Below are 280,894 nucleotides of genomic sequence, written 5' to 3' on the forward strand. Positions count from 1 at the left end.
TTTATATTGTTACGCCTAGGTGACTACTCATTGTTATTAAAATGACTTAAATTCGAACACGTTGTGATATTTAGAAATATAAATTTGGTTGGTGCGAGTGAGGTTTTTTTCCCCCACCAACTTTCCAGAGGAGCTATAAATTTTTTAAAAAAATACACACAGTATTGCTCATAAGGTCTGCTATTTGAGGTCCAGTTAATTAGATGCATACATCTTATTTTATCTCAGCTTTTCAGCTGAGATACACAGATCATACATAAACAATGCAGTAAAAAAATGTCTCATCAAGTATTTAATCATTAGGTATAACAGTTTCCCTTTAGGCCTCTGAAAACACCACCTTCTACCTTGTGAATACTAGTACCTCCTAATTGTCTAAAGGCTTTATTTAAAAAATTAAAAAAAAAACTGATGTGCTGAAACAGTACAATTAAACACGGTCTGCAGAAAAGGGGATGGTTGTTAGGTCAGCTTCAGTTTTACACGTACAGTACACATTTGATTTCATTAAAATTATGAGGTACCCTGTATCTGCAGGACTCAAGAGGCTCTCAGTCATGTCACTTTGCAGTTGATGTCTCCTAGAGGTTCCTAGATTCTTATTGTAAATAAAAGGAACAACATACAGTGGGACTTTTTCAAAAACGGGGAACAAATTTCAACATCCGACTGCACCGAGCACACAAATATTGGTTCTAGGCTCCTGAATCACCTTTGGTCCCTGGATCAATGCTTTTAACCATTCACACAAGGTTTTTACTGTAAAGCACTTTCACAGCTCAACATAAATGGACCTTCTGGGGCACAGGCTTTAAAGGAGCTTTTTAAAAAAAAACAGACTTTGCCTTTTCTGTTATAAGCTATTCTTTTAGCATATGACAAGCATGCCCTTATTATGGCGATATCCTCCTAAACATTGGAGAAATAACTCTAGAAGTTCAATTAAAACAGAAATGCTTCAAATCACTTGGGATACAACAAAAAAGTGGTGTATTATAAAGTGTGTTAAAAATGTAGCTAGTTTGTTTTCATACCTTAGATTATAATAAAACCTCACCATTTAACACCAACAGGTGTTTTCTTGAAGTCTGCTAGCTTCAAAGTTTATGGTTTGGCTTTTGTGTATAATGATAGTGAACTGCATTGGAAATGTAGGAAAGTAAGCATTAATAAGCAGGAAAATTAAACCAAGAAACACCTAAAGTACTGGACTATATTGCAGATAAACTACCGATCTACCTTTTAAGCCTGTACAACCTGCAGAACTCCAGCTTTAATTGATTGGACTCAACAGCCTAAGTTTTAAGGTTATCCTTACAAGTGTGGAAAAGCATGGGCGTAATGTTGCAGCCTTCACTGTTGTTTTAGAAGTTGTTTTTTCCAGCTGTACATGAACATTTCTGTCTTGAGTCTTTCTTAACAATATGGTGTAAACAGTGTCTGGTTTCTACTGTGATTATTATTTCATTACTGAAGTAGCCTTTTGATATTTGCACAGTAATTTTTGTTGTTATGGCTGTTTTCATATTCGTAGTTTTCTTCTGTTAAAACTTAAAATCTCTCACATTAAATTGGCTACAAATGCAAGAATTCAACCAGATATTCTTACTTGTAAAATGTCTACTGTTGCATTGCAGTTAGTTAATGTAGTTAGTCCAGAGTTAGCAATCTAAACTTTATTGTTAAGCTTTAATGATTGATGTTGTACCAGTAACCTTTAGAAATACTATAGTACTTCACAAATGCTTTGTGTGTTTGGAAATCTTTTGAGTAAAAGCCTTATAAAAATAGGTTTAGTTTTTACAGGACATCACAAAGAAATAGGATGGTATAATTCTTATAATTGCTTAGTGATTGTATTTGGAAGATTATGGACTAAACAGACTTCAGGGATGCCAGTGGATCATTGTGCTATTTGGAATTATTCCAAAAATCAAGTGACCTCTTTGCTGTAGTATCTTTAGTATTATTTATTTAGTATTAATAAAGAATAGATTTATTAAAGTCGTGCGATGTGTAAGCGGGATATGTAAAAAAGTTTTTTATTATTGTGATAGAGAAACATGATCAGATTTTCCCTGGTTCAGAAAAAAGACGATTAAAATCTGTAATCTTTCCACTTGTATGTCATCGGACATTAACGAGTACAACCCCCCTCTCTGCCGGAGTGCTGGCTGTGACGAATTAAACCGGTTTCACAGGTATTTTCAAAGTAGGAAGTACAGTGTTAACTAGTAGCTAGGCTCCTCAATGAAATCGCTTTAACATGCTAATGCGTTGGTGTAACAGTCCGGGCGTGGCAAGCTTCCAATGTCAACTCGACTCGATTGGAAGACAATGAACGTATTTTAGCCCTAAATGAATTAATAGCAAACATGGTTTACATAAAATACATTTTTCCAAGAAAGTTTATAATAATACGATCTATAGTTGAAATCTGAGCCTAAATATAAAGAAAAAGCATTTTCAGAGAGCAATCACGCTGTGTTTCTGTAGAAAAAGCGATTAGGTTTATGAGCAATCTAATTACCTATCCGCTTAAAACGCTATATAAAATAAAGTTTATTTAAAGATGAATGATAAGTGTCGCAGTTTAAATAATTTTCGTAGTAGGGCTTGGACAGATTCCAAGTACATTTTTGCAATTTACGTTGCATTGTCCAATGTGCTGTTGTAATACAGTTTAGAATACAGTAAGTCTAAACTGTATCAGCTTTATTTATGGGTTGCAATTTAGAAAAAGTCAAAACCGCACTCAAAATGCAATTTAGAGCTTTCTGGCAAGAGGAGACACCCAAATTATAATGTAACATGCCACTGTTTGTGCATGAACAAAGTTATACTGCAATTTTCCTTAGATACGCGATTAAAAATAATACATTTTTTGAATCCCCGGCAGAACACATTCCATAAGAATCAGCGCTTTTATACAGTATATCGCCTTTAAACACATATATTTAAACACGCGTTTACGATTTAAATCAAAACGCGATTCAAATCAATATAAATGTTTATTTGTAACGCATAGGTGACTATTCATTGTTATTAAAAAGACTTAAATTCGATCATGTTGTGATATTTAGAAATATACATTTGTTTGGTGCGAGTGAGGTTTTATTTAATCTCTGACCAAGGGAAACGTTTCATTTTTTCAAAGAAATGTTTGTTAAAAAATAAAGTCATAGTTCCACGGGATTCAATCACAGACCGTGTGACATGGGAGTCAGGAAACCAACCCACAGGTCACATGCTGAGGGCTGAAAAAGCACTACAGAAACATTATCGACAGACAATGTACAGATTTGATAAAGCTATAAAATAATGTAATTAGGCACAGAACAAGTTTACAGCACAGTACAATAATAAATGCTGACCATGACTTTAGAAGCATAAATTACCTTACACTCAATTTAAACACAAGTTGTCTTTAGCCCTCTAAGCTGGTTCATACAGAAATGTAGAGAACCAGGCTCAGAACACACAGCTTCATTAGCGAATACATATGCAGGACAACTAGAGAAAACGTTTTACAGAGGATGGATTTTTAGAAACATCCCATCAGTGACATCACTGAAGTCAACTCCTAGGTAACTGTCGTGTGGATAGTTTCACAAGAATCAGACAAAGGTTTAAGCATTGCTTGTTCTAGATAAAACTGCAAAAAAAAAACAACAACCCATAACGTACTTCTTTGTGGCTCTGTTTGCCCAAATCATATATTCTCAACGTGAAATTAGAAAATAATATTACGTAACCAAAATCCGCAATATGGAAACAGAACCTGTGGAATTGTTGACAGATGATGTTCTCGTAACATTTTTACAAGACGAACTACAACATTTGAAAAATGACTTGTATGTACTTGATATCTCTAATCAATCCACGGCGATATAGTTAAAGCAGTCCCCGCACAAAACGAAACTAAAACGCCCTGGGCATACCGTTTCGCGCTTCTTATCAGTTGCTCAAAAGTAATTTGACCGTATGAAATGCATAATATAAACCTAGAAACATATACGTAGCAGTATTTACGTAGTATCGGTGTCAAGACATACCTCTCAAATACTGTAAATCAAGTTAAAAATATCTCAAGACCGATTCTGGTCATAATGAAACCATGTTTCGTGTACGTTTTCTTTAAAGTACCGAGACCAGCCATATACTTTATGTTTATGTTCCAAAATTAATATCGTTTATGGCCTTCACACGCGTTGCAGTATGCTCCTATTCTTTTTATGCTCAGGCACTAAGATTTCCCTTCAGTGGTAAAATTCCATATAAATATTCAATACTTAAACGGGCACAGTTAAGACATTAAATATACATATACATACTGTATACAGTACAGTTTGCATACGGTAATATGTTTATGTTCCTAAATCAATCTCTTTTTTGAGCATGTGAAAGGCATGGCGAATCGATTCTCAAAAATTACTGTACTTTGCATGATTGGAAACAAATGCGTGATTGCGAAATGCTGTGGTGTTACTTTTACAAAGACGGTCAATGAAAAAAAGAATGTGGACCAGGGCAATACTTTGAGTTTACACTTACAGCTTGTCCAAGGTCATTCATTATTAATACTATTAGTAATATCTTCGTTAAAGACTTTGATGGCTACAGCTCAAACATGAGAGGTTGAGCTTTGTTAGCTCCACCTTGCGGAAATTCCGGATACTATTATTTTGCTAGCGGTATTTACCGGTATCTCGCGGTATTTACCGGTAACTCGCGGTAGACTGCGTACAGCGTACCGGAAAATAATGTGGTATCGCCCGCGCATTTCGAATGGCTGCATCTGTACGTGAATGTATATGAAATTAAGTAATAGCAGTTACTAGACAAGCCCTGAGTGTGCACCCTCAGGAACTTATCTAGCAACCGCTCAATGGAACGTGTATGAATGTTGTATTTTCTGTGCTATCTGTACCCCGTGACAATTTTACAAAAAGTTCTAGGTATTTTTTCTTCACTCATCTCCACAAGGGGAAATTGAAGTATTCTCATCTAAGTCAAATGTAGAATGCAGAAAACACATAGAATGCTGCCACTATGTGTTGTATAAACTGATTAAACTGAAATAAATTTGAAGAATCAAATTTAAAGAGTTTCTGACTCTAAAGCCCACTACTGCTCAACACGTTTAGGTATCAAAGGCATGCATACACATTCAGATCTCTGCAGTTTTTTTTTCTCCACTGCTCCTTTTCCTGTTTTAAAAAAGTTTGTTGTTTAAAAGATTTATCAAAAATACCACAATTCTGTTAATTACCATTTGGAGAAACTACCCATTTAAAAGTAGATGCCACTGGTCTAATAATACAGTGGTGTGAAAAAGTGTTTGCCCCCTTCCTGATTTCTTATTTTTTTGCATGTTTGTCACACTGAAATGTTTCAGATCATCAAACAAATTGAAATATTAGACAAAGATAACACAAGTAAACACAAAATGCAGTTTTTAAATGAAGGTTTTTATTATTAAGGGAAAAAAAAAATCCAAACCTACATGGCCCTGTGTGAAAAAGTGATTGCCCCCCCTGTTAAAACATAAATCAGCTGTGGTTTATCACATCTTTGGAAAGGTGAGTTCAATTTCTCTAGCCACACCCAGGCCTGATTACTGCCACACTTGTTCTCAATCAAGAAATCACTTAAATGGGACCTGCCTGACAAAGCGAAGTAGACCAAAAGATCCTCAAAAGCTAGACATCATGCTGCGATCCAAAGAAATTCAGGAACAAATGAGAAACAGAGTAATTGAGATTTATCAGTCTGGAAAAGGTTATAAAGCCATTTCTAAAGCTTTAGGACTCCAGCGAACCACAGTGAGAGCCATTATCCACAAATGGCGAAAACATGGAACAGTGGTGAACCTTCCCAGGAGTGGCCGGCCAACCAAAATTACACCAAGAGTGCAGCGACGACTCATCCAAGAGGTCAGAAAAAGCCCCACAACAACATCCAAAGAACTGCAGGCTTCACTTGCCTCAGTTAAGGTCAGTGTTCATGACTCCACCATAAGAAAGAGACTGGGCAAAAATGGCCTGCATGGCAGAGTTCCAAGACGAAAACCACTGCTGAGCAAAAAGAACATAAAGGCTCATCTCAGTTCTGCCAGAAAACATCTTGATGATCCCCAAGACTTTTGGGAAAATACTCTGTGGACTGACGAGACAAAAGTTGAACTTTTTGGAAGGTGTGTGTCCCATTACATCTGGTGTAAAAGTAACACAGCATTTCAGAAAAGGAACATCATACCAACAGTAAAATATGGTGGTGGTAGTGTGATGGTCTGGGGCTGTTTTGCTGCTTCAGGACCTGGAAGACTTGCTGTGGTAAATGGAACCATGAATTCTGCTGTCTACCAAAAAATTCTGAAGGAGAATGTCTGGCAATCTGTTCGTGACCTCAAGCTGAAGCGCACTTGGGTTCTGCAGCAGGACAATGATCCAAAACACACCAGCAAGTCCACCTCTGAATGGCTTAAGAAAAACAAAATGAAGACTTTGGAGTGGCCTAGTCAAAGTCCTGACCTGAATCCGATTGAGATGTTGTGGCATGACCCTAAAAAAGTGGTTAAGGCTCGAAAACCCTCCAATGTGGCTGAATTACAACAATTCTGCAAAGATGAGTGGGCCAAAATTCCTCCACAGCGCTGTAAAAGACTCATTGCCAGTTATCGCAAACGCTTGATTGCTGTTGTTGCTGCTAAGGGTGGCCCAACCAGTTATTAGGTTTAGGGGGCAATCACTTTTTCACACAGGGCCATGTAGGTTTGGATTTGTTTTTCCCTTAATAATAAAAACCTTCATTTAAAAACTGCATTTTGTGTTTACTTGTGTTATCTTTGTCTAATATTTCAATTTGTTTGATGATCTGAAACATTTCAGTGTGACAAACATGCAAAAAAATAAGAGATCAGGAAGGGGGCAAACACTTTTTCACACCACTGTATATGTCACATTTTCTTGTATATCCATATTGACAATATGATTATATTCTCGTTTGTCTTTAGTAATTATAATTAATAAATTGAGCAATTTCTTTCAAAACAATTTAGGGATAAAGCTGTAGAAAAGCACGGCAGAGAAGAATGGTATAGAACAGTATAAACTACAGTAAAGATATGGAATACCCCTTTGAGCTCAGTAAAATTGATCATTTAAAATAGGAATGTGTATTGTGCCACCTAGACAGCCTAGATCGGGTTGTCCCTTCAAACCAAATAGCTGGGCATGGCAGAAATGTGTTAGACATGCTATTGTGAATTCAAAAGTGACTAACAGAGTTCCATGGCTGAAATAGGAGACCATGTCAATGAGTCAATAAGCTGGCATTTGTGGCAAACCATTTCAAATTGTGAATGGATTTTTCAACAGGACATTTAAGTGATAGTACAAACAGGTGGCAAAATGTTTTTGGTCAGGCAAAATGGATAGCATTATGATGGTTTCAACTACAAGACATTCCACTACAACACATTTATCAAACTCTGCCTTCACTACTGTCAAGCATAGTGGAGGCAGCATTAGGTTATGGGGCTGCTTGTCATCAGCAGTGACAGGGAAGCTTGTCAAGATTGAGGAGAAAACGAATGGAGCAAAGTATAGGCAAATACACAGATATCTGTGTATAAATGAATAAAACTAGGGTAAAAATTAAACTTTCTGCAGGACAATGACCCAAAGCTGAAGGCCAAAAAACAAAATAGCTTTACAAGAAGAAATTGAATGTTCTCGAGTGACTGAGTCAGAATTCTAATTTGAAATGGAATGTTTGTGGAAAGACTTAAAAATTGTGTCACAGAATACAAACTGTGGAAGGAGGAACAGGTTGTGATTAATTAAGTTATATCAGTGGCCAGGATTGTGTCAATGTATGCCATTCACAAAGTTTTCAGAAATCTGACTGGGTGGTGTTCCCCCTTGTTTGAGTGGCTGTTTTTCTCCTTGCCATCAATGACTTTTACAGACAAATAAGGACTTTCTAGTACTCTTCCCTTGTTACTTAAACTGACCCTCAGGAACCATTGTACTCCTCGGGCTCACCTTTTGTTGCTGTGGATACTGTTTTTTTTTTAGGGGGAATAATAAATGTTAATGTCCTTAGAAAATAGAAATACAGATGCAGCCATTCAAAATGTGCGGGCGATACCGCATTATTTTGCGGTACGCTGTACGCAGTCTACCGCTAGCTACCGGTAAATACCGCGAGTTACCGTAAATTCTCCTATAATACAACAAGCAAAATAATAGTATCCGGAATTTCCGCAAGGTGGAGCTAATAAAGCTCAACCTCTCATGTTTGAGCTGTGGCCATCAAAGTCTTTAGCGAAGATATTACTAATAGTATTAATAATGAATGACCTTGGACAAGCTGTAAGTGTAAACTCAAAGTATTGCCCTGGTCAACATTCTTTTTTTCATTGACCGTCTTTGTAAAAGTAATACCACAGCATTTCGCAATCACGCATTTGTTTCCAATCATGCAAAGTACAGTAATTTTTGAGAATCGATTCACCATGCCTTTCACATGCTCATAAAAGAGATTGATTTAGGAACATAAACATATTACCGTATGAAAACTGTACTGTATACAGTATGTATATGTATATGTATATTTAATGTCTTAACTGTGCCCGTTTAAGTATTGAATATTCATATCTAATTTTACCACTGAAGGGAAATCTTAGTAGCTGAGCATAAAAAGAATAGGAGCATACTGCAACGCGTGTGAAGGCCATAAACGATATTAATTTTGGAACATAAACATACAGTATATGGCTGGTCTCGGTACTTTAAAGAAAACATACACGAAACATGGTTTCATTATGACCAGAATCGGTCTTGAGATATTTTTAACTTGATTTACAGTATTTGAGAGGTATGTCTTAACACCGATACTACAGTGCTTAAGTACTGCTCACGTATATGTTTCTAGGTTTATATTATGCATTTCATACGGTCAAATTACTTTCGAGCAACTAATAAGAAGCACGAAACGGTATGCGTTTTAGTTTCGTTTTGTGCTGGGACCCGTGGATTGATTAGAGATATCAAGTACATACAAGTCATTTTTTAAATGTTGTAGTTCGTCTTGAAAAAATGTTACGAGTACATCATCTATCAACAATTACACAGGTTCTGTTTCCATATTGCGGATTTTGGTTACGTAATATTATTTTCTAGATTTCACATTGTGAATATATGATTTGGGTAAACAGAGCCGCAAAGAAGTACATTATGGGTTGTTGTTTTTTTTAAACACTGGAACAAGCGATGCTTAAACCTTTGTCTGATTCTTGTGAAACTATCCACACGACAGTTACAGTACCTAGGAGTTGACTTCAGTGATGTCACTGATGGGATGTTTCTAAAAATCCATCCTCTGTAAAACGTCTTCTCTAGTTGTCCTGCATATGTATTCGCTGATGAAGCTGTGTGTTCTGAGCCTGGATCTCTACATTTCTGTATGAACCAGCTTAGAGGGCTAAAGACAGCTTGTGTTTAAATTGAGTGTAAGGCAATTTATGCTTCTAAAGTCATGGGCAGCATTTATTATTGTACTGTGCTGTAAACTTGTTCTGTGCCTAGTCACATTATTTTATAGCGTTTTTATAGCGTTATCAAATCCGGTGGCGCTGTGTGTTAGTTTCCTGACTCCCATGTCACATGGTCTGTGATTGAAACCTGTGAAACCGGTTTAATTCGTCACAGCCAGCACTCCGGCAGAGAGGGGGTTGTACTCGTAAAGTAGAAGCAGGCGAGATTTCCAGCGAAAGACACCCCCCCTCATACGATTCAAATTGTATTACAGCATTGTAATTACACATTGTAATTGTATTACACATTGTACACATGCTTAAAAGAGAAGAGAGAAAACGCAAGCCTTCTTCAGGTGTGAGGGTCTTCTGCTCAGAATGAAACGCTAAAATGTAATGTAGGCTTTGAATGGGTTCAATTATGATTTGGGCTTGATTAAGGTCGCTGCCTTTCATCTAAAACCCTACTTGATTCCTTCTAAACTAAAAATCAGTGTTAGTGAGTTCTAAATAAAGAGGTATCCAGGTAACAGTGAAACGGGCAGACAGTCTGGGGAGATCGCCCGTTTTCCATGTAAATAGTTCCCTGGTTCCGCACCCCTTGGTGTTTCTCTCGCTCTCTCTCGGGTCACCTGATCATTAGCTCAAAAGATTTCAGTGCTTTGTGTATATTCTAATGGTAGTGGGGGCAGGGTGTGTGGGAACAGGTTTGGTTGAAATTGCATTGGAGATCTATGTTCTTCACACCTGAAACATTTTCTCTGAAAGCATTTTCTTCGCAGTTTAACCGATCTTGTTACAGCATGTTACAGTTTACTATTATTAACCATATTAATTTTAAGTGCTTAATGCCATTTTTTGACCAGGCACGAATATTCTTAAGTCCATATCTTCGCAAGGGAATCAGTGCGAATTGCAATACTAATTAAATTAAAACTACTAACTACTAACTAATACTAACTAATTAAAACAAACCAGAAACGTGTTGTTCTGTCTAATGACATTACAAGTGGAAAGATTACAGATTTTAATCGTCTTTAATTTTGTTACGTTATACATTTTAGAAACGTTTCATCCATACAAACACCACAAAACTATTTTCGATTGTATTTCTGAATAGTATGTTACACTTAGTTCACTGTTTTAAATACATCTAATTAAGAACGTTAGGTGTTAGCATAAACTATTAGCAATCAATAATATTAAATTTAGCACTGTAATAAGCTGTTGCACTTTCCCCCGCATCTTGTAAAAATATATTTTCAGTGTTCAAATATACATTAAGTCTGACTATCATATAATAAGTTAAATACAAAACTAAAGAAAAAATAGGGTTAAATATAATTCAAAATATTTTGCTAACAATGTTAACTGTTTATGAATAATAAAATGTATTAACTAAGGAGTAGGATGGCACAGTTGTTAGTATGTTTTTTGTTTTGTTTCTTTTTCATAAATACAACAGTAGTACCTGATGTCTCAGTGGCTTTCAAAATTAAATTATGCATGCAAGCCTGTGAACTAGAAAAATAACTAAGATATCCATCTATTTATAATGGTGGCGAAGTGGTTAGCATTGCTATCTTGCAGCACTGGGGTCCTAGGTTCAATTCCTGCCATCCTGTGTGTGTGGGGTTTACATGTTCTCTCTGGGTTACATGGTTTTTCTCCATATGTGTGATATGACTCCCTCTCGCACTCCAAAACATACTGGTAAGTTAATTGGTTTATGGGAAAACTGGCCCTGGTGTGTGTGTGTTTGTGTCTGTCTGTCCTGTGATGGACTGGCGCTATGTCCAGGGTGTATTCTGCCTTGTGTCCGTTGCTTACTGGGATAGGCTCCAAATCCTCTGTACTGGATAAAGAGATTAGAAATGGAAGTAAAGGCACTGTGTGGATGGAACTATACACAGTGTTAGAAACCCACTATGAAATGGCAGCATCTCACTGAGAATAAAATATTTTATAGTGCTGGCTTAAGGAAACAGCCTTTCCACCTCTCTTGCACATCAGTATCCATACCTAGTTATTTAAACAAATTGCCTCTAATTATAAACATCTTAATATGCTGGCTCTGTGGATCCGCATCAGCTATGTTTGCCCATTCCTTCAATTCATGTGCATCCAACACACAGTTCAATGCCAGCAACTAGACATAATCTAAAATACAATCCTTATTTCAGTATCTATGTAAACATATAGTCTGTTAACTTCATCATCTTCATCAAAAGTATGCCTAACCCCATTAGGAAGTGTTCTTGTTATAAGTGTATTCCTCAGCTTTCCCCAAATTATCTTCTTCATGCCAACATCTCTAGTCTTTTATCCTGCAATAACTCAGCCAACACTTAAATCTCCAAAAGCTGCTTGTGTTAATTTCTTTAAATCACAAATATCATGTGTAAATACTGGCCATGTAATACTCTGCATTGTGGAATAATAGTTTATTTTAAAGGGAACTAGAGAAACTAAGAACTAGAGAAATCAAGAAAGGCTTTTTTTCTAGAATTAATAAATGCACATCCTGTTCACTGGGGAAATTAAATCCACACTGAGCAATCTTCAATATGTTCAGAATATGACAGCAAGAATCCTATCAGGGATGCATTACACCTGTTTTCAAGTCCTTGCACTGGTTACCTATCAGATTTCGAGTCAACTTCAAAATCCTTGTCCTCCTTATATACTGTCTTACAACTGTTATTATTGATCACCGAATTATTGTACTTGACATGACTTCATTCAGCCTTTCCTGAACGTCTATGACAGGCAGAGAGAGTGCTGTTTCTGGTGCGATCTTTTGCAGCTGACATTTCACTGTTTTAAACGAACAAGAAATTAGATTGCTCATAAATCAGTTATTCTATATAAACACAGCATAATAGCCCTCCGAAAATCCTCTTTTTCTTGTTCGTTTTAGAGACCTTGATCGAAACTGATTTTAGATGTCAGAAAGGATTTATTTTCTCTGTATTTCCTACATTGCTTTGTCGAGATTTTAACTTTATATCTAACTTTATATCTAGGTTCAGATTTCAACTATAAATCGTACAGTAATTAATAGCAGTAAATACTGATGTTTTGCGCCCTCTTACCACAAAAATATATGTTTTGTAGTTGGGATTAACTTTATTTCGTACGCGTAGCTACTCCGATTCGGACACCGAACAGTTAAAGATGGCGGCAAATCAGACACCCAGAGAGGGGGGGGGGGGGGCGTCTTCTCGCCTCCATAACTAAAATGCCAAATAGGAGTGGCTTAAGCGACATACACAGTCGTGTAACTGACAGTTTGAGGTAGCCTATCGTGTAAATTTCGCTTTGTTGCTGATAGGTTAAGCTTTCGAAACTCTGCCCCAAAGTCATGTGACTGATTTTTCGCCCTGTTTCGTTGGTTAAACGCAATGATCACAAGCACCACCATGGTAACTGGGATGTGTAGTTTTTAATTCCGTTTGAATTATAACTGTACGTACTGTCTTCATATTTGGCCAGGGCTTTAAAGAGAAGGCGCGCCAAAAAAATTCGGTGCCGTCGTCTCCGCTTTAAAGGTACCCCCGTGCTGGAAGAATTTGACCTCAGAACGTTTGCCCAGCGTAGTTATAGTGGACATAAAAACAAGAGTTCGCTGGCATTATATCCTAGAAGACACAGACCGGCGTCAGACCGGTAAATGCTTGATGAACTAGGGATTGGACAGTTTCCAAGTGCTTGTACAATCGATGGAAATGTTCAAATAAATGTGCAAAAAAAAACAAAATAATCATTTATTTCTTTATCATATTGGCTAGCTAATGTCCTCTCTTTGCTAGTTAGTGGCTGTGTTTCTGCGTTGGGTAGCAACGGGTGACTGTTCTCAGGCGGAAGATGTAAACAGCTTAATTTTCGTGTTAAATAATTTTTAAAAATTAAAATTCATTCTATACAGCAATCACATATTTGGGTACCGTTTCATAAAACTTTCATGCTTAAAATGTTTAGGGAGAAATGGAAGACTGGTGTGTATTTTTTCTTTAAACTATCAAGACCAGCCATACACAGTACAGTTTATGTACATACAGTAATGTTTATGTTCCTAAATTAATATAGTTTATGACCTTCAAATGCGTTATGCTCCTCTTCTTTTTATGCTCAGCTACTAAAATTTCCCTTTAGTGGTAAAATTCCATATAAATATTCAAAACTAAGCAGATTGAAATGTGCACAGTAAAGACATTAAATGATTAAATCTTTTCACTACCAACCAATGCACCACGAGTGCCCCTGTCGGTCATTTTGGCCAGCCAATCACTTACCGCGGTGCCCTGCGGTGCCCTACGGTGCCCTGCGGGTTGGTTACTGTACCGCGGGTTTTTACCGCTCATTTTGAATGGCTGCATCTGTAAGATACTAGGGTCTATTGTTGATATGTGTGTGCATTGGTGATTCTGGGAGACCAATAGAACCTGTAGTAAAGTAGATGGGGCTAGCACTTATTTGTATTTGCTACAGATGCAGCCATTCAAAATGCACGGAGTAAGCTGCGGTAAAACGCAGTAGGCGTGGCGCTTCATACCCCATGCAAATTAGATTATGATAATAGTATCTAGAAGCACCTTGTAAGACCTTCTAAAACCACCAGGTGGAGCTAATAAAGCTTAACGTCTCATGTACAGCATTTGAGCTGTCACCAGAAAACACCTGGTTTCAAATCCTGGTCACTGTCTTTTTTCAGTTAAGAATTTAAGTTGTATACTCTTTAGACTTTTAATAATTTTTAAACTGTGTATTACAGCATGTTAATCATTAAACATTAAAAAGTCTGTATATTTTATAAAAGCAAGATTGTTCAGCTGGACAAAAGTACACAACCTTCCACCTTCATCATAAATATATTAATTATGCAGAAATATTTTATGCATCAAAGTCTTTACAGAAGATATTACTCATAGTTTTAATAATGAATGACCTTGGACAGGCTGTAAGCTCAAAGTATTACCGTATTCTTTATAACCGTCTGCATCAGTTTAACTGCTGCAACACGAAAATACTTTATTTTTCCATTGACAAAAAGTAACACCACAGCATTTCGTAATCCGATCACGTATTTGTTTCCAATCATACAAGTAAGTTTTGAGAATCTCCAATTCACCATGCCTTTCACATGCTCATAAACGATATTAATTTAGGAACATAAACATGTTATGTAAACTGTATATGGCTGGTATTGGTATCTTAAAGAAAAAATACACACCAGTATTCCACTTTCTCCCTAAACATTTTAAGCATCAAAGTCTTACATGTGGTTATTTTGGAAATGTTTTTACTTGCTCCTTCTGACCATATTAAGATTATATACTTTGTGAAAAGTGATAGTCTTTTAACCTTTTCTGTTAATCGAACGTTATTGGCTTAAACAAACACATACTTTTAGAATTTGATTAAAAGGGAATATAATATGGAATCATGTATCTAAACAAATTAATAATATATTAATATATATAATATATAATATAATTATATTTATGTACTGTCTGGCGGAATAAACTGAAGAGTTAGTTAATGCGACACAGAATTATTAAGAATTTTCACCTCTTTTTACATTTGAGAACAAATGAGAACATTCCACTCAGTGGGAGATGCATTGTTATCTCAATCACCTGCTAATTCGTTTTACACCAGGGGAAGACAGGAGAATGTGATTGCACTGTATCTGTATGGAATGTGTGTTGCGTTTATAAAATTAAAGTGTTTAAAGTGTATCATTAAAAAGTAAAAAAATCCTAAAAGCTTAAGATTCCAAGATGATCATGAAGAAGTGTATTGCGTGTCTAATGGTCTAACCCCATTTTGATTAAAATCGCAAACGCCTTTTTTGATTCACAATCTGACAATGCAAACTGGGGTAAAGTTAGCCTGAAGTTCAAAAACGATTTTGGCATGCCTGTAGCATTTTCACGAAACCTCCTCGAGTTGTGAGAACACTTGCTTTGTGTATAAAATACATTGTGAATGTTTTCACAGCCTTCACTTTGTTGTTTTTATGCCATTTTTTGACCAAGCACGGATATTCTTATGTCCCCATCTTCGCAACGGAATCAGTGCGAATTTTAATACTAATTAAATGACTGCGGGCACTTTCCACCCCCTCTACATTCTCAGAGTAAAATAGGCTAACCTTCTAATGAAAGACAGTCCACCCTTCCCCCTACGGACAGGAAAAATGCCCGCAGGCACTTAAACTTAATAGAAACTTAATATGGTCAGAAGGAGTACGTAAAAACTTTTTCGAAATAACCACATGTAAGACTTTGATGCTTAAAATGTTTAGGGAGAAAGTGGAATACTGGTGTGTATTTTTTCTTTAAAATACCAAAACCAGCCATATACAATTTGTAACGTAGGGATTTCTATATTTATGTCTTTATTTAGTGGTTACATTAGTGACAAAGGCTAAACTTTTAGCTTCAGTAACGCATATGCCATATGGCATACATGTTTGTAATGACAATATAGTGTCGATAATATTTATAGTCAGTAATAATATCAGTGAACATGGTTTTATAGAGGGCTTCTCAGAAAGTTGGGCGTTTACAGATGCAGCCATTCAAAACGGGTGGGGTATTTTGGTGTATTTCGCGGTATACCGCGGAGGGCGTGTCGCATCAAAACGCGGTATCACGTATGCATCGCGTATTTTGACGTCATGCCGGAAAATATCCGGAATCACCTTGTAAAATCGCCAGGAGGAGCCAATAAAGCTTAACCTCTCATGTACAGCATTTGAGCTTTTAAATTTAAACTGTGTATTACAGAATGTTAATCATCAATCATTAAAAAATTGGTATATTTTATGACAGCAAGATTGCTCAGTTGTACAAAAGTACACAACCTTTACCGAAGATATTACTAATAGTATTAATAATGAATGACTTTGGACAAGCTGTAAACTCAAAGTATTACGCTGGTCCACATTCTTTCTAACCGTCATTTTAAACGAAAATACTTTTATTTTTTTCTTTGACAAACACCACAGCATTTTGTTGATCTAACTAACTAGGACAGGACATTAGCTAGCCAATACGATAAAGGAATGACTTTTTTTTGCTAATTTCTTTAGCACATTTGTACAAGCACTTGGAATCTGTCCAAGCCCTACTTTGTCAGGCATTTTCTTTTACTGTAACGGACATTAAAACTCCCTTGCATTTAACAGAGCGTTGAATAATTTCTAACTACGAAAATTATTTAAACTGTGACACTTATCATTCAACCAGAGCTCAAAATATCACAAGGATCCTCAAGAGCACAGCAAAGACTGTATTAAAAGATAATTGTATCAGATACATGAGAATCCAAGCTTTTTTATCTACGCTTTCATTTCCGCATACCAGATATTATGGAACCACTTCAGAAGGGTGTCAGCCAGTCAGATTCCAGGAATCGGTACTTTAAAGAAAAAATACACACCAGTATTCCATTTCTCCCTAAATTTGTGTACTGCGACAGGGCTGTGTAAGGCTGTTTCACCTCTCTCTTCATGTGACTTCCCTAGTAGCCCACTGGTCTACGTGCTTGACTACTAACCTACAGGTTGTGTGTTCAAATCCAGCCGGTGCCGTGACTTTTAACAAACATTTCTTTGAAAAAATAGAATAGCAATATTATGGACAATTGACTTTTATATTTCTAAATATCACAACATGATTGAATTTAAGTCATTTTTAATAACAATGAATAGTCACCTTCTTCCCTTCTGACAACTGCCCCTGCTTCTGCTTCCATCGTGTGTGGGGGGGGGGGGGATCCCTTTAGATCTCCCTTCAGATTTAAAAGGTTATTAATCATATCTTCTGTGTCACATCTTACCAGTGCTTTAGAGAACTTAACATTTCTATTATCAACAAATTGTGAATACGACGTTTACATTGGCATTATTAATTTTTCACTTGGGTGTATGGAGGATTGTCAGCTGTCACTGACAGTAGACCCCCCCTCTTAGGCTGCGCACACGATCTTTTAAATTTTTATAGAGAAATGGAGGTTGTAAAGTATGCGTTACAATATAAACATTTATATTGATTTAAAACGCTTTTTTAATTTAAATCGCAAACGCGTGTTTAATTATATGTATTTTTTGAATCATAATCAGACAAATGCAACATAAATTGATATCTTTGTCTTCTAAGTATCTTAATAAACTTTCAGCATAGCTTTCTCCCCGTTTAGATTTATTTTTCTTGGGATTTTGGGATCAAACATGAAAAGATTAGATTGTAATCGTTTTTATTTTTTAAATACATTTTAAAAAGTGTAATCTATACTAAAAAGCTGTATACCACCTGCTATAAAGATACATATTGTAATACTTTCGGGTTCGGATAGGACGGAAACAAGAACTCAGACTTGCGTAGTTAAAGCAAGTTAAAGCCTTTATTTTTCTTCTCCGTCACCATCTGCCAGCCCGGCTCTCCCACGCCCCCGCCCGCCAACAGCGCGAGCCAACACATCGCCCGTTCGCCCAAGAGAGAGAGAGAAAAGAGAGAGAGAGTAAGACCCAGGGGTGTAGAAGCAGGAAACTATTTACAAGGAAAACGGATACCTCCCCAGACTGTACGCCTGCTTCACTGTGGGACAGCTGCACTGGTCAGCGGCCTTCCTAAACCCCCCCCGACCACTTTCACTCCTGTCCTGCCCTTCCCTGCGCACCCCAGCCGGGCGCTCTTCGGCCTCTGCCCGGGGCGAATGCGCTGTAACACAGTATGTTTAGATATTTAGATATTTAGACTCGGCGCGGCACCGAGAGAGCGTCTGCATTAATAACTTAGTTTTTAAAATTAGTCAAGCAATATGAAGCATCTTTTTACTTTTAAGTCCCTTAATTATCATTAAGGACAGCTTTCACCACTTAGATTACTTTTTGATACCATCCTTAGACAAAGCAGAAACCTGTTGTATTTTCCGATGACATACAAGTGGAAAGATTACAGATTTTAATGGTCTTTAATTTTGTTACGTTATACATTTTAGAAACGTTTCCTCTATACAAACGCCACAAAACTATTTTCGATTGTATTTCTGAATGTTATATTACACTTACAGTAGTTCACTGTTTTAAATACATCTAATTAAGAAAGTTAGGTGTTAGCATAAACTATTAGTAATGAATAATAATGAATTTAGCACTGTAATACGTTGTTGCACTTTCCCCCGCATCTTGTAAAAATATATTTTCATTGTTCAAATATACGTTAAATCTGACTATCATATAATAAGTTAAATACAAAACCAAAGAAAAAACAGGGTAAAATATAATTCAAAATATTTTACTAACAATGCTAACTGTTTATCAATAATAAAATGTATTAACTAAGGAGTAGGATGGCACAGTTGTTAGTATGCTTTTTGTTTTGTTTCTTTTTCATAAATACAACAGTAGTACCTGATGTCCCAGTGGCTTTCAAAATTAAATTATGCATGCAAACCTGTGAACTGGCCTGTGATACTGACCATGTAATACCCTGCATTGTGGAATAATAGTTTATTTTAAAGGATAGAGAAAGCACAGAAAACAGGCAGTTAGATTGATCAGATTAGTATGAAAAGCCATTTAGCAAAGAGGGAATGAGAAGAGTGACAAACTAGTATACTTTAGATCTTTTTTTCTGAACCAGGGAAAATCTGATCATGTTTCTCTATAACAATAATAAAAAACTTTATTTTATATATCACCTTTAAAAGTGGCATCTCAAAGCAATACAGTAGATGTAAAAACAGTTAAAAGGACCACAGATTACAAAGTAAATACCCAACACTGATTGTACCCATCTGTCATGCTAATAAAGCACCTTGAATTGAATTGAGATGGGGGGTGGGGGGGGGGGCGAGCAAGAGAGCACAGACAATAATTAGCATACTGTAGAGGAAAACAGTATAGGCATCGTTGATATGAGGACTTTTGAAACCAAATTTCCTAAATTTAATATGTGCTTTTCTATATTTATTGTCAATTGATTGTCCATAATATTGCTATTCTAAGCAAGAAGGAGCGCTTCACCCCACCTGCTGTGGGAAGAGTTGGCTTATTCCTTCCCTGCCTCACCGAGGGCAGACCCTGCCAGGCCCTCGTCGACACCGGTTCGACCATCACCCTGCTGCGGCCTGGTGTCCTGCCGGGCACCGAGGCAGCCGGACCCCCAGGGCGCTCACCGTGCACTTTGGAGCTGCAAGGGTGAAACACCCCTTCTACCTTGCCCCAGTCCATGAGGACTGTATCCTGGGGTTGGACTGGTTGCAGCAGGTGGGTTGTTGCCTTGACTTGGGTGTGAGGGACGGGGTGCTGCGCCGGGGGTGGCGGATGCCCTCCAGCGGCGAGGTCAGGTGGCAGTTTGTGGTGGGGCAGTTCTCCAAGCGGTGCACAGCCAGCCGGAGGCTGCCAAGCAGTGACATCGCCGCTGGAGGGCACCTGCCACCCCTGGCGCAGCACCCTGTTCCTCACCTCCAAGGCCTCCCACAGTGCACAGAGTGCCTTACAGACTTCGGGTACGGGCAAGCTTATCTCACCGTACTGGGAGTCAGCTCTGGCAGGCTCACCCCGACACCCGCGGCTCCGACAGGCCCAGGTGACACCCACCGCTGCCACCTCCGCTTCTCTCTCCGGTCAACCCACACACCCCGGACACCTCCTGCCCCGCCCACTGCGAGACTGATTCATTCCCCCTGCCCCACCAACTCTCGCCAGCCCAAGTCAAGGCAACCACCCACCTGCTGCAACCAGTCCAACCCCAGGATACAGTCCTCACGGACTGGAGCAAGGTACTGTAGAAGGGGTGTTTCACCCTCGCAGCCCCAAAGTGCACGGTGAGCGCCCTGGGGGTCCGGCTGCCTTGGTGCCCCGCAGGACACCAGGTCTGGCAGGGTGGTGGTCGAACCGGTGTTGACGAGGGCTTGGCAGGGTCTGCCCTCGATGAGGCAGGAAAGAAATAAGCCCCGGCTGTGGCCAACCCTTCCCACGGCAGCAGGTGGGGTGAAGTGCTCCTTCTGGCTTTCCGGAGTGGGGGTAGTGTCCCTCAAGGGCGGCCTTCCCCCCTTTAGGCAGCCCTACAGCATCAAGTGGCGCTGCACCTCAGTTGGCGCCAGGGCCCAGAGGAACGCCTCCCGGTGGGCCTCCTCTGGGAGAGTAGGGTAACCCTGGCGGGCTAAGTAGGCCACGTCTGCAGGTGTTACTTTCACTGTTACCTGGATACCTCTTTATTTACTCACTCTTTCCCCTGCCTGTATGGCTTCCTTTAATTCTTCTGTGCCCGGATTGCAGCGGGTAAGATGTTTTTCCAAGAAAAAAAGAGAAATTAAAAAAAGAGAAATTTCACCAGAGCCTCTTCTCGAGTCTAATTTTTAGTTTAGAAGGATTCAAGCAGGATTTTAGATGAAAGGCAGCGACCTTAATCAAGCCCAAATCATAATTGAACCCATTCAGAGCCTACATTGCATTTTAGCGTTTAATTCTGAGCAGAAGACCCTCACACCTGAAGAAGGCTTGCATTGTACCATCTTTTTTACTGTCCTGGTGGTAGATTTCGAAGATCGTTTCGCCCATGCGGCGTTTTCCTGATGAACAGGCTACAAAGAAATATTTATAATTGAATGTAAAATTCAAAACGGCAATAATACCTTGTAATATGCGCTATAATCGCATATTTCAGATGATGCCTTGCTTACCCTTCGCTCTTTGGAAGCTGGGGCGGCAGAAGCACCTCATCTCTTCCCGTAAAAGGTCTTGGTCTCCATACTGTTCTGTGGTCGCTGTAGTGCAGGCTCACAGTTTTTTGTGATGGGAACTCACCCAATCCCTTGGTGTATTTATCCTATATTCTCATGAATGGCTAGAATGTGTTCATTGTCTTCCAATGAAAGGCAGGTTCCTTTTGCTGAAGTCGGGAGACATTAGAGGCTTGCCACACCCGGACTGTTAAACCAATGCATTAGGACGTCAAAGCCCATTGAGGAGCCGGGCGCAATAATTGTTTTGTTCCTTGATTTTCTGATCTGCATTAATTACAGAAATCAAGTTCCTGCTCTATGCAGACGACCTGGTCCTGCTGTCGCCCACAGAACAGAGGCTGCGGCTGAACCTGGCACTGCTGGAGCAGCACTGTCTGACCTGGGTGCTGACAGTCAATCTGGACAAGACCAGAGTTATGGTTTTCCAGAAAAAAAGCCAGACCTCAGGGAAACAGGTACAAATTCACACTTAACAACAACACATTAACACTTAACAACGGGTGCAGGGCCGAATTAGGCCAGTACCCACTATTGTTAAACATACAGAAAAGAATATTAAAGTATTGGCTTTAATATTAGCCGTACAGAGCATTAAAGTGCCCCTTTCCATTCAGCGGGTGTCTGAGCCGCTGTGTCCTATCTTCTGACAGTCGCTGTTGTTAATGTCTGTAGAGTGTATCTTACTTTTAGTACTATATTTTTATATTATATTCCCTATTAATCAAACTCTAAGAGTATGTGTCGGCTTGTCCCCCCCTCCCGCCCATCTCTGTGTACAGTAGAGCCTCCTGTCCTGGATGGTGGAGCCCATACAGCTGTGTCTGGAGAGAATCCAGGGTATCAGCTTCAACCACAGGGCTGTGCAGCTTGTTCCCCCCTCCCGCCCCTCTCTGTGTACAGTAGAGCCTCCTGTCCAGCCAGTACAGGAGGTTCTACCGTACACAGAGAGGGGTGGGAGGGGGGAACAAGCTGTCCAGCCGTGTGGAATGCTACAGAACCCTAAACAGACAATACACACTAGCCGAATATTTGACCGAGATATCCAGACACAGCTAAATGAGCTCCACCAGCCAGGACAGACAAATAAGATACACTCCACAGACATTCACAACAGCGACATTTCATAAAACTTTTGCACATACTGTTAAATTATTACTTGTTTTTCAGGAAGTTAAAAAAACACTTGAATTACTTATCCAGTCTCTCGAAATAAAATTATTTTTCAAGCAATGCAACTAACGTTGGGCAATGTGTTTTTTTTAATCCAACATTGACAGCCACATCTTAAATCTTGTCAGTCAGCTCTTTTTTCTCTATTTGAATTGTGGCGATTCAAACAACCTGGGATAACAAGTGGTCTCAAAGTCACTGAGCTCAGAGAGCTTCAACAACAGATGACAACTTCCTTAGTCCTTCCTTAGTCTTCCTGAAATTGTCAGATTATGAGTGAATAAAAGCATTTTATTAAAAACACGTTTGCGTTTGTTAGGGAGCTATATTATGTATTTTTCATATGTAAGATATAATGATGCGTTCCTGCTTACACATCGCACGACTTTAAAAGCTAGAAAAACAGGTTTCGATTCACATTATCTGGCGAGCCTTGTTTTGTCAAAGGACAGCACATACTTTGAAAAGACCGCAAATGTATTAGCAAGGGTTAATTGCACTATGGACCGCACAAAGAAATTTAAAATAGTCTTCTTTAGGTGTGAGGGCAGGAGTGGATCGCAGCACGCATAATCAGCAAATAACAAGAAAACAAAGAAAACAGGGCAGGTGAGACTAGTATCCAGAGAGTGAGTGATCAGAAAAAGGAAACAATTGTTACGCCCATTTTTTTATACGCATTTTTTTTAACTTGCTAATGCATCAGACACATTTCCTAGCGTATTCTGTTTTAAATAAAATAGGAGTATTTTTCCCTGGTATTAGCTCATCAGTATGGTGTAAGTTTTATCTGTACCATACTGTATATAGGTACAGACTTCAAGCTGCACCACTGTATCGCTTTGGTAAGGAGACGGACTATGGCCAAAATCACGAAAGTCTGATAAAGATAGTCTCACGTTTGTGGACAGTCTGTCTAAAAAAAGCCATTCCTTTATCGTATTGGCTAGCAAATGTCCTGTCCTCGTTAGTTAGATCAACGAAATGCTGTGGTGTTTGTCAAAGAAAAAAATAAAAGTATTTTTGTTTAAAATGATGGTTAGAAAGAATGTGGACCAGCGTAATACTTTGAGTTTACAGCTTGTCCAAAGTCATTCATTATTAATACTATTAGTAATATCTTCGGTAAAGGCTTTGATGCATAAAATATTTCTGCATAATTAAAATATTTATGATAAAGGTAGGTCATCTTTCTGGCAAGAGGAGACACCCAAATTAATAATGTAACATGCCACTGTTTGTGCATGAATAAGGTTATACTGCTATTTCCTTAGATACGTGATTCCATAGGGTTTTTTTTTTAATCCCCGGCGGAACCGGGCATCCATAAGAATCAAGTAATAGGTTTATTCCATGCTGAAAAAAAAGAAGAAAGAAAGCACATTCCATAAGAATCAGCGCTTTTATATAGCGCCTTTAAAGGTGGCTTCTCAAAACGCTTTACAGGATAAAAACAATAACAACAATATTGTATTTCATTGTACTTTGACAGATCGCCCTTAAATCAATTGTTGACTCTTCTCTCTTTACTAATTGTATGGAATGACTTAGCTCTGCTCTGTACCACACAATGATCCCCCCAGAGTCTCTGCCCCGAGTGATTTGGGTTTTTTTGACAAAAAAAGGGCGAAAAACTCTCTCGCTCGCTCGCTCTCTCGCTCGCCCTCCCCCCTGTGTATTGTCTGTTTAGGGTTCTGTAGCATTCCACATGGCTGGACAGCTTGTTCCCCCCTCCCACCCCTCTCTGTGTACAGTAGAGCCTCCTGTCCTGACTGGTGGAGCTCATACAGCTGTGTCTGGAGAGAATCCAGGGTATCAGCTTCAACCACACGGCTGGGTAGCTTGTTCCCCCCCTCCTGCCCCTCTCTGTGTACAGTAGAGCCTCCTGTCCTGACTGGTGGAGCTCATATAGCTGTGTATAAAGACATTTAATTAAACACGGGTTTGCGATTTAAATGGAAATGGGGGTGACGGGAACTCTTAATCTAAATAAAAATAAAATAAATAAAACAGGTTTCGATTGTTAGTAACCACTTTTCATGCGTGAAACACCTGGTTACCCAGAGAGGACAGGCTGTGCTCCCACTTCCAGCAAGCAGGGAGAAAGAGACAGAGGTGCACTTCCTACTTCACTGTGACAGGACATGGGAGAAATGGAATACTGGTGTGTATTTTTTCTGTGAAATATGGTACCAAGACCAGTATTCTGGGTTGTCCCTATACCAGAGATTATGGTAGGCTTCAGAATGGTGATTGGCTGACACCATCTGAAACCCCTCTGATTAGGGAAAAAAGACCTGCTGATCTGTTCTACATACCAGGAAGAGGATTTCTTTCTATTCGAAACGTGTATTTTAACCGTTTAATTAAGACGGAATTAAGACTTTTGGGTTGTAATTTAAAAAAAGACAAAATGCAATTTAGAGCTTTCTGGCAAGAGGAGTCGGGTTCGGATAGGACGGACCCAAAAACTCAGACTTGCGGAATTAAAAGCTGCCTTTATTTTTCCTCTCCGTCACCACCTGCCAGCGAGCTCTCGCGGGCCCCGACCAGAGAGAGAAACACCCAGGAGTGCAGAACCAGGGAACTATTTACATATTAAAACTATTTCCCAAATTTAATATGTGCTTTTCTATATTTATTGTCAATTGATTGTCCATAATATTGCTATTGTTAAGTTCTCTAAAGCTTTGTGATAGTTTACCCATTGTTATTAAAAATGACTTGGATTCGAACATGTTGTGATATTTAGAAATATAAAAAGTCAATTAATTATCCATAATATTGCTCTTTTATTTTTTCAAAGAAATGTTTGTTAAACAAAAAGTCATGGCACCGGCTGGATTTGAACACACAATCTCTGGTTTGCAAGCGTGGCACCTAGACCATAGCGCTACACCCAAGGTCGCATGAGTGGTGAAAAAGCCCTACACAAACAGTATCAACAGACATTGTACAGCGTGTACTACTGTGTTGTAGTATATGAATATAATTGTATCGTTATTAATTTCCTTAGATACGCGATTCCATATTATACTTGCGGAAAAGCTTAAAACTACCACTTTTTTACACGCTATTTCACGTTAGTTAAAGACTTCGATGCTTAAAATGTTTAGGGAGAAATGGAGTACTGGTGTGTATTTTTTCTTTAAAGTACCGAGACCAGCCATATACTGTATGTTTATGTTCCAAAATTAATATCGTTTATGGCCTTCACACGTGTTACAGTATGCTCCTATTCTTTTTATGCTCAGCTACTAAGATTTCCCTTCAGTGGTAAAATTCCATATAAATATTTAATACTAAAACGGGCACAGTAAAGACATTTAAATCTTTCTATGACCGACCAATGCACCATGGGTGCCCCTGTCGGTCAACCAATCACGTACCGCGGTATTTTGCATCACGATGCGCGAGCCAATTACCCGCAGTACGAGTCTGTGCGGCGTGCTTTGAATGGCTGCATCTGTAGTTTTTATCAGTTTTTGCTGACACAGTTTTCTTTCAGCCATAAATTATCCAGCGAAGGCATTCACATTTGATTAAACTGAATTAAAATGGAACATCTTTGGATTTATATTTGCTGATATGTAAAACCCTGAGTTGGAAAAACTGGCAAACTTATTTCCTTATTTCAACCTTCAAATTTTATGTTAGGGTAAAGAAGTTCCTTTTTTCTTGACAGACAATTATTTCTCCTAAATGATCTAGGTACAGTTACAGTTCTGTATGCAATACAGAAATGAGCAGACCATTATATTTCTCTTGCATCACACCAATTATTAGAAAACGTATAATAATTGAAAGTAATTAACTTATTTACTCATCATTATTTACATGACTGACGTTTGAAATACCTTCAGGAAATCAACACATATGTACAAACATGGACCTTCACTTCAATTTCATAACCTAAAAACAATCTGTGTTTAAAAGAGCAACATAATTATTAATGTATGCCCCTGTATTGTGACTTTTTTCAAAAAAGAGATTTTTTCAAACACAAGATGATTATAAAGTAATACATTCATATTATCTTTTTTCTTAGGTTTGTACTTGCTGCTCCCAATCTCTTACGAGTGGAAAGTGAAGAAAATATTGTGCTTGAAACTCATGGCTACAGTGCAGGAAGCCTAAAAATGGACATTCTTGTGTCTGATTTCCCAGGAAAAAGGCAACATCTCTATACTGGCAATGGTACCCTGAACGCAGAAAACCAGTACCAAGCCTTATACAAAATAAAGGTCAGTGGTCAAAATTTGTGATTCAAACATAAATTACCTCATGTTTATTGATATTTCAGATTGAAAAGCAATATTAGATTAAAAACAGAAACATAAATTATTACAAAAAATGTAGTATATATAGTCACAGAAAAAGAAATAATTTTGATGATAAAATTTAGATAATCTACAAGGAAATTAATATTTATAACTCATTATTGATATTTTTGTATGCAGTAAATAAAAGCAGTTTGAAATATATGATAAAAATGAAATAATCACAACATGTGTAATTGCAAAACTTACATCTTTTAAAAAGAAGCAATATAGCAATATGTTATCTGCATGGTATCTGCACTTCTATTCTTTTTAATTTAAAAAATCATTTTAAAGACAATAAATAAGAAGGATTTCCCTTACTAGTGACAAAGCAAATTCAGTTTTTAAAGAAGTTAATTTCTGTCACTACTTTATTTTGATTATTTTGGTACCATCTACCTAACATTCAAATGGTAATTGTACACATTTGTAGACTTCAGAATTTTGCTACATGAAATTAGCCCTACATCTATAAAATACATACATGATAGAGCAAACACAGCATGCTCTGTCAAATAAAACTACAGTATGTGTGTCAATGATCAAACTCAGGACGGGATTGGAAATTCTAACACTTCATTTTCTTACAGAAAACACTGTCACTATAATAAAATATGGATCCAGAATGTAATAGAATAGAGAATAGAGAGAAAATGTCTGTAGTTGTACTCTACTGTACACTGTGGTCTGTAGTGGACTACTTGTTTAAGTGTCATGGTGATTAATACTTCTGCCATCTGACTCAAAACTTGAGGGTTCTGAGTTAAATTCAGGATTGGGGTACCTGGCTTTGTACAATCTACAAGTTTTCACCATGCTTACAAAGATTAAAGTCTGGTGATCCACTTTCTAAAATCATGTTAGGTTTTAATTGAGTACTCTTAAATTATCCCTTTCCAACACAGATTCCATGATTTTTCTTACAAGGTTAAATCCCAGGACTGGCTGTGAATCTGTAGTAAAATAGAACTGAATGACCTCCTCAGACTGGGCCTAGAGACAAAAAAGGACCTAAAATGTATTGAGCCAATGTTACCTTTATTGGTTCTTTTAACTTGGCATCTGTGCTTGATATCTCTCCATTAAATAACTTATGCCATTTATTCACATCTACATTTTTTATTAGATAAAATAGTAGATATCCTTTGCTATTCCACTTTAAAACAGACAGAGAAATAATGTACATAGGTCAGCAATTATAAGATGTAATGTGGCTGTGTCTAATCATTTCCTCTATAAATAGGCTCAATAGACAGGTCTATTCAGCTAGTCATGAGCTAAGACTAATTAAGTGTTAGTTAAACCAGAGAAGAGTATATTAATTTCCTGTAAGTTAAAAAGGGAGAAAATGGTTGCCTCTCCTGTTGGTTTAAAAGGGGTAAAACAGCAGGTCATGTGATGTGGTCAGCAGGAAAGGAGTAAAGTTTTAGAGCTACAATCAACTTTCACATCATTTCATATTAATCCTTTTATTTCATTTTTTGAGAAGAAATGATTACAGTTCAAAATAAAATCAGTATTGTCTCAGGCAAATGCTCAAATAAAATAGCCAAACTAAAAAGCCCTACTCACCATGTCAAACAAGTTGTGAAATAGATGATGGTGACATGAAATTTAATTATATCTTGTCCAAACGGAGAGAAAATAATATTACAATTACTGTAAGTCTACAAAAAAGTCTACACCCAGAAACTCCTGGCAAACACATTAAGAAAACAGAAAAGAGAATTCCTGAAGCAGCGAGACACATAAGTGAATTAGAGACACACTGAACATAAAAGAAAAAGAATTGGGTAACATAAAAGAACAGCTTTTAAACTGTATACGACAAATGGAGCTTTTGGAAAACCGATCAAGGAGAAACAACTTTTTTAAATTTGTGGACTTCCAGAAAATATTGTCAAAACAACTGAATTTGAAAGGAACATTTTAAGTATCTTTAAAGCTCATTTTCCTGAATTATCACAGTCTTTGGAACTTGAGCGAGCCCATAGAATTTTAGAGCCTAAGCTGGGGGCCAATGGATGCCCTTTGGCAATGATAGTTACTCTGCTCAGATTCCAATACTGAAAAATCTGTTGGAACTTGCCAGAACAGCCCGTGACATTTTTGCAACATGAACAACAATTTCAATATCTACCCTGACTTTTCTCTGGGTGTGCAAATGCAGAAAGATAAAGAAAATCTTAAAATATACAAAGGACATACCATATCATGAAAAGGGTGAAAATCCCAAAAACTTCTGTCTAAAAATTTAGGAAATCTTATCCTCACCTATGATCCAAAATGCCTAGATAATTCTTTTAAATTCTATGAAAGTCTGTATTCTGTTGAAAGTAACCCTTCACCCCAAAAATGTGAAACATTCTTTGAATGATTACAATTAACCTCATCTTTCTAAATAAGAGCAATTAATGTTGGATACCCCAGATTTGTTACAAAAAAAATTGTATCTGTTACCACTTCCCTCCCTTCTCGAAATGTGCAAAATGAGAGGTAAATGCCAATTGAACTATGTCGATTGACATGATGCACTTTAAACTGTTGTAAGAATTGGGGGATTCACACACAATGAAGCTCGCACAACCCTGATGTGCTGGCAACAACTTGTTTATCTACCTCCACCCCTCAGACTTTAACAGACAGAGATTGAAACTCCTCGAATTGGTTATACACACAGGGTAAGGATTAAGGAGAGGTACTTCAGTTTACAGTGGGTTACAAGGGCAAAGCAGCAAACACTGACAACTATTTACAATGGCTCCTCATAAACTCTCACTATTTACACTGCCAGGTTAATCTCCAGTCAACACACTGACCTCAGGTCCAGCCCCATGGCCACTGCCTCCAGCCTGCCTTGCAGGTGCATAGCTAAGGGTAGGTGCAGCCCCCAAAGCATGCAGTGCTGGCGCTACACTATCCTAATGCTAAACCATGTGATTGTTGAAGTGAGTTGAGCAAACATAACTTCGATATTTCTAGTTTCTAGAACAGCTAATAGCATATGATTATTGATTTGGAGAACCTAGAGTTGATCTCAAGCATATTGTTTCAGCTCTTTTTTCATTAGTCACTAGTGTTTCCCTCCTTCGTGCACTGGGCACTGGTTCGTGGGCACTGTAGGCACAGTGGGAAATCTGGCACTGACCCCAGGGGATGATGCATGTACAGTTGAATTTTATTGCTTAAATGCAATAGCACTGTTATTTAAAGCCATTTATAATGAAACTTTGATGAAAAAAAAGTTACTAGCCTCTTTAATAACTCTCCAAACATGATACAGACCTCTTAGATACAGATGCAGCCATTCAAAATACACAGTACAACCCCGTACCGCACGCAATTACCCACAGTTCACAGTGTTGTACCGCGGTACATGACTTGGCTGGCCAAAATGACCGACGGGCACTTGTGGTGCATTGGTTGTTAGTGAAACGATTTAATTATTTAATCTCTTTCCTGTGCACGTTTTAATCCGCTTACTATTGAATATTAATATGGAATTTTACAACTAAATGGAAATTTTAGTAGCTGAGCATAAAAAGAAGAGGAGCATAACGCGTCTGAAGGTCATAGATGATATTAATTTAGCAATATTAACATATTATGTAAACTGTACATGGCTGGTATTGGTAGTTTAATTAAAAAAATACACACCAGTATTCCACTTTCTTTCTTAACATTTTAAGCATCAAAGTCTTGCATTCGGTTTCATACTGTGGTTATTTTGGAAAAGTTTTTACATGCTCCTTCTGATTATATTAAGTTTATATACTTTGTAAAAAGTTATAATGTTTTAATCTTTCCTGCGAATATGCTCATTTTCCACTGTAAACAACAGCATACTTTTTAGAATTTCATTATTAGGGAATATTATATGGAATCGCATATCTAAAGAAATTAAAAACAATATAATTATATTCATATACTGTAGCTCAAATCCTGCTAAACTAAAAATTAGACACAAGAAGAGTATTATTGGACAATATTGTGAGGCTTTGGTGGAATTCCTTTGTAAACTGAAGAGTTATAAAGGAGACACATTGTGTATTGCCTCTTTTTACACTTGTTAAAAAGAACATTCCAATATTAATGCAACACGGAAGATATTATTAATAATGTAGCGCTTTCAGGCTCACGTGAGTATGTGCCCTACCCCGCTGGCATACGTGTTACTGAAGCTGGAAGTTTAGCCTTTGTTACTAATGAAACCACTAAATAAAGACATAAATATAGAAATATCTACATTACAAAACTCCAGGCGTTTCATTTTGTCTATTGCTACAATATCGACAGCAGTTTAGTTACAAGGAACATGTCAACATTTTTCCAAAATAACCACAATTGAACGAGTTGAGGGTTTTGATAATAATAGAGAAATAATAGAGACCCCATTACCCCCATTTTGATAAATGCAACGTAAATTGTTATCTTTGTCTTCTAAGTCCCTTAATTAACTTTAAGCATAGCTTTCTCACCATTTAGATTTATTTTTCAAACCATCGTTAAACAAAACAGGAGCATACTGTACTTCCTCATGGGATCACACGTGGAAAGATTAGATTGTAATCGTTTTTTTTTAAATACAGAAAAGTTGTATTTATTTAATACCACTTGGTAATTATATTTATAGAGATGAGAATTTAAGTAGTATACAGTTTAGACTTTTAATAATAATAATAATTACAGCATGTTAAACATTAAACATGAAAACGTCAGTGTATTTTATAAAAGATATAAGATTGCTCAGTTCGATAGTATAAACAGTATAAAGCAAGTATGTTTTTTTAATAAAGTAAGTATGTTTTTGTAATCGCTATTCTTGCAAGTACATTTTATATTCAGTTTGCTTTTGTGTGGGGAAATGTTTGAGGTGTATTTATATAGCTGGTAGTAAAAATTAAAAAGGTTTCACAACCCAAAGCGAGGCTTGGAAAGGTCAGAGGACCTGCCTAGTTTGTAAAACTCTTAGTTGCAGCATTGTGGGTGTTGTGTTTTAAATGCTATTGGCTCGTGAACAGCATCCCTCTATCCCAGTGCATAGTGCCACATTAAATAAAAAAGAGATTCACAACGCAAAGCTGTGTCAGTCTTCTGTGTAAAAAATTCGAGTTGAACATCATGGGTTCTGTTTTGAAAAAGCTGTTGAGTAAAGAATAGGAATTTTCCTGCTGTCAGCAGAATTGTGAATATAGTTGACCCTTACCTGAATGAAAACAGGACATAAAGAAAGGGTTTCAGCAATAAACCAAAGCTTTATTCCTGTGCTTACAGTCTGGGTAATTGGAGTGAAGGCTATGACAAATTGAAGACTATTCTACTTGTACATGAGAATATAGGGATGGGAGGAAAAGTGCCCGTGGTCATTTTTTTCACTGACAAAGTTGTGTTGTGTTAACAAAAACTACAGTATGCTTAACAGCTGTTCAACTGGTTTAATTCAAAACACTTTATTCAGTGGGGCAATCTAACAGACACCTCAAGACTTAAAATGAAATAGTATATATTGTAATTAGAATCAAGAATAACAAAATGGTATTAAAAATACCACTGTAGCGGCAAGTCTTATTAAAAATACAGGAATTAAGTTTGCTTCTCCCTTTCCAGTCTCTGTCTCTCATCTCAGTGGTGCTGACGTAACCGGTACTGGTACAATGGAATTCTTACTTACAGAAAGTCTCTCGATTGTAAAACAAGTGTAAAAAACAAGACAAAGTGCAAACAGTGCATCAAGACAATGTACAAACAAACAATAGACAATGTGCAAGTAAACATGTAGACAGTTTGAATGTAAACAATACAGACATGTAAACAATGACTGGAGATGTGCAATAGATAAGAAATCATAAAGAGGTAGATGGTGATGGTGTAGGTGTGGTCCGAGGGGGATGGCTAAATGTGTTCGCCAGTCTCACTGCTTGTGGATAGAAGCTATTGAAGAATCTAGTGGTAATTGTCCGTATGCTCTTATATCTCTTGCCTGAGGGCAGTGGGGTGAAGAGCTCATGCCCGGGGTGGTGACTGTCCTCTGTGATGGCCAGAATTCTACCACGGCAGCGGTCCTCATAGAGCTGTTTAATCTCGGTGAGACCGCAGCCGATGATCTTCTGGGCCATATTGACCATTCTCTGCAGTGCCTTTCTTTCTCGCAAAGAGGTGTTGCCATACCACACGGTGATCCCGTTGGTGAGGACGCTCTCGATGGTGCAGCGGTAGAAGTTCACCAACACATGTATTGGCATCCCCCATCGCTTGAGGCACCTCAAGAAATAAAGGCACTGCTGAGCCTTCTTCATGATAGAGCAGCTGTACAACTTCATCCATGTAAGTGGACTCGTCATCATCACTGATCAGTCCTATTATAGTGGTGTCATCGGCAAACTTAATGATGCGGTTATTAAGTTATTAACAACTCCCGGCTGAAATTCTCCAGGAACCCTAGTAAATGGTCATCTCTGGCGCCTTACTGTCTGGGAGATTCCAAGGGAGAGTCTCATCCTAAGTTGTTTACATCCCCAAGGTCAAAGTGCATGGTAACTCATCCTCCACCTAGATCAGCCAATCAGGAACTGGTAGGGCAGGGTAACCCCACGTGGGTCTTGAATGCCCACGGAACTTTCAACCAATGAACAACCGTAGTTCCTCCAGGTAAAACAGGCAGCACAGGGCTCCTCCTGGACTTTCTCAGACTCGGCTCTAACAATCACGTAACGGCCAGTGTGACTACCTGCTACAATTAATAATTGTCCCAGTAAATGCACAAAACCCCTACATTAATTGGTGCCCCGTGAGAGGATGCCTACACCACTGAAACAATAATATTGTGTCTGGTCATTATTAACAGTATTAATTTAATAATAATTTCAAGCTTCTTGTAACTTTTTCAGAGTAATTTTTTTCTTCGGTTTTCAACCGCAGTAAAGTTAGCTTGAAGTTTGAAAACGAATTTAGCAAGCCTGTAGCGTTTTCACGAGACCTCCTAGAGTTACGAGAACACTGGCTTTATGTTTAAAGTACAATGTGAATGTTTTCACAGCCTTCACTTTATTTTTACGCCATTTCAATCCATTTCATTTCAATACACCATCAATAATAAGTATTAAAATTCGCACTTTGACAAAATGTTGCACTTCCACATCTTGTAAAAACATTAATTAATTAAGACTGTGCTCAAGCATACTTTAAATCTGATTATCAAAAAAACTAGGGTTCACACTTTTGAGCACAAGTTTTTCTTCTAAGAAAGATTTAAAAAAAAATAGTAAATATTATGTACACTAATTTAACATTTTTTGTATTTTTCATATTCAATGTTAAGTGATATTAATAATGAAATAAAAATGTGAATGACAGCCTTCAACCTACAGATTTAAAGATCGCGATTTGTGATACATTTCATAGCTTTTATTTAAACAATGTCTAGTACCTGGTTGCATTTTTAGAAACCTTAGTTTGAATAAAGCAGATCCCAGGTGCAAGTGACTTCATAATGCAAGAAGGCATTATGCTATATTTTTGATGAAGGTGGAAGGTTGTGTACTTTTGTCCAACTGAGCAATCTTGCTTTTATAAAATATATTGACTTTTTCATGTTTAATGTTTAACATTAAATAAAATTTAAAATTATTAAAAGTCTAAACTGTATCCTACTTAAATTCTTATCTCTATTAATATAACTATCAAGTGGTATTAAATGAATTCAACTTTTTTGTATAAATGACACTATTCTAAAATGTATTTTAAAAATAAAAATGATTACAATCTAAACTTTCCACGTGTGATCCCATGAGGAAGTACAATACGCTCCTGCTTTGTTTAATGATGGTATGAAAAATAAATCTAAATGGTGAGAAAGCTATGCTTAAAGTTAATTAAGGGACTTAGAAGACAAAGATAATGATTTACATTGCATTGTCAGATTCTGAATCAATAAAGGCATTAATTAAACACGCGTTTGCGATTTTAATCAAAATGAGGGTAATGGGGACTCTCTATTATAACTCTATTATTATCAAAACCCTCAACTCATTCAATGGTGGTTATTTTGGAAACATTTTGACATGTTCCTTGTAACTTTAGTGGTTTCATTAGTGACAAAGGCTAAATCTGAAACTTCAGTAATGTGTATGCCTTATGGCCAACATTACAGGTATTGTGCAAGCCACCTTGCTAGCTCAGGGATGGCACTGCCTTTCATGTGAATAGCAGGGACCTGATCCGTCTGGAGTGAGGGCAGATGTCGCTGTAGCTCAACTGGCTGATTCCCTGTTGAGTGACGCCAGAGGCCCTGTTTCTATCCCCCAGCTGGTAGGGTGCATTCCCATGTGAGCCTGAAAGCACTACATTATTATTAATATCTTCTGTAATGTAAGTAATGTAAGCAACCTTGGGGGACAATGAGATCAGAATCAGATGAACAAAGGTTGTGAGATGGGGATTAAGAGGATAATATGAAAATAATCCTCAAAGTCACAGGCCCATGATCAATTAACATAAAAAGATGTCCAACAAATCAGGGACCTGCCGAGTGTGGGAATTCACTTCACCTGTGACTTCTTGACCAATTACCAACTATATTTTCCCCAGTTAAAAAGCACTGCCACATCATATCTACAGATGCAGCCATTCAAAATGCACGGTACAAACGCACACTGCGGGCAACTACGCACGAGCCACCACGCCGTACTGCGGTACGTAATTGGCTGGCCAAAATGACCGACAGGGGCACTCGTGGTGCATTGGTCGGTAGTGAAAAGATTTAATCATTTAATCTCTTTACTGTGCACATTTTAATCCACTTAGTATTGAATGTTTATATGAAATTTTACCACTTAAGGGAAATTTTAGTAGTTGAGCATAAAAAGAAGAGGAGCATAAGGCATCTGAAGGTCATAAACTATATTAATTTAGGAACATAAACATTACTGTATGTAAACTGTACTGTGTATGGCTGGTCTTGGTAGTTTAAAGAAAAAATACACACCAGTCTTCCATTTCTCCCTAAACATTTTAAGCATCAAAGTTTTATGAAACGGTCCCCAAATATGCGATTGCTGTATAGAATGAATTTTAATTTTAAAAAAAAATTATTTAACTAAAATTAAGCTGTTTATGTTCCTCCGCCTGAGAGTATAGACACTTGTTGCTACGCAACGCAGAAACACAGCCACTAACTAGCAAAGAGAGGACATTAGCTAGCCAATATGATAAAGGAATAAATGTTTTTTTGTTTATTTCTTTTGCACATTTATTTGAACATTTCCATCAATTGCACAAGCACTTGGAAACTGTCCAATCCCTAGTTCGTCAGGCATTTTCTTTTACGCTCCGGGCATGTTCCCAGTCTGGTGCCGGTTTGTCTCTTCTAGGATATCATGCCAGCGATTTGTTGTTAAAATTGTGTTTCCAATAAAATCGCAGCAAACTCTTGTTTTTATGTCCACTATAACAGACAATCTCCCTTGCTCTTAACCGAGCGTTTCATAAGCTGATCAGGAGAAAGAAAAATTGTGTTTCGCGCATAAAAAGTGGTTATTAACTATCGAAACCTGTTTTATTTGTTTTGTTTTTATTTAGATTAAGAGTTCCTGTCACCCCCATTTCCATTTAAATCGCAAACCCGTGTTTAATTAAATGTCTTTATTGATTCACAATCTGCAACGTAAATCGTTATCTTTGTCTTCTGGATAATAATGTTCACCTCTCTGTCCAGCAAATTAAAAATAAACTTTATTTTATACAGCGCCTTTAAAGGTGGCTTCTCAAAGCGCTTTACGGGATAAAAACAACAATAACAACAATACTGTTAGGCTGGGCAAACTATTTTAATTTTTTTTTAAAGAAATAAAAAATGAGATATAATGATGTGTTTCGGCTTAGACATTGCACGACTTTAAAACCTATAAAAACAGATTTTGAGAGTTAATAACCACTTTTTATGCGCGAAAAATGGGTGATCTTTTGCAGCTGACATTTCACTGTTTTAAACAAATAAGAAATTAGATTGCTCATAAATCTAATCTCTTATTCTACAAAAACACAGCATAATTGGTCTCTGAAAATGCTCTTTTTCTTGTTCGTTTTGGAGACTTTGATCGAAACTGATTTGAGATGTCAGAACGGATTTATTTTCTGTGTATTTCTGTGTGCATTTCCTACATTGCTTTTTGTCGAGATTTTAACTTTATATTTAGGCTCAGATTTCAACTATAAATCAACTATAAATCTTACACTAATAACTAGCAGTAAATACTGATGTTTTGCTCCCTCTTACCACAAAAATATATATGTATTATAGCTGGGATGAACTTTTTTTTCGTACGTGTCTCTACCTACTGCGACTCGGATACGGAACGGTTAAAGATGGCGACAAGTCAGGCACCCAGAGGTGGGTGGGGGGCGTCTTTCCGCCTCCATAACTAAAATGCCAAATAGGAGTGGCTTAAGTGACACAGTTGTGTAACTGACAGTTTGAGGTAGCCTATCGTGTAAATTTAGCTTTGTTGCCCCAAAGTCATGTGAATGATTTTTCGCCCTGTTTCATTGGTTAAACGCAATGATCACAACCACCACCATGGTAACTGGGATGTGTAGTTTTTAATTCAGTTTGAATTATAACTGTATGTACTGTCTTCGTATTTGGCCAGGGCTTTAAAGAGAGGGCGCGCCAAAATTTTTCGGTGCTGTCGTCTGCGCTTTAAAGGTACCACTGTCGTGGAAGAATTTGACCTCGGAACGTTTACCCAGTGTAATATTGTATTTCATTGCACTTTGACAGATTGTCTTTTAATCAATTGTCAGAATATCCCCACCTCCAAACAAGAACAAAATTGCAACGATTTTATTAACTGGCTGTTTCAGTAACTTAAAGTATATATTTAAAGTAATTTAACAATATATGTAAATGTTTTAAGATATGTCTATGTTGTGAATGTTTGTAGATTGTATCTTATTTTTAGTTGTTGTTTTGTTTCACGTTAATTTTACAAGGCATAGTGTCATAGAGACGACTCCCTTAACCCCCATCTTGATTAAAATACTTTTATTTTTTAACAATCTGGCAATGCCAGACAGAATTCACATTCGCTGCAGCCAAATGGCCTTGCAGATCAGAAAATCAAGGTACAAAACAATTATCGCGCCCAGCTCCTCATTGGAAGACAATGAACATATTCTACCCGTACATGAGAATATAATGCTGGCGCGCTGGAGCGGTGGAGTGCTGTAACAGCTGTCAAAATTTATTTTTTTTTAAAAAAAAGTCAATTGAGTGTCCATAATATTGCTATTTTGCTATTGCTAATTGCTATTGTTACTGAGTCTCTGTGTCTACAGTACATTGTTTGTAAATAAACCGGTTTCACAGGTATTTTCAACCCTCAGCCACTGTTGTTTCATCAGTTGTTATCCTGTAAAGCACTTTGAGAAGCCATCTTTAAAGGCGCTATATAAAATAAAATTATTATTATTAATTAATATTGATCATATTTTTCCTCCCAGAACTTGTAAATTGTTGTTGTTATTGTTGTTGTTATCCTGTAAAGCGCTTGAGAAGCATACTGTCCAGCTTGTCAGGTGCATTCTCTTGTAAAATAATAAGTAGAGCTTTGGGGTTATTAGTGCTCCACTTACAGCAACCCAATGTAAATACATTTTGTCTCCAAATCCACCACCACTTGTATGAATCATAGCCCTGCCAAATGATGCAAATTCCGCTGCAATGGTTGTGTGCAGGAATTATTCAGTACGGCATCTCCATGTTCAAGTAAACACTGCTCTGTGTGCAAATTTTTTAAAAAGCCAGCTTTAAAGGCGCTATATAAAATAAAGTTTATTATTATTATTAATATTGATGATATTCTTCCTCCCAGGACTTGTAAAATTGTTGTTATTGTTGTTTTCCTGTAAAGCGCTTTGAGAAGCATACTGTCCAGCATATTGTATTTCATTGCACTTTGACAGATCGTCTTATAATCACTTGTTGTTAGAATATCCCCCAAGAGGATATAGAGGATATCCCCCAAGAGGTATCCAGGTAACAGTGAAACAGTCTGGGGAGATCGCCCGTTTTCCATGTAAATAGTTCTCTGGTTCCGCACCCCTTGGTCTCTCTCTCTCTCTCAATTCAGTTCAAGGTGCTTTACTTTATTAGCAGGACAGATGGGTACAATCAGTGTTTCCAAAGCAAATAAAATAATGAAATTCACATGAAACAAAACAAAAAATAACATTAATATAAAATCTACAGACATATGACAGACATTTACAACAATGATGTATTATAAAATATTTACATGTACTGTAGACAGAAGGAGCATTATTGGGAGACAGACTCACTGTTCCTCAGGCTGTGACAGGAGATCACATACTGGGTTGCCAGTTCAACTGAGTTCCCTCCTCCCTCTCCATGTAGGATTGGGAGCCGTTGTGATTCTGGCAGGTGTGGGAACTCTGGGACTAGATTTCTGAGTTTAGGGAAGAATGTTTCTCTAATCCAGGAGTATCTGTCACAGTGTAGTAGGAAGTGCACCTCTGTCTCTATTTCTCCCTGCTGGCAGTGGGAGCACAGCCTGTCCTCTCTGGGCAGCCAGGTCTGCCTGTGTCGCCCAGTTTCTATGGCCAGGCTGTGGTCACTGAGCCTGTACTTCATCAGGGTCTGTTTCTGTTTGTTGTTTCTTATCTTGGTCAAATATTCGGTTAGTGTGTATTGTCTGTTTAGGGTTCTGTAGCATTCCAGTTTATGTTTTGTTTGTGTGTGTGTGTCCCAGTGTGTGAGATATTGATGTTTGATCTGTGCTGTGATGTGGTTGAGTCTGAGTTGTGGTGCTCTAGCAGTGCTGTCCTGATGCTGGTTAGTGTCGGTGTAGCTCAGATCAGTGAGCCTCAGGACCAGCTGGCTCAGGGGGCTCTGTTTTGGACTCAGCTCTTGGCTCAGCAGGGCTTTGTGGTGGTAGGAATTGTGGTCGCTGTTTTTTAGATGTAGCCAATACTTTAATATTCTTTTCTGTATGTTTAGCAATAGTGGGTACTGGCCTAATTCGGCCCTGCACCCGTTGTTAGGTGTATATCTCTGCACACGGAGGATGTTTCTACAGATCTCCATGTGCAGAGTTCTGTGGGGTGTTTGTCCCATTGAGTGTATTCCTGGTCTGTGAGGGGACCCCACACTTCACTGCCGTATAGGGCAATGGGTTGGATTACACTTTCAAATATTTGGAGCCAGATTCTTGTTGGTGGGTTGATGTTGAAGAGCCTCCTTCTTATTGCATAGAAAGCCCTGAGTGCCTTCTCCCTCAGTGCCTTCACTGCCAGGTCAAAACTCCCAGAAGAGCTGATGGTGAGACCAAGATATGTGTAGCTGGATGTGTGCTCCAATGTGTTGTTGTTCAGTGTGAATTTGTACCTGTTTCCCTGAGGTCTGGCTTTCCTCTGGAAAACCATAACCATGGTCTTGTCCAGATTGACTGTCAGCGCCCAGGTCTGACAGTTCTGCTCCAGCAGTGCCAGGTTCTGCTGCAGCCCCTGTTCTGTGGGCGACAGCAGGACCAGGTCATCTGCATAGAGCAGGAACTTGATTTCTGTGTCGTGTAGTGTGAGACCAGGAGCTGCAGACTGTTCCAACATTCCTGCTTATTCGTTGATATAGATATTAAATAGTGTTGGGCTCAGGCTGCAGCCCTGTCTCACCCCACGGCCTTGGGTGAAGAATTTGGTCCTTTTGTTTCCAATTTTCACTGCACATTTGCTCTCATTGATTTAATGATTTAATGGTATTGTACACTTTGCCCCCTATGCCACTTTGGAGTAGTTTGTAAAACAATCTTTCATGCCAAATCGAGTCAAATGCTTTTTTGAAATCGACAAAGCAGGCAAAAAATTTTCCTTTGTGTTTTTGGTGGACGTGTTTGTCTATCAGTGAGGGTGTAAATGTGATCCGATGTGCGGTGATCTGGTAAGAAGCCAATCTGACTTTTACTCAGGACATTGTGTTCGGTAAGGAAGGCCAGTATTCATGTATTTAGGATACTGCAGAATACCTTCCCCAGGTTACTGTTCACACAGATGCCCTGGTAGTTGTTGGGATCAAGTCTATCTCCATTCTTATAGATGGGCGTGATCAGTCCTTGGTTCCAGGCCTCAGGGAAACATCCGGCTGTCATGATGAGATTGAAGAGTTTGAGCAGGGCTTGTTGCAACTTTGGGCTGCTGTGTCTCAGCATCTCATTTATGACTCCATCTTGGCCACAGGCTTTACGTTGGTCTGAGGGCCTGGAGTTTGTCCAGTAGCTCCTGCTCAGTAATTGGGGAGTCTAAGGGGTTTTGGTTGCAACTTTGGGCTGCTGTGTCTCAGCATCTCATTTATGACTCCATCTTGGCCACAGGCTTTACGTTGGTCTGAGGGCCTGGAGTTTGTCCAGTAGCTCCTGCTCAGTAATTGGGGAGTCTAAGGGGTTTTGGTTGTCTTTGATAGCCAATTCCAAAATTTTGAGTTTTTCCATAAATGGTGTTTTGGTCTGATTGATTTGTATTTGGGAGCTTTTGATAGAGATTTTCAAAGTATGTTTGCCAGATTGTTCCATTTTGGATGGCCGATTCTTCTGGTTTTGATTTGTTTAAATTGTTCCACTTCTCCCAAAAACAGTTCTGAATCAGAGACTCCTCAATTTCTGCAAGTTGTTTGTTTATGTATGCGTTTCTTTTCTTTTTCAGCGTGTGTTTGAAAAAGTTTTACCATGTCACAGTACCTGAGGTGCAGATCTGTGTTGTGTGGTTGTCTGTGTTTTTCATTTGAGACTTTTCGTAGTGCATTTCTGATGTTTTTGCACTCCGTATCAAACCACTTTTCTTTTGCTTTTTGGTAATTTTTTTATTTAGTTGTTTTTAGCTTAGATTTTGATGCTAGTTTGTGAAATAGGTGATTTAGTTTTTGTGTGGCCAAGTTTATGCCTAATTTGTTGGTTTGATACGGAGTGTTTAGGAATGTGTCCAACAGTGTCTGAATTTCGTCATCACCCAGTGCAGTTTGGTATCTGTCTAGGCTGTCTGTGTACCATCTATATGCCTGGTTGAGGTCATACAGCAGGCTGGGCTGTGTCGGTGTGTTTCTGTGCTGGTGTGCTCTCTTCATGTAGAGTGTGATCTGGCTGTGGTTGGAGAGGGGAGTTTGTGGCCTGACAGTGAAGGCACTGATATAGGAGGGGTCCAGGTCGGTGATGGCGTAGTCCACCACACTGCTGCCCAGAGCTGAGCTGTAGGTGAACCTGCCTAGATAGTCCCCTCTAGTCCTGCCGTTGACGATGTACAGGCCCAGCCCTTGACAGAGCTGCAGCAGCTCGCGCCCGGCGCTGTTGACCGTGGTGTCATGGCTGCACCTGTGTGAGGTGACCAGTGTGTGGTACAGAGGGGATTGTCCGAATACAGTACGTGAGTGTTTCCCTGTGTGCTGGTGAAGTCTGCCAGTGTGCCTATTCGTGCATTGAGGTCACCAGAGAGCAGCACGTTTCCCTGGCCCTGGAAGTGACCGATCTCCGTGTGGAGACTGGGAAGAATTCCCTCATTGTAGTAAGGGGATTCTGAGGGCGGGATGTAGACAGCACACAGGAAGACCACATTTTCTGTACAGATGGTATTTCTTTTGATTTTAAGCCAAACTCGTGACTCTTCTTTCTTTACTAATTGTATGGAGTGACTGAGCTCCGCTCTGTACCACAAAATGTTCCCCCCAGAGTCTCTGCCCTGGGTGATTTGGGGTTTTTTGACAGAGGGCACCATGATATCCTTATAGCCTGGGGGACAGTGGGTAGCCAAGTCTCCCCGACACCATGTCTCCTGTAGGATCATGATGTCTGTCTCCTTTACATTCTTGATAAACTCAGGATCAGTGCTCTTCAGGCCAAGTGCTGATGAGCCCAGACCCTGAATGTTCCACATACTTATCGTTAGTGATCTCATTGTTATCATTTGAATTATCTTTGCAATTTGTTATTGTTTTCTGGAACTGTATCAGATTTGTATCGGACATTTACAAAATCAACAAAAATAAGTATTTTGTCTGTCGCTGTGGGTGATGGTAGTTCAGCTCATAAGCTGGGTGCAGATGAGGTTCAGGAGCTGCCGGATTTCTCCCAGCTCCCAACCGCTCGGGACCCCTGGTCTGGCCAAGGCTGCGGCGTAGCTGTGCAGGAGGGGCTCAGTCTGGCTCTGCTGTTGTGTTGGGTGGGGGGGGTTTGTGGTTCTGGTCCGGTTCAGCTGCTGGTCTGGTTGAGGGGCGTGGGGTGGGGCACTGGTTCTGGTCCTGTTCGGTTGTTGGTCTGGGTTGGAGGGCTGTAGGGTGGTGCTGGTTCTGTTCTTTGTAGGTTGAGCTGGTCTGGGTTGGGAGTGTGGGTGTTGGGGTGTTCCTCTGGTTGTCCTCCTGTTTCTCTCTGGGGTGCTGTTTGGGTGTCTGCCCAGTGTGGTGTCTTTCAGAATTTTTGTGAAGAGTCCGATGGTCTTTTTTTTTAGGTGTTTATGGTCGTGTAGATGCTGTGGTCCAAGGGTGGAGTGGTGGGCCAGGTAGATGTTTGGGAGCAGGGTGCAGAACCGTGAGATCTCAGCGTTGATTCTCTGGATGGTGTGGTGCTGCTCGTCCTGTCTCGTCAGCAGGGTGGAGATGACAATTCGGGCGCGAGGGAACTCCTGTATGGCCCTCTCTGCCACTCTCCTGATGGACTGCGCCACCTGCTCCCTCTGGGTCCTCAGGTCGTTGGTGCCGGTGTGGATGATGATGTGCCGTGGGGCTCCCAGGACCAACCTGGACAGCAGCTGCAGGGCCTTCTCTGTCGTCGGACACCAGAGCTTTGCTGTTTGTAGTCCCGGGAAGAGCCTGTGCTCATCGATGTACCTCCCGTTGGAGTCGATGAGAAGGGTTACTTCCATGCGTCTGCCTCTGGTGTCCAGTCTGCTGGAGGGGCACTGTGCTGCCGGGCGGGGAGCTGCGTGGGGGGGTGCAGTGTGTGAGGTGTAGGTGTTGGGTGGGGCCGTCTCTGGGGCTGGGTGTGTGTGTGGGTCACCCTGAGTGTTCAGCAAGGTGGATGTGCTTTTGGGCAGTGGTGTTGTGAGGGGATTTGGGGTGCCGGGGGTAGCAGTGGGTGTAGAGTTTGCTACGGTGGGGGTACTGGGTAAGTGGGAGTTGGCGGTGGGGGTTGTAGGGGTGTCAGGTTGTGTGGAGGTGGGTGTGTCTTTGCGGGTTGGGGGTGGGTGTTGTGTGTTGTGTGTCCTGGGCCTCTGGGCTGTTCTGTTGCATTCGGGGCAGCAGTGGGAAGTAGTGAGTTTCCTCAACTGCTCTTTGAGGGTCTTGCTTGTCCTCTCCGCGAGCTGCAGCTCCTCTCTTAGCTCTGCTACTTCCGACTGCAGCTTACTGTTGTCCTGCAGCAGCTCCTCCATCTGTGCCCTGAGCTGTTTGTTGGAGGTTTTGCATTCGTTCCTATGTTTGTTAACCTTGTCTCTTAGCTGTTGTGCTGTCTGCCCCTCTGTGAGTCTCCCCAGCATCAGTTCCTTGAACTCAGTGAAGTCCAGCTCCAGAGCTGGGCTGTTCTGTAGCTGAGGCTGTGTTCGTGGGCTCAGAGTCAGGTGGAGCTGAACTCTCTGGTGTGGTGGGCATCAGGCTACTGGGTCTCTCTCCTGTTTCTGGGGGAGGTTTCTCCAGGTCGGCCTGTGTTTTAAGGTCTGTGAACTTTTCCTCGAAAAGTTCCAGAGCGGCCTCACTGCCCTGTATCATCACTGTACCATTGTGGTAAGTGTTGATGGTCAGGACAGTGTCTTCTACCTCGCTGTCGCCCCCTATGGAGATTTGCCTGCCTTTGCTGATGCCCCTTCTGGTGGTGTTTGTATATGTCTTGCACACAGCTTTGTGCCAGGCATTCGGATGCTCAGTAAAAAAGAGCAGGTTGGTTTTTATGGCTTTTCTCCTGCCTGGCAGTAGTCAGTGATAAGGGTCTCTGGATTTTCCTTCATCCATGTGTCTTTGTACTGTTTCCTGGTCTTGACAGTTTTTGCGTACTCAGGGTACTGGAGTACTGTGCTGAGGGGGCAGGGCTGGTCCAGTCTTTGTACTCATCTTGCTTCTTTTAAATACAATCGGCCCAGGTGAGAAGAGCAAACAGACAGCCTGGTTAGGGCATTTTGAATACAATCAGCCCCCCTGTTGCTTGGGAACAGGTTCTTCAACTTTGGCCTTTTGAGTTTAATGGGCCCAAGTGGTATTTGGTTTAGTTTAAACATTAAGGTAACTTTTTCTAAAGCCTTTTTTTTAACTTGTATTTAGCAAAGCAGTTCAATTTTAGAGGCCTCTTCAAAAAAGGAGAAGAAAGGACAGGGCTTACCAGTTGTGTTTTGTGTTTATGGCTGAGTTCTTGGCTTCTCTTGATGCTGCTTGTATTTTCCCTTTCCTTCTTGTTTCCTTTGGTGTACTTTTTATTTCTTTCTTGTCTTCTGATCCTGTTTCCTTGTTGAAGGTTTTTCTTTTTGGAGTTTTTCCTCAGGTCCTTTATCCTCAGGTGTAGCTGTGTCTTATAGTTGGTCTTCAGTTTTTTAGATGTTTGCTTTGTTGATTTTTTTTTCAATGATAAATGATTTCTTTACTTCTTTGGTTTTCTTTAGTTTTTGTTACATGTTGCCTTATTCCTAGTCTCTCTCTCTCTCTCTCTCTCTCTCACAGTAAATGGCCGATGATGTCGGACTCAGAGAAGTGCCGGTTCCCCCAGCAGCTGAGTGACCCCCTAAACGCCTTTTGGGGGCGAGCAGCAGCCGGCAGGGGCCGGGAGGAGGCCCACTGGAAGATAGCGCTCCAGGCGTTCCTCTGGGCCCTGGTGTAGACTGAGGTGCAGCGCCACGTGATGCTGGCCGCGCCGGTCCCCTTGGAGCAGGCCCTGGCTATGGCTGAGTAGGCTGATGCCATATTCGAGGAGACCAGTGGGCACAAACAGAGGGGTACCAGTTCAACAATCACCCTGCTGCAGCCTGGTGTCCTGCCGGGCACCGAGGCAGCCGGACCCCCAGGGTGGTCACCGTGCACTTTGGGACTGTATCCTGGGGTTGGACTGGTTGCAGCAGGTGCGTGGTTGCCTTGACTTGGGCCGGCGAGAGTTGGTGGGGCAGGGGAAACGAATCAGTTTCGCAGTGGGCGGTGCGGGAGGTGTCCGGGGTGTGTAGGTTGACCGGAGCGGGAAGCGGAGGAGGCAGCGGCAGGCATCGCCTGGGCCTGTCGGAGCCGCGGGTGTCGGGGTGAGCGTGCCAGAGCTGACTCCCAGGATGGTGAGATAAGCTAGCCCCTCACCCCAAGTCTGTAAGGCATTCTGTGCACTGTGGGAGGCCTGTGGGAGTGCACCCGCCACCCCCGGCACAGCACCCTGTCCCTCACACCCAAGTCAAGGCAACCACCCACCTGCTGCAACCAGTCCAACCCCAGGATACAGTCCTCGCAGACTTGGGCGAGGTAGAAGGGGTGTTTCACCCTCGCAGCCCCAAAGTGCATGGTGAGCGCCCTGGGGGTCCGGCTGCCTCGGTGCCCGGCAGGACACCAGGCCGCAGCAGGGTTATGGTCGAACCGGTGTCGACAAGGGCCTGGCAGGGTCTGCCCTCGGTGAGGCAGGGAAGGAATAAGCTCCGGCTGTGGCCAACTCTTCCCACAGCAGGTGGGGTGAAGCACTCCTTCTGGCTTTCCGGAGCAGGGGGTAGTGTGGCTCAAGGGCGGCCTTCCCCCCTTTAGTCCCCAGGGCTGGGGGAACCGGCGCTTCTCTGAGTCCGACAACATCAGCCGTTTACTGTCCATCCTCCCGCTTCTGACACCAATGTAATGAATTTGGGTTCGTTGAGGACTTGTGGAGTTAAAAACTGTGCTTTATTTCTTCTCCGTCACCACCTGCCAGCAGCACTCCTGCGCCCAGACGAGAGAGAGAGACACAAGACAAGCCCGCCAAGGGCGCGGGCCCGAGAGAGAGAGAAACACCAAGGGGTGCGGAACCAGGGAACTATTTACATGGAAAACAGGCGATCTCCCCAGACTGTACGCCCGTTTCACTGTTACCTGGATACCTCTTGGGGAATATCCTCTATATCCTCTTGGAGGGAATATCCTCTTGCGGGATATTCTAACAACAAGTGATTATAAGACGATCTGTCAAAGTGCAATGAAATACAATATGCTGGACAGTATGCTTCTCAAAGCCCTTTACAGGATAACAACAATAACAACAATTTTACAAGTCCTGAGATGAAGAATATCATCAATATTAATAATAATAAACTTTATTTTATATAGCACCTTTAAAGGTGGCTTTTTTAAAAAAAAACTTTTTAAAATGCATTTGCATTTGCACACAGAGCAGTGTTTACTTGAACATGGAGATGCCATACTGAATAATTACTGCACACAACCATTGCAGCGGAATTTGCGTTTGGCAGTGCTATGATTCATATAAGTGGTGGTGGATTTGGAGACAAAATGTATTTACATTGGGTTGCTGTAAGTGGAGCACTAATAACCCCAAAGCTCTACTTATTATTTTACAAGAGAATGCACCTGACAAGCTGGACAGTATGCTTCTCAAAGCGCTTTACAGGATAACAACAATAACAACAACAATTTACAAGTTCTAGGAGGAAAAATATGATCAATATTAATAATAATAATAAACTTTATTTTATATAGAGCCTTTAATGGTGGCTTCTGAAAGCACTTTACAGGATAACAACTGATGAAACAACAGTGGCTGGGGGTTGAAAATACCTGTGAAACCGGTTTGTTCACAAACAATGTACTGTAGACACAGAGACTCAGTAGCAATAGCAATTAGCAATAGCAAAATAGCAATATTACGGACACACAATTGACTTTTTAAAAAAACACGTTTTTTTGACAGCTGGTTTTTGTTGACAGCATGACACAAGTTTATCAGTGAAAAGACCACGGGCATTTTTCCTCCCCCCCTACATTCTCAGAGTAGAATAGAATTTATTATTATCACAATTTATTACAGTGCTAAATTTAATATTATTGATTACTAATAGTTTATGCTAACACCTAGCTTTCTTAACGCGAGAAGTACTACCATAGTAAGTACTGTACAGTAAGTACTTACTGTACTGTACTTAAGTACTACTGTAAGTAGTACTACTGTAAGCAAAAAAAGGGGTTTTGGAGGGGGGGGGGGGTGTCTTTTGCTGGGAAGCTCGCCCCCTTCTACTTTGAAAATACCTGTGAAACCTGTTTAATTCATCATAGCCAGCACTCCCGCAGAGAGTGATGAAAACTGCTCTGCGCCAGGTAAATGTTTGGCTTTTGGGCTCAGGTGGATTTGCGCCCTACAGTTCAACCTGCAGTACCGCTGTGTACTGTACATACAGTACGAACATGTGTTATTTTGAAATATAAAAAATGTCAATATACTGTAGTGTTCATAATATTTGCTATGTTCGAAGAAGTGTTTTTGTTAAAAGAAAACTCATAACGATTGCTGGATTTGAACACCCGACCTCACGCTTATACTGTAAATTGGTCGTTTAAACCGTGATGCCACCGAGGCAAGTCATGTGATGCACACTTGAAACAGCAATACAGATATTACAGTAATATGGTCAGAAGATCAACCACATGTAAGACTTTGGTGCTTAAAATGTTTAGGGAGAAATGGAGTATTGGTTTATATTTGTTCTTTAAAATACCAATAACAGCAACATACAGTTTACATAATATGTTTATGTTCCTAAATTAATATTGTTTATGACCTTTATGACCTTCGTTATGCTCCTCTGCGTTTTATGCTTAGCTACTAAAATTTCCCTCTAGTGGAAAAATTCCATAAAAATATTCAATACTAAGCGGATTAAAATGTGCACAGTAAAGAGATTAAATGATTAAATCTTTTCACTAACGACCAATACACCACATTATCTTCCGTGTCGCATTAACATTGGAATGTTTTTTTTTACAAGTGTCAAAAGAAGCGATACACAACACAAACTCTTCAGTTTACAGAGAAATTCCACCACAGCCTCACAACATTGTCCAATAATACTCTTCTTGTGTCTAATTTTTAGTTAAGCAGGATTTGAGCTTCAGACCATAACAGACCAAAAAACAGAACCCACCTGCGATTCGGGTGTTAACAAAACATGTTTACAAATAAAGTGAAATACAGTAATACTACCAGCTATATAGATACATAGATTTAGATATTTAGATCCTTAAATTAATATCATTATTAATTTCTTTAGATACGTGATAACATATTATATTCTCAATTATAAAACAGATAATTCCGGTCCTGGAATCTGACTGGCTGACACCCTTCTGAAGTGGTACCATAATCTCTGGTATACGGACACCCCAGAAATTTGACTTTTTACTGTTTGATAAATTTTAAATACTACTTCTCAGCGTAGATAAGAAAGCGTAGATAAAAAAGCTTGGATTCTCATGTATCTGATACAAGTATCTTTTAATGCAGTCTTTGTTGTGCTCTTGAGGATCTTTGTGATATTTTGAGCTCTGGTTGAATGATAAGTGTCGCAGTTTAAATAATTTTCGTTGTTAGAACTTATGAAAGGCTCTGTTAAAAGCAAGGGAGTTTTTATGTCTGTTATAGTAAAAGAAAATGCCTGACAAAGAAGGGATTGGACAGTTTCCAAGTGCTTGTACAAATGTGCTAAAGAAATGAACAAAAAAGTCATTTATTCCTTTATCATATTGGCTAAATAATGTCCTTTCCTCATTAGTTAGATCAACGAAATGCTGTGGTGTTTGTCAATGAAAAAAATAGTCTTTGCATTTAAAATGACGGTTTCAAAGAATGTGGACCAGCATAATACTTTGAGTTAACAGCTTGTCCAAAGTCATTCATTATTAATACTATTAGTAATATCTTCGGTAAAGGCTTTGATGCATAAAATATTTCTGCATAATTAAAATATTTATGATAAAGGTAGGTTGTGTACTTTTGCCCAACTGAGCAATCTTGCTTTCATTAAATATACCTACTTTTTAATGACTGATGATTAACATGCTGTAATACACAGTTTAAATTTAAAAGCTCAAATGCTGTACATGAGAGGTTAAGCTTATTGGCTCCTCCTGGGGGTTTTACAAGGTGATTCCAGATACTTTCCGGTATGACGTCAAATGACGCGTTACACCGCATGATACTGCGTGATACTGCGTTTTGATGCGATACACCCACCGCGTTGTACCGTGAAGTACCCCACGCATTTTGAATGGCTGCATCTGTAACTGCCTCCAGAACTAACTACTGCTGAACCAACTTAGCTGACTGACAACAGAACCATGTGCAGGCCACACGTGTTGTCTAAACTTTGGGACTTAAACTTATTTTTCCTCAAGAGAGTTACAGATTTAGCCTGTACATAAAGGAAGCCAGTGCAAGGACCCCAGGACAGAAGTAATGTGGTCACTTGCATGCGACAAGGTCGGGATTCTGGCGACACTGAAGTTTAGAGTGGACTTACATACCCCAGCGAGTAGGGCATTGCATTAATCAATTCTATGAAAAGACTGTCCTCATTAACTGCACAGCATAGTGACAGCTCTTAAAATATGAGACAAGAACAGAAAAAAATGCCTTTAATTGGTAAAGTATTGCCCTTTTTATGACAGCTGTAAATTGTTTTTTCACATGCAGTATGATCTAGGTAATTCTGGAACTTTATATTTAATTGCACTTTTATGTTATATAGTTTAGCAACAATAATATCCTGATTTATGTACAACTACTGTATATGTTCTGTATAGTAATGCTGGTTGTTTTGTAATGGCATAGGAGCTACCCTCTTTTTCAATACTAAAAGTACTTTTGGCAAAAATAGTAAAAACCGCTGAATGTGACAGTAAAATTTAGAAGTTTTAATGTGATGTCAAATACTTCATGGTAAAGAAGTGTTTGCAAGAACTTAATTTTTCATTACTTAGTAACTCAGTTTCTTTTCTTTCCTGAATACGTTTTTTTTTCAACCCAAATACAAATATTGAATTGGAATATGTGTATATATACAGTTACAATAACTAAATGCAGACCATTGTAAATATATTTTTGTAAGTATGCAATGTACTGGTGTCCTGTCCAGGGTGCTTGCACAACCCAGTATTGGGTTAAACACTTAGAAAATGGACAGATATTTTTGGAACATTCATATTGTGAAGATCACATTCCTCAAATTGTCATCCATTTTTCAGGTATATGGTTTGTTTCTTGCAACAATAACAATTATCTATGATAATGAAAGGAAAAAGTGTTGTTTTAAATATTGTACACTTAAGTAACTTTGAATTTGAACTCCAAAAAAATTAAGCAAATTTTTACTTGTGTGTATTAAAAATGCAGGTATTTCTTTCTGATAACACTTTTTATCCTCTGTTTAGATCTCTAATGATGCATTTAACAAAAGAATCCCATTTAAATCAGTATGTCTATCTGCAAGCAAAATATGGAGGGGTTGCGGTGGAGAAAGCTGGTCTCCTTTGTGCAGACAGACAAATCCATTTACACTCCCTCTGATACAGGTAAAATAACATTCAATCAAAAAGAAACTAAATAGTGGTAATTAAAATAAAAAAAATAAAAATAGTACAATAAAAATAACACTGAAAAGCATCATTTATCAGAAGAAAAAAAGCCAGACATACAATCCATATGTTCTTGCCAGGTTCGTATTTCACTCAACGTCTTCCTCCAGTCCTTAGTATTAATCCAATAGTCTCCTATCATATATTTTGATTTTTTTCTCATAGCTCTGTTCTTTTATTTGGGTCCTCCAGTTATATCATTCTTGCCCAGCTTGGATCTAGAAATAGTTATTTTTATTTTTTTAACCTTAGGTCTTTCTATGGCCCATTTCCTTCAATCAGATTCCAAATAGTTTTGAGTGTTTTGCTATAGTTATTTGGAAGAAAAACAGCAAATAAAAAAGTCTCTCATACATTTTGTGTTCAATCTCAAAATTAAGTTTACCTTCTTTATTGTGCATACACATTTTGTGACTATAGAACACAGTAAATAACACATGGTAACACATTGTACTCTCATAGCTGAAATGAAGAGTGTGGCCACCTTCTCTCATTCTGTAACACTTCCCCAACTACAGGTGCACTTCTACTGTATTGGTAGTCAACTTTAATAGGCTGGAACAGAGCACACAGCTGTTTCAGCAATTGCCCATTGACACCATCCTAGGTTCTGGCATTCTCTTATAGCCATCTCTGTGTGGGCAAATCTATCCACAAACCTAAACAATACCTTAGGGAAAATGTAATCTTTGAAAGACACCACCCCTAAAGGAAAAACACTACAAAAAAAGATATATAATTGGCTATTCCTAAATAACAGATAGAATGAAATAATAGATAAAATAAAAAAATGATTACTGCATTTGTGAAAATAATGTGCATAAATTGAAGTCATTTGAAAATGATTTAGGAGCCATACATTTTAAGAATGAAATGTGACGGCAGAGTATTATTTTTCAGTTCTCTATAGTGTCTTTGCCCTGACCAACAACATGGATCCTACAAGGAATACAGCCTCTATTGAAATTATGGTAAAGTATATATTTTATGTAAACATAGAGTGAAATAATTATTAACATATCTAATCTGAAGTATGTTACAATATATACCAAATTGTACCAAATTTTTGTTTTGTGTTTTTTTTATATTTATAAATTTGTATATTTATAAACAGTGGTACTTATGTGATGCAACAGTTTCAACAATATTTTACTGGTAAGTGCTGAGTATAATCTTTGAATATGTTAATAATATGTATAATTTAACTGTAACAAATACAGATATATATAATTAACCAATTGCAATTAACTGAAGGCAACCGAATACCAGTTGCAACAACCTGGTTGTTGAAATGTCTTCAGCTCTGTACTAAAATAATTACAAAGAAACCAAAGTAACAGGTCCTGTCGTCTTAAGTATATTTAAGTACATAACTAAATTTGTACAGCTCTTGTTATAGATTAAGCAAGTTAGTGGAGTACTAAGCATAACAGAGGATTACATGGGGAAGTTTCAGAACATGCTGGCAGGTTGTTACTGAAGGTATTATTTTACTTTAAGTATTCATCCCTAGATAATGCATTATTTTATTTAACTACAAATTGAATTCCAACCACAATTACTCTCATTAATATTTTACCACCACAACAAAAAACTGGCAAAAAAACACATTTAACAAAACCAGCAGTGTGGGGTCCAAGAAGAACCTCTCTACCTTTGCATCGTAGTAAAAGGTTCCATTATCTTAATTTTTGATAAGTCTAGTAGGTAAGGCCTTTAGGTAAAGCCTCTCTAGTATCAACAATACTGCCCAAGTACCCCAAAATGTCAGGATTCACAGACAAGAATTAAAAATCACTCTCAGATGAGGTGCAACAAATGTAGCACGTGAAAGGACATACATGTATACTACTGTAGAAACAAACATAAAAAATACCAGTCGTCAAGTGTCTGGGTACCTCTCTGTATCTTTATTCGATGAAACTTAAAACCTCTGTAATTTGCCACGTGATCAAATTCAAATATACAGACATCATACTTTTTTCATGGCTCCTTGAAAGTTGAATTGAGTTATTATATAAGAGTAACTGCTGTATAACATTAGTTACTAAAAAACAAAACTATACCATTCCTTAATCTACCTTTCAAAGATAATTTTCAGCAAAGGAGTGTTATAGTGATTCAACAAACCACACAAACATAATGAACTACATTCTACACAATGATGTATAAATTAACCAAATATTTTTTTTGTACAGAATCCTGATGGCATAGTAATTCAGAGAGACCTCTTGTCATCAGCCATGGGGATAATCTCCAATTCTTATAAGCTTCCAGAAATTGCTAAGTGAGTTAAAAATAAAATTTTGTTTACCCCGAGTTTACTTTGTTTATACAGATGCAGCCATTCAAAACGGGTGGGGTATTTCGCGGTACACCGCGGTGGGCATCGCATCAAAATGCAGTATCGTGCGGTGTATCGCGTCATTTGACGTCATACCAGAAAGTATCCGGAATCACCTTGTAAAACCGCCAGGAGGAGCCAATAAAGCTTAACTCTCATGTACGGCATTTGAGCTTTTAAATTTAAACTGTGTATTACAGCATGTTAATCATCAGTCATTAAAAAGTTGGTATATTTAATGAAAGCAAGATTGCTCAGTTGGGCAAAAGTACACAACCTACCTTTATCATAAATATTTTAATTATGCAGAAATATTTTATGCATCAAAGCCTTTACCGAAGATATTACTAATAGTATTAATAATGAATGAATTTGGACAAGCTGTAAACTCAAAGTATTACGCTGGTCAACATTCTTTCTAACCGTCATTTTAAACGAAAATACTTCTTTTTTTCTTTGACAAACACCACAGCATTTCGTTGATCTAACTAATGAGGACAGGTCATTAGCTAGCCAATACGATAAAGGAATGACTTTTTTTGCTAATTTCTTTAGCACATTTGTACAAGCACTTGGAATCTGTCCAAGCCCTACTTTGTCAGGCATTTTCTTTTACTGTAACGGACATAAAAACTCCCTTGCTTTTAACAGAGCGTTTAATATTTTCTTATTACGAAAATTATTTAAACTGCGACACTTATCATTCAACCAGAGCTCAAAATATCACAAGGATCCTCAAGAGCACAGCAAAGACTGTATTAAAAGATACTTGTATCAGATACATGAGAATCCAAGCTTTTTTATCTACGCTTTCTTTTCCGTATACCAGAGATTATGGTACCACTTCAGAAGGGCGTCAGCCAGTCAGATTCCAGGAATCGGTACTTTAAAGAAAAAATACACACCTGTATTTAATTTCTCCCTAAACATTTTAAGCATCGAAGTCTTTAACTAACATGTGAATTAGCGTGTATAAAAACTGGTAGTTTTAAGCTTTTCTGCTAATATAATATGGAATCGCGTATCTAAAGAAATTAATATACAATATAATTATATTCGTGTACTGCAACACAGTAATACACGCTGTACAATGTCTGTTGATTCTGTATGTGTAGGGCTGTTTCACCTCTGCTGTGTTCAAATCCAGCCGGCGCTGCGACTTTTCTTTTAACAAACATTTCTTTGAAAAAATAGAATAGCAATATTATGGACAACTAATTGACTTTTTATATTTCTAAATATCACAACATGATCGAATTTAAGTCATTTTTAATAACAATGAATAGTCACCTTCTTCCCTTCTGACAACTGTCCCTGCTTCTGCTTCCTGCTTCTATCGTGTGTGTGTGTGGGGGGATTCCTTTAGATCTCCCTTCAGATTTAAAAGGTTATTAATCATATCTTCGGTGTCGCATCTTCCCAGTGTAGCTGATCTTTTGCTGCCTGGGTAAACTATCACAAAGCTTTAGAGAATTTAACATTTCTATTATCAACAAAGTGTAAATACGACATTTACATTGGCATTATTAATTTTTCACTTGAGTGTATGGAGGATTGTCAGCTGTCACTGAGAGTAGACCCCCCCTCTTAGGCTGGGCAAACAATCTTTTAAATTTTTATAGAGAAATGGAGGCTGTACAGTATGCGTTACAATATAAACATTTATATTGATTTAAATCGCGCTTTGATTTAAATCGCAAACGCGTGTTTAATTATGTGTATTTTTTTATTCACAATCAGACAAATGCAACATAAATTGTTATCTTTGTCTTCTAAGTATCTTAAACTTTCAGCATAGCTTTCTCCTTTTAGATTTATTTTTCTAGGGATTTTGGGATCAAACGTGGAAAGATTAGATTGTAATCGTTTTTATTTTTTAAATACATTTTAGAAAAGTGTAATCTATACTAAAAAGGTGTATTTATTTAATACTACTCGATACTTATGTTAATGGAGTTTTGTTGATACTGTTTAAACTTTTATTTTAAAATGTATTACAGCATTGTACACACCTTTAAAAGAGAAGGGAGAAAACTCAAGCCTTCTTCAGGTGTGAGGGTTTCTGCTCTGAATGAAATGTAGCTAAACTTTCAATCTGCTAAACTGTAATGTAGGCTCTGAATGGGTTCAATTCAGTGTGAATTGAAATACTAATTAAATGACCCCGGGTACTTTCCAGCCCCTCTGACAGCAGGAACTCCTATTCTTACAGTAGCTCAGCAGCTCATTACATTATAGGGTGTTCAAACCGTTTTTTTTTACACAGTGACACAGCGTCGCGTTGTGGAATACAGTGACACTACCTACTATATAGATACATATTTTTAGATATTTAGACCCGGCGCGGCACCGAGAGAGGGAGGAGGGGCAGAGCTCAGTTCTGCTGCCTGGAGCGCTTAATGCATTTATCCTACAATAACTCAGCCAACACTTAAATCTCCAAAAGCTGCTTGTGTTAATTTCTTTAAATCACAAATATCATATGTAAATGCTGGCCATGTAATACTCTGCATTGTGGAATAATAGTTTATTTTAAAGGGAACTAGAGAAACTAGGAACTAGAGCAGTGGTTCTCAAACTGTGGTACGCGTACCGGCAGTGGTACGTGGAGTGCCGCCAAGTGGTACGCCAAATGACCCTGGAACTGTGTCGTGTGCGCTGAAAAATCGGGACGGGTTTTCATATTTTGTATTTTAATACGTGTCGAATACGCAGCGTACGTACTACGATACAGCGCGCTAATACTTCAGTGGACATAAGAGATACTCTGTAATTCTATACCACTCTATAGGAATGCGTGCTACGGACGCAAGTGACCAATTGTATTTAAAAAAAGCTACTGTATCTCCAGCAAATAGGGAGAAAGGAGAATGTGCGTGATTTTGGAACAATGCCAACGTTGTAAACACAGGAATGCATAGAAATACATGCTACGAACGCAGGTCATCTTGTGAGCACACGAAAGCATGATAACAGAAAAATATTTAAGAACTGTTCTAATTTGAGAAAAATACACCGAGCGTCTCTGTGTTTCGCTCCCATGTGCATGAAATAAAAACTTTAAATAAATACGGAAATAAAAACGGAAACGCGGAAAAATGCAAGCTTGCAGATTGCTAAAGCAGGTAAGCTACACTATTTTTGAAGAACCTTATTTACCGTTGGCAAAAGAGCTGACACGTATTATGTGTAGAGAAAAAGCTGCTAAACAGCTCGACCTGCTGCCCCCCTCCCCCTGAAAGACACAGTCACTCACAGAATTATTGAAATGAAGGATTATATCAAAAGTACACTGATAGAGCGCGTTAAGATGAGCAGATGTTTTTCACTGCAATTAGATGAGTCTGTAGTCGATTTGGCCAATTTGCTCGTTTACGTTAGATACGAGTTTGAGGGCATGTCCCATGAAGACTTTCTGTTCTGTAAACCGCTACCAACAGGAACTACAGGAGAGCACATATTTCAGCTTCTGAATGAATTTATCGAAGAGAATGGCCTCGACTGGATAAAATGCGTCTGAGTTTGTACAGACGGTGCTAGAGCAATGACAAGCCGACACAGCGGTGTAGTTGCACGAATTAGATAGGTTGCTCCAGAAATTAATGGACGCATTACAACATCCACCACGAGACCTTTGCGTCAAGAAAATGCCTGACGATTTAATATCTGTTAGACTCTGTTGTGAATTGTATCAAGGCTCGAAAAATTAATTCACATCTGCTTTGCTCAACTAAACAGGCTCACCCCTCTCACTGAAATGGTGCTTTTTTATTAGTTGTTGTTAATGTTTTTTTTCTGTAAAACACTTTGAGAAGCCACCTTTAAAGGCGCTATATCAAATAAAGTTTATTATTATAATATTTATTATATGTATGTGTGAGTGTGTGTGCACGCGCGCTCATGTTGGTCATTGAGAATTTCTGGGGTTCCTATGAGATGATGACTTGTAGGTGGTACTTGGATGCTTTGGTTGGATTAGGGGTGGTACTTGGTCCAAAAAGTTTGAGAACCACTGAACTAGAGAAATCAAGAAAGGCTTTTTTTCTAGAATCAATAAATGCACATCCTGTTTACTGGGGAAATTAAATCCACACTGAGCAATCTTCAATATGTTCAGAATATGACAGCGAGAATCCTAACAGGGACAGAGGGGTGCCCTTTTTTTGGTACCGGGACCAGGCATGATGTCTTCCAGAGCACAGGGACTTTCTCCAAGCGCAGGCTCAGGTTGAACAGTCGCTGGAGCACTCCACTCAGCTGATCAGCACAAGCCCTCAGAACTCTGGGACAGATGTCATCTGGTCCTGTGGCCTTACCCTGGTGCAGCCTCTTCAGCTCCCTCTTCACCTGGTCAGTCGTGATGGTCAGCCTGGCCTGGGGGATGGTGCTCATAGCGCTTTCAGTGCTGCAGGTGTTAATGGCGGAGGTGTTGGAGAGTGGCAGCTGTGGGGGATGGGGGGGTGAGTAGCTGTCGGGGGTTGTAGCTGTAGGCGGCCATGGTTGTGGGGGGATGGAGGAGGTGTTGGGCAGTCGCAGCTGTGAAGGGTTAGGGAGCGTGTGGCTGTGGGGGGATGGGTGTCGAGCCACAGAGGACCCTGAATCAAACCTGTTAAAAACTGGTTCAACTCATTGGCCATCTCCAGGTTCCCCTCCATTGCAGCCCCAGCCTGTTTGAAGCCTGTGATCTACAGTAGGTACTGAATGAGGATGAGGATTTTGAAGTTGACTTGAAACCTGATAGGAACAGGATGTGCATTTATTAATTCTAGAAAAAAAAAGCCTTTCTTAGTTTCTCTAGTTCCCTTTAAATAAACTATTATTCCACAATGCAGAGTATTACATGGCCAGTACTTACATATGATATTTGTGATTTAAAGAAATTAACACAAGCAGCTTTTGGAGATTTAAGTGTTATTGCAGGATAAAAGACTAGAGATGTTGGTAAGAAAAATATAATTTTGGGAAAGTTGAGGAATACACTGATAACAAGAACACTTCTTAATGGGGTTAGGCATACTTTTGATGAAGATGATGAAGTTCACAGACTGTATTTTTACATAGATACTAAAATGAGGATTGTATTTTAGATTTTGTGTAGTTGCTAGCATTGAATTGTGTGTTGGATGCACATGAATTGAAGAAATGGGGCCATTTCATAGTGGGTTTCTAACACTGTGTATAGTTCCATCCACACAGTGCCTTTACTTCCATCCATTTTCTAATCTCTTTATCAAGTACAGAGCATTTGGAGCCTATCCCAGTAAGCAACAGACACAAGGCAGAATACACCCTGGACATAGTGCCAGTTCATTGCAGGACAGACACAAACACACACACACCAGGGTCAGATTTCCCATAAACCAATTAACTTACCAGTATGTTTTGGAGTGCGAGAGGGAGTCATATCACACATATGGAGAAAAACCATGTAACCCAGAGAGAACATGCAAACCCCTCACACACAGGACGGCAGGAATTTAACCTAGGACCCCAGTGCTGCAAGATAGCAATGCTAACCACCTCGCCACCATTTGAAATGGATGGATATTTTAGTTATCTTTCTAGTTCACAGGTTTGCATGCATAATTTAATTTTGAAAGCCACTGAGACATCAGGTACTACTGTTGTATTTATGAAAAAGAAACAAAACAAAAAGCATACTAACAACTGTGCCATCCTACTCCTTGGTTAATACATTTTATTATTTATAAACAGTTAACATTGTTAGCAAAATATTTTGAATTATATTTTACCTTATTTTTTCTTTAGTTTTGTATTTAACTTATTATATGATAGTCAGATTTAATGTATATTTGAACAATGAAAATATATTTTTACAAGATGCAGGGGAAAGTGCAACAACTTATTACAGTGCTAAATTTAATATTATTGATTACTAATAGTTTATGCTAACACCTAATTTCTTAATTAGATGTATTTAAAACAGTGAACTAAGTGTCACATAACATTCAGAAATACAATCGAGAATAGTTTTGTGGTGTTTGTCTAGATGAAACGTTTCTAAAATGTATAACGTAACAAAATTAAAGACGATTAAAATCTGTAATCTTTCCACTTGTATGTCATTAGAAAGTACAACAAGTTTCTGCTTTGTCTAAGGATGGTATCAAAAAGTAGTCTAAGTGGTGAGAAAGCTGTGCTTAATGATAATTAAGGGACTTAAAAGTAAAAAGAGATGCTTCATATTCCTTGACTAATTTTAAAAACAAAGTTATAAATGCAGACGCGATTGGTGCATTAAGCACTCCAGGCAGCAGAACTGAGCTCCGCGCCTCCTCCCTCTCTCGGTGCCGTGCCAGGTCTAAATATCTAAATATCTAAACATATGTATCTATATAGCATGTAGTGTACAGCTTTTTAGTATAGATTACACTTTTCTAAAATGTATTTAAAAAATAAAAACGATTACAATCTAATCTTTCCATGTTTGATCCCAAAATCCCAAGAAAAATAAATCTAAACGGGGAGAAAGCTATGCTGAAAGTTTCTTAAGATACTTAGAAGACAAAGATAACAATTTATGTTGCATTTGTCTGATTGTGAATCAAAAAATACACATAATTAAACATGCATTTGCGATTTAAATCAAAACGCTATTTAAATCAATATAAATGTTTATATTGTAATGCATACTGTACAGCCTCCATTTCTCTATAAAAATTTAAAAGATTGTTTGTGCAGCCTAAGAGGGGGGGTCTACTCTCAGGGACAGCTGACAATCCTCCATACACTCAAGTGAAAAATTAATAATGCCAATGTAAACGTCGTATTTACAATTTGTTGATAATAAAAATGTTAAGTTCTCTAAAGCTTTGTGATAGTTTACCCAGGCAGCAAAAGATCAGCTACACTGGTAAGATGTGACACCGAAGATATGATTAATAACCTTTTAAATCTGAAGGGAGATCTAAAGGGATCCCCCCCCCACACACACACACACACGATAGAAGCAGGAAGCAGAAGCAGGGACAGTTGTCAGAAGGAAAGAAGGTGACTATTCATTGTTATTTAAAATAACTTAAATTCGATCATGTTGTGATATTTAGAAATATAAAAAGTCAATTAATTGTCCATAATATTGCTATTCTATTTTTTCAAAGAAATGTTTGTTAAAAGAAAAGTTGCGGCACCAGCTGGATTTGAATACATAACCTGTGGGTTACTGATCCGGCACATAGACCAGCAGGCTACCGGGGAAGTCACATGAGCAGAGGTGAACCAGCCCTACACATACAGAATCAACAGACATTGTACAGCGTGTATTACTGTGTTGCAGTACATGAATATAATTATATCGTAGCCAATTACCCACGGTACGTGTCTGTGTCGCGCACTTTGAATGGCTGCATCTGTATGTACAGTATCTAAATAGTAGGTTTAATTTATGATCATTTTCCAAATTTGATTACTCACCGAAATACATAAATGTTTGAGAATCCCAATGATTTAAAAAGACTAAAAGTAAGTGTTATTTTGTTGTTGGAACAAATAATTTTACAAAATGTTTAATACCAAATAATCAAAGATGAATATTCATCAATTAAAAGTATTCTCTTCAAACCAAGGTGAAGAATTGCAATAGCTCCAAGCAATAATCTGAATTTGATTTGATCATTTAACAGAAAATTTGCTGCCTTTTCTTTTCTGTTGTTGATTATTTGATTGATATTTTACATTTAAAAATTTCAGCATATAGAATGATATACAGTAACATCAAAACATCGGACTTTGAAAAAACAGCTTAAATTGCAAAATTATTTTTTTTTACCACAATGATTTTAAGAAAAAATATATATCACATACATATCATATACACATTTGTGATGTCATAAAATAAATGTGACATTATTTCAAGGTATGAAAAAATTACCTGATTAAACTGTACAAAAAAACATTCTTCTTCCTCTTATTATTTTTTAGATGTCGCATCAAAGTGACTACAAAGTGTCTTCTGATAAAGACATACTGAAAAAACAAGGAGTTATTTTGATATACCTTTAACATTTTTGAGGTTATTTTTTTAATAAGAAAATGAAAAGGTACTAATTTTCAAATATCTTCAAAACTAAAAATATACACTTGACAACAGCCACAAGATTTATATGTAAATATGTATTTACATGTAAATACCTCACAATTACAAAGTAATTATAGTTAATACGCAATAATTTGTATATTTATATTTTAATGTGTATCTAACAATTGAATAATATCTAATGGAACTCTGTAAATATTAGCATATTTGGTGGTTAAGTTGCCCAGAAAAATAACAAAATTTTGGAAAAAATAAAGGAACGGAGCACAAGAAATTTGTTAAAATAGTTTTGCTTAATTTAAATTTGTGTAATGAAATATATAATATACACACAAGTATACATTAGCATAAGTTTATAAGATAAATGCTGACACACCTCTTAAGATATTAAGCTTTCAATAGGTCACTGGAGAATACCAGCATCTCTAATTAATAAAGAATAGTCGAGTGTTATGTACTGATTTTAATAAAGGAAAACCTAACTGAATCATATTGTTTCTGACAAAAAATTTGCAATTCTTAATTGTTAAAATTTTTTAGACCATTTAACTTTCTATCCCAAAAATGCTTGAAACAAAATAATCCTCACACTTTAAAACAACTGATAATTTTATGTACTCAAGTAGTTAGACGCAACAAATAGTATAGCCTCCAAAGGAACAAGCAATTATTTATTCCACGCTGAAAGGAAAAGAAAACAGACAAAAAGCTTTTGCTGTGGAGCTTTCTTCAGGTGTCATAAATACTGCATAATGTATAAATACTATATTCTTTAAATCTACATTTGCCATTTTGTAGTGTGGGGGCATGGAAGGTGGTTACAAGATTTGACAGTACACCTCAGATAAATTTTACTGCTGATTTTGAAGTGAAGGAATATTGTAAGGAACACTTTATTTTCTATATTTTATGAACATATGGCACATGCAGTATATACACTTGCAACATACAATTGCAACCTGGATTCCTTTATACAGATGCAGCCATTCAAGATGCACAGTAAAACCCCGCACTGCGTGAAATTATCTGCAGTTCAGCGTGTTATACCACAGTACGTGATTGGCTGGCCAAAATGACCGACAGGCAGCACTCGTGGTGCATTGGTTGTTAGTGAAATGATTGCTTCATTTAATCTCTTTACTGTGCATATTGAATATTAATATGGAATTTTACAACTAAAGGGACATTTTAGTAGCTGAGCATAAAAAGAAGAGGAACATAACATGTCTGAAAGTCATAAACGGTATTAATGTAGCAATATGAACATATCATGTAAACTTTATATGGCTGGTATTGGTAGTTTAAATGAAAAATACACACCAGTATTCCACTTTCTTCATAAACATTTTAAGCATCAAAGTCTTTAATTCAGTTGCATACTGTGGTTGTTTTGGAAAAGGTATTACGTGCTCTTTCTGACTATATTAAGTTTATATACTTCATAAAAAGTTATAATGTTTTAACCTTTTCTATGAATACTTGCGATCGTTATTGGAGTAAAAGAAATGCATAATTTTTAGAATTTGATTAATAGGGAATATTATATGGAATCACATCTAAGCATCTAAAGAAATAAATAATGATATAATTATATTCATATAGCTCAAATTATCACAGTAGTACATTTTATTTATAAACATTAGCATTAATTTGACCCATTCACCCGAGATTACGTGGAGAACTGTTAAGTGGCCGGTTGGTGTAATGGCTTTAGCATGCAACTCGTATACTGGAGGTCGGGGGTTTGAACCCACTTGTTGCCATTTGTCTTTTAACAAATAAACACTTCTTTGAAAAACTAAAATAGTAAATATTATCGACACTATATTGAATTTGTGGTTATTTCTAAATATCACAACACTTTCAAACTTAAGTGATTTATTAATAACAACTAATCATTTCAAACTGCTTGTATTTTGTTTGGGGTGATTTGTCACTGTTTTCACAAACTTCAATTTATTAAACATCTATTTTTGAGACAGGATGTTCCAGACTTCTGTTTAATTTCGCAAACTCCCTCTTCATTCCATGTTTTAACCTTTTCTATGAATACTTGCGCTCGTTATCGCAGTAAAAGACCTCACCTTTTAGAATCTGCTAAATAGGGAATATAATATGGAATCGCTTATCTAAAGAAATTAATTAATAAATATATATATATATTTATATAGCTGGTAGTATTACTGTAATCCTCTTTCTTTGTAAGAAGTGGATTGTAACATTTTATTTTTAATTTGATTCATTCATGCATGATTACTTTAGAAACACTTTTAAGCTGATTGTCTCAGCTGTTTTACTGAGCAGCCCATTTGCCGATAGGGGTTCTATGTAGGTGATTTGAGTTCAATATCCGGTTTGAGCACAAGTTTTTCTTGTAAATATTATTATTAATAAATATTAATAAATATTATGTTCATTACATTAACATTTTTGTGTTTTTCATATTCAATGTTAAGTGATATTAATAATGAAATAAAAATGTGAATGACACAGAGCCTTCAACCTACAGATTTACAGATCGCGATTTGTGAAACATGGTTTCACAGGTTTTGTTTAAACAATGTCTAGTACCTGGTTGCATTTCTAGAAACCTTAGTTTGAATAAAGCGGATCCCAGGTGCAAGTGACTTCATAATGCGAGAAGGCTATATTTTTTATGCATCAGTTGAAGCCTTCTGACTATCAAAAAAACAGGGTTCACTTTTTTTCTGTTTGTCCCTACTCTCTCTTACCCGCTGCGATTCAGACACAGAATGGTCAAAAATAGGAACAAGTCAGGCAGGCAGAGGGAAGGGGGATGGGTGAAACTGTTACCTGTCCTGGATATAGCGGTTAGAAAATAGGCGGATTTACACTTGTGAAAAATGTTCCAATTTTAATGCGATATGGAAGATATTATTAATAATAAATGACCTTGCATGGTCTGTAAACTGAAGATTTATAGAGGAGACACATTGTGTCTTTTCTTTCCAGCTTGGAATTAACTTTTACCTACTAGTATATTCCATTGCAGCTACTTTATGTAACGCAGCTCCATACTTCTCACAAGGGCTAGGACTGTCAACTTCCCCGTAGCATCCACTGTTGTCATTGTTGCTGTTTAACATAAGGAACCAGCAATCAAATGTCCTGTTTTTTCTTGTCACTCGTTTTTCCATAATGTAGTTTTAAAACTTGAACAAATACGTGGCACATGTAAACAGCACTATGTTGTATAGTTTTAAAACCACTACAATATAGCTTGTGGGAAATACATTTATTTGTACTGCATCAAAGCTTAACTCGTTCAGAGCACCCGACATTACAAACTCCAAGTTAAAAGGAAGTGAACAAGTTGATGGATTCGATGATAATAGAGAAATAATAACAATAATTATGCAATCCAACTGAAAGAAGGACACATAAATCAACATGAAAAGACTGTATATAAATCAATTAAAAACACTTTTTCTGCATGAAAAACCGGTAGTTTTCTTCCATGCAGTCAGCTTAGAGTCTTTCTGTAAGCTGTAAATTCTTTTTACTTTTTAATTAGCATTTTAAACACTTTAATTTAGTAAACGCAACACCCATTCCGTACAGAAATAAAATCATGTTTTCTACGGGTGTTAAGCAGATTAGCAGGTTGCTGACAAAATAGCGCTCCGTCCACTAACCGTCCACCACTGCCCAGTGATATAACTTTAATATAAACAAGATCTAGTACCTGGTGCAATTAAAAAAAACGTATTTTGAATTAATTGAATCCCAGGTGTGAGTTCATATAGCCAGAATTACATATTATTCCTATGTCTGCGAAACACCTGATCATCTACTGTAAAGCTTTCAGTGCTTTGTGTATATTCCAATCGCAGTGGGGGCAGGGTGCTTGGGGAAAGGTTTAGGCTGCAATTGAATTGGGGATCTGTATTCTTTACACCTGAAACATTGTTTTATCTGAAAACAATTATCGTTCTTGACTGAGAAAGCTTTTGAGAACTTTACATTTTTATTTTCAACACATTGTAAATATGACATTTACATTGGCGTTTTTATTAATTTTTCACTTAAGTGTATGGAGAAGTGTCAACTCTCAAGGAGAGCTCCCCCTCTTCCCCACACGAACAGACTGATTGACTGAAAGAAATTTTAAAGTGTTAACTATCCAGCCATTGCAAGCCAGCAACTAAAAAATAAACTTTTTTTTCTCCTGATGGTAACTGTAACAGATTGTCACATTTCACATCCTTGCGTAACAAACATGATATTCTCATCCAATCAAAGCTTTGATGTTTTTTTTTTATTTTGAAGCTGTGATCTTGACATGCAGGTGTGAAATAGAGTTAACAGCTTCAGATTTAAAAGATTATTTAATAATATCTTCCAGGTTGCATTAACATTGGAATGTTCTTACAAGTGTAAAAAGATGTGATATACAACATGTCTCCTCTATAACTTGCCAGTTTACAGAGAAAGTCCGCCACAGCCACACAACATTGTTCAATAATACTCTTGTGTCAAATTTCTAGTTTAGCAGGATTTGCGCGATAAGCACATTGTTTAATGGGGATGACATTACCAACGTCTATATCACTGTACAACACAGGTTTGAGTAGGAGTGTCTGTTAATAAAACAGAGCGCCTTCTAATACATATAACTACTGCATGATTTCTTCAACCAGCTCAATGAGGGGAATTAAATCAGTCAGAATCTCAGAGTGCCAGTTGTAAAAATAACCCTTTTTCCCTCCTTTGTTTAACTTAAAGAATTTCCCGAAGAAATCCTCAATCACAATACCATCACTTAATTTATCCAGATACACAAATTCATGCCAGAGCCAACAACAAGCTCTAATAGTGGACTATTTTTATGTATTCACTAAAAAAGAAAGTAATACTCTGATCGCGTTTTGAACCACTGGGTGCAGTGCTTTGTCCATTACCACTACAAGAACAATCAAAGTTTTAAAAAGAAACGGATGTCAAAATGTTTCCAAAATGTCCACCTGTCCACGTTTATCTTTTTACAATAACAACAAGTGGTGTACTTAATACATATTATTAGAAAAGGATAAAACGTTATAACTTTTTATGAAGTACAGAACGTACGTGTCAGGGGTGATGTACCTGGTTGGACCCTATGCGGCGCTGAGTCTGTAGGCAGCTAGTGTTTGGTATCCAAATCCCAAGGGCAAAAGGCAAAAGTCGTAGTCGAGGTAGAAGAGTTAGGTCGGGTATTACAAGAGTCAGGTCGAGAGTATCCAAATCTAAAACAAGAGACATGAGACGAAGTCGAAGCCAGAAAGAGAAATCAGGTCAAGAGTGGTAAACGCGCACAAGAGAAAGCCAAAAGTAATTCTCAATAGTGAGCGGGGACTAAGTGGAATGAGAGGGTATAAATAGGGAAGAGCTTGAGGAATGACAATTGATTAATTAGTGCACGGGTGTTGGTGGCGAGAGGTGCTCATAGGAATGCAGTTTGTGACAATAAGCTTAATAATGTTAGAACACGCTCGTTAAAACCAGAACCCATGTAAATTACCAAGTTAAAGACTTTGATGCATAAAATATTCAATGCATAATTAATATATTTATGATGAAGGTGGAAGGTTCTGTATTTTTGTCCAACTGAGCAATCTTGCTTTTATAAAATATACCTACTTTTTAATGTTTAATGTTTAACAAGCTGTAATACAGTTTAAAATTATTAATAGTCTAAACAGTATACAACTTTCCTATGAATCCCTGTGAATATATATAAATGTATTTAAAAAAAACAATTATAATCTAATCTATCCACGTGTGATGCCATTAGGAAGTTCAATACGCTCCTGCTTTGTTTAATGATGGTATGAAAAGTAAATCTAAATGGTGAGAAAACGATGCTTAAAGTTAATTAAGGGACTTAGAAGACAAAGATAATGATTTACATTGTTTAATTTTAAAAACTAAGTGATAAATGCAGATGCGATTGGTGCCATTCGCACTGCGAAAGCTCAGGCTGTGCTGCTTCCCCCGCCTCTGACAGAGTGCAGTATTTTCACAGCCTCTGATTGTGAAAAAAAGACCAGCTGATCTGTCCTACATAACAGGAAGAGAAGAAGAGAATGTGATTTTTTTCTGTATGAAACGTGTGTTGCATTTATAAAATTCAAGTATTTTAAACATTTAAAAAATAAATATCATACAGCGCACACAAAAATTTCAAGCTGATCATGAGAAAGAAAAATCACCCTTTTTTCGTGCATAAAAAGTGGTATTTAACTATCTAAACAAAGCTTAAAGTCTAAACAACTATCTAAAATCATGCAATGTTAGGCAGGGACATGTCATTGTATCTTATTTTTGATTTCGTTTAAAAACAAAATCATTTGGCTGTCGTGTTGATAGGCTGTTCTCTGATTACTGGTAATTGTAAAAAAAATAACCATTCCCCCTCCCTTGTTTAACTTAAAGATTTCCATTAAGAAATGCTTAAACACAAAACCATCACGTATAATTATTCATCCAGATACACACGCCGGAACCAATTTTGCCAGACACAACCTTCCAGAGCAAATCAGGCACCCAGACTAAGGTCTCCTTTACCCAGCCAGCTGGTTCCCTGTTGAATAACGCTGACGGACCGGGTTCAATCCCAGGTGGTGTACTATATAGTAAAGTTATTTTTTTTTTTAATTACAAGTTAAATTGTTGGCTGATTACTGGCTGCTGACATTTGGATTAAGACAAAATATAGATTTTCTCAATTCGGGTGTAAACCTGAAAGAAACACATCATGTTCACAATAAGCTATAATAGTGGACTATTTTTATGCATTCGGCTCTGATCACAATTTGAACCACCTGGGTGCAGCTTGCTACATTACAGTGTTCATTACCACTGCAAGGACAATAGAAGTTTTTTTTTAAAAAGTAACAAATGTCAAAATGTTTCCAAAATGTCCACTTGTGATACTTTAGCTGCTTAGTTACATGATTCCATATTAATATAATTATCAAGTGATGTTAAATCACTACAACAATTATCTTTTTATAATAACAGCAAGTGGTGTTCTTACTACTTTTTCTTGGAAAAGGATAATACGTTATAACTTTTTTAGGTACAGAATATAAGCTTCATAATGTTAGAACAAGCACGTTAAAACCAGAACCCATGTAAGGTACCAAGTTAAAGACTTTGATGCATAATTAATTTTTTTATGATTAAGGCAGAGGGTTCTGTACTTTTGTCCAATTGAGCAATCTTGCTTTTATAAAATATACCGACTTTTTAACGTTTAATGATTAACATGCTGTAATACACAGTTTAAAATTATTAAAAGGCTAAAGAGCATACAACTTAAATTCTTAATTGGAAAAAGATTGTCCCTCAACAGTGAGCGGGATTCGAAACCAGGCATTTTCTGGCGACAGCTCAAATGCTGTACATGAGGCATTAGCTTTATTAGCTTCACCTGGCAGTTTTACAAGGTGCTTTCGGATTATATTATTATATTTCAATTTACATGCGGTATGATGAATCATGCCCACCGCATTTTAACGCAGTGTACTCCACACAGTTTGAATGGCTGGATCTGTACTTCCAAGTACTGTCAGGTCAAATTTAACTTATTTCTTCCTTTGAATTTTATTTTCAGTGCACTACGTCTTTGTCGGCATCACCAAATATTTTAGAAATTATTTTGAATATGACCATGTATTTTGCTTAAACACTATTTAAAGTTTGGGTCTCTCATGATAAATTAATATTTTTTAATATATATGTATATTATTTTATGATAATTCATTGTTAATGATCAGCTTGTTTAAAATGATTTCCGTTAGATTATCATTTAAGTCTGTAGTTTAATGTTTTTGAAACCAATAAAGGAAATTACATAAGTATAGTGTGAATATATAAAACAAATTCTTTCATTTGTATAATGCTTTTCATGCTAATGAATAACATATCAGCTACACATACGAGGGGACTCACTTCGCCTAAATTGAAGTGCTGAACCCATATTGGTGAGCCATGATATCAGTTATGTTTCAACTTCCTACAGCTGAAACAGCCAAGAGTTGGAGAAATTATTCCACTAGTTAGATAAAGGGTAATCTTTAGGAGGGTACAATTATACAAATCCAGGTAACAATGTAGCCAAGGTTAACACCCTTAGGTTTATGAAAAGTGCTGTGGGTCCAAGTAATGGGGACTTCCATTTAGTGTTTCTTCTGAAGCACAACACATTTTACAACATTATATGCCATGACACTAACCTGGCGCTTACAATTTGGATTTCCTTGGAGGTCTGCCATTGCAGTACAGACCTGGCCACTGCTTAACTTCTGAAATTAGACTACACCCTGGTGTGAGGTGTGAGTGTGTGTGTTTGTGTCTGTGTGTGCACTACGAAGGACTGGAGTCCCATTCAGGGTACATCCTCTTGCACCATTGTTTGCTGGGTTAGGCCCGCAACCCTGAATATAATGATGCTGTTAGAAAACATATGAATGGATACTGATGCTAAATGTTTCCATTGGGTACTGTGCTGTTTATAATAAAAGCAATTTCGAACATTAAGGAAATGGACATATAGAAAAAAATACAGCTAGATATTAAAATGGAGATATTCTAAATCAATTGCCACTAACAGTTTTAAAACTTATGCTATTAGTTAGAGATAAATATTATATAGAACCTATTATAATAATAGAACCTATAGAATAATATACTGTAGAACCTATTTGTTCTTTTTCATTTAATTGATTGTTTCAATTTTATTTTCAAGTACTTCCAAATTTTGAGGTTAAGCTGGAACCACATCAACAGTTTTTCTACATTGAAGATCAAGAATTTACTGTCTCAATAACTGCCAGGTAGGGAATATTCTTGATTTTGTTTTTATGAACATGACCAGCAAAAACTTTCAAAACAGCATAAGTATGAGAGTAGAGTAGTGTGGAAAGAAAAATCTATAGGGGTGGAAACAGAAAATAAAGCAAATATGACCCAAACTGACAAAGGATGCCCATTGCTGGGAATACACCAGGATGCCTCTAGACAAGGGGCCAAGTGTGACTGCAGGGTAAGATTCAGTGGAGGGAAAGGAAGACATTATTACCTTCTGAGATACTGTGAGAAATGGCAGTGGGAATAAAAAAGCTGGGATCAGTAATGTATTACTCAATCCTAAAAAGATGCTTTTCAGAAGTGCTCTGTTGGAGAATCTGCATTCCTCCCACACAAAAAAATGTTGCTTCAAGACCAGCTAAAACTGGTCATGCTGATTAAGTTTAAATGCTGGTCTCATTTTTCAAATAATATTCTCAGTCTTCTATTTCCCTTAGGTACTTGTATGGAAAAGATGTTCTGGGGTCTGCATATGTGGTGTTTGGGGTATTCTTGGAAGAAGGTGAAAAGAAAAGCTTCCCAGACTCCCTACAAAGAGTAGAAGTAAGTAGGAGTAAGGACATTATTATGAGACAATATGTGGATACGTGAACAGACATGGTAGTTAGCTGTGGTAGTTTGGACACCACTAACAAGGATCATAGAATCCTAGGATCTAATATAGGGTCTAGTATTCTGTGCTGGTAGACAGAGGCATTTTCTGTTTGTGGATTGCATGTTCACATTATGTTTGTGCGATTTATTTTTCACTAGGTCCTCTAGTTTTCTTGCAACCTCCTGTCTAGATTAGTTGGGGTCTCTAAATTGTCTGCATTTGTGTACCCTGAGATAGACTAGGGTACTGTTAAGAAGTTAATCCTACATTGCACCCTATGCTTCTGGGATAACCTGTAATTCCTGTGAATTTTTTCAGGAACAAGGAACTTTATGATAAATAAGTGTGCAAACATTTTGGTTATTAAATGTTTTAATTTGGATTATTGATGCTGATTAGACCAATTAGATGGACTGGCATTTAATAGCAGGCTAAAATGTTATCCATGCTAAACAGTAATAAATTATCCAATTGTGTGCTATGACAGGCTATAAGATGAGACAGAAATATCACAGAAAGGGGCTGCACATTGATGAAAGAAATACAAGGATACAGTGATTTTTTTTGGTGCCCATGTGCACGAACAGTGGTTGGGGTATGTTACAGGGTAAACACAAAAACACAAAAAGTAGAAAAACAAAATCAAAATAACAATAACATTAAACAGAAATAAAAACTAAAAAATACTAAATGGCAAATACTAATTGAAAATAATACTGATTAAAAATCTTAAATAGTTTACACTTCTCAGAGCGGCTGGAAGAGAGTTCCAGAGTTGTAGAGCAAGAAAGCTGAAAGGGCCTATGCCGTGATGCTTTTACTAAGGAATGTACTACTGAAGGATATGCTCTTGCTTCCTCTCAGTCCTGAGGCTAGCTCAGAATAACACCTTGAATTGTTCTGCTCTCAGGGAAGTACTCAGTCTGTACATGTAGGACCACCTTCATCTATATCTTATTAGGTCACATAGTTTGTATAGTTGTGGTCATTCAAGAGTCACATGCTTCACAAAAAGGCATTACACTGTATATGAAAATAATAATATCTGTAATAAAACTGACAGCTGACTTGTCTCAGACAGTAAATTAATTAAGCTTACCACTTGTCAGCTGTCACTGACCCCATAAGAATAAATGTTATTAAGGAGAATATATTCTGACAAATTCTATATCACCTTTGCGATCATTATCAGGAAAATAAGAAACAATAGAATAGTGGTAGGCAGCATGGTGGCACAGTGGTTAGCATTACTGCCTCACAACACAGGGACCCTGAATTAAAAGCAACTGATGGGATAGTAGTGGGTTAGGTTTTGTGTCATCATACATATTCAGTACAATCTGACATGCTAAACAAGCAAAATATTCATTGTGGTAAAATAAAATATTCTACATGAAAATAATTCCAAGAACAAATATAAACAGCCACATTAAATTTTCCTAGATCCTAGATATTGAATATTGTTCATTAATAAAGGAGCAAATTAATAATAGCATTAATAATAATAATAATACCAAAGAACCCCCTCCTTAAAGTGTAAAATATTTTAAGTATCTATTAAAATTTTAAGTAGCTAGTAATACTACACAGTCTTACAGAAGGTTAAGCTAAAGCCTGGGAGGCAGTCTAAAGAAGAACTGTTCTGGGCTATGTTGGTCATATGATGGAACAATGGCAAATCTAACTACAGTTCTCGCAGTACATAAAACCCTAAGGACTAACTGTCATACTAAATGGCAAAAGATATGACCATACCTTGTCACTAGAAATATGTAACAAAATAAATAAAACAATGGAAAAACATCAGCTAAAAGTGTTCCCTAATTTTCTGTCGTCAGAATCAAATAGATGCAACCCATTATATGTTGTTCATTTGGTGGCTACTGTGAGGACACCTGCAGTATTCTAAATAATTGTATAACATTTGTAAAAGGAGGTAAGTCAAGAATGGGTGGACCTGATGATGACTAATACTTCACACCATAAATGACTATAGTTCCATTATTCAATATTTTTAGATTTCATCTGGAAAGGGAACAGCCAAATTGAAAAGAGGACATATCACAAGAATATTCCCAGACATCAGAAAACTTCTAAAACAATCAATCTACATACTGTATCTGCAACTGTTTTAACAGCAACTGTTAAAGTCTCTCTTGTAATGGTATTCACATCAAAATTCAATATACTGTATACTGTATATCTATTGGTTGAGTGGTATGGGTCTATATATGCATATCCACATATTCATATCCTCTTACAGGTAGTGATATATTGGAGGCAGAGAGGAGAGGCATTCAGATTGTTCAGTCCCCTTATTCCATTCATTTCACGAAGACTCCCAAATACTTCAAACCTGGAATGCCCTTTGATGTCAACATAATTGCAGATTATAGCATTGTTTTCATGTGTTTGGTATAGCTTCATACTGTGTATACTGTAGAAGCTATAGGCTTTAAACATCAGCTCTGAGGACTGATAAATCCTTTGAATTTTATTTCTTGAATATCATACTGATCGTGTGGCCATTTTAGAGGACCAGTAAGTGGATTATGTGTATAACAGACATTATTCTTTTACCAAATCCTTGACAAATAGTTCAACTCCTTCATGCCCATTTGTCAGTCCCTCTATTCTAGAATAGTTTGAAGATCAAGAATAAGTAAAACGTAAAATAAGCTAGACATTTGTGACAACACTTTGTGGGTGCCAAAGAAAATAAAATACTTCTAAGATGTTTGTTAATGATATTCTATTTCTAGTGTTTAATTCTATCTTTTTAACAAATATCATACATTTTCTATATTTTTCAATTGAATTGTCAGTTTCTTCTCTATATATCCAAATTTTGTCTTGTCAGTTGCCATTCAGCTTTGATCACTGGTACATCCCTTTTACTAGTTCAGGAAGAGGACTACACATTTTGCACTCATGTCTTCCTATGGCGACTATCAAATGAAAATAGACTGGTAAAGATACATTGTTAAAAAATAACTGCACAAAGGGGATCCATCTTTGTAACCTAGAAGAGCATGCAGAGCTATCAACAACAGTGAATCATTAAAGGAAATAGAAAATGTTACGTCAATGTCTGAGAAAGACATTGATCTTGAAGCTGGGATATTCAATACCCACATGAAGATATATATGTGTAGCCCGTCCTCAGGCCTCAGTACCTAATCAGGTGAAATCAACCGTGCCTCCCAGGCTGTCAGAACACTTTTGGGCAGAGTTTTATAGTGGGTGGCTAATTAATCTATTATGTAATTATTAGTTCAAATTTTCTTTAAATACTTCCCTTGCCCTTCACTCAGAGCTCTGTCATTAGCTGAGCAACTGCGCGATTGCTACTTCGTAGCTTCCTTCATGCAATTTTCTACCACACTACCACTTTGAAGCCCTGACTGTTGGTTATTTTTGTCTTTTTCTTTTTGGCTTCTTTTTTTTTTCCTTTTGTTGTGGTGTTCCCCACCTTGCTGTTGCCTGAGAATTGCTTGTGAGCTCTCTGCCAGATGCCCCTTTTCTCATATTTTTGCGTCATTAAACTTGGACGTTATTTTCATGACCATTATTTTCATACCTAAGTACTTGAACATAGCTTTAGTAACTTTCATTCATATTCATACGTACTGGCACATAACATCCCCAGATGGGCATTTTGAGGGAGTGATTCATTCAGACCTTCAAAGCAATGTTAAAGGAGATTTAAGTCAAGTCCAGACTAGGAAGTGTGTATGCCATATCTATTATTTTCCTGTCTGGATGTTCCATTAGATTTTTCTCTTTCTTGAACATTTTTATGGCTGGGCACTACATGAATTCTGGGAAGAAGCCAAAAATGGAAATGATTTCAAATCTATATCTTGGAAATGCAGGAACACTTGTAAAAAACACTTTAGTATGCTTTGTTGAGGCTAAAGGCTACATTTACTCCTTACATCTGAACAACTTGGCAAAATAGCAAGGTTTTCAAATGTAATTCATAGGACAAGAAGTCCTAATTTCATAAGAGATCCTGTTGTCAAACAAGCAAAAGGAAAACGGTCTTTCTTGTGGCTAAAAGTAGTGATAATATGTAAGAACAAAACCCTTAGACTCTGGAACAGAATCTTCTGCATGTTCAGTAAGATACCCAGTTTGTCCCTTCTCACTCATTTTAGATGATTAGAATTTGATGCACTAAAACTTTATTTCAAACTTGTTAACAGAACAAATAGGATAGACAACACTACAATGTACACATGGAGGAGTTAGAGACAGTCCAGTGGTTCTGGAATTGTTCTGGTGAAGAGATATGTGGAACTTTCAAATCCTGTTAAAATTTAAAATACCATTAAAACAGTACAACTATTCACACTGCATGTGTATAACAGATATTGGCAAATCTCTTGGTAAATAAGAGTTGACTGCCTGAAATCCATTATTCGTTTAAACCATTTCAGTGCATGCTAATGCCTTTTGGTTTGCAGAAGGCAACATTTCAATGGTTAATGGACCAAGTACTAGCTGATTGTGAAGTGCTTACCATGGTTTGACTTGCTGATGTGGTTTAGCTAAAGTTTTGAAGAACATATTTTAATTTAGACTATTATCAAGCCATCTTATTCCTTTATTCTGCATAGAGAGAAAGCACAGAAGAGTGATACAATTCGGTGAAAACACCAGAAGTAAGGACGTACAAGAATAACATAGATAGTGTCCTGATTTAAAAGCAGTGATTGGGTATTTTCTTGAGTATATCCTGTGCTTCCACCTTTCTCACACAATACATTTGGGAATCCGGTGATAGACTGTCTTTCACGATCACTGCATTTTTACATATTGAATTTAAGAAACTATCACTGTTTAAATGGTTGTACCACACCTGACCAATGACCTTAATAAATATATTTTTTCTGTCATTTCAAAGGTAGTTGTGACAAATCCAGATGGCTCACCAGCTAGTAACATTGATGTTGAGGTAACCTCTGGAGATGTTTCTTCTACTACTCAGCAGCAGGGAACAGCAAAGATGACCATTAACACACCAGGAGGTGCTGCAAGTCTGCCAATCACAGTATGTGCTGGCACTGTTTCTGTTATTTGTCACTGCATTAGAGTTTGATTTGTCTCATAAAATGTAAATATTAAATATTGTGATTAAAATTTCAATTGATCTTAGCAGCAACCATTGACTTAACATTTAGTTATTGTTGCTAAAGCAGTGATGGCTGGATCCATAAAACTGAAAATATTCAGCAATGACACATCCAAATTTCATTCCTAATCTTGAGCTTTTCTGGGTTGTGAAGAATGGGCTTAGAAAAAGATTTAAAGGAAGTAGCAATGCGCTAGTAATATGTGAAACCTGAGGCAAAGAAAGTTTAATTATTTGCTGAAAAGTAGAAAGAAAAAATAAACAGTGTGTCAGATGTTGAGCCTCTTTCTGGTGTGAGGGTGACAGAGGAAGGTATCAGGGATATCAGGGGAACAAGGAATAGATCAGGTGAGAAAGAGTGTCCCAAGGGAGATCTGGGGAGAGCTGTGAAAAGATGAAATCTTTAAATGAGTTCAGAGGTTTAAAGAAGAAAATAATCTATTATTGAGAGATGAGGGAAAGTTTGATTCAAGTTTAAGGATAATCCTTCTTTCTGATGTCTTTCTGAAGTAGGAGTCCTGGAATAACTGTAATATGACACAGATAAAAAATGTCAGTAATATTCCATCCCAGAGAGGTGAAAGGGAATGTCTTTGAAGAGAACATTCCTACTGATGTTTTTCTTGAAACGGTTGACGGAATGTTTCACTTTTCTCACATGGCAGGGCACTTTCTTCAAGAGATACAGTTTACTATATACACAATGTGCTCTGGGTCATTATAAAATAGCTATATGGTTATTTATGAAATAGTCTTATGAAATAGCCATACTGTATGTAGCCGTATGGGTCATTATGAAATAGCTACTGTATATGTAACACTGATCCTTGATATATATCTGAAGGCGATGCAGTGGCTTCTTTTACAAGAAATGGTGTTTGGAATGGATAGTACAGATGCAGCCATTCAAAGTGCGCCTTACAGACACGTACGTGATTGGTTGACCGACAGGGGCACACGTGGTCCGTTGGTCTGTCGTAGAAAGACTTACAGTAAACGTCTTTGCTGTGCCCGTTGTAGATATTAAATTTTACCACTGAAGGGAAATCTTAGTAGCTGAGCATAAAAAGAATAGGAGCATACTGTAACGCGTGTGAAGGCCATAAACGATATTAATTTTGGAACATAAACATACAGTATATGGCTGGTCTTGGTACTTTAAAGAAAAAATACACACCAGTATTCCATTTCTCCCTAAACATTTTAAGCATCGAAGTCTTTAACTAAAGAGATACCGGAGTCAACAAGCATACTTTTAGAATTTAATTAAAAGGGAATATAATATGGAATCGCGTATCTAACGAAATTAATAACGATATAATTATATTCATGTACCGCAACACAAGAATAGTACACGCTGTACATTGTCTGTCGATAATGTTTCTGTAGTGCTTTTTCAGCACTCTGTATGTGACTGTGCCGGTGGCGATGTGGGTTAGGTTCCTGACTCCCATGTCACATAGTCTGTGGTCAAATCCCATGGAACTATGACTTTATTTTTTAACAAACATTTCTTTGAAAAAATGAAACATTTCCCTTGGTCAGAGATTAAATAAAACCTCACTCGCACCAAACAAATTTATATTTCTAAATATCACAACATGATCGAATTTAAGTCTTTTTAATAACAATGAATAGTCACCTAAGCGTTACAAAATAAACATTTATATTGATTTGAATCGCGTTTTGATTTAAATCGTAAACGCGTGTTTAAATATATGTGTTTAAAGGCGATATACTGTATAAAAGCACTGATTCTTATGGAATGTGTTCCGCCGGGGATTCAAAAAATTTATTTTTTTTAATCGCGTATCTAAGGAAAATTGCAGTATAACTTTGTTCATGCACAAACAGTGGCATGTTACATTATTAATTTGGGTGTCTCCTCTTGCCAGAAAGCTCTAAATTGCATTTTGAGTGCGGTTTTTGACTTTTTCTAAATTGCAACCCATAAATAAAGCTGATACAGTTTAGACTTACTGTATTCTAAACTGTATTACAGCAGCACATTGGACAATGCAACGTAAATTGCAAAAATGCACTTGGAATCTGTCCAAGCCCTACTACGAAAATTATTTAAACTGCGACACTTATCATTCATCTTTAAATAAACTTTATTTTATATAGCGTTTTAAGCGGATAGGTAATTAGATTGCTCATAAACCTAATCGCTTTTTCTACAGAAACACAGCGTGATTGCTCTCTGAAAATGCTTTTCCTTTATATTTAGGCTCAGATTTCAACTATAGATCGTATTATTATAAACATGTCTTTTATGTAAACCATGTTTGCTATTAATTCATTTAGGGCTAAAATACGTTCATTGTCTTCCAATTGAGTCGAGTTGACATTGGAAGCTTGCCACGCCCGGACTGTTACACCAACGCATTAGCATGTTAAAGCGATTTCATTGAGGAGCCTAGCTTTTTAACTAGTAAGTACTGTACTTCCTACTTTGAAAATACCTGTGAAACCGGTTTAATTTGTCACAGCCAGCACTCCCGCAGAGAAGGGGGTTGTACTCGTTAATGTCCGATGACATACAAGTGGAAAGATTACAGATTTTAATCGTCTTTTGTCTGAACCAGGGAAAATCTGAATGCTGAATGAATAAAAGCATTTTATTAAAAAAGCGTTTGCGTTTGTCTGGTATTTACTTTGGTCCCTTTTAACTGTTTTTCGATCTACTGTATTGCTTTGAGATGCCACTTTTAAAGGTGATATGTAAAATAAAGTTTTTTATTATTGTTATAGAGAAACATGATAAGATTTTCCCTGGTTCAGAAAAAAAGATCTAAAGTGCTACACCTTACTTTCTTAATTCGATGTATTTAAAGCAGTGAACTACTGTAGGTGTAACATAACATTCAGAAATACAATCGAGAATAGTTTTGTGGTGTTTGTTTAAATGAAACGTTCCTAAAACGTATAACGTAACAAAATTAAAGACGATTAAAATCTGTAATCTTTCCACTTGTACTGTATGTCATCGGAAAGCTTCTGCTTTGTGTAAGGATGGTATTAAAAAGTAATCTTAAGTGGTGAGAAAGCTGTGCTCAATGTATTTAAGGGACTTAAAAGTAAAAGGAGATGCTTCATATTGCTTGACTAATTTTAAAAACTAAGTTATAAATGCAGACGCTCCCTCGGTGCCGCGCCGGGTGTAAATATCAAAATATACACGAATATAATCATATCGTTATTAAATTCTTTAGATACGCGATTCCATATTATATTAGCAGAAAAGCTTAAAACTACCACTTTTTCACACGCTATTTCACATGTTAGTTAAATACTTCGATGCTTAAAATGTTTAGGGAGAAATGGAATACCGGTGTGTATTTTTCCTTTAAAGTACCGATTCCTGGAATCTGACTGGCTGACACCCTTCTGAAGTGGTTCCATAATATCTGGTATATGGAAAAGAAAGCGTTGATAAAAAGGCCTGGATTCTCATGTATCTCAGAGAGCGAGTGATCAGAAAAAGGAACAGCTGTTACACCCAGGTTTTACGCTCTCTCTGTTGAATGAATGAAAGCATTTTATTAAAAACGCATTTGCGTTTGTCTGGGTATTTACTTTGTAATCTGTGGTTTACATCTACTGTATTGTTTTGAGATGCCACTTTTAAAGGTGATATGTAAAATAAAGTTTTTTATTATTGTTATAGAGAAACATGGTCAGATTTTCCCTGGTTCAGAAAAAAGACGATTAAAATCTGTAATCTTTGCACTTGTACAGTATGTCATCGGAAAATACAATCAGTTTCTGCTTTGTGTAAGGATGGTGTCAAAAAGTAATCTAAGTGGTGAAAAAGCTGTGCTCCTCAAAGCACTTTACAGGATAAAAACAATAACAACAATAGTGGCTGGGCAAACGATTTTTTTTTATAGAAATACAAAATGAGATACTGTATAATGATGTGCATGAACAAAGTTATACTGCTATTTTCCTTAGATACGCGATTAAAAAAAATAAATTTTTGAATCCCCGGCGGAACACATTCCATAAGAATCAGCGCTTTTATACAGTATATCGCCTTTAAACACATATGTTTAAATGCGTTTACGACTTAAATCAAAACGTGATTCAAATCAATATAAATGTTTATTTTGTAACGCATAGGTGACTATTCATTGTTATTAAAAAGACTTATATCCGATCATGTTGTGATATTTAGAAATATAAATTTGTTTGGTGCGAGTGAAGTTTTATTTAATCTCTGACCAAGGGAAACGTTTCATTTTTTCAAAGAAATGTTTGTTAAAAAATAAAATCATAGTTACATGGGATTCGATCACAGACCATGTGACATGGGAGTCAGGAACCTAACTCACAGCGCCACCAGCACAATCACATGCAGAGTGCTGAAAAAGCACTACAGAAACATTATCGACAGACAATGTACAGATTTGATAAAGCTATAAAATGTAATTAGGCACAGAACAAGTTTACAGCACAGTACAATAATAAATGCTGACCATGACTTTAGAAGCATAAATTACCTTACACTCAATTTAAACACAAGCTGTCTTTAGCCCTCTAAGCTGGTTCATACAGAAATGTAGAGAACCAGGCTCAGAACACATAGCTTCATTAGCGAATACATATGCAGGACAACTAGAGAAGACGTTTTACAGAGGATGGATTTTTAGAAACATCCCATCAGTGACATCACTGAAGTCAACTCCTACTGTAGGTAACTGTCGTGTGGATAGTTTCACAAGAATCAGACAAAGGTTTAAGCATCGCTTGTTCTAGATAAAACTGCAAAAAAAAACAACAACGCATAATGTACTTCTTTGCGGCTCTGTTTGCCCAAATCATATATTCACAACGTGAAATTAGAAAATAATATTACGTAACCAAAATCCGCAATATGGAAACAGAACCTGTGTAATTGTTGACAGATGATGTTCTCGTAACATTTTTACAAGACGAACTACAACATTTAAAAAATGACTTGTATGTACTTGATATCTCTAATCAATCCACGGCGATATAGTTAAAGCAGTCCCCGCACAAAACGAAACTAAAACGCCCTGGGCATACCGTTTCGCGCTTCTTATCAGTTGCTCAAAAGTAATTTGACCGTATGAAATGCATAATATAAACCTAGAAACATATACAGTACGTGAGCAGTATTTACATAGTATCGGTGTCAAGACATACCTCTCAAATACTGTAAATCAAGTTAAAAATATCTCAAGACAGATTCTGGTCATAATGAAACCATGTTTCGTGTATGTTTTCTTTAAAGTACCGAGACCAGCCATATACTGTATGTTTATGTTCCAAAATTAATATTGTTTATGGCCTTCACACGCGTTGCAGTATGCTCCTATTCTTTTTATGCTCAGGCACTAAGATTTCCCTTCAGTGGTAAAATTCCATATAAATATTCAATACTTAAATGGGCACAGTTAAGACATTAAATATACATATACATACTGTATACAGTACAGTTTGCATACGGTAATATGTTCCTAAATCAATCTCTTTTATGAGCATGTGAAAGGCATGGTGAATCGATTCTCAAAAATTACTGTACTTTGCATGATTGGAAAAAAATGCGTGATTGCGAAATGCTGTGGTGTTACTTTTACAAAGACGGTCAATGAAAAAAATAATGTGGACCAGGGCAATACTTTGAGTTTACAGCTTGTCCAAGGTCATTTATTATTAATACTATTAGTAATATCTTCGTTAAAGACTTTGATGGCTACAGCTCAAACATGAGAGGTTGAGCTTTATTAGCTCCACCTTGCGGAAATTCCGGATACTATTATTTTGCTAGCGGTATTTACCGGTAACTTGCGGTATTTACCGGTAACTCGCGGTAGACTGCGTACAGCGTACCGGAAAATAATGCGGTATCGCCCGCGCATTTTGAATGGCTGCATCTGTAGTTGTTGTGTTTAAGGGAACTGTGGACAAGATGTTAGTACAGATTATATGTTTAGTGGTATCAGATAATGGGTGGGTCTGGAAAAAATGATTACAAGAAATCTGGAAGAATTATCTTGTAAAATGGAGAAATGTTCTTTGATAATTGGAAATGGAAAGGGTGTTGAAGGTGCTGAGGTGGAAGCATCTAAAAGGCTGTTGTTTAATGTAATAGTTGCAAAAAAGGACCATTCTGATGAGATTTGAGTGCTCATTTTAAAAACATCTGAATTGTATTATAATATTGTAGTCTCCAAGGTAATCAGATATTTGGCAAATATTACTAAAGCTGGTCTTCTTATTTTGCCATTGAATGATTAGAAATTAAACTTCCCACACAGTAAGAGTATTAGATTGACTATTTTCACACTCTTTGCTCATAGGGCAATGATCAGGCCCATGACATCTTCTGAGAGTCTTCCTCTAAATTTCAAATTCATCTGTCACCATCACATGATCTATGACTGTAATAACTTGTATCTTATGGTTTTTGACAGGTGAAAGCTAAAGTTCCTAGTCTTTCCTTTGAATGCCAAGCTACAGGAAGCATGGTTGCCCAGCCTTACAGGACACAACAGAATTCTACAAATTACCTCCATATTGGAATCCAGGCAGCTGAACTGGAACCAGGAACAAATCTGCAAATTAATCTGAATCTTGGCAATGACCCTGGAATCCAGGACCAAATTAATTATTTCTCTTACCTGGTATGTATTCATTGACTAATGAAATAGAAGCCCTACTATCTACAGACACATATAGTGATTCTGTTGCCTGCAAGATAGATTCTCACTCTGTATAGTGATTCTCTTGCGTACACTGAATTTGTGCAGCTGGCGGCATACTGTGGATACTAGATAATTTATTAAAATCTATAGTCATTTATTTATAGTAATAAAAAATCAGTTATAAACCTGTTTCAACTAAGAACATTATTTCTTCTTGTTGATATACTTGAAAGCATTTTGATTTTCATTTAATTTCATTTTGCTATCCTTATAGTTGCAATGGACAATAAAATGCTCATAGACTGTAATGTACAGATGCAGCCATTAAAAATGCATGGTAAAACCCTGTACAGCGTGAAATTATCTACAGTTCAAAGCGTTATAACGCAGTACGTGATTGGCTGGTCAAAATGACCGACAGGCGGCACTCGTGGTGAATTGGTTGTTAGTAAAATGATTGTTTCATTTAACACTTTACTGTGCATGTTTAAATTCACTTAATATTGAATATTAATATGGAATTTTACAACTAAAGTGAAATGTTGGTAGCTGGGCATAAAAGTAAGAAGAGTATAATGTTTCTGAACATCATATACAATATTAATTTAGGAATTTAGGCTAGTAGGGGTAGTTTAATTAAAAAATACATAACAGTATTCCACTTTCTTCATAAACATTTTAAGCATCAAATTTTTTCATTCGGTTACATACAATGGTTATTTTGGAAAAGTTTTGACATGCTCCTTCTGACTATATTAAGTTTATATACTTCATAATAAGTTATAATGAAACTTTTCTACGAATACTTGTGCTCGTTATCGCAGTAAAAAACCTCATACTTTTTAAATAGGGAATATAATATGAAATCGCTTATCTAAAGAAATTAATGATATTAATTTAAGGCTCTAAATATATGTATTCATATAGCTGGTAGTATAACTATAATCCACTTTCTTTGTAAACACGTTCACATAAACATTCACGTTTGATTACTTTAGAACCATTTTAAGCTTTAAGCATTAAGTTCGTCTCAGCTGTATTTCTGAGCAGCCTGTTGGTACAGCGGGTTCTATGTAGGTGATTGGAGTTCGATACCCAGTTCAAGTACAAGTTTTTGTTCTAACTTTAAAATAGTAAATATTATGTACACTATATGAACATTTTTTGTGTTTTTTATATATTATAACATATTCAATGTTAAGTTACAGATGCAGCCATTCAAAGTGCGCGGCACAGACACCGCAGGTATGATGACACGGGATACCGCGGTGCGTGATTGGTTGACCGACAGGGGCACTCGTAGTCCGTTGGTCTGTCGTAGAAAGACTTACTGTAAACGTCTTTACTGTGCCCGTTGTAGATATTGAATTTTACCACTGAAGGGAAATCTTAGTAGCTGAGCATAAAAAGAATAGGAGCATACTGTAACGCGTGTGAAGGCCATAAACGATATTAATTTTGGAACGTAAACATACAGTATATTGCTGGTCTTGGTACTTTAAAGAAAAAAATACACACCGGTATTCCATTTCTCCCTAAACATTGTAAGCTTCGAAGTCTTTAACTAACGTGATACCGGAGTCAACAAGCATACTTTTAGAATTTGTTTAAAAGGGAATATAATATGGAATCGCGTATCTAAAGAATTTAATAACGGTATGATTATATCCGTGTACTGTGGCAGGGCTGTGTAGGGCTGTTTCGCCTGCCTCATCATGCGAGCTCTCTTGTAGCCTACTGGTCTAGGTGCGTGACTACCAACTGGCAGGTTGTGTGTTCGAATCCAGCTGGTGCTGAACTTTTATTTTAAAAAACATTTCTTCGAAAAAATAGGTAAGCGATATTATGGACAATCAGTTGACTTTTATATTTCAAAATATCGCAACATGATCGATATTTGCGATATTTTGAACATATCTTCCCTTCTGACAGCGGTTCCTGCTTCTATTGTGTGTGTGCAACAGTAAATTTTTATAGAGAAATGGAGGCTGGACAGTATGCGTTACAATATAAACATTTATATTGATTTAAATCGTGTTCTGATTTAAATCGCAAACGCGTGTTTAATTATGTGTTTTTAATCATAATCAGGCTAATGCATTTCTACATTTTCTGTATGAACCAGCTTAGAGGTTCATACAGAAAGACAGCTTGTGTTTAAATTGAGTGTAAGGTAATTTATGCTTCTAAAGTCATGGTCAGTATTATTGTACTGTGCTGTACTGTGTCACATTATTTTATAGCGTTTTTATTGCGTTATTAAATCCGGTGGCGCTGTGTTAGTTTCCTGACTCACATTATTTAAACTACCACATTGATCATTCATCTCTAAATAAACTTTATTTTATATAGCGTTTTAAGCGATTAGGTAATTAGATTGCTCATAAACCTAATCGCTTTTTCTACATAAACACAGCGTGATTGCTCTCTGAAAATGCTTTTCCTTTATTTTTAAAGTAGGCTCAGATTTCAACTATAGATCATATTATTATAAACTTTCTTGGAAAAATGTATTTTATGTAAACCATGTTTGCTATTAATTCATTTAGGGCTAAAATACGTTCATTGTCTTCCAATCGAGTCGAGTTGACATTGGAAGCCTGCCACACCCGGACTGTTAAACCAACGCATTAGCACGTCAAAGCCCATTGAGCCAGTATTGGCTTTAGTATCCCCCCCTTCTCCCCTCAATTCAATTCAATTCAAGGTGTTTTATTTGCATGACAGATGGGTACAAGCAGTGTTGGGTATGTATATTGTAACGCTTACGGCAGACAGGCACTGTGTAAGAGCCGGCGCACCAGAGCAGCGCACCGAGGGAGCGTCTGCATTTCTAACTTAGTTTTTAAAATTAGTCAAGCAATATGAAGCATCTCCTTTTACTTAGTGCCCGAGCATAAAAAGAATAGGAGCATACTGCAACGCGTGTGAAGGCCATAAACGATATTAATTTTGGAACATAAACATACAGTATATGGCTGGTCTTGGTACTTTAAAGAAAAAAATACACACCAGTATTCCATTTCTCCCTAAACATTTTAAGCATCGAAGTCTTTAACTAACACGATACCGGAGTCAACAAGCATACTTTTAGAATTTGATTAAAAGGGAATATAATATGGAATCGCGTATCTCAAGAAATTAATAACGATATAATTATATTCATGTTGCAAAAGAACTGCAACGGACATAAAAACTCCCTTGCTTTTAACAGAGCGTTCCATAATTTCTAACTACGAAAATGCCAGGTGAAAGGATTTGTAAACATATTTTGTTAAAGCAAGTCAGTTTTTTCCACAACACATAAAAGACATTTTTCCAAGAAAGTTTAGCCTTTGTCACTAATGAAACCACTAAATAAAGACATAAATATAGAAATCTTAAGATTTGTTCTATTTAATGTTGGTAGCAGGATGAACTGTCAAAGTGTATATTTTGTCGCAGAGTTGCTGCAAGATGTTAACAGTGAAAAAGGTATTTAGAAATGAGTTATTTCAAGATGAAAATTTTCAGAATAATTGCAAATCTAGCAGGATAGAGAAAGCACAGAAAACTGGCAGTTAGATTGATCAGATTAGTATGAAAAGTCATTTAGCAAAGGGAATTAGAAGAGTGACAAACTAGTATACTTTAGATCTTTTTTTCTGAACCAGGGACAATCTGATCATGTTTCCCTATAACAATAATAAAAAACTTTATTTGATATATCACCATTAAAGGTGGCATATCAAAGCAATAGAGTAGATGTAAAAACAGATAAAAGGACCACAGATTACAAAGTAAATGCATATAAGAAAGACAAGCAGTTAGAGGTGCTACCAAAATTAGAAAATGAAGCAGATACAGACACTAAGTCTTCTGAAAAGAAAGGTTCTGAGGTTAGATTTAAACTGGCCTTGGTGTGTGTGTGTTTGTGTCTGTCTGTCCTGTGATGGACTGGCGCTATGTCCAGGGAGTTACATTTTCTCTGTTCTGACCTGGAGTTACAGAGAAATTTAAATTCTAATAAGAGATTTGTAATGAGGAAAGTCATACCAATCACTCATACAGTACCAGGATTTGCAATTACAATACAAATACTTTCTTTCTGTATGTGTTTATTTTGCAGTTTGAGTCTATGGCATTCCTTTGGGGGTCTATACTCCAAGGCATGACTTTTTTATGTATAAACATCAGTATTTACTGCTATTAATTACTGTACGATTTATAGTTGAAATCTGAGCCTAGATATAAAGTTAGATATAAAGTTAAAATCTCGACAAAGCAATGTAGGAAATACAGAGAAAATAAATCCTTTCTGACATCTAAAATCAGTTTCGATCAAGGTCTCTAAAACGAACAAGAAAAAGAAGATTTTCGGAGGGCAATTACGCTGTGTTTATATAGAATAAGTGATTTATGAGCAATCTAATTTCTTGTTCGTTTAAAACAGTGAAATGTCAGCTGTAAAAGATCGCACCAGAAACAGCACTCTCTCTGCCTGTCATAGACGTTCAGGAAAGGCTGAATGAAGTCATGTCAATAATTCGGAGATCAATAATAACAGTTGTAGGACAGTATATAAGGAGGATAAGGATTTTGAAGTTGACTCGAAATCTGATAGGTAACCAGTGCAAGGACTTGAAAACAGGTGTAATGCATCCCTGATAGGATTCTTGCTGTCATATTCTGAACATATTGAAGATTGCTCAGTGTGGATTTAATTTCCTCAGTGAACAGGATGTGCATTTATTAATTCTAGAAAAAAACTAGATTTCTCTAGTTCTTAGTTTCTCTAGTTCCCTTTAAAATAAACTATTATTCCACAATGCAGAGTATTACATGGCCAGTATTTACACATGATATTTGTGATTTAAAGAAATTAACACAAGCAGCTTTTGGAGATTTAAGTGTTGGCTGAGTTATTGCAGGATAAAAGACTAGAGATGTTGGCAAGAAGAAGATAGTTTGGGGAAAGCTGAGGAATACACTTATAACAAGAACACTTCCTAATGGGGTTAGGCATACTTTTGATGAAGATGATGAAGTTAACAGACTATATGTTTACATAGATACTGAAATAAGGATTGTATTTTAGATTATGTGTAGTTGCTGGCATTGAACTGTGTGTTGGATGCACATGAATTGAAGGAATGGGCAAACATAGCTGATGCGGATCCACAGAGCCAGCATATTAAGATGTTTATAATTAGAGGCAAGTTGTTTAAATAACTAGGTATGGATACTGATGTGCAAGAGAGGTGGAAAGGCTGTTTCCTTAAGCCAGCAGTATAAAATATTTTATTCTCAGTGAGATGCTGCGATTTCATAGTGGGTTTCTAACACTGTGTATAGTTCCATCCACACAGTGCCTTTACTTCCATTTCTAATCTCTTTATCCAGTACAGAGGATTTGGAGCCTATCCCAGTAAGCAACGGACACAAGGCAGAATACACCCTGGACATAGCGCCAGTCCATCACAGGACAGACAGACACAAACACACACACACCAGGGCCAGTTTTCCCATAAACCAATTAACTTACCAGTATGTTTTGGAGTGCGAGAGGGAGTCATATCACACATATGGAGAAAAACCATGTAACCCAGAGAGAACATGTAAACCCCACACACACAGGATGGCAGGAATTGAACCTAGGACCCCAGTGCTGCAAGATAGCAATGCTAACCACTTTGCCACCATTATAAATGGATGGATATCTTAGTTATCTTTCTAGTTCACAGGTTTGCATGCATAATTTAATTTTGAAAGCCACTGAGACATCAGGTACTACTGTTGTATTTATGAAAAAGAAACAAAACAAAAAACATACTAACAACTGTGCCATCCTACTCCTTAGCTAATACATTTTATTATTCATAAACAGTTAACATTGTTAGCAAAATATTTTGAATTATATTTAACCCTATTTTTTCTTTAGTTTTGTATTTAACTTATTATATGATAGTCAGACTTAATGTATATTTGAACAATGAAAATATATTTTTACAAGATTTTACATTAAGCACTTAAAATTAATATGGTTAATAATAGTAAACTGTAACATGCTGTAACAAGATCGGTTAAACTGCGAAGAAAATGCTTTCAGAGAAAATGTTTCAGGTGTGAAGAACATAGATCTCCAATGCAATTTCAACCAAACCTGTTCCCACACACCCTGCCCCCACTACCATTAGAATATACACAAAGCACTCAAATCTTTCGAGCTAATGATCAGGTGACCCGAGAGAGAGCGAGAGAAACACCAAGGGGTGCGGAACCAGGGAACTATTTACATGGAAAACGGGCGATCTCCCCAGACTGTCCGCCCGTTTCACTGTTACCTGGATACCTCTTTATTTAGAACTCACAAACACTGATTTTTAGTTTAGAAGGATTCAAGTAGGGTTTTAGATGAAAGGCAGCGACCTTAATCAAGCCCAAATCACAATTGAACCCATTCAGAGCCTACATTACATTTTAGCGTTTCATTCTGAGCAGAAGACCCTCACACCTGAAGAAGGGGGAGGTGTTTTTAGCTGGAAATCTCGCCTGCTTCTACTTTACAACCGGAGTGCTGGCTGTGACAAGTTAAACCGGTTTTACAAGTTTCAATCACAGACCATGTGACATGGGAGTCAGGAAACTCCACCGGATTTGATAACGCTATAAAAACGCTATAAAATAATGTGACTTGGCACAGAACAAGTTTACAGCACAGTACAATAATAAATGCTGACCATGACTTTAGAAGCATAAATTGCCTTACACTCAATTTAAACACAAGCTGTCTTTAGGCCTCTAAGCTGGTTCATACAGAAATGTAGAGATCCAGGCTCAGAACACACAGCTTCATTAGCGAATACATATGCAGGACAACTAGAGAAGACGTTTTACAGAGGATGGATTTTTAGAAACATCCCATCAGTGACATCACTGAAGTCAACTCCTAGGTACTGTAACTGTCGTGTGGATAGTTTCACAAGAATCAGACAAAGGTTTAAGCATCGCTTGTTCTAGATAAAACTGCAAAAAAAAAAACAACCACCCATAATGTACTTCTTTTCGGCTCTGTTTGCCCAAATCATATATTCACAACGTGAAATCTAGAAAATAATATTACGTAACCAAAATCCGCAATATGGAAACAGAACCTGTGTAATTGTTGATAGATGATGTACTCGTAACATTTTTTCAAGACGAACTACAACATTTAAAAAATGACTTGTATGTACTTGATATCTCTAATCAATCCACGGGTCCCAGCACAAAACGAAAGTAAAACGCATACCGTTTCGCGCTTCTTATTAGTTGCTCAAAAGTAATTTGACCGTATGAAATGCATAATATAAACCTAGAAACATATACGTGAGCAGTACTTAAGCACTGTAGTATCGGTGTTAAGACATACCTCTCAAATACTGTAAATCAAGTTAAAAATATCTCAAGACCGATTCTGGTCATAATGAAACCATGTTTCGTGTATGTTTTCTTTAAAGTACCGAGACCAGCCATATACTGTATGTTTATGTTCCAAAATTAATATCGTTTATGGCCTTCACACGCGTTGCAGTATGCTCCTATTCTTTTTATGCTCAGCTACTAAGATTTCCCTTCAGTGGTAAAATTAGATATGAATATTCAATACTTAAACGGGCACAGTTAAGACATTAAATATACATATACATACTGTATACAGTACAGTTTGCATACGGTAATATGTTTATGTTCCTAAATCAATCTCTTTTATGAGCATGTGAAAGGCATGGTGAATCACTGTACTTTGCATGATTGGAAACAAATGCGTGATTGCGACATGCTGTGGTGTTACTTTTACAAAGACGGTCAATGAAAAAAAGAATGTTGACCAGGGCAATACTTTGAGTTTACACTTACAGCTTGTCCAAGGTCATTCATTATTAATACTATTAGTAATATCTTCGTTAAAGACTTTGATGGCCACAGCTCAAACATGAGAGGTTGAGCTTTATTAGCTCCACCTTGCGGAAATTCCGGATACTATTATTTTGCTTGTCGTATTATAGGAGAATTTACGGTAACTCGCGGTATTTACCGGTAGCTTGCGGTAGACTGCGTACAGCGTACCGCAAAATAATGCGGTATCGCCCGCGCATTTTGAATGGCTGCATCTGTATAATGAAATAAAAACGTGAATGACACAGAGCCTGCAACCTACAGATATAAAGATCGTGATTTGGGAAACATTTCACAGCTTTTATTTAAACAATATCTAGTACCTGGTTACATTTTTAGAAACCTTAGTTTGATTAAAGCGGATCCCAGGTGCAAGTGACTTCATAACGCGAGAAGGCATTATGCTATATTTTTTATGCATTAGGCTTCTGACTATCAAAAAACCAGGGTTCATTTTATTTTGTCTCTCCCTACTCTCTCTCACCCACTGTGATTCGGACACAGAATGGTTAAAAATGGGAACAAGTCAGGCAGGCAGAGGGAAAGGGGAGGGGTGAAACTGTTACTTGTCCTGGATAAAGCGGATAGAAAATTGGTGGATTTACACTTGTGAAAAATGTTCCAGATTTATAGAGGAGACACATTGTGTCTTTTCTTTCCAGCTTGGAATTAACTTTTACCTACTAGTATATTCCATTGCAGCTACTTTATGTAATGCAGCTCCATACTTCTCACAAAGGCTAGCAGTGTTAACACCCCGCTGTGTCATGTTATGTAGAATAGACAATTGTGGGGGATGGGAAAGAATTTTCAGTAGCATGCACTGTTGTCATTGTTGCTGTTTAACATAGGGCAACCAGCAATCAAATGTCCTCTTTTTTCTTAACACTCGTTTTTCCATACTGTTTTTTTAAAACTTAAACAAAGATGTGCTACATGCAAACAGCGCAATGTTGTATAGTTTTAAAGCCACTATAGTATACCTTGTGGGAAATATATTTATTTGTGTTTCATCAAAGCTTAACTTATTCAGAGTGCCCGACATTACAAACTCCAAGTTAAAAGGAACATGTCAAAATATAATAACGGGTGGTTTTTCTTCCATTAAATCAGCTTTGAGTCTTTGTGTAAGCTGTAAATTCTTTTTACTTAATTAAATATTTTAAACACTTAAGTTTTGTAAACACAACACAAATAAAATCGTTTTCTACAGGTGTTAAACAGATTAGCAGGTTGCTGAAAAAATAGTGGACCGTCCACTAACCGTAAAGACCGTTCCACAGCTTCTATTTTTTAGAAAAATGTACATTTAGAAAAGATTCATCTCTACAAATACCAGACTATTCTTGATTGTTTTTTCTGAATGTCACACTTATAAATAAAACTTATAAATAAAATATTGAACTATAGGAAAATCAGGTGTTAGCATAAACTATTAGGAATCAATAACATTAAAATTTGCTATTTAATAATTTGTTGCACTTCTTCCACATCTTGTAAAAACATTAATTTTCAAGACCTTGTTCAAATATCTAACTATCAGAAAGACATTGAATCCAACTATCAGAAAATAAGTCAAATACAAACTAAAAATGAAGTAAAAAAATGAAGGTAAAATATAATTTGAAATTAAGACAGGATACACTTTTTCTCTTCCTACTCTTCTTCACCCGCTTTGATTTGATCAAAGAATGATTAAAAATGGGAGGGAATGTTTCGTGCCAGTCAGCGCATTAGCATCTTGCACCAGAGGGAATGGAAAAGGGTGGTATTGCTTGTCATTTATTTCTGTCTCCTTCACTCTGCCCAATGATAAACAAGATCTAGTACCTGGTACAATTTAAAAACACAACTTATTTTAAATTAATCCAGGTGTGAGTTCATAAAGCCAGAATTACCTACTATCCCTACATCTGTGGAACACCTGATCATCTACTGTAAAGCTTTCAGTTCTTTGTGTATGTTCCAATCACAGTGGAGGCAGGATGTGTGGGGATAGGTTTAGGCTGCATTGAATTGGGGCTCTGTATTCTTCACACCTGAAACATTGTTTTCTCTGAAAGCGTTTTCTTCCCTCCTTAGCTGATCTTTAGCAGCCTATGCATGCTTACACAGCTCCCCATGTGAATTCTCGTTCTTGACTGAGGTGGTTTTCATCGTTTGTGCTGTCTGTAGGGAGGCCAACTTCACGGAGCTCATGAAATAACCTCCAGACCAACAGTCTCGAGGTTCCTTGGGAACAGCAAGAGAATTTAAAGATGCCTTTAAACAGAAATTGCAATTGAGTTTTTTACATGTATACAGCATTTCATTTTAAATACAAATTTTAATGCCACTATGTATATTTTAAAATTATAACATTTAAAATCTAAATGTTCACTTTTATACATTGTGTTTCTTTTTTTTTCATAGGGGTTGATATAATTATATGCAAATTTCCCTTACGTTACAGGGTTGCTCCCTAGAAATTAGACATAAGAATAAGGCACAAAGAATGTTGTAGCACAGAGGATGTTTTTTCTGTTAAATGAAGAGTTATAGAGGAAACACATTGTATCTCTTCTTTTCCTTTCAGCATAGAATTAACTTCCATGTGTTCCTTTTCCAGCCTGTGCATGCATGCAGATCCCTACTCAAAGTTCTTTAACAAACATTATGTTAACTACAAGGGGTGGGTGTGTTACATCCTGTTGTGTTATTTGGAACAGGCAGTTTTGCTTGGAGAATGGGGTTAAATTTACAATTTTCTGCCCTCCTCCTTAGGTCATTCTATGTTGCATTTTGACATAAGGTAATCAGCAATAAAATAGACACTCGTTTTTCCTTAGTGCATGTATTGTGCGTGAACAAAGTCTACATTCCACAGATATGCTTGACCAATAGTGTATAATTAATAAAGGGTATACTAAATAAATATACTTTATATACAGTGAATACATGATTCCATATGGTTTTAAAGCCAGTAAGTGTGAAAGCTTAAAATAAAAATATAAAAACATAAATATTCTGCCTAAATCATGAAACCATCACTTATAATAATTTGTCCAGATACACACACTCATGCTGGATTAACCTCCCAATACGTTTTTGGACATTGCAGTACTGTGCAGTAAATCGATAGTAGTATGATATAATCAGTATATTAATATACAGAATACACAGTAAATACAGTATGATTCTGTATGGTTTTACTGCTACTACGTAGAGTGTGTGTGAAATATATTTTTATAATAAAAATTTTAAGTTCATTTGTTTCCTGATTACTTGTTGCTGAAATCTGAAATAAGACAAGCAACAAGCTACAGTATAATAATAAACTATTTTATATATACAGTGTAACATAAAAGTCTAAACACTATATATATTTTATAATTGGAAAGATTGTGTTAAAGGCTAATCATTGACAGGGATTTGAAATCAGGCTTTTTCTGGCAACAGCCCAAATGCTACCAAGTACCACTTTAAGCATTCACTGTGCTACCTGGCGGTTTTACAAAGTAGTACAGCCCCACAACAGAATATTTAAGTGGGGCTGTTAAGTGGGGTGTGTTGAGGTATGTGCAGCACAATCTGCTGCATAATATAGCATGCAATATGAATGGCTGGATCTTTAACATAAATATAACTCATGTAAATACTTCATACTTGCAGAATAGAAATTTGGGATGAAATGGTTTCTTACAATTTTAAGAATGTCATTTATATGTATTTCTCTACAGTGTGTTTAATTTTATTAAAACAAAGGAAACAAACATACTACACAGAAGATTCATATATAATACTATACATACAACCAAATGCACCTATGTTTCACTATTTGTTGCTAACTGACTTGGGATGACCCCTTTTTTTGCTACTAAATCAATTATCTTTTTATTTTCACTGCTGCCAGATAAGACATTTTGACCCGCATCTGCAGACAATCTTTGGTTTAAAAAATACTCTACTACAAGTTTGTTATTGCATGGAGATTTAGCAAACAGAACTCCATCCATTCTTTCTTCAGCCTGGTTATTTAAGTGTTCAACAATATATTTTTTCTAAGTAGCTCATAATGGGAGTCAAGTTACTGATGTCCAGACATCAAATACTCTCTAAAAATACATCTAAAAAATTACTTTATATAATGCAGAGGTCTAATGACTGAGATCAAACACACCTAAATAAGGAGAGGTGTGATAAACAGAAATTGCTTTAAGATATATAGTAATTGCTATCTCCATCAAGCTACATTAAAAGTTGAAAATTGGTCAATCAACTACTTATCAATAACCCTAATTGATTAAAAATTCAGTTGGAACAAAAACCACCTGACCTGAAGTGGCAAAATTGACAACTAGTAATTTAGATTAAAACAAGCATATTCTATATGTCAGGTTGTTAGCAGCATCAGCATGGATAGGCTGCAAAGAAACAAGTAATAGGTTTATTCCATGCTGAAAAGAGAAAAAAGAAAACAAAGTTTCAGCTTGGAGCCTTCTTCAGGTGTGAGAAAGACAGGGCAGTAAGCAAAGGTAATGTCACATAGGAGAACAAAAGCTGGGAGAGAGGAGGAGCAGGAGGCGGGAGCAGGGCACAGACAGAATGCCCAATCAGGGAGTGTGAAGTCAGGATAGGTGAAGAGAGGTATGAAATGAAACATGACATATTCTGTACATTATGATTTATCACAGACTATAATACTAAGATTCATATATCACCATGACATTATTTCTTCATCCTTTTAAAAGATCTTCAAAATTAACCTGGCCATCCATTACATTTTTTCCAATTTCTTTTTAAACCCATGTAAAGTGCATCTCTTTGATTACATCTCCTTTGTGCTTTAACAGATTTTAAACAAAGAAAAGATTATGAGTGCTGGAAGACAAATCAGACTGCTTGGACATTCCCTGGTTACACTGTCACTGCGCATTGAAAAAGAAATGATTCCCTCTTTCCGGTTTGTGGCATACTATTACCTCACAAACAGTGGGCAATTTGAAATTGTGGCTGATTCAGTCTGGGTGGATGTAAAAGATACATGTATGGGAATAGTAAGTATCTGACATTATTAAATGGTAATTTATACAAAAATATTTTATCTATATAAATGAATCTATTTTTTTAATTATATTTAAAATATTTTTAGGAGGCATAGGACTGTTTTTCTGACAGAGAAAAAAAAATTCTATACTAACTCATTATAGAACTGGTTTTCAAGTGTTTCTTGTTATAATTTTGGAAAAAAAAATCAGTATAAATTCCACAGTAAAGTATAGGGCAAAGGGATGAGATGAGAAAAATGTTAAGTGACATACAGGTGAAAAAAATGACTTAATTATTATAATAATTGCTTAAATTTATATAGCTCTTTTCTGGACACTCCACTCAAAGCGCTTTACAGGTAATGGGGACTCCCCTCCACCACCAATGTATTTAGGAAAAGGGTCTTACTTTGGCCATGCCTCCAGCACTTTTATCATCTAAGCCCTAAAGTCTAGATGCTATGGCCCCTTCCTTCTTTATATTCTCTGAATCTAGTATTGGGTAGGGGTGGAAGAAGATGATGCCAGAGCCTTCTCCTGTGTTCAATGATGCAGTTAACTGAAATCTGCTGCTAAACTCTGCTTTTAAAGTCTGCCCTGAGTTCTACTGATTGGGGTATTTGTCTTGGGTATGGGCATAGCTAATGACTGGGGGGGTTATTTAATCAGCTGACCATAAATGGCAGATGGCCATGTGTAATGATGCATTGTCTATTATTGCCCTATCCTGGATCCTCCCAACTCCTGGTCGCAGGTAAAGTTAAATTCTCTGACATGCAACCTCACATGTAATCTTTGAACTGTGTTGTAGTTGCCATTTATCTGTGCAAAAGTATGTCAGACAATCTTTGTTGATTGGCACCTGCCCCTGTCTGCACTTTGAAGACTCTTGATATGAGGGAAACCCAAAGAACAAAGCAAGATAAATACACCAACCCTTACAGAGAAAATTGTAATTTTATGCAAACGTGAAGTTACTATCATTCCTGACACCTATAGCCCCACAACCAAGTTTTGTAACACTGGTAGTTTGAAATATCAGATCTACAATAAATCCAAGTTATGCAAAAGACATACACACTCCCTACCATCACTGAAACCAGCCTAACTACTGCACTATGAGGGCCAAGTTAAATACACTAAGCATCACCCCCACCTCTTCCTGATGGACAGTAAAGCCTGCATTTACACCAGAGATTAATTAGAGCCAGTAATCTGACACAAGATCGAAGGAGATAAGGATTACTCTATCAATCTACAACCCTTAAGACAAAAGCAAAAAATAACAACAAATACACAAATGTTATTAACAATACATATTCATAATAACCATATTATAAATACAAATATATATTGTCCTTTGTTTATGTACCTACCAGAGTGACAATAATGAAACACGTCAGTAAATTATGATTATGTAAACTGAGAGACTTCATCAAAGGTCATGTGACAGTAGAACACAACAGGTCTTCATCTAATGTTGTAAGTAGTAATGAATGTACAGAACTACTGTACAGGAATAAACATAAAGGTCTGAAAGTATTACTATCAGTAGTAGTAATAGTATTAATAATGAAAACAATTCAGCAGATGTTGAGAAAATACAATACAAATTATTTTAACAATTATTTTACAATAATAAGCAGGTGTGAGCCTGGTCAGTACCTGGATGGGAGACCTCCTGGGAAAAAACTAAGGTTGCTGCTGGAAGAGGTGTTAGTGGGGCCAGCAGGGGGCGATCACCCTGCGGTTTATGTGGGTCCTAATGCCCCAGTATAGTGACGGGGAACACTATACTGTAAACAGGCGCCGTCCTTCGGATGAGACATAAAACCAAGGTCCTGACTCTCTGTGGTCATTAAAAATTCCAGGGCGTTTCTCAAAAAGAGTAGGGGTGTAGAGGCAATGCTTGTTAATAAGACAGAATTAAGCGTTGCTGTGCTTTCCTAAATGAGGCCTCATCTCTCTCTATATCTCTGTGGTGCAGCCACAGAGAAGCTATTCATGCAGGCTGATTTAAGGGACAGCTCCCAAATGGGGATGCACTTAGCTAAGCCTGGCTATCATGATCAATGGTCATCCATTGGCGCCTATCTGTCTAGGGAGTGCCAAATGGACATCTGGACTGCATTCCTAAGTGTCAGGAGCAAGTGACTTATATCTCACCTTGATCAACCAATCAGGGACTGGCAGGGTGTGGTAATACCACGTGGATCTCGGATGCCCATGAAACTTTCAACCAATGAAGGACCTGCAGTTCCTCCAGGTAAAAACAGGCAACACAGAGAGCCTGTGGAACAATTCCAGGGCAGGATGGTTCGCAAGGCAGAACAGTTCCCAAGGGAACACAGTTCCCAAGTGCAGGACTTTCTCGCAGCGTGCCTCCTGGACATTCAGCCTCAGGGCTCTACCTGAGCATCCTCAGACTCAGCCCGGACCACCATGTAACGGCCAGTGTGTCCGAGTGCAGGACTTTCCTTTGTTCTAAGAGTCGAGGACGGAGTTTGCCAGCGCGTAACCAAAGGATCCACCAGAGGTTAGCATCACAAGCAAGCCTTGTGAACAGGTCGAAACTGTGGACAGCTGAATCACTATTCAGAACTAGCGCTTCATCAGGAACGAACCGGTCTTCTTCCTGACCTGCTGGGACCCACAGTCTTTTCTCCTGTGCACAAACTCTTGCTAGTTTCAGCCAACACTAACAAGCTGGTTTTCAGAGAGCATCAGCAGCGAATCGCCGCAGGAATCTCCACCACGTTGCAAGCCACACAGCACGACCTGGCACCGAGCCAGAGAGCGCAGATTGGACAGAAACAAGCCTGCAACTGCGCCATGCGCCATGGGGATGCTACTCGTGAACTTTTAGCTTAACTCCTAACTAATAGTATCACTGTTTGGTACGGCAATACTACCATATAAGACAAAGACGCTCTGCAAAGAGTTGTGGCAGTGGCACAGAGAATTATAGGATCTGACTTACCATCAATTCTGAGATCCACACCATCTGCTATCACAATAATGCCCAATCCATTATTCTGGATCTCAACCATCTTAGTGACAAACTTTTCTCCACCCTACACTGGCAACCAGTACTGCAGCATTAAAGCATGGACCACTAGGCTTAACAATAACTTTCACCCTATGGCAGTGCACATCATTCACAGCTAACTACATAACAGCTAACTGTTTTGTAATGTACTGTGAACATTGTGTGGTGGTGTCTATTTTTCTGTGCACATCCTGAGAGAATGATGTGAATAAGAATCCAAATGAACATGTACATATGGCAAATAAACTTGTCTGTCTTATAATTGGCTATTAGGGCAGCATAGTAGTGCAGTAGTTAGTATTGCTGCCTTGCAGCACTAGAGCCCTGGGTTCAATTTCTGTGGTGAGCAATTTGTATTGTTATGGTTATTGATTGAAAATGGCTAGTGAGGTGTCATAATCTAAGGGACAATGGTCAGCACCTGGCTAGTGTCGATATTTGCAGTTCTGGAAGTTTCAAAGCAAGGGAATGTTTGGTGAGATGCAGGGGTCTGAGATTCAAAGCAATTATAAGTCTTACCTTGGTTAACTTACCTTAGTCAGTTACAATCTTGGTAAATTATTAAGAGTGTCATTAATAGTCCAGGAACACAGTATAAAAACAGGCAGATACTGAACATAGAGGAAAAGATAAATAAAGAAGAGGACAAGGGAAGAGAGACAGGAAGACAGAGAGGAGAGAGAAGAAAGGAGGTCCCAGGAAATAAATCGTGCATTTTAGATGTCCTTGTTAAGAAAGCATGCCATTCTGTTGTTTTTAGTGTTGTAACAGACAAATAAGTTCTGGACCCTGAGATGAAGTTCAACAGATGAGTTTATTGCATGCAAAGAACAATAAAAACAAAGTCTTGTTCCCGCAAGGAACAACAAAACCAAAGTATTGTTCAAAGTGCCGGTACAAAACTTCCAGTTTACATAGCCCTTTTCTGCCGCTTCTGACGTAGCTCAGTACTATGGTAAAGGGAGGGAGGTCACAGTGTTCAGACAGTTCACAGACTTTGGCCAAATGGTCAGTGTTAGTTTCCCTTCCCTGGGGGGTTTCCTAGTTGGCATCTGGAATCCTTATCAGTTATCCCCCTTTCCTGCTATAACTGTAGCCTGTTACTTAGAAGTCCAGTCCTCATGCAGAAAGGAATCAGTTAACCCCTTCTTCACATCTTTCTTCATTAGTAAAATCTTATTTCCTATTTAGAGAATCCCTCAGTTAAAAATGGCCTCTCCTAGTTATTGGGTGGATTTTTAGATTAGGTAGATAGGTTTCTCATTCAATTTGTAGCATGCAGATTTATAAATACAGAGTTTTAACTGTATCATTTAGAAGTTGTTGCTTTAGAAGGCAACATCGTCTTCTTTTTTTAGGCTTTATAGAGGATTTGAATACTCAGTAGCAGTCTAGGGTTTTACTAGGTGGTCTCTGGGATGCCTTGTTTTTTAAATAGCATAGCTTGTACGTTTATATTGTTTGTTGTTTAATGTGTCTATTGTCATTATTAATAAATATTTGTTTAACCCACTGTAATCAACTTACAGTATTACTCTTTTCACTAAAGCTATGACAGAGAACAAAGAACTCAGGTGTCTCCAATTATACCAACCACTGGTATATTTTTTGGGGAAAATCTTTAAAAATTGGGTGTTACAATTATTTCATTTACTTATTGATTGATTTTCTTGGCCTGATTCTAATATTCACTATTTTCTTAATCCCTGTTTGCAACAGTCATGTTGGTCCAAAAACATACTGGTATGTTAATGAGATTCTGGGACAATTGACCCTGTAGTGATTGTGCGCTTCTTTTTGTGTCTGTGTGTGTTCTGCAATATATAGGCTACCTGTCCTGGGTGAATTGTGCCTTAAGACCATCTTGTCTGTATAGGTTCCACCTCCCTAGTGACCCTGTATTAGAGAAAGTAGTATGGAAAAAGATTAATGTTACTGGCTAGTAAATTTAAGCATTGTCAGTTGGTTCATGTTACGATGCGTCCTTTAGGACCCTATGCAGACAGCACAAACTGGAAGGGAGTGAACAGACATGGGTAAGAGATGAGGAACTGGGCTTGTAGACGAACAGGGGGGCGTGATGAAGGTGCTCAGGGGGGCGTGGTCCAGGCAAACAGTCCAAAAGGGACTCCGAAGGGAAATCCAGTACAGGCAAAAGTCCAGAGCCAAGCGATCCATCCAAGACGACCAAGATAAAGTTAAAAGCTGGAGCGGGATCCGGCGAAGATTCGGGGAGAAAAAAGGGGGAATGGGACCAGGCACTCCAAGTCCAGGACTTGGCTGGTTTGTAACTCTGATAGAAGACGAATGCCCCCCGAGCCGCAGACGTAGGGCGACTCAGTGGTAGGCGGGCCTCTGGCGTTGGTGTTCCAGTGCAGAGCTCGGAACAGAGTGAGTATCTGGCTTTTGTAGGGAAGCTGGAACAGGGAGCAGGTGCACAAAATCAACTAAAATGTGAACGAGCCGGAGTGCCCTTAAGGGGGAGGGATTACAATTGTGACAGTTCAGTCTGGTCTTTTATCATGAATTGTGTTGAAACAATTATTTTAGCATCTGCACATTACCTTTGTTAATGTTGCATTTGCTTTTGTTTTTCTTTGCAAAGCTTCACATATCCCCAACTGATGAAAAGGACAAGGGAGTGTATTGTAGTGGTTTTATGGTTTCACTGAGACAATTATTAATTGTAGCAGTAATCACGAGGTGGTTCGTTGTGGCTTTTAGAAAATCAATCGTCAGAACAACTAACAAGGCACACACATGGGTTCAATACACAAGATACATTTATTAACATAAATTGTGCACCAAACATATACCAGTCTGCCTGGATACAAGCAGCAGACCTTACTGTGAGGGTTATCAATATACAAGGTATATAATCTTGAAGAGATGCAAACACAAAGAGATACACAACATAGAATATATTTCAATATATCGTTCGGCTACACCAAATTGCTAATCAGTGTTATTACCCATTGTTACTCTAAACTCGGAAGTAAATACATTACTCATGAATTAAATTGATAACAACTTGTGTTGAGGTACAATTAAGTTTTCAAGACGCAATGTAGAACATGGGGTTTACTTAACCACTGTGTATGGATTTGGAATTTCCTGGCACGAACACCAAACCAGCTGACAGGCTCTGTTGCAGCCTCTGTTCCAGCGGTTGTCCAATGGGCGTTGTGCCGGCGTCCTCTGGCTACCGGCCAAGCAGTCGAGGTGCAGCTCGGAGTAGGACGGGCGGAGGAATCTAACTGCGGCGCGCAGGACAGTCGTTGCTCCGAGGGGATCTACCAGCAGTCCGGCTGGCTAGTAGAAAGTCTCTATGCACAGAGTATGACCGCGGGTCCTCGCCAGTCACTCTTTTGCCCGGGAAGAAGCTGGTTCGTTCCCGGTCCAGTGCTGCTTCTGAATAAGCTAATCAGGTTGTCGGCGAGGGTCCAACTTTAGGCTGCCGTTGATCAAGCGGAGCATTCACGTTGGTAGAATTCTGAGTACGTACGGGATCCTCGGCCTCGCGCTTAGAACAAAGTCCAAGTCCCAGTGCAGACAACAGCAGTTGTCACGTGATTGTCTCTGAGGATGCGTGAAAATGGCCAAGGAGAGCCCCGACCTTAGCTTGCGCTACCTTTTTGACCAAGACACAGATGTGTGCTGATTGGTTGAGAGTTTGGTGGGCAATGGAGACCCACGTGGTGTTACCACGCCCTGCCAGTCCCTGATTGGTTGATCAAGGTGAGATATGAGTCACTTACTCCTTACACTTAGGAATGCAGTCTAGATGTCCATCTGGCACTCCCTAGACAGATAGGCGCCAATGGATGACCATTGATCATGATAGCCAGGCTTAGCTAAGTGCATCCCCGTTTGGGAGCTGTCCCTTATCAAAAGAAAACATCTTAAATCAGCCTGCATGAATACCTTCTCTGTGGCTGCACCACAGAGATAAAGAGTGAGATGGGGCCTCATTTAGGAAAGCACAGCAACGCTTAATTCTGTCTTATTAACAAGCATTGCCGCTACAGTATAGACCACGAAAATCCTTTAGTTTTACACTGACAGGAGACCCAGGGGCAAAGGTTGGAATTGTTGCTGTTGACAAAGGTGTCTTTGTTTTAAACAGCAAGAACAGGCTCTCACAAGCCAAGGTAAGAAGGATAATTCAGGGAAACAGAATAGCTCGGATGTATGGCAAATGTTAATCTGGAGATGGGCCTTGTGAGCTCAACTATTATTTTGTACACAAGAAGTGTATTTTTTCCCAATTGTGTCTTTTGTTTTGTTCTTTCATGGAACTGACTGATTTGCCTTCTAATCTTGGAAACTACATAGCATCAGCTGAACTTTAAATTCTGAATGTTGAGTGATATCTAATTATCACCTATAAAAAAAACTATATTAATCTAAACCTAAACTGTTTAGATTAGTAGAATATTTTTAGAATTGCAAGAAAGCTCAACACAACACCACAACTGTTTTCTTAAATATTAATATGTTACTAAAATGATAAATCATGGCATCTATTTAATTTGGTGTATATGAACATCTATGACTACGTAAATACTTTTTTTTTCTGTTGTAAGGATCTGTTTGCTAAACTCTAAAATTTTAACTCATTGGGAAAAGCAGCAGCTTTTTTATCCTTTGACAATGATAGTATTCAGCAGAATCACATGTAATCTCATTGGATTCCTACAGAATTACTATTAGAAATTCTAATTTCAGATATTTGAGTACCACTATATTCACTTGAGTTATCATATACAGTACTGTACCATCATGAGACTGGGCTCTCAGAATGCTGTATGAAGGGTGTTGTGTAATCTTACCCATACAGATGCAGCCATTCAAAACGCATGGGGTATTTCGCGGTACACCGCGGTGGGCGTGTCATTTGTGAATTAGTGCATGAACACGCAGTATCACACGGTGTAAAGCGTAATTTGACGTCATGCCGGAAAGTATCCAGAATCACCTTGTAAAACCGCCAGGAGGAGCCAATAAAGCCTAACCTCTCATGTACAGCATTTGAGCTTTTAAATTTAAACTGTGTATTACAGCATGTTAATCATCAGTCATTAAAAAGTTGGTATATTTTATGAAAGCAAGATTGCTCAGTTGGACAAAAGTACACAACCTACCTTTATCATAAATATTTTAATTATGCAGAAATATTTTATGCATCAAAGTCTTTACTGAAGATATTACTAATAGTATTAATAATGAATGACTTTGGACAAGCTGTCCACATTCTTTCTAACCGTCATTTTAAACGAAAAGACTTTTATTTTTTTCTTTGACAAACACCACAGCATTTCGTTGATCTAACTAACGAAGACAGGACATTAGATAGCCAATATGATAAAGGAATAAATGACTTTTTTTGCTCATTTCTTTAGCACATTTGTACAAGCACTTGGAATCTGTCCAAGCCCTACTTTGTCAGGCATTTTCTTTTACTGTAACGGACATAAAAACTCCCTTGCTTTTAACAGAGCGTTTCATAATTTCTAACAACGAAAATTATTTAAACTGCGACACTTATCATTCAACCAGAGCTCAAAATATCACAAGGATCCTCAAGAGCACAGCAAAGACTGTATTTAAAGATACTTGTATCAGATACATGAGAATCCAAGCTTTTTTATCTACGCTTTCTTTTCCATATACCAGAGATTATGGTACCACTTCAGAAGGGTGTCAGCCAGTCAGATTCCAGGAATCCAGAACTGTGCTCCGCGCCTCCTCCCTCTCTCGGTGCCACGCCGGGTCTAAATATCTAAACATATGTATCTATATAGTAGGTAGTGTCACTTTATTCCACTTTCTTTGTAAACGCGGAAAAACAGATTCACAACGCGACGCTGTGTCACTGTGTAAAAAAAAAACGGTTTGAACACCCTACATTGTAATGAGCTGCTGAGCTTCTGTAAGAATAGGAGTTCCTGCTGTCAGAGGGGCTGGAAAGTGCCCTGGGTCATTTAATTAGTATTTAAATTCGCACTGAATTGAACCCATTCAGAGCCTACATGACATTTTAGCATTTCATTCAGAGCAGAAACCCTCACACCTGAAGAAGGCTTGAGTTTTCTCCCTTCTCTTTTAAAGGTGTGTACAATCCTGTAATACAATTTAAAATAAAAGTTTAAACAGTATCAACTAAACTCCATTAATATAAGTATCGATTGGTATTAAATAAATACAGCTTTTAAGTATAGATTACACTTTTCTAAAATGTATTAAAAAAATAAAAACGATTACAATCTAATCTTTCCACGTTTGATCCCAAAATCCCAAGAAAAATAAATCTAAATGGGGAGAAAGCTATGCTGAAAGTTTATTAAGATACTTAGAAGACAAAGATAACAATTTATGTTGCATTTGTCTGATTGTGAATCAAAAAACACATATAATTAAACACGTTTGCGATTTAAATCAAAACGCGATTTAAATCAATATAAATATTTATATTGTAACGCATACTGTACAGCCTCCATTTCTCTATAAAAATGTAAAAGATCGTTTGCGCAGCCTAAAAGGGGGGGGTCTACTCTCAGTGACAGCTGACAATCCTCCATACACTCAAGTGAAAAATTAATAATGCCAATGTAAACGTCGTATTTACAATTTGTTGATAATAGAAATGTAAAGTTCTCTAAAGCTTTGTGATAGTTTACCCAGGCAGCAAAAGATCAGCTGCACTGGTAAGATGCGACACCGAAGATATGATTAATAACCTTTTAAATCTGAAGGGAGATCTAAAGGGATTCATTCATTGTTATTAAAAATGACTTAAATTCGATCATGTTGTGATATTTAGAAATATAAATGTGTTTGGTGCGAGTGAAGTTTTATTTAATCTCTGACCCAGGGAAAAGTTTTATTTTTTCAAAGAAATGTTTGTTAAAAAAAAAAGTCATGGCTCTAGCTGGATTCAAACACCCAACGTGTGATGTGGGAGTCAGGAACCTAACCCACAGCGCCACTGGCAAGGTCATATGAGGAATGTTGAAAAAGCCCAACAGAAACATTATCAACAGAAAATGTACAGCGTGTACTATTCTTGTGTTGTGGTACATGAATATAATTATATCGTTATTAATTTCTTTAGATACGCGATTCCATATTATATTAACAGAAAAGCTTAAAACTACCACTTTTTATACACGCTATTTCACATGTTAGTTAAAGACTTCGATGCTTAAAATGTTTAGGGAGAAATGGAATACTGGTGTGTATTTTTTCTTTAAAGTACAGAGACCAGCCATATACTGTATGTTTATGTTCCCAAATTAATTACGTTTATGGCCTTCACACGCGTTACAGTATGCTCCTATTCTTTTTATGCTCAGCTACTAAGATTTCCCTTCAGTGGTAAAATTCCATATAAATATTCAATACTAAAACGGGCACAGTAAAGACATTTAAATCTTTCTACGACCGACCAACGCACCACGAGTGCCCCTGTCGGTCAACCAATCACGTACCACGGTATTGCGCATCATCGCGCGTCACGATACTTGAGGACATAGCCAATTACCCAAGGTACGTGTCTGTGCCGCGCACTTTGAATGGCTGCATCTGTAGTATAATACACTGTGTAATACATTGTTGTATATTTTGAATTTCCAATCGGAGAAGAAATATAACAAATCTTGTATTCTGCCCTTTCAAATGAGAGTTAGTGTAAATTCAGAAAAGGAGGGTAGACATTAGTTCCAATAGTGGGCTAATTTTAATACTAGTGATAAAGACAAAGAAAGGTAACACAAGCAGTTTGACATGAAATAGCTAAAATGTAGATCAGTATTTTCTGCACTTATATAGGTTTAATCCCTGGTTTTAAATGGCATCTTCCTCGATTTGGCCATTGTACAGTATATAATAATATAATTTTTTTTCTTACATTACTGCTTAATCAATAAATCAAGTACAGTATGCAATATCTGATGGCAGTTCCAAATAAAGAGAAAACTTCTCATAACTGACAAATGAAACAAATACAAACAACACAACATCAAATTAAAAAGAGAAATACACAGATATCACTACACATTTTTGTTTACAACCAATGAATATATGTATAGTGAATATATGTAATATATATAAATATATGTTTATCTTGTCTTAGATATGGGACTCTGTAGAGAAGAATGACATTGGCTGTATAGCTGGAACTGGCAGTAACAATATGGATGTCTTTTATGATGCTGGGCTGATGTTTCAAGCAAGCAATGGAGTTGGTACAACGTTTAGATCAGGTATTTGGCTATTTTATGAACTAGTATTTCATTAGATATGATATTATATAATTTGTGACTAGAAAAATACATTACCTTTAATTGCAAAAATGTTGTACTTCTTGTAACAGGTAACATAGAATATCAGTTACTAATCAGGAATCTTATGCAGTTAAATAGTCAACCTAGATCCAAGCTCTTCATTTGTTTTTCTTCTTTTATGCAGTTTTTACAGATATTACCTTGTATTTTTTTTTCTTTTTGATCAGTATAAAATTCAATCCCCTAAAAACTAATCTTAAAACCTGGGAAGGCAGAGTAAGGATCAATGTAACAGAATTTCTGCAGAAAAATATAACAACAAAACTCTTCTTTTCATCAGCATAGCATAGCAAATTGTATGTCCTAAATTATTTATTTTCTGAGGCACCACTGCAAGTTCACCTCATGATACAGTGCCTTGCGAAAGTATTCGGCCCCCTTGAACTTTTCAACCTTTTGCCACATTTCAGGCTTCAAACATAAAGATATAAATTTTTTATTTTATGTGAAGAATCACCAACAAGTGGGACACAATTGTGAAGTGGAACGAAATCTATTGGATTTTTGAAACTTTTTTAACTAATAAAAAAATGAAAAGTGGGGCGTGCAAAATTATTCGGCCCCTTTACTTTCAGTGCAGCAAACTCACTCCAGAAGTTCAGCGAGGATCTCTGAATGATCCAATGTTGTCCTAAATGACTGATGGTGATAAATAGAATCCACCTGTGTGTAATCAAGTCTCTGTATAAATGCACCTACTCTGTGATAGTCTCAAGGTTCTGTTGAAAGCGCAGAGAGCATCATGAAGACCAAGGAACACACCAGGCAGGTCCGTAATACTGTTGTGGAGAAGTTTAAAGCCGGATTTGGATACAAAAAGATTTCCCAAGCTTCAAACATCCCAAGGAGCACTGTGCAAGCGATCATCTTGAAATGGAAGGAGTATCAGGCCACTGCAAATCTACCAAGACCTGGCTGTCCCTCTAAACTTTCAGCTCAGACAAGGAGAAGACTGATCAGAGATGCAGCCAAGAGGCCCATGATCACTCTGGATGAACTGCAGAGAACTACAGCTGAGGTGGGAGAGTCTGTCCATAGGACAACAATCAGTCTTACACTGCACAAATCTGGCCTTTATGGAAGAGTGGCAAGAAGAAAGCCATTTCTCAAAGATATCCATAAAAAGTCTCGTCTAAAGTTTGCCACAAGCCACCTGGGAGACACCCCAAACATGTGGAAGAAGGTGCTCTGGTCAGATGAAACCAAAATCGAACTTTTTGGCCACAATGCAAAACGATATGTTTGGCGTAAAAGCAACACAGCTCATCACCCTCAACACACCATCCCCACTGTCAAACATGGTGGTGGCAGCATCATGGTTTGGGCCTGCTTTTCTTCAGCAGGGACAGGGAAGATGGTTACAATTGAGGGGAAGATGGATGCAGCCAAATACAGGACCATTCTGGATGAAAACCTGTTGGAGTCTGCAAAAGACCTGAGACTGGGACGGAGATTTATCTTCCAACAAGACAATGATCCCAAACATACAGCAAAATCTACAAAGGAATGGTTCACAAATAAACGTATCCAGGTGTTTGAATGGCCAAGTCAAAGTCCAGACCTGAATCCAATCGAGAATCTGTGGAAAGAGCTGAAAACTGCTGTTCACAAACGCTCTCCATCCAACCTCACTGAGCTCGAGCTGTTTTGCAAGGAAGAATGGGCAAGAATTTCAGTCTCTCGATGTGCAAAACTGATAGAGACATACCCCAAGCGACTTGCAGCTGTAATCGCAGCAAAAGGTGGCTCTACAAAGTATTAACGCAAGGGGGCCGAATAATTTTGCACGCCCCACTTTTCATTTTTTTATTAGTTAAAAAAGTTTCAAAAATCCAATAGATTTCGTTCCACTTCACAATTGTGTCCCACTTGTTGGTGATTCTTCACATAAAATAAAAAATTTATATCTTTATGTTTGAAGCCTGAAATGTGGCAAAAGGTTGAAAAGTTCAAGGGGGCCGAATACTTTCGCAAGGCACTGTATATATATATCCTTTCACTTAAGAACTTAAAAGTACTTTTAACAAAGTCGTATTTCTAAATTTAGTTTAATATTTACAATCTATCCAATATATTTTATCCCAGATCATAAATGCCCTGACCCACCAAAGCGACAGCGTCGTTCCTTGATCCTGGGTGATATCATGACAAGTCTGGGTAAGTATTTTATGTTGAGGCACAACCACCTACAGTAAATGCACATACATTGGGTCTCTTGATATACTTTGACATTTTTCAAAATATATTTTATATTATATATATATACAGTAATTTTTTTACACATTCATTTTTTTGTGAAAGCTCTTATTAAGCTAAAATAGTTGATATGAGGCTTCTATTCTGACAAATAATATATGAATAACTCAATTGTAATTCAGACCAGTAATTTTACAGTTCAGGTTTCCACTGTAATATTTTTTTTACTTTGTTCACCATTCTTTTTCTTTTTCTAGCAAGCAATTACTCAGGACTCCTACAAAAGTGTTGTAGAGATGGGATGGTTGAAAATATTATAGAAATACCTGTGAAAGGAGGTCTCAATATATCAATGAAGGCAAAGAGTGTATCGCTGCTTTCCTGCACTGCTGTACAGAGATTTCCAAAAGGCACAAAGACAGACAGAGAGAAATGTTATTTCTTGCACAGAGTGAGTTTAATTTTTATAACTTTTAGGCCTTACTTGAATAAAACACCATAAATACTAAATAAAAGTAACTTTTCCCATAACAAGACTTAATTTCAATGCATGAAACTATGTGTGAAATGTTCTGGTGTCTTAAAATAGGGGATTTAAACAGGAGAGTTAGGGTAAAAAAAAAAAAACATGCAAAGTGGTTGTAAAGTACAAATCAGGCATAGTTTCAGTTCAGGAAACAAAACCAAAATCCAAAGCCACAACACAAAAACCTAGCTCTTCTTTGAGCTCCTGACTGACTTCTTCAGTCCCTAAATAGGCAGCTTTTTCTTAATGTTCAGTCTCTCTCCCAGAATCTTCACAGAATTCTTCCTAAACGTCAAGAGAAAGGAACAGCAGGGAGATTAAATACCCTCAGAGCAGCCTTGGCAGTGAGAGCTCTAACTACTCTGCATCAGCTGTCTCCATAGCAAACATGCCAGAGCAGGGGTGGCGTGGCTGCTGGCAACTGAAAGTGTAACACACCCCACTGGAGAATAGAATAATTTGAGGTTGCTTGCAAAAGAAAAAATGAATTTATGGCCATAAAAAAGCAATTTTTGAGTTTAATAAAGGACTATACAGATGCAGCCATTCAAAATGGGTGAGGTATTTCGCGGCATACCCCGGTGGGCGTGTCGCGGTGTCACGCGGTGTCACGCAGTGTCACGTGGTTAATCGCGCGTCATTTGACGCTCTGCCGGAAACTATCCGGCGTCACCTTGTAAAACCGCCAGGGGGAGCTTAACCTCTCATGTACAGCATTTGAGCCTTTAATTTTGAACTGTGTATTACAGCATGTTAATCTTCAGTCATTAAAATGTTGGTATATTTTATGAAAGCAAGATTGCTCAGTTGGACAAAAGTACACAACCTACCTTTATCAGAAATATTTATGCATCAAAGCCTTTACCGAAGATATTACTAATAGTATTAATAATGGATGACTTTGGACAAGCTGTATACTCAAAGTATAATTTCTTTAGCACATTTGTACAAGCACTTGGAATCTGTCCAAGCCATACTTTGTCAGGCATTTTGTTTTACTTCAACGGGCATAAAAACTCCCTTGCTTTTAACAGGGCGTTTCATAATTTCTAACTACGAAAATGATTTAAAATGCGACACTTATCATTCAACTAGAGCTCAAAATACCACAAGGATCCTCAAGAGCACAGCAAAGACTGTATTAAAAGATACTTGTATGAGATACATGAGAATCCAGGCTTTTTTTTATCAATGCTTTCTTTTCCGTATACCAGATTTCATGGAACCACTTCAGAAGGGTGTCAGCCAGTCAGATTCCAGGAATCGGTACTTTAAAGGAAAAATACACACCGGTATTCCATTTCTCCCTAACGATTTTAAGCATCGAAGTATTTAACTAGCATGTGAAATAGCGTGTGAAAAAGTGGTAGTTTTAAGCTTTTCTGCTAATATAATATGGAATCGCGTATCTAAAGAATTTAATAACGATATGATTATATTCGTGTACTGCGACAGGGCTGTGTAGGGCTGTTTCGCCTCCCTGTTCATGTGAGTTGTCCTGTAGCCTACTGGTCTACGTGCCTGGTTAACAACTCACAGGTTGTTTGTTCAAATCCAGCTGGTGCTGGACTTTTCTTTTAACAAACATTTCTTCGAAAAAATAGAATAGCGATATCATGGACAGTCAACTGACTTTTATATTTCAAAATATCGCAACATGATCGATTCTAAGTCATTTTTGATAACAATGAATAGTCACCTTCTTCCCTTCTGACAACGGTCCCTGCTTCTGTTTCCTGCTTCTATTGTGTGTGTGTGTGTGTGCAACAGAGTAAATTTTTATAGGAGAAAAGGAGGCTGGACAGTATGCGTTACAATATAAACATTTATATTGATTTAAATCGTGTTCTGATTTAAATCGCAAACGTGTGTTTAATTATATGTGTTTTTTAATCATAATCAGGCTAATGCAACATAAGTTGATACAGTATCTTTGTCTTCTAGGTATCTTAATAAACTTTCAGCATAGCTTTCTACCCGTTTAGATTTATATTTCTTGGGATTTTGGAATCAAACGTGGAAGGATTAGATTGTAATACGTTTTAGAAAAGTGTAATCTATACCTGCCCAGACTGTACGCCTTCCTAAACTAGTGTCCTGCCCTTCCCCGCGCACCCCAGCCGGGCGCTCTTCGGCCTGTGCCCGGGACGAATGTATATTTTGATATTTACACCCGGCGCGGCACCGAGGGAGCGTCTGCATTTATAACTTAGTTTTTAAAATTAGTCAAGCAATATGAAGCATCTCCTTTTACTTTTAAGTTCCTTAAATACATTGAGCACAGCTTTCTCACCACTTAAGATTACTTTTTTGGTATCATCCTTACACAAAGCAGAAACTTTCCGATGACATACGGTACAAGTGGAAAGATTACAGATTTTAATCGTCTTTAATTTTGTTACGTTATACGTTTTAGGAACGTTTCATCTAAACAAACACCACAAAACTATTCTCGATTGTATTTCTGAATGTTATGTTACACCTACAGTAGTTCACTGCTTTAAATACATCGAATTAAGAATGTTAGGTGTAGCACTTTAGATCTTTTTTTCTGAACCAGTGAAAATCTGATCATGTTCCTCTATAACAATAATAAAAAACTTTATTTTACATATCACCTTTAAAAGTGGCATCTCAAAGCAATACAGTAGATCGAAAAACAGTTAAAAGGGACCAAAGTAAATACCAGACAAACGCAAACGCGTTTTTAATAAAATGCTTTTATTCATTCAGCAGGGAGTGAGAGGGACATCCAGCAGAGAGAGACACACACACCGGTTTCCATTGACAAAATGTTTTTTTTTTCAATTCCTCTTGTCTAACAGGAATGTTTTGTTTGTGGACAGACTGTTAGACTAGAGGAAAAGAGCGCCTCCTTTTTCGTTGATCCGATCACGAATTCTTTTCCAGTCGCACGAAGTAAGGGTTGAGAATCTCCGATTCACCATGCGACTAATGGTTTCCCGGAGATTGCAAGGCAAGGCACTTTTGCCTCTGGACCCATCGAAATTTACAGACGTGGTCCACCCCCAGTAAATTTCAAAAGTCACAAGATTTCAAAACACGAGGGCGGTGTAGCGGTCGGCTCTTGCTTTCCCGTCTATGCCGATGCACTGCAAGTACAACTCCCCCTCCATCTCCTGAGTGATGGGTAGCAGTTGGATATCTGGGAGAATTATTCGTCCCACTGGCGTCTGTGAATTCCACTCTGTGAACGGTGCTTCCTGGGGGGAGATAGACGGCGGGGACAACATCGACAAATTCCTGCGCGGTGGTGAGTGGAGAGGCCGGGATGGAGTGTCCTGAGGCGGTGTGTGCTCTGTGGGGGGCAGAGCTTCTGCCAGGCATTGCAACCTGCGCGGCGGGGAGAGGCACTTATCAGGAGACAGCTGCTCAACTGTTTGACTGCTGGAACATACTGTCTCCTTCCTCTGCATTTTCAGGAGTGTCTCTAGCCTCCCAATCCTCCCCAGTAATGCATCGTGCTGTTCCCGCTGCTGCCGAAATGTCTCCACACAGATGCTGCTTCTACATGTTGGCACCCTGGCCAGTGGCCGAGAGCAGAGACCCACGGCCTGTGGCAAAATAACAAAATTCATGTAAGAAATAAAGTCACACAGTAGTATTCATCAGTCGCGGAACAGACGTCAAAATAAACTTTTCTTTTTTTCCGTCTTACCGCTTTCTTTTTTACTGTCCTGGTGGTAGATTTCGAAGATCGTTTCGCCCGTGCGGTGTTTTCTTGAAGAACAGGCTACGAAGAAATAATTATAATTGAATTTAAAATTCAAAACGGCAATAATACCTTGTAATATGCGCTGTAATCGCGTATTTCAGATGAAGTCTGCTGTATTTGCTTACCCTTCGCTCTTTGGAAGCTGGGGCGGCAGAAGCACCCCGTCTCTTCCCGTAAAAGGTCTTGGTCTCCATACTGTACTGTGGTCGCTGTAGTGCAGGTTCGCAGTTTTTTTTGTGATGGGAGCTCACCCAATCCCTTGGTGTATTTATGCTATATTCACGTGTACGGCTAGAATGTTCATTGTCTTCCAATGAAAGGCGGGTGCCTTTTGCCGAAGTCGGGAGACATTAGAGGCTTGCCACACCCGGACTGTTAAACCAACGCATTAGCACGTCAAAGCCCATCGAGGACCCGGGCGCAATAATTGTTTTGTCCCTTGATTTACTGATCTGCATTAATTATGGAAATCGAGTTCCTGCTCTTTGCGGACGACCTGGTCCCGCTGTCGCCCACAGAACAGAGGCTGCGCCAGAACCTGGCACTGCTGGAGCAGCACTGTCAGACCTGGGCGCCGACAGTCAAACTGAACAAAACCAGAGTTATGGTTTTCCAGAAAAAAGCCAGACCTCAGGGACACAGGTACAAATTCACACTTAACAACACATTAACACCTAACAACGGGAGCAGGGACGAATTAGGCCAGTACCCACTATTGTTAAACATACAGAAAAGGATATTAAAGTATTGAATATTAGTATTGGCTTTAGTATTAGCCATACAGAACATTAAAGTGCCCCTTTTCCATTCAGCGGGTGACTGAGCCGCTGTGTCCTATCTTCTGACAGTCGCCGTTGTGAATGTCTGTAGAGTGTATCTTATTTTTAGTACTATATTTTTGTATTATATTCCCTATTAATCAAACTCTAAGAGTATGTATCGGCTTGCCAGTCGGGTCTTTTTTCTCTATTTGTATTGTCGTTTACACCTCGCACGACTTTAAAAGCTAGCAAGACAGGTTTCGATTCACATTAGCTGGCGAGCCTTGTTAACAAAAAAACTAATAATAGTGTAACATGCCACTGTTTGTTCATGAACAAAGTTATACTGAGATTTCCTTAGATACGCGATTAAAAAATAAATAAATAAAAATTTGAATCCCCGGCGGAACACATTCCATAAGAATCAGCGCTTTTACAGTATATATTGCCTTTAAAGGTGGCTTCTCGAAACGCTTTACAGGATAAAGACAACAAGAACAGCAACAACAACAATATTGTATTTCATTGCACTTTGAAAACCAAGTAATAACTTAACTATATGTGCAAACGTTTCATATGTTGCTGTTGTGAATGCCTGTGGAGTGTACAGTATCTTATTTGCCTTGCGTCCTGGTTATCTCGCGCGCCCCCCCTCAATTCAATTCAATTCAAGGTGTTTTATTAGCATGACAAATGGGTTCGATCAGTGTCGGGTATTTACTTTGCTTTGAGATTCCACCTTTAAAGGTGATATATAAATTTTTGACTAAAATAAATTGATATCTTTGTCTTCTAAGCTCTCTGTGTACAGTAGAGCCTCCTGTCCAGCCAGCACATGTCCACAGACATTCACAGCAGCGACATATCATAAAACGTTTGCACATATAGTTAAATTATTAGTTGTTTTTCAGGAAGTTAAAAAAAACACTTGAACAACTTATCCAGTCTCTCGAAATAAAAAAAACTAATAATAATGTAACATGCCACTGTTTGTTCATGAACAAAGTTATACTGAGATTTCCTTAGATACGCGATTAAAAAATAAATAAATAAAAATTTGAATCCCCGGCGGAACACATTCCATAAGAATCAGCGCTTTTAAAGTATATATCGCCTTTAAAGGTGGCTTCTCAAAACGCTTTACAGGATAAAGACAACAAGAACAGCAACAACAACAATATTGTATTTCATTGCACTTTGAAAACCAAGTAATAACTTAACTATATGTGCAAACGTTTCATATGTTGCTGTTCACAACTCTCCCCTCTCTCCCTCAATTCAATTCAATTCAAGGTGTTTTATTTGCATGACAGATGGGCACAATTAGTGTTGGGAATGTATATTTCGATATTTACACCCGGCGCGGCACCGAGGGAGCGTCTGCATTTATAACTTAGTTTTTAAAACTAGTCAAGTAATATGAAGCATCTCCTTTTACATTTAAGTCCCTTAAATACATTGAGCACAGCTTTCTCACCACTTAAGATTACTTTTTTGGTATCATCCTTACACAAAGCAGAAACTTTCCGATGACATACGGTACAAGTGGAAAGATTACAGATTTTAATCGTCTTTAATTTTGTTACGTTATACGTTTTAGGAACGTTTCATCTAAACAAACACCACAAAACTATTCCCGATTGTATTTCTGAATGTTATGTTACACCTGCAGTAGTTCACTGTTTTAAATACATCGAATTAAGAAAGTTATGTGTAGCACTTTAGATCTTTTTTTCTGAACCAGGGAAAATCTGATCATGTTTCTCTATAACAATAATAAAAACCTTTATTTTACATATCACCTTTAAAAGTGGTAGTACCTTTTTTAGTACTATATTTTTGTATTATATTCCCTATTAATCAAACTCTAAGAGTATGTATCGGCTTGTCAGTCGGGTCTTTTTTCTCTATTTGTATTGTCGTTTACACCTCGCACGACTTTAAAAGCTAGCAAGACAGGTTTCGATTCACATTAGCTGGCGAGCCTTGTTAACAAAAAAACTAATAATAATGTAACATGCCACTGTTTGTTCATGAACAAAGTTATACTGAGATTTCCTTAGATAGGCGATTAAAAAATAAACGTTTCATATGTTTCTGTTGTGAATGCCTGTGGAGTGTCTCCTATTAAGCTCTAAATTGCATTTTGAGCGCGGTTTTTGACTTTTTTTAAATTGCATTTTGGGCGCAGACAGCACATACAAGGGTTAATGAACTGCGCCAAGAAATTTAAAATAGTATTCTTTAGGTGTGAGGGTAGGAGTGGACCGCAGCAGGCATAATCAGCAAACCAGGAAAACAAAGAACAGGACAGGTGAGATGTGTATCCAGAAAGCGAGTGATCAGAAAAAGGAAATGGTGTTACGCCCAGGTTTTCAACCCAATTGTTTTAACTTGCTAATGCATCAGACACATTTCCTGGCGTATTGTGTTTTAAATAAAATAGGAGTGTCTTTCCCTGGCATTAGCTCATCGGTATGGTGTAAGGTTTATCTGTACCATACCATACAGTATATAGGTACAGAATTCAAGCTGCACCACTGTATCGCTTTGGTAAGGAGACGGACAATGGCCAAAATCATGAAGACTCTCTCACACCAAATAATGAAGATGAAAAGAAACGGGAAGTCAACACGGGACATTGTACAGCAGTTGGCTTCGATGGACATCTTCGTTTCTGAAAGCACAGTGAGACGGCATTATAAAGGGGAGAGGAGGCAAAGAGAATCTAAACCGAGGACGATTCAAAGGTAAATAAATTTCTAAAAATACCTTTCTTGCATGTAAATACAACTACGCACATTATTTTTAAAACTAACTGCTGATCTCTTTTTTTTCAAGTCTTATTGTGCGAGCTATCGACAAACTGACTGATGAAAATGATGAGCTACCGGCGATGCAAGTCCAAAGACGGCTATGGGCTGACCTCGGTGCGAATATTAGCCCGACATCGATAAGAAGAGTACGCAGGAGGCTTGGATGGAGATACAGAAAAACCAACACATGCCCCATGATAAGGCTAAAAAACAAAGAGGAAAGACTTAAGCAAGCTCTCCAATGGATTGAACAGGGGGAGGCATTTCAGGATGTACTTTTTACCGACGAAACAACAGTGGCTCTGGAACAGTTTTCAACAATGGCATTTTGTAAAAAGGGGAGATATGTGGACAAGCCAAAGCCCAAACATCCACTGAAGGTTCACGTCTGGGGGGGTATATCTAGAAGAGGCCTGGGACCACTTCTTATTTTTGAAGGAATTATGGACCGTGTATTCTTCGAGGACGTCGTGGTCACACAGCATGCTGCCCCATATATCAGGGAGCAGTTTGGATCTAGGCACCGTCTCTTTCAAGACAACGATCCGAAACACACAGCAGCAAGGGCGAGGCTTATAGCAGAAGGAGTGAACTGGGTGAAAACTCCAGCCGAATCCCCAGATCTAAATCCGATAGAGATGGTTTGGCATTCGTTGAAAGACTACGTTCGGAAAACCGCTAAGCCCACCACAAAGCAGGAACTGATCGATGCGATCTATAAATTCTGGGAGGAAGAACTGACCGAACAAAATTGTAACAATTTTATTAACAGGCTGTTTCGTGTTCTTCCTAGGATTGTTGACCGGGGCGGGGGACATTCGGGAATGTAAGTCTGAGAAAGACAGTCTCACGTTTGTGGACAGTCTGTCCACAAACAAAACATGTAAAAAAAACAATAACTTTTTGTCAATGGAAACCGGTGTGTGTGTCTCTCTCTGCTGGATGTCCCTCTCACTCCCTGCTGAATGAATAAAAGCATTTTATTAAAAACGCGTTTGCGTTTGTCTGGTATTTACTTTGGTCCCTTTTAACTGTTTTTCGATCTACTGTATTGCTTTGAGAGGGTGATAGGTGATATGTAAAATAAAGTTTTTTATTATTGTTATAGAGGAACATGATCAGATTTTCACTGGTTCAGAAAAAAAGATCTAAAGTGCTACACCTAACATTCTTAATTCGATGTATTTAAAGCAGTGAACTACTGTAGGTGTAACATAACATTCAGAAATACAATCGAGAATAGTTTTGTGGTATTTGTTTAGATGAAACGTTCCTAAAACGTATAACGTAACAAAATTAAAGACGATTAAAATCTGTAATCTTTCCACTTGTACCGTATGTCATCGGAAAGTTTCTGCTTTGTGTAAGGATGATACCAAAAAAGTAATCTTAAGTGGTGAGAAAGCTGTGCTCAATGTATTTAAGGAACTTAAAAGTAAAAGGAGATGCTTCATATTGCTTGACTAATTTTAAAAACTAAGTTATAAATGCAGATGCTCCCTCGGTGCCGCGCCAGGTGTAAATATCAAAATATACATTCGTCCCGGGCACAGGCCGAAGAGCGCCCGGCTGGGGTGCGCGGGGAAGGGCAGGACACTAGTTTAGGAAGGCGTACAGTCTGGGCAGGTATAGATTACACTTTTCTAAAACGTATTACAATCTAATCCTTCCACGTTTGATTCCAAAATCCCAAGAAATATAAATCTAAACGGGTAGAAAGCTATGCTGAAACTTTATTAAGATACCTAGAAGACAAAGATACTGTATCAACTTATGTTGCATTAGCCTGATTATGATTAAAAAACACATATAATTAAACACACGTTTGCGATTTAAATCAGAACACGATTTAAATCAATATAAATGTTTATATTGTAACGCATACTGTCCAGCCTCCATTTCTCCTATAAAAATTTACTCTGTTACACACACACACACACACACACACACACACACACACACACACACACACACACACACACACAATAGAAGCAGGAAACAGAAGCAGGGACCGTTGTCAGAAGGGAAGAAGGTGACTATTCATTGTTATCAAAAATGACTTAGAATCGATCATGTTGCGATATTTTGAAATATAAAAGTCAGTTGATTGTCCATGATATCGCTATTCTATTTTTTCGAAGAAATGTTTGTTAAAAGAAAAGTCCAGCACCAGCTGGATTTGAACAAACAACCTGTGAGTTGTTAGCCAGGCACGTAGACCAGTAGGCTACAGGACAACTCACATGAACAGGGAGGCGAAACAGCCCTACACAGCCCTGTCGCAGTACACGAATATAATCATATCGTTATTAAATTCTTTAGATATGCTATTCCATATTATATTAGCAGAAAAACTTAAAACTACCACTTTTTCACACGCTATTTTACATGCTAGTTAAATTTAATTTATTTATATATTATATATTTATATCTCTGACCAAGGGAAACGTCTCATTTTTTCAAAGAAATGTTTGTTTGTTGATTGTTATCAAAAATGACTTAGAATCGATCATTTTGCGATATTTTGAAATATAAAAGTCAGTTGATTGTCCATGATATCGCTATTCTATTTTTTCGAAGAAATGTTTGTTAAAAGAAAAGTCCAGCACCAGCTGGATTTGAACACACAACCTGCGAGTTGTTAGCCAGGCACGTAGACCAGTAGGCTACAGGACAACTCGCATGAACAGGGAGGCGAAACAGCCCTACACAGCCCTGTCGCAGCACACGAATATAATCATACCGTTATTAAATTCTTTAGATACGCGATTCCATATTCTATTCCCTATTAATCAAATTCTAAAAGTATGCTTGTTGACTCCGGTATCACGTTAGTTAAAGACTTCGAAGCTTAAAATGTTTAGGGAGAAATGGAATACTGGTGTGTATTTTTTTCTTTAAAGTACCAAGACCAGCTACTGTACTGTATATACTGTATGTTTATGTTCCAAAATTAATATCGTTTATGGCCTTCACACGCGTTACAGTATGCTCCTATTCTTTTTATGCTCAGCTACTAAGATTTCCCTTCAGTGGTAAAATTCAATATCTACAACGGGCACAGCAAAGACGTTTACTGTAAGTCTTTCTACGACAGACCAACGGACATCGAGTGCCCGTGTTGGTCAACCAATCACGTACTGCGGTGCCACGCGTCATCTTGCGTCACGCTGCGCGACGCCACCTGCGGTACGTGTCTGTAACGCGCACTTTGAATGGCTGCATCTGTATATTGGCTAATTGAAGAACTACATCATGGACTCATTCAAAACAAAGATTGGACCATTTCACTCATTGGTTGCTTGGTTATCTGCCTCAAAAACATGGCCAATCCCATGGTTGGCATTAAGCAGCATTACAAGGTATTTTTTTATATTCCTGCACAGCTTGATAATGAAAGGCCCAAACAAAAAAAGCCAAAGTATCTATTAAAAATAAAGTACATACAATGCTACAGTACATATCATATAACAGTGACAATATGAACTGATCTGTGAGTTCCACATCCCTACCTTTTACAAACATAGAAAATCCCAGAATTATTTTGTTATAATCTAAATAAAGAAAACACCTTAACAAGCCATAGAGAGGGAACCTACATCCTATTTGAATAAAATGGATCCTAAACGGGATTACCTCTTTCTCTAAACAGAACAATGAAAGGGAACCAATTGCCCTATACTTAATGACATTACTAAAATAGTAGAAATGTTTTTAGTCTGGCCATTTAGGATAAAAGGACTTTCAAAAAGAATGGGACAAAAATCTATCTCATATATAAAGAAATCAGTCTTTTACTCTTTAATCTGGTCTCAACTCTGATATTAAAAAACGTTTTCAAAGCAGGGTGTGAAGAAGGCTCTGCAGCCAAAACATTGTGTTTTATTTCTTCTCTTTTCAGCATGGAATAAACCTATTACTTGTTCCTTTGCAGCCTGTGCATGCTAACGCAACTACCCACCTGAACTATTTAATTATTTAGCCTGTCACTCTAAGAAATCTGTAAGTGCACTCTCCAGAAAATAAAGAAACAATTACAGATTTTGTGAGGCCTAGTATTTTGCCATTGAGATGAGTTTATCAATATCATGTCTCCATACAGGTGAAGATGATCAAGATTACATAAGTTCTGATGAAATTGTGTCCTGAACTGAATTCCCAGTAAGTTGGCTGTGGCAAATGGAAATGTTACCAAATGAACCCAAAGGAAGAGATGGGTATAGCAGCATTTTACATGATCATCTTCTATGTCTTTTCTTCACTTTACAAGATACAGTACAATAAAGACAACAGATTGTAATTTTGAAACAATGCATAATGCCTAAAAACAACTTTATGTCCATAAATAGATTTTAACTGTGCAGATTTTCAGAATTCTAAGAGCACCATTAAAATGGGATGGCACATATCGTATCCTCCAATTTCTAAATGCCCCTGAAGAACTGTAACTAAAAGCAGATTTAGTCTGTAAAGTGCTCAGTATTTTTTAAGCAAATTGAACTTTAAAGCAAAACAAAAATTAAAGCCTTGTACAAGAAGGCTTGAAAAATTGTAAATTGTGATACTGTGACAGAGGAGCCTGTCACGAGGTACAGATAGCACGGGAAATACAATATTCATACACCTTCCGTTGAGCGGTTGCTAGATAAGTTCCTGAGGGTGCACACTCAGGGATTGACAAGTAACTGCTATTACTTAATTTCATATACATTCACGAACATAAACACATACTTAATTTCATATACATTCACATACATTCACACAGGTATGAGTGAGTATTGTGGTGTGAATGGAGAGCGCTCTCAAAATTAATGATACTCACTATTTGTTTGGTGTCGGAACTTCCGGGGTGGGTCAGCCTATGGTGGCCTGAGGAAGGCCAAAGTAGGTTAGTTTTATAACAGAATGGCTCCACCGCAAAAGCACCCAAGCAAAACAAGTACAGTCTATCCACAGCACTCCCAGTCCCCCACACCAGAAAACAAAACCCCAAAAAATAAAAAAAGAATTCTTCAGATAAATCCTCCTTTTCGTACTGCTCTCTCTCTCTTTAGTCACACTACCTGATATACCAACTACCAACTACAGATGCAGCCATTCAAAGTGCGCGGTACAAAGCCGTACCGCAGGCAACTCACTACGTCATACTGCGCGGTACGTGATTGGCTGGCCAAAATGACCTACAGGGGCACTTGTGGTGCGTTGGTCGGTCGTGGAAAGATTTAATCATTTAATGTCTTTACTGTGCATGTTTAAATCTGCTTAGTATTAAATATTTATATGGAATTTTACAACTAAAGGGAAATTTTAGTAGCTGAGCATAAAAAGAAGGGGAGCATAACGCATCTGATGGTCATAAACGATTTTTTACTTTTTTTACACAAACATTTTTACTTCTTAATTAAACGTTTAAAATACACGTTTCTAATAGAAAAAAATCATATTCTGTTGTCTTCCTGGTATGTAGAACAGATCAGCAGGTCTTTTTTTCCTCAATCAGAGGCTCACCACAATTCACACTCAACCACATCACAGATCTGCCACACACACCTCAGGACGGTGACGTCACTGCCTTTCATATGAATCCTTTCATGTGGAAACATTTTGACACTGCGCTTAACAATCTTAGGAAGATCACGAAACAAGCCTGTTAGCCTGGTTTTTGCCTAAAAAAATCACACCCGAGAAAGTGAAGTACTGTAGCATTAACTAGCAAAGGTATTTCGCAGACGTAGGCATAGTATGTAATTCAGGCTTTATGAACTCTAATAATTAATAACCCTAATTAATCGAATCCCAGGTGTGAGTTCATAAAGCCTGAATTATGTACTATGCCTAAGTCTTTGAAACACCTGATCATCTACTCGAAAGATGTCAGTGCTTTGTGTATATTCTAATCGCAGTGGGGGCAGGGTGTGTGGGGACAGGTTTGGTTGAAATTGCATTGGGGATCTGTGTTCTTCACACCTGAAACATTTTCTCTGAAAGCGTTTTCTTCCCAGGTTAGCTGATCTTTTGCTTCCTACACATGCTTACACAGCTCTCTAGGTAAATGATCATACTTGACTGAGAAAGCTTTAGAGAACTTAACATTTTTATTATCAACAAGTTGTAAATACGACGTTTACACTGGAGTTATTAATTTTACACTTGAGTGTATGGAGGAGTGTCAGCTGCATCAGCCTGCTACGTTTCGGCTGTGAATCCTTCTTCAGGTGTGAGGGTCTTCAGCTCAAAATGAAACGCTTGGAGTTTGTAATGTAAAGCGCTCTGAAAGTGTTAAACTTTAATGCAGGAAAAATGTATTTCCCAGAAGCTATACTGATTTTTATGGAAGCCCGTTCCGCCAGGGAGTAAAAAAAAAACAGCACATGGTATTCTCTCCGATGCAGTGCAGTTAAAAACATATCTCTGATCCTGTTCCTAAATTAATATCGTTTATGACAATCAGACGCTTTACGCTCCTTTTCTTTTTTTCAATGTATTGAACAGGGAGAGGCATTTCATGATGTACTTTTCACTGATGAAACAACAGCAGCTCTGGAACAGTTTTCAACCATGTCATTTTATAAAAAGGGGAGATATGTGAACAAGCAAAACCCAAAACAAACATGTATGCCATACGGCGTATGCATTACTGAAGGTAAAAGTTCAGCCTTTGTCACTAATGTAACCACTAAATAAAGACATAAATATAGAAATCCCTACGTTACAAACTGTATATGGCTGGTATTGTTATTTTAAAGAAAAAATATACACCAGTGTTCTCCCTAAACATTTTAAGCATCAAAGTCTTACATATGGTTATTTCTGAAATGTTTTTACGTGCTCCTTCTAACCATGTTACTGTTTACTGTTACTGACCATATTAAGTTTAAAGGCCTGCGGGCAGTTTTCCTGTCCGTGAGGGAGGGTGGACTGTCGTTCATTAGAAGGTTAGCCTATTCTACTCTGAGAATGTAGTGGGGTGGAAAATGCCCACGGTCATTTAAATAGTATTAAAATTCGCACTGATTCCCTTGCGAAGATATGGACATAAGAATATTCGTGCATGGTCAAAAAAATGGCATAAAAAAACGACAAACTGAAGGCTGTGAAAACATTCACAATGTACTTTATAAACAAAGCAAGTGTTCTCACAACTCGAGGAGGTTTCGTGAAAATGCTACAGGCGTGCCAAAATCGTTTTTGAACTTCAAGCTAACTTTACCCCAGTTTTCATTGTCAGATTGTGAATCAAAAAGGGCATTTTTTGATTCAAACACACATTTTTTGATTGAAACACACATTCCGTACAGACACAGTACAATCACATTCTCCTGTCTTCCCATGGTGTAAAATGAATTAGCAGCCCACTGAGTGGAATGTTCTCATTTGTTCTCAATTGTAAAAAGAGGTGATAATTCTTAATAATTCTGTGTCGCATTAACTAACACTTCAGTTTATTCCTCCAGACAGTACATGAATATAATTATATCTTTATTAATCTGTTTAGATACGTGATTCCATATTATATTCCTTGTTAATCAAATTCTAAAAGTATGCGTCACACAAAAGGTTAAAAGACTATCACTTTTCACAAAGTATATAATCTTAATATGGTCAGAAGGAGCACGTAAAAACGTTTCCGAAATAACCACATGTAAGACTTTGATGCTGAAAATGTTTAGGGAGAAATGGAATACTGGTGTGTATTTTTTCTTTAAACTACCGAGACCAGCAATATACAGTACAGTTTACATAATATGTTTGTGTTCCTAAATTAATGTCGTTTATGAGCATGTGAAAGGCATGATGAATCGGAGATTCTCAAGACTTACTTTGTATGATTGGAAATGCATACGTGATCAGATCAACTAAATGCTGTTGTGTTACTTTTTGTCAATGAAAAATATTTTCGTATTTTCGTTTACAAAGACGATTACAAAGAATGTGGACCAGGGTAATACCAGAGTTTACAACTTGTCCAAGGTCATTCATTATTAATAATATTAGTGATATCTTCGGTAAAGACTGACAACAGGAACATTCCTATTCTTTACTCAGCAGCTTATTTAAAACAGCAGCCAAGGTGTTCAAACCATTTTTTTACACAGAAGAGTGACACAGCTTCGCATTGTGAATCTGTTTTTCTGTGATTACAAAGAAAGTGGAATACAGTACTACTACCTGCTATATAGATACATATTTTTAGATATTTAGATCCTTAAATTAATATCATTATTAAATTCTTTAGATACATGATTCCATATTATATTCCCTATTATAAAACGGATAATTCCGGTCCTGAAATCTGATTAGCTGACATTCTCTTACAGATGCAGCCATTCTAACTGCGCGAGCGATACCGCATTATTTTCCGGTACGCTGTACGCAGTCTACCACGAGTTACCGGTAAATACCGCAAGTTACCGGTAAATACCGCGAGCAAAATAATAGTATCCGGAATTTCCGCAAGGTGGAGCTAATAAAGCTCAACCTCTCATGTTTGAGCTGTAGCCATCAAAGTCTTTAATGAAGATATTACTAATAGTATTAATAATAAATGACCTTGGACAAGCTTTAAACTCAAAGTATTGCCCTGGTCCACATTCTTTTTTTCATTGACTGTCTTTGTAAAAGTAACACCACAGCATTTCGCAATCACGCATTTTTTTCCAATCATGCAAAGTACAGTAATTTTTGAGAATCGATTCACCATGCCTTTCACATGCTCATAAAAGAGATTGATTTAGGAACATAAACATATTACCGTATGCAAACTGTACTGTATACAGTATGTATATGTATATTTAATGTCTTAACTGTGCCCATTTAAGTATTGAATATTTATATGGAATTTTACCACTGAAGGGAAATCTTAGTGCCTGAGCATAAAAAGAATAGGAGCATACTGCAACGCGTGTGAAGGCCATAAACGATATTAATTTTGGAACATAAACATACAGTATATGGCTGGTCTCGGTACTTTAAAGAAAACATACACGAAACATGGTTTCATTATGACCAGAATCGGTCTTGAGATATTTTTAACTTGATTTACAGTATTTGAGAGGTATGTCTTGACACCGATACTACGTAAATACTGCTCACGTACTGTATATGTTTCTAGGTTTATATTATGCATTTCATACGGTCAAATTACTTTTGAGCAACTGATAAGAAGCGCGAAACGGTATGCCCAGGGCGTTTTAGTTTCGTTTTATGCGGGGACTGCTTTAACTATATCGCCGTGGATTGATTAGAGATATCAAGTACATACAAGTCATTTTTTAAATGTTGTAGTTAGTCTTGTAAAAATGTTACGAGAACATCATCTGTCAACAATTACACAGGTTCTGTTTCCATATTGCGGATTTTGGTTACGTAATATTATTTTCTAATTTCACGTTGTGAATATATGATTTAGGCAAACAGAGCCGCAAAGAAGTACATTATGGGTTGTTGTTTTTTTTGCAGTTTTATCTAGAACAAGCGATGCTTAAACCTTTGTCTGATTCTTGTGAAACTATCCACACGACAGTTACCTACAGTAGGAGTTGACTTCAGTGATGTCACTGATGAGATGTTTCTAAAAATCCATCCTCTGTAAAACATCTTCTCTAGTTGTCCTGCATATGTATTCGCTAATGAAGCTGTGTGTTCTGAGCCTAGTTCTCTACATTTCTGTATGAACCAGCTTAGAGGGCTAAAGACAGCTTGTGTTTAAATTGAGTGTAAGGTAATTTATGCTTCTGTGTATAATGTTTCTGTAGTGCTTTTTCAGCACTCTGCATGCGACCGCGCCGGTGGTGCTGTGGGTTAGGTTCTTGACTCCCATGTCACATGGTCTGTGATCAAATCCCACTGGAACTATGACTTCTTTTTTTAACAAACATTTCTTTGAAAAAATGAAACGTTTCCCTTGGTCAGAGATTAAATAAAACCTCACTCGCACCAAACAAATTTATATTTCTAAATATCACAACATGATCGAATTTAAGTCTTTTTAATAACAATGAATAGTCACCTATGCGTTACAAAATAAACATTTATATTGATTTGAATCGCGTTTTGATTTAAATCGTAAACGCTTGTTTAAATATATGTGTTTAAAGGCGATATACTGTATAAAAGCGCTGATTCTTATGGAATGTGTTCTGCCGGGGATTCAAAAAATTTATTTTTTTAATTGCGTATCTAAGTAAAATTGCAGTATAATTTTGTTCATGCACAAACAGTGGCATGTTACATTATTAATTTGGGTGTCTCCTCTTGCCAGAAAGCTCTAAATTGCATTTTGAGTGCGGTTTTTGACTTTTTCTAAATTGCAACCCATAAATAAAGCTGATACAGTTTAGACTTACTGTATTCTAAACTGTATTACAGCAGCACATTGGACAATGCAACGTAAATTGCAAAAATGCACTTGGAATCTGTCCAAGCCCTACTACGAAAATTATTTAAACTGCGACACTTATCATTCATCTTTAAATAAACTTTATTTTATAAAGTGTTTTAAGCGGATAGGTAATTAGATTGCTCATAAACCTAATCGCTTTTTCTACATAAACACAACGTGATTGCTCTCTGAAAATGCTTTTCCTTTATATTTAGGCTCAGATTTCAACTATAGATCGTATTATTATAAACTTTCTTGGAAAAATGTCTTTTAAGTAAACCATGTTTGCTATTAATTCATTTAGGGCTAAAATACGTTCATTGTCTTCCAATCGAGTCGAGTTGACATTGGAAGCTTGCCACGCCCGGACTGTTACACCAACGCATTAGCATGTTAAAGCGATTTCATTGAGGAGCCTAGCTTTTTAACTAGTAAGTACTGTACTTCCTACTTTGAAAATACCTGTGAAACCGGTTTAATTCGTCACAGCCAGCACTCCCGCAGAGAGGGGGGTTGTACTCGTTAATGTCCGATGACATACAAGTGGAAAGATTACAGATTTTAATCGTCTTTTTTCTGAACCAGGGAAAATCTGAATGCTGAATGAATAAAAGCATTTTATTAAAAACGCGTTTGTGTTTGTCTGGTATTTACTTTGGTCCCTTTTAACTGTTTTTCGATCTACTGTATTGCTTTGAGATGCCACTCTTAAAGGTGATATGTAAAATAAAGTTTTTTTATTATTGTTATAGAGAAACATGATCAGATTTTCCCTGGTTCAGAAAAAAAAGATCTAAAGTGCTACACCTTACTTTATTAATTCGATGTATTTAAAGCAGTGAACTACTGTAGGTGTAACATAACATTCAGAAATACAATCGAGAATAGTTTTGTGGTGTTTGTTTAAATGAAACGTTCCTAAAACGTATAACATAACAAAATTAAAAACGATTAAAATCTGTAATCTTTCCACTTGTACTGTATGTCATCGGAAAGTTTCTGCTTTGTGTAAGGATGGTATTAAAAAGTAATCTTAAGTGGTGAGAAAGCTGTCCTCAATGTATTTAAGGGACTTAAAATTAAAAGGAGATGCTTCATATTGCTTGACTAATTTTAAAAACTAAGTTATAAATACAGACGCTCCCTCGGTGCCGCGCCGGGTGTAAATATCAAAATATACATGAATATAATCATATCGTTATTAAATTCTTTAGATACGCGATTCCATATTATATTAGCAGAAAAGCTTAAAACTACCACTTTTTCACACGTTATTTCACATGTCAGTTAAATACTTCGATGCTTAAAATGTTTAGGGAGAAATGGAATACCGGTGTGTATTTTTCCTTTAAAGTACCGATTCCTGGAATCTGACTGGCTGACACCCTTCTTAAGTGGTTCCATAATATCTGGTATACGGAAAAGAAAGCGTTGATAAAAAGGCCTGGATTCCCATGTATCTCAGAGAGCGAGTGATCAGAAAAAGGAACAGCTGTTACACCCAGGTTTTACGCTCTCTCTCTGTTGAATGAATGAAAGCATTTTATTAAAAACGCGTTTGCGTTTGTCTGGTTATTTACTTTATAATCTGTGGTTTACATCTACTGTATTTTTTTGAGATGCCACTTTTAAAGGTGATATGTAAAATAAAGTTTTTTATTATTGTTATAGAGAAACATGATCAGATTTTCCCTGGTTCAGAAAAAAGACGATTAAAATCTGTAATCTTTGCACTTGTACAGTATGTCATCGGAAAATACAATCAGTTTCTGCTTTGTGTAAGGATGGTGTCAAAAAGTAATCTAAGTGGTGAAAAAGCTGTGCTCCTCAAAGCGCTTTACAGGATAAAAACAATAGTGGCTGGGCAAACGATTTTTTTTATAGAAATACAAAATGAGATACTGTATAATGATGTGCATGAACAAAGTTATACTGCTATTTTCCTTAGATACGCGATTAAAAAAAATAAATTTTTGAATCCCCGGCGGAACACATTCCATAAGAATCAGCGCTTTTATACAGTATATCGCCTTTAAACACATATATTTTTAAGCTTTATTATTATATATTATATATTAAACACGCGTTTACGATTTAAATCAAAACGCGATTCAAATCAATAAAAATGTTTATTTTGTTACGCATAGGTGACTATTCATTGTTATTAAAAAGACTTAAATCCGATCATGTTGTGATATTTAGAAATATAAATTTGTTTGGTGCGAGTGAGGTTTTATTTAATCTCTGATCAAGGGAAACATTTCATTTTTTCAAAGAAATGTTTGTTAAAAAAAAACTCATAGTTCCAGTGGGATTCGATCACAGACCGTGTGACATGGGAGTCAGGAACCTAACCCACAGCACCACCAGCACAGTCACATGCAGTGTGCTGAAAAAGCTCTACAGAAACATTATCGACAGGCAATGTACAGCGTGTACTATTCTTGTGTTGCGGTACATGAATATAATTATATCGTTATTAATTTTGTTAGATACGCGATTCCATATTATATTCCCTTTTAATCAAATTCTAAAAGTATGCTTGTTGACTCTGGTATCTCTTTAGTTAAAGACTTCGATGCTTTAAATGTTTAGGGAGAAATGGAATACTGGTGTGTATTTTTTCTTTAAAGTACCAAGACCAGCCATATACTGTATGTTTATGTTCCAAAATTAATATCGTTTATGGCCTTCACACGCGTTACAGTATGCTCCTATTCTTTTTATGCTCAGCTACTAAGATTTCCCTTCAGTGCTAAAATTCAATATCTACAACGGGCACAGCAAAGACGTTTACTGTAAGTCTTTCTACGACAGACCAACGGACCATGAGTGCCCCTGTCGGTCAACCAATCACGTACCGCGGTACCGAGCGTCATCTTGCGTCACAATGCGCGACGCCACCTGCGGTACGTGTCTGTAACGCGCACTTTGAATGGCTGCATCTGTATATATGCACACCACTGTGTTTTTGACTTCACTGTGTGATAAAGAAATTTGAAAGACTACTTCTTAGCGTAGATAAAAAAGCTTGGATTCTCATGTATCTTTTTCTGCTGTCTTTGTTGCGCTTTTGAGGATCCTTTATATATTTTGAGCTCTCGTTGAATGATAAGTGTAACATAGTTTAAATCATTTTCATTCCTAGAAATTATGAAACGCTCTGTTAAAAGCAAGGGAGATTATATCTGTTATAGTGGACATAAAAACGAGAGTTCGCTGCAGCGTTATAGGAAACCCAATTTTAACAACAAATCGCTGGCGTTATATCCTAGAAGGCACTGAGACCAGGACCAGTAGGAGCGCTCCCGCAGCAAAAAATAAAATGCCTGATGAACTAGGGATTGCACAGTTTGATACGATTGATGGAAATGTTCAAATAAATGTGCTAAAGAAATAAACAAAAAACAATTCATTTATTCCTTTATCATATTGGCTAGCTAATGTCCTGTCCTTGTTAGTTACTTGTGGCTGTGACTTATTTTGTATGAATGGAAACGAATGCGTGAGCAGAACAACAAAATGCTGTGGTGTTACTTTTTGTCAATTAAAAAATAAATTATTTTTGTTTACAAAGACGGTTACAAAGAATGTGGACCAGGGTAATACTTTGAGTTTACAGCTTGTCCAAGGTCATTCATTATTAATACTATTAGTAATATCTTCCGCAAAGACTTTGCTGCATAAAATATTTCTGCATAATTAAAATATTTATGATAAAAGTAGGTTGTGTACTTTTGCCAAACTGAGCAATCTTCCTTTCAAAAAATATACCAACTTTTTAATGTATAATGATTAACATGCTATAATACACAGTTTAAATTTAAAAGCTCAAATGCTGTACATGAGAGGTTAAGCTTTATTAGCTCCTCCTGGCAGTTTTACAAGGTGATTCCAGATACTATTTTCATAATCTAATTTGCATATGTTATTTTCCTGTATGACGCAAAATGTCGCATTATACCGCATCATACCGCGTTTAGATGCGACACGCCCACCGTGTTTTACCGCGGCATACCCCGCTCGTTTTGAATGGCTGCATCTGTACCAACCACCAACCACCAACCTCTTAGGCTGAGGAGCCAGCTTAAATAGAATGTAAGCCCCTCCCCCTCTGGAACAAACCATTTCTCCAATTCAGTGCATGTGGTTTTTCCCATCTCCTTAAATAACTCTTGAGAACTGGGGTTAGGTTTGGCCCTCTGAGGCTGAGGTTGTTGGTTGTTGGTGGTTGGTATGTCAGGTAGTGTGACTAAAGAGAGAGAGAGAGAGAGAGCAGTAAGAAAAGGAGGATTTATCTGAAGAATTAGTTTTTCTTTTTGGGGGTTTTGTTTTCTGGTGTGTGGGACTGGGAGCGCTGTGGATAGACTGCACTTGTTTTGCTTGGGTGCTTTTGTGGCGGAGCCATTCTGTTATAAAATGAACCTACCTTGGCCTTCCTCAGGCCATTGTGTGACAGATACCTTGGGTAACAGGTCACAACTGCTTACCTGGTGGTCTGTGCATTCCTGACCCTGTTTTGCAGTCCAATCCTGTTCCTGGTTATCCCATCCAGTCCTGCATCTCTGCACAGTCCTATTTCTGTTCCTGGTCCAGTTTCTGCTTACCTGGTGGTTGGTGCTTTCTTGTTCCTGTTTCCCAGTCTGGTCCTACTTCCTGATTATCCTGTCTAGCCCACATCTCTGTGCAGTTCTGCTTCTGTTTTGGGTCCAATTCCTGCTTATCTGGTGGTCTGTGCAGTCCTGTTCCTGCTTGTCAGTCTGGTCCAGCTTTCTGATTCTCCTGTCAGCTACAGTACACTTTCCCTTTGCTCCTTGTAGAACCACTTCAGTCACAATTCACAAAATCAGTCACTAAGGGCATGAATGTATGTAGATGCTGCTGTATAGGCAGAATTAATGTGATGTCATGTGATGGTGGAGTAACCCATTGGCGTATTAGAAATTCTCTATTATAAACTTTGGCATATACAGATGCAGCCATTCAAAACGCGTGAGGTACACCACAGTACCATGCAGTGGGCGTGTCGCATCCTAATGACGGCATGACGCAGTATCACGAGTCATATGACATCATATCGGAAAGTATCCGAAATCACCTTGTAAAACTGCCAGGAGGAGCCAATAAAGCTTAACCTCTCATGTACAGCATTTGAGCTTTTAAATTTAAACTGTGTTTTACAGCATGTTAATCATCAGTCATACCAAAAGTTGGTATATTTTATGAAAGCATTATTGCTCAGTTGGGCAAAAGTGCACAACCTACCTTTATCATAAATATTTTAATTATGCAGAAATATTTTATGCATCAAAGCCTTTACCGAAGATATTACTAATAGTATTAATAATGAATGACCTTGGACAAGCATTACGCTTTTCCACATAATTTGTAACTGTCATTTTAAATTAAAAGACTTTATTTTTTCATCGACAAAAAGTAACACCACAGCATTTCGTTGATCTAACTAACAAGGACGGGACATTAGCTAGCCAATAGGATAAAGGAATAAATTACTTTTTTTGCTTATTTCTTTAGCACATTTATTTGAACATTTCCCTTGATTGTACAAGCACTGAAAAACTGTCCAATCCCTAGTTCGTCGGGCATTTTCTTTTAGTATAACAGACATAAAAACTCCCTTGCTTTTAACAGAGCGTTTCCTAATTTCTAACAACTAAAATTATTTAAACTGCGACACTTATCATTCAACCAGAGCTCAAAACATCACAAGGATCCTCAAGAGCACAACAAAGACTGTATTAAAAGATACTTGTATCAGATACATTAGAATCCAAGCTTTTTTATCTACGCTTTCTTATCTACGCTAAGAATTAGTCTTTAAAATTTATTACACAGTAAAAAGTCAAATTTATGGGGTGTCTGTATACCAGAGATTATGGTACTGCTTCAGAAGGGTGTCAGCTAGTCAGATTCCAGGACTGGAATTATCTGATTTATAATCGAGAATATGTAATCACGTATCTAAAGAAATTAATAATAATATTAATTTAAGGAATTAAATATCTAAATATATGTATCTATATAGCTGGTAGTATTACTGTATTTCACTTTCTTTGTAAACACGTTTTGTTAACACCCGAATCGCAGGTGGATTCTGTTTTTTGGTCTGTTACGGTCTGTAGCTCAAATCCTGCTTAACTAAAAATTAGACACAATAAGAGTATTATTGGACAATGTTGTGAGGCTCTGGCGGAATTTCTCTGTAAACTGAGGAGTTATAGAGGAGACAGGTTGTGTATCGCTTCTTTTGATACTTGTAAAAAAAACATTCCAATGTAAATGCGACACGGAAGATAATGTGGTGTATTGGTCGTTAGTGAAAAGATTTTATAATTTAATCTCTTTACTGTGCACATTTTAATCCGCTTAGTATTGAATATTTATATGGAATTTTACCATTAAAGGGAAATTTTAGTAGTTAAGCATAAAACACAGAGGAGCATAACGAAGGTCATAAACGATATTAATTTAGGAACATAAACATATTATGTAAACTGTATGTTGCTGTTATTGGTATTTTCAAGAAAAAATACACACCAATACTCAATTTCTCCTACAGTATATTGACTTTTTTTATATTTCAAAATAACACGTTCGTACTGTACTGTATGTACAGTACACAGCGGTACCGCAGGTTGAACTGTAGGGCACAAATCCACCCGAACCCAAAAGCCCAACATATTAATGTGCATTCACCTGGTGCTGCGCGGTTTTCATCACTCTCTGCGGGAGTGCTGGCTGTGACGAATTAAACCGGTTTCACAGGTATTTTCAAAGTAGAAGGCGGCGAGTCTTCCAGCGAAAGACACCTCCCCCCCCAAAAAAAACCCATTTTTTTTTACTGTACTTAAGAACTAGTAGTTCTTAAGTACAGTACAGTAAGTACAGTAAGTAACAGTACTTACTTACGGTAGTACTTCTCGCGTTAAGAAAGCTAGGTGTTAGCATTAAACTATTAGTAATCAATGATATTAAATTTAGCACTGTAATAAATTGTGCTAATAATAAATTCTATTCTACTCTGAGAATGTAGGGGGGAGGAAGAATGCCCGTGGTCTTTTCACTGATAAACTTGTGTCAAGCTGTCAACAAAAACCATCTGTCAACCAAAGTCAATTGTGTGTCCATAATATTGCTATTTTGATATTGCTAATTGCTATTGCTACTGAGTCTCTGTGTAATGTAAATACATTTTGTCTCCAAATCCACCACCACTTGTATGAATCATAGCCCTGCCAAATGATGCAAATTCCGCTGCAATGATTGTGTGCAGGAATTATTCAGTATGGCATCTCCATGTTCAAGTAAACACTGCTCTGTGTGCAAATGCAAATGTATTTAAAAAAAGTTTTTTTTTAAAAAAGCCACCTTTAAAGGCGCTATATAAAATAAAGTTTATTATTATTAATATTGATGATATTCTTCCTCCCAGGAATTGTAAAATTGTTCTTGTTATTGTTGTTTTCCCGTAAAGCACTTTGAGAAGCATACTGTCCAGCATATTGTATTTCACTGTACTTTGACAGATCGTCTTATAATCACTTGTTGTTAGAATATCCCCCAAGAGGATATTTCCCCCAAGAGGATATAGAGGATATCCCCTAATAGGTATCCAGGTAACAGTGAAATGGGCGTACAGTCTGGGGAGATCGCCTATTTTTTTCCATGTAAATAGTTCCCTGGTTCCGCACCCCTTGGTGTATCTCTGTCTCTCTCTGTCTGTCTCTGTCTGTCTCTCTCTGTCTCTCTCTGTCTCTCTCTCTCTCGGGCCCGCGCTCTTGGCGGGCTTGTCTTGTGTCTCTCTCTCGTCTGGGCGCAGGAGTGCTGCTGGCGGGTGGTGACGGAGAAGAAATAAAGCGCAGTTTTTAACTCCACAAGTCTGAGTCTCTGTGTTCGTCCTCAACAAACCCAAATTCATTACATTGATGTCAGAAGCGGGAGGATGGACAGTGAACAGCCGATGATGTCGGATTTAGAGAACTGCCGGTTCCCCCAGCCCCAGGGACTCCGGAGGCCGTCAGGAAACGGGAACGGGGCGGCCTAAAGGGGGGAAGGCCACCCTTGAGCAACGCTACCCCTGCTCCGGAAAGCCAGAAAGAGCGCTTCACCCCGCCTGCTGTGGGAATGGTTGGCCACAGCCGGGGCTTATTTCTTCCCTGCCTCACCGAGGGCAGACCCTGCCAGGCCCTCATCGACACCGGTTCGACTATCACCCTGCTGCAGCCTGGTGTCCTGCCAGGCACCGAGGCGGCCAGACCCCCAGGGCGCTCACCGTGCACTTTGGGGCTGCGAGGGTGAAACACCCCTTCTACCTTGCCCCAGTCCGCGAGGACTGTATCCTGGGGTTGGACTGGTTGCAGCAAGTGGGTGGCTGCCTTGACTTGGGCGTGAGGGACGGGGTGCTGTGCCGGGGGTGGCGGGTGCCCTCCAGCGGTGAGGTCAGGTGGCAGTTTGTGGTGTCGTGGTCGCTCCGTGGGGCAGTTCTCCAAGCAGTGCACGGTCAGCCGGACGCCACCAAGCAGTGACCTAGCCACTGGAGGGCACCTGCCACCCCCGGCACAGCACCCCGTCCCTCACCTCCAAGGCCTCCCACAGTGCAGAGAGTGCCCTACAGACTCCGGGTAGGGTCAAGCTTATCTCACCATCCTGGGAGTCAGCTCTGGCACGCTCACCCCGACACCCGCAGCTCCGATAGGCCCAGGCGACGCCCACCGCTACCACCTCCGCTTCCCGCTCCGGTCAACCCACACACCCCGGACACCTTCCGCCCCACCCACCGCGAGACTGATTCATTCCCCCTGCCCCACCAACTCTCGCCAGCCCAAGTCAAGGCAACCACCCACCTGCTGCAACCAGTCCAACTCCAGGATACAGTCCTCGTGGACTGCGGCAAGGTAGAAGCGGTGTTTCACCCTCGCAGCCCCAAAGTGAACGGTGAGCGCCCTGGGGGTCCGGCTGCCTCGGTGCCTGGCAGGACACCAGGCCGCAGCAGGGTGATGGTCAAAACCGGTGTTGACGAAGGCCTGGCAGGGTCTGCCCTCGATGAGGCAGGAAAGAAATAAGCCCCAGCTTGGCTAACCCTTCCCACAGCAGGCCGGGTGAAGCGCTCCTTCTGGCTTTCCGGAGCGGGGGTAGCATCGCTCAAGGGCGGCCTTCCCCCCTTTAGGCAGCCCCACTCCCATTTCCCGACGGCCTCCAGTGTCCCCAGGGCTCTGGCGCCTGCCACTCCCAGGCGATGTGCCCCCTCTCCCCACAGCAGTGGTAGATGACCCGCCGTCGTCGCTCCCCCGGTGTCGCTGCGCTGGCCGTCTCCTCCTCCACATCTGATTCCCCGTGTGCCCCTCCGTTGGTGCCCACCAGTCTCCTTGAATACAGCATCAGCCTGCTCAGCCAGAGCCAGGGCCTGCTCCAAGAGGACCGGCGTGGCCAGCATCACGTGGCGCTGCACCTCAGTCGGCCTGGGCCTCAAACATCTGCCATGGGATCTCCCCATTATAACGGCTCAGTCTCACCGGCGCAGGCTAGAGCAGGGGTGGCGGGCTGGAACCCGCTGGTCTGGCGTCTCCTTCCTGCCACACGGCCTGAGGCGACCCGGGAAAGGCCCCCCCTTCCTCTGAGTAAGTCACCGTGGGGTAGCCCTGATAAGGGCTGTGGCCACTGGCGGTGCTGAGGGGTCGTCCAGGCCCCTGGCAGCTGCTGCTCGCCCCCAAAAGGCGCTTTAGGGGGTCACCCGGCTGCTGGGGGAACCGGAGCTTCTCTGAGTCCGACATCATCGGCCGTTCACTGTCCATCCTCCCGCTTCTAACACCAATGTAATGAATTTGGGTTCTTGAAGACGAACACAGAGACTCAGACTTGTGGAGTTAAAAACTGCGCTTTATTTCTTCCCCTTCACCACCCGACAGCAGCACTCCTGCACCCAGACAAGAGAGAGACACAAGACAAGCCCGCCAAGAGTGCGGGCCCGAGAGAGGCAGAGAGAGAGAGAGAGACACCAAGGGGCGCGGAACCAGGGAACTATTTACATGGAAAACGGGCGATCTCCCCAGACTGTACGCCCGTTTCACTGTTACCTGGATACCTCTTGGGGGATATCCTCTATATCTTCTTGGGGGATATTCTAACAACAAGTGATTATAAGACGATCTGTCAAAGTGCAATGAAATACGATATGCTGGACAGTATGCTTCTCAAAATGCTTTACGGGATAACAACAATAACAACAACAATTTTACAAGTCCTGGGAGGAAGAATATCATCAATATTAATAATAATAAACTTTATTTTATATACCGCCTTTAAAGGTGGCTTTTTTTAAAAAAAATTTAAATGCATTTGCATTTGCACACAGAGCAGTGTTTACTTGAACATGGAGATGCCATACTGAATAATTCCTGCACACAACCATTGCAGTGGAATTTGCATCGTTTGGCAGGGCTATGATTCATACAAGTGGTGGTGGATTTGTAGACAAAATGTGTTTACATTGGGTTGCTGTAAGTGGAGAACTAATAAGCCCAAAGCTCTACTTATTATTTTACAAGAGAATGCACCTGACAAGCTGGACAGTATGCTTCTCAAAGCACCTTACAGGATAACAACAACTATAACAACAACAATTTACAAGTTCAGGGAGGTAAAATATGATCAATATTAATAATAAAAAACTTTATTTTATATAGCGCCTTTTAAGGTGGCTCTTCAAAGTGATTTACAGGATAACAACAACAATTTACAAGTTCAGGGAGGAAAAATATGATCAATATTAATAATAATGATAATAAAAAAATTATTTTATATAGCGCCTTTAAAGGTGGCTCCTCAAAGCGCTTTACAGGATAACAACCGATGAAACAACAGTGGCTGGGGGTTGAAAATACCTGTGAAACTGGTTTGTTTACAATGTACTGTAGACACAGAGTGTTACACCAATGCATTAGCATGTTAAAGCGATTCCATTGAGGAGCCGGGCACAATAATTGTTTTGTTCCTTGATATCTGATCTGCAAGGCCATATGGCTGCAGCGAATGTGAATTCTGTCTGAAAAAATAAAAGTATTTTAATCAAGATTCCCTTATAAAATTAACGTGAAACAAAACAAAAACTAAAAATAAGATACAATCTACAGACATTCACAACATAAACATATCTTAAAACATTTACATATATCGTTAAATTATTACTTTAAATATATATTTTAAGTTACTGAAACAGCCAGTTAATAAAATCGTTGCAATTTTGTTCTTATTTGGAGGTGGGGATATTCTGACAACATTTGATTTAAAAACAATCTGTCAAAGTGCAATGAAATACAATATTACGGGGGTACCTTTAAAGCGGAGACAACGAAAATACGTTTATTATTATTATTAATTTGCTGGACAGAGAGGTGAACATTATTATGCAGAAGACAAAGATAACGATTTACGTTGCACTGCCAGATTGTGAATCAATAAAAATATTTAATTAAACACTGGTTTGCGATTTAAATGGAAATGGGGGTGACGGGAACTCTTAATCTAAATAAAAATAAAATAAATAAAACAGATTTCGATAGTTGATAACCACTTTTTATGCGCAAAACATTTTTCTTCCTCCTGATCAGCTTAGAAATCTGTGTACGCTGTAAGGTTTTTACTTCCTAATTAAACTTTTAAAATACACATTTCGAATAGAAGCAGCATATGTTGTTTTCTTCCTCCTATGTAGAACAGATCAGCAAGTTTTTTTTTCCCCAGTCAGACGGGTGTCAGATGGTGTCAGCCAATCACCATTCTGAAGCCTACCGTAATCTCTGGTATAGGGACACCCCAGAATTCTGTCGCATTTTCATTTTAGGAAATTATTAAACGCTCGGTTAAAAGCAAGGGAGATTGTCCATTATAGTGGACATAAAAACAAGAGTTTGCTGCGGCATTATTGGAAACCCAATTTTAACACAAATCGCCAGCATTATATCCTAGAAGACACAGACCAGCGCCAGTGGGAGCGTAAAAGAAAATGCAGACAAACTAGGGATTGGAAAGTGCTTGTACAATCGATGGAAATGTTCAAATAAATGTGCAAAAGAAATTAAAAAATAATTTATTCCTTTATCATATTGGCTAGCTAATGTCCTCTCTTTGCTAGTTGCCTGTGGCTGTGTTTCTGCATTGCGTAGCAACGAGTGACTATATTGTATTACTGTGTTGCAGTATATGAATATAATTATATTGTTATTAATTTCTTTAGATACGCGATTCCATATTATATTAGCAGAAAAGCTTAAAACTACCACTTTTTATACACGCTTTTTCACATGTTAGTTAAAGACTTCGATGCTTAAAATGTTTAGGGAGAAATGGAATACTGGTGTGTATTTTTTCTTTAAAGTACCGAGACCAGCCATATACTGTAATACTGTATGTTTATGTTCCAAAATTAATATCGTCTATGGCCTTCACACGCGTTATGCTCCTATTCTTTTTATGCTCAGCTACTAAGATTTCCCTTCAGTGGTAAAATTCCATATAAATATTCAATACTAAAACGGGCACAGTTAAGACATTTAAATCTTTCTACGACCGACCAACCAATCACGTACCGCGGTATTGCGCGTCATTGCACGTCACGATGCGCGATGACGTAGCCAATTACCCGCGGTACGTGTCTGTGCCGCGCACTTTGAATGGCTGCATCTGTAACTAAAAACAGACACTTATATGCATTCACTTAAACTGTAACAGGGAACACAAGTACACAGCTGAATATGACATATTTAGGAAATTTAATTTTGTGAGAATTTAAAAAAATATATATTGTGTAGTTTAGTAAAACAGATCAATACTTCAGGCAGTTTAAAAACTAGGAGTTGAAGTTCTCAACATAGAATTCTAAAATAGGTAATAATAAGATGTGCTGGCAATGCATAGTTCTTTTATTAAGGCAGCAAGTGGATGAGTGTGAAGAGTTCAGCAGTCGCTGTTTCTGTTAGATGCCCATTTCCTTCTTGTTTTTAAGTCTTTTACAAAAAAGATCCGAAGCTACTTGAAAGACACCATTACCACATGGGAAATTACTGCCATCAGCCTTTTGCCACAGAAGGGTAATATCCTTTCACATCTTCATTAATCATTTTATTGAAAGAGTTATACTAGAGTTTTGCAAATGTCTGCTTCACATGTTTAATTTAAGCACAATTATGTGAGTTCACCAGAAAAAAAAAGTGACTACCTATTGTCTCTTCTTACTATACCGATTGCAAAAACCCATACAAGACATGAGCTAAAGAATTATGCAATTACTGTAAAATACCATCACCCCTAGTTCACAAATTAAACTGGTGATGTTATATGAATATTTTAAATACAAATATATTAATATGGGCTACTGATATAGAATCTAATGAGCATGAGTCTAAATCTGTTTAGTATGTGCAAATTCCGGTAAGTGAATTCTGGAGTGACTCAGTTCTGTGCATACTGAGACCCATAGATGTTCCGACATGTACAATACAATTGGAATTCAGTTGCATTATGTTATTGTCCAGCTATGAGTAAATTGTTTGCAGGCTTTTACTGGTCAAGGTATCTTCATTGACATTAAGCAGTGAACTCTGAAACATGCCTGGCAATTATGAACTCCTTGTGCTGCCTGTGAGATTTGCATCAGTCTTCCTTTTCATGCTGATATTGATGTGATCACATAGTAAAAATATGCCTTTTTAAAATATTTGGCATTAAATGTCTAAGGCATTCTTCAATATCTACCACAATTCTGAATCAATCTAAAACATTTTAAAAGTTTGTAGAATATTGTATTTATGAATGTAGGAATCTGCGTGGCGGAACCCTATGAGATTACAGTGCTGAAGGATTTCTTTATCGACCTGAAGCTGCCCTACTCTGTTGTGCGAAGTGAGCAGGTAGAGATTAAGGCTGTGTTGTACAACTTTGAAGGCCAGCTGATAGATGTATGTATATTCACAATACATGCAAGCTTGTCTTTACTTGTTCTCGTACTGCTATGTTTATAAGGAATGGAAAGGTTTTATTTTTTTAAAAAAATTGGCTTTACTGGAATCATAAATTAACAACAAAGGTTGAAATTCTAAATAACAGGAAACCACACGCTATGGAAGAGAGACAAAGAAGACCGAAATGTACATTGACCATCCAATGAAATATACAAGGCCATCCATTTCTTTATGCATCATAAAACCCAGACAATAAAAAAACACAAGATTTTGTGTCAGAAAAAGGTTTACATTTTTTCATTTACACCACCAAAAACTCCCATTTTAAAAGAATATCGACAGGAAGATCAAATAAGATCAAATAAAGGAAAATTTAGCTTTGTTCCAGGGGCCATCAGGCTTGCAAACACTGAATATAAAGTAATTGTATTACTATGATCTCTATTGGATAGAAACATCTACACATGTGTAGGTACTTTAATAAATTCTTAGATATTGCACACTGTTTTTTTCATAATCATTTTATGGTCCCTTTGCTGTTATATATTTTTTTTCTTCTTAGTAACGTTGTTTTATTTGGTATGTGTTGTACGCATCACCTCTTGCTGCTTAAAGTGCCCCCTTGGAGATGAATAAAGTACTTTGAACTTATACATATACATGTAGTGTATAGCAAAGCAAAGCCTAGATTGATGCATTATGTTGTGCATCATGTACTGTATATAGAAGCTTTAAGAAGCACAAAGAGATATACAAAATTAGAAATAAATTAAAATCTCCTAAAAATATCCATATGAGATCTCTGAAAATATAAAACAGAAAAATAAGAAAAAGTAATAGCATAAAACACTTCTTTTTTTTTAGTATAGCTATTCAGAATTTACCTCTTGAGTAAGTGTTTCTAGCTCTGGACTCACTGTGCTGCAGTCCTTGAGGCAATTCCTTCTGTCACAACTTCATAACTGATTGAACCAATTATCAGTTTAGCAAAGTTATTTAGTGTCTGATTCAAATGAAAATCAGAATGGCCCGTTAGCTTTTCTAGATGAGGATTCAATATTAATTCAACTTAATATTTACTATAATGAAACTCTAAAATGACATACTGTACAGTAGGTAGCTGTGGCAACATGAGTAGTCTGCAAAGGAACAAGTAAAGCTTTATTCCATGCTGAAAAGACAAGAAAAGAAACACAATGTTTCGGCTGTGGAGCCTTCTTCAGGTGTGCGCACACCACACCGGAAAAAGACTCCACAGCTGAAACATTGTGTTTCATACTGTACAGTAGTCATATATTGTTATTATAAGATAGTATGGCTTCCCAATGAGGTAGGAAATACACTAGTAAAGTAGAAAGAGATAGGAACATAAGAAAGGTGACAGGTTATGTGGCTCAAGCCTGTTTAGTTTAGCTTGTTGAAATAAGAATCTCTAAGCCATTTCTTGAAGGAAGCAAGGCTTTTGGATTGAACAACACAACTGGTTCCAGAGTCACACTAACCTTTGGATGAATAAGTACCTCCTGTTTTTGGTTTTAAATGCAGTTCCACTTATTTTCGTCTTGTGTCCATTGCTTTGTGTTTCACTTTTTATCTGAAGAAGTTCACTGAATTAACTTTGTCAGTGCATTGGAGGATTTGGAATACTATGGTTTTAGTACCTGCATGCAAAACAATGTACTTGTCTACTTTAAATATCATCTACCTGAATTTGATTTTTTTTCCAATTTAAATTGCTGCTTCTACAGTGCAGGCTAATTCTCTTAATTTCAAAATTTGATATTATCTGCAAACGTAACTAGTATACTTAGTTTACCAGAATCTAGATCATTGGAACAGCATTGTTCCTTCTACTTATCCCTGTGGTACATGAATAATCATTTTAAACATCAAACATCAATGTTAAATGTTGGTATGGAAATCCACAGATATCTACTTTTAGCAGTGTGACTTCTTCACAATGCTAATTTTGCATTTCAACAAATAAGCATGTGCCCTTGAAAATTTAAATTGTGTATACAGTATGATATTCATGTTTCGAGCATGGTCACCTTTAAGTAAACAATGGGTTATTTCATTATCAACTGACTAAATGTTGAAATGGATGTTATTGTCTAACCACTCAGGTTCGTGTAGATTTCATGGAGAATAATCAAATATGCAGTGCTGCCAGTCAAAAGAGGAAGCACCGAGTGAAAATGAAGGTGGATACATTATCATCTCGAGCTGTGCCTTTTGTCATCATCCCCATGCAAACAGGAGAGTTGGAGGTTGAAGTTAAAGCTTCAGTCACTAGGCTCTCACTCTCTGATGGTGTTGTGGTGTCTCCGGGGGAAAGTTTATGTAAATGAAAGTAGTACTCACACCACACTTTTCTTTCCTGAGTTTCGTGGCGTTTCTTCCTCCAACTATCTTCCAAATACAGTCCGTAATCCATTCCCATTCCCCAATCCTGATCCGATCCGAGTTCCAGAAGTCCGTAATAAAGCCAATCCGCAATGTATCCTTATCCAGTGTCCGTAATCCAAAAACCATAAACCTTTTCTCCTTTCAGTAGTCCGTTATTCTTTAGCCCGATCATTAACATACACCTCTTTCCTCTCTTTTCCTCCAAACCGCATTCACCTTATCGGCTTCCGCCCTGTTCACTGCCTCCGGGGCACTTACAGTGCCTTGCGAAAGTATTCGGCCCCCTTGAACTTTTCAACCTTTTGCCACATTTCAGGCTTCAAACATAAAGATATAAATTTTTTATTTTATGTGAAGAATCACCAACAAGTGGGACACAATTGTGAAGTGGAACGAAATCTATTGGATTTTTGAAACTTTTTTAACTAATAAAAAAATGAAAAGTGGGGCGTGCAAAATTATTCGGCCCCTTTACTTTCAGTGCAGCAAACTCACTCCAGAAGTTCAGCGAGGATCTCTGAATGATCCAATGTTGTCCTAAATGACTGATGGTGATAAATAGAATCCACCTGTGTGTAATCAAGTCTCTGTATAAATGCACCTGCTCTGTGATAGTCTCAAGGTTCTGTTGAAAGCGCAGAGAGCATCATGAAGACCAAGGAACACACCAGGCAGGTCCGTAATACTGTTGTGGAGAAGTTTAAAGCCGGATTTGGATACAAAAAGATTTCCCAAGCTTCAAACATCCCAAGGAGCACTGTGCAAGCGATCATCTTGAAATGGAAGGAGTATCAGACCACTGCAAATCTACCAAGACCTGGCCGTCCCTCTAAACTTTCAGCTCAGACAAGGAGAAGACTGATCAGAGATGCAGCCAAGAGGCCCATGATCACTCTGGATGAACTGCAGAGAACTACAGCTGAGGTGGGAGAGTCTGTCCATAGGACAACAATCAGTCTTACACTGCACAAATCTGGCCTTTATGGAAGAGTAGCAAGAAGAAAGCCATTTCTCAAAGATATCCATAAAAAGTCTCGTCTAAAGTTTGCCACAAGCCACCTGGGAGACACCCCAAACATGTGGAAGAAGGTGCTCTGGTCAGATGAAACCAAAATCGAACTTTTTGGCCACAATGCAAAACGATATGTTTGGCGTAAAAGCAACACAGCTCGTCACCCTCAACACACCATCCCCACTGTCAAACATGGTGGTGGCAGCATCATGGTTTGGGCCTGCTTTTCTTCAGCAGGGACAGGGAAGATGGTTAAAATTGAGGGGAAGATGGATGCAGCCAAATACAGGACCATTCTGGATGAAAACCTGTTGGAGTCTGCAAAAGACCTGAAACTGGGACGGAGATTTATCTTCCAACAAGACAATGATCCCAAACATACAGCAAAATCTACAAAGGAATGGTTCACAAATAAACGTATCCAGGTGTTTGAATGGCCAAGTCAAAGTCCAGACCTGAATCCAATCGAGAATCTGTGGAAAGAGCTGAAAACTGCTGTTCACAAACGCTCTCCATCCAACCTCACTGAGCTCGAGCTGTTTTGCAAGGAAGAATGGGCAAGAATTTCAGTCTCTCGATGTGCAAAACTGATAGAGACATACCCCAAGCGACTTGCAGCTGTAATCGCAGCAAAAGGTGGCTCTACAAAGTATTAACGCAAGGGGGCCGAATAATTTTGCACGCCCCACTTTTCATTTTTTTATTAGTTAAAAAAGTTTCAAAAATCCAATAGATTTCGTTCCACTTCACAATTGTGTCCCACTTGTTGGTGATTCTTCACATAAAATAAAAAATTTATATCTTTATGTTTGAAGCCTGAAATGTGGCAAAAGGTTGAAAAGTTCAAGGGGGCCGAATACTTTCGCAAGGCACTGTATATTTCGGTTCCTGATGCGGCTCAGCTGTGTCTCATTGTTTCTCAGGGTAGACCCTTTCCATTTACAGGTCAGCTGATTCTTTTTGGCAGCCATTTTGCTAAGGTCCATATCTAGTATTTTAAGTAGGTCATTCTGAAAATACCTGTTATGAATGACCCTTCTCCTGGTCATGTTACAGTGTAAAGAAAAAGCTTCGGGTTGTGGTAAGCAAATATTTGTTTTCTGTGTCAAAACAAGACCATGCAATAATTAGATTTCTTGCATCATGTCTTAATGCAGTACGATGACTAAGGAGGAGGTGCAAGATGATGAGACATTAAATTTAGGTCTGGACTGCATGGTCATTAAAGAACCTTTGATACTTTTTCAAAGAATGTATGTTAACTCCAACTACCTGGGTAAATTGTAAATCTAGCCTTCCTAAAGTAATTGATCACTTCTTTAACTGATTTGTTGTGTAGTGTATCTGCTGAATCATAATGGTTACAGTTTGTCAGCCAGTTGGTTGCTGCACTGCAATATTGGATGAAGTGGGCCACTTCCTATACACTGCTTTGGGATCCTTTATGAAAAGCACTCTATATACCATGACTTGCAAATTTATTCAGTCCCTTGCATTGTTTTCAGTTTTCACATTAACTACCTACTGTTATTATGAAGTGCTGAATTGAAGAAAGTAGCATCTGTTACACAAGCTGAGGAATCCAACTGAGGAGTCCAGCTGAAAGAAAGCAGACAGTTGAGGTGGTGAAGGAAGGCAGAAAAGAAGAGCTAAGTATGCACTGGACAGACTGGAAGAACAGAGGATGCGCTGGACAACATGGCAGAACAGGGGATGTTCTGTGAAGCCATGCAGAAAAGAGAGAAAGCTGCACAGCTAAATAGATCAGAGGGTTTGCTGTTAAAGCTGTCAGAGGCCATATAGAAAACTTGATAAAGGCAGGGATCTGTGTGGTGGTCAGCACTTCCATTACATCGCACATTGAAAGCAAAAATAAAAAAATAAATATGTAATTAATATGAAAGAGAATTTGAAAAACTAAGATTAAGTGAACAGTCCAACCCTTTGCTGTGATAAACATACATTAATTTAGGTGCAAATAATTACCTTAACACAATTAGTTGAGTGACCTCAGTCTGTGTGCATAAATACTGGTTCTAATGAGTTCAAAATAAAACAGACTATGTTCCTTGGTCAGGTGCTGAATTTAAACCAAGGATTCAACCATTTAGACTAACGGCTTTTTAAAGTACCGTAAGTCAGGGATAAAGAAGGGTTACAGAAAATATCTAAATATGTTTTCCTGTGAGAAGTTTATTCAATCATCAAGAAGAGCATTTTATCATCCAGACAATGCCTAGATCAAGCCATCCTTTCAAAATGAACAAATGGACTAGAAAGAAATGGATGAGGGTATGTTGTTGATGCTAGCAACAACTTTGAAAGAGCTACAGTGTTCAATGGTGAAAATGGGTGTAAAGTAAATGTCCATGATTCAGTAATATCCCAGTCACTGCAATTCGGGAGTCAACTCCAGAAAATTGGTCTGTATGATAGACTGTCCAATGAATTTCAAATCTGTATGGAATAATTACTGTAAGTGATACTGCAAACATATGGAAACAGGTTTTGGGGTCAGAGAAAAATTGAAATGCATTTGTTGCAAATACTGTGTACCACACAGTCAACTCCAAGCATATTGAATGCAATATCATGCTACAAGGATGCTTGTTATAAGTAGGGACTGGAAAACACATTAGGACTGAAGGAAAAAAGATGGAGCAAAATACATGCAAACACAAAGAATAATAAAAGACACAAAACTAGGGCAGGGCAGCATGGTGGTGCCGTGAAGTGGCTTAAGATTAAGAAAGTGAATTTCTTTGAGTGATTCAGTCCTGGCTTGAAACCTGTTGAGAACCTGTGGAAAGACTTTAAAATGCTGTTTATAATTGATCCACAAACAACTTAAAAGAGCATGAGCAAATCTACCAAGACGAATGTGCAAGAATTACACAAAGCCAGCACAGACTTGTGTCTGTAATTGCTGCCAGTGGTGCTTCTAACAAATACTGAATGGGTCTCAATTCTTGTGCGAGCATTATATTATTTTTTTCTTCTTTGCTGCCATTTACATTATAACCATTATAACATTATAACCATTTACATTATAACCTCATTATAACCTTTGAATTCAGTTTTAGCTTTAAGGTTTTGAATAGAATAAGTTGAAGAAATGTATATGCACAATGTTGCAATTTCACATAAATTATTTTGCAAGGCAATATAAATGCTAGGAATTCATTATAAGTAGTAGAAGTAAATGTAATTGTTGTATTACTAAATTATTTTTTAAAAAGATAAGATTAAAATTTATATTCCTATACTTGTATGCATTATGGTAATCTGGATATATTTCTGTATATTGTTTTCATATTTCTATGTAAGTTTAAATAATCTGTTTTACAATCACCTTTATTATTTGATAGAATGTATATGTCTCAGAGACATTCTAATAGAACTGCAAACAAAACCACTGTTATACATTTGCCCAATGCAGAAAAACTTGTAGAGCTAAGTTTGTGTTGAATAAGATGAACAATAGTATTCTTGTTGCCAGAGAAAATGAAACAAATCCTCAATTAGCAAGTTAAGGAGAGATTGCATAAGGTTCTGTATGTTAAATTTGGTGGAAATGTCTCCTTGCTAGGTTATTGATGAAACCAAACCTAGAGTGCAGAAAAAAAAAACTCTAAAAGCAAGCAGATATGTTGCAAGCAGTTAGAATTAAAACCAACAAACACTAGGTTTGAGAGCTACCAACTTAAATTAAGCATTCTATTAAGATGAATGCATGCTTAATGTTCCCACAGGCACAAGGAGTACAAACAAAAAAGACTGTAAAGAGTGTCGTGCTGAATCCATCAGCTCATGGTATGTTTTTTCCTGAAGAAAATATTTCTTGTTACAGCAATCACTTCCCAAATCTCATAAAAATTGTGTCATCATAGCTTACATTTTAAGAATTCCATACATTTTCTTAAGATAAGAATGGCTTTTCTGTGCATAACTTGTAAAAGAATAAATGTTGCTCACAGCTGTTTTTCAGAATCATAGTTTTGGAAATGGTCAATGGGGTATATCTGAAACCGGGATTTATTGTTCACCCTGTTTAAAGGGGTATATAAGACATGTTAGCATATCAAATTTAATGTACTTTATTAAATAAATCTAAATGAAGAACAAGTATCACATACAGTAACATGATTGCTGTGATGGTTAGGGCTTCTTAGTTTTGGCACTACTAACCATAGGCATTCCATGTTTTTTACAAGCAGTCAAAAGCTTTTCAACATATACTGTATACTAAAAACTCTGCATAACATATGTTAGTCCTTAATGGTCTCAGAAGCTAAGCACTGGAAAGGAGGAAGGAAGGCCTCTCTAAAGTATATTGGTTATGCTGGGTAAGAGTAGTGGACCAGTTATTTTAGGTCTCACTGTTTCCTCTGTATCAAACATTCCAAAACAATGACCCTGTATGGTGACAGAGGAAACAACTTGTTACCATCCTTTGGTTTTAAAGTCATAGTCCCATTTTTAAATATAAAGTAATATTTGTGATTCTGATGACCTGGTCGAGATTAATGTCAGACAAGGCCATTCTTGTCTGCCGTAATCTCTACCCTAGTTGATCTTGACTAGTTTCACTTAACTGACCTGTTATATAGTGAACAGTGGTGCTGCATAATGTAGCTTCTATGTAGGACAGGGTGAGACCCTTCAATATATAAAATGCTCTGGTATTCTTCTGGATAAACAGTACAAGTAGATACTGACATAAATCTGGATTTAAAAAATAATATGTATTGTTAAATTAGAAATCTCCAGTATCCTTAAATTGAGAACCATTGCTTTAGCTTGAATGCTAAATATCAATGCATATCAATATGAATGCTGTATATCATGTTGTTTTATCTTTTGAGACCCATTATGATGTTTTTGCTAAGCCTTTTATTTTATTTTTATTAATAATAATAATTGCTTACACTTATATAGCGCTTTACTGGACACTCCACTCAAAGCACTTTACAGGTAATAGGGACTCCCCTCCACCACCACCAATGTGCAGCATCCACCTGGATGATGCGACGGCAGCCATAGCCACAGAATGCTCACCACACATCAGCTATCAGTGGGGAGGAGAGCAGAGTAATGTAGCCAATTCATCAAGGGGGATTATAAGGAGGCCATAATTGGTAAGGGCTAATGGGAAATTTGGCCAGGATGCCAGGGTTACACCCCTACTCTTTTCAAGAAACATTTTTAATGATAACAGAGAGTCAGGACCTCGGTTTTACATCTCATCTGAAGGACAGCACCTGTTTACAGTATAGTGTCCCCCTCATATATAGTGACGGGGACACTATATATATATACACACCCCGTATATAGTGTCCTCGTCACTATACTGGGGCATTAGGACCCACACAGACCACAGGGTGAGCACCCCCTGCTGGCCCCACTAACACCTCTTCCAGCAGCAACCTTGGTTTTTCCCAAGAGGTCTCCCATCCAGGTACTGACCAGGCTCACACCTGCTTAGCTTCAGCAGGTTGCCAGTTGTGAGTTGCAGGGTGATATGGCTGCTGGCTATTATTGCTGACAAATAACTCCTAAGAGCTTTCGAAGGGAACTGCAATGAGGTGTTGAAAGAAAGAAGAAACAGATCTATTACCCTCATTAATGTCACATTATAATTTTAACAGAATTTTGATTTAAGAAATTCTTCTGCAGTGCTATTGACTATCAATGGCAGAAGTGATATTAGCATTGCTTAGTACTTAGACTCTCAGGATTGATCTGCCAGATTATAATTTATCAAAGACATGTATTTGCATTTTCATGTATGTGGCATTTCAACATAAATTTATCCTAAAACCTTGCTTGCAGGAGGAATTCAAGCTTCAATTCAAGATTGGAAAAAATGTCATTGAAGTCAGTGGTGCCATACATACAGGCTCAGACTTTCATTGATGTGAGAGGTAACAATTGATAGAGCTGTACCTGTTATTCAACTTTAAGGTACACATTGTGAAGTAACATGTCAAGTAAAATTATTCTATGGAATTTGGGAGTAAAGAACAAGCTACCCACCCATGTTGTTGAAGCTGATACCCTAGTTTATTTCAGTAAATAACTGGATGAGATCCTGTATTATTTAACTGCTACTAAACCAGGGCAGATGGGACAAATGGCCTATTCTCATTTGTAACCTTTCTTATTAAGAGCCTTTATATTTTCTTAGAACATTTAAATATATTTAATCAATTTGAACCTACAATTGTACTTTGCTAATTAAACAGTAAGGGTGAATGAACATATTATAATTATAAGGCAGAATTAAGTAGCAGATGTGAGACATAGGATGAACCCATGCACTGTGTGAGAGTCAAATTAGGGAAACTACAGGCAAGTGTGGTGTAGGCAAACATAGTCCAGGACTGTGAGCAGACAGTATCATGGTTCAAAGCTGGAGAGACAGTGAAAGGACAAAGGGAATTCTATAATCATAATTGAGACAAGCAGACAAAGTTATGTTTTACTAGTACTTATTTTTAAAAAAAAACCTTGTTAAAGGGTTTTCCTCCTGCACAGAGTACATTCTACCTTGTAAATGTTTAGTACGGTATTTATTAGTTCTAGAGTAATAAAATTAAGTAAAAAAGACAAGAACTTAGAATAGAGAATAGAATAAAGTCTCATAGTAATAGCATTATTATGAAAAAAGGATGATGAGGGACTCTATAAACTTTCTTTACTGATGCTGATAAGGGTCATTTTGGCTGCATATAAACTTGTATCCCTAAACAGGTGAGATTTTGATTGAAACCACTGAGAGTGCCATTAGTGGTGAACCCTTGGGCAGTCTCATTATGCAACCTGGTGGGTGTGGAGAACAGAGCATGATTAGATTGACCTCACCAGTCATTGCTGCTCATTACCTGGATGCCACCCAACTGTGGGAAAAGGTTGGCCTGGAGCGTCGAGCTGAGGCAATTAAATATATTAGCAGTGGTAAGAAAAAGTAGATATAAAGCAGAAAAGCAATAAACAAAACCACATGAAGTCTCATTGATTATGACAAAAGTTTAATGTGACACGCATGAAAGTGTGTTGTAGTGCCAATCTTTTAATAGGTATTTGACCTAGTAACAACACTTCCTCACTACTGCTTACCAGTTCAAACACTTTTTCCACATGACCAAAGTTTCTCTCCAAGACTTTCCCAAAAACTCAAATGTTTCTTTACAAAATGTCTTTTTTCAAAAATCTTTTCCAAAGGGTTAGTCTTTTCAAGACTCTCCCAAAAAACTCATATATGTTACATGGGTCTGTCCACCAGTTCTTTCAGCTCTTTCTCCTACTGCTGGCATGCAGTATAGTACATCTGGTCTCTGTTACCAGCCTCAGCTTCCTGTTGTCTTTAATCGTCACCTGAGGAATGATTTCTGGGGAATGGAGTTCAAATAAGGATCTCCTCTTATCTGAGACGTCTGCCCTTTAACTGTAAGAAATTGGTTTTGACTGATCATTGAGCTACTAGCAATGAAACAGCAAATACATCAGGTATTTTGTAACATTGTTAAGCAAGTCCAACTGCTTTTTTTCTACTGAAACCAAACCATTTCATTATAGCTTTCTAACAGTGTATGTGTAGTTCTGTAATTGTTATACAGTATATTTTCATATTTCATGTTAGCATATCACTTTCTTCAACTAAACAACATGAGCAATTGAAAATGCTAGAAAAATTCTCTGATATAACATTAGGAGTGCAACATTTAAATCAATTTTTAATTTTTTTAAGAGTGGTCATGGCCGTCAGAGGTGAAATGAGGTGAAATGAGAAACAATGGGCTTGGAGAGATCTTTAATCTTCACAGCCCTGACATGTTCTCTGAAGCGGTCTCCAAGTCTCCTTCCTGTTTCTCCAATGTAAATGGCTGGGCATTTACTGCAAGAGATACAGTAAATAAGGTTGCTGGAGGTACAAGATGCCATCTGGGTGATCCGGAATTGTCCTGAGGGGCCTTTAATGAGTGTGGTGTTAGATGTGTACTTGCAGATGATACGGCGAGCTCTGTTGCAAGGGAAGGTGCCTGGTGTGGATGGTTGCTAAGGGCGGTCAAGGGAGCTGTGGACAAGGAGGTTGTGCAGATTAGGTGATCAGCGATATGAGATGATGGGGCGGTCAGAAAAGAGGGCCCCAATTGAGGGATCATCCAGTAGGATGGAAAAGTTGTTGTTAATAGTCCTGGGGATAGGAAGTGTGTTGGGGTGGTAGGGAAGCACCAAAGGAATGTGGTTGTTATGGCGGGAGTTCCTGGTGTTTTTGGCTCAAGCAAGGGCCCTGTCAATAACTGTCATGTTCAATACTGAACTACTGTATATAATATATAATATATAATATATTACACAAAAAAAAGATTAATCAGACTGTTTCAAAATTAAAGAATTAATTAATTTGTCTGAGTAAGAAATTCCATTAAGTCCAGGAAAAGATGTTGAAAGATGTTTACATGATTTGATTCAACTATTTCAAACTCTGAAAGGCACTGGCCAAATCAAAACAAACAACATCTTCAAGACCATCCACAACACAGGACCCAGGAAGGGACACAATTTGAAATTAAGCTTAGAAGAATTTTATATTGAAAAGAGGGCACACTTCTTTAACACAGGGTTTTGTGGAAGTATGGATCAAACTGAACCATACAATTGAAACTAACACTGTAGGAACCTTTAGAAACACCTTTAGAAAACCTTTAGAAATTAAAAAAATTAAAATATATAAAATTATTATTTGTATTTTTCCACATAGGTTACACTCACGAACTGGGATACCGCACAGCTGATGGATCTTTCGCAACATGGACAGGAGGGACTTTTTAATAAATAACATGATTTTTGGATTTTTATTACCCAAACGGATAATCTAGCATATTTTACTGAAGCACGGGAGCAGCTTAGTTTTTGAAGATGGTAAATAGAACTTTGTTACACCTTTCAAATATAATTTTAGTCTTATAATTTTATCTTGTTTGGTTATCTATTGTAATATAATGGGATGAATTCATATAATGGGTTTGATTCTGAAGTGTGGCTCCTTCGGTGTGGCATTTACATGTTTTGCCCAGCATATTAACAGTTATTTTTTCTCATGCTATGTGATTCATTTCCAGGCGGACAGCATATGTGGCAGAAGTGTTTGGAATGGCTTACCCCCTTGTTTTCATAGACGACAAAGTGCTGTGTGGAGATATAAAATGGTTGATTCTTAACAAGCAGCAACCGAATGGATTGCCTCTGTTAGTTCTCCGAATCTGGTGGTATGTTACTGTACTTTTTAATCAAGTTAATTAAAGTTACACTTAGGGGTTAGGAATACAGATGTGTGATAATCACAACCTCAAGAAAAAATTCTCTTGACTTCCATGGTCACTATGAACTATTTGATGAGACCTTTTCCAAAAGATCAATGGATTTATTTTTAATAATATGGGTGTCTAGCTGAATGGCATGGCGGCACAGTGGTTAGTATTGCTGTATCAAAGCACTGGGTCCCTGGACCTGCAATTCCTGAGGTACAGTTATCTCTGTGTTCACATAAGTTTTCCCAGGGTGCTCCGATTTCCTCCCATAGTCCAAAGGCATACCATTATTTAGGGTAATGCATGAATCTGATTGACACCTAGGTAATGGAGGGCAGCAATGTGGCCCTATAGTTAGCATCTCTGCCTTGCAGCATTGGGATCCTAGGTTCAATTCCTAGGGTGCTGTTTGCATGGAGTTCATATTTTCTCCCTCTGTATAAATTAGTTTCCTCTGGGTGATGTGGTTTCGTCCCACCGTCCAAAGGTATACCTATAGGAAAACTGGGCCTGGTGTGTGTGTGTGTTTGTGTTGGTGTGTGCCCTGCAATTTGTTGCGATTTGTTGCCTCAATTTGTTATATGGATTTACTATGCTTTAAGTATAGTAATCATATGATTCAAATAAAATTTTCCCTATTATTATCCAGGCTGAAGAGCTGTTTCTTGATGAATTTTCTATTTATAATACACTTTTCAGGTACAAAGGCTTTCAGTACAAAGTACTGTATTTTGGTCTGAAACTCTTGCTAAGATAAAAATTGTTCGCTAAACTGAAAACTTCTAAGGCACTAAAACATCCAGATACAAATTCAATATGTACGTAGTAAGTAGTAGTTACTGCCTATTTCTTTTTAGCTAAGCAATCAATACATTGTTGTTTTTTTTTAGGGAGGCATAAAAGAATCTCTGATTCTGATGCGTCACTAACTGCCTTTGTCTTGATAGCAATGGAGGAGTCGAAGGAAGTTTGTTATCCACAAGTAAATGTGAGTAAATCAAGATTAAAAACAAGACACTTTCGTTCTTACAACCTAAAATGACCTTTTAAGAGAAACAAAGCAACCACTCACTTTCACTTTCACTCTGTGTTCCACATCTGTGTAAAAAATCTGGTTTGGGAATATTACTGTCAACAATACTTCACAATTACTTTGACAGTTTTAAAATGTATATGATATAGAGAGTAAGATTTAGATCAGACATTAAAAATAAAGACAATACTACATAATACAGGCTGTATTTTATTTAATTTATTAAATTTAATTTATTTGGCTCACATTGATCTATGATAATCATGATTGTATTAAAAATGCTAGAACACCAGAGGGCAGCAACAGTGTTGTTGTCAACCAGAGAGTGACCTACAGTGTGAAAAAGTGTTTGCCCCCTTCCTGATTTCTTATTTTTTTGCATGTTTGTCACACTGAAATGTTTCAGATCATCAAACAAATTGAAATATTAGACAAAGATAACACAAGTAAACACAAAATGCCATTTTTAAAATGAAGGTTTTTATTATTAAGGGAAAAAAATAATCCAAACCTACATGGCCCTGTGTGAAAAAGTGATTGCCCCCTAAACCTAATAACTGGTTGGGCCACCCTTAGCAGCAACAACTGCAATCAAGTGTTTGTGATAACTGGCAATGAGTCTTTTACAGCGCTGTGGAGGAATTTTGGCCCACTCATCTTTGCAGAATTGTTGTAATTCAGCCACATTGGAGGGTTTTCAAGCCTTAACCGCTTTTTTAAGGTCATGCCACAACATCTCAATCGGATTCAGGTCAGGACTTTGACTAGGCCACTCCAAAGTCTTCATTTTGTTTTTCTTAAGCCATTCAGAGGTGGACTTGCTGGTGTGTTTTGGATCATTGTCCTGCTGCAGAACCCAAGTGCACTTTAGCTTGAGGTCACGAACAGATGGCCGGACATTCTCCTTCAGGATTTTTTGGTAGACAGCAGAATTCATGGTTCCATTTACCACAGCAAGTCTTCCAGGTCCTGAAGCAGCAAAACAGCCCCAGACCATCACACTACCACCACCATATTTTACTGTTGGTATGATGTTCCTTTTCTGAAATGCTGTGTTACTTTTACACCAGATGTAATGGGACACACACCTTCCAAAAAGTTCAACTTTTGTCTCGTCAGTCCACAGAGTATTTTCCCAAAAGTCTTGGGGATCATCAAGATGTTTTCTGGCAAAACTGAGACGAGCCTTTATGTTCTTTTTGCTCAGCAGTGGTTTTCGTCTTGGAACTCTGCCATGCAGGCCATTTTTGCCCAGTCTCTTTCTTATGGTGGAGTCATGAACACTGACCTTAACTGAGGCAAGTGAAGCCTGCAGTTCTTTGGATGTTGTTGTGGGGTTTTTTCTGACCTCTTGGATGAGTCGTCGTTGCGCTCTTGGGGTAATTTTGGTTGGCCGGCCACTCCTGGGAAGGTTCACCACTGTTCCATGTTTTCGCCATTTGTGGATAATGGCTCTCACTGTGGTTCGCTGGAGTCCCAAAGCTTTAGAAATGGCTTTATAACCTTTTCCAGACTGATAAATCTCAATTACTCTGTTTCTCATTTGTTCCTGAATTTCTTTGGATCGCAGCATGATGTCTAGCTTTTGAGGATCTTTTGGTCTACTTCACTTTGTCAGGCAGGTCTTATTTAAATGATTTCTTGATTAAGAACAGGTGTGGCAGTAATCAGGTCTGGGTGTGACTAGAGAAATTGAACTCAGCTTTCCAAAGATGTGATAAACCACAGTTGATTTATGTTTTAACAGGGCCATGTAGGTTTGGATTTTTTTTCCCTTAATAATAAAAACCTTCATTTAAAAACTGCATTTTGTGTTTACTTGTGTTATCTTTGTCTAATATTTCAATTTGTTTGATGATCTGAAACATTTCAGTGTGACAAACATGCAAAAAAATAAGAAATCAGGAAGGGGGCAAACACTTTTTCACACCACTGTATATATTTCTAGGATGTAAAATCAATTTGTCTGACAGTATTTAGACATATAATTAAAAATACAATTTCCAGAATACTGTATCCTAATGAACAATAATTTCTGTTTTGCACAATGTATTTCTAAAGAGATGTTTAACACGTTAACTAGAGGGTGCCCAATTCACAGGAAGTCTCTGTGTAGTCAGTGTGCTACAACACACTGACAGTAGTTGGTGTCCATAAATGTATTATATTGTATAGGAAACTTGTACAGACATACAAGAGTAAAGTATTCCCATCGTTATTTATGTTTTATCTTTTAAGTTTATTCCGCATATTCTGTATTCTATAAAAGAGATAACACACAAGAGATACATGTTTATGGGGTTTGATGCAAATTCATTAAAAAAATTCTTTCATGTTTAGTTATAATATTTTTATGTCCAATAGTACACACATAAAAACAAAAAGGGAATATTAAAAATATCAAACTATTAAGATATGTGCATAGTGTTGAGATGTGAAGAAAACTGAAAGCAATAAATTTAAATAATATATTTTAAAAGTGATTCTCAAAAAAACATATTGTAAAGTGCAGACTAATGTTACTAAAAAAGGGAGAATGCTAAAACAATCAGAGGAAAATGTGTAAAATTGTTAATTGACAACTCTAGGTATTTCCCTCTGACAAATTTAGTGACTTAGGCCTACTGTTGTGTCTGTTGTGTGCTCAGTGCTTCTAGCTATTCATGTGAATATTAAATTTAGATTCTTTTTCTATGTTTTCTTACTTGTCTTCAAACCATGTGCTGTTTTCTGTGTGGTGGATATTTGCAACAAATATTTGCACAAGGAAATCTATTTTCTGTTATTGAACAGAATGTTTCTTCCACCTACAACATAGTAGTAATGGAAATGTACAACTTGAACAAAAACCTCTATGCTCTCTTCTTCCTGTCTGAATACTATGCTGTTTTATAATATCATTAAATGTGGGTTTAAAACCTTTAAAACATACATGAACATGTAACCAAATTAGGAAGAGGACAAACAGTAGTCTTTAAAACCCATTCTGTTGTCGGTTTTGCATCATGAGTGCTGTTTTGGTGTTTAGCTGTTGAAACACCTCTCAATTTTCTATTCCGCAAACATTAGGTACACATGTAATATCACTCCTTCTCTATGGAGGCTGAGTGCCATGCAATATTCAGTTCAATTTCATTCTGTTACTGTAAAGCAATTTTAAGAACAATGTAAAGTGCTTTCACAGTTATTTCCATAGACTACACAAACAGTGGATGTTATACAGTTTTGTTTTTTATAGTGTAACATAGTAGGGAAAAACAAAACTAAAAAAATAAATCTCTGGGACTTTAAGGCCTGATGCTTTGCTTCCCATCCAGATGACAAGTTACAGATGCAGCCATGAAGGATAGTATACCGCAGAAAGTGCTGCTTCATGAGGAACAGTGCTATGACACAGTAATTTTAATTTTAAAGTATTTAATTTTTAATTGTTTAATACTTTCTTGCAGGAATGCACTACTCTGTAAATTTGCCAGGTGGCGCAGTGAATCCTTAAAGTACTGCAGCTGTGCCTGGTTGTCAAACTAATCAGTAAATTTCTTAATGTTTATTAACCCATTAGTGCTTTCCTGTGCTAATCATTCTGTATGCACGTTGTACAAGATACAAACAATTTCATTGAATATGATTGTTATTTCACAATATTGTAAAACTAACAGTTATCATTTTTTATTACACACAGTAATTAAAAAATATAATTCTGTAAGTTGTATTATACAGAATTATGAGCTTTTCTTTAGAGTTTTTTGTTTATTAAAGAAAGGTTGAATCTAATACTCACAGAAGATGCATACCGTATTTGTAACCTACAGATGCAGCCATTCAAAATGCACGGGCGATACCGCATTATTTTCCGGTACGCTGTACGCAGTCTACCGCGAGTTACCGGTAAATACCGCAAGTTACCAGTAAATACCGCTAGCAAAATAATAGTATCCGGAATTTCCGCAAGGTGGAGCTAATAAAGCTCAACCTCTCATGTTTGAGCTGTAGCCATCAAAGTCTTTAACGAAGATATTACTAATAGTATTAATAATAAATGACCTTGGACAAGCTGTAAACTCAAAGTATTGCCCTGGTCCACATTATTTTTTTCATTGACCGTCTTTGTAAAAGTAACACCACAGCATTTCGCAATCACGCATTTTTTTCCAATCATGCAAAGTACAGTAATTTTTGAGAATCGATTCACCATGCCTTTCACATGCTCATAAAAGAGATTGATTTAGGAACATAAACATATTACCGTATGCAAACTGTACTGTATACAGTATGTATATGTATATTTAATGTCTTAACTGTGTCCGTTTAAGTATTGAATATTTATATGGAATTTTACCACTGAAGGGAAATCTTAGTGCCTGAGCATAAAAAGAATAGGAGCATACTGCAACGCGTGTGAAGGCCATAAATGATATTAATTTTGGAACATAAACATACAGTATATGGCTGGTCTCGGTACTTTAAAGAAAACATACAGATGCAGCCATTCAAAATGGGTGGGGTATTTCGCGGCATACCCCGGTGGGCGTGTCGCGGTATCACGCGGTATCATGTGGTATCACGCAGTATCACGCGGTTAATCGACGTCATTTGACGTCACCTTGTAAAACCGCCAGGGGGAGCTTAACCTCTCATGTACAGCATTTGAGCTTTTAATTTTGAACTGTGTATTACAGCATGTTAATTATCAGTCATTAAAATGTTGGTATATTTTATGAAAGCAAGATTGCTCAGCTGGACAAAAGTACACAACCTACCTTTATCAGAAATATTTATGCATCAAAGCCTTTACCGAAGATATTACTAATAGTATTAATAATGAATGACTTTGTACAAGCTGTATACTAAAAGTATAATTTCTTTAGCACATTTGTACAAGCACTTGGAATCTGTCCAAGCCATACTTTGTCAGGCATTTTGTTTTACTTCAACGGGCATAAAAACTCCCTTGCTTTTAACAGGGCGTTTCATAATTTCTAACTACGAAAATGATTAAAATGCGACACTTATCATTCAACTAGAGCTCAAAATATCACAAGGATCCTCAAGAGCACAGCAAAGACTGTATTAAAAGATACTTGTATGAGATACATGAGAATCCAGGCTTTTTTTATCAATGCTTTCTTTTCCGTATACCAGATTTTATGGAACCACTTCAGGGTGTCAGCCAGTCAGATTCCTGGAATCGGTACTTTAAAGGAAAAATACACACCAGTATTCCATTTCTCCCTAAACATTTCAAGCATCGAAGTATTTAACTAGCATGTGAAATAGCGTGTGAAAAAGTGGTAGTTTTAAGCTTTTCTGCGAATATAATATGGAATCGCGTATCTAAAGAATTTAATAACGTTATGATTATATTCGTGTACTGCGACAGGGCTGTGTAGGGCTGTTTCGCCTCTCTTTTCATGTGATTTCCCCTATAGCCTACTGGTCTACGTGCCTCCTTATCAACTCACGGGTTGTGTGTTCAAATCCAGCTGGTGCTGGACTTTTCTTTTAACAAACATTTCTTCGAAAAAATAGAATAGCGATATTATGGACAATCAATTGACTTTTATATTTCAAAATATCACAACATGATCGATTCTAAGTCATTTTTGATAACAATGAATAGTCACCTTCTTCCCTTCTGACAACGGTCCCTGCTTCTGCTTCCTGCTTCTATTGTGTGTGTGTGTAATAGAGTAAATTTTTATAGAGAAATGGAGGCTGGACAGTATGCGATACAATATAAACATTTATATTGATTTAAATCGCAAACGCGTGTTTAATTATATGTGTTTTTTTAATCATAATCAGGCTAATGCAACATAAATTGATACAGTATCTCTGTCTTCTAGGTATCTTAAACTTTCAGCATAGCATTCTACCTGTTTAGATTTATATTTCTTGGGATTTTGGGATCAAACGTGGAAGGATTAGATTGTAATCGTTTTTATTTTTCAAATACGTTTTAGAAAAGTGTAATCTATACCTGCCCAGACTGTACGCCTTCCTAAACCCCGCCTTTCACTAGTGTCCTGCCCTTCCCCGCGCACCCCAGCCGGGCGCTCTTCGGCCTGTGCCCGGGACGAATGTATATTTTGATATTTACACCCGGCGCGGCATCGAGGGAGCGTCTGCATTTATAACTTAGTTTTTAAAATTAGTCAAGCAATATGAAGCATCTCCTTTTACTTTTAAGTCCCTTAAATACATTGAGCACAGCTTTCTCACCACTTAAGATTACTTTTTTGATACCATCCTTACACAAAGCAGAAACTTTCCGATGACATACGGTACAAGTGGAAAGATCACAGATTTTAATCGTCTTTAATTTTGTTACGTTATACGTTTTAGGAACGTTTCATCTAAACAAACACCACAAAACTATTCTCGATTGTATTTCTGAATGTTATGTTACACCTACAGTAGTTCACTGCTTTAAATACATCGAATTAAGAATGTCAGGTGTAGCAGTTTAGATCTTTTTTTCTGAACCAGGGAAAATCTGATCATGTTTCTCTATAACAATAATAAAAAACTTTATTTTACATATCACCTTTAAAAGTGGCATCTCAAAGCAATACAGTAGATCGAAAAACAGTTAAAAGTTGACCAAAGTAAATACCAGACAAACGCAAACGCGTTTTTAATAAAATGCTTTTATTCATTCAGCAGAGAGTGAGAGGGACATCCAGCAGAGAGAGACACACACACCGGTTTCCATTGACAAAATTGTTTTTTTTCAATTCCTCTTGTCTAACAGGAATGTTTTGTTTGTGGACAGACTGTTAGACTAGAGGAAAAGAGCGCCTCCTTGTACGAAGCATTTCGTTGATCCGATCACAAATTCTTTTCCAGTCACACGAAGTAAGGGTTGAGAATCTCCGATTCACCATGTGACTAATGGTTTCCCGGAGATTGCAAGGCAAGGCACTTTTGCCTCTGGACCCATCGAAATTTACAGACGTGGTCCACCCCCAGTAAATTTCAAAAGTCACAAGATTTCGAAACACAAGGGCGGCGTAGCGGTCGGCTCTTGCTTTCCCGTCTATGCCGATGCACTGCAAGTACAACCCCCCCTCCATCTCCTGAGTGATGGGTAGCAGTTGGATATCTGGGAGAATTATTCGTCCCACTGGCGTCTGTGAATTCCGCTCTGTGAACGGTGCTTCCTGGGGGGAGATAGACGGCGGGGACAGCATCAACAAATTCCTGCACGGTGGTGAGCGGAGAGGCCGGGATGGAGTGTCCTGAGGTGGTGTGTGCTCTGCGGGGGTCACAGCTTCGGCCAGGCATTGCAACCTGCGCGGCGGGGAGAGGCACTTTTCGGGAAACAGCTGCTCAACTGTTTGACTGCTGGAACATACTGTCTCCTTCCTCTGCATGTTCAGGAGTGTCTCTAGCCTCCCAATCCTCCCCAGTAATGCATCGTACTGCTCCCGCTGCTGCCGAAATGTCTCCACACAGATGCTGCTTCTACATGTTGGCACCCTGGCCAGTGGCCGAGAGCGGAGACCCACGGCCTGTGGCAAAATAACATAATTCATGTAAGAAATAAAGTCACACAGTAGTATTCATCAGTCGCGGAACAGACGTCAAAATAAACTTTTCTTTTTTTCCGTCTTACTGCTTTCTTTTTTACTGTCCTGGTGGTAGATTTTGAAGATCGTTTCGCCCGTGCGGTGTTTTCTTGAAGAACAGGCTACGAAGAAATAATTATAATTGAATTTAAAATTCAAAACGGCAATAATACCTTGTAATATGCGCTGTAATTGCGTATTTCAGATGAAGTCTGCTGTATTTGATTACCCTTCGCTCTTTGGAAGCTGGGGCGGCAGAAGCACCCCGTCTCTTCCCGTAAAAGGTAAAAAGTCTCCATACTGTACTGTGGTCGCTGTAGTGCAGGTTCGCAGTTTTTTTTGTGATGGGAGCTCACCCAATCCCTTGGTGTATTTATGCTATATTCACATGTATGGCTAGAATGTTCATTGTCTTCCAATGAAAGGCGGGTGCCTTTTGCCGAAGTCGGGAGACATTAGAGGCTTGCCACACCCAGGCTGTTAAACCAACGCATTAGCACGTCAAAGCCCATTGAGGACCCGGGCGCAATAATTGTTTTGTCCCTTGATTTACTGATCTGCATTAATTATGGAAATCGAGTTCCTGCTCTGTGCAGATGACCTGGTCCCGCTGTCGCCCACAGAACAGAGGCTGCGCCAGAACCTGGCACTGCTGGAGCAGCACTGTCAGACCTGGGCGCCGACAGTCAAACTGAACAAGACCAGAGTTATGGTTTTCCAGAAAAAAAGCCAGACCTCAGGGAAACAGGTACAAATTCACACTTAAAAACACATTAACACCTAACAACGGGAGCAGGGATGAATTAGGCCAGTACCCACTATTGTTAAACATACAGAAAAGGATATTAAAGTATTGAATATTAGTATTGGCTTTAGTATTAGCCATACAGAACATTAAAGTGCCCCTTTTCCATTCAGCGGGTGCCTGAGCCGCTGTGTCATATCTTCTGACAGTCACCGTTGTGAATGTCTGTAGAGTGTATCTTATTTTTAGTACTATATTTTTGTATTATATTCCCTATTAATCAAACTCTAAGACTATGTATCGGCTTGTCCCCTCCTCCTGCCCCTCTCTGTGTACAGTAGAGCCTCCTGTCCAGCCAGCACATGTCCACAGACATTCACAACAGCGACATATCATAAAACGCTTGCACATATAGTTAAATTATTAGTTGTTTTTCAGGAAGTTAAAAAAAAACACTTGAATTACTTATCCACTCTCTCGAAATAAAGTTATTTTTCAAGCAATGCAACAAACGTCGGGCAATGTGTTTTTTTTTAATCCAACATTGACAGCCACATCTTAAATCTTCTCAGTCAGCTCTCTTTTTCTCTATTTGAATTGTGGCTTACACATCGCACGACTTTAAAAGCTAGAAAGACAGGTTTCGATTCACATTAGCTGGCGAGCCTTGTTAACAAAAAACAGACAATACCCAGGGAGGGGGAGGTCAAGCCAGAGAGTTTTTTACCCTCTGTCTAAAAACCTAAATAACCCGGGGCAGAGCCTCCAGGGGGATCATTGCGTGGTACAGAGCAGAGCTCAGTCAATTCTTATGGAATGTGTTTTCTTTCTCCTTTTTTTCAGCATGGAATAAACCTGTTGCTTGATTCATATGGATGCCCGGTTCCGCCGGGGATTCAAAACATTTTTTATTTTTTTTTAATCGGGTATTAAAGGGAATAGGCAGTATAACCCTGTTCATGCACAAACTATGGCATGTTACATTGATTTGGGTGTCTCCTCTTGCCAGAAAGCTCTAAATTGCATTTTGAGCGCGGTTTTTGACTTTTTTTAAATTGCATTTTGAGCGCGACAGCACATACAAGGGTTAATTGCACAATGAACTGCGCCAAGAAATAGTCTTCTTTAGGTGTGAGGGTGGGAGTGGACCGCAGCAGGCATAATCAGCAAACCAGGAAAACAAAGTACAGGACAGGTGAGACGTGTATCCAGAAAGCGAGTGATCAGAAAAAGGAAATGGTGTTACGCCCAGGTTTTCGACCCAATTGTTTTAACTTGCTAATGCATCAGACACATTTCCTGGCGTATTGTGTTTTAAATAAAATAGGAGTGTCTTTCCCTGGTATTAGCTCATCGGTATGGTGTAAGTTTTATCTGTACCATACCATAGAGTATATAGGTACAGAATTCAAGCTGCACCACTGTATCGCTTTGGTAAGGAGACGGACAATGGCCAAAATCACGAAGACTCTCACACCAAATAATGAAGATGAAAAGAAACGGGAAGTCAACACGGGACATTGTACAGCAGTTGGCTTCGATGGACATCTTCGTTTCTGAAAGCACAGTGAGACGGCATTATAAAGGGGAGAGGAAGCAAAGAATCTAAACCGAGGACGATTCAAAGGTAAATAAATTTCTAAAAATATCTTTCTTGCATGTAAATACAACTACGCACATTATTTTTAAAACTAACTGTTGATCTCTTTTTTTTCCAAGTCCTATTGTGCGAGCTATCGACAAACTGACTGATGAAAATGATGAGCTACCGGCAATGCAAGTCCAAAGACGGCTATGGGCTGACCTCGGTGCGACCGTTAGCCCAACATCGATAAGAAGAGTACGCAGGAGGCTTGAATGGAGATACAGAAAAACCAACACATGCCCCATGATAAGGCTAAAAAACAAAGAGGAAAGACTCAAGCAAGCTCTCCAATGGATTGAACAGGGGGAGGCATTTCAGGATGTACTTTTCACCGACGAAACAACAGTGGCTCTGGAACAGTTTTCAACAATGGCATTTTGCAAAAAGGGGAGATATGTGGACAAGCCAAAGCCCAAGCATCCACTGAAGGTTCACGTCTGGGGGGGTATATCTAGAAGAGGCCTGGGACCACTTCTTATTTTCGAAGGAATAATGTTCCGTGAATTCTTCGAGGAAGTCGTGGTCACACAGCATGCTGCCCCATATATCAGGGAGCAGTTTGGATCAAGGCACCGTCTCTTTCAAGACAACGATCCGAAACACACAGCAGCAAGGGCGAGGCTTATAGCAGAAGGAGTGAACTGTGTGAAAACTCCAGCCGAATCCCCAGATCTAAATCCGATAGAGATGGTTTGGCATTCGTTGAAAGACTACGTTCGGAAAACTGCTAAGCCCGTCACAAAGCAGGAACTGATCGATGCGATCTATAAATTCTGGGAGGAAGAACTGACCGAACAAAATTGTAACAATTTTATTAACAGGCTGTTTCGTGTTCTTCCTAGGATTGTTGACCGGGGCGGGGGACATTCGGGAATGTAAGTCTGAGAAAGACAGTCTCACGTTTGTGGACAGTCTGTCCACAAACAAAACATGTAAAAGAAATGTAAAAAAAACAATTACTTTTTGTCAATGGAAACCGGTGTGTGTGTCTCTCTCTGCTGGATGTCCCTCTCACTCTCTGCTGAATGAATAAAAGCATTTTATTAAAAACACGTTTGCGTTTGTCTGGTATTTACTTTGGTCCCTTTTAACTGTTTTTCGATCTACTGTATTGCTTTGAGATGCCACTTTTAAAGGTGATATGTAAAATAAAGTTTTTTATTATTGTTATAGAGGAACATGATCAGATTTTCCCTGGTTCAGAAAAAAAGATCTAAACTGCTACACCTAACATTCTTAATTCGATGTATTTAAAGCAGTGAACTACTGTAGGTGTAACATAACATTCAGAAATACAATCGAGAATAGTTTTGTGGTGTTTGTTTAGATGAAACGTTCCTAAAACGTATAACGTAACAAAATTAAAGACGATTAAAATCTGTAATCTTTCCACTTGTACCGTATGTCATCGGAAAGTTTCTGCTTTGTGTAAGGATGGTATCAAAAAAGTAATCTTAAGTGGTGAGAAAGCTGTGCTCAATGTATTTAAGGGACTTAAAAGTAAAAGGAGATGCTTCATATTGCTTGACTAATTTTAAAAACTAAGTTATAAATGCAGACGCTCCCTCGGTGCCGCGCCGGGTGTAAATATCAAAATATACATTCGTCCCCGGCACAGGCCGAAGAGCGCCCGGCTGGGGTGCGCAGGGAAGGGCAGGACACTAGTGAAAGGCGGGGTTTAGGAAGGCATACAGTCTGGGCAGGTATAGATTACACTTTTCTAAAACGTATTTGAAAAAAAAAAACGATTACAATCTAATCCTTCCACGTTTGATCCCAAAATCCCAAGAAATATAAATCTAAACGGGTAGAAAGCTATGCTGAAAGTTTATTAAGATACCTAGAAGACAGAGATCCTGTATCAATTTATGTTGCATTAGCCTGATTATGATTAAAAAAACACATATAATTAAACACACGTTTGCGATTTAAATCAATATAAATGTTTATATTGTATCGCATACTGTCCAGCCTCCATTTCTCTATAAAAATTTACTCTATTACACACACACACAATAGAAGCAGGAAGCAGAAGCAGGGACCGTTGTCAGAAGGGAAGAAGGTGACTATTCATTGTTATCAAAAATGACTTAGAATCGATCATGTTGTGATATTTAGAAATATAAATTTGTTTGGTGCGAGTGAGGTTTTATTTAATCTCTGACCAAGGGAAACGTTTCATTTTTTCAAAGAAATGTTTGTTAAAAAATAAAGTCATAGTTCCATGGGATTCGATCACAGACCGTGTGACATGGGAGTCAGGAACCTAACCCAGTCACATGCAGAGTGCTGAAAAAGCACTACAGAAACATTATCGACAGACAATGTACAGCGTGTACTATTCTTGTGTTGCGGTACATGAATATAATTATATCGTTATTAATTTCGTTAGATACGCGATTCCATATTATATTCCCTTTTAATCAAATTCTAAAAGTATGCTTGTTGACTCCGGTATCTGTTTAGTTAAAGACTTCGATGCTTAAAATGTTTAGGGAGAAATGGAATACTGGTGTGTATTTTTTCTTTAAAGTACCAAGACCAGCCATATACTGTATGTTTATGTTCCAAAATTAATATCGTTTATGGCCTTCACACGCGTTACAGTATGCTCCTATTCTTTTTATGCTCAGCTACTAAGATTTCCCTTCAGTGCTAAAATTCAATATCTACAACGGGCACAGCAAAGACGTTTACTGTAAGTCTTTCTACGACAGACCAACGGACCACGAGTGCCCCTGTCGGTCAACCAATCACGTACCGCGGTACCGAGCGTAATCTTGCGTCACAATGCGCGACGCCACCTGCGGTACGTGTCTGTAACGCGCACTGTGAATGGCTGCATCTGTAGTTTCGGTTTGTGGTTTTCTGCTTTACATGGTCATACGCAAGTATTTATCATTAATTCATGCAGTATGAACTGAAAATTGGCATAAACAATCAAGAAAGGTGAATCAGCCTGTAGTGGGGATTTAGTGTAACTTACAGCTGCTTTTAAAGATCCAGAGTTTTCATTCTAATGTTAACTGATCATTTTAAACAGAACAAATACATTGCAAAATCTTCTCACCTTATACATTTATGGAATTACATTCCTGAATGCCCCCTACTCTCCTACGCATTCAGTCCTCCAATCATAGTGACACCCGCGGTTCAGTGGTAAAATTCTTGTTTGCCACCCAGGCCTGGGTTTTATTCCTGGCCAGTGCACAAGTGGTACTTTTTAACAAATTACTCCTTGTGGATAGCAAAGACTCTCTAATAATAAAATAAATATAATAAATAATATGTATACTACATTGACATTGGTCCCATTTCTAGAGGAAGGGTAGAGCATCATGTTTGAAAGGCAGATTAGTACGTCTGTTATGAAGCGTTGATCAGGACCCTATGCAGACGGCAGAATCTGGAAGGGAGTGAAACAGACACAGGGAGGAGACGACAAGGAACTGGGCAGGTAGACAAATGGGGGACATGGCGATGGTGCACTGGTGCTCCGGGGGCCGTAGCCAAGGTAAACAAGTCAAGGGGGGTCCAAAGGGAAATTCCAGGTGAAGTCCAAAGGTCCAGTACCGGGTGATCCATCCAAGATAAAACAAGACAAAGTTAAAAACCGGAACAGGATCCGGTACAGGGACGGAGAATGAAACAGGATCACGAGGCCAGGCGCTCTGAATCCCAGACTCGGCTGGGTCAGGACGCCGATAGGAGGCCCATGCCCCCAAGCAGCGGGCATAGGGCAACTTAGTGGTAGCTGGGCCTCTAGGTGTCTGTCTTTCAATGCAGAGCCCGGAACAGTGTGAGCGTCTGGCTTATATAAGGATGGGCTGGATAGGAGACAGGTGCACAAACTCAACTAAAATGTGAAAGAGCTGGAGCGCCCTTAAGAGGAGGGATTACAATCGTGACAACGTCTGTGTGGAACACAACATAATGATTTCTGAAATTCAGGAAAAAAACTGTCCTTGTCCCTAGGTGCTACCAAAAATCAAACAAGATGCATCATAATCAATAATCCCATGATTATCATCATGGCACGCTATTTATTTTTTAACAATAAAACAAGTGTTTCCTAACAAAGCTGGGGGAGAGTAAGGGTATTTAAGGACGTCCTTAAACAGGAACCAATTAACATTTAAGTGCAGACTTGTATGAGCTACAGTACAATTTCAATCAGGTAATTCAATTCACTAATCAAAACTTTTATTTTAATCTGGCCTCTTTTTTGTTTTTTACATGTTCATTTCCTTTTAAAATATGATATGTTTTTAAAGCCACTATATAGAATATGTTTTTAGAATCAAAATCTTAAATATTATTGTGTTACTAAATACTATATACACACACAGCATAACATAACATAATGTTGTACAGTATTGTGACATACAATACTAGAATTCATACAACATAGAATTGTGGTAGCAACATGGTAACAACATCTTGTCTCCACAACATAATCATTGTATTTAATGAAATCCTTTCTCTCTTGTATAGTATGCATACAGTATAATTAGTGCAGGAATATGATAATGGATTAATAATAATTTAATAATGTACCAATGACTATATTGCTTTGACATGGACAGCATGGACTGTCCAAGGACAACAAGACCACCAAATAGAAAAACTGGGATTCCAATGTGCTGTGTGATCAAGGACACAATTTTCACAAACAAAGGAGACTGTTAAACTTTCTAATTTACATAGTACAAAGGATAGTACTCAGGTTAATATATGGACTCTGTATATGTTTGTCTTCACACAGAACTCTCTGAACTCAATAAATATACTATACAGTATGTATCCTCATTATCTGTCTGTCATTGTCATCAGTTCAGATTTCTTGATAAATAAAAATACAAATATATCACTTCAACAAAACAACTTTAAAATAACAAGCTGGAAATAAATAGAGAGACTAATTGATGTTCCTTTGTAATGAAAAACCCCAAAGACATGACCAAGTACACCTAACGCTCAAGTGGTAGTAGAAGTAAATATTTTTTGTAATCAGAGGCTGCACATGCTCTACACTAGGAAGACACCACAGAAAGCATACTTTTGAACCTGTTAGTATTCCTAATTAACCAATATGATGCCTACAGTATAAGACAAATCCTACACTATGATACACCTATGCATCTGTTTGGAACTCACCATGCCTTTGTTGAGCTGAGCTGAAAGGGAGTGATTGCAGCACAATGGGGAAGATCAAAGAAAGGTTAAATAACAGGTGAGGATAAAAAACTTGAGAGACAGTCTGAGACAAAATCCAAGGCAAGGTCAAAGCCAGAAGTGAGTTTTGAGTAACCAGGAGTAACACAAAGCCAAAGTCAAATTAAAATGATATCTTAATTACTCAGTGGTAGTGAGGTAGGAATGTGTTAATTGGGGGGCAAGAAGCACTTCTGAGATTGTCTTCGAACAGCACCCATGGGTGTTGCTGTAGCAACCTGGGCCCACGAGCCTTCACTCGCATGTGTGTTACACCCAGCTCTTAATTGAGACCACTGCTAAATCAAAAATCAATCACACTTTTCTCACGCAGATACAGTAATGAATCAAATAAAAATATATTGGTTATTTCAATGTTATATGACATGCACTTGTAAAAAAAACTGCAGCTCCAGCAGCAATTAATAAATGACCATGACCAAGTTAAGCAATATATTATCCAATATTATTATTGTACCAGTCCATCTTCCTGCCATGTCCTTAGACAAAGGCGTTAGGTCTCCAGGGAGGCACTGGTTAACTGAGGGACTATGTATACCTACTCAAGCTGCAAAAAATTTTGCCTTGAGGAAAACTTGGAATTATAATATCTTGAAAAACAAAGACAAAATAGATTAAATTACATTTATTCTTTTATCCATCCTTTTTCTAACTGCTCTGTCAAGTTCTGGGTCTTGGAACATTTATTCTTCTAACATTTTAATCTTTTATTTAACATGGTCCTTACAAAATAGCTTTTTTCTCAAATTTTATTACAGGCCCGGATTGACCAAAACTTTACAGTTACTGCAAGAGGAAAAGGGCAAGGGACCTTGACGGTAAGTGTTTTTTCCCCATTTGATTTTTCCTATTTTAAAAGCTTACTTGAACTATTTTCTCAAAATCTAAGACATTGCTTTCAGAAAGATTTTATGTACCTGTCTATTGGTGCTAGCATAATAGCATCATAATAAGAAGGTAGTACTGTATAAAGAGGTTTGAAAACATCAAACGTTTTGTACATTTTACATGAAGTGAAGCACAGCATAACTGTAGGCTTGGACATCTGAGTGGCTATACATATATCAATTTATTACACAATATATAATGCTACTGCCCTTAACTGCTTGAGCACAGCAGATTGAGGCTGTGCGCTGGATACAAGAGCAGGCAAAGTAACTGGTAAGCAATGACCTGATGCAGAGAGCAAACACAGTAGAAAAACACAATCTTAATTCCAGAGACTTCTCAAAAAACAAGAAGGGGTCATTGCCTGGTGAACTCAATGATAGACAATTCTGCTGGTTGCTTGTGTGATTCTAGAGTAATTTCCAGCATTCCAGTGGGAGTGGGTATGACTCTATATATAACATACAGGAAACTGCTCTTAAATAACAGGAAATGCCTTTCAACACTCTTGTCATCCTTTCTATATACAGATGCAGCCATTCAAAGTGCACAGCACAGACACGTACCGGAGGTAATTGGCTACGGCCTTGCGCATTGTGACACGCGATGATGCAAAAGACCGCGGTACGTGATTGGTTGACCGACAGGGGCACTCGTGGTGCGTTGGTCGGTCATAGAAAGATTTAAATGTCTTTACTGTGCCCGTTTTAGTATTGAATATTTATATGGAATTTTACCACTGAAGGGAAATCTTAGTAGCTGAGCATAAAAAGAATAGGAGCATACTGTAACGCGTGTGAAGGCCATAAATGATATTAATTTTGGAACAAAAACATACAGTATTACAGTATATGGCTGGTCTCGGTACTTTAAAGAAAAAATACACACCAGTATTCCATTTCTCCCTAAACATTTTAAGCATTGAAGTCTTTAACATGTGAAATAGCGTTTTAAAAAGTGGTAGTTTTAAGCTTTTCTGCTAATATCATATGGAATTGCGTACCTAAAGAAATTAATAACGATATAATTATATTCGTGTACTGCAACAGGGCTGTGTAGGGCTGTTTCACCTCTCTCTTCATGTGACTTCCCTAGTAGCCTACTGGTTTACGTACCTGTTTAGTAACCCACAGGTTGTATGTTCAAATCCAGCTGGCATCCTGACTTTTCTTTTAACAAACATTTCTTTGAAAAAATAGAATAGCAATATTATGGACAATTAATTGACTTTTTATATTTCTAAATATCACAACATGATCGAATTTAAGTCATTTTTAATAACAACGAATAGTCACCTTCTTTCCTTCTGACAACTGTCCCTGCTTCTGCTTCCTGCTTCTATCGTGTGTGTTTTTTTCAATACATTTTAGAAAAGTGTAATCTATACTAAAAAGCTGTACACCACCTGCTATATAGATACATATTGTAATACTTTCGGGTTCGGATAGGACGGACACAAGAACTCAGACTTGTGGAGTTAAAGCAAGTAAAAGCCTTTATTTTTCTTCTCCATCGCCACCTGCCAGCCCGGCTCTCCTGCACCCCCGACCAGAGACACATAGCCCCCGCCTACCAACAGCGCGAGAGAGAGAGAGAGAGAGAAACACCCAGGGGTTCAGAACACCCAGGGGTCCAGTTACATGACTTTGGGGCTGAGTTTCGAAAGCTTAACCTATCAGTAAGACAGCAAAGACATTTTTCTGAGAAAGTTTAGCCTTTGTCACTAAGAAACCACTAAATAAAGACATACATATAGAAATGGATAATTAATTGACTTTTATATTTCTAAATATCACAACATGTTCGAATCCAAGTCATTTTTAATAACAATGGGTAAACTGGGTAAACTATCACAAAGCTTTAGAGAACTTACCATTTTTATTATCAACAAATTGTAAATATGATGTTTACATTGGCGTTATTATTTTTTCACTTGAGTGTATGGAGGACTGTGAGAGCAGACCCCCCCCTTAAGCTGTGCAAATGATTGTTTACATTTTTATTAAGAAATGGAGGCTGTATGCATTACAATATAAACATTTACTGTCAAACTTTAAATCAACAGTTGATTTAAAGACGATCTGTCAAAGTGCAATGAAATACAATTTAAACTGCATTACAGCAGCACAATGTGCTTTTTCATCGTGTGTCTCTCTCTGGTCGGGGCGCGGGAGAGCTCGCTGGCAGGTGGTGACGGAAAGAAATAAAATAAAGGCAGCTTTTAACTCCGCAAGTCACACACCAATACTCCATTTCTCCCTAAACATTTTAAGCACCAAAGTCCTTCATGTGTTTTTCATCACTCTCTGCGGGAGTGCTGGCTGTGACGAATTAAACCGGTTTCACAGGTATTTTCAAGTGGTCGAGTCTTCAGCGGGAGGGGGGGACAAGCTGCCCAGCCAACAAAAAGTAACACCCACCACAGCATTTCGTTGATCTAACTAACAAGGATGGGACATTAGCTAGCCAATATAATAAAGGAATAACTTTTTTGTTTATTTCTTTAGCACATTTATTTGAACATTTCCGTCGATTGTACAAGCACTGAAAAACTGTTCAATCCCTAGTTCGTCGGGCATTTTATTTTACTATAACAGATATAAAAACTCCCTTGCTTTTAACAGAGCGTTTCATGATTTCTAACAACGAAAATCATTTAAACTGCGACACTTTTATCATTCAACGAGAGCTCAAAATATCACAAGGTTCCTCAAGAGATCATCAAAGACAGCAGAAAAAGATATGTGTATAAGATACTGTCCATGGGAATCCAAGCTTTTTTATCTACACTAAGAAGTAGTCTTTAAAATTTCTTCACTACACAGTGAAGTCAAAATTCTGGGATGTGCCTATATTAGTACGCTGGGCAAATGTTCCGAGGTCAAATTCTTCCAGCACAGGGGTACCTTTAAAGTGGAGACGACGGCACCAAAATTTTTTGGCATGCATAAAAAACAGCAATTCTGTCAGTAAGCCCTAAATGAATTAATAGCAAACATGGTTTACATAAAAGACAATTTTCCAAGAAAGTTTAGCCTTTGTCACTAATGAAACTACTAAATAAAGACATAAATACAGAAATCTTAAGATTTTTAAAATACAAGACTTTGCTAAAATGTATTTAAAAATAAAAACGATTACAAACGCCAGCGGAGAGAGAGAGTGCTTACTTTGTCAGCACCCAGACAAAAATACAATGTTTTTAATCATTCTTAATCAGATGGTGAGAGTAAAGGGGGAGCGATAAGGTTGAAGGTGAGGAAAAAGAAGTGAAAGAGGGGGAAGCTTAATTGACTAGAACAGGGGATGTTGGTTTTGCATAAGGGGTGGGACTATGGAAATTAGGTCTATTTGGGAATGTGGAGTTACATGTTCTGGCTGTTTGTGAATTATCGTTGTTGAATATGGAGTGTTGAGGTATTGATTTTGTGTAATGCTTTATGTTGAAAATTGAGATGGATTTTGTTTATGATAAAGAGGATAAACTGGGATGGGAGGAGGGTTTGGTTTTGCATAAGGGGCGGGGTTATGATAATTGGAAGAATTTGAGAGAGTTTGCGGGCTGTTTTTGGTTTGTATTTCGAATAATTCGTACAAGATATTGAGATTTGTTGATAATTGGAGGACGGTTTTGCTTTAATGGTTTGATATATTTTATTTTGTATTGTGGCTGTTATCTATGTTTTTGTTTGGTATTATGTTTATATGGTTGTTTTTGTTGGTTGGTCGTTATTATGGTTATTATGTTTATTTTGTCATTTTTGATTGTTGGATGTAATAATCAAAAGAGAGAGAGAGCGAGCGAGCGAGCGCCTTCTTTTTACTTTTGTAGCCAAAGGGCCTTGCAGATCAGATTCCCTTCCTCCTACGGAAAGACAGACATGTTTTCATAGTTTAGAAGTCGCTATTCAGATTCAGGTGAGCAGCCCCTAGATAAAACATCAACTTTATTTAAACTCCAACGAAAGTATTAATGGTTTTTAATTACCGTCCCCTTATGGAACATGCCACCAGCCATCTGCATTGAACGATTAAAAATAAAAACAATTATGACTGGCACTCCTGTAGCTTTTTCACGAAACCTCCTTTTTCATGAAACCTCCAACAGAGCTGTTCAACCGGTTTTTATCGGGCACCTCTTATGTCAGGCATAAGCGATAAATATACTGTATTTAGCTGAAAAGCTGTACAACGCAAGAAATTTCGATACACTTGGAGGTTTTGTGAAAAAGCACATTGTGCTGCTGTAATAGTTTAAAATAATTAAAAGTCTAAACAGTATCAGCTTATTTATGGGTTGCAATTTTAAAAAAAATCCAAAACCGCACTCAAAATGCAATTTAGTGCTTTCTGGCAAGAGGAGACACCCAAATTAATAGTGTAACATGCTACTGTTTGTGCATGAACATAGTTACTGTATACTGTTATTTCTTTAGATGCGCGATTCCATGTTTTTTTTTTAATCCATGGCGGGACCGGGAGTCTATATTGTCCAAATCAATTGTTGATGTAAAGTTTGACAGTAAATGTTTATATTGAAACGCATACTGTACAGCCTCTATTTCTCTATAAAAATCTAAAAGATCGTTTGCGCAGCCTAAGAGGGGGGCGAATGCACTACAATAGATTAGCATACTGTAGAGGAAAACAGTATAGGCATCGTTGATATGAGGACTTTTGAAACCAAATTTCCCAATTTTAATATGTGCTTTTCTATATTTATCGTCAATTAATTGTCCATAATATTACTATTCTATTTTTTCAAAGAAATGTTTGTTAAAAGAAAAAGTCATGGTGCTGGCTGGATTTGAGCCAACGTGGGGGATTACTAATCCAGCACCTAAACCACCATGCTACCAGAACACTCACATGAAGTGTGGTGAAACAGCGTATACTATTCTTGTGTTGCAGTACATGAATATAATTATATTGTTATTAATTTCTTTAGATATGCGATTCCACATTATATTCCCTATTAATCAAATTCTAAAAGTATGCTTGTTGACTCCGGTATCGAGCGTATTCGCGGAAAAGCTTAAAACTATCACTTTTTATACACACGTTATTTCACATGTTAGTTAAAGATTTTGATGCTTAAAATGTTTAGGGAGAAATGGAATACTGGTGTGTATTTTTTCTTTAAAGTACCGAGACCAGCCATATACAGTTTACATACTGTAATACTGCATGTATGTTCCAAAATTAATAGCGTTTATGGCCTTCACACACGTTATGCTCCTATTCTTTTTATGCTCAGCTACTAAGATTTCACTTCAGTGGTAAAATTCCATATAAATATTCAATACTTAAACGGGCACAGTAAAGACATTAAATATACATATACATACTGTATACAGTACACTTTACATACAGTAATATGTTTATGTTCCTAAATCAATATCTTTTATAAGCATGTGAAAGGCATGGTGAATCGGAGATTCTCAAAAATTACTGTACTATGTGTGATTGGAAACAAATGCGTGATTGGATCAACGAAATGCTGTGGTGTTACTTTAACAAAGACGGTCAATGAAAAAAATAATGTGGTCCAGGGCAATACTTTGAGTTTACAGCTTGTCCAAGGTCATTAATTATAAATACCATTAGTAATATCTTCGATAAAGACTTTGATGGCGACAGCTGAAACATGAGAGGTTGGGTTTTATTAGCTCCACCTTGCGGAAATTCAGAATACTATTATTTTACTTGCGGTACCATGTGGTAGTATGCGGAACTATGCGAGAATTTAAGGTATTAATACCATAACTTGCGGTACACTGCGTCAAGCGCACCGCAAAATAATGCGGTATCGCCCGCTTGTTTTGAATGGCTGCATCTGTACTTTCAGTATTCTACGTGTTTTCATATTGTAATGCTCCCATCCCATTCCTGTCTGCTACGATTTATAAATAATTCCTAAAGCACTGAGCATGATATCACCATATCCCTTGCGAATGATGATTGATCTAGTAACAGAGATTCAATGTAACATTTTGTTAAATTTCAGTTCTTCTGTGTCTTTTAATTTTGCCAATGTCTGTGAGAGAAGGGAAAACAAAATGATTTTCTAACCAAAAAATAAACTGATGACAATATATATATATAGGTTTTTTTAGTTTCATTTGTTGCTTAACTGAGAACTAATTTCATAATCTTTGTAAGGTGATGACTTTGTACAATGCTTTGCCTGAGGAAAAGATAACAACTTGCAAGAACTTTGAACTGGATGTGAAAATTGAGCATTTGCAAAATGGTACTTTATTTTCCTGCTTTTTATCTTTATTAAGAAAAAAACACATATCAGATTTAACAGAAATTAAATAAGAAACAAGTTGCGGTAGTTAACTTTTCTGTTTGCATTTTCTGTTTGTGGTACCTGCTTACATATCAGTAATTATGTCCTTAAAGCTAGTAATATTGCCAGTACTGGACCTAATTCATTAAACAGTGGTAGTCCTTTCTGAAGAGATGACTGTCATCCGTTAATCTGTAGCATCTAATATTCTCTTCACATCATCCTATGTAAAGTAAGGATTTCCCCAAGGGGCAGTTTCTATATCAGTAGCATTTAAATAATTTATGTTACATTGGTTGTTGGGGCAGCACAGTGTCACAGTGGCTAGCATTACTGCCTCAAAGTTCTGGGTTCAATTTCAATCAGTGGTGCAATCTGTGCGGAGTTTGTACAGATGCAGCCATTCAAAGTGCGCGTTACAGACACATACCGGAGGTAATTGGCTACGGCGTCGCGCAATGTGACGCAAGATAACGCGCGGTACCGCGGTACGTGATTGGTTGACCGACAGGGGCACTCGTGGTCCGTTGGTCTGTCGTAGAAAGACTTACAGTAAACGTCTTTGCTGTGCCCGTTTTAGATATTGAATTTTACCACTGAAGGGAAATCTTAGTAGCTGAGCATAAAAAGAATAGGAGCATACTGTAATGCGTGTGAAGGCCATAAACGATATTAATTTTGGAACATAAACATACAGTATATGGCTGGTCTTGGTATTGTAAAGAAAAAATACACACCAGTAATCCATTTCTCCCTAAACATTTTAAGCATCGAAGTCTTTAACTAAAGAGATACCGGAGTCAACAAGCATACTTTTAGAATTTGATTAAAAGGGAATATAATATGGAATCGCGTATGTAACGAAATTAATAACGATATAATTATATTCATGTACCGCAACACAACAATAGTACACGCTGTACATTGTCTGTCGATAATGTTTCTGTAGTGCTTTTTCAGCACTCTGCATGTGAGTGCGCCGGTGGCGCTGTGGGTTAGGTTCCTGACTCCCATGTCATATGGTCTGTGATTGAATCCCATGGAACTATGACTTTATTTTTTAACAAACATTTCTTCGAATAAATGAAACGTTTCCCTTGGTCAGAGATTAAATAAAACCTCACTCGCACCAAACAAATTTATATTTCTAAATATCACAACATGATCGGATTTAAGTCTTTTTAATAACAATGAATAGTCACCTATGCGTTACAAAATAAACATTTATATTGATTTGAATCGCGTTTTGATTTAAATCGTAAACACGTGTTTAAATATATGTGTTTAAAGGCGATATATAAAAGCGCTGATTCTTATGGAATGTGTTCCGCTGGGGATTCAAAAATTTTTTTTTTAATCGCGTATCTAAGGAAAATAGCAGTATAACTTTGTTCATGCACATCATTATACAGTATCTCATTTTGTATTTCTATAAAAAAAAATCGTTTGCCCAGCCACTATTGTTGTTATTGTTTTTATCCTGTAAAGCGCTTTGAGGAGCACAGCTTTTTCACCACTTAGATTACTTTTTGACACCATCCTTACACAAAGCAGAAACTCATTGTATTTTCCGATGACATACTGTACAAGTGCAAAGATTACAGATTTTAATCGTCTTTTTTCTGAACCAGGGAAAATCTGATCATGTTTCTCTATAACAATAATAAAAAACTTTATTTTACATATCACCTTTAAAAGTGGCATCTCAAAACAATACAGTAGATGTAAACCACAGATTACAAGGTAAATACCCAGACAAACGCAAACGCGTTTTTAATAAAATGCTTTCATTCATTCAACAGAGAGAGAGCGTAAAACCTGGGTGTAACAGCTGTTCCTTTTTCTGATCACTCGCTCTCTGAGATACATGGGAATCCAGGCTTTTTTATCAACGCTTTCTTTTCCGTATACCAGATCTTATGGAACCACTTCAGAAGGGTGTCAGCCAGTCAGATTCCAGGAATCGGTACTTTAAAGGAAAAATACACACAATGGTATTCCATTTCTCCCTAAACATTTTAAGCATCAAAGTATTTAACTAACATGTGAAATAGCGTGTGAAAAAGTGGTAGTTTTAAGCTTTTCTGCTAATATAATATTGAATCGCGTATCTAAAGAATTTAATAACGATATGATTATATTCGTGTACTGCGACAGGGCTGTGTAGGGCTGTTTCGCCTCTCTCTTCATGCGACTGTACCAAGAAGAGGATTTCTTTCTATTCGAAACGTGTATTTTAAAAGTTTAAGAAGTAAAAACCTTACAGCGTACACAGATTTCTAAACTGATCAGGATTGTTATCTTTGTCTTATGCATAATAATGTTCACTGCTCTGTCCAGCAAATTAATAATAAACTTTATTTTATATAGCGTTTTAAACGAATAAGTAATTAGATTGCTCATAAACCTAATCACTTGCTTTTTCTTATTATTTAGGCTCAGATTTCAACTATAGATCGTATTATTAATAACCATAATAACAACCAACCAACAAAAACAACCATATAAACATAATACCAACCAAAAACATAGATAACAACCACAATACAAAATCAAATATATCAAACCATTATACTCTCGCAAATTCCTCCAAATATCATAATCCCGCCCTTTATGCAAAACCAAACCCTCCTCCCATCCCAGTTTATCCTCTTTATCATAAACAAAATCCACCTCAATTTTCAACAAAAAGCATTGCACAAAATCAATACCTCAACACTCCATACTCAACAACGATAATTCACAAACAGCCAGAACATGTAACTCCACATTCCCAAACAGACCTTATTTCCATAGCCCCGCCCCATATGCAAAACCAACATCCCTCCCCTGTTCTCTCTCTCCCCTGGCGTTTGTAATCGTTTTTATTTTCAAATAAATTTTAGCAAAGTCATGTATTTTAAAAATCTTAAGATTTTTATATTTATGTCTTTATTTAGTGGTTTCATTAGTGACAAAGGCTAAATTTTCTTGGAAAAATGTCTTTTATGTAAACCATGTTTGCTATTAATTCATTCAGGGCTAAATTATGTTCATTGTCTTCAAATGAAAGAAGGGTTCCTTTCGCCGTGGTCGGGTTGAAATTAGAAGCTTGCCACGCCCAGACTGTTACACCAACGTATTAGCATGTTAAAGTGATTTCATTGAGGAGCCTAGCCTTTCTTAACTAGCACTGTACTTACTGGGTTTTTGAGGGGGGAGAGGTGTCTTTCGCTGTGAAACCAGTTTTATTCGTCACAGCCAGCACTCCTGCAGAGAGGGGGGTTGTACTTGCAGTGTATACAGTAGATGGGAAAGCCAGAGCCGACCTCTACGCCACCCACGTGTTATGCTCTTCCTTAATGTCTAAGCCGGAACACATCATTATATCTCATTTTGTATTTCTTAAAAAAAAATAGTTTGCCCAGCCTAACAGTATTGTTGTTATTGTTTTTAACCTGTAAAGCGCTTTGAGGAGCCACCTTTAAAGGCGCCATATACAATAAAGTTCATTATTATTACTATTTTTAATTTGCTGGACAGAGAGGTGAATATTATTACACAGAAGACAAAGAAAGCGATTTACGTTGCATTGTGCATTGTGCTGCTGTAATACAGTTTTAAATAATTAAAAGTCTAAACAGTATCAGCTTTGTTTATGGGTTTTAAATAAAGGTGATTTAAACGCGCTTTAAATCAATATAAATGTTTATATTGTTACGCCTAGGTGACTATTCATTGTTATTAAAATGACTTGAATTCGAACATGTTGTGATATTTAGAAATATAAATTTGTTTGGTGCGAGTGAGGCTTTTTTCCCCCAACAACTTTTCAGAGGAGCTATAAATATTTTAAATAAATACACATAGTATTGCTCATAAGGTCTGCTATTTGAGGTCCAGTTATTTAGATGCATACATCTTATTTTACCTCAGCTTTTCAGCTGAGATACACAGATCATACATAAACAATGCAGTAAAAAAATGTCTCATCAAGTATTTAATCATTAGGTATAACAGTTTCCCTTTAGGCCTCTGAAAACACCACCTTCTACCTTGTGAATACCAGTACCTCCTAATTGTCTAAAGGCTTTATTTAAAATTGTTTTTAAAAAAACTGATGTGCTGGAACAGTACAATTAAACACGCTCTGCAGAAAAGGGGATGGTTGTTAGGTCAGCTTCAGTTTTACGCGTACTGTACACATTTGATTTCATTAAAATTATGAGGTACCCTGTATCTGCAGGACTCAAGAGGCTCTCAGTCATGTCACTTTGCAGTTGATGTCTCCTAGAGGTTCCTAGATTCTTATTGTAAATAAAAGGAACAACATACAGTGGGACTTTTTCAAAAACGGGGAACAAATTTCAACATCCGACTGCACCGAGCACACAAATATTGGTTCTAGGCTCCTGAATCACCTTTGGTCCCTGGATCATTGCTTTTAACCATTTACACAAGGTTTTTACTGTAAAGCACTTTCACAGCTCAACATAAATGGACTTTCTGGGGCACAGGCTTTAAAGGAGCTTTTTAAAAAAAATAGACTTTGCCTTTCCTGTTATAAGCTATTCTTTTAGCATATGACAAGCATGCCCTTATTATGGCGATATCCTCCTAAACATTGGAGAAATAACTTTAGAAGTTCAATTAAAACAGAAATGCTTCAAATCACTTGGGATACAACAAAAAAGTGGTGTATTATAAAGTGTGTTAAAAATGTAGCTAGTTTGTTTTCATACCTTAGATTATAATAAAACCTCACCATTTAACACCAACAGGTGTTTTCTTGAAGTCTGCTAGCTTCAAAGTTTATGGTTTGGCTTTTGTGTATAATGATAGTGAACTGCATTGGAAATGTAGGAAAGTAAGCATTAATAAGCAGGAAAATTAAACCAAGAAACACCTAAAGTACTGGACTATATTGCAGATAAACTACCAATCTACCTTTTAAGCCTGTACAACCTGCAGAACTCCAGCTTTAATTGATTGGACTCAACAGCCTAAGTTTTAAGGTTATCCTTACAAGTGTGGAAAAGCATGGGCATAATGTTGCAGCCTTCACTGTTGTTTTAGAAGTTGTTTTTTCCAGCTGTACATGAACATTTCTGTCTTGAGTCTTTCTTAACAATATGGTGTAAACAGTGTCTGGTTTCTACTGTTATCATTATTTCATTACTGAAGTAGCCTTTTGATATTTGCACAGTAATTTTTGTTGTTATGGCTGTTTTCATATTCGTAGTTTTCTTCTGTTAAAACTTAAAATCTCTCGCATTAAATTGGCTACAAATGCAAGAATTCAACCAGATATTCTTACTTGTAAAATGTCTACTATTGCATTGCAGTTAGTTAATGTAGTTAGTCCATAGTCAGCAATCTAAACTTTATTGTTAAGCTTTAATGATTGATGTTGTACAAGTAACCTTTAGAAATACTATAGTACTTCACAAATGCTTTGTGTGTTTGGAAATCTTTTGAGTAAAAGCCTTATAAATAGGTTTAGTTTTTACAGGACATCACAAAGAAATAGGATGGTATAATTCTTATAATTGCTTAGTGATTGTATTTGGAAGATTATGGACTAAACAGACTTCAGGGATGCCAGTGGATCATTGTGCTATTTGGAATTATTCCAAAAATCAAGTGACCTCTTTGCTGTAGTATCTTTAGTATTATTTATTTAGTATTAATAAAGAATAGATTTATTAAAGTCGTGCGATGTGTAAGCGGGATATGTAAAATAATGTAAAATAAAGTTTTTTATTATTGTTATAGAGAAACATGATCAGATTTTCCCTGGTTCAGAAAAAAGACGATTCAAATCTGTAATCTTTTCACTTGCATGTCATCGGACATTAACGAGTACAACCCCCCTCTCTGCCGGAGTGCTGGCTGTGACGAATTAAACCGGTTTCACAGGTATTTTCAAAGTAGGAAGTACAGTGTTAACTAGTAGCTAGGCTCCTCAATGAAATCGCTTTAACATGCTAATGCGTTGGTGTAACAGTCCGGGCGTGGCAAGCTTCCAATGTCAACTCGACTCGATTGGAAGACAATGAACGTATTTTAGCCCTAAATGAATTAATAGCAAACATGGTTTACATAAAAGACATTTTTCCAAGAAAGCTTATAATAATACGATCTATAGTTGAAATCTGAGCCTAAATATAAAGGAAAAGCATTTTCAGAGAGCAATCACGCTGTGTTTCTGTAGAAAAAGCGATTAGGTTTATGAGCAATCTAATTACCTATTCGCTTAAAACGCTATATAAAATAAAGTTTATTTAAAGATGAATGATAAGTGTCGCAGTTTAAATAATTTTCGTAGTAGGGCTTGGACAAATTCCAAGTGCATTTTTGCAATTTACGTTGCATTGTCCAATGTGCTGTTGTAATACAGTTTAGAATACAGTAAGTCTAAACTGTATCAGCTTTATTTATGGGTTGCAATTTAGAAAAAGTCAAAAACCGCACTCAAAATGCAATTTAGAGCTTTCTGGCAAGAGGAGACACCCAAATTAATAATGTAACATGCCACTGTTTGTGCATGAACAAAGTTATACTGCAATTTTCCTTAGATAAATAAATTTTTTGAATCCCCAGCGGAACACATTCCATAAGAATCAGCGCTTTTATACAGTATATCGCCTTTAAACACATATATTTAAACGCGTTTATGATTTAAATCAAAACGCGATTCAAATCAATATAAATGTTTATTTTGTAATGCATAGGTGACTATTCATTGTTATTAAAAAGACTTAAATTTGATCATGTTGTGATATTTAGAAATATAAATTTGTTTGGTGCGAGTGAGGTTTTATTTAATCTCTGACCAAGGGAAACGTTTCATTTTTTCAAAGAAATGTTTGTTAAAAAATAGTCATAGTTACATTGGATTCAATCACAGACCATGTGACATGGGAGTCAGGAAACTAACACACAGCGCCACCAGCGCGGTCACTTAGGGCTGAAAAAGCACTACAGAAACATTATCGACGGACAATGTACAGATTTGATAAAGCTATAAAATAATGTAATTAGGCACAGAACAAGTTTACAGCACAGTACAATAATAAATGCTGACCATGACTTTAGAAGCATAAATTACCTTACACTCAATTTAAACACAAGCTGTCTTTAGCCCTCTAAGCTGGTTCATACAGAAATGTAGAGAACCAGGCTCAGAACACACAGCTTCATTAGCGAATACATATGCAGGACAACTAGAGAAGACGTTTTACAGAGGATGGATTTTTAGAAACATCCCATCAGTGACATCACTGAAGTCAACTCCTAGGTACTGTAACTGTCGTGTGGATAGTTTCACAAGAATCAGACAAAGGTTTAAGCATCGCTTGTTCTAGATAAAACTGCAAAAAAAAAAACAACAACCCATAATGTACTTCTTTGCGGTTCTGTTTGCCCAAATCATATATTCACAACGTGAAATTAGAAAATAATATTACGTAACCAAAATCCGCAATATGGAAACAGAACCTGTGTAATTGTTGACAGATGATGTACTCGTAACATTTTTACAAGACTTCTTATCAGTTGCTCAAAAGTAATTTGACCGTATGAAATGCATAATATAAACCTAGAAACATATACGTGAGCAGTATTTACGTAGTATCGGTGTCAAGACATACCTCTCAAATACTGTAAATCAATTTAAAAATATCTCAAGACCGATTCTGGTCATAATGAAACCATGTTTCGTGTATGTTTTCTTTAAAGTACCGAGACTAGCCATATACTGTATGTTTATGTTCTAAAATTAATATCGTTTATGGCCTTCACACGCGTTGCAGTATGCTCCTATTCTTTTTATGCTCAGGCACTAAGATTTCCCTTCAGTGGTAAAATTCCATATAAATATTCAATACTTAAACGGGCACAGTTAAAACATTAAATATACATATACATACTGTATACAGTACAGTTTGCATACGGTAATATGTTTATGTTCCTAAATCAATCTCTTTCATGAGCATGTGAAAGGCATGGTGAATCGATTCTCAAAAATTACTGTACTTTGCATGATTGGAAAAAAATGCGTGATTGCGAAATGCTGTGGTGTTACTTTTACAAAGACGGTCAATGAAAAAAAGAATGTGGACCAGGGCAATACTTTGAGTTTACAGCTTGTTCAAGGTCATTTATTATTAATACTATTAGTAATATCTTCATTAAAGACTTTGATGCCTACAGCTCAAACATGAGAGGTTGAGCTTTATTAGCTCCACCTTGCGGAAATTCCGGATACTATTATTTTGCTAGCGGTATTTACCGGTAACTTGCGGTATTTACCGGTAACTCGCGGTAGACTGCGTACAGCATACCGGAAAATAATGCGGTATCACCCTCGCATGTTGAATGGCTGCATCTGTACTAAGGTTTAAGCAACTTAGTAGATTGTTACTTATTATACAGGAAATAATATTGTCACTACCTCATAAATTTATGCATCTGTGCCCTGGAAAATTATTTTAATATTTAACTAAGATTAAGTTCTGGTCACAGCACATTTCTTAATAAATTTCATTAAAACTATTTTATTAATAAAAATGGCATTTATTAATAAATCACTTGAATGTGTATCTTTATCTGTAGCTGTATTACAGAGCCTTTAGTATGCAATTGTGAACATTCAGATTTCCTGGGGACTGAAGAGAACTGAAATTAAGGAAATACATTTAAATGGAGTGTAAGTCTTTAATGTCTTTTGCCTTTAGTCTAGATGTCAATTGACTAGATTTGTTGTATTTGTATACTATACCGCATTTCTTTAAGCAACGCGGAAAATGCTGGTGCTGTTATACCTGTTTTAGACTGGCTATAGTGTTGTGAGACCAAGCCAAGTTGGTGGAAACCTGCAGACTGAGGAACCTGAAGCAGCTGACAGTTTCCACAACCCATTGATTCTTATTTATGTGTGACTCCCTCTGGGTTTCCTGAAGTTCACAATGAGTTCTTTTGTCTTGCTGACATTCAGGGCAGGATTGTTGTCAAGGCACCATCTGGTAAGATGGTCCACCTCACTCCTGTATGAGGACTCATTGATGTTGCTGATCACCCTGATAATTGTGGTGTCATCTGTAAACTTAATAATGTGGTTGTATCTGTAAGTGACGGCCATAGGTGAACAAGGAGTACAGCCTAGGACTGAGACAGCAGTTTTGGGGACTTTCAGTAAAATAGAAGACATAGCAGTCTCTCAAGTCACACTGAGTATTGATGCCACAGTGAAAGTAGTTGATCTTACAGTCCAATTGCACATTTGCAAGCAGGATTCTGGGGAACGTAAGCCATCAGGCTTGCTGCCGGAGCCTGCTAACATGCCGCTTGCATTACCCCGCTTCCTCTTGCGTTCATGTCCCTGTTTGCTTTGTGTTTGAGAATAAAAGATGTGTACTTTTGATTCCACTGAAGTCAGATCTGAAGCTCTAAACCTGAGGTCCAGTAGTATTCATCAGTCATAAGTGATGGTCGCATATGTATTTTTTGTATTAGACATAACATGAAAACAAACAACATAAATGAGAGAGCTACACACGCAACACTGTCCCTTCTCTGTCCTGTAACTGTGGTCTAATAATAAAAGTCCTGAAACAGCTGGAGAGTGCCAAATGTCTTTGAGATGGAACAGGTGGCTCATCCTAGTTGATAGCAAGGTTGTGTAGGACTGCACATGCCACAGTGATGATGCTGGCTTTTAACAGACTCGTACTCAGATCAAATCAGAGGCAACCAAAAATGCTCTTTTAAAATTCCAAAGGCTCACAGGATCAGAGGAACAGTAATAAACTGAAATGACCTGAAAACATCTGTTACAGAAGCCTCATAAATTTACCTTTTGAGAGCTATAAATATAAAGCCATTAAATATAAATGTATATAAATATAAATCCAAAAAGTAATACTAATTCTGTTTGAGAAATAGAATTGCTAACGCTATTGGACATTAGTTGGTGCTTTTTGTAACAATTTGCTAACTCTCCTATAAGGAATATGCAGTACATAAATGATCTACCTACTTGAACATATGCAGCACATGCCTTTGTCATTGTTCAGCATACCTGTAACTTACTTATCTTACTTACTAACTCAAACAAAGAAGATCCACAAAAATAAATTAAAGAAAACTCTTAGAGTCCAACAAATTCAGACCCTGAAAGTGCTTAAGAATTACAACATTTATAGTATTGCTGTTATACTGCAATCGTGCCCATACAGCGTTTTTCGGCTAGTGGTTGCCTTGGGAAACTGTTACATTTACTGTTACAAGGGCTCACAGTTTTCCAGGGCTTGCTGCATAGACCAGACCCTCTTCAAGTGATCTGCTTTAACAATTATTCCATTTGCTACTTAATTACTCAATTTCTCTATTTAAAGCCGGAGCCCTGATTCGACGGCACTCCATCATTGTCCTTTTCACTCCCTTTTAGTTTTCACATCTCCACTTTTTTTTTGCCCTGTCTTCACTCTTCTGGACTTTGGTTCCTTGGGCAGATGCCTCAGCAGCCTCTTCAGGTGGATGTACTGGTTTCTGAAGCCCATCTGCACCCCTGTCTTTGGTTCTCGATGACAGGATTCTGCTCTGAAATCAATTTCCCATTATCCCTCAGGGCTGACTTCACTCAGCACTATATTCTCTGTTCCAGTTCCTGACTGCACGGTGACCTCAGACCTCTGCCCTGGATTCCCTGGAATTTCCTCTGCTGGCTTCCCATGCCCGTGGTTCCATCACACATCCAGAAGGCAGCTTTCACCATCCAGGACCCCAGGGCTCTCCCTATGCAGCTCTGCATCTTCTTTCCCGTTCCACTCCATTCCAGGATTTTACTGTACACTGCGGTCCTACTTCTCCATTCCAGTTCCACTCGACTCCTAGATTTCTCTGTGTACCGCAGCATTTGATCCAACCTGCACACAGGCATCTGGTCTTCACCCTGGGAACCCTGGACTTCTTCTCTGCTGGCCTCCCATCTCCATGGTTCCAACCTACATCCAGGAGGCAGCTTCCGCCATCCAGGACCCCAGGACTCACCCCTGCAGCCCTGCGCCCATTCCAGTTCTGACTGCTTGTTGCCTCCTGGACTCCAATTATGGGAACCCTGGACTCTTCCCGGCTTGTCTCATTCTCTAGTGGTTCTGTCTGTATTCAGGAGGCAACTTCTGTTGTCCAGAACCCCAGGGCTCTGTCCGTGCAGTCCCCTCACCTCTTGCTCATGGCCCAGTTTTGTTCCATAGAGTCCAATCACTTGCACTTTTTATTTTCTCTGTCCACTTTCCACCCGCCCTTCTGGCTCTTTTCTGTTCCTCACCCTCCTGGCTCTTGAGCTGTTTTGATTCTTATCTTTTTCTCTTTCTTTCTCTAGTTTCCTTCCAGTGTTCCAGTTGAGCCTTCTGTTCCATCCTGGGGAGCCTGGCATCCTGTGTCTGCAATGTCTGGAAAACATTTCTGTTAGCCTGACCTCCCTGAGGAGTTTTGTTACTGGGCTCTGACTACTCCACTTCTTGCAGCTGTACTGACGTAGGGCTCTGAGAGATGAGAAGGATTTGGATGGATCTTTGCCTCCTGTCCTTAGCAGATGTCTCCCCCAGCTGGTCCACAGGACACCTTGGTGTCCGATTCCATTTGCACCCAGGAGCCTCAGAGAGTGAACCTGGCAGACCGTGCTCAGTACAAGCCTGGTCTCAAAGGAGACCTCCCACCTCCCTTCTGGGCTCTCTGACTGGACTGGAGCTGAGGGTCCCAGATTCTGATGAGCAGGCTGAGATGAGCAGTCTGATTTGGATCTGGCACTTTGCTGTCTCAGCCTCTCTCCTTGATCTCCAGGAATGCAGACAGCTGGCAACTCCTGGACTGTTTCCCTTCTTTTCCTGGTTTCTTTTCCTGATGATTGGCTGGTGTCTTTCCTGTTCCACCGACCAGTTCTGTTTTTTTTCCATTTGTCTTCTCATTACTGACCAGCCTTAGCTGTTCTAATGCCTTCCAGCCAGTAATTAATCATTCTTTTATTACATTTCTGTTTTCACTTTCCTTTTCTCACAGAACATCCCAGCCCTCAATTAGTAGGGTCTATACATAAAACTTAAATAGCAATGTGTTTACTTACTTGACTGAAGGATATCCATATGAATTAAATTATTTATCAATGGAAATAAATGCCGGTATAATACATGTTTAAACTCAAATCTGCAGCTGCTGTACTCATTTGTTTTGTGACTAATTGGAATTGTGTATAGATTCAATAGTTAGACAGATCACTTTATTGGCCAAGTAAGTTTGCACTTACAAGGAATTTAACTTTAGCTCAGAGCTGGAGAAGATCCCCAGAACGTTTGTTGTAATTAATCCATCACATCTCTTTAAAATTCTGTTTCCAATTATAAACATGAGTGATAAACAGTTTGTTTCATGTACATGTTGTACTTCTGTATGAACCATACCAACATTTATGTTTTACAATTAACAGTTTAATCCATGCCAGTTCATGTCATGCTAAATAGCATGTGTGAATGGATAAAATTAATCTACATTAATGTAATTAACCAATGAAAGTGTGTTATTATTTCTTCTGATGTAAAAATTACCTTAGAAGGGAAAATATTAGTTTAATATAATGTATTATATATTTCAGTTATTGGAATCTTCTTTCAGATCATGCAAGATCTAGGTATATGTATGAAACAGTACCAAGTGTAAGGGCTGGCTCACAGCTCAGATATTCAAGAAATGGACCCTATGGGGGTTCCAACAGTCACAGAAATTCAAATGAGGACAATAAAGTGCAATCCACAGCCAGAATCTTGAAACAAGTAAATGTTCAGAACAAGGAAGACAGTCTAGAAAGACAACAAGGGAACGCTATCCAAAACAAAAGTCAAGAAAAAGGCCAAAATCCAAAATCACATAAGGAATCGAGGGAGAAAAAACAAAAGGCCAAGAGCATGGAACAACAAACTGCGAAAAAATGCAAAAACGATACAAATTCCAAGTACAAAACCAAGAAAAAAGACTAATAAGGGAAGTAATCAATACAAGGAGGAAAATTCTATAACTACAGATGCAGCTATTCAAAGTGCGCGTTACAGACACGTACCACAGGTGGCATCGCGCATTGTGACGCAAGATGACGCTCGGTACCGCGGTACGTGATTGGTTGACCAACAGGGGCACTCGTGGTCTGTTGGTCTGTCGTAGAAAGACTTACAGTAAACGTCTTTGCTGTGCCCGTTGTAGATATTGAATTTTACCACTGAAGGGAAATCTTAGTAGCTGAGCATAAAAAGAATAGGAGCATACTGTAACGTGTGTGAAGGCCATAAACGATATTAATTTTGGAACATAAACATACAGTATATGGCTGGTCTTGGTACTTTAAAGAAAAAATACACACCAGTATTCCATTTCTCCCTAAACATTTTAAGCATCGAAGTCTTTAACTAACGAGATACCGAAGTCAACAAGCATACTTTTAGAATTTGATTAAAAGGGAATATAATATGGAATCGCGTATCTAACGAAATTAATAACGATATAATTATATTCATGTACCGCAACACAACAATAGTACACGCTGTACATTGTCTGTCGATAATGTTTCTGTAGTGCTTTTTCAGCACTTTGCATGTGACTGTGCCGGTGGCACTGTGGGTTAGGTTCCTGACTCCCATGTCATACAGTCTGTGATCGAATCCCATTGGAACTATGAGTTTTTTTTTAACAAACATTTCTTTGAAAAAATGAAACGTTTCCCTTGGTCAGAGATTAAATAAAACCACACTCGCACCAAACAAATTTATATTTCTAAATATCACAACATGATCGGATTTAAGTCTTTTTAATAACAATGAATAGTCACCTACGTGTTACAAAATAAACATTTATATTGATTTGAATCGCGTTTTGATTTAAATCGTAAACGCGTGTTTAAATATATGTGTTTAAAGGCGATATACTGTATAAAAGCGGTGATTCTTATGGAATGTGTTCCACCGGGGATTCAAAAAATTTATTTTTTTTAATCGCGTATCTAAGGAAAATAGCAGTATAACTTTGTTCATGCACATCATTATACAGTATCTCATTTTGTATTTCTATAAAAAAAAAAACGTTTGCCCAGCCACTATTGTTGTTATTGTTTTTATCCTGTAAAGCGCTTTGAGGAGCACAGCTTTTTCACCACTTAGATTACTTTTTGACACCATCCTTACACAAAGCAGAAACTCATTGTATTTTCCGATGACATACTGTACAAGTGCAAAGATTACAGAGTTTAATCGTCTTTTTTCTGAACCAGGGAAAATCTGATCATGTTTCTCTATAACAATAATAAAAAACTTTATTTTACATATCACCTTTAAAAGTGGCATCTCAAAACAATACAGTAGATGTAAACCACAGATTACAAGGTAAATACCCAGACAAACGCAAACGCGTTTTTAATAAAATGCTTTCATTCATTCAACAGAGAGAGAGCGTAAAACCTGGGTGGAACAGCTGTTCCTTTTTCTGATCACTCGCTCTCTGAGATACATGAGAATCCAAGCTTTTTATCAACACTTTCTTTTCCGTATACCAGATATTATGGAACCACTTCAGAAGGGTGTCAGCCAGTCAGATTCCAGGAATCGGTACTTTAAAGGAAAAATACACACCGGTATTCCATTTTTCCCTAAACATTTTAAGCATCGAAGTATTTAACTGACATGTGAAATAGCGTGTGAAAAAGTGGTAGTTTTAAGCTTTTCTGCTAATATAATATGGAATCGCGTATCTAAAGAATTTAATAACGATATGATTATATTCGTGTATATTTTGATATTTACACCCGGCGCGGCACCGAGGGAGCGTCTGCATTTATAACTTAGTTTTTAAAATTAGTCAAGCAATATGAAGCATCTCCTTTTAATTTTAAGTCCCTTAAATACATTGAGCACAGCTTTCTCACCACTTAAGATTACTTTTTGATACCATCCTTACACAAAGCAGAAACTTTCCGATGACATACAGTACAAGTGGAAAGATTACAGATTTTAATCGTCTTTAATTTTGTTACGTTATACGTTTTAGTAATGTTTCATCTAAACAAACACCACAAAACTATTCTCGATTGTATTTCTGAATGTTATGTTACACCTACAGTAGTTCACTGCTTTAAATACATCGAATTAGGAAAGTAAGGTGTAGCACTTTAGATCTTTTTTTCTGAACCAGGGAAAATCTGATCATGTTTCTCTATAACAATAATAAAAAACTTTATTTTACATATCACCTTTAAAAGTGGCATCTCAAAGCAATACAGTAGATCGAAAAACAGTTAAAAGGGACCAAAGTAAATACCAGACAAACGCAAACGCGATTTTAATAAAATGCTTTTATTCATTCAGCATTCAGATTTTCCCTGGTTCAGAAAAAAGACGATTAAAATCTGTAATCTTTCCACTTGTATGTCATCGGACATTAACGAGTACAACCCCCCTCTCTGCGGGAGTGCTGGCTGTGACGAATTAAACCAGATTCACAGGTATTTTCAAAGTAGGAAGTACAGTACTTACTAGTTAAAAAGCTAGGCTCCTCAATGAAATCGCTTTAACATGCTAATGCGTTGGTGTAACAGTCCAGGCGTGGCAAGCTTCCAATGTCAACTCGACTCGATTGGAAGACAATGAACGTATTTTAGCCCTAAATGAATTAATAGCAAACATGGTTTACATAAAAGACATTTTTCCAAGAAATTTTATAATAATACGATCTATAGTTGAAATCTGAGCCTAAATATAAAGGAAAAGCATTTTCAGAGAGCAATCACGCTGTGTTTCTGTAGAAAAAGCGATTAGGTTTATGAGCAATCTAATTACCTATTCGCTTAAAACGCTATATAAAATAAAGTTTATTTAAAGATGAATGATAAGTGTCGCAGTTTAAATAATTTTCGTAGTAGGGCTTGGACAGATTCCAAGTGCATTTTTGCAATTTACGTTGCATTGTCCAATGTGCTGTTGTAATACAGTTTAGAATACAGTAAGTCTAAACTGTATCAGCTTTATTTATGGGTTGCAATTTAGAAAAAGTCAAAAACCGCACTCAAAATGCAATTTAGAGCTTTCTGGCAAGAGGAGACACCCAAATTATAATGTAACATGCCACTGTTTGTGCATGAACAAAGTTATACTGCAATTTTCCTTAGATAAATAAATTTTTTGAATCCCCAGCGGAACACATTCCATAAGAATCAGCGCTTTTATACAGTATATTGCCTTTAAACACATATATTTAAACACGCGTTTACGATTTAAATCAAAACGCGATTCAAATCAATATAAATGTTTATTTTGTAATGCATAGGTGACTATTCATTGTTATTAAAAAGACTTAAATTTGATCATGTTGTGATATTTAGAAATATAAATTTGTTTGGTGCGAGTGAGGTTTTATTTAATCTCTGACCAAACGTTTCATTTTTTCAAAGAAATGTTTGTTAAAAAATAAAGTCATAGTTACATGGGATTCAATCACAGACCATGTGACATGGGAGTCAGGAAACTAACACACAGCGCCACCAGCGCGGTCACTTAGGGCTGAAAAAGCACTACAGAAACATTATCGACGGACAATGTACAGATTTGATAAAGCTATAAAATAATGTAATTAGGCACAGAACAAGTTTACAGCACAGTATAATAATAAATGCTGACCATGACTTTAGAAGCATAAATTACCTTACACTCAATTTAAACACAAGCTGTCTTTAGCCCTCTAAGCTGGTTCATACAGAAATGTAGAGAACCAGGCTCAGAACACACAGCTTCATTAGCGAATACATATGCAGGACAACTAGAGAAGACATTTTACAGAGGATGGATTTTTAGAAACATCCCATCAGTGACATCACTGAAGTCAACTCCTAGGTACTGTAACTGTCGTGTGGATAGTTTCACAAGAATCAGACAAAGGTTTAAGCATCGCTTGTTCTAGATAAAACTGCAAAAAAAAAACAACAACCCATAATGTACTTCTTTGCGGCTCTGTTTGCCCAAATCATATATTCACAACGTGAAATTAGAAAATAATATTACGTAACCAAAATCCGCAATATGGAAACAGAACCTGTGTAATTGTTGACAGATGATGTACTCGTAACATTTTTACAAGACGAACTACAACATTTAACAAATGACTTGTATGTACTTGATATCTCTAATCAATCCACGGCGATATAGTTAAAGCAGTCCCCGCACAAAACAAAACTAAAACGCCCTGGGCATACCGTTTCGCGCTTCTTATCAGTTGCTCAAAAGTAATTTGACCGTATAAAATGCATAATATAAACCTAGAAACATATACAGTACGTGAGCAGTATTTACGTAGTATCGGTGTCAAGACATACCTCTCAAATACTGTAAATCAAGTTAAAAAAATCTCAAGACCGATTCTGGTCATAATGAAACCATGTTTCGTGTATGTTTTCTTTAAAGTACCGAGACCAGCCATATACTGTATGTTTATGTTCCAAAATTAATATCGTTTATGGCCTTCACACGCGTTGCAGTATGCTCCTATTCTTTTTATGCTCAGGCACTAAGATTTCCCTTCAGTGGTAAAATTCCATATAAATATTCAATACTTAAACGGGCACAGTTAAGACATTAAATATACATATACATACTGTATACAGTACAGTTTGCATACGGTAATATGTTTATGTTCCTAAATCAATCTCTTTTATGAGCATGTGAAAGGCATGGTGAATCGATTCTCAAAAATTACTGTACTTTGCATGATTGGAAAAAAATGCGTGATTGCGAAATGCTGTGGTGTTACTTTTACAAAGACGGTCAATGGAAAAAATAATGTGGACCAGGGCAATACTTTGAGTTTACAGCTTGTCCAAGGTCATTTATTATTAATGCTATTAGTAATATCTTCGTTAAAGACTTTGATGGCTACAGCTCAAACATGAGAGGTTGAGCTTTATTAGCTCCACCTTGCGGAAATTCCGGATACTATTATTTTGCTAGCGGTATTTACCGGTAACTCGCGGTATTTACCGGTAACTCGCGGTAGACTGCGTACAGCGTACCGGAAAATAATGCGGTATCGCCCGCGCATTTTGAATGGCTGCATCTGTAAGAGAAAACTTGAGAAAGACAGGATCTAGCACTAATATAGTGTAAACAATACTGAGCACAGGAAGCAGGGTTTAATTAGGCCTGAGGAGCAGAGGGGTGGAGAGCTAGAGACACTAGGCAACCAGGGATTGGCTACAGAGATCTGCTTGGTCTGCGCCTCTGCTGCACAGCTGGAATAGCCACTAGAGTTTGGGGTGCCGTCTGGTGGGAAGTTGAGGAAACCATAACACCAAGTCTATGTTTTCTCACCTTTTTTCAATGTTTGTCAAGTCTGTGCACTTCCCTATGATGAGATATCTTTTTCCCTTTTCAAATTTTAAAGAATGTCTGCAGCTGGAATGACCAACAAAAATTCTTGTCATTCCCCTGACTCCAGCATCGCTTCCTAGAAAGAAAAATCACTTATGGTAACCAACAGAAACAAACTGCTTTGATTTAAACCTTGTTTTATTGAAATAATCCTTGGAAAAGATAATCCAACAATAACTCCTAAATAATACAGGTGTACTATTCTCCACAAAGATTTCTCCATAAATCCATCTTTATTTAATTCTGTAAAATCACAGCCAGCACCAGTGATACATTTAAGAAGCAAAATATCCAAAAGTCAAAATGTGTTGGTTGCATTTGTTGTAATTTTATACAATTAAATTCAGGTTTAAATTCAAATTAGTTTTGAAGTCACATGGTGCAATTACAATTGGTGAGCTCAATTGCAATTACATTTCAATTATTATTAAAAACAGCTTCTGAATTATCCAAAAATATTATTAGAGATTTAAAGATCTAAATTTAGCTTAACCCAATGCTTATCAATAGAGAAATCTTTCAAGGCAAGGGGTGATATAAGGATCAGAGTATTCTTTGATTGTTTTTCGGCAATACTTACCAAATAACTTGGGTTTAAATATTGATACTTTTAATGGCATTTGGAATTGCTATTGTTTGGCACTATACTAAGTATATTTGCAATATTGGTTACAAAAAGGGGAAAATACCTTTTGTTAAGAATAAAATGAACCTAATAAGATTTCCACATATTTTACATATTAAACCCATAAAGATGTTTAGATTTTAATAGCATCTAATAGCATCTTTTCACTGCTCTTTCAAACTTTTTTCTTCCTTCATACATTTCCTACTGTACATACATTTCTTCACTAATACATGACGCATTATGGCAATAGTGCATGTGTAGTTTTTTTAACAGTTTCTTGTATTTAGTGCCACAAGCTAAATTAAAAACTACAAGCATTTCTTCAGTGATGGATACATTTGATAGGAAGTCAAAAATGGGCCATATGAATGACCAGTTTCTGGGTTGATTCGTATGGTAAAGACATCTTTCATGGAATTTGACATCAGCTTTATTCTAACAGATTTCTCTGGCAATGTCTTGAGCATTTGTGAAAAGTTAAACATATTAGAAAATGTCTTTTTTCATTTCATGATTGTCATGCCTGCGATGGGACTTGTGTCCTGCTATTGTTCTGTGTGATCAACACATTCACACACAGATTTAGCCTTCCACCGGCACTATGCCAACTAGGTTCGGACACTTCTTAATTAGGCCAATTACCTTTCACTTAGACAGTCAACTGACCAGTCAGGCTATTTAAGGCAGGACTCTCAGTCCGATTGGTGCTCTGACATTGGAGCTACTGCGTTAAGCTACAGTTGACATGCCATTCATTTGCTATAAATTATTCAACTATTCTCTGAACATTATTCCAACCTAGAATTGCCTTCATCTAGAGACCCTTTACCAGTACCTCAGCACTCAACTTCTCCATCAGATCCACTTTAGAACTAGTTATTTACTGGCTGTTTATCCAGGCAAATCTCCTCCACCCTTTTCTTCACACACAGTGCACGGACTGCATTCAGAAGCCTTTAAAGAGCCTGCCTCTTAACTTAATCTCTTAAACTCCTTCTACTTGTCTTGACAGGTTCATATGGAGCCCAGCATTTGGGTCCCGACCTGTCAACTTGTTGCAGCACTGCAATCAGTGACTGCATCATTACAATGGTTCAAATATATACAAAAATCACTCGGTGCTGTTTAATGGGAAAACCAAGTCATGTTATTTGTCACTATCATGAATGAAAACAGTATTCGTTGTCAACTCTGTTACAGACATAGTGTACAGAACATAATTTAGAAATGTGTTTATATCACTAAAAACAGTTTATGGATATACAGATGCAGTCATTCAAAATGCATAGTAAAACCCCATACCGTACGAAATTATCTACAGTTCAGCTCTTTATACCATGATGTACATGATTAGCAGGTCAAAATGTCCAACATGCGGCACTCATGGTGCATTGGTTGTTAGTGAAATGATTGCTTCATTTAATCTCTTTACTGTGCATGTTTAAATCCGCTTAATATTGAATATAGAATTTTACAACTAAAGGTACATTTTAGTAGCTCAGCATAAAAAGAAGAGGAACATAATGTGTTTTAAGGTCATAAATTATATCAATTTAGGAATATAAACATATTATGTAAACTGTATATGGCTGGTATTGGTAGTTTAAATAAAAAATACACACCAGTATTTCACTTTCTTCATAAACATTTTAAGCATCAAAGTCTTTCATTCGGTTACATACTGTGGTTATTTTGGAAAAGTTTTTATGTGCTCCTTCTGACTATATTAAGTTTATATACTGCATTAAAAGTTATAATGTTTTAACCTTTTCTGTGAATACTTGTGATCATTGTCGCAGTAAAAGAAACGCATACTTTTTTAGAATTTGATTTAATAGGGAATATAATATGGAATTGCATATATAAAGAAACTAATAACGATATAACTAAATTCATACAGCTTAAATTATTACAGTAGTACACTTTCTTAGTAAAAATCTGCATCAATTTGACTCATTCACTCACAATTACTTGGAAATGTTTTGCCTGCCCTTTTCAGCTATAGTTTAAGCTATCAAATGGCGTGTTGGTGTAATGGGTTAGGTGTATGTTTGCATGTTGGAGGTTGGAGGTTTGACCCTAGCTCTTGCCATGAGTTTTCTTTTAACAAATAAACATTTATTTGAAAAACTAAAATTGTAAATATTATCGACACTATATTGAATTTGTTAGTATTTCTACATATCACAACACATTCAAAGTTAAGTGATTTATTAACAACAACTAATAATTTCAAACTTCTTGTATTTTAAAATTGTATTTTGTGATTTGTCACTGTTTTCATAACCTTCAATTTATCTATTTTTGAGACAGGATGTTCCAGACCTCTGTTTAATTTCTGAAACTCCCTCTGTATTCCATGTTTTAACCTTTTCTATGAATACTTGCACTCATTGTAGCAATAAAAAACCTCATACTTTTAAAATAGGGAATATAATATAAAATCGCTTATCTAAAGAAACTAATAACAATATTAATTTAAGGATCTACATATATGTATTTATGTAGCTGGTAGTATTACTGTAATCCACTTTCTTTGTTAACACATTTTATTTTTAATTTGACTCATTCATGTATGATTACTTTAGAACCCTTTAAAAGCTGTTCATCTCAACTGTGTTCTGAGCAGCCTGTTGGTACAGCGGGTTTGCTAATAAGGGTTCTGTCTAGGCAGTCCTACTTAAATACCCAGTTCGGGCACAGGTTTTTCTTCTAACAAAGACTTAAAAAAATAGTAAATATTACATACACTATATTAACATGTTGTTGTTATTTTTATATATTATAATACATTCAATGCTAAGTGATATTAATAATAAAATAAAAACATGAATGACACAGAGCCTGCAACCTACAGATCCTACATTTCACAGCTTTTATTTAAACAATATCTACTACCTGGTTACATTTTTAGAAACCTTAGTTTGAATAAAGTGGATCCTAGGTGCAAGTGACTTCATAACGTGAGAAGGCATTATGCTATATTTTTTATGCATCAGTTAAACCCTTCTGACTATCAAAAAAACAGGGTTCACTTTTTTTCTGTCTCTCCCTACTCTCTCTCACCAGCTGCGATTCAGACACAGAATAGTTAAAAATGGGAACGTCAGGCAGACAGAGGGAAGGGGGAGGGGTGAAACTGTTACCTGTCCTGGATAAAGCGGTTAGAAAATAGGTGGATTTACAGTTGTAAAAAACATTCCAATTTTAATGCGATATGGAAGATATTATTAATAATAAATGACCTTGGACGGTCTGTAAACTGAAGATTTATAGAGGAGACACGTTGTGTCTTTTCTTTCCAGCTTGGAATTAACTTTTACCTACTAGTATATTCCTTGCAGCTACTTTATGTAACACAGCTTCGTACAGATGCAGCCATTCAAAGTGCGCACAGATACGTACCGGGGGTAATTGGCTACGGCCTCGTGCATCATGACATGTAATGACACAAAATACCGCGGTACGTGATTGGTTGACCGACAGGGGCACTCGTGGTGCATTGGTCGGTCGTAGAAAGATTTAAATGTCTTTACTGTGCCCGTTTTAGTATTGAAACGGAATTTTACCACTGAAGGGAAACCTTAGTAGCTGAGCATAAAAAGAATAGGAGCATACTGTAACGCGTGTGAAGGCCATAAAAGATATTAATTTTGGAACATAAACATACAGTATACTGTATAGCTGGTCTCGGTACTTTAAAGAAAAAATGCACACCAGTATTCCATTTCTCCCTAAACATTTTAAGCATCGAAGTCTTTAACTAAAATGTGAAATAGCGTGTAAAAAAGTGGTAGTTTTAAGCTTTTCTGCTAGTATAATATGGAATTGCGTATCTAAGGAAATTAATAATGATATAATTATATTCATATACTGCAACACAGTAGTACACGCTGTACAATGTCTGTTGATACTGTTTGTGTAAGCCTTTTTCACCACTCTTCATGTGACCTTGTGTGTAGTGCTGTGGTCTAGGTGCCATGCTTGTAAACCAGAGATTGTGTGTTCAAATCCAGCCAGTGCCATGACTTTTCTTTTAACAAACATTTCTTTGACAAAATAAAATAGCAATATTATGGATAATTAATTGACTTTTTATATTTCCAAATATCACAACATGTTCGAATCCAAGTCATTTTTAATAACAATGGGTAAACTGGGTAAACTATCACAAAGCTTTAGAGAACTTAACAATAGCAATATTATGCACAATCAATTGACAATCAATATAGAAAAGCACATATTAAATTTGGGAAATAGTTTTAATATGTAAATAGTTTCCTGGTTCTGCACCCCTGGGTGTTTCTCTCTCTGGTCGGGGCGCGCGAGAGCTCGCTGGCAGGTGGTGACTGAGAAGAAAAATAAAGGCAGCTTTTGTCTGAGTTTTTGGGTCCGTCCTATCCGAACCCGAAATCGTTACACTATCATTCTGTCCATTAAAAACCCGTTTATATGTGACCTTTCAGAACACCTATCTGTTTTCTTCCTATCACAATTTATGAGAACTCTGAGATTAAATTAATTCTCATTACATTATCATTCTCACTGTGCATAACAAGGAAGATTAATAAACATAAGGTTGTTTAATGACAATATAATGTTTACAATATAAACATTTACTGTCAAACATTAAATCAACAATTGATTTAAAGACGATCTGTCAAAGTGCAATGAAATACAATATTGTTGTTGTTGTTGTTATTGTTGTTTTTATCCTGTAAAGCGTTTTGAGAAGCCACGTTTAAAGACGCTATATAAAGGCGCTGATTCTTATGGAATGTGTTTTCTTTCTTCTTTTTTTCAGCATGGAATAAATCTATTACAGTACTTGATTCTTATGGATCCCCGCTTCCGCCGGGGATTAAAAAAAAAACATGGAATCATGTATCCAAGGAAATAGCAGTATAACTATATTCATGCACAAACAGTAGCATTTTACATTATTAATTTGGGTGTCTCCTCTTGCCAGAAAGCTCTAAATTGCATTTTGAGTGCGGTTTTTGACTTTTTTTAAATTACAACCCAAAAGTCTTAATTCCGTCTTAATTAAACGTTTAAAATACATGTTTGGAATAGAAAGAAATCCTCTTCCTGGTATGTAGAACAGATCAGCAGGTCTTTTTTCCCCAATCAGAGGGGTTTCAGATGGTGTCTGCCAATCACCATTCTGAAGCCTACCATAATCTCTGGTATAGGGACAACCCAGAATGCTGGTCTTGGTACCGTATTTCACAGAAAAAATACACACCAGTATTCCATTTCTCCCGTGTCCTGTCACAGTGCAGTAGGAAGTGCACCTCTGTCTCTATTTCTCCCTGCTTGCTGGCAGTGGGAGCACAGCCTGTCCTCTCTGGGTAACCAGGTGTTTCACGCATGAAAAGTGGTTATTAACAATCGAAACCTGTTTTATTTATTTTATTTTTGTTTAGATTAAGGGTTCCCGTCACCTCCATTTCCATTTAAATCACAAATTAATTAAATGTCTTTATTGATTCACAATCTGGCAAGGCAACGTTGTCGCTGTTGTGAATGTCTGTAGAGTGTATCTTATTTTTAGTTTTGGACGATATTATGGTCTTGCAGATCATAATATCAAGGGACGAAACAATTACCAATCTTTTCCAATGAAAGAAGGGTTCCTTTCGCCGTAGTTGGGAGACATTAGAAGCTTGCCACGCCCGGACTGTTACACCAACGCATTAGCATGTTAAAGCGATTCCATTGAGGAGCCGGGCGTGATAATAAAAGCCATTTGGCTTCAGCCAATGTGAATTCTGTCTGGCATTGTGAAAAAAAGTATTTAAATCAAGATGGGGGGTAAGGGAGTCGTCTCTATGACACTCTCCCTTATAAACAAAACAAAAACTAAAAATAAGATACAATCTACAGACATTCACAACATAGACATATCTATCATTACTTTAAATATATACTTAAGTTACGGAACAAATCATTATATCTCATTTTTTATTTCTTTTTTAAAAATCGTTTGCCAAGCATAAAGGTATTGTTGTTGTTGTTTTTATCCTGTACAGCACAATGAGAAGCCAACTTTAAAGGTGCTATATAAAATAAAGTTTATTATTAATTTGCTGGACAGAGAGGTGAACATTATTATGCAGAAGACAAAGATAAGGATTTACGTTGCCTTGCCAGATTGTGAATCAATAAAGACATTTAATTAAACACGGGTTTGCGATTTAAATGGAAATGGGGGTGACGGGAACTATTAATCTAAATAAAAATAAATTAAATAAACCAGGTTTCGATTGTTAATAATCACTTTTTAGGCGCGAAACACCTTGTTACCCAGAGACAGACAATAGAGACAGAGGTGCACTTCCTACTGCACTGTGACAGGACACGAGAGAAATGGAATACTGGTGTGTATTTTTTCTTTAAAATACAGTGCCAAGACCAGCCATACACGCCTTTATATAGCGCCTTTAAAGCTGTCCCACAGTGAAATGGGCGTACAGTCTGGGGAGATCGCCCATTTTCCATGTAAATAGTTCCCTGGCTCCGCACCCCTCTCCCTTTCTCTCTACAGACACAGCTGTATGAGCTCCACCAGTCAGGACAGGAGGCTCTACTGTACACAGAGAGAGGCAGGAGGGGGGAACAAGCTGCCCAGCCGTGTGGTTGAAGCTGATACCCTGGATTCTCTCCAGACACAGCTGTATGAGCTCCACCAGTCAGGACAGGAGGCTCTACTGTACACAGAGAGGGGCGGGAGGGGGGAATAAGCTGCCCAGCCGTGTGGTTGAAGCTGATGCCCTGGATTCTCTCCAGACACAGATGTATGAGCTCCACCAGGCAGGACAGGAGGCTCTACTGTACACAGAGAGGGGCGGGAGGGGGGAACAAACTGTCCAGCCATGTGGAATGCTACAGAACCCTAAACAGACAATACACAGGGGGGAGGGCGAGCGAGAGGGGTGGGGGGGGTGGGCGAGCGAGAGAGAGAGTTTTTTGCCCTCTGTCAAAATACCCCAAATCACTCAGGGCAGAGACTCTGGGGGGATCATTGTGTGATACAGAACGGAGCTCAGTCACTCCATACAATTAGTAAAGAAAGAAGAGTCACGAGTTTGGCTTAAAATCAAAAGAAATATCATCTGTACAGAAAATGAGGTTTTCCTGTGTGCTGTCTACATCCCACCTTCAGAATCCCCCTACTACAGCGAGGGACTTTTCCCCAGTCTCCACACAGAGATCGGTCACTTCCAGGGCCAGGGAAACGTGCTGTTCTGTGGTGACCTCAATGCACGAACAGGCACACTGGCAGACTACACCAGCACACAGGGAAACACTCACGTATTTGTCTACATCATGCCTACAGTATATGTAAATATCACAACGGGTCCCAATCCTACTGGGAGAGGGAGGAGGGAACTCAGTGGAACTGGCAGCCCAGTATGTGATCTCCTGTTACAGCCTGAGGAACAGTAAGCCTGTCTCCCAATAATGCTCCTTCTGTCTACAGTACATGTCAATATTTTATAATACGTCTCTGTTGTAAATGTCTGTAATAGATCTGTAGATTTTATTTTACTTTTATTTTGTGTTTTGTTCCATGTTAATTTTATTATTTTATGTGCTTTGGCAACACTGGTTGTACCAATCTGTCATGCTAATAAAGCACCTTGAATTGAATTGAATTGGGGGGAGGGCAAGCGAGAGAGCACAGACGATAGATTAGCATACTGTAGAGGAAAACAGTATAGGCATCGTTGATATGAGGGCTTTTGAAACCAAATTTCCCAAATTTAATATGTGCTTTTCTATATTTATTGTCAATTGATTGTCCATAATATTGCTTTTCTAAGCAAGAAGGAGCTCTTCACCCCGCCTGCTGTGGGAAGAGTTGGCTTATTCAAACCCCTGCATCACCGAGGGCAGACCCTGCCAGGCCCTCATCGACACCGGTTCGACCATCATCCTGCTGAGGCCTGGTGTCCTGCCGGGCACCGAGGCAGCCGGACCCCCAGGGCGCTCACCGTGCACTTTGGAGCTGTGAGGGTGAAACACCCCTTCTACCTTGCCCCAGTCCGTGAGGACTGTATCCTGGGGTTAGACTGGTTGCAGAAGGTGAGTGGTTGCCTTGACTTGGGTGTGAGGGACGGGGTGCTGCGCCGGGGGTGGCGGGTGCTATCCAGCGGCGAGGTCAGGTGGCAGTTTGTGGTCGGGCAGTTCTCCAAGCGGTGCATGGCCAGCCAGAGGCCCCCAAGCAGTGACCTCGCCGCTGGAGGGCACCTGCCACCCCCGGCGCAGCACCCCGCCCCTCACCTCCAAGGCCTTCCACAGTGCACAGAGTGCCTTACAGACTTCGGGTACGGGCAAGCTTATCTCACCGTACTGGGAGTCAGCTCTGGCACGCTCGCCCCGACACCCGCAGCTCCGACATGCCAAGGCGATGCCCGCCGCTGCCACCTCCGCTTTCCGCTCTGTTCAGCCCACACACCCCGGACACCTCCCGCCCCGCCCACCGCGAGACTGATTCATTCCCCCTGCCCCACCAACTCTCGCCGGCCCAAGTCAAGGCAACCATCCACCTGCTGCAACCAGTCCAACCCCAGGATATAGTCCTCACGGACTGGGGCAAGGTACTGTAGAAGGGGTGTTACCCTTGCAGCCCCAAAGTGCACGGTGAGCACCCTGGGGGTCCGGCTGCCTTGGTGCCCGGCAGGACACCAAGCCTGGCAGGGTGATGGTCGAACTGGTATCTACGAGGGCCTGGCAGGGTCTGCCCTCGATGAGGCAGGGAAGAAATAAGCCCCGGCTGTGGCCAACCCTTCCCACGGCAGCAGGCGGGGTGAAGAGCTCCTTCTGGCTTTCCGGAGTGGGGGTAGCATCGCTCAAGGGCGGGCTTCCCCCCTTTAGGCCGCCCCGCTCCTGTTTCCTGATGGCTTCCAGAGTCCCAGGGGCTCCAGCGCCCGGCACTCCCATGCGATGTGCCCCCTCTTCCCACAGCGGTGGCAGATGACCAACCATCGTCGCTCTCCCAGCATCGCCGCGCTGGCCATCTCCTCCTCCCCATCTGATTCCCCGTGCACCCCTCCGTTGGTGCCTACCGGTCTCCTCGAATACGACATCAGCCTGCTCAGCCAGAGCCAGGGCCTGCTCCAAGGGGACCGGCGCGGCCAGCATCAAGTGGCGCTGCACCTCAGTCGGCGCCAGGGCCCAGAGGAGCGCCTGGAGCGCTATCTCCCGGTGGGCCTCTTCCGGGAGAGTAGGGTAACCCTGGCGGGCTAAGTAGGCCACGTCTGTGGCTGTTACCTTCACTGTTACCTGGATACCTCTTTATTTAGAACTCACTCTTCCCCCTGCCTGTCTGGCTTCTTTTAATCCTTCTGTGTCTGGATTGCAGCGGGTAAGATGTTTTTCCAAGAAAAAAAGAGAAATTAAAAAAAGAGAAATTTCACCAGAGCCTCTTCTCGTGTCTAATTTTTAGTTTAGAAGGATTCAAGCAGGATTTTAGATGAAAGGCAGCGACCTTAATCAAGCCCAAATCATAATTGAACTCATCCAGAGCCTACATTACATTTTAGCGTTTCATTCTGAGCAGAAGACCCTCACACCTGAAGAAGGCTTGCGTTTTCTCTCTTCTCTTTTAAGCATGCGTACAATGCTGTAATACAATTTAAAATAATTAAAAGTTTAAACAGTATCAACTAAACTCCATTAATATAAGTATCGAGTGGTTTTAAATAAATACAGCTTTTTAGTATAGATTATACTTTTCTAAAATTTATTTAAAAATAAAAATGATTACAATCTAATCTTTCCACATTTGATCCCAAAATCCCAAGAAAAATAAATCTAAACGGGGAGAAAGCTATGCTGAAAGTTTATTAAGATACTTAGAAGACAAAGATAACAATTTATGTTGCATTTGTCTGATTGTGAATAAAAAAATACATTTAATTAACTGCTCTCAGTGACAGCTGACAATCCTCCATACACTCAAGTGAAAAATGAATAATGCCAATGTAAACGTCGTATTTACAATTTGTTGATAATAGAAATGTTACAGATGCAGCCATTCAAAATGCGCGGTAAAAACCCGCGGTACAGTAACCTACCCACAAGCCACCGCAGGGCACCGCGGTAAGTGATTGGCTGGCCAAAATGACCGACAGGGGCACTCGTGGTGCATTGGTTGGTAGTGCAAAGATTTAATCATTTAATGTCTTTACTGTGCACATTTTAATCCGCTTAGTTTTTAATATATATATGGATTTTACCACTAAAGGGAAATTTTAGTAGCTGAGCATAAAAAGAAGAGGAGCATAACGCATCTGAAGGTCATAAACGATATTAATTTAGGAACATAAACATTACTGTATGTATGTAAACTGTACTGTGTATGGCTGGTCTTGGTAGTTTAAAGAAAAAATACACACCAGTCTTCCATTTCTCCCTAAACATTTTAAGCATGAAAGTTTTATGAAACGGTACCCAAATATGCAATTGCTGTATAGAATGAATTTTAATTTAAAAAAAATTATTTAACACGAACATTATGCTGTTTACATCTTCCGCCTGAGAACAGTCACCCGTTGCTACCCAATGCAGAAACACAGCCACTAACTAGCAAAGAGAGGACATTAGCTACCCAATATGATAAAGAAATAAATGATTATTTTGTTTATTTCTTTTGCACATTTATTTGAACATTTCCATCGATTGTACAAGCACTTGGAAACTGTCCAATCCCTAGTTCATCAGGCATTTTACCGGTCTGGCGCCGGTCTGTGTCTTCCAGGATATAATGCCAGCGAACTCTTGTTTTTATGTCCACTATAACAGACAATCTCCTTTGCTTTTAACCGAGCGTTTAATAATTTCCTAAAATGAAAATGATTTACTTTATTTCCCTCACGGGATCAATAAAAGTATCTATCATCTGTCTAAACTATGGGACAGAATTCTGGGGTCTCCCCATACCAGAGATTATGGTAGGGCTTCAGAATGGTGATTGGCTGACACCATCTGACACCCCTCTGATTGGAGAAAAAAGACGTGCTGGTTTGCTATACATACTGTACCAGGAAGAGGATTTCTTTCTATTCAAAACGTGTATTTTAAAAGTTTAAGAAGTAAAAACCTTACAGCGTACACAGATTTCTAAACTGATCAGGATCGTTATCTTTGTCTTATGCATAATAATGTTCACCGCTCTGTCCAGCAAATTAATAATAAACTTTATTTTATATAGCGTTTTAAACGAATAAGTAATTAGATTGCTCATAAACCTAATCACTTGCTTTTTCTTTTTATTTAGGCTCAGATTTCAACTATAGATCGTATTATTAATAACCATAATAACAACCAACCAACAAAAACAACCATATAAACATAATACCAACCAAAAACATAGATAACAACCACAAAATCAAATATATCAAACCATTTTACTCTCGCAAAGTCCTCCAATTTTCATAATCCCGCCCCTTATGCAAAACCAAACCTTCCTCCCATCCCAGTTTATCCTGTTTATCATAAACAAAATCCACCTCAATTTTCAACATAAAGCATTACACAAAATCAATACCTCAACACTCCATACTCAACAACGATAATTCACAAACAGCCAGAACATGTAACTACACATTCCCAAACAGACCTAATTTCCATAGCCCCGCCCCTTATGCAAAACCAACATCCCTCCCCTGTTCTCTCCCTCCCCTGGCGGTTGTAATTGTTTTTATTTTCAAATAAATTTTAGCAAAGTCATGTATTTTAAAAATCTTAAGATTTTTATATTTATGTCTTTATTTAGTGGTTTCATTAGTGACAAAGGCTAAACTTTCTTGGAAAAATGTCTTTTATGTAAACCATGTTTGCTATTAATTCATTCAGGGCTAAAATATGTTCATTGTCTTCTAATGAAAGAAGGGTTCCTTTCGCCGTAGTCGGGTTGAAATTAGAAGCTTGCCACGCCCAGACTGTTACACCAACGCATTAGCATGTTAAAGCGATTTCATTGAGGAGCCTAGCCTTTAACTAGTAAGTACTGTACTTACTGGGTTTTTGAGGGGGGGGAGGTGTCTTTCGCTGGAAATCTCGCCTCCTACTTTGAAAATACCCGTGAAACCGGTTCAATTCGTCACAGCCAGCACTCCTGCAGAGAGGGGGGTTGTACTTGCAGTGTATACAGTACACGCGTTATGCTCTTCGTTAATGTCTAAGCCGGAACATATCATTATATCTCATTTTGTATTTCATAAAAAAAAATCATTTTCCCAGCCTAACAGTATTGTTTTTAACCTGTAAAGCGCTTTGAGGAGCCACCTTTAAAGGCGCCATATACAATAAAGTTCATTATTATTACTATTGTAAATTTGCTGGACAGAGAGGTGAACATTATTACACAGAAGACAAAGATAGCGATTTACGTTGCATTGTGTATCGTGCTGCTTTAATACAGTTTTAAATAATTAAAAGTCTAAACAGTATCAGCTTTATTTATGGGTTTTAAATAAAGGTGATTTAAACGCGATTTAAATCAATATAAATGTTTATATTGTAACGCATAGGTGACTATTCATTGTTATTAAAATGACTTAAATTCGATCATGTTGTGATATTTAGAAATATACATTTGTTTGGTGCGAGTGAAGTTTTATTTAATCTCTGAGCCATACTGATTCTTCTGGAAGCCAGTTTCCGCCAGGGAGTAAAAAAAAAAACACACTATGGTATTCTCTCCAATGCAGTGCAGTTAAAAACATACCTCTGATGCTGCTCCTAAATGAATATCGTTTATGACCATCAGAAGCTTTATGCTCCTTTTCTTTTTTCCAGTGGATTGAACAGGGAGAGGCATTTCATGATGTACTTTTCACTGATGAAACAACAGTGGCTCTGGAACAGTTTTCAACCATGTCGTTTTATAAAAAGGGGAGATATGTACACGTTACTGAAGCTAAAAGTTTAGCCTTTGTCACTAATGTAACCACTAAATAAAGACATATAGAAATCCCTACGTTACAGACTGTATATGGCTGGTATTGGTAGTTTAAAGAAAAAATACACACCAGTATTCCACTTTCTCCCTAAACATTTTAAGCATCAGAGTCTTACATGTGGTTATTTCGGAAACGTTTGTACGTGCTCCTTCTGACCATGTTACTGTTTACTGTTACTGACCATATTAAGTTTAAGTGCCTGTGGGCACTTTTCCTGTCCGTGGGGGGTGGACCGTCTTTCATTAGAAGGTTAGTCTGTTCTACTCTGAGAATGTAGAGGGGGTGGAAAGTGCCCGCGGTCATTTAATTAGTATTAAAATTCGCACTGATTCCCTTGCGAAGATACGGACATAGGAATATTCGTGCGTGGTCAAAAAATGTCATAAAAACGACAAAGTGAAGGCTGTGAAAACATTCACAATGTACTTTATACACAAAGCAAATATACCCCCCCCCCCCCCCCCCCTCTCAATTCAATTCAAGCTGCTTTATTAGCATGACAGATGGGTACAATCAGTGTTGGGTATTTACTTTGCTTTGAGATGCCACTTTTAAAGGTGATATATAAAATCAAGGCTTTAACTTGCTTTAACTCCGCAAGTCTGAGTTCCTGTGTCTGTCCTATCCGAACCCGAAAGTATTACAATATGTATCTTTATAGCAGGTGGTGTACAGCTTTTTAGTATAGATTACACTTTTCTAAAATGTATTTAAAAAATAAAAACGATTACAATCTAATCTTTCCACGTTTGATCCCAAAATAAATCTAAACGGGGAGAAAGCTATGCTGAAAGTTTATTAAGATACTTAGAAGACAAAGATATCAATTTATGTTGCATTTGTCTGATTGTGAATCAAAAAACACATATATTTAAACCCGCATTTGCGATTTAAATCAAAACGTTATTTAAATCAATATAAATGTTTATATTGTAACGCCTAGGTGACTATTCATTGTTATTAAAATGACTTAAATTCAATCATGTTGTGATATTTAGAAATATAAATTTGTTTGGTGCGAGTGAGGTTTTATTTAATCTCTGACTCAGTGATGGCCTGGCATGGTGAGGTGCGCTGGCAGCTATGTGGTGTTACGCAGCGGTGGCCTGACACGGTGAGGTGCCCTGGCAGCTGTATGATGCAGTGGTGGCCTGGCACGGTGAGGTGCGCTTGCAGCTATGTGACGCAGTGGTGGCCTGGCACGGTGAGGTGCGCTGGCAGCTGTGTGATGCAGTGGTGGTCGGGTATGTAGAGGTGCACTGGCAGCTGTGTGTTGTGACGCAGTGGTGGCCTGGCACGGTGAGGTGCCCTGGCAGCTGTATGATGCAGTGGTGGCCTGGCACGGTGAGGTGCGCTTGCAGCTATGTGACGCAGTGGTGGCCTGGCACGGTGAGGTGCGCTGGCAGCTGTGTGATGCAGTGGTGGTCGGGTATGTAGAGGTGCACTGGCAGCTGTGTGTTGTGACGCAGTGGTGGCCTGGCACGGTGAGGTGCGCTGGCAGCTGTGTGATGCAGTGGTGGCCTGGCACGGTGAGGTGCGCTGGCAGCTGTGTGGTGTGGCGCAGTTGTGGCCTGGCACGGTGAAGTGCGCTGGCAGCTGTGTGATGCAGTGGTGGCCGGGCACGGTGAGGTGCGCTGGCAGGTGGGTGATGCAGTGGTGGCCTGGCACCGTGAGGTGCGCTGGCAGCTGTGTGGTGTGACGCAGTGGTGGCCTGGCACGGTGAAGTGCGCTGGCAGCTGTGTGGTATGACGCAGTGGTGGCCTGGCACGGTGAAGTGCGCTGGCAGCTGTGTGGTGTGACGCAGTGGTGGCCTGGCACGGTGAAGTGCGCTGGCAGCTGTGTGGTGTGACGCAGTGGTGGCCTGGTACGGTGAGGTGCGCTGGCAGCTGTGTGGTGTGACGCTGTGGTGGCCTGGCACGGTTACATGCGCTGGCAGCTGTGTGGTGTGACGCAGTGATGGCCTGGCATGGTGAGGTGCGCTGGCAGCTATGTGGTGTTACGCAGTGGTGGCCTGACACGGTGAGGTGCCCTGGCAGCTGTATGATGCAGTGGTGGCCTGGCACGGTGAGGTGCGCTTGCAGCTATGTGACGCAGTGGTGGCCTGGCACGGTGAGGTGCGCTGGCAGCTGTGTGATGCAGTGGTGGTCGGGTATGTAGAGGTGCACTGGCAGCTGTGTGTTGTGACGCAGTGGTGGCCTGGCACGGTGCGCTGGCATATAATGAATATATTCATGTGCATCCAACACACAGTTCAACGCTAGCAACTACACAAAATCTAAAATATGAGCTCTACTTGCCACTTACAATACCAACAGTACCAGCTAACTTTTGTAGTGACATTTTCATGGATCTTTTTAACAATAAAATTTACAACATCAGACTTCAGACACAATTAAACAGGCCTCAAAAAAGTCTGGTACAAACATTTTCAGCATGGTGAAACATGGTGAACATTTCCACCACTGCGTCACACCACACAGCTGCCAGCGCACCTCACCGTGCCAGGCCACCACTGCATCACCCAGCTGCCAGCGCACCTCACCGTGCCAGGCCACCACTGCATCACACAGCTGCCAGCGCACCTCACCGTGCCAGGCCACCACTGCGTCACACCACACAGCTGCCAGCGCACTTCACCGTGCCAGGCCACCACTGCGTCACACCACACAGCTGCCAGCGACTTCACCGTGCCAGGCCACCACTGCATCACCCAGCTGCCAGCGCACCTCACCGTGCCAGGCCACCACTGCATCACACAGCTGCCAGCGCACCTCACCGTGCCAGGCCACCACTGCATCATACAGCTGCCAGGGCACCTCATCGTGTCAGGCCACCACTGCGTCACACATATTTCAGCGCCATATATTTCATGGATATTATGGAATATAATGGATGGATATCTTAGTTATCTTTCTAGTTCACAGGTTTGCATGCATAATTTAAATTTGAAAGCCACTGAGACATCAGATACTACTGTTGTATTTATGAAAAAGAAACAAAACAAAAAACATACTAACAACTGTGCCATCCTACTCCTTAGTTAATACATTTTATTATTCATAAACAGTTAACATTGTTAGCAAAATATTTTGAATTATATTTAACCCTATTTTTTCTTTAGTTTTGTATTTAACTTATTATATGATAGTCAGACTTAATGTATATTTGAACAATGAAAATATATTTTTACAAGATTTTACATTAAGCACTTAAAATTAATATGGTTAATAATAGTAAACTGTAACATGCTGTAACAAGATCGGTTAAACTGCGAAGAAAATGCTTTCAGAGAAAATGTTTCAGGTGTGAAGAATATAGATCTCCAATGCAATTTCAACCAAACCTGTTCCCACACACCCTGCCCCCACTACCATTAGAATATACACAAAGCACTCAAATCTTTCGAGCTAATGATCAAGTGACCCGAGAGAGAGCGAGAGAAACACCAAGGGGTGCGGAACCAGGGAACTATTTACATGGAAAACGGGCGATCTCCCCAGACTGTCCGCCCGTTTCACTGTTACCTGGATACCTCTTTATTTAGAACTCACTAACACTGATTTTTAGTTTAGAAGGATTCAAGTAGGGTTTTAGATGAAAGGCAGCGACCTTAATCAAGCCCAAATCACAATTGAACCCATTCAGAGCCTACATTACATTTTAGCGTTTCATTCTGAGCAGAAGACCCTCACACCTGAAGAAGGGGGAGGTGTTTTTCGCTGGAAATCTCGCCTGCTTCTACTTTACAACCGGAGTGCTGGCTGTGACGAATTAAACCGGTATTACAGGTTTCAATCACAGACCATGTGACATGGGAGTCAGGAAACTAACACACAGCGCCACCGGATTTGATAACGCTATAAAAACGCTATAAAATAATGTTACTTGGCACAGAACAAGTTTACAGCACAGTACAATAATAAATGCTGACCATGACTTTAGAAGCATAAATTGCCTTACACTCAATTTAAACACAAGCTGTCTTTAGCCCTCTAAGCTGGTTCATACAGAAATGTAGAGATCCAGGCTCAGAACACACAGCTTCATTAGCGAATACATATGCAGGACAACTAGAGAAGACGTTTTACAGAGGATGGATTTTTAGAAACATCCCATCAGTGACATCACTGAAGTCAACTCCTAGGTACTGTAACCGTCGTGTGGATAGTTTCACAAGAATCAGACAAAGGTTTAAGCATCGCTTGTTCTAGATAAAACTGCAAAAAAAAAAAACAACAACCCATAATGTACTTCTTTGCGGCTCTGTTTGCCCAAATCATATATTCACAACGTGAAATCTAGAAAATAATATTACGTAACCAAAATCTGCAATATGGAAACAGAACCTGTGTAATTGTTGATAGATGATGTACTCGTAACATTTTTTCAAGACGAACTACAACATTTAAAAAATGACTTGTATGTACTTGATATCTCTAATCAATCCACGGGTCCCAGCACAAAACGAAACTAAAACGCATACCGTTTCGCGCTTCTTATTAGTTGCTCAAAAGTAATTTGACCGTATGAAATGCATAATATAAACCTAGAAACATATACGTGAGCAGTACTTAAGCACTGTAGTATCGGTGTTAAGACATACCTCTCAAATACTGTAAATCAAGTTAAAAATATCTCAAGACCGATTCTGGTCATAATGAAACCATGTTTCGTGTATGTTTTCTTTAAAGTACCGAGACCAGCCATATACTGTATGTTTATGTTCCAAAATTAATATCGTTTATGGCCTTCACACACGTTGCAGTATGCTCCTATTCTTTTTATGCTCAGCTACTAAGATTTCCCTTCAGTGGTAAAATTAGATATGAATATTCAATACTTAAACGGGCACAGTTAAGACATTAAATATACATATACATACTGTATACAGTACAGTTTGCATACTGTAATATGTTTATGTTCCTAAATCAATCTCTTTTATGATCATGTGAAAGGCATGGTGAATCACTGTACTTTGCATGATTGGAAACAAATGCGTGATTGCGAAATGCTGTGGTGTTACTTTTACAAAGACGGTCAATGAAAAAAAGAATGTTGACCAGGGCAATACTTTGAGTTTACACTTACAGCTTGTCCAAGGTCATTCATTATTAATACTATTAGTAATATCTTCGTTAAAGACTTTGATGGCCACAGCTCAAACATGAGAGGTTGAGCTTTATTAGCTCCACCTTGCGGAAATTCCGGATACTATTATTTTGCTTGTCGTATTATAGGAGAATTTACGGTAACTCGCGGTATTTACCGATAGCTTGCGGTAGACTGCGTACAGCGTACCGCAAAATAATGCGGTATCGCCCGCGCATTTTGAATGGCTGCATCTGTAAGTTCTCTAAAGCTTTGTGAGGCAGCAAAAGGCAGCAAAAGATTCGATCACCCTATATTGTAATGAGCTGCTGAGCTGAGAATGGGTTATGTTCCTGCTGTCAGACGGGGTGGAAAGTGCCCGCGGTTATTTAATTAGTATTACAATTCGCACTGATTCCCTTGTGAAGATATGGACATAAGAATATTCGTGCGTGGTCAAAAAATGGCATTAAGCACTTAAAATGAATATGGTTAATAATAGTAAACTGTAACATGCTGTAACAAGATGAGCTAAACTGGGATCTATTGCTCACGCCTGAAATTGGAGCTGCTCGCCGCGCGGTGAATAGCGACTAATAAGTCTGTCTTTCTGTGGGGGGAAGGGAATCTGAGCTGATCTGCAAACCTCCAACAGAGCTGTTCAACCGGTTTTTGTCAGGCACCTCAAGTGTCAGGTGTAAGCAATAAATATATTTAGCTGAAAAGCTGTACAACGCAAGACATTTCGTTACTCTAGGAGGTTTCGTGAAAAAGCACATTGTGCTGCTGTAATACAGTTTAAAATAATTAAAAGTCTAAACAGAATCAGCTTATATATGGGTTGTAATTTAAAAAAAGTCAAAAACCGCACTCAAAATGCAATTTAGCGCTTTCTGGCAAGAGGAGACACCCAAATTAATACTGTAACATGCTACTGTTTGTGCATGAACATAGTTACTGTATACTGTTATTTCTTTAGATACGTGATTCCATGTTTTTCTTTAATCCTTGGTGGGACAGGGCGTCCATAAGAATCAAGTTATAGGTTATAGGTTAGGTTATAGGATACGTGATTCCACATTATATTCCCTATTAATCAAATTCTAAAAGTATGCTTGTTGACTCCGGTATCGAGCGTATTTGCAGAAAAGCTTAAAACTTCCACTTTTTATACACGTTATTTCACATGTTAAAGACTTCGATGCTTAAAATGTTTAGGGAGAAATGGAATACTGGTGTGTATTTTTTCTTTAAAGTACCGAGACCAGCCATATGCAGTTTACATACTATATTTCTTTATGTTCCAAAACAAAGATCGTTTATACATGTTCCTAAATCAATATCTTTTATGAGCATGTGAAAGGCATGGTGAATCGGAGATTCTCAAAAATTACTGTACTTTGCATGATTGGAAACAAATGCGTGATTGCGAAATGCTGTGGTGTTACTTTTACAAAGACGGTCAATGAAAAAAAGAATGTGGACCAGGGCAATACTTTGAGTTTACAGCTTGTCCAAGGTCATTCATTATACTGTAAATACTATTACTAATATCTTCTGTAAAGACTTTGATGGCGACAGCTCAAACATGAGAGGTTGAGAGCTCCACCTTGCGGAAATTCAGGATACTATTATTTTATTTATTATAATTTTTGTATTTTATTTTATGTATCATGCGGTGCTATGCGAGAATATACGGTATTAATACCGTAACTTGCGGTATACTGCGTCAAGCGCACCGGAAAATAATGCGGTAACGCCTGCTTGTTTTGAATGGCTGCATCTGTACTTCTCACAAAGGCTAGCAGTGTTAACACCCCGCTGTGTAATATTATGTAGAATAGACAGTTCTGGGGGATGGGAAGGAATTTTCAGTAGCATGCACTGTTGTCATTGTTGCTGTTTAACATAAGGCCATCAGCAATCAAATGTCCTATTTTTTCTTAACAGTCATTTCTCCATACTGTAGTTTTAAAACTTAAACAAAGATGTGCCTCATGCAAACACCGCAATGTTGTATTATTTTAAAGCCACTACAGTATACCTTGTGGGAAATACATTTATTTGTACTGCATCAAAGCTAAACTCGTTCAGAGTGCCCGACATTACAAACTCAGAGCTAAAAGGAACATGTCAAAATATTTCCAAAATAATCACAAGTGAACGAGTTGAGGGATTAGATAATAATAGAAAAATCATAACAATAATCATGCAATCCAAATGAAAAGACTTTATATAAATCAGTTAAAAACGCTTTTTATGCCCGAAAAATTGATGTTTTTTCTTCCATGAGATCAGCTTAGAGTCTTTGTGTAAGCTTTAAGTTCTTTTTACTTCTTAATTAAACATTTTAAGCACTTTAATTTTGTAAATGCAACTCGCATTCCATACAGAAATAAAATAATGTTTTCTACAGGTGTTAAGCAGATTAGCAGGTTGCTGACAAAGTAGCGCACCATCCACTAACCGTAAAGACCATTCTACAGTTTCTATTTTTTAAAAAACATTTAGAAAACTTCCATCTTTACATATACCACAGATTATTCTCGATTGCTTTTTCTGAATGTCACACTTAGTTCAATGTTTTATTTACATCTAAATAAGAAAGTCAGGTGTTAGCATAAACTATTAGTAATCAATAATTTTAAAATTTGCAATGTAATAATTTGTTGCACTTCTTCCAAATCTTGTAAAAATATTAGAATATTCAAATATATGTTCAAATATATGTTCTAGAATTTGTTCAAATATATGTTCTAGAATTTGTTCAAATATATGTTCAATCTGACTGTCAGAAAATAAGTAAAATACAAACTTATAAAGTAAAAAAATGAAGGTAAAATATAATTTGAAATTAAGACAGGGTACACTTTTTTCTGCGTGTCTTCCTACTCTCTCTCACCCGAACACAGAATGATTAAAAATGGGAGGGAATATTTCTTGCCAGTCAGCGCATTATCATTTCTCACCACAGGAAAGGGAAAATGGCTGGTAGTACTTGTCATTTATTTCAGTCTCCTTCACTCTGCCCAGATCCAGTAACTGGTGCAATTAAAAAAAAAAAACGTATTTTGAATGAATCGAATCCCAGGTGTGAGTTCATAGAGACAGAATTACGTACTATCCTACAGATGCAGCCATTCAAAATGCGTGGGGTATTTCGCGGTACACCGCGGTGGGCATGTCGCATGAAAACGCAGTATCACACGGTGTAACGCATCATATGACGTCATGCCAGAAAGTATCCGGAATCACCTTGAAAAACCGCCAGGAGGAGCCAATAAAGCTTAACCTCTCATGTACAGCATTTGAACTTTTAAATTTAAACTGTGTATTACAGCATGTTAATCATCAGTCATTAAAAGGTTGGTATATTTTATGAAAGCAAGATTGCTCAGTTGGACAAAAGTACAAAACCTACCTTTATCATAAATATTTTAATTATGCAGAAATATTTTATGCATCAAAGCCTTTACCGAAGATATTACTAATAGTATTAATAATGAATGACTTTGGACAAGCTGTAAACTCAAAGTATTACGCTGGTCCACATTCTTTCTAACCGTCATTTTAAAGGAAAATACTTTTATTTTTTCTTTGACAAACACCACAGCATTTTGTTGATCTAACTAACGAGGACAGGACATTAGTTAGCCATTAGTTATTTGGCATGCATAAAAAACAGCAATTCTGTCAGTGAGCCCTAAATGCATTAATAGCAAACATGGTTTACATAAAAGAAATATTTCCAAGAAAGTTTAGCCTTTGTCACTAATGAAACCACTAAATAAAGACATAAATATAGAAATCTTAAGATTATTTTTTCAATGTTGGTAGCAGGATGAACTGTCAGGTTGAGCTAAGTGTATATTTTGTCGCAGAGCTCCTGCAATATGTTAACAGTGAAAAAAGGTATTTAAAAATGAGTTATTTCAAGAAGAAAATTTTCAGAATAATTGCAAATCTAGCAGGATAGAGAAAGCACAGAAAACAGGCAGTTAGATTGAGCAGATTAGTATGAAGAGCCATTTAGCAAAGAGGGAATGAGAAGAGTGACAATCTAGTATACTTTAGATCTTTTTCTCTGAACCAGAAAAAATCTGATCATGTTTCTCTATCACAATAAAAAAAAACCTTGTTTTATAAGTCACCTTTAAAAGTGGCATCTCAAAGCAATACAGTAGATGTAAAAACAGTTAAAAGGACCACAGATTACAAAGTAAATACCCAGACAAACACAAACGCGTTTTTAATAAAATGCTTTTATTCATTCTTTATCAGACTCACATTCCCGAATGTCCCCCGCCCCGGTCAACAATCCTAGGAAAAACACAAAACAGCCTGTTAATAAAATTGTTGCAATTTTGTTCGGTCAGTTCCTCCCAGAATTTGTAGATCGCATCGGTCAGTTCTTGCTTTGTGCTGGGTTTAGCAGTTTTCCGAACATAGTCTTTCAGCGAATGCCAAACCATCTCTATCGGATTTAAATCTGGGGATTCGGCTGGAGTTTTCACCCAGTTCACTCCTTCTGCTACAAGCCTCACCCTTGCTGCTGTGTGTTTCGGATCATTGTCTTGAAAGAGACGGTGCCTTGATCTAAAGTGCTCCCTGATATATGGGGCGGCATGCTGTGTGACCACGACTTCCTCGAAGAATTCACGATCCATAATTCCTTTGAAAATAAGAAGTGGTCCCAGGCCTCTTCTAGATATACCCCCCCAGACGTGAACCTTCAGTGGATGTTTGGGCTTTGGCTTGTCCACATATCTCCCTTTTTTACAAAATGACATTGTTGAAAACTGTTCCAGAGCCACTATTGTTTCGTCGGTGAAAAGTACTCCCCCTGTTCAATCCATTGGAGCACTTGTTTGAGTCTTTCCTCTTTGTTTTTTAGCCTTATCATTGGGCATATGTTGTTTTTTTTGTATCTCCATCCAAGCCTTCTGCGGACTCTTCTTATCGATGTTGGACTAACGCTCGCACTGAGGTCAGCCCATAGCCGTCTTTGAACTTGCATCGCCGGTAGCTCATCATTTTCATCCGTCAGTCTGTCGATGGCTCGCACAATAGGACTTGAAAAAAAAAGAGATCAACAGTTAGTTAAAAAAATAATGTGCGTAGTTGTATTTACATGCAAGAAAAGTATTTTTAGATAGTTATTTACCTTTGAATCGTCCTCGGTTTAGATTCATTTTTGCCTCCTCTCCCCTTTATAATGTCGTCTCACTGTGCTTTCACAAACGAAGATGTCCATTGAAGCCAAATGCTGTACAATGTCTCGTGTTGACTTCCCGTTTCTTTTCATCTTCATTATTTGGTGTGAGAGAGTCCTCGTGATTTTGGCCATAGTCTGTCTCCTTACCAAAGCGATACAGTGGTGCTTGAAGTCTACATGTATACAGTATGGTACAGATAAAAATGACACCATACCGATGAGCTAAAACCAGGAAAAGACACTCCTATTTTATTTAAAACACAATACGCCAGGAAATGTGTCTGATGCATTAGCAAGTGAAAAAAAAAATTGCGTCGAAAACCCGGGAGTAACAATTGTTTCCTTTTTCTGATCACTCATTGTCTGGATACTCGTCTCACCTGCTCTGTTCTTTGTTTTCTTGTTATTTGCTGAGTATGCCTGCTGCGATCCACTCCTGCCCTCACCTAAAGAAGACTATTTTACATTTCTTTGTGCGGTCCATAGTGCAATTAACCCTTGCTAATACATTTGCGGTCTTTTCAAAGTATGTGCTGTCCTTTGAAAGCGAGATGATCTCTGGTTCTTTGACAAAACAAGGCTCGCCAGATAATTTGAAAAAGACACGAATCGAAACCTGTTTTTCTAGCTTTTAAAGTCGAGCAATGTGTAAGCAGGAACACATCATTATATCTTACATATGAAAAATACATAATATAGCTCCCAAACAAACGCAAACGTGTTTTGAATAAAATGCTTTTATTCACTCATAATCTGACAATTTCAGGAAGACTAAGGAAGGTCAAAGGAAGTTGTCATCTCTTGTTGAAGCTCTGTGAGCTCGGTGACTTTGAGACCACTTGTTATCCCAAGTTGTTTGAATCACCACAATTCAAATAGAGAAAAAAGACCTGACTGACAAGATTTAAGATGTGGCTGTCAATGTTAGATTAAAAAAAAAACACATTGCTTGAAAAATAATTTTATTTCAAGAGACTGGATAAGTAATTCAAGTGTTTTTTTAACTTCCTGAAAAACAAGTAATAATTTAACAATATGTGCAAATGTTTTATGATATGTCACTGTTGTGAATGTCTGTGGAGTGTATCTTATTTGCCTGTCTAGGCTGGCTGGTGGTCAAATATTCGGCTAGTGTGTATTGTCTGTTTAGGGTTCTGGAGCGTTCCCCCCTTCCGCCTCTCTCTGTGTACAGTAGAGCCTCCTGTACTGGCTGGACAGGAGGTTCTACTGTACACAGAGAGGGGCAGGAGGGGGGAACAAGCCGCCCAGCCGTGTGCTTGAAGCTGATACCCTAGATTCTCTCCAGACACAACTGTTTGAGCTCCACCAGTCAGGACAGGAGGCTCTACTGTACACAGAGAGGGGCGGGAGGGGGGAACAAGCTGCCCAGCCGTGTGGTTGAAGCTGATACCCTGGATTCTCTCCAGACACAGCTGTTTGAGCTCCACCAGTCAGGACAGGAGGCTCTACTGTACACAGAGAGGGGCGGGAGGGGGGAACAAGCTGCCCAGCCGTGTGGTTGAAGCTGATACCCTGGATTCTCTCCAGACACAGCTGTTTGAGCTCCACCAGTCAGGACAGGAGGCTCTACTGTACACAGAGAGGGGCGGGAGGGGGGAACAAGCTGCCCAGCCGTGTGGAATGATACAGAACCCTAAACAGACAAGACACACTAGCTGAATATTTGACCAAGATAAGAAACAACAAAAAGAAACAGACCCTGACGAAGTACAGGCTCAGTGACCACAGCCTGGCCATAGAAACTGGGCGACACAGGCAGACCTGGCTGCCCATGAGGACAGGCTGTGCTCCCACTGCCAGCAGGGAGAAATAGAGACAGAGGTGCACTTCCTACTGCACTGTGACAGATACTCTGGGATTAGAGAAACATTCTTCCCTAAATTCAGAAATCTAATCCCATAGTTCCCACACCTGCCAGAATCACAACTGGTCCCAATCCTACTGGGAGAGGGAGGAGGGAACTCAGTGGAACTGGCAGCCCAGTATGTGATCTCCTGTCTCCCAATAATGCTCCTTCTGTCTACAGAATATGTCAATAGTTTATAATATGTCTTTGTTGTAAATGTCTGTAATATGTCTGTAGATTTGATATTACTTTTATTTTTTGTTTTGTTTCATGTGAATCTCATTATTTTATTTGCTTTGGCAACACTGATTGTACCCATCAGTCATGCTAATAAAGCACCTTGAATTGAATTGAAATTGAGAGAGGGCGAGTAAGAGAGAGAGAGAGAGAGGGCGAGCGAGTGAGAGAGAGAGAAACATCCAGGGGTGCAGAACCAGGGAACTATTTACATGGAAAATGGTTGATCTCCCCAGACAGTACCCCCGTTTCACTGTGGGACAACTGCACTGGTCAGCGGCCTTCCTATACCCTGCCCTGACCACTTCCACTCCTGTCCTTCCCCTCACAGCGTATCCCAGCAGGGCGCTCTTTGGCCGCTGCCCGGGGCTAATGCGCTATAATAGATTAACATACTGTAGAGGAAAACAGTATAGGCATCGTTGATATGAGGACTTTTGAAACCAAATTTCCCAAATTTAATATGTGCTTTTCTATATTGATACAGTAGGACTAATAGGTTCTAGTAATAAACTTACAGTATTCAGAATTGGTAATGGTTAGAAATCCCATTTTATGATAAGGGACTCTGGTATCCTAAACGGAAAGCAACTCAGTTCATACAACAGTATATTTCGCTTTGCTTGGTGAAATTGGCATGGTCACTTGTTCTCAATATTTATAGATATCCATCAATACCACATCAATCAATGCTATTATCAGTTCAGGGAAAGATATTCTGCTCACAATATGCATGAAGGTGTGGCTTTTAACAGCAATTGTAACATTCTCGCTTAGTGCCGTATGATACCATGTGGTACTGCAAGTAAAATAATAGTATCCAGAATTTCTGTAAGGTGGAGCTAATAAAGCTCAACCTCTCATGTTTGAGCTGTCCTCATCAAAGTCTTTACTGAAGATATTACTAATAGTATTAATAATGAATGACCTTGGACAAGCTGTAAACTCAAAGTATTGCCCTGGTCCACATTATTTTTTTCATTGACCATCTTTGTAAAAGTAACACCACAGCATTTCGCAATCATGCATTTGTTTCCAATCATGCAAAGTACAGTAATTTTTGAGAATCTCCGATTCACCATGCCTTTCACATGCTCATAAAAGATATTGATTTAGGAACATATTACTGTATGCAAACTGTACTGTATACAGTATGTATATGTATATTTAATGTCTTTGCTGTGCCCATTTAAGTACTGAATAATTATATGGAATTTTACCACTGAAGGGAAATCTTACTGGCTGAGCATAAAAAGAATGGGAGCATACTGTAACACGTGTGAAGGCCATAAACTATATTAATTTTGGAAAATAAATATACAGTATATGGCTGGTCACAGTACTTTAAAGAAAAAATACACACCAGTATTCCATTTCTCCCTAAACATTTTAAGTCTTTAACATGTGAAATAGCATGTAAAAAAGTGGTAGTTTTAAGCTTTTCTGCTAATATAATATGGAATCGCGTATCTAAAGAAATTAATAACGATATAATTATATTTGTGTACTGCGACAGGGCTGTGTAGGGCTGTTTCACCTCAGCTCATGTGACATCCCCAGTAGCCTGCTGGTCCTTGGCCGGACTACTAACCCATAGGTTGTGTGTTCAAATCCAGCCACTGCCGTGACTTTTAACAAACATTTCTTTGAAAAAATAGAATAGCAATATTATGGACAATTAATTGACTTTTTATATTTCTAAATATCACAACATGATCAAATTTAAGTCATTTTTTATAACAATGAATAGTCACCTTCTTTCCTTCTGACAACTGTCCCTGCTTCTGCTTCCTGCTTCTATCGTGTGTGTGTGGGGGGGATCCCTTTAGATCTCCCTTCAGATTTAAAAGGTTATTAATCATATCTTCAGTGTCGCATCTTCCCAGTGTAGCTTATCTTTTACTGCCTGGGTAAACTATCACAAAGCTTTAGAGAACTTAACATTTCTATTATCAACAAATTGTAAATACGACATTTACATTGGCATTATTCATTTTTCACTTGGGTGTATGGAGGATTGTCAGCTGTCACTGAGAGTAGACCCCCCCTCTTAGGCTGCGCAAACGATCTTTTAAATTTTTATAGAGAAATGGAGGCTGTACAGTATGCATTACAATATAAACATTTATATTGATTTAAACTGCATTTTGATTTTAATTGCAAACGTGTGTTTATTATATGTATTTTTTGATTCACAATCAGACAAATGCAACATATGCAACAAATGCAACATAAATTGTTATGTTTGTCTTCTAAGTATCTTAATAAACTTTCAGCATAGCTTTCTCCCCTGTTAGATTTATTTTTCTTGGGATTTTGGGATCAAATGTGGAAAGATTAGATTGTAATCATTTTTTTTTTTAAATACGTTTTAGAAAAGTGTAATCTATACTAAAAAGTTGTTTATTTAATACCACTCGATACTTATATTAATGGAGTTTAGTTGATACTGTTTAAACTTTTATTTTAAATTGTATTACAGCATTGTACACATGCTTAATAGAGAAGAGAGAAAACGCAAGCCTTCTTCAGGTGTGAGGGTTTCTGGTCAGAATGAAACGCTAAAATGTAATGTAGGCTCTGATTTCGGGTTGATTAAGGTCGCTGCCTTTCATCTAAAATCCTGCTTGAATCCTTCTAAACTTGAAATTAGATACAAGAAGAGAAGAGGCTCTGGTGAAATATCTCTTTTTTTAATTTCTCTTTTTTTCTTGGAAAAACATCTTACCCGTAGAATCCGGGCACAGAAGGATTAAAAGAAGTGAAACAGGCAGGGGGTAGAGTGAGTTCTAAACAAAGAGGTATCCAGGTAACAGTGAAACAGGCGGACAGTCTGGGGAGTGCTTTGTGTATATTCTAAAGGCAGTAGGGCAGGGTGTGTGGGAACAGGCTTCCCAGTTTAGCCAATCTTGTTACAGAATGTTACAGTTTACTATTATTAACCATATTAATTTTAAGTGCTTAATGCCATTTTGGAGCAGCACTGTCAGACCTGGGCACTGACAGTCAATCTGGACAAGACTAGAGTTATGGTTTTCCAGAAAAAAAGCCAGACCTCAGGGAAACAGGTACAAATTCACACTTAACAACAACACATTTACACCTAACAACGGGTCCAGGGCCGAATTAGGCCAGTACCCACTATTGTTAAACATACAGAAAAGAATATTAAAGTATTGGCTTTAATATTAGCTGTACAGAACATTAAAGTGCCCCTTTCCATTCAGCGGGTGTCTGAGCTGCTGTGTCCTATCTTCTCACAGTCGCTGTTGTGAATGTCTGTAGAGTGTATCTTATTTAATAATTAATATTATATTATAATATTATATTCCCTATTAATCAAACTCTAAGAGTATGTATCATTTTGTCCCCCCCTCCCGCCCTCTCTCTGTGTACAGTAGAGCCTCCTGTCCTGGATGGTGCAGCCCATACAGCTGTGTCTGGAGAGAATCCAGGGTATCAGCTTCAACCACACGGCTGTGCGGCTTGTTTCCCCCTCCTGCCCCTCTCTGTGTACTACTGTACACAGAGAGAGGCGGAAGGGGGGAACGCTCCAGAACCCTAAACAGACAATACACACTAGCCGAATATTTGACCACCAGCCAGCCTGGACAGGCAAATAAGATACACTCCACAGACATTCACAACAGTGACATATCATAAAACATTTGCACATATTGTTAAATTATTACTTGTTTTTCAGGAAGTTAAAAAAACACTTGAATTACTTATCCAGTCTCTTGAAATAAAATTATTTTTCAAGCAATGTGTTTTTTTTTTAATCTAACATTGACAGCCACATCTTAAATCTTGTCAGTCAGGTCTTTTTTCTCTATTTGAATTGTGGCGATTCAAACAACTTGGGATAACAAGTGGTCTCAAAGTCACCGAGCTCACAGAGCTTCAACAACAGATGACAACTTCCTTTGACCTTCCTTAGTCTTCCTGAAATTGTCAGATTATGAGTGAATAAAAGCATTTCCTGGTTTTAGCTCATCGGTATGGTGTCATTTGTATCTGTACCATACTGTATACATGTAGACTTCAAGCACCACTGTATCGCTTTGGTAAGGAGACAGACTATGGCCAAAATCACGAGGACTCTCTCACACCAAATAATGAAGATGAAAAGAAACGGGAAGTCAACACGAGACATTGTACAGCATTTGGCTTCGATGGACATCTTCGTTTGTGAAAGCACAGTGAGACGACATTATAAAGGGGAGAGGAGGCAAAAATGAATCTAAACCGAGGACGATTCAAAGGTAAATAACTATCTAAAAATACTTTTCTTGCATGTAAATACAACTACGCACATTATTTTTTTAACTAACTGTTGATCTCTTTTTTTTTCAAGTCCTATTGTGCGAGCCATCGACAGACTGATGGATGAAAATGATGAGCTACCGGCGATGCAAGTTCAAAGACGGCTATGGGCTGACCTCAGTGCGAGCGTTAGTCCAACATCGATAAGAAGAGTCCGCAGAAGGCTTGGATGGAGATACAAAAAAAACAACATATGCCCAATGATAAGGCTAAAAAACAAAGAGGAAAGACTCAAACAAGTGCTCCAATGGATTGAACAGGGGGAGTACTTTTCACCGACGAAACAACAGTGGCTCTGGAACAGTTTTCAACAATGTCATTTTGTAAAAAAGGGAGATATGTGGACAAGCCAAAGCCCAAACATCCACTGAAGGTTCACGTCTGGGGGGGTATATCTAGAAGAGGCCTGGGACCACTTCTTATTTTCAAAGGAATTATGGATCGTGAATTCTTCGAGGAAGTCGTGGTCACACAGCATGCCGCCCCATATATCAGGGAGCACTTTAGATCAAGGCACCGTCTCTTTCAAGACAATGATCCGAAACACACAGCAGCAAGGGCGAGGCTTGTAGCAGAAGGAGTGAACTGGGTGAAAACTCCAGCCGAATCCCCAGATTTAAATCCGATAGAGATGGTTTGGCATTCGCTGAAAGACTATGTTCGGAAAACTGCTAAACCCAGCACAAAGCAAGAACTGACCGATGCGATCTACAAATTCTGGGAGGAACTGACCGAACAAAATTGCAACAATTTTATTAACAGGCTGTTTCGTGTTCTTCCTAGGATTGTTGACCGGGGCGGGGGACATTCGGGAATGTGAGTCTGATAAAGAATGAATAAAAGCATTTTATTAAAAACGCGTTTGTGTTTGTCTGGGTATTTACTTTGTAATCTGTGGTCCTTTTAACTGTTTTTACATCTACTGTATTGCATTGAGATGCCACTTTTAAAGGTGATATATAAAACAAAGTTTTTTATTATTGTAATAGAGAAACATGATCAGATTTTCCCTGGTTCAGAAAAAAAGATCTAAAGTATACTAGATTGTCACTCTTCTCATTCCCTCTTTGCTAAATGGCTTTTCATACTAATCTGATCAATCTAACTGCCTATTTCCTGTGCTTTTTCTATCCTGCTAGATTTGCAATTATTCTGACAATTTTCTTCTTGAAATAACTCATTTCTAAATACCTTTTTTCACTGTTAACATATTGCAGCAACTCTGCGACAAAATATACACTTAGCTCAACCTGACAGTTCATCCTGCTACCAACATTGAAAAAATAATCTTAAGATTTCTATATTTATGTCTTTATTTAGTGGTTTCATTAGTGACAAAGGCTAAACTTTTTGGAAATATTTCTTTTATGTAAACCACGTTTGCTATTAATGCATTTAGGGCTCACTGACAGAATTGCTGTTTTTTATGCATGCCAAAAAATTTTGGTGCCGTCGTCTCCACTTTAAAGGTACCCCTGTGCTGGAAGAATTTGACCTCGGAACGTTTGCCCAGCGTACTAATATAGGCACATCCCGGAATTTTGACTTCACTGTGTAGTGAAGAAATTTTAAAGACTACTTCTTAGTGTAGATAAAAAAGCTTGGATTCCAATGGACAGTATCTTATACACATATCTTTTTCTGTTGTCTTTGTTGATCTCTTGAGGATCCTTGTGATATTTTGAGCTCTCGTTGAATGATAAAAGTGTCGCAGTTTAAATGATTTTCGTTGTTATAAATCATGAAATGCTCTGTCAAAAGCATTTTTATGTTTTAAGTTTTTATATCTGTTATAGTAAAATAAAATGCCAGACGAACTAGGGATTGAATAGTTTTTCAGTGCTTGTACAATCGATGGAAATGTTCAAATAAATGTGCTAAAGAAATAAACAAAAAAGTTATTCCTTTATTATACTGGCTAGCTAATGTCCCTTCCTTGTTAGTTTGTTAGAACGAAATACTGTGGTGTTACTTTTTGACGATGAAAAAATAAAGTCTTTTCACGGTTAGAAAGAATGTGGACCAGCATAATACTTTGAGTTTACAGCTTGTCCAAGGTCATTCATTATTAATACTATTAGTAATATCTTCGGTAAAGGCTTTGATGCTAAAATATTTCTGTATAATTAAAATATTTATGATAAAGGTAGGTTGTGTACTTTTTCCCAACTGAGCAATCTTGCTTTCATAAAATATACCAACTTGACTGATGATGAAAAAGCTTTATTGACTCCTCCTGGCGGTTTTACAAGGTGATTCTGGATACTTTCCGATATGACGTCATATGATGCGTTACACTGCGTCATACCGCGTTATGATGCGACACGCCCACCGAATGGTACTGTGGTGTACCTCACTCATTTTGAATGGCTGCATCTATAATTATATGCTTCTGTAGATACTGTTACGCCCAACATCCCTCCCAAGAGGGCGCTCCACTACTTCAGTTATTGTTTCTGTGATTAAGCTTCCCAGGTGTACCTTTTTAGGTTTATTATTTAAAGACTAGCTCCTCCGGTCCTCGAGCTCATCATTAGGGTAAGGATGTCGCAAGGCCCGCCTAGCACCAGGAAACCCTATGTCCGTCTCCTGAGGGCATAGGCCTGATCCCCGACACCTTCCGCTTCTTGAGCCCGGGGTCTGGAGGATCTCACCCCATCACCCTTGGACCTCCATGTTTTGTCTCTCCGTGTGTTCCCCCCTCCCGTGGATTTTAACCTTGTCGCGTCCCAGGATGGATTACTCGTTGATGGACTCTCGGACTGTGCCCTGACCTGCCTTTGGACCCGTTTGGATTTGGATGCCGTTCTTTGTCTTCCCCGTTCACTGTCTCACGGATTGTCACTATTATTTAGTGTCCTATTAAACCCCTGTGTGTTCCCTTTTACCACGCCTCCTGTTTTCTCCAGCTCTTACCGCATTGCATAGGGTCTACTACAAGATTTGACATGGATCTCAGTCCGTGTTCCTGACAGATACAGATTAAACTGTAATTGTAATTTTCTGAGTTTAATATTTTAATCATTAAGTTCTATAATTCCAAATTCATAGTAACTTCCCAGAAGGGAGAACATAAATCACCTTGGAAAAGCAAATCTGATTACCATGACACACCTTGAAACCTGGGTTGAATTATCAATATAATCTGAGTTCGTAAAAAATACACCCATACAAACAGCACATTAAAGGTGTGGTGGTCTGCAGTGATAATATTTACTTTTATTTGAAGTTCTTTTCACTTAATGTTGTGAAGATCAAAGTTCTGAAATTATTGATTGTTATTTATACAAAATAAATACAGTAAACTACTGTGTTTAATTCACTTGCAGTATTACTTACGTTGTTTCAATTGTCATCATGTATGTATCTAGTGCACGTTCTGGCCTCCTGGCAGTGAAATACAATAAAAAGACTTAATATTTAATGGCTTTCAAATAAATAATATTCAATAAATGCTTTTAGAGGATGCTTTTTCTTTTGTTTCAATGTCAGATTGTTTCTCAGTTTGACTTACAACTACAACTCCTTTTGCTGCACAGGAGGAAGGAGTACAGTACCTGTGAATGCATCCAAGAATCCAACACACCCACCCGTTAGAACCAATATGTCACTGCAGGTACAATTGAAGGAGTACAGGCACATAGGTACCAGATTCTCTTTGTGATGTACAACAGAGTAAGGAAATTTGAGACATCACAAAGAGAATCATAGATGACATTCCAAAGAATTATGGTCTTGGCTCTGAATATCTTCATGCAGCTGTTGATAGTGTCAACACAATGACAAGCCAATGTAGCTTTCTGTATTGTCCTTAACTAACAACTAATCCATTCATTAATTTTCTAAGAATTTCTTTCAATTCAAGGTTTTAGGGAAGCCGGAGCCTATTCTGCAAGTGACGGATGCAAGGCAGGGTACACCATGCATGGGACATTTGTATATTGCAAGACAGACACACAGACACAAACACACACTCACAACTAGAGCCAATTTTCCCAGTAGATAATTAACATAACTGTATTTTTTTTTGTTTTTGGACTGAAACCAGAGCACCCATTAAACCATGAAAATGGAGAGAACATACAGATGCAGCCATTCAAAATGCGCGGGCGATACCGCATTATTTTCCGGTACGCTGTACGCAGTCTACCGCGAGTTACCGGTAAATACCGCTAGCAAAATAATAGTATCCGGAATTTCCGCAAGGTGGAGCTAATAAAGCTCAACCTCTCATGTTTGAGCTGTAGCCATCAAAGTCTTTAACGAAGATATTACTAATAGTATTAATAATAAATGACCTTGGACAAGCTGTAAACTCAAAGTATTGCCCTGGTCCACATTATTTTTTTCATTGACCGTCTTTGTAAAAGTAACACCACAGCATTTCGCAATCACGCATTTTTTTCCAATCATGCAAAGTACAGTAATTTTTGAGAATCGATTCACCATGCCTTTCACATAAAAGAGGATTTAGGAACATAAACATATTACCGTATGCAAACTGTACTGTATACAGTATGTATATGTATATTTAATGTCTTAACTGTGCCCGTTTAAGTATTGAATATTTATATGGAATTTTACCACTGAAGGGAAATCTTAGTGCCTGAGCATAAAAAGAATAGGAGCATACTGCAACGCGTGTGAAGGCCATAAACGATATTAATTTTGGAACATAAACATACAGTATATGGCTGGTCTCGGTACTTTAAAGAAAACATACACGAAACATGGTTTCATTATGACCAGAATCGGTCTTGAGATATTTTTAACTTGATTTACAGTATTTGAGAGGTATGTCTTGACACCGATACTACGTAAATACTGCTCACGTATATGTTTCTAGGTTTATATTATGCATTTCATACGGTCAAATTATTTTTGAGCAACTGATAAGAAGCGCGAAACGGTATGCCCAGGGCGTTCTAGTTTTCATTTTGTTTTAATAGCAGTGCAGTGGATTGATTAGAGATATCAAGTACATACAAAGTCATTTTTTAAATGTTGTAGTTCGTCTTGTAAAAATGTTACGAGTACATCATCTGTCAACAATTACACGGGTTCTGTTTCCATATTGCGGATTTTGGTTACGTAATATTATTTTCTAATTTCACGTTGTGAATATATGATTTGGGCAAACAGAGCCGCAAAGAAGTACATTATGGGTTGTTGTTTTTTTTTTGCAGTTTTATCTAGAACAAGCGATGCTTAAACCTCTGTCTGATTCTTGTGAAACTATCCACACGACAGTTACAGTACCTAGGAGTTGACTTCAGTGATGTCACTGATGGGATGTTTCTAAAAATCCATCCTCTGTAAAACGTCTTCTCTAGTTGTCCTGCATATGTATTCGCTAATGAAGCTGTGTGTTCTGAGCCTGGTTCTCTACATTTCTGTATGAACCAGCTTAGAGGGCTAAAGACAGCTTGTGTTTAAATTGAGTGTAAGGTAATTTATGCTTCTAAAGTCATGGTCAGCATTTATTATTGTACTGTGCTGTAAACTTGTTCTGTGCCTAATTACATTATTTTATAGCTTTATCAAATCTGTACATTGTCTGTCGATAATGTTTCTGTAGAGCTTTTTCAGCCCTTAGCATGTGACCACGCTGGTGGCGCTGTGGGTTAGTTTCCTGACTCCCATGTCACACGGTCTGTGATTGAATCCCATGGAACTATGACTTTATTTTTTAACAAACATTTCTTTGAAAAAATGAAACGTTTCCCTTGGTCAGAGATTAAATAAAACCTCACTCGCACCAAACAAATTTATATTTCTAAATATCACAACATGATCGAATTTAAGTCTTTTTAATAACAATGAATAGTCACCTATGCGTTACAAAATAAACATTTATATTGATTTGAATCGCGTTTTGATTTAAATCGTAAACGCGTGTTTAAATATATGTGTTTAAAGGTGATATACTGTATAAAAGTGCTGATTCTTATGGAATGTGTTCCGCCGGGGATTCAAAAAATTTATTTTTTTTAATCGCGTATCTAAGGAAAATTGCAGTATAACTTTGTTCATGCACAAACAGTGGCATGTTACATTATAAATTTGGGTGTCTCCTTTTGCCAGAAAGCTCTAAATTGCATTTTGAGTGCGGTTTTTGACTTTTTCTAAATTGCAACCCATAAATAAAGCTGATACAATTTAGACTTACTGCATTCTAAACTGTATTACAACAGCACATTGGACAATGCAACGTAAATTGCAAAAATGCACTTGGAATCTGTCCAAGCCCTACTACGAAAATTATTTAAACTGCGACACTTATCATTCATCTTTAAATAAACTTTATTTTATATAGCGTTTTAAGCGAATAGGTAATTAGATTGCTCATAAACCTAATCGCTTTTTCTACAGAAACACAGCGTGATTGCTCTCTGAAAATGCTTTTCCTTTATATTTAGGCTCAGATTTCAACTATAGATCGTATTATTATAAACTTTCTTGGAAAAATGTCTTTTATGTAAACCATGTTTGCTATTAATTCATTTAGGGCTAAAATACGTTCATTGTCTTCCAATCGAGTCGAGTTGACATTGGAAGCTTGCCACGCCCGGACTGTTACACCAACGCATTAGCATGTTAAAACGATTTCATTGAGGAGCCTAGCTACTAGTTAACACTGTACTTCCTACTTTGAAAATACCTGTGAAACCGGTTTAATTCGTCACAGCCAGCACTCCGGCAGAGAGGGGGGTTGTACTCGTTAATGTCCAATGACATACAAGTGGAAAGATTACAGATTTTAATCGTCTGTTTTCTGAACCAGGGAAAATCTGATCATGTTTCTCTATAACAATAATAAAAAACTTTATTTTACATTATTTTACATATCCCGCTTACACATCGCACGACTTATAAATCTATTCTTTATTAATACTAAATAATTAATACTAAAGATACTACAGCAAAGAGGTCACTTGATTTTTGGAATAATTCCAAATAGCACAATGATCCACTGGCATCCCTGAAGTCTGTTTAGTCCATAATCTTCCAAATACAATCACTAAGCAATTATAAGAATTATACCATCCTATTTCTTTGTGATGTCCTGTAAAAACTAAACCTATTTTTATAAGGCTTTTACTCAAAAGATTTCCAAACACACAAAGCATTTGTGAAGTACTATAGTATTTCTAAAGGTTACTGGTACAACATCAATCATTAAAGCTTAACAATAAAGTTTAGATTGCTGACTATGGACTAACTACATTAACTAACTGCAATGCAACAGTAGATATTCTTACAAGTAAGAATATCTGGTTGAATTCTTGCATTTGTAGCCAATTTAATGCGAGAGATTTTAAGTTTTAACAGAAGAAAACTACGAATATGAAAACAGCCATAGCAACAAAAATTACTGTGCAAATATCAAAAGGCTACTTCAGTAATGAAATAATGATCACAGTAGAAACCAGACACTGTTTACACCATATTGTTAAGAAAGACTCAAGACAGAAATGTTCATGTACAGCTGGAAAAAACAACTTCTAAAACAACAGTGAAGGCTGCAACATTACGCCCATGCTTTTCCACACTTGTAAGGATAACCTTAAAACTTAGGCTGTTGAGTCCAATCAATTAAAGCTGGAGTTCTGCAGGTTGTACAGGCTTAAAAGGTAGATCGGTAGTTTATCTGCAATATAGTCCAGTACTTTAGGTGTTTCTTGGTTTAATTTTCCTGCTTATTAATGCTTACTTTCCTACATTTCCAATGCAGTTCACTATCATTATACACAAAAGCCAAACCATAAACTTTGAAGCTAGCAGACGTCAAGAAAACACCTGTTGGTGTTAAATGGTGAGGTTTTATTATAATCTAAGGTATGAAAACAAACTAGCTACATTTTTAACACACTTTATAATACAGATGCAGCCATTCAAAATGGGTGCGTTATTTTGCGGCATACCCCGGTGGGCGTGTCGCGGTATCACGCAGTGTCACGCAGTGTCACGTGGTTAATTGCGCGTCATTTGACGCTCTGCCGGAAACTATCCGGCGTCACCTTGTAAAACCGCCAGGGGGAGCTTAACCTCTCATGTACAGCATTTGAGCCTTTAATTTTGAACAGTGTATTACAACATGTTAATCTTCAGTCATTAAAATGTTGGTATATTTTATGAAAGCAAGATTGCTCAGTTGGACAAAAGTACACAACCTACCTTTATCAGAAATATTTATGCATCAAAGCCTTTACCGAAGATATTACTAATAGTATTAATAATGGATGACTTTGGACAAGCTGTATACTCAAAGTATAATTTCTTTAGCACATTTGTACAAGCACTTGGAATCTGTCCAAGCCATACTTTGTCAGGCATTTTGTTTTACTTCAACGGGCATAAAAACTTCCTTGCTTTTAACAGGGCGTTTAATAATTTCTAACTACGAAAATGATTTAAAATGCGACACCTATCATTCAACTAGAGCTTAAAATATCACAAGGAAAAATACACACCGGTATTCCATTTCTCCCTAAACATTGTAAGCTTCGAAGTCTTTAACTAACGTGATACCGGAGTCAACAAGCATACTTTTAGAATTTGATTAAAAGGGAATATAATATGGAATCGCGTGTCTCAAGAATTTAATAACGGTATGATTATATCCGTGTACTGCGGCAGGGCTGTGTAGGGCTGTTTCGCCTGCCTGCTCATGCGAGCTGTCTTGTAGCCGACTGGTCTAGGTGCGTGCCTGCCAACGGGCAGGTTGTGTGCTCGAATCCAGCTGGTGCTGGACCTTCCAGTTTTATTTATTTATTTTTTAATCGCGTAACATATTACCGTATGCAAACTGTACTGTATACAGTATGTATATGTATATTTAATGTCTTAACTGTGCCCGTTTAAGTATTGAATATTCATATCTAATTTTACCACTGAAGGGAAATCTTAACATAAACATACAGTATATGGCTGGTCTCGGTACTTTAAAGAAAACATACACACCAGTATTCCATTTCTCCCTAAACATTGTAAGCTTCGAAGTCTTTAACTAACGTGATACCGGAGTCAACAAGCATACTTTTAGAATTTGATTAAAAGGGAATATAATATGGAATCGCGTATCTCAAGAAATTAATAACGATATAATTATATTCATGTTGCAAAAGAACTGCAACGGACATAAAAACTCCCTTGCTTTTAACAGAGCGTTCCATAATTTCTAACTACGAAAATGCCAGGTGAAAGGATTTGTAAACATATTTTGTTAAAGCAAGTTAGTTTTTTCTGCAACACATAAAATACATTTTTCCAAGAAAGTTTAGCCTTTGTCACTAATGAAACCACTAAATAAAGACATAAATATAGAAATCTTAAGATTTGTTTTATTTAATGTTGGTAGCAGGATGAACTGTCAGAGTGTATATTTTGCTCGCAAAGTTGCTGCAAGATGTTAACAGTGAAAAAGGTATTTAGAAATGAGTTATTTCAAGATGAAAAAGAAAACATACACGAAACATGGTTTCATTACGACCAGAATCGGTCTTGAGATATTCTTAACTTGATTTACAGTATTTGAGAGGTATGTCTTAACACCGATACTACAGTGCTTAAGTACTGCTCACGTATATGTTTCTAGGTTTATATTATGCATTTCATACGGTCAAATTACTTTTGAGCAACTAATAAGAAGCGCGAAACGGTATGCATTTTACTTTCGTTTTGTGCTGGGACCCGTGGATTGATTAGAGATATCAAGTACATACAAGTCATTTTTTAAATGTTGTAGTTCGTCTTGAAAAAATGTTACGAGTACATCATCTATCAACAATCACACAGGTTCTGTTTCCATATTGCGGATTTTGGTTAGGTATTATCAAATCCAGTGGCGCTGTTAGTTTACTGAGTCCCATGTCACATGGTCTGTGATTGAAGCCAGTTAGACCGGTTTAATTCGTCACAGCCAGCCCTCTTCAGGTGTGAGGGTCTTCTGCTCAGAATGAAACGCTAAAATGTTTGTGTATATTCTAATGGTAGTGGGGGCAGGGTGTGTGGGAACAGGTTTGGTTGAAATTGCATTAGAGATCTATGTTCTTCACACCTGAAACATTTTCTCTGAAAGCATTTTCTTCGCAGTTTAACCGATCTTGTTACAGCATGTTACAGTTTACTTTTATTAACCATATTAATTTTAAGTGCTTAATGTAAAATCTTGTAAAAATATATTTTCATTTCATTGTTCAAATATGTGTACATATCTCCCCTTTTTATAAAACGACATGGTTGAAAACTGTTCCAGAGCCACTGTTGTTTCATCAGTGAAAAGTACATCATGAAATGCCTCTCCCTGTTCAATCCACTGGAAAAAAGAAAAGGAGCATAAAGCTTCTGATGGTCATAAACGATATTCATTTAGGAGCAGCATCAGAGGTATGTTTTTAACTGCACTGCATTGGAGAGAATACCATAGTGTGTTTTTTTTTTACTCCCTGGCGGAAACTGGCTTCCAGAAGAATCAGTATGGCTCAGAGATTAAATAAAACTTCACTCGCACCAAACAAATGTATATTTCTAAATATCACAACATGATCGAATTTAAGTCATTTTAATAACAATGAATAGTCACCTATGCGTTACAATATAAACATTTATATTGATTTAAATCGCGTTTAAATCACCTTTATTTAAAACCCATAAATAAAGCTGATACTGTTTAGACTTCCAATTATTTAAAACTGTATTAAAGCAGCACGATACACAATGCAACGTAAATCGCTATCTTTGTCTTCTGTGTAATAATGTTCACCTCTCTGTCCAGCAAATTTACAGGTTAAAAACAATACTGTTAGGCTGGGAAAACGATTTTTTTTAAGAAATACAAAATGAGATATAATGATATGTTCCGGCTTAGACATTAACGAAGAGCATAACGCGTGTACTGCATACACTGCAAGTACAACCCCCCTCTCTGCAGGAGTGCTGGCTGCGACGAATTGAACCGGTCTCACCGGTATTTTCAAAGCAGGAGGCGAGATTTCCAGCGAAAGACACTCCCCCCCCCCTCAAAAACCCAGTAAGTACAGTACTTACTAGTTAAAGGCTAGGCTCCCGACTACGGCGAAAGGAACCCTTCTTTCATTAGAATACAATGAACATATTTTAGCCCTGAATGAATAAATAGCAAACATGGTTTACATAAAAGACATTTTTCCAAGAAAGTTTAGCCTTTGTCACTAATGAAACCACTAAATAAAGACATAAATATAAAAATCTTAAGATTTTTAAAATGCATGACTTTGCTAAAATTTATTTGAAAATAAAAACAATTACAACCGCCAGGGGAGAGAGAGAACAGGGGAGGGATGTTGGTTTTGCATAAGGGGCGGGGCTATGGAAATTAGGTCTGTTTGGGAATGTGTAGTTACATGTTCTGGCTGTTTGTGAATTATCGTTGTTGAGTATGGAGTGTTGAGGTATTGATTTTGTGTAATGCTTTATGTTGAAAATTGAGGTGGATTTTGTTTATGATAAACAGGATAAACTGGGATGGGAGGAAGGTTTGGTTTTGCATAAGGGGCGGGATTATGATAATTGGAGGACTTTGCGAGAGTAAAATGGTTTGATATATTTGATTTTGTATTGTGGTTGTTATCTATGTTTTTGGTTGGTATTATGTTTATATGGTTGTTTTTGTTGGTTGGTTGTTATTATGGTTATTAATAATACGATCTATAGTTGAAATCTGAGCCTACATAAAAAGAAAAAGCAAGTGATTAGGTTTATGAGCAATCTAATTACTTATTCGTTTAAAACGCTATATAAAATAAAGTTTATTATTAATTTGCTGGACAGAGCAGTGAACATTATTATGCATAAGACAAAGATAACGATCCTGATCAGTTTAGAAATCTGTGTACGCTGTAAGGTTTTTACTTCTTAAACTTTTAAAATACACGTTTCGAATAGAAAGAAATCCTCTTCTTGGTACAGTCGCATGAAGAGAGAGGCGAAACAGCCCTACACAGCCCTGTCGCAGTACACGAATATAATCATATCGTTATTAAATTCTTTAGATACGCGATTCCATATTATATTAGCAGAAAAGCTTAAAACTACCACTTTTTCACACGCTATTTCACATGTTAGTTAAATACTTTGATGCTTAAAATGTTTAGGGAGAAATGGAATACCGGTGTGTATTTTTCCTTTAAAGTACCGATTCCTGGAATCTGACTGGCTGACACCCTTCTGAAGTGGTTCCATAAGATCTGGTATACGGAAAAGAAAGCATTGATAAAAAAGCCTTGATTCCCGTGTATCTCAGAGAGCGAGTGATCAGAAAAAGGAACAGCTGTTACACCCAGGTTTTACGCTCTCTCTCTGTTGAATGAATGAAAGCATTTTATTAAAAACGCGTTTGCGTTTGTCTGGGTATTTACCTTGTAATCTGTGGTTTACATCTACTGTATTGTTTTGAGATGCCACTTTTAAAGGTGATATGTAAAATAAAGTTTTTTATTATTGTTATAGAGAAACATGATCAGATTTTCCCTGGTTCAGAAAAAAGACGATTAAAATCTGTAATTTTTGCACTTGTACAGTATGTCATCGGAAAATACAATCAGTTTCTGCTTTGTGTAAGGATGGTGTCAAAAAGTAATCTAAGTGGTGAGAAAGCTGTGCTCCTCAAAGCGCTTTACAGGATAAAAACAATATCAACAATAGTGGCTGGGCAAACGATTTTTTTTATAGAAATACAAAATGAGATACTGTATAATGATGTGCATGAACAAAGTTATACTGCTATTTTCCTTAGATACGCGATTAAAAAAAATAAATTTTTTGAATCCCCGGCGGAACACATTCCATAAGAATCAGCGCTTTTATACAGTATATCGCCTTTAAACACATATATTTAAACACGCGTTTACGATTTAAATCAAAACGCGATTCAAATCAATATAAATGTTTATTTTGTAACGCATAGGTGACTATTCATTGTTATTAAAAAGACTTAAATTCGATCATGTTGTGATATTTAGAAATATAAATTTGTTTGGTGCGAGTGAGGTTTTATTTAATCTCTGACCAAGGGAAACGTTTCATTTTTTCAAAGAAATGTTTGTTAAAAAATAAAGTCATAGTTCCATGGGATTCAATCACAAACCGTGTGACATGGGAGTCAGGAACCTAACCCACAGCGCCACCAGCAAGGTCACATGCACTACATGTGAAAAAGCACTACAGAAACATTATCGACAGACAATGTACAGCGTGTACTATTCTTGTGTTGCTGTACATGAAAATAATTATATCGTTATTAATTTAGTTAGATACGTGATTCCATATTATATTCCCTTTTAATCAAATTCTAAAAGTATGCTTGTTGACTCCGGTATCTCTTTAGTTAAAGACTTCGATGCTTAAAATGTTTAGGGAGAAATGGAATACTGGTGTGTATTTTTTCTTTAAAGTACCAAGACCAGCCATATACTGTATGTTTATGTTCCAAAATTAATATCGTTTATGGCCTTCACACGCGTTACAGTATGCTCCTATTCTTTTTATGCTCAGCTACTAAGATTTCCCTTCAGTGGTAAAATTCAATATCTACAACGGGCACAGCAAAGACGTTTACTGTAAGTCTTTCTACGACAGACCAACGGACCACGAGTGCCCCTGTCGGTCAACCAATCACGTACCGCGGTACCGCGCGTCATCTTGCGTCACAATGCGCGACGCCGTAGCCAATTACCTCCGGTACGTGTCTGTAACGCGCACTTTGAATGGCTGCATCTGTAGATATTAAGAGGCGGTAGTTACACTTAGTCCTCTACTTTAGTAACCTCCAGAGGGCAGCAGCTGTTACTTTGGGTTCATTGCAATTGAGAATAGGTTTAGTATGCAGCTGTATACTAATTTCAATGGACAGTTTGTTGCAACATATATTACGGTAGTGTACGAGTTCAGCACAGAGCTGCTTGCTAACCATGGGTTGATCAAAGTTAGTACACTGCTTTCAATTTGTAGCAATTGACCTGACATGACCAAACAGACACTGAAAACCAGTTACACTATATTAAAGTCATTTTATTAATATTATATTATTAATACATATTATTAATATAGTCATATATTAAAGTCAGTGTTCAAATGAAAATTTGGCTTTTGCCAAACATGTTCCAGGTACCAGAATAAAAACTAAACTTGCCGATATTGAAAGACAACAGAAGGCATAGAAGACATCACATCTAATTTGCTCTGGTCTGTATGGTCAGAGAATTCATGCCTGTTCAGTAGTTCCAGAACAACACTCACCAAAGTAAAACAGACCACATCAACATATAGACCTGTAGATTTTGATTTAATCCCTAGAACTATTGGTGGAAAAAAACTGAAGACCCATCCATCCATTTTCTAACTGCTTTATCCAATCCATTTGCAAGGGAGTCAAAGTCTAACATTGAAACAATGGGAATATTGCAGAGTACACTCTGCATGGGACCAACACAGGGCACGCAAAGATACACACTCACAACAGGGCCAATTTTCCCAGAAACAAATCACCAGTATGTCTTTGGACTGTGGGAGGAAATGGGAGTACCCAGAGAAAACACACACAAACAAAAGGGAGAACACAAACCTCCATACAGATAGCATCTCAGGCCTGGAATTAAACCCAGGGTCCCAGTGTTGCTAGCTGCAATACTAACCACTGAGGACCCTTTGCATGTTGAAGTGTTGTTTTACTGCTATAGAAACATAACAATTTCTAATTCTGCCCTTTCATTCTTTGCCGCAATCTAATTTATATCCTTGGAGGTGACATTTGGATAGAGTGGTGGCCATCAAGCGTGGAGTGTCAGAATCCAAAACTTCAAGCCACATGTAAAGGTATTAATGAAGCAACATCAGAAATCCAGAATTTTGGTTGCCCTAACTGAAATAAACACAACCAGGCCTTGCTGTGTCTTAATTTGAAAACTAGAAGAAATCTATCCTTACTGCTTATGTACAACAAACATATCATTTAATAAAAACTATGAACCCTTAATTTGTGTGTTGAGTTGTTTTATTTTACAATTAATGTACTAAAGCATAACATTTTCCCTTATTAGAAAGAATAGTTGATAACTTCAATAATCTGAACTATTATCTAAATCAACTACTCTCTAAATCAGGCTGTTTCAGTCATATAATTTGGCACAAAAGAAGATACTGATTATACACTGTGTACAGTCAAATTGGTAGCACTTTAGAATAAGGTTCCGAAGGGTATTAAGGGTTTATAAATGCTCTGTTAATAATGAACTAACAAGGATTCATAGTTTATTGAAAATGAACAAAGTATTAATTAAGGATTAACAAAGGTGTTCTTAGGCCTTTATTAACTGTGATTTTCATGCTTTGTAAATGTTTTCTTAAAATTGATTTAACACAAACATAGTTTATAGAGTGTAAACAACATATTAACAGATGTCAATTTTTGTTTTGCTAAACATGAATTCTACGCTCTGTAGAAGAGCAACACCTAAGTGCTTTAAAGAACACCCTCTGAAGAGATCCACAGCTTACTCATCTACAAGTTTAAAATTGAATGTATACTAGATATTTTTGGTAAATGTAGATGTGTTGAAGAGAACGTGTATGCAGCTCCAGGCTGTTGACTCCTTTCATATGAACAACCTTTCTATTTACTAACCCCACATTGGGTTGATATATATTATTAACAGGCATTTGTAAAGGCTTTATATGCCTTTTATACATTCTTTTCAGCACCTCATATAAAGTGTGAACCTATTCATGCTTATTAATGCAAAATCGTGTTGCTGTAAACTATTAATAGACATTAATAAAGCCTTTGTAAACCACACATTAAATTTGCCAATAATACAGACCACATATCCAAAACAGGATTCTTTTAATGACAAAAATGGAAAAACTGTATTACTTACTGGGAAAAACTAAGGTTGCTGCTGGAAGAGGTGTTAGTGGGGCCAGCAGGGGCCGCTCACCCTGGGGTCCATGTGGGTCCTAATGCCCCAGTATAGTGATGGGGACATTATACTGTAAACAGGCGCCGTCCTTCGGATGAGACGTAAAACCGAGCTCCTGACTCTCTGTGGTCATAAAAAATCCCAGGGCGTTTCTCGAAAAGAGTAGGGGTGTAACCCCGGTGTCCTGGCCAAATTTCCCATTGGCCCTTACCAATCATGGCCTCCTAATAATCCCCATCTATAAATTGGCTTCATTACTCTGCTCTCCTCCCTACCGATAGCTGATGTGTGGTGAGCGTTCTGGCACACTATGGCTGCCAGGTGGATGCTACACATTGGTGGTGGTGGAGGGGAGTCCCCATTACCTGTAAAGTGCTTTGAGTGGAGTGTCCAGAAAACTACTATATAAGTGTAAGCAATTATTAATTATTAATTATTACTTATAAAAATATTTTGCAAATACAAATACAAAAACAGAAATCTTGGATAAAGTAACTTTACAGTATCTTAATGAAAAATATTTGTATTTTACACAGAAATTAAATTGAACAAATACCATATATTTTCAAAAACAACACTGAGGCATGGTAAAAAATTAAACATTACTATTAATATAGAAAAAATAGATAAAATGAAATATGAAAGTCAGTTAACAAAAACGGAAAGATTAGAAAAATACCTTGTACAGTATATCTTCCTACAGGAAAAGGTAAGCTCAATAATATTCTCATCTCCCCTTCACACATCTCTCCTTCCACACGCCTACGCTAGAGAGCTTCAGCTCACTGTTCTGTCACAAACGAATCCATAGGTACTAGTGATAGAAGAGGTCGGACCCGATGCGGTGCTGTGAAGGTAGACGTCAGGAATCCAAAAGGGCAAGAGAGAGTAATGCAAGGTCGGGTTGTCAGCCAGAGTCGGGTTACAGGTGTCCGGTCGAAAGGTATCCAAATCCGTAGTCCGTAAGAGAGAGTGACGAAGGTAACCAGGGACGAAGCAGGGTCAGTAATCTGTAGTCAAGCCAATAGGTGTCCAAATCCGAAATCCATGAAAGAGAGAAACGAACGTAAGCCAAACACGAAGCAGGGTCAGTAATCAGTAGTCAAGCCAGTAGGTGTCCAAATCCGAAATCCGTGGAAGAGAGAGACATGAAGCCGTTGCCAAAGAGTAATCAGGGTCGAAATCCAGAGGTCAGTTAGAAGAAAACACGCACAAGAGAAGGTTAAAGGCAATCTCAACAGTGAGCGAGGAGTGAACGGAGAAAAGGAGTTTATACAGTATGTGAAAGCAGGGAGTGACGTGCTAATTGCTAATAGCGGTGCAGGTGTGTAAGCCGGGAGGTGCACGCGGGAGTATGATTTGTGACAAAGAGAAAGCCAAAGGTTATTCTCAATAGTGAGTGGGGACTGAGTGGAGTGAGAGGGTATAAATAGGGAAGGGCATGAGGAATGACAATTGATAAATTAGTGTGTGGGTGTTGGGGGCAAGAGGTGCTAGTAGGAATGCAGTTTGTGACACCCCTTTCTTCTGAATAATTTCAGCACCTTCTTGTATCATAGCACAACATTGGAAGGAGCATTTACTGCAATGCGAAGTTGGAAGGTAAGGTATTTACTGAGCAGGGTAGAGAAATCTTACACAGAGAAAAAAAATTCATTCATAAAGGAATACTATCTAGGTTTTTGTCATGACTGATTCTCAGAGTTCTGATGAGGTTGAATAATCAGCTTTCTTGAATTAAACAGCTGTAAGGAGCGATTCTCAGAGTCTAGTTTGTCACTACAACAATTGCCATTACAAGTCCCAAATAGCATTGGGCTATATCTCTAACAAATCTTCACATATGTCCAAAAATGTTTTTATGGATGTATGTGAAGTTGTCTGTGGTGTATTTTCAATACCAGGCTGAACTGGGAGTTGCCTGTGGTGTATTTTCAATCCCCCTTTCTGGCAAACTGATGCTTGCAGGGGTTTGATCTCGTTTTTTTCTTCTGCCGTGTCTTGTTCGTTGAGCTGCCTCCATTTTCAGAGACACATTCTTGAACCTTGACCTTTACCCAGTCTATGAGCACTGTAATTATTCCCCCGATACACGTGAATAACGGTTCTGTTTGTCAATTAGTAAAACAGTTATTAAGATTTAATATGTCAAAATTAGATCTTTGTTAACAATTATTGTCTATATATACTTTAATATATTAATGAACATTACTGGTGTCTTTTAATTGTAATATGGATAGGGAACGATATTTCGTACCAGTTGTGCAGTTGTACGCAGGAATTTGTTCATCGTGGGAATTTCGCACAAGTTCTGTGATAAATAGACCATGTGACGATTAGGACCATGAAAGGTCAGATTTTGGAATTGTGCAATAGAGAGGATTTGACCAGATACACCCAGTTGCCCATCTGGGTAAGATTGTACATTTATATTGCTTATTTATATTTTGCAAAGTTTATGAACCCATTATACAAACATTGTGGAAAAACGTGGCTTATTTTAGTTGATGTATAATAGGATACTACAGGTTTCTACTGTAACACTTGGATTAAAATGTAATTATATTCCATCCTTTGTTAATACAGGCTTTAATGTGCATTTGATGGTTTTTCATTTGTAGCACCCTGAAAAAGCTATTAACTGTAACCATAATTGACAGATCAATAACATAAGCACTGATTTAGGTGTAAGAAAATATGTGAAAAAACTGTTTTTCATCCTCTTGCATACATCGCGTTATTGTATTGGTATGCACTAGAAATTGCCAAGTAAATGAAAACAATAACACTTCCCAATGTAATTTAATTCGTTTTAGATACTTTTTTTGTGTTTTTAACTTGTCGGTGTTGTTTTCATGGTTTCTCTGTATTTTTTCTTTTAAGCAATATGACATCTTGAAATTACTTAAAAAGATAAGTGGCAGCCCTAAAAAGAAAAAAAAAACTTTGAATTTGATACAGTAGCTTCAACTAAGACATATTTTAAAAAGCAAAATTAAGGGCCAACACAATACCAACACTTTGCCAACACAATACCACACCATCTGAAGGACAGAAGGATAAAAACTGATGTATTTACCTGGTAAGTACAGTAGTGCCTTTACTCGTTGTTGAGTTTTGACTTTGTAAAATTAATTTAATAACATTGAAAATAATGCTTTATATATTTTAATGTTATGTTCTGTAGGGGTAAGGTGTTTATTTATCATCCCTTTTTGCTATCAAGGGTTTGTCAACATTAAAAGCAACATGTAAGAACCTGTGTGAAATCGGAGAGACATGGATCTTTGTTCACAAAATCAAAATTCTCACTGTTTCAGTGGATGAAATTTTTAAACAGATAAGTTTCACAGAAACTGATTAAATGATCACAGAAAATGGTATGTAACAGATTTCTCAAACTGTCTTTTATTCAGTAATATTATTTTGCCATCCTACTAAAAGTTACACACGTAATTCAAGAGGAAGAACAATGAAAGTGTTAAATATTTGTCAATTAAATCTGAATCCAATTCCCTAAAACTAAAGAGAAAAACACCTTAAATCAACAAATATATAGTTTGAACCTTTAGTTACTAAACATTCGCTCTCTGACCCAAGGATTACGTCTTCGTCAAATAGACATGATTCAGGATGACACAGATGCAAGCGGCACCTCCTTGTCAAAAATGGCCAGAGAAAGTCTGGGGTGCCTGTGTGAAAGCTATCCGCAGGTACCGCAGAGACAAAGGACAACTCCTGGGTGGCAGAAGGGAGTTTGTAATTGTAGTAATTGATGAGATCAATTTCAGACTCAAAAGAAAGGTACATTCTGTATGTGATATTTATGGCAATCCATAATTGTTTAATTTTCTTTTAGCTTTCTCCTTATATTCTGATGATAGGAAAATATATTTGCGGACAATTGCAAAACTATTAAGACATGGTTCCATATCTGAAGTGTTGTGTTTCTCTTTCCTCTACTTTTCAACATGGAATAAACCTTGGCCTGTTCCTACTTGATTTTCTGCATTTACTCATTTTTCTACAGTAGTCATTACTTTGTTGCCATGCCATACCTCAAAGTCAAACTAAATTTCATTTATAAATGTGTAAAACAAATATTGTTTTGTTAAGATCCTGTAAAGATACTTTATCCAAGATTTCTGTTTTTGTATTTGCAAAATAGTTTAATAAGTAATACAGTGGTTACACTTATAATCATTAAAAGAATCTTGTTTTGGATATGTGGTCTGTATTATTGGCACTTTTAATGTGTGGTTTACAAAGGCTTTATTAATGTCTATTAATAGTTTACTACAATATGATTTTGCATTAATATGCATTAAGGGGTTCACAATTTACATGAGGTGCTGTATATAGAATGTATAAAAGGCATATAAAGCCTTTACAAATGCCTGTTAATAATATATATATACAGATGCAGCCATTCAAAATGCGCGGGCGATACCGCATTATTTTGCGGTGCGCTTTACGCAGTCTACCGCGAGTTACCGGTAAATACCGCTAGTTACCGTAAATTCTCCTATAATACCGCAAGCAAAATAATAGTATCCGGAATTTCCGCAAGGTGGAGCTAATAAGGCTCAACCTCTCATGTTTGAGCTGTCGCCATCAAAGTCTTTAACGAAGATATTACTAATAGTATTAATAATGAATGACCTTGGACAAGCTATAAACTCAAAGTATTGCCCTGGTCCACATTATTTTTTTCATTGACCATCTTTGTAAAAGTAACACCACAGCATTTCTCAATCACGCATTTGTTTCCAATCATGCAAAGTACAGTAATTTTTGAGAATCAATTCACCATGCCTTTCACATGCTCATAAAAGAGATTGATTTAGGAACATAAACATATTACCGTATGCAAACTGTACTGTATACTGTATAGTATTCCATTTCTCCCTAAACATTTTAAGCATAGAAGTCTTTAACTAACGTGATACCGGAGTCAACAAGCATACTTTTAGAATTTGATTAAAAGGGAATATAATATGGAATCGCGTATCTAAAGAAATTAATAACAATATAATTATATTCATGTTGCAAAAAAACTGCAACGGACATAAAAACTCCCTTGCTTTTAACAGAGCGTTCCATAATTTCTAACTATGAAAATTATTTAAACTGCGACACTTATCATTCAACCAGAGCTCGAAATATCACAAGGATCCCCAAGAGCACAGCAAAGACTGTATTAAAAGAATCGCGTTTCTAAAGAAATTAATAAGATATAATTATATTCGTGTACTGCGACAAGGCTGTGTAGGGCTGTTTCACATCTCTCTTCATGTGACTCTATTCAAAAGCCATTTAGCAAAGAGGGGATGAGAAGAGTGACAAACTAGTATACTTTAGATCTTTTTTTCTGAACCGTGGAAAATCTGATCATGTTTCTCTATAACAATAATAAAAAACATTGCCACACCCGGACTGTTAAACCAACACATTAGCACGTCAAAGCCCATCGAGGAGCAGGGTGCAATAATAATGTTTAATAATAATAATAATTATTATAATAATAATGTTTTGTCCCTTGATTTACTGATCTGCATTAATTACAGAAATTGAGTTCCTGCTCTTTGCAGACGACCTGGTCCTGCTGTCGCCCACAGAACAGAGGCTGCGGCAGAACCTGGCACTGCTGGAGCAGCACTGTCAGACCTGGGCGCTGACAGTCAATCTGGACAAGACCAGAGTTATGGTTTTCCAGAAAAAAAGCCAGACCTCCCTTAGTCTTCCTGAAATTGTCGGATTATGAGTGAATAAAAGCATCTTATTAAAAACACGTTTGCATTTGTTTGGGAGCTATATTGTGTATTTTTCAGATGTAAGATATAATGATGTGTTCCCGCTTACACATCGCACGACTTTAAAAGCTAGAAAAACAGGTTTCGATTCACATTATCTGGCGAGCCTTGTTTTGTCAAAGGACAGCACAAAAAAAACAGACAATACACAGGGGGGGAGGGCAAGCGAGAGAGAGAGTTTTTTACCCTCTGTCAAAAAAAAACAAATCACCCGGGGCAGAGACTCTGGGGGGATCATTGTGTGGTACAGAACAGAGCTCAGTCAATCCAAACAAGTTCAGTAGTAAAGAGAGAAAAGTCAACAATTGATTTAAGGACGATCTGTCAAAGTGCAATGAAATACAATACTGTTGTTGTTGCTGTTATTGTTGTTTTTATCCTGTAAAGCGTTTTGAGAAGCCACCTTTAAAGGCGATATATAAAAGCGCTGATTCTTATGGAATGTGTTCCGCCGGGGATTCAAAAAAACTGCAACAGACATAAAAACTCCCTTGCTTTTAACAGAGCGTTTCATGATTTCCAACTACGAAATTTATTTAAACTGCGACACTTATCATTCAACCAGAGCTCGAAATATCACAAGGATCCTCTAGAGCACAGCAAAGACTGTATTAAAAGTATACTAGTGACAAACTAGTATACTTTAGATATTTTTTTCTGAACCGGGGAAAATCTGATCATGTTTCTCTATAACAATAATAAAAAACATTATTTTACATATCACCTTTATGTGATATCACCTTAACGACAGCACATACAAGGGTTAATTGCACAATGGACCGCGCAAAGAAATTTAAAATAGTCTTCTTTAGGTGTTAGGGCAGGAGTGGATCACAGAAAGCATAATCAGCAAATTAGGAAAAAAAAAACAGGACAGGTGAGACGTTTATCCAGAGAGCGAGTGATCAGAAAAAGGAACAGCTGTTACGCTCAGGTTTTACCCTCTCTCTGCTGAATGAATAAAAGCATTTTATTAAAAACGCATTTGCGTTTGTCTGGGTATTTACTTTGTAATCTGTGGTTTACATCTACTGTATTGCTTTGAGATGCCACTTTTAAAGGTGATATGTAAAATAAAGTTTTTTATTATTGTTATAGAGAAACATGATCAGATTTTCCCTGGTTCAGAAAATTAAAATCTGTAATCTTTCCACTTGTATGTCATCGGAAAATACAAGAAGTTTCTGCTTTGTGTAAGGATGGTATCAAAAAGTAATCTAAGTGGTGAGAAAGCTGTGCTCCTCAAAGCGCTTTACAGGATAAGAACAATAACAGCAATAATGTTAAGCTGGGCAAACGATTTTCTTATAGAAATACAAAATGAGATATAATGATGTGTTCCGTCTAAGACATTAATGAGTACAACCCCCCTCTCTGTGGGAGTGCTGGCTTTGACTAATTAAACCGGTTTCACAGGTATTTTCAAAGTAGAAGGGGGCGAGATTTCCAGCGAAAGACACCTCCCCCCTCCAAAGCCAAGGAAGTACAGTACTTACTAGTTAAGAAAGCTAGGCTCCTCAATGAAATCGCTTTAACATGCTAATGCATTGGTGTAACAGTCCGGGCGTGGCAAGCTTCTAATGTCAACTTGACTCGATTGGAAGACAATGAACATATTCTAGCCCTAAATGAATTAATAGCAAACATGGTTTACATAAAAGACATTTTTCCAAGAAAGTTTATAATAATACGATCTATAGTTGAAATCTGAACTTAAATAAAAAGAAAAAGCATTTTTTAGAGAGCAATCACGCTGTGTTTATGTAGAAAAAGTGATTAGGTTTATGAGCAATCTAATTACTTATTTGTTTAAAACGCTATATAAAATAAAGTTTATTATTAATTTGCTGGACAGAGCGGTGAACATTATTATGGATAAGACAAAGATAACGATCCTGATCAGTTTAGAAATCTGTGTACACTGTAAGGTTTTTACTTCTTAAACTTTTAAAATACACGTTTCGAATAGAAAGAAATCATCTTCCTGGTACAGTATGTATAGCAAACCAGCACGTCTTTTTTCTCCAATCAGAGGGGTTAGAAGCTCGGTTAAAAGCAAAGGAGATTGTCTGTTATAGTGGACATAAAAACAAGAGTTCACTGGCATTATATCCTAGAAGACACAGACCGTCGCCAGACCGGGAGAATGCCCGCAGCGTAAAAGAAAATGCCTGATGAACTAGGGATTGGACAGTTTACAAGTGCTTGTACAATCGATGGAAATGTTCAAATAAATGTGCAAAAGAAACAAAATAATCATTTATTTCTTTATCATATTGGCTAGCTAATGTCCTCTCTTTGCTAGTTAGTGGCTGTGTTTCTGTGTTGGGTAGCAACGGGTGACTGTTCTCAGGCAGAAGATGTAAACAGCTTAATTTTCGAGTTAAATAATTTTTTAAATTAAAATTCATTCTATACAGCAATCGCATATTTGGGTACCGTTTCAGAAAACTTTCATGCTTAAAATGTTTAGGGAGAAATGGAAGACTGATAATGGAATGGAATGGAATGAATGATAAGTGTCGCAGTTTAAATAATTTTTGTAGTTAGAAATTTTGAAACGCTCTGTTAAAAGCAAGGGAGTTTTTATGTCCGTTGCAGTAAAAGAAAATGCCTGACAAAGTAGGGCTTGGACAGATTTCAAGTGCATTTTTGCAATTTACGTTGCATTGTCCATTGTGCTGCTGTAATACAGTTTAAAATAATTCAAAGTCTAAACTGTATCAGCTTTATTTATGGGTTGCAATTTAGAAAAAGTCAAAAACCGCACTCAAAATGCAATTTAGAGCTTTCTGGCAAGAGGAGACACCCAAATTAATAATGTAACATGCCACTGTTTGTGCATGAACAAAGTTATACTGCTATTTCCTTAGATACGCGATTAAAAAAAATAAAAAAAAATTTGAATCCCTGGCGGAACACATTCCATAAGAATCAGCGCTTTTATATATCGCCTTTAAAGGTGGCTTCTCAAAACGCTGTACAGGATAAAAACAACAATAACAGCAACAACAACAATATTGTATTTCATTGCACTTTGAAAACCAAGTAATAACTTAACTATATGTGCAAACGTTTTATGATATGTCGCTGTTGTGAATGTCTGTGGAGTGTATCTTATTTGCCAGTCTGTCCTGGCTCTCTCGCTCGCCCTCCCCCCCTCTCTCCCTCAATTCAATTCAATTCAAGGTGCTTTATTAGCATGACAGATGGGTACAATCAGTGTTGGGTATTTACTTTGCTTTGAGATTCCATATATAAAATCAAGGCTTTAACTTGCTTTAACTCCGCGAGTCTGAGTTCTCGTGTCTGTCCTATCCGAACCCGAAAGTATACAATATGTATCTTTATAGCAGGTGGTGTACAACTTTTTAGCATAGATCACACTTTTATAAAAATGTATTTAAAAAATAAAAACGATTACAATCTAATCTTTCCACGTTTGATCCCAAGATCCCAAGAAAAATAAATCTAAACGGGGAGAAAGTTATGCTGAAAGTTTATTAAGATACTTAGAAGACAAAGATATAAATTTATGTTGCATTTGTCTGATTGTGAATTAAAAAACACATATATTTAAACCCGCTTTTGTGATTTAAATCAAAACACAATTTAAATCAATATAAATGTTTATATTGTAACGCCTAGGTGACTATTCATTGTTATTAAAAAGACTTAAATTCGATCATGTTGTGATATTTAGAAATATAAATTTGTTTGGTGCGAGTGAGGTTTTATTTAATCTCTGACCAAGGGAAACGTTTCATTTTTTCAAAGAAATGTTTGTTAAAAAATAAAGTCATAGTTCCAGTGGGATTCGATCACAGACCGTGTGAGGTGGGAGTCAGGAACCTAACCCACAGCGCCACTGGCAAGGTCACATGTAGAGTAGTGGAAAAAGCACTACAGAAACATTATCAACAGACAATGTACAGCGTGTACTATTCTTGTGTTGCGGTACATGAATATAATTATATCGTTATTAATTTCTTTAGATACGCGATTCCATATTATATTCCCTTTTAATCAAATTCTAAAAGTATGCTTGTTGACTCCGGTATCTCGTTAGTTAAAGACTTCGATGCTTAAAATGTTTAGGGAGAAATGGAATACTGGTGTGTATTTTTTCTTTAAAGTACCAAGACCAGCCATATACTGTATGTTTATGTTCCAAAATCAATATCGTTTATGGCCTTCACACGCGTTACAGTATGCTCCTATTCTTTTTCTGCTCAGCTACTAAGATTTCCCTTCAGTGGTAAAATTCCATATAAATATTCAATACTAAAACGGGCACAGTAAAGACATTTACTGTAAATCTTTCTACGACAGACCAACGGACCAAGAGTGCCCCTGTCGGTCAACCAATCACGTACCGCGGTACTGGCGTCATCGTATGTCACAATGCGCGACGCCATAGCCAATTACCTCCGGTACGTGTCTGTACCGCGCACTTTGAATGGCTGCATCTGTATAAGATAAGAGATCACTTTATTAGCCATATACAATTTCTTGCATTAGGAATTCATCTTTTCACATACCCCAGCTTGCTCTCCATGAGACACAGAAACGGAGAGAAGCTGTGGGTCAGAGTACAGAGTCAGCCATTGTATAGCACCCCTGGAGCAGTTAAGGGCCTTGCTCAGGGGCCCAAGGGAGTAGGATTTCTCTGCCAGCCACTGGATTTGAACCAGCAACTTTCCAGCCACAGGCGCAGCTCCTTAGCCACAGTGCCACCCCTCCACTATCAACCCAATGTGGGGTAAGTAAGGAAGGTTGTTCATAAGGCTTAGTCTGAATGTGGTTGATGGATATAAGTGGCAGAATGCTGTAACAGCACATTCATAAAAGAACATATTACAATTCTACCACTGTCCTGGATGAAAGGAGTCAACATCCTGGACGAGCATACACGCTCTCTCTTCAACACATCTACGTTTACCAAAACTATCTAGTATACCTTCAATTGTGATCTTGTAGTTGGGTAAGCTGTGGATCTCTTCAATGGGTGTTCTATAAAGCACTTAGGTGCGCCAGAGACAGCTTGTGTTGCTCTTCTACAGAGCATAAAATTCATGTTTAGCAAAACAAAAATTTACATTTGTTAATGTGTTGTTCACACTCTATAAACTATACGTTTGTGTTAAATCCATTTTAAGAAAACATTTACAAAGCATGAAAATCACAGTTAATAAAGGCCTAAGAACACCTTTGTTAATCCTTAATTAATACTTTGTTCATTTTCAATAAACTATGAATCCTTGTTAGTTCATTATTAACAGAGCATTTATAAACCCTTAATATTGCAACCTTATTCTAACGTGCTACCATTTGTGGATTACTAAGATTTAAACACAGTGATGGATTGCTCAATAAAATCAGTTCAGTTCAGTTTACTGTCATAAGCACAAGTGCAATGAAATGCTTATTTGCATGTCTGCTCCAATAAAAAGACATTAAAGGAATCACCAAAAACATAAACACAGAACAGCAGCAGAAATAACAAGTTAAATAACATACAACTTAAAAAAAAGAAAGATAGGGGTAAAGTTCAGTAATCTGACAGCTTGTGGGAAGAAACTGTCTCTGAATCTGGAAGTTTGTGCCTTCATGCTCCTATAATGCTTACCAGAGGGAAGGGGAGAGAAAAATAAGAAACCAGGATGCCTGGTATCCTAAGAAACACTTCCAGCCTTCCTGAGGCAGCGAGTTGTAAAAATGTTCACAATAGAGGGGAGCTGTACTCCAATGATGGTTTGGGCTGACCTGATCACACCCTGTAATGCCTTCCGGTCAGACAACGAGCTGCTTCCAAACCACACTGCAATACCACACGTGAGCACACTCTCAATAGCGCTCCTGTAAAATGTGGTAAGGACAGTTAAAGATAGACCAAGTTTTTTCAATTGACTGAGGAAGTAAAGGTGCTATTGTGCCATATTTGTAGCTTCAGTTACATGCTGGGACCACATTAAATCATTAGTGATGTAGGTAATAATAATAATAATAATAATAATAATAATAATAATAAAAAATAATTGCTTACACTTATATAGCTCTTTTCTGGACACTCCACTCAAAGCGCTTTACAGGTAATGGGGACTCCCCTCCACCTGGATGATGCAACAGCAGCCATAGGGCACCAGAATGCTCACCACACATCAGCTATTAGTGGGAAGGAGAACAGAGTAATGAAACCAATTCATAGATGGGGATTATTAGGAGGCCATGATTGGTAAGGGCCAATGGGAAATTTGGCCAGGACACCGGGGTTACACCCCTACTCTTTTCGAGAAACGCCCTGGGATTTTTAATGATCACAGAGAGTCAGGACTTCAGTTTTACTTCTCATCCTAAAGACAGCGCCTTTTTACAGTACAGTGTCCCCATCACTATACTGGGGCATTAGGACCCACATAGACCCCCTGCTTGCCCCACTAACTCCTCTTCCAGCAGTAACCTTAGTTTTTCCCAGGAGGACTCACACCTGCTTAGCTTCAGTGGGCTTCCAGTTGTGGGTTGCAGGGTGATATAGCTGCTGAGATACATATAGTTGGAGGGTGATATATAGGTACCCAGGAACTTGAAGTTGCTAACCATCTCTACAGCCACCCCACTGATGTAAATCGGGTGTGATCCCTACCCTGCTTTCTAAAATCAATTACCTCTTTGGTTTTGCTGACGTTGAAGGAGAGATTATTGTCAAGGCACCACTCCACTAGGTTCCTGACCTCATCCCTGTAGGCTGTCTCATCGGCCAATGATGGTAGTGTCATCAGCATATTTGTAGATGGAGATGGAGCTGTGTTTGGCCACACGGTCGTGAAAACAGCAGGGGGCTAAGCACACAGCCCTGAGGGGTACCTATATTGTTGGTCAACATAGAAAAAAGCTTTCCATCGACCCTCGCAGTCTGTGGTCTGCCAGTCAGGAAATCCATAATCCAGCTGCACAGAGACATATTGATGGCCAGGTCATTAAGATTTTTGACTACTCTGGTAGGAACTATTGTGTTAAATGTAATCAATGAATAGCATTCTGATTTATGTGTCTTTATCATCCAAATAAGCCAGGGTGTTGTGAAGAGCCAGGGAGTGAGCAGAGGGCCTCTGACAGGTCACCTTGCTGTAAAGCCAGCAGTATGGAGCCTCACTGTCCTGTCACTGATGCAGGCATTGTGTCTGCTGGCAGTTTCAGCAGCAGTACAGGTGGCAGATCTGAAATGATCTCTCAGATGCACCAGTCTGATGTTTCAGTAGGAGTCTTTTTCCAAAATAATTAGAACAGTTCGTACTATGCAGCAAACACAATTATACTTAGACTGTCCTGAAAGGGGCCGTGAATCCTGAGTCCTTAATAGCGGTACATCAGTCCCCTTAGAAGCCTCAAAGATTTCCTCCTCTTTTGTGAAATGTCCTTACTTCTCTTGTTGTGGTCATGTAAAAAGACATTATCTTCGCAAAGGACTGAAGAAGGTCTTCTAATTTGAAAAGTGTTATTATCCAGGGCAGGCAAGGTTTTCCAGCTGTGAAACAAAACTGGAATACTAGTTTTTTGTCCGTGGGCAAATGTAGATGTGGCTTAGGCAGTCTTCCCAGTTTCTCTGACTAGTTGACTTCTCCTTCTGTTTTCTTTCTTCCTTCCTCTCTTCTCTCTTCCCCTTTCTCCTAAGAGGAACTTCCTTTTCAAACCCTAAGCTCCTCCCCTAGTGTCGCAGGATGTGGGCCATTGAAGCAGTCAAAGGGCGGGAATTGATTGGGCTATGTTGATTAGTGTTGCAGGATATGGGCCATTGAGGCAGTGAAAGGCTGGGTGATTAGGTTATGTTGATTTCTAGGGTGGTGTCAATGTCCCAATGAATACTGCCTAGCAGGAACAATTAGGTATTGAGACTTGGAGGTGTGAGGAGTCGCAGAGCCAGTTTAGCCAGACAAAGGGAGGAGGAGATAGAGCCGGAGAGTGAACAATGAACTGATAAGGTCCCATGACACCTAGCTCGGCACCCCCACGTTTCCTCAAACAATACAAGCTTCCTGGAAAAATAATGGGCAAACCCGATTCTGCCAGGGACTGTGGAAAATCCCCTGAAAGGGATTGACTAAGCAGAGGGATAAAAACACCTGAGACAGGACAGAGGGGTCGGAGAACTCCCACTGGACCCTGGAGACGACACAGGTAGCGCTGGGGAAGCTGCAGAGTGCGAGACCATGGAGACAAGGACCTATTAATCCAGGAATTGACAACTACGGGAGACATTGGCATTGTAACAGAGGTACTGTACAGAGACTTTTTAATACCTGAAGGCAAAGGACAAAGAACCTGGCCCAGCTAACAGATACAAACTGGGCGGAAATAGAGTACAGCTCGTGGGAGGATTCCTAGTGTAACCTGAACGGAGATCGGGATATTGAACTGATATCCCTCTCCTTAAAGTGGTTGTTCATCTCCGGGCCTTTACAGAAGAAAAGACTGCTGTCCCTCTGGATTTGATTGTGCCCCTTTGAACTTGTTGTTGTGGATGTTCCTTTTTTATGCTTCTTAGAATAGTAGATTGTGTTGATGTATGTAGAAAATAAAAAGGGCATTTATCCAATACAAATGCTTGTCGCTGGTCTGTGTGTGCATTGGTGATTCTGGGAGATAAACAGAACCTGTGGTAATGTAGAGCACTAGCACCCCGTTTGTATTGCTAGGTGGCGTAGTCGTACATGAGGCAGGAACGTTCCTCGCCCATAGGGTTCATCTTACTGTGACACTAGGCTCACACAGGTGTTACAAATAATAGGACCCAATTAAACAAATCAATGGGCTTAATCCTGGCTAGGCTTCAATCATTGAAGAAAAGTTAAATTCTCCAATAAGACACTCTTTGTATCTTTTATTCATTTGTTGCTACTGCTACATACTCACAACACATTTTTCTGTTCCTAAAACTTGAGGTCCATCAAAGTTTAAATCCAACCCATTGAGCTCCTAACACCAGATTTTCAAACATTTCTTCTTCAAGTTAGAAATGTATGTACCTCCTCTTCAGGAAGCCATTTTTCCATTATTCCTTGCTCATACAGACATTTTTGGTTGCTTCAGTCCAGGTTTTCTCCTCTTCAGTACTTGTTGCCTTGCTGTCACCACTTTGGCCTTAGGTCTGTCTTGTATCCTCTCTGTCAATGCCTCTTACAATATCTTCTTTCTTTCCTTTCCCCTCTCTGTTCTGGCCTCTGGCACCACAGTCTGTCTTGTTGGAGCAGGCTAAGAGATGCTGACGTTAACCTTTTATTATTTCCAAGAGGTACTCAGGATGTCTCATTCTGTATTTAAAAAAGTTAGGTTTATCAGAGATGTCCCTTTCAGCTTTATTCCTAGTTCTTTACACAGATGCCTAAGATGTTGTATTCTGATCAAAGCAATATAAAGATTATTAGAAATAATGTTTAAATCTTAGTTGCTATATGGCTATATGTCCAAGGGTCTATAAGTTTCTAATTAATAAGGGACTATTTGTAATATAGATCAAATAAGCAATAATATCACATCTGGTGCCATACTTAAGTTATACATTTTTGTAATTCTTCAGCCAGCAAAAAAAGTTTTCAGGAATGTATAAAACTTTGAAACATTTGATTCTTATTTGAAAACTTTTAAAATCTGTATTTTTTGTGTTAGACTATATCTCATAGCTAGCTCATGTTTTCAAACCTTGCTTCATAGCTATGAAATCCTTGACTGCCCACAGTACAGGGGTGAGTGAGGAAGTGAAGATGGACTCATCTGACCTACCCAACTTTGAGTCACTTGTCTTTTAACATATCACTGACACGTTACTCATTGACAGCACGATCTGAGATCTGTAGGAGGCCACAGGCCTCACTGTGCCAACAAAAGAGACCTTGCAAACTAAGCTCAACATACCTGAGACAACACTCAGCCAATTATGTGCTACTGCTTCAAAATCTGTAGTCTCAGTCAGCTAGTGACATGACCCTGGCTCAAACTGGAACATTTATCCATCTATGTTCTGTACCCACTTTATTCAGTACAGGGTTGCAAGTGACCAGAGTCTAAACAAGCAAGCCAAAGATGAAGGGCGGCATACACCCTGGATGGGATGTCAGTCCATTGCAGGCACAGAGAGACACACAAAAAAACACACAAACTAACACCAGGGCCAATTGTTCAGAAGCTAATTAACCTACCAGTATGTCTTTGACCTGTGGGAGTAAACTGGAGCACTTGGAGTAAACCCACACAGACACAGAGAGAGAAAACAAACTCCACACAAATAGCACCGCAGGAATTGAACCGTATGTTAACTTAAATATGATAAGAGTATCCGGAAGAACCTTGTAAAACTGCCATGTGGAGCTAATGAAGCTTAACATCTCATATACAGCATTTGAGGCATAAAAATGAAAGTAAATCAGCAAACTCACCTAAAAAGGCTTCATTAGGTTTGGGTGGTCTATGATGGTGGAGTGGGGAAGATAACAATGATGCCCCCACCTCTGCCTGAAAGACAAGGGAGGTCAAACAACCCTTACCCCAGAGGGACTAGTTGGTTGAACAGGAGACCATTATTTTGCTGTGCCAGGTTTTGGTTAAGCACCAAACCTGTTAAGTTATATAACCGGTTAAGTGATAGTCACATAGAAGAAGAGCCTTATTGTTCACGAAGCAGGTATTTAGTAGTGTTGATCTGGCCAGTCTTGGGGATTGAGGGAGAAGCAGAGTTGTTGTTGTCAAAGCTGCTAAGCCAATATAATTCTATAAAACTGGCTCAATTATATTATACAGAACCATTGCGTCCATCCCTTGATTTACAAACAATTTATGAGTTTTCACTATAACAGTGCATGCTTTTTTCAAATCTGTTTTCATAGTTGCATTCTTCATAGTCAAATGGTGGATGTCATGTTTGTAGTGTGATCTCCCAAAACACAGGTCTTTATTGTGTCTGCATTGTTTGACTTTTTACACATCTTACCTATTTATCCAACTAACTCTACTAATTTAAATAGGGTAATTAACAAATACAAGCGACAGACAACTATTTCAACTTTGTCAATTCAGGGCTCTGTTAAGATAAAAGTAATACTGAGTGATTTTCTTAACCTCAGTAATGAACTGGAAGATTTGACAGGTAGAGTATTGTTGTATTTGGTTGACGGAAGTTCACTTTATGAACAGTTTTCGAGGAACAAAATTTTTTCATCAATCAAGAGACTAGTATCTACTAGCAACCAAGTCAGCTAGATGTATCAAATGGCCTCCTTTTTCAAAATTTCTTATGTTCTGTGTGTTCTTCTGTCCTTTGTGTAGACAGAATGTACTCAAACTCTTTAACTGGGTATGGCATGGAATAAGGTTATTCTCCAGAAGAACACAATTATACCAAGTCAGAGAACTGTGACTACACCCATTTCCACTGTCTAGACCCAAATAATTTCACAATACATTAAAACTCCTATGTGTGCTGTAGATTTTACACAGAAGTACAGTTACTTCAGTCCTTGGATGTATATGTTTATGTATTTACGTGCAGTGCCCATAAAATATTTGGAGACTTAAAAAAGATTCTAGAGGTAAATTTCTTAACAGCATGACCCTTGTCATGTACATCTCTTATTTGGTTTCTGTTGTTTTTTTTATTAACCATGCAATTTCTGATTTTTGGTCTTCTTTTCATATTTTTTTCAACTTTAATTTTATTTTTCATAAGCAGAATTTTGTTTTTTTCTTGTAACCGTTTTATTCACTCACAAAAGAGTGCTGAATTACACACTTGAAACACCACAGCCAGTGGATGGGATTAAAATAAATCAACTTGTGAAGCTATTCGCTTAACAACATGATCAGCCAGATTATTCAATTAATTGTAGAATTGTAGAAAAGTCATTAAATCAGCACTTACTTTGTTCCCTAATGATATTTAAACTGGTTTTGACAGTGCTTCCCTGCTTAGTGTTGGACCTTTGTCCCTAATCTCAGTGTTTTCTCACTCACTTTCTCACTTGAGTTCTTTGGCTTGGCTCATCGATTTTTCTCTCAACCATGGTTCCTGAATCACTCTTGTGTTTTGTTAGTGTCTACCCATATTGAATACACTGTACAGTATAAAACAAGCATATTTCTTTAATGTTTGTAATAGCTATTCCTGCTTCTGTGTGTTTGCTGGTGGGCAAAAATATTCTTCCACAAGGAGTGTACCTTTAAAGCAGAGAAGACCGCACCAAACTTTTTCGGCCCTGTATGTCGCAAAAGCCTTTTTTCTTTGAAACTTTCTTTAGTCATAGAGGTGGGAAGACGCCTCCCCCCTCCCCCTTCCCTTTGCCTGCCTCGCAGTGGGTGAGAGAGAGTAGGGAGAAACAGAAAAAAAGTGAACCCTGGTCAGATTTAACTTATGTTTGAACACAGTCTTGTAAATTAATGTTTTTACAAGATGTGGAAGTGCAACAATTTATCACAGTGCAAATGTTAATACTAATTATTGATTACTAATAGTTTATGCACCTGCCTCTTCTCTGACTGAGCTCAGTGGTCAGTGCGCTCCCAGTGGGCAAAAGATGCAGAATATACGTCTATTAAATGCATACCTTAGACGTATAAATGTGGTCCGTAATTCGTCTAGAATGAAATTCTAATATACGTATATCGTTATATGTCAATTATACATCTTTATTTATATGTTCATTATACATAAATGGTTGGAGTTCTATTATACGGATACATTTAGAGGACTATTATACATATAGGGTTAAAGGTCTATTATACATCAAAGATAGGTTTTATAGGTGTAGAAACTAGTAAATCAAGACAAAGATTTGGTTTAGAAATTTATTCTGAAAATCATTCACACCTGAAAAATATCTAGTTCAAATTATACATTTTATACAATATTGTAATCTACATATGGCTAATCATTATAAAAAACACAACTAGTAAACTTCAGATACAAATTTAAGTAACATGGCAATATATATAGTAATGACAAATACAAACTAATTACATGAACAAGCTAATATTTAACTCAAAACCACATTTCGATTAAAATTTAAGTTTTAAAATTTACAACATCTATATTTCCAAGTATATTATTACAATGTGAAGTTAAGAAGATTTTTACTCTCCACCATTTGCAAAGCCCTGTCTAATTGTCCTAACAGTTAGAACCAGCAGCTTATCATTTTCAGTGTTCAGACTTCCAGGCCCCCTGCCTTGCATACACATTCTTCAAATAATGCATTGTGTGCTCCTTTATTTCTTTTTCTGTTGCTGTTGGGTGGGACTTCTGCACTGCAGCTAGGAGAAAATTGTATAATATTAGTATGCTGATTAATCTCTTCTTGAATATAATCTCAAAAAAGAACCATTAAGGTTTACCAAGCTCAAACCTTAATCAATGTTTTAAATTTGGCTTGCATCATAGTAATTGAGCAATAAAGTCTGTCCTAATTAAAGGGTACCCAAAGTATGAAAGTACATCATAGAATAAGAGTATCTTTAATTGCTCTATAAAGTTTTGTGCCTCCCAGGCCCCTCTTTTGTCATTGATCTGTCCAGTTTGTGCAAACGAAGTTGAATTCCATCATCAGTTCATTTGTCTTAAGTCTGAAAACCAAATTCTCACTAAGCTTATACATTTTTCAAGTGAGTTTCCACTCAACATTTATTTACTCAAATATTTAGGATTGAATGTACTACTGTAATCCTTATATTTTAAAAGACAATTTTGCAGTTTTACACCTTGCAAATTCAGTGGTTAACACATAGGTATCTATAAGCTAAATTTTGTGGATATTTTAACTTGATCAAAATAAAAATGTAATGTAAAAACATTTAAAAAATCAATAAGCAATACCTTGACAACACTGTGAACACACTCTCTGACATCACAGCCACCTGCTCTCCGAAGTTGGTTTATCTGGAAATAATATATTATATTAGAAATAATATTAGAAGCTATTTTTACTACTGGATCTTCATTGATCAACTAATCAGACATACACATTATACATGACCATTCAATGGAACGAACACATTTTCACGTATAAACTGCACTTTTCTGCAGTATTTGCTCAGCCTTAGAATACAAAGTGACCACATTTCAAAGTTCAACATTTTAGTAACTTGTTAGAACATGGAGCTTTTTGTAAAACACTTTATTTTGGAATTAAAAGATAAGCAAGATTATACATTATAAACTAAACTAAAAATAAGAAAGTATGCCAGAGATGGATCTTATTAATCAGATATAGGCTGTCATTATACATTATGACCTATCTGTAACCAAGAATACTAGTAGTGAATATTTTCTACACCACAGAGAGAATATAATATCATACCAGCAGCAAGGACTCGCTTGGGTGTACAGAACTCTTCCATTGTGCTCAGCCTCTTGATGTGGAATTGGGAGTCCACCGGGTCTGTACACCTTCCACATGCCTCAATTCATCTCTGATCTCTATCAGGAGACTCAATACCCATTTCTGAAACTCTGAAATCATTCACATTTTGTATCAGCATCTGAAAGGAATTAGGTCAGGATTTTCTTGGACTATTGTTATATTAGCATTACTGTGGTTTTGCTAATGTGCTATATGCAATTTATAATCTTAAAAATTTAAAATTCCCACATTTGTAGCTGAGTTTGCGTGATCTTCACCTTCACACTATTTTTATGTGCCATTTATTGCTTATTAACGTAATATTTTTAATCAAAATAATATTAAGACCTGTATGTATTCAAATAGTATTATTATCATTATACTTACTCGTCAAAAGAGGACTGCCGAGATTTTTGCAGATTTCTTCTACATTAAAAAACGTGACAGTATTTAACCAAAATGGCTACCAATGAATATCAGCAATGCATCATGGTATATAACCGGAAAAGATGCTGTGTTAGATATGTTTTCAATTTCAATTATATATGCGTTTACTTATGTTGTCGATATTACAGTTGCAATTAACATTGATAATACACCACGGCAATGTGCCCCCTGCTATGAGCTGATGTGCAATTTTAATACATGCAGTTAGTAAGGAAACAGTCACAGATGCAGCCATTCAAAACAAGCGGGGTACGCTGCGGTATAACGCAGTGGGCGTGTCACATCAAAACGCTGTATAACGAGGTATAACGCGTCATTTTGCATCCTACCACAAATTACCATATGTTAATTAAATTATGTTAATAGTATCCGGAATCACCTTGTAAAACCGCCAGGAGGAGCTAATAAAGCTTGACCTCTCATGTACAGCATTTGAGCTTTTAAATTTAAACTGTGTATTACAGCATGTTAATCATCATACGTTAAAAAGTTGGTATATTTTATGAAAGCAAGATTGCTCAGCTGGGCAAAAGTACACAACCTACTGTACCTTTATCATAAATATTTTAATTATGCAGAAATTTATGCATCAAAGTCTTTACCGAAGATATTACTAATAGTATTAATAATGAATGACCTTGGACAAGCTGTAAACTCAAAGTATTACCCTGGTCCACATTCTTTGTAACTGTCTTTGTAAACGAAAAGACTATTTTTTCAAAAGCTTTTTGTTGATCACGTATTCGTTTCCAATCATACAAAGTAAGTTTTGAGAATCTCCGATTCACCATGCCATTCACATGCTCAGCGACATCTTTTGTCCAACTTTTTGACAGGTGCCATGCCCCCTCTTTCAGCCAATGGGGGTCCATGGTGGGCGGATGTCCTGCCCTCTTTTCTGCCAATGGTGTGTTGTTATAATCAGACGTCCTGCCCCCTCCCGAGCCAATGGTGTGTCGTTAAGGGTCGGATGTCCTGCCTTCCCCCACCGAGTGGTCCTGAGCCTCAGGGTCCAAAAGCCCCGCCACCACATGCCCTCGATTTATAAATAAATGGATAAAGCGTGTTATTAGCGACAAGGGTTGGAAGGCAATCATGTCTGCTGCGGGGTTGAGCGCACTCTATTATAACCCTAGGGAATCGAGGAGTTACGGCGGTGTGGGGAGTCTGGTGAGGGCCGCGAGATCCCGGGGTGTGAGCGGCACCAGCCGTGGCCGGGTGTCAGAGTGGTTGTCTGGCCAGCTCGCTTATACACTGCACAAGCCGGCACGCATGCGCTTTAAGAGAAACAGGACGCTGGTACCCGAAATGGACTGGCAGTGGCAGGCCGACTTGGTGGACATAAGAGAGTAAAGCGAGTTCAACGATGGTTTCTGTTACGTCTTAACATGTATAGACATGTTGTCTAAATACGCCTGGGCCGTGCCACTGAAAACCAAGTCTGGAGGGGTCGTGACAAGCGCTTTCCGAAATATACTTCAAGAGGGTCGTACTCCTAAAAAGCTACAAATGGACGAGGGAAAAGAATTTCTTAACAGGACCTTCCAAAATTTTCTCAAACGTGAGAATATTGAGCATTTCGTTACGGCCAGCTATGTGAAGGCTAGTGTGGTAGAGAGGTTTAACAGAACTATTAAAACAAAAATGTGGCAGTACCTGACACACAAAAACACCTTTCGTTATATCGACATCCTATCTGATCTCATTTACTCTTATAATCATAGTTACCACATGACTATTAAACGAACCCCGGCTCCTGTTATGACCGACAACTCCCTTGAGGTTTGGAGAACTGTCTATGGCGAACACTTTAAGAGAAAACCATCAAAGTTTTCATTTAATGCGGATGATCATGTGCGGGTGTCCAAAATAAAGAGAGTGTTTGAGAAGGGGTATGAACAGACCTTCACAGATTAAATTTTCATTGTCAAAGAGTGGACCTTGGCTCTGAGACCCTATTACAAACTGCAGGACTATGCAGGCGATGACATTAAGGGCTCCTTCTACGCAGAAGAGCTACAGAAGATAAACCCCAATGCTGAGAGTGTCTATCGCATCCAAAAGATTTTAGCAGCCAGGGGGAGTGGTAAAAAAAAACAGCTTTTGGTAAAATGGCGCGGCTGGAGCGATAAATTCAATAGTTGGGTAAAGGCTTCCGAGGTCAGAGACATATAGAGGTGCTGAAAAATGAACCCCAATGGTTTCTGTGTTACGCTGGCCAGTAATTCATCCTCAAAGATGTTTCCAAAGAACACTAGCATGTACTTCACAGAGTATCTAGCAAAGGTGATTGACCTGGACGGGAGCTGGGAAGTAGGTCTGGTTGAGCTGCACTATCCACATACGCTAAACACGTTTGATCAAGATGAAGATTTTCTGTTCGTCAGTGAAGAGCTCGCGACTATATGGACATGTCCCTTACCTAGAGGGTACTACAGCAACATCGAGCAGCCAATGCATGAAATGAAACGTGCTGCAGAAAAATCCAATTAAACTAATGTAAGTTTTAAATACAACCCCATTAGCCGGTCTGTAAGGGTTGTTGGTGATAACCGGCTTGTTATGCACTATGCATAACTATGCATGTGCACTATTTAGAAAAGCCGTGCCTTTCTGAAACGAGGGTTTGAAATAGTTAAGCCGCACATGACATCGGCAGCTAAAAACATCGCCAAAGACGTGGTTAGCAACGTTACAAGTGCGGTCATGTCTAAAGCAGCAGCACATCAGCAGGAAGGTTCGGGTCTAGCATACATCCGTAGTGGTGTCAAGAGAAAAAGACAGACGTCATCATTTCATGGTTGGGGGCCGCCAAAACCTGATAAAAGAACGGCTAAGAGGAGACAGTCATCTCATAAAAGCTTCAGGTCGACCAAGAAGAGGGCCGTGACATGATGCAATCAACGAGACACGAAATGAGACATATTTTAAATATGGCATTTGTTCATGGTGGATCTGCAGAATGCTCAAAGTCGGAGCTGGACATATTTCAACTAGCACCTACCCAAACAAGCATCGAGAAAAGCTTTTATATAGAAGTTCCACCCCTCACAGCCCTAACAGAAAACGCACCTCTGCAATTCTACACCGCAGGCAACGGTGAAGATTATTTAGATTTAAACAACACGCTGCTCTATTTGACCTGTAAAATAACGGAAGCAGACAGCAGGGACATTGATGCGGCAGCCCGTGTGAGTCTGGTGAATTACCCCATTGCTGCCATCTTCAGCCAGGTTGACATCACCGTGGGAGACCGGCTGATCAGCCAGAGCAACAACTGTTATCCTTACAGGGCCTTTATAGAGTCTGTCCTGAACTACAGCGAAGAGACGCTGAAGATGCAGTATTCAACCGGGCTTTTTTACAAAGACACAGCCAGGCAACACGAGTCCACAGTTTTGGATGGACCCAATCTGGGGTTCCGAAAAAGAGCATCATACAAAACGCAATGCAATCCAGAATGATCGCATGGTTGAAATGTTTCTGAAAAACCGACGACGTGTGAGACAGAGACCCCTGTACCCTTTTAAGTCATTTGAAAATACGAATGTTCAATTACGTGTGTGCTTACAACAATTTAAAACATGCCATAAATGTTAATCACCCGTCTAAAATAAAAATGAATTTGAACCATTTCATTGTCTGTGTTTTTTTTTTAAAAGAACACAAAATATGAATTAAAATCAATACAATATTTTTATTATACATTCACGGTTATATAAGGTTATATTGCTCAAGCTTTTTTTTTAATACACATTGCATCCAAGTAATGTATTACAAACATTTTTACCGTAACTATAAGGCTCACGCTTTTTTAATGTACATTTCAAGTCAAGTCATTTATCACAAACACACATACCCTCAGGTGAAAGGAAAAATGTTACAAAGACAACCATGTAGGTCTCGGTATTAATGATCGTTTCCTAGATGTTTCTGCAGTTATCTTAGAGGCCGGGTCGACAGTCAACATCTCTACAGGGGGTTTTAAAGTTTTGACAGCCGCTGCGCACCCCAATGGGGCAGACTTGAGTTTTTCAAGTAGCTCTCGGTTACCAGTGTTGGCTAGCAAGGTGCCCGGTACGTTGATTTCGGCAGAAGCCTCCATAAAAAGCGGGTGACCCCTAGTACACAAATTCTCCTTTTTCATTCCACGCTATTAACGGTTCATTGCATGCCATAGTCTTTAACAATATCTCGGGATTTCTTCGGAACTGCTGACACACGCTGTCTAAAATATACCCAAAGTCAATGTCGATCGATGACGGCTGTTGTGGTAATGTGCGTGATAGCTTGGCGGGTGCATTTTTGGGTAGTACAACAGTTAAAGTTCCCTTTTCAGAAGTCTCCCGGCGTACTAATGTCACATACCATTGTGATACCTGGCTGTACAATTTCACTTTTTCATATTCGGCCAGAAGCGAGTTCTGAAGAATGTCTCTCATCTCATCATCCAACCTGCGGGTTGTTATTTTTCTCACATCGCTTTTGTTGCCGGACCGCTCTCGGAGTTGATCGAGCTGTTTCAGAGGTACAAGGTACATTTGTTCAGTGTGCTCCATTATCGGCGTTGTAGAAGCCCCGTAATCAATGGTACTGCAATACTCAACAGTGTCCCAATAAAACCGCCGGACTGGTTCACCAAGAGTCTCTTTCTTTTAAGAGAAAGACCCTTTCGACTCAAAGTCTTTATAAGCAAACGCTTTCTCTTCAGGGTCCCAAACTGCTTAGCAGATAACGGTATGTTCCCTTTCAAGGTATTCAAGGCGATTTCAGCTATGGGTTGTACAAGATCATTTGAAGCCCCGTAGAGAATAGCTTTCCACTGATTGGGGCCGGCTTTTATCAGAAAATGTAAGAGAGTCAGGTTTCTCCGAACACGTGAAGACATGTCGAAGGACCGAACGTGTTTTTTGACTTAGTCTATGGTTGCGAGATCACGACTTTTAGATTTTTTAAATACATAAGCCACGGGTACATCTGGGGGGAAAAGACCTGTTCGCAAGCGATAGTCATCTGGGGTGTCGGCATTTAAATCCACCAACAAGTAACCGAAAGGTTTTTTAGTAGCGTCATCGAATTTGGTACATCTGACGGGACAGGGTTGTAATCTGTAGTTTATCTCTAGGGTTTTTAAACAGGACCATGTACTTTGTATTTAACGCTATTGGTTCTACTTTTCCGGCCTTGACAAAACACATTTTGAACAATATACATAATGCTAAGGTTTCTGTGGTGTACATATTTGGTAAAAGCTTTTTCTATCTCATTATTTTCACATGCAGACTCCATCAAATCATCAACTATAATCAATGTACTCTATGAGGTGGCAGTGTCTGATCATCGGAAAACGACGTCGGTAGACCTTCTATAAACTGAATGTATGGAAATTTCACAAGCAACTCCGCGTATAAAGGTTGCCAGCAGCTGTAACACCAGACGACGTTTTCGGGTTTACGAGTCATAATGGTATCACCATTCTCCAAGAGTTGTTTTATAAAATAACTTTTACTGCAATTCGAGGGTCTGGACAAAATGCATGAAAAAGGGTGCTTTAACCTGACATCCATCATGTTAATATCCTTATGGCAACGATGTAAAATTTTCTTGCAGCACCCGCTTGTCGTACACCACTTTCTGGGTTTTCTTTAAGGTCCAGGTCTCAATGTGCCAATCCTTTTTAACACGCACGATCATTGGCTGTTGAATAGAAATGTGTTTAAATTCCCAGCACTCATCATAACATTTAACGCCATAGTCAAAAACTAAGTCCCGCAGACTCTCAAAGTTAACTTTTTCGCAATTGTTCACATTGAGCGTAATACCTTTCACCTTTAAACAGGCTTTCCCTTCAGACAGTTTGTACCCGTACGACTTGGGTCCTGTTGTTACAAACTTGGTGATGTGTTGACCAGCATTGATTTAGTTTGTCAGCTCACCCAAGTAGTCACCCAGTTCCGGATTCCACTCCCCCTCATGGCTCACAAAGATAACGGAGTCTATGTCGTGGTACAGACAGCGGTCTTGCAAAGCATTTAGCAGCTTGTATAACTCCAAGCAGGCATAGGCAGTTGTAAAGCTAACGATGAAAATGTTAGTGTTTGAATGGCCTGTATAGTGGTCTTTAGTGTGTTTCCACATAACACAGGCTGTATTTTCATCGATAAACTTGCAGGCTGACACCTCATGATAAGGCACAAATAAGTACCTGAACAATTCATTGGGGTTTCTCACAGTGGTGGTCCGTGGTAAATTGGGTCTTTGCCCGTACTTGCCCCACAAACTGTTCAAGGCAATTTTTGAAAGCTGTCTTTTGGCTGGATTCTTTTTAATGTTGCCGGGGTCCAGTCGGACACCCTCTTTTTCATAATATTCGGCAATATATCTTTGTTGTTTCACGACATCAGTACACCACTCTGGAAACCCAGAAGCTTCCTGTTTCCCTTTCAGATGCAGCTTAATATAGTCGGAAAAAAGATCGTGTGAGGACTTTTCGAAATGCCAAATTTCGTAAATTTTACCCACCCTATACCCCAGATGTAATGCCATCTGTAATTCCAGAGTGCACCAGACACCAGTCAAAGCACGATCTTCATCACTGTGCTCACCGGGAGTGGTCTGTTTTGTTTCAGCACATGTACTGTGTAATGCAAACAAATGGCATTTGTTCTCACCCCTGTACATACCTATAGCCTGTACATACAACACTATTCTGTCAAGATTAACAAAACAAAATTCTTCATAGTGCTCTGTTGCTCTAAAATTATTATAAGACCTGTTATAACTACGTATACGCTCCAGGAAAACTAAGGGGTCTCTATTCGCACCGCCACCACCACCAACCTGATTCACATCGTTCATCACAACCAGTTCTCGGTTTTCAAAGTTATCGCCATCCGGTTCAGCTACAGCACCCCTGGCCATTAAGTTATTTTCTACCAATGCATTCTCATTGTGTGGTTCAGGCTGACCTTGGGAAATCTGATGCCTCTCTCTGAATCCTTTATGTCTCAACAAACATGCTTTTGCCAGTTTAATTCTTTTATTAACATACAAATGCTTGATGTTAGTAAGAGGTCAGTCTTTTAACCAGTTTTTAGACCGCATTCTTAGTCATTTATTACTGGGGATCTTCGCCAATAAACCATGAAATAGCATTATCAGGTTTTGAAATCCTGAGCTTAGAGCTGCATTCTCTGTAGAAATTATATCTAAGAGGTTAGTAGCGAAAGCATGGATTGGTTTTGGAAACAAGGATTGTACACTTGCTAAAGCCGCTTTTAGGTGCTCTAAATCACGTTTTTTATCCACCTCATTAGCACTCACCATTGTTAGTAACTGTGCTATGTACCTCACTGAATCTTGCGCATCACCAAATGCCAAGTCTATAATTGCATTATTATTTCTTTCCAAAGGCTTGACACGTTTGGATTTGGACAGCATATTAACGGCAGTCTTCGGAGCAGTTACCACCTTAGGCCCTAGCGTTTCTTCCACATTTTTTTCTCCGCTCGTCGATACAGCTTCTGTGTTAATAAAAATAAAAGACTTTTTAATACCCCACCAATGCTCCATATCTCAAAATCAGAAAACTACGTTAACTGGGATAAAAATAAAATAAGACTTTTTAATACCCCAAAACAGAAAACTACACTAACTAGGATCTTTCAACGAATTAATATTCTAACAAAAGAAGTAACTGTTGCAAGAAGTGGTTCATACCACATCTTGACAGCGCTTAAATTATATTAACCTTTTGATGTTGCTTTGTGACATCTTGAGTTCGTTGTCTCGCTTGACGTCTTTGAAGCCACTGGCCGTCGAACGGGTGCTTTATTTTTTGTCGGTTCGGATTCTGCACGGAGGGGGAAAATGACATTAGAGAAAGACCTCAACACCACAAACGACCAAAAATAGAAAACTGTCGGAATTTTTATTAATTAGTTATAGACACCTTTAAATGTGTATGTTGAAAGAATGTTTTATAATGCGGTACACACAACTCTTAACTAATACCACATTTTTCTCACAGGCGTTTTGACAATATGCTCCTCACCCCCTGGATTAATGTGGACATCTGCCTGTGTTTCCACAAGATTTTGAGGAGGTATTGAAAATCCCAAACGAGGTTTTTTAAACGTGTACAGACTCATTCCTTCACCTGCGTCTGCGAATAAACACAACCGAGTGATGATAAGGAGAAAGCGACCGGGTATCTTTAAGACTCACATGGCCGTTAAGCATTATTCAAAACATTGTCGTAATTACTCACCGGTGTTGGTGTGTATCGATGAAGCTGGTCGTTTGACAGCTATCAAACCTACGGACTGTGACATCATTGTTTTCGGTGCATCTAATGGAAAAGAATGGTTACAAGCAGTCACTGCCACATTACTGAACAAGTCCCTTGTAATACCATTATAATAATTCAATATTGTATAATATACGTAAATTATACAATGTTGTATCTAAAGGTAACAACACGGCTACATTAGACAAGCACACACTAGTAATGTTGTAATTTTATCTCACAATAAGTCAAATATACATACAGAGAAATGTTGGAAATCGTCATCGTCTATCAAGTGATGTAGTGTTAGGTTTGAAAAAACTGCGTCTTCAGAGTGCGGGATTTGGTCACTGCGGTCCATTCTTCTCCAATTTTCTGACAAGTTAGTCGATCACACGAGACTGACAGACTCGGCCACTAGCAACCACCTACGCTTCGTGTCCTTATACACTTTGATCTGGACCCCAGATCCACTTCTAAGAAACATGTGTTTGTAAGATAAACATTTCTCTACACCCCATATCCTTTAATCTTAGGTACCATGGGGTGTGACCGTGTTGGGATGCAGAAATTATTTTAAAAGAAACATTTTTAGAAAATGTTTTAGAAAAGACCATTATAATGTTAAAATCTATATTACTGTAAGTCATACATCTGTGTCTGCCTAAATGTCATCGCTGTTAAAATGCGGCGAAATGTGGACTGCTGTTTGTGACTGATTCAACATCAGACCTCTTTGAATATTATTAAGAAAAATGTTTTTTTATTAACAGTATCGCTATAAGAAAATGTATCTTTTCTTTATATTGGCGTGTTCACAAACCTTCCTTGACGTTTTGGGGGGTTTATTTTTCCACAGTACAGTGTTAAGAACATTATTTACATTTTGCGTAAAATACATGTAGTGAATTATAAATTAGAAAACTTTACATTAATATAAACCTAAAACGTATATACAAAACAACATTTAAACAAAAGAAAAACTACAACCAGTATAATCATCAGTTTATTATCACTGTTAATTGTGCCTGTTTAAAAATTTAAAACTTTTATAAACTTTCGCTATAAGATCAATTTTAGCGGACCCTGTTCACCACCCCCTCCCCCTCCCCCTGGCCCAGGGTGCCTAATTGTCCACGTGTTTGTCAGATAAAACATACATTATTTCTACACCACATAACCTTTAACAGCCGATCCAGTTCATGATTCCACTCCCCTCATGACTCCCAAAGATGACCTCCTCTGTGTCGTGAAAGCATTATAAGTATTTTTTTTTTGTTCGTGCTTAAAGGTTATCGCTGCTAAACATGTCTTATTAAATTATTTTATGACTTTAAGACACACCCCGTTTGTGCTTAAAGTTATCGCTGTTAAATGTGACTTATTAAATTATTTTTAAAACTTTTATGACCTAGCCACTAAAATATAAAGACCATCACCTCAATGCTCTTCTCAAAAGATAAAATAAGTTTTACATTTTTGGTTCAATGTAATTTCTTTTCTGCGCAAACCCACATCACTTGAGGTTTGTGTTGCATGTTAATACTTTTAAGGTTTAAAGACTTTACGTTCATGGTATGTGGAAATTCATTTCAAACTTTTGAAAAGCTGTCAAGAATTTGTCATTAAAAAGCTGATAAGTGATTACTTTTCGCTCTTGATAAAACGTAATTTTGGGGGCGGGGAGATACAGTGGGGCGTTCTAAAACATCACAACCAATTGAAAAATGTCTTGAGTTATGTAGCACAGTTATGATGTTGGCGCTTATTAGCTCCCTCTGTTCACGCTTGACCTCTTCCTTATCCCCCCTCCTAAAGGCTCTCTTCTTGTCATTCAGCAGAGCCTTCAGGTCACTGGTGATCCAGGGTTTGTTATTGGAAAAGCAGTGTGCTTCTTTGGTGGGGATGGTGTTGTCTACGCAGAAGTTAATGTAGTCAGTGACACAGTCCACCATGCTGTCTATGTCGTCCCCATGTGGTTCGCACAGCACATCCCAGTTGGTGGCCTCCAAAGCACCACGTAGATCCTCCATAGCCTCCTGAGACCATCTCCTCACAGTCCTCATGGTCTCAGGTTGGCTATGGAGGATCTACGTGGTGCTTTGGAGGCCACTATATGCATCCTTAGCATTGGCATATTATAAGTCCAGTGTTTTGTTTTCTCTGGTCGGGCACTTAACAAACTGGTGGAAAGTAGGCAAAGTGGTAGAAATAGATACGTGGTTAAAGTCCCCTGAAATAGCTATAAAAGCGCTAGGGTGCTTTGTTTGTAGCCTGGCTGTGACTGTGTTTATGACGTCACACGCTACCTCTGCGTTTGCCGTAGGTGGAATGTAAACAACAACAAAGATGGCGCATGTAAACTCCCGCGGCAGATAGTATGGACACAGTCCTATGGCTACCAGTTCGATGTCCGGGTTACAGACATACATACATGAGTATGTCCAGGATTACACCATCTGTTGTTGACAAGCACCACGAGCCACCCTCCTTTCCTCTTACCGCTCTCGGTGTTTCTGTCCACCCGCACCGTCTGATGTGTGTTTGAGTTTTTGGTAAGAAAGAAGGCACTGTGAGGTTCAGATCATAGGTGAGAGGTGATGTGAGAGTGAGAGAGGCTGGGAGTTTAATAGTTTGATAGTGCGGGGGTAAAAACTGTCTCGGAGTCTGGTAGTCTGGGCCCGAATGCTCCGGTACCGTTTTCCAGATGGTAGAGGATCATACAGTCTGTAGCTGGGGTGTGTGGGGTCTTTGATGATGTTTAGAGCTTTAATTAAGCACCGTCTGTCATAAATGTCCTGTATAGATGGGAGGGCAACCCCAGTGATGGACTGGGCAGTTTTCACCACCCGTTGTAGGGCTTTGCGGTCAGCAGTACTGCAGTTGCCATACCACACTGTGATGCAGCCTGTCAGTGTGCTTTCTGTAGTGCATCTGTAAAAGTTAGTGAGGATCTGGGGACATATCTTCAACTGTCTTAGGAAGTACAGGCGCTGTTGCGCTTTCTTGATCAGACAGGTGGCATTGAGAGACCATGTGAGGTCCTCAGTGATATGGATGCCAAGGAATTTAAAGTTACTGACCCTTTCCACTTCAGTCCTATTGATGTGGATAGGGGCATGTCCATTTTGCAGTTTCCTGAAATCAACAATCAGCTCCTTAGTTTTGCTGACGTTGAGGGTGAGGTTGTTGTCATCACACCACGTTGTAAGGAGATTGACCTCCTCCCTGTAGGCCCTCTCATCATTGTCTGTGATCAGACCTACAACTGTGGTGTCATCGACAAACTTGATGATGGAGTTTGTGTTGTGTTTGGCCTTACAGTTGTGGGTATTGAGGGAGTAGAGCAATGGACTAAGCACACACCCCTGGGGGACCCCAGTGTTCAGAGTTAGTGTGCCGGAGGTGTGGTTTCCAAGCCTGACAGCCTGAGGTCTGCCTATCAGAAAGTACCGAATCCAGTTGCAGAGGGTGGTGTTGAGACCCAGTGCACTGAGTTTCTTGACTAGTTTCTCTGGGATTTTACACCCCTACTCTTTTCGAGAAATGCCCTTGGATTTTTAATGACCACGGAGAGTCAGGACCTCGGTTTTACGTCTCATCCGAAGGACAGCACCTGTTTACAGTACAGTGTCCTCGTCACTATACTGGGGCATTAGGACCAACATGGACCACAGGGTAAGCGCCCCCTGCTGGCCCCACTAACACCTCTTCCAGCAGCAACCTTAGTTTTTCCCAGGAGGTCTCCCATCCAGTAATAACCACATGTAAGACTTTGATGCTTAAAATGTTTAGGGAGAAATGGAATACTGGTATGTATCTTTAATATACCAAGACCAGCAATATACAGTTTACATAATATGTTTATGTTCCTAAATTAATATGGTTTATGACCTTCAGATTTGTTATGCTCCTCTTCTTTTTATGCTCAGCTACTAAAATTTCCCTTTAGTTGTAAAATTCCATATAAATCTTCAATACTAAGCGTATTAAGTGATTCAATCTTTCCACTACTGACCAATGCACCACGAGTGCCCCTGTCGGTCATTTTGGCCAGCCAATCACGTACCGCGGTACGTCACGGTTGTGCACCTGTAGTTGCCCGCAGTAAGGGTTTGTACCGCAAACTTTGAATGGCTGCATCTGTATGTAAAGTATTATAATGATATTATGGAATATAAGGATGGGAACAGGCCTGGTGCCACGGGGGGAGAGGTCTCGCCCCCTCAGTTCTGAGCAAAAGGATTTTTGAACACTTTCGCTTACTTAACTTGCGGCCTAAAAATAGTTGTACTTTGTCAATGGTCTGATGTGCAGGAGGGCAATCCATCCAGGAATGCACATGTCGTTATTAGGTGTAACATTACGATCCTGTTTGCTCAGGTGGACCGATTCCTTGCAGTAGTTTATCCTTACACTTCAAATCATTATATAACTAAGACTAGTTATAGCAGTCTGTGCTTTCTGTTGGTTTTACAACTATTTGTTCTTAACGATTCAGAACCTCGTTGTGTCAACCTCATGTGACCTTGTGGTTGGTACTGTGGTCTAGGTTCCCGACTTCTGAACCACAGGTTGTGTGTTCAAATCTAGCTGGCGCCACAACTTTTCTTTTAACAAACATTTCTTTAAAAAAATAAAATAGCAATATTATGAACAATTAATTGACTTTTTATATTTCTAAATATCACAACATGTTCGAATTTAAGTCATTTTTAATAACAATGAATAGTCACCTTCTTTCCTTCTGACAAGTGTCCCTGCTTCTGCTTCCTGCTTCTATCGTGTGTGTGGGGGGGATCCCTTTAGATCTCCCTTCAAATTTAAAAGGTTATTAATCATATTGTTGGTGTCGCATCTTCCCAGTGTAGCTTATCTTTTGCTGCCTGGGTAAACTATCACAAAGCTTTAGAGAACTTAACATTTCTATTATCAACAAATTGTAAATATGACGATGATAAAAGTGTCGCAGTTTAAATCATTTTCGTTGTTAGAAATTATGAAACGCTCTGTTAAAAGCAAGGGAGTTTTTATATCTGTTATAGTAAAAGAGAATGCCCAACAAACTAGGGATTGAACAGTTTTTAAGTGCTTGTACAATCGATGGAAATGTTCAAATAAATGTGCTAAAGAAATAAACAAAAAAATAAGTTATTCCTTTATCATATTGGCTAGCTAATGTCCCATCCTTGTTAGTTAGATCAACGAAATGCTGTGGTGTTACTTTTTGTCGATGAAAAAATAAAGTCTTTTCATTTAAAATGACAGTTACAAATAATGTGGACCAGCGTAATACTTTGAGTTTTACTGGTGGAGCTCATACAGCTGTGTCTGGATATCTTGGTCAAATATTCGGCTAGTGTGTATTGTCTGTTTAGGGTTCTGTAGCATTTCTGGACAGGAGGCTCTACTGTACACAAAGAGGGGCTGGAGGGAGGAACAAGCTGCCCAGCCATGTGGTTGAAGCTGATACCCTGGATTCTCTCCAGACACAGCTGTATGAGCTCCACCAGTCAGGACAGGAGGCTCTACTGTACACAGAGAGGGGCGGGAGGGGGGAACAAGCTGCCCAGCCGTGTGGTTGAAGCTGATACCCTGGCTTCTCTCTAGACACAGCTGTATGAGCTCCACCAGCCAGGACAGGAGGTTATACTGTACACAGAGAGGGGCGCTGCAACCAGTCCAACCCCAGGATACAGTCCTCGCGGACTGGGGCAAGGTAGAAGGGGTGTTTCACCCTCGCAGCCCCAAAGTGCATGGTGAGCACCCTGGGGGTCCGGCTACCTGGCAGGGTCTGCCCTCGGTGAGGCAGGGAAGGAATAAGCCCCAGCTGTGGCCAACTCTTCCCACAGTATTTACATTGGGTTGCTGTAAGTGGAGCACTAATAAGCCCAAAGCTCTACTTATTATTTTACAAGAGAATGCACCTGACAAGCTGGACAGTATGCTTCTCAAAGAGCTTTACAGGATAACAACAACAATAACAACAACAATTTACAAGTTCTGGGAGGAAAAATATGATCAATGTTAATATTAATAATAAACTTTATTTTATATAGCGCAATTAAAGGTGGTTTCTCAAAGTGCTTTACGGGATAACAACTTATGAAACAACAGTGGCTGGGGGTTGAAAATACCTGTGAAACCAGTTTGTTCACAAACAATGTACTGTAGACACAGAGACTCAGTAGCAATAGCAATTACTGTAGCAATAGCAATATAGCAATATTATGGACACACAATTGACTTTTTAAAAAAAAACTTTTTTTTGACAGCTGGTTTTTGTTGACAGCTTGACGTAAGTTTATCAGTGAAAAGACCACGGGCATTCTTCCTCCCCCTTACATTCTCAGAGTAGAATTTATTATTAGCACAATTTATTACAGTGCTAAATTTAATATTATTGATTACTAATAATTTATGCTAACACCTAGCTTTCTTAACAAGAGAAGTACTAACGTAAGTACTGTACTTACTGTACTGTACTTAAGTACTACTGTAAGCAAACAAAAGGGGTTTTGGAGGGGGTGGGGAGGTGTCTTTTGCTGGAAAACTCGACCCCTTCTACTTTGAAAATACCTGTGAAACCGGTTTAATTCGTCACAGCCAGCACTCCCGCAGAGAGTGATTAAAACCGCTCTGCGCCAGGTGAAGGCACATAATGTTGGGCTTTTGAGCTCAGGTGGATTTGCGCCCTACAGTTCAACCTGCGGTACCGCTGTGTACTGTACATACAGAATGAACGTGTTATTTTGAAATATGCAAAAAGGTCAATATACTGTAGTATCCATGATATTTGCTATTTTAGATTTTCAAAGAAGTGTTTTTGTTAAAAGAAAACTCATAGCAATTGCTGGATTTGAACACCCGACCTCAAGCTTATACTGTAAATCAGTCACTTAAGCCTTGACGCCACCGAGGCAAGTCATGTGACACACACTGAAACAGCAATACAGATATTACAGTAATATGGTCGGAAGGTCAACCACATGTAAGACTTTGGTGCTTAAAATGTTTAGGGAGAAATGGAGAATTGGTGTGTATTTTTTCTTTAAAATACCAATAACAGCAACATACAGTTTACATAATATGTTTATGTTCCTAAATTTATATCATTTATGACCTTTATGACCTTCGTTATGCTCCTCTGCGTTTTTTGCTTACCTACTAAAATTTACCTTTAGTGGTAAAATTCCATATAAATATTCAATACTAAGCGGATTAAAATGTGCACAGTAAAGAGATTAAATTATTAAATATTTTCACTAACGACCAATACACCACATTATCTTCAGTGTCGCATTAACATTGGAATGTTTTTTTTACAAGTGTCAAAATAAGCGATACACAACCTGTCTCCTCTATAACTCTTCAGTTTACAGAGAAATTCCGCCAGAGCCTCACAACATTGTCCAATAATACTCTTCTTGTGTCTAATTTTTAGTTAAGCAGGATTTGAGCTAGTACAGCCCATAACAAAAAACAGAATCCACCTGCAATTCGGGCCTTAACAAAACGTGTTTACAAAGAAAGCGAAATATATACTACTACCAGCTATATAGATCCATAGATTTAGATACGTGATTACATATTATATTCTCGATTATGAAACAGATAATTCCGGTCCTGGAATCTGACTGGCTGACACCCTTCTGAAGCGGGATCATAATCACTGGTATATGGACACCCCAGAAATTTGACTTTTTACTGTGTGATAAATTTTAAAGACTACTTCTTAGCGTAGATAAGAAAGCGTAGATAAAAAAGCTTGGATTCTCATGTATCTGATACAAGTATCTTTTAATACTTTGTCTTTGTTGTGCTCTTGAGGATCCTTGTGATATTTTGAGCTCTGGTTGAATGATAAGTGTCGCAGTTTAAATAATTTTCGTAGTTAGAAATTATGAAACGCTCTGTTAAAAGCAAGGGAGTTTTTATGTGTGTTATAGTAAAAGCAAATGCCTGACAAAGTAGGGATTGGACAGTTTCCAAGTGCTTGTACAAATGTGCTAAAGAAATGAACAAAAAAAGTCATTTATTCTTTATCATATTGGCTAGCTGATGTCCTTTCCTCGTTAGTTAGATCAACGAAATGCTGTGGTGTTTGTCAATGAAAAAAAAATATTTTCATTTAAAATGACGGTTAGAAAGAATGTGGACCAGCGTAATACTTTGAGCTTACAGCTTGTCCAAAGTCATTCATTATTAATACTATTAGTAATATCTTCGGGAAAGGCTTTGATACATAAAATATTTCTGCATAATTAAAATATTTATGATAAAGGTAGGTTGTGTACTTTTGCCCAACTGAGCAATCTTGCTTTCATAAAATATACCAACTTTTTAATGACTGATGATTAACATGCTGTAATACACAGTTTAAATTTAAAAGCTCAAATGCTGTACATGAGAGGTTAAGCTTTATTGGCTCCTCCTGGCGGTTTTACAAGGTGATTCTGGATACTTTCCGGTATGATGTAAATGGACACGTTACACCGCGTGATACTGCGTTTTGATGCAACACGCCCACCACGGTGTACCACGAAATACCCCACGCGTTTTGAATGGCTGCATCTGTATAAGCATTAAAAGAGAAGTCTCAGTGTTATTTTGACAAAGGGAGGGTGCACAAAGTACTAAATGCAGGAGTGCCAATAATTGTGACACGTGTTTTTGAGAAAAATATTTATTTTGTTATAAGGATTTATTTTTTCTATGAATTATTTTACCTCACTGAAAGATTAGATTTCTCTAATATTTTTAGAGTAAGATCAGGCTGATGAACATCAAAGACATTTTTTTCATAGCCTTTTTTGCTCATCTTTACCAAGGGTGCCAATAATTCTGGAGGGCACTGTATATATCTAAAAAAAAACGTTAATATAATGTACATAATACTTCATCATGTGTGAATGAGTCAAATTAAAAATAAAACGTGTTTACAAAGAAAGTGGATTACAGTAATACTACCAGCTATATAAATATATGTATATCCTTAAATTAATATTGTTATTAATTTCTAGATTTAATTTTTAGATAAGCGATTCCATATTATATTCCCTATTTAGGGGATTCTAAAAAGTATGAGGTTTTTTACTGCGATAACGAGCGCAAGTATTCATAGAAAAGGTTAATCACTTACCTTTGAATGTGTTGTGATATTTAGAAATATTTCTGAATTTGATTAATAGGGTATATAATATGAAATAATTGCAAAATTCCATATTGATATTCAATATTAAATGGATTTAAACATACACAGTAAAGAGATTAAATGAAGCAAC

At 38.1% G+C, this 280,894-nt stretch overlaps 1 pseudogene; it reads left to right on the top strand.

The window, feature by feature from the left end:
• The first annotated feature begins 53,649 nt into the window (after positions 1-53,649).
• LOC148820909 (complement C3-like) lies at positions 53,650-189,679 on the top strand (annotated as a pseudogene).
• Positions 189,680-280,894: the final 91,215 nt, after the last annotated feature.

Source organism: Atractosteus spatula, chromosome 14 (assembly GCF_055471065.1).
Source record: "Atractosteus spatula isolate fAtrSpa1 chromosome 14, fAtrSpa1.hap1, whole genome shotgun sequence".
NCBI classification, from domain to species: domain Eukaryota; kingdom Metazoa; phylum Chordata; class Actinopteri; order Semionotiformes; family Lepisosteidae; genus Atractosteus; species Atractosteus spatula.